The sequence below is a fragment of the Notechis scutatus genome, chromosome 6, assembly GCF_049901735.1.
Source record: "Notechis scutatus isolate UNSWTSFEM ecotype Mainland chromosome 6, rNotScu1.2, whole genome shotgun sequence".
In the NCBI taxonomy this organism is placed as follows: domain Eukaryota; kingdom Metazoa; phylum Chordata; class Lepidosauria; order Squamata; family Elapidae; genus Notechis; species Notechis scutatus.
Genome location: NC_142014.1, coordinates 6200420 through 6488777, shown reverse-complemented (window position 1 = coordinate 6488777; position 288358 = coordinate 6200420). Strand labels below are relative to the sequence as shown.

The following is a 288358-nucleotide window of genomic DNA, read 5'->3' as shown; positions in this document are numbered from 1 at the left end:
CCTAATACCCAATCTGATTCTGCTTGGTACATTCTATCTACTAATTAATTTTTTTTAATAAAAGAAAAATAATAAATCCAAAATGATTAAGTACATAGTTAAATAATAGATCTAAATATTGAATCTTATAACATTCCCATTGCCTTTTCCAAAGACAAATGCTACAATAATAATTTTATAGTAACATCAATACCATAGTCATATTAAACTCTTGGGATTCAAATTTTTTTTTTTTTTTGGAAAAATACTTTATTAGTTTTACCTTTAAAAGAACAACACAACTACAAATTATGTACAACAAAAAGAAAAATAGGCCTTGGCATAGACCAAGAGGGAGAGAGAGGAAAGCCTAAGAGAGGGGAAAGGGAAGAGTAAGGGAGGGGAAGAATAGAGTAGGGAAAACAGTTAAAATAAAACCATATTTTGTGACTGTCTGTAAGATCCTTTCTTCTTCAAAAGTATCATCGGCGGTACTTTTCTTTATCTCTGCTTCGGAGGCCCTCGGCCATAATTTTCCTAGAGATGATCTATCTTTGGTTTAGCCAATTATACAAAGGATTCCAATTGTTGTAATATGATGAGGATTCTTTATTTTTTAGTGCTTGGGTTAGTTTGTCCATTTGGTAGCATTGTAAAATTTTCTGAATAACCATATGTTCAGAGGGAATGGAAGATAATTTCCAGCACTGGGCAAATGCCAGTCTGGCTGCGGTTAAGATATGAATTACAATATACTTCGATTTTTTGGGTATTTGTTTATCGAAAATTCCTAGAAGGAAGGACTCTGGTTTGTACTCTATTTGTTCCTTGGTTATTTTCTCTAGCCAGCGCCTAATTTTTTGCCAGTACTTCTGGGTTTCCTTGCACGACCACCACAAATGGAAGAAGGTACCTTCTATGCTTTGACATTTCCAACAATTGGGGCTCGTGTTGGGGTGCATCTTCGCCAATCTCGAAGGGGGCAGGTGCCATCTATAAAACATTTTATATGCGTTTTCTTTATAAGCTGCTGATTTCGTGATCTTAATGTTCCTGTTCCATATCCTTTCCCATTCTGCTAGCGTAATGCTCCGTCCCACGTTTCTGCTCCATGCAATCATATTTCCTTTGACAATTTCTTGTTCTAATTCAGTTTCTAATAAATGTTTGTAAAATTTAGATATATTTTTTTTGCTCGGTCCTAATAGAATTTTGTCTAAAGTCTGTAATTTATTGTAGATTCCAAATTCCTTAATATCTTGTTTATATCTACTATGAATTTGAAGGTACACCCACTGATCAATTTTAAATCCTTGCTCTTGTAATTCTTGTCGGGTTTTCAATTTTCCTTGTGGGTCTAATAAATTTTCGTACTTAATCATTTTAGTTATATCCAAATTATTAGGGTGTACTATCGCTTCCATTGGAGATAGCCAAATCAGTATTTTTAGATAAAGTTTTTACGTACTTTTTTTCCAATTGGTTAATAGAGAGTCCCTGATAAGATGCCTATGGAAATATGATTGCCTGGGTTTCCCAGTTTCCCACAGAAAGGCATGCCATCCTTTCTGCATATCGTGGCCTTCTAATATTAGTGTTCTTTTGTTAGTTAAATTCACCCATTCCTTTATCCATAGTAGGGTGGCTGCCTTGTAATATACTTCCCAGTTTGGCAGGCCTAACCCTCCTCTGCTTTTCAAATCTTGTAGGGCTTTTACATTAATCCTAGCTTTTTCCCCCTGCCAAATAAATTTCAATGTTATCTTGTTTAATTCCGTAAAAAAAATTTTATTTAATTTGATTGGAATTGTCTGGAATAGATATAGAAATTTTGGCAGAATATTCATCTTAATCAGAGCAATCCTGCCCAATAAGGAAAGTTGTAATGTACTCCAGGAATCTAAATCTTTCTTGGATTGTTGGAGAAGTTTGTCATAGTTGTTTTCTTTTAATGATTTGCTTTGTGGAGTAAGCCAAATTCCTAAGTATTTAATTTTTTTGTCACCTGTATTCCCATTATTGTCTCTAGTTCTTTATTCTGGTCTCCTGTTAAATTTTTAGACATTAATTTCGTTTTACCCCTATTAATTTTAAATCCTGCGACTTCTCCAAATCGTTCTAGTTCTTCTAATAAGTTATGTCCTTTTTCTATAGGCTCCTCCAGAAAAAAACCAAATCATCCGAAGGCTTGTACTTTGTACTCTTCTGATTTAATCCTCAGTCCTCTAATTCTCGAATTTTGCCTAATATACGTCAAAAGAGATTCTAGGGCGAATATGAAAAGCAGAGGAGAGAGGGCAACCCTGTCTGACCCCTTTTTCTATTTTTATCGGGTCAGTTTGTTCCCCATTTATTAGAATATTTGCCTGTTGGGTATGGTAAATTGTAGTGACGACGTTTTGAATCTAGTGCCAAGGTTCATATTGTATATTTTTTGAATTAAAAAATGCCAATTTAAATTGTCGAATGCTTTTTCAGTGTCCAAAAACATAAAAGCAAATTGTTTTTCCAGATGGGCTTCGTAGTATTCTGAAATGTCTATCACTGTTCTTAGATTATTCTTAATTTGTCGAAATGGGAGAAATCCATTTTGATCTTCATGGATATGTGTGTTTAGAACCTGTTTTAGTCTATTAGCTATTATAGAAGAGAATAGTTTGTAATCTGCATTCAGGAGCGAGATTGGTCTATAATTATTAATAAGTCTATGGTCTAGGTCCTCCTTCGGGATCAGCGAAATTAAGGCTCCCCTCCACGAGTCCGGCATCTTGGCTACTAGGAGTACCTCATTGAATACTTCCAGCATCAGTGGTCCAATTTGTTCTATGATTGTTTTGTAAAGTTCTACAGGTATCCCGTCCGGTCCTGGCGCTTTATTGTTACTTTGCTTCTCTATTGCTGACTTCAGTTCGGACCATGTTATATTTTTGTTTAATAATTCTATCTCTTCCTCTCCAATTGCTTTTTCATTTGCTTCCTCTAGATATTTCATTATTTTGTCCTCACAGACGTCTTCCTTTTTGTATAATTTCCTGAAGTATTTAAAAGCGATCTCTTTTTTCTTCTCTATCTCCTCTTGCAAATTGCCCCTCTCGTCCATTAATTGGTGTATCAATCTTTTTTCTTTCATTTTCTTAAGTTTGTGGGCTAACCATCTCCTGGCTTGTTTGCGTGCTCAAAATAAATTTGTTTAGTCATTTTCAGACTACTCTCTAATTTTTCTTGTTCCAATAAATTTAGATTGTGTTTAGTTGTTATTAACTGATTCTGTATTCTTTGATTTTTGGGGTTCTTTTGTAGTTGGGTTTCTAAATCCTTAATTTCTTGTTGTAAGTTACTTTGTTGGGCATACTTTCTTTTATTTCTCATAGCATTGTAAGAGATAGTTGTTCCTCTTATAAATGCCTTCATTGTGTCCCATATATTTTGTTTCGAAGTTAGATCATTATTATTTTCTTTTAAGAAGAAGTTCAGTTCTTCTTTCAATTTATTATGTATTCTTCTTCTTTTATTAAGTGAGTGTTAAGAGTCCATCTTCTTTTTGGTTTTCTTCTACCTCTCCAGGTTATTTGAATTGGGTTGTGATCAGCCCAGTCGTTTGGTAAGATTTCGCTATCTTTGATTTCATTAATTAATTCACCATTTATCCAAGCCATATCTATTCTTGTCCAAATTTTGTGTGGGTTAGAGTAAAAGGTAAACTGTTCTTTTTTTGGGTTTAGTTTTCTCCAAATATCTACCAGATTCAGTTCGTACATCATATCCTTACATGGCTTGAAAATTCTCTTTTTCCTTTTTTATTCTTACTCATGTTACTATGATTCTTCCGGTAGTCAGCAATAGAGTTAAAATCGCCAATCAGAAAAATATTGCCATTTCCGAAATCTATTATTTTTGGTGAAGATGTTTGAAAAATTTACCTTGATCATCATTTGGGGCATAGATTACTACCAGTAAAAATGTAATGCCATTAATTGAAGTTTGTACCACCAGGGTTCTTCCTTCAGGATCCGCCCAGATTAACTCCACTTTTAAATCATCTCTCACATATATTGCAATACCTTTCTTTTTGTGCTCATCTGCTGGTGCTGTGAATAATTTTCCCAGTTTCGGACAATCTAGAAATTTCTCCTCACTTTTCCTAATGTGTGTTTCTTGTATGCAAACTATATCAACGTTTTGTTTTATTAGTTTATTTAGAATCCTCTTCCTTTTAGCTCTTGAATTTAGGCCGTTTATGTTGATGGAAAGGATTTTACTTCCTTCCTCCATTTACTTAAGTCTGCCTCGCTTTTTGTCTCGTAATTATACGGCTCTCTTCTTGTAGGAGGTATGGGGATGTTTCTACTCTTTCTTGTTGTAAGTTGTCTTTTCCTTGAGTTTGGGCGGGTCTTTCTTCCTTGTTCCTATGGCGGTTCCGATCTTCCTGCATGTTCCCTTGGGTTTCCTCCTTAGTGTGTTGATCCTCCGTGGTTGTTAGTTGTTCTAGAAAGTCTTGTGCTTGTTCTATTGAATCTATTTTAATTTTCCTTCCCTTCCACCATATTAGCATCCCTTCTGGAATTTGCCATTTAAATGAAATTTCTTTTTTATTTAAGTGGTTAGCTAAAAATTTATATTCTTGCCTTAAGGCCCTCACTTTTCTTGGAATCTGCTTGAGAACTATGATCTCTTTGCCCATATATAATACTCTCTCATCTCTGGCCATTCTAAGTATTAGGTCTCTCACGCATCTTCTTGAAAAGCGGATATGGATCTCCCTTGGGCACTTGTGACGCCTTGCGTAACTGGTATTCACCCTATAGACTTCGGTCCGAATTCTTTGAGTAAGTCATCTTTTTCTTTTCCAACTAGATCAGCCAACAAACCTGCCATTAATTGCGCTAGTTCTTCATTTTTGGATTCCTCCACGTTTTGGAACCTTAGGTATGCCGCTGCTCTGTCCATCTCAAGTTGGACCAAGGAATCTTCCATTTCTCTATTAATACTTTTAAAGCCTTCTTCAGTCCTTTCTAGGTTCCTCTCTGCTCGTTCTGTCCTCCTCTCTATTTCTTTTATTTTTATTTCAGTTCTTTCCATAGCCAATTGCATTGTCCCCACCTTATCTTCGACTTTTTGTATATCTGCTCTCATCTCCTCTTTTAATTTCCCCATTTCTTCCTTCAGTTCGCTAATATCGGCTCTGGTCTCATTGTGATTCCTAATCATAATCTCCTGCATTCTAGACATTGACTCTTGCAGGGATAATAGTGTCGCTTGCAGATTGGCATTAGTGACGGTCGGTTGTTTTTCTCCTGTCAAGGTCTCTTCTATAGTTTTCTGCGTTGTTGGGGAGGCAGTTGCCAAAGTTGTCGTCAAGGTCTGGGTGTTCTTCCTTCCCGTTTTCAGGGCTGTGGTTGTTGTGGAAGTCATCTCTGATAAGATTTGTTTTTGCAATTGGATAATGTTAAGAATATTTTCCCAAATCACCATTCGATGTAATAGCCCTTTAAATGTGATTGCAAGTCTATTTACTAAGCTTACACACCGAGTTATTTTAGATCTCTTTCTTCGACCCAATTTGTCGCTTAGGCAGTTTAAATTCCAATTCAATAAAGTGTTATCACATACTATAAAAAGAATATTATCAAATATTATATATTAAGTATTATATATTGTTCTCTATACTAAGTTCATATACCAGAATTCATTAATTATATTTAACCCCTAATAAATCAATATCATATCAAATCAAACTTATTTACAGCTAACAAACAACTCTGAAATTTCTCACTCTATATATACCTTTGTCCTATAATGTAATTAATATTCAAGGTTCCAGTTAATCTAAGTCAACCCAATTTAACAGACCTTCCAATTTTTGTATATTCAAAAGACTCTAATCAGTAAACCCTAATAACAATAATAAGCAGTTTGCCTTTACATCTATATTTATAATTGTTATAGAGAGAAAGGAAAGACTAAGAGAGAAAGGGAGAAAGAAAGGGTGCGGGAAGAGAAGGGTCTTTTAGATTTCAGGGAATCACTAGACACGTATCTGTGGGATTAGTTCCATAGAAAAACAAGTCTGAGTTGGGGCTGGTGTTATAGTCTTATAGCCTTTCTTCCTGGGCGCACCGAAGGAGCAGAGGGAGGAAGTGCTGACTAATTGCTGTCAGCACTCAGCATTCAGTCTTTGCCAGTCTTTACCAGGATTCCGTCTGTCTCTTCCTTCTTCTTCTTCCCTCTTCTTCCTTTCTGTCAGCAATTGTCAGTCCACAATCACTTTGAGTGTCCGCCTCAAATCGATCCCTTTTAGAAATATTAAACTCATATTAAACTCTTTAATTAAAACTCAATATTCTAAACATTCCCTTTAATATTTTATTAAATTTTAAAATCAATCATTACTAAACATTTCAACATTTTAATCTCTTATTAACTCTTAAACCATTCTAATTTTCTATTTCTGATACAAATGCTACAATACCATCTTATGTACCTTGCAAAATCTTTTTTAAAGAAATTGTACTTTACCCTTTGTCCCTAAAAAAGATTCCTCTTTTCCCATCTGATTTCAAAACTTTGTGGCTTTTCTCCATCTTTTCCCTTTCTTTCTTCCCCCACCAGACCTTTCTACCCCCCCTTCTCCTAGCCTCTGCCTTACTGGCTTCCCTTCTCTGTTGTGTTCCTTTTTTCTTTTGTTTACTATCATTATATTGATTTTGCACCTTATTTTTCTCTTTCTTGAGTGTTTTTTTAAATCTTAAGTCCTTCATTTTCCTCCCTTTCTTTCTTCCTTCTTTCTTAGTTAAATTTTGAAATTCATTAAAGATGGCTTCTTCTTCTTCTTCTTCTTCTTCTTCTTCTTCTTCTTCTTCTTCTTCCTCCTCCTCCTCCATCTGTTGTAGTGTTTGTTGATAGTTAGCAAGCGCCATTTCTAAAAAAAGGAAGGATTCTTTCACACCATCTTTGCCATCTTTTTTTGTTTGCTCATATTCTTTTCTCAGTTCCTCAGCAAAATAAGCCATTATAAATCTTTTCTTTTCTTTTCTTTCCCCCTCTTTCTTCTTGCACCAACCAAGATATTTCCAAAAAATAGAACAATCCCAAAGTCCTCAATCAATCCAAGCCAAGACAAAGTTCTCACTTTCTCTTCCTGGGGTAGTATCAATCAAAAAAAAAGAAAGTCCAAATCTGTTTCTTAGAGCCTTATTGGAATATATTTCAGTCTTCAAATCCTTAAGGCATCTCCTCCAACAAAATCTTAACATATAAATATATTTTTTGTCCTCTCCCTTCCCACTTATCACATAAAGCCAGTTTTTACCTAAAAAAGACAGCTTTCTCAGTATCCACTTGTTGATTCCGTAGGGAAGGAGAGTAAACTTTCTGTCAAACTGTGCTCCTTCTAAATCCCAAGAAAGAAATACTCAGAGTCCATGGTGTAGAGCAGAATTTATCTTTTACTGGAAAATGAATGGTAGCAACAGAATCAATTCCGAAACTAAAATATTGGCGGGTAAAATGCATATACAAAGGGATAGAATTGCTCCCCCCCTCCAGAGATCAAATGATTCTTCCAATTAAAACTTCTGAATAGGATCATGTGGTCATCTCTAGGTGATGATGAGGCTACTGTCAGTGACCTTGACATATTTTGATAAAAGTTCGCAGTTGCGCATAAAAAAGGACAGAGGTTAGTGAGAAATGGAAAGTTACAACAAAGAATCCCCCCTCCCTTTCTTTACCCAGCAAAGGAATGCAAAACACCTCCTGCCTTCTTCCCTTCGAAGATTCCCCCTCCCACCGTTTCATGACAGCCGAAAGAGAAGTAAAAAGCATAGCAACAAATGAGCCATAATTAGGGCGGAGATATCTTGATAGGTAGGGATGGATATCTCTTGAGGCTGACATTCGGACCCCCTAGAAGAAGGACATTAGTCCCTGTAAGAGAAAAACAATCATGTATTAACATTGGCATACATTTCTATGGTTTATCAGGGTATTTGGCATAAAACTTTTAAGCAAATCAGGGGCCCTAATGTCTTTTTCATTAACCCATTCAGCTTGGGAAGGAGGAAAATGTTTCCACGCTACAAGATATTGGACACGACCCCTCCATTTCCTAGAATCTAGAATTTCTTTAATCTCGAAATGTTGTTCCCCTCGATCAACAGGGGTACGGGTGGATCAGACTGGGTCGACCGCAAAGTACTGGTATGTTCTAGTTTTAACAAACTGACGTGGAAAACAGGATGAATACGACGAAGAGTCTTTGGTAAAGTCAGTTGAACAGTCACGGATTTACAATCCTCTCAATGGGAAAAGGTCCCACGTACTTAGGACCCAACTTCTTCGACTTCTGAGTAGTCTGCAAATATCTGGTCGAGAGGAAAACTTTATCGCCCACCTTATACATCATCTGTGGGGCTCGCTTTCTGTCAGCAAATTTCTTATGAGATTGGTGTGCCTCGTCCAGAGCTTTGCGAACGACCGGCCAATTTTGTTGAAGCTTAGATATCCAATCGTCCAATGGATAGATTGGATAGTGGGGTTTTCTTGAGGCAGTTCAGGTATGGGCACAAAATCTTGTCCCGTGGCTACTTTGAAAGGAGTAAATCCGGTACTACTGTGTACAGAATTATTATACGCCACCTCCGCAAAAGGCAGTAAATCCACCCAATTATCTTGCTGATAGTTTATATAACATCTGAGGTACTGTTCTAACACCCCGTTTGTCCTCTCACAGGCCCCATTAGTTTGGGGATGATGGGCGGAGCTTAGGCTATGGGTGGAGCCTATCAATTTCAAGAATTCTCTCCAAAAGTTCGAGGTAAATTGGACCCCCCGATCAGAAACTACACGCTCAGGAACGCCGTGCAACCTGTAGACATGTATAATGAACATTCTGGCCAATGATTTCGCTGAAGGAATCTTAGAGCAAGGGATGAAATGAGCTTGCTTGGAAAACAAATCAGTCACTACCCAAATGACAGTGTGTCCAACACTCTCGGGTAAATCTACTATAAAGTCCATGGAAATTTCCTTCCAAGGTGCCGTTGGCCTGGCCACATTCTGCAACAAACCTGGTGGTTTACCAGGCGGCCTTTTCGCTGAAGCACAAACTGGACAGCTCGCCACATAAGTCTCAATGTCCTTTTTCAGTGAAGGCCACCAGAACTGTCGTTTCACCAAATGTAGAGTCTTCACAAACCCAAAATGACCAGCCGCTTTAGAATCATGAGTTTGTTGTAAAACTTGGCTTCTCAGGATTTGGGGTACATACAATTTTGCACCTATCCAGGCTAGACCATCTCGAATGGTGCAATTATTCGCATTTGCTAGGAACCACTCATCTGTTTTCAAAGCTTCTTTAAATCGTTCCATCAGGTCAGTGGACAGATCCCTCTCCTGGTCTCTTTTTTGTGCTCTGGTAATTACAGGAGCAGCCAACTGTGTAGTGGACACGATTGGTCTTACCACTTCTTTTCGGATACTGTTGTATTGAGGCATTCTAGACAAAGCATCCGCCATAAAAATTTTTCCCCCTGGGATATACTTCAACGAGAAATTGAATCGCTTGAAAACTGAGCCCACCTAACCTGCTTTGGAGATAGCTTTCGAGGAGTCTTTAAAGCTTCCAGATTTTTATGGTCCGTCCATACCTCAAATGGATGTTTCGCTCCTTCCAAAATTGTCTCCAGGTTAGTAGAGCCCAACGGACTGCAAAAGCTTCCTTCTCCCAGACGGCCCATCTCCTTTCAGTGTCAGTCAATTTACAGGAGGTATAAGCACACGGCTGTAGTGTCCCCTTCTCGTTTAATTGAAGTAAAACCGCCCCCACTGCCACATCGCTTGCATCAGCTTGGATCACGAAAGGGGCATCCATGTCGGGTGTTTCAATACTGGTTCTGCAGCGAAAAGTCTTTTTAGCTTTTCGAATGCGGCTTGGCATTCCATGGACCAGTTCAACGGTTGGCTGGGTTTTGGTTTCGCTTCCCCTTTGTCTTCAGGAGGTTGGTGATGGGCATTGCTATTTTTGCAAAAGACGGGATGAATTGCCGATAGAAGTTGGCAAACCCAAGAAAACTTTGAAGTTGCTTCCGGGTTCTCGGGGGCCCATTCCAATACAGCTCGCACTTTCTCTGGATCCATCTCGATGCCCTCGGGAGAGATACGATATCCCAAGTAGTCGATTTTTTCTTGATGGAACTCACACTTGGACAGTTTGGCGTACAGTTTGGCTGCCCTCAACTTGTGCAACACCGAGCGTACGAGTTTCACATGTTCGTCTTTATTCTCCGTGTAGATGAGAATATCATCAAGGTAGACCAGAACCCCTTGTATAGATGTTCGTGAAGCACTTGATTTATCATTTGCATGAAAACAGCGGGCGCCCCTGTAGGCCGAAAGGAAGAACGTTGAACTGGAAGCAACCCATCGGGCAGTTGAACGCAGTCTTCCACTCATCGCCTTTCTTAATTCGGATCCTGTAGTATGCCTCCCTCAAGTCCAACTTTGTGAAAATCTTCCCCTTCGCCAGGTGGGCTATCATGTCCTTCATCAGGGGAGGGGGTACATATTCTCCACCGACACGGCGTTTAAGTTTTTATAGTCCACTACCAAACGTTTTGAGCCATCTTTCTTCTCGCGGAACATTACAGGGGCCACCACTCGAGGTCTGGCAGGCGTGATGAAACCACATTTCAGGTTTTTGTCGATGAACGCTCTCAGTTCTTCCAGCTCCCCGGTGTCATCGGATACAGCTTCGGTTTCGGGAGCGTTACCCCGTAGAAATTCGATGCTGCAATCGGTTGATCGATGGGGAGGGAGCTCATCAGAGGCTTTTTCACTAAACACTTCTCTTAAGTCCCAGTATTCCTTCGGATTTTCTCCTCCCCATCCACTCGTTCGACACCTGCGGAAGCTGCCTCGGCCGGAACTTGGGGCTTTGGATGGGGCTTCTCCTCCCTCCCGAGAGTGGGGCTCCTCCCTTCCGGTGGGCGATCGGTGCGGATGCGTATCCACCCTTCCCTCCAGTTTATGTGGGGTTCCATTTCCGAAGCCAAGGTAGTCCCAATATTAAAGGCTGTTCCATCCCAGGAGCCACAATAAAGCACAAAATCTCGCAGTGAGTTCCCATGGTCATTTCTAAGGGTTCCGTTATAAAGCTTGCCGGGCTACCTCCCGCCACAGATCCGTCCAATTGACAGAAAGCTATGGGCGTTTTCAAAGTTCTCAGTCCGATGCCCATGTTTTTAACTACTTTCATGTTAATTACACACCTCGTGCACCCGAGTCCAACAAGGCCAACATCTCTCCTCGGTCCCGATGTAGGGTCCCTTAACTTTATTGGGATGGTCATGGGCCCCTGGGTAGGACTTACCGAGGCGTCATCCTCCGAATCGGTCTCGTCGAGTAAGGTTGGAGGTCCCAGCTCCTCCCCCGCCGGAAGGGCGACCTCTACAACCTCCCTCGCCTTCAGTCCGGTCTCGCGGGGCTTGGTTGGGGGTTTACCTGGCTTCGTCCCTTCGTCTTTGGTGGGACCAACTTGACTCAGCACTCCGCCATCCGGTGGCCCTCTTTCCCGCAACGGAAACAGGCTGTGGTCTTGGCTCTTGCTGCCATCCCTCCTCTTTGGGGAGTGGAGGCCTCTTGGGGGCGTGAGGGGTTTAGATTTCTCCAGCCAGGGCCCCTTCTGCGTCTGTTTCGAGCCAGATCAATATCCACCTCTTCCGCCAGCAAGTACCACGACTGCAAATCACGTGGATCCTTCCGGGAGATGCACATGTGGTATACATCTTCATTTAAGCCGTCTTTGTAGGTTTCCACCAAGGCCTCTTGGGGCCAGCCTCGGAGACAGGAGACCAACTGCCTGAACTCCTGGGTGTAATCTGCCACCGATCTCCCCCTTGGGTCAAGGTTTTCATTTTGATTCTAGCCCTTCTCTCTGCCAGGGGGTCTTCAAATCTTCTCCTCAATGCAGTCATGAAAACATCGAGGTTTCGCAGTTGGGGGGAGTTATCATTGAACAAAGTCACCACCCAGTCTGCTGCCATCCCTTCCAGGGTCCTGGTGACACATCTCACTTTGGCTGCTTCAGAAATGAACTCCCTTTCAAATTCTGCCATGTAGCTTCCCACTTGCACCAGGAAAAACCCCAAGTCTCTGGGATTTCCTCCAAATTTCACATCTAAGGGAGGCAGGGGGCGCCTTCCAGGAAGCACACCTATTGCTGGGGCTCCCCAGGCGGCCGCGGGTGGCTGCACCGGCGTAGGTTGGGCTAGGGGGTGGGGTTGGCTTGACTTCTCCGGGCTGACTTCGCTCCCTCTTCCCCCTCATACCTTTGAGCCGTGCCGGGCTTTTCAGAAGCATCCATAAGGAATCTGCCGCCTTGATCCAGCCTGCATTCCATCTCCTCCCCCTCCTGCCACAGCCGTTCCTTCGCACCTCTTCGTCTTACAGTGATTCTGGGAGGAGGGGGGTCGTCCCGATCTCTCCAACCAACCCCCAACGACCATCTGGGCATCTCAGCTGGGGTTTCTTCCAGAGTCAGGTCGGCCAGTAAATCAGCAGCCGGCATCTCTGGCAGCAACAACGGCTGCCCCCACAGCTCCCTGGTCCTCTTCATCGCTGGCTGGAGATGACATGAGATGAAGCCCCTCGGAAGAAAAGTTGCTGTTTTCTCCGGGTGGGTTGATGTATTTTGAGTTTCGGAATAATGTCAGACTGTGCTCCTTCTAAATCCCAAGAAAGAAATACTCAGACTCCATGGTGTAGAGCAGAATTTATCTTTTACTGGAAAATGAATGGTAGCAACAGAATCAATTCCGAAACTAAAATATTGGCGGGTAAAATGCATATACAAAGGGATAGAATTGCTCCCCCTCCAGAGATCAAATGATTCTTCCAATTAAAACTTCTGAATAGGATCATGTGGTCATCTCTAGGTGATGATGAGGCTACTGTCAGTGACCTTGACATATTTTGATAAAAGTTCGCAGTTGCGCATAAAAAAGGACAGAGGTTAGTGAGAAATGGAAAGTTACAACAAAGAATCCCCCCTCCCTTTCTTTACCCAGCAAAGGAATGCAAAACACCTCCTGCCTTCTTCCCTTCGAAGATTCCCCCCTCCCACCGTTTCATGACAGCCGAAAGAGAAGTAAAAAGCATAGCAACAAATGAGCCATAATTAGGAGCGGAGATATCTTGATAGGTAGGGATGGATATCTCTTGAGGCTGACACTTTCCTTTCAGCACCTCAAAATTGCCGCTTATTTTCTCTTCTGGAAAGAATCATTCAAAAAGCCATAATTTCCAGGAATTGTATTAAATATGTCTTAGAGTCCTGGGTCAACCAAGAAAACTTTCACTCTCAAAGGCTTTCTCCTCTTCCTCCTGTGCATTCTTACCCAGCTGCCGGCTTCTTTGTGGCGGCCATTACGGACCGCCGCTGCACCGTCTTGGGAAAAGGGGGTTCTGCCGGCCGGGGAGGGGGTCTGCAACACCCCCAAACCCCTCTCCAGATCCCCCTATCTTCAGCCGCCCCTGCAGGGCAGCCTTAGCTCCAAACCCGTCCGGATCGGAGCACCAAAAATGGCTAGCGCAGCAGGGATCGCACAGTATCGCGAATCCCTGCCGCTCGCGAAGCCGACAAACCGGAAGTTCAAGAATCCAACAATACTTGATGGGCCATTGGCTTCCCAAGCCTACAATAGAACCTCTTTCTTTTACTATACCTTTGAGCATTTCTCCTATAATAAATCCTTAAACATGGCGAAAGTGGTGTGTTACTGAGTGTCAGCATTATCCTTTACACCAGGCAGACTAACAGTATGCTTGTATAGATTATCACTATATGTTCTGATTTAACCTTTTAATTATATCATGAATAAAGAACTGCTTTTGTGAGACATATTTTATTTCTATCATATCCTCTTTTGTTCTGAAAACTCAGATATTTCCACATTTATGATTTATAGAATTGTTTGGTCATGACTGTTGAAATATATCACTGTTGAAGAGAAGCTGTATCTCACCACAGCAATGGCTAGGTGACACTATAAATTGTTAGTGTTGAACTGCTCTGGGATGGACTCCAGTATTGGACAAAGCAGTTCATTGGTAGTAGATTTGCGATGTTTTTTGGGGGGTGGGTGGGGTGCAGTGTCTGGACAAAAATATCAACGACACTGCTCTTTTCAATTGTAGATATTCCCCACCTCACTTCTTAAATATTCCAATATTTGAGGGGCTGCCACAAAGAAGAAGGGGGTCAGCCTATTTTCCAAAGTACCTGAAGGCAGGATAAGAAGCAATGGATGGAAACCAATCAAGGAGAAAAGCAATCAAGAACTAAGGAGAAATTCCCTGACAGCAAGGATAATTAACCAGTGGAATAGCTTGCCCCTAGAAATTGTGAGTGCTCCATCACTGGAGATTTTAAAGAAGAGATAAGACAGCCATTTGTCTGAAGTGGTTATAGAGTATTCTGCTTGGGTGGGGGGTTGGATTTGAGGATTTCTGGCTTCCCTTTCAACTGTATTATTCTGTTCTGTTTTTCTGTTATTCTTCCTATGATCACAGATATCCATCCCATCAAGCCCAAAGAAAGTCCAAGAATGATATTGGATCTCCTGCCATAGGCAAAGGGTTGGATTAGAAGACCTCCAGGGTCCCTTCCAACCCTATCATTCTACATTCTATGTTCTAAATTCCAAAGCAAATGCAGTTCACCCTGCTCTCCTTTTGATTTTAGGGCAGTGTTATTGTATAATTATATCTGAAGCTAAAGCAAAGTAAAAGCAATGTGTCAGCATTCCAAGTAATGTACTCATAGAAAGCAGAACTCCGGGGCAGTTTATTGGCACAACTGGTAAAAACCGACACTGAAAGTTCCTGTGGTTTTCACCAGATTAAAAGTGAAAGTTTCCCTCTTCCCAAGTCATCAGTCACATTGTCTAATCAAGGTGCTGGCTGATTGCTTGGTTACTCCACTCCTCCTCTCCCTAGCCACCTGTTGGAAGGTCCTTGGTTCCCACAGTTTCTTTTGACTACAACCCTCCCCCAGCTATCTATCTCCCTCCTCCCTGTCCCTTCTTCCTTGTGGCAACCCTGAAGCCTCAAAGATGGCATCAGCCATGTTCGCTTCAGGGTTGACACGCTGCTTCTTGGCTTTATTCTGGAGATTTTGAGAAGTTTTTGAAAATATCACCCTGTAGCAAATGGAATACAATCATTCTCAGCAGGACTATGAAACTGGACTCTCAAACATGAGCACTCTTGCTCATGTTTGATAAGGCATATTGTTTTTATGATCATTTCCACCCCTGCATTTATTTATTAATAACACATAATACATACAAATCAAATGTTCTATTTGATTTTTAGTTTCAATTTCTTTTGCACATTTGCTGCATAAAAATGATTCAATTCTTTTGCACAATTGCTGCATAAAAATGATTCAGGTCAACATGTTTCATCTGAGATTTAATATTTTCCATCTGTGAAATCTAACAACATCCCTAGTTTTCTTCAAACATTTTAGTTGGTTTTGGTTCAGCAATTCTGTTTGCATATATTCTGCTCTTGTAGCCAAAGGGTAACTATTAGCTGCTCCCAGATGGTCCAATTCTGAACTCCACCTCTAAAAAAACAAAACTTAAAAAAAACCCACCAGGTGTTCACTTATAGTTTGCTCTGACTTCAATGTTGTCAGTTTTCATCCAGAGGCAAAACTGGAATCAGGCAAGTTCAGAAGAAATCCAAGAATTCTTGGTAAGTAATCTTTGTTCTGTTTTTTAAGAATTAGCTCTCAATACACAAATAACATAAATACCTTTTAATTACTTCCTCTCCTATGTAACAAAATCCTTATTTTGTTTTTTTTAAATAAATTGTATTGGTTTTTAAAAACAAACATAAACAAACAAAACATAAAAACATGAAGCTATATTCCATAGGTGTACATACAGTGTGCCGGTTGGTTTACGAATTGTTTTGTGCTTCCATTTCATAGTCTTCAATTACAATTACATTGCATATGATCTCATATTGTCAATCAAAAATTAAATACCTTAGTATCATTATTAATCAATCATTTGACTATACTTTTATTCATTCATGTTTTACAAGATAATCATAATTTACTTAGTTTATTCTATAACAGTTCATATTATCATCCCAAATCTATCCTAAAATCATTTTGTAGATATAATAAGAAAAAAGTACATCTTTATATATTTATTATTTTCTAAAAATCTACATATTTCATTACTGTATTTTATTATCTAACCATTGATAGAAAAGATCCCAAATTTTATAAAATTGTTTATCCTCTTGTTCTCTAATTTCAAATGTCAATCTACTCATTTCAGCAAATTCCAATATTTTCTTAATGATTTCCTCCTGTGATGGTATTTTCTCATTTTTCCAGTTTTTAGCAAATACAATCCTAGCCGCTGTTAATACATTTACAATCAGGTATTTCAAGTCTTTACTATATATTTCAGGTAAAATTCCCAATAAAAATATCTCTGGTTTCAAATCTATATGTTTTTTTGTCATTTTTTCCAACCACGTGTGGATTTTAGTCCAATATTTTTTGGCATCCGCACAAGTCCACCACATATGGTAATATGAGCCAGGTGTCTGATGACATTTCCAACATTTTTTGGATTTATTCTTGAACATTCTTGCTATTCTTGTCGGGGGGAAATGCCACCTGTAAAACATCTTATACAAATTTTCTTTATATGCTGTTGACATTGTCATTTTATAATTTTGAAACCACCATTTTTGCTATTTCTCTAAATCGATCCCATATCCAAAATTCTTCCCCCAAGCAATCATAGTTTCTTTAACTTGTTGTTCTTCTAGTTTAATTTCTAATAAATATCCATACAATTTTTTAATCACCTTTTCATCAGTACATGTCAAAATCTTATCTAAGTCAGTCAGTTTATCATAGAAACCATCTTCTTTTAGAATCTTTATCATACCTTGAATGTATTTGCGCATATGAAAACCAATTCATCTTTATACCTTGTTCCTCTAGTTTTTGCATAGATTTAAGTTCACCCTTTTCATTCAATATTTCACCATATCTAACTGTTTGTTCCTTTTTGTATATTATAGGATAAGAAAATGCTTCAATAGTCGATAACCAGACTGGAATTTTCAAATAACATTGTCTTTTAATCTTCTCCCAGTTTAACCACAGAGACTCCTGTATATAATGTCTTCTAAAATGCCCCTGTGTTTTAGTTCCTTTATACCATAAAAAAGCATGCCACCCCAACAACAAATCATGTCCTTCTAATGTCAACAATCTAGTATTTCTTAGTGTTATCCATTCCTTAACCCACATCAGATTTGTAGCTTGGTAGTACAACTCCCAATCAGGCAAACCAAATCCTCCTCTAATTCTAGCATCTTGCAAAATTTTTAACTTTATTCTCGCTTTCTTACCTTGCCATATATATTTCAACACAAATTTATTTAAATCTTCAAAGTAGTCTTTTACAAGCCTAATTGGAATTGTTTGAAACAAATATAAAATTCTGGGTAATATATTCATCTTGATTGTTGAAATTCTCCCTATCAGTGACAGTTGTAAATTTTCCCATTTCGCCAACTCTAACGCTATCTGCTGTTTAAGTTTGATATAATTATTCTCTTTTAATGTACTACATCTTGGTGTCAAATATATCCCCAAGTACTTAATCTTATTTGTGACCTGAATTTTCAATAGGTCTGCCAGTTCTTCCTTTTGTCTTAATAGCATATTCTTTGTCAAGATCTTTGTCTTATCTTTATTTATTTTCAAACCAGCCACCTTTCCATATGTCTCTATCTTTTCTATCAATTTTGATGCTGTTTCTAAAGGGTCTTCTAAGATGAAAACCAGATCATCTGACTCCACTCATTGGCCCAGCCGCTGGTGGGAGAAACGAAGTCCCATCAGTGGCTAAAGCTTTGGACAGCGCCGGCTACAAAAGCCGGTGCCTGCCGCGGCTGAGCGGCTTTTTCTTAGACTAAGAGAAATAAAGGTTGCTTACCTGCTCCTCGCGTCCTGCCTCTCCTTTACCGCGTGGAACCCCCCAGAACACCTAGCATGGAAGAATGGTTGCAGAAATTGGTGGAGTTGGCAAAAATGGCAAAACTGACTATTTTGATTAAAGAAAAGAACATAAGTACTTTGTTTCCACATGGGAAGCTGCTGAACCTTGTGCTTGATGTGGAAAAGAATATAACTCTGACTTTCGGTTTTACAGGTTAAATTGATAGATCTTTATAGAAATGACTTGTTCATACTATTATGGAAAAGCAAAAAGCTGTGATTTGATGTTAATGCTTTATTTTACTGTAACCAAGTCAGAAGTCAATGCTTCTTTTCCTTTTTTCTTTTCCCTATCTTCCCTCAATTCACTTCCACCTTCCCCCCGACTATTCTATTTACTTTTGTATTTTGTATTTTATTACACTCTATAACTTAATAAAAACATTGTTCTAAAAGTCGTTCATATAAAATAAATTGTACTTAATAGAAAACACATAAAACTTTTAAAATAATATTATTTATTTCTTAAAAAGATTAAACGGATGTTCACACACACACACACACATATGTACTGATTGCTATTCTCCTTGGTGATTTTTTCTTTTTTCTTTTCTTTTTTTTCTTTCTTTCTTTTTAAATATACATCAACATCAATACATGAATAGTGTGGCATCTGGGTATCATTTATTTTGGGACAAGTGGCAATAATAATATTAATAATATTTGTTACCTTAGTCAAACTTATGAAATCCTAGTGTTAATTATTTTGTTCTGAGTTGTTAGGAAACTTGCTGTCTTCTTAAGTGTCATCAGTAGTGAGGTTCTTCTAATAGAAGATGTCAGGACCAACAAAATTGGGCATTGGTTGTAAACAATAAATGCTGGTAGATGACTGTGCTTGATGTTTTTATGTTTTGTTTGTTTATGTTTATTTTTAAAAACCAATAAAAATTAAAAAAGAAAAAGAAAATCATCCCTGATTGAAGACACAACGATGTCAATATTTAAGGAGGCACGACTTAAGGACGACTGGATCCAGGCTAATAAAAACACTTGTTTAATCAAAGATGGACTGGCCTGAGTAGAAAACAAACTTTATGTCCCTGCAAGCCAGAGCATGAATCTCATGAAATGCTACCACGACTCCAAAATGGCGGGACACTTTGGGTTTGTAAAAACCCTGCACCTCATCAAAAAACAATGTTGGTGGCCATCCCTCAAAAAGGATATTGAAAACTATGTTGCGAGCTGCCCCACCTGTGCTGCTGCAAAGAGAAGGCAAGGAAAATCTCCTGGACTTTTACAAACAGTAGCAGACCCTTCTGCTCCTTGGAAAGAGATTTCTATGATGTTATAGTGGAACTTCCTGAAAGTGCTGGAAATACCCACCCAACCAAAAATAGCTGCCCCAGTGTTATTCTGTGAAAAGAAAGATGACTCCGTACATTTGTGTGTTAATTACAAAAAATTAAACATGATTTGCATAGAGAATATGTATTCACTCCCCCTCATGAAGGACATGTTAGCCCACCTCTCGAAAGGATTTTTTTTTTCAAAGTTAGACCTATGAGAAGCATATTACCACATCAGAATAAAGGAAGGGGATGAGTGGAAGACAGCTTTTAACACCCCATTGGGATGCTACCAATTTAAAGTGCTCCCTTTTGGACTGCAAGGAGCGCCTGCCATGTTTATGCAATTGATCAATGAAACCCTTCATGAATTTTTATATAGAGGGATTCTAGTGTATCTTGATGATATTTTAATCTACACGGAAATGATGGAAGAACACATCAAGCTACTCCGTGCAGTCCTCACAAAACTCTTAGATGCTAAACTATATGCAAAACTCTCAAAATGCGAATTCCACCAAGAAAAAATTGACTACTTGCAGTATAGAATATCCCACAAGGGAATAGAGATGGACCCACAGAAAGTAAAAGTGATCATGGACTGGGACCCACCTCACACACACAAGCAACTGCAAAGCATCCTGGGGTTTGCCTACTTTTATCGCCAGTTCATTCCAGCTTTTGCAAACTTCACCCTCCCTATCACAAACTTGCTAAAAAATGAAGGGGGGGGGGGGAGAAACCCAAACCAAGGCAACCCCTTATCTGGACAATGGAATGCCAAGCGGCATTCGAAAAACTCAAACATCTATTCTCAGCAGAACCGATCCTTAAGCACCCAGATCCCGAACAACCTTTTGTCATCCAAGCAGATGCTAGTGATGTTGCAGTTGGAGCAGTCCTCCTCCAAAAGAATGGAAATGGACAATTACAACCATGCGCTTATACATCCAAGAAACTGATGGAAACCGAGCAAAGATGGGCCATATGGGAGAAAGAGGTATATGCTGTGCAGTGGGCAATGCTCACATGGAGACATTTCCTGGAAGGAAACCAAATCCCCTTTGAAGTATGGACTGATCACAAAAATCTGGAAGCCCTGAGAAATCCACGGAAACTCTCCGAAAAACAAGCAAGGTGGGTTTAATATTTTGAACGGTTTAATTTCACTCTCAAATATTTTCCTGGGAGAAAGAACTTCTTAGCAGATGCACTGTCCAGAAAACCCCAATACAACAGCAAAAAAGATTGAGGTTATAAAACCAATGATCCAACCGACCCAACTAGCAGCCAAAGCAATCATCCAGACACAAGAGAAAAAAAATCATCACTGACTGAAGAGACAACGACATCAATATTGAAAGAGGCACTACTTAAGGACGACTGGCTCCAGGCTAACAAAAATGCTTGTTTACTCAAAGATGGACTGGCTTGGGTAGAGAACAAACTTTATGTCCCTGCAAGCCAGAGAATGGATCACATGAAACGCTGCCATGATTCCAAAATAGCGGGACACTTTGGGTTTGTAAAAACCCTGCACCTCATCAAAAGACAATTTTGGTGGCCATCTCTCAGAAAGGACATTGAAAACTATGTTGTGAGCTGCCCCACCTGTGCTGCTGCAAAGAGAAGACAAGGAAAATCTCCTGGACTTTTACAGACAGTAGCAGACCCTTCTGCTCCCTGGAAAGAGATCTCTATGGACTTTATAGTGGAACTTCCCAAAAGTGCTGGAAATACTGTCATTTGGGTTGTAACTGATCTTTTTTCCAAACAGGTTCGCTTTATTCCATGCCAAAAGATCCCAACTGCCAAGGTATTGGCAAAGATGTTTCTAATACACATTTATCGCCTTCATGGAGCTCCCCAATGGATTATCTCAGATAGGGGTGTTCAGTTCACATCCAAATTTTGTCGGGCGTTTTTGAACCTATTAGGCTCCACCCTTGGGTTATCGTCATCAAATCACCCCCAGACAAACAGAGGTTCTGAACATTCGAACAGCGTATTAGAACAATATTTAAGATGTTTTATTAATTACCAGCAGGACAATTGGACTGACCTTCTTCCTTTTGCAGAAGTAGCATACAATAACTCAGTCCATAGCAGCATGGGGTTCACCCCATTCCAGGTAGCCACAGGCCAAGAATTCAACCCCATGATGGAACTACCCACCAAAGAACCTGAAATCCCTTCCCTTAAGGGTGTGGATAAATAACTTGCAAGCCACATGGCCGGTGGTAAGATTAGCGTTACAGGAAGCTAGAGCAGCTTTTAAAGTTCAAGTGGACAAAAAATGCTGCGATCCTAAACCTTTCAAGATTGAGGACCGTGCATATTTGTCCACAAAATTCTTAAAATCATTACAACCCTCCAAGAAACTAGGGCCAAAATTCATTGGCCCATTCCCCATCTCCAGAATTATTAACCCTGTGACGGTAGAGCTTTGACTCCCCAAAACACTTAGGCAGATTCATCCATTATTTCACTGTATCTTGCTCAAACTGGAGATCATTTCAAACCTCAGTCCTCCCTTCCCACACCTCCAACTCCCATCATGGTACATGGAGAACAACATTTTGAAATTAAAGATATCCTTGATTCGCACACTCACTGTGGATCCACACAATATTTAGTAGCTAAAAGCACCCACATTACTATGAAAGTTCCACCTAAAATACCCTGATAAACCATCCTAAATTGCAAACGTAACACATGATTTTTGTTTTTTCCAGGTAGACCTTTCTGTTTCTTAAGGAGGGCAGGATGTCAGATCCGTGTATCTGTCATTTCTTCAATGGAAGAAGAAAAGGGCGAAGACTGATAAAGGTATCCTTCTTGGTGTAAACTGAATATATTTAATCTTATATCGAATTTGTATAACCTACACATGATACAATGGAGGGATGAAAGCCAGATGGCCGGAATCCATCACCTCTGAGAGAGACAGCCAGGAGATGAAGAGACCATAAAAATTCCACAGTGAGATGTGTCCTGGGAAACTCTGAAAAAGATTGTTCTAAAAAGGGGGTGGGGGAGGAATTAACATTGGTTCTTTGTTTCACTAAGTACACATCAAGATAAGGGGAGCGGTTTTAAACTCCCTTATCTATCTCTGCATGCCTGAGAGACCTTAGACGCTGCTTTTAACCCCTACATGAATTGTCTCATCTCAATAAAGGATTCCTTTTTGATACGTTTTGATATGTTTTCAGAAGTTCATTCTAGTTGATTGAATGGGAAAAGTTCTGTAGCCTGACAAATCCTTTCATTCGCCACCATTCAGTCAGAGCTGAAGAAGCTTCTTGCATGAGAAGTGAAATGTCTTCAAAGAAAACAAGAAAGTCTAGTTGCCAACTGAAAAAGCACCTTTTGGGAGAATCATACCTGGATAACTATCTCCATAGCTATCAAAGGGAAAAATATCAAAAATACACCACTAAAAGATGTCAATACATAAATGATTGAGGGAAGACACCCCCCAGAAGAATGAAATATTTAGAGAAATATTTAAAAGGTAGAATATTATAATTCCCTAAAGGAGGAATGGAGAAGCATGCCCTTGGCGACAGAAAGAGACAGCCCCCACTTTTCTTAATAGCCCCCAACCAGGTGTGGGATTCTACTGGTTCGGAGCAGTTCTATAGAACTGGTTGTTATGATTCTGGGCAGTTCAGAGAACCGGAAAATTGTGCCCCTGTCTGGCACTACCCCTCCCCTCCCAACCCTCCCCTTCTCGCCCAGTCAGTCCTTATCGCGCATGCACAACATTGCGCGCATGCCCGAGATCGCTGACTGCATTCTCCTCTGCCCAGTCACTCCTTAAGGCAGGGGTCCCCAACCTTTTTTATGCCGCGGCCCAGTACCGGTCCGTGGAACAAATCCTACCGGACGCCGGTTTGCTGCGCGCGCCGCTATCTTGCTTTGATGAAAAAGTGCTTCCGGTGAGCTCACCGGAAGCACTTTTTCATCAAAACAAGATGGCGGCGCCCCAGCTGATGCCAGAATACCGGCCGCGGCGCCCAGCTGATGCCGGTACTGGGCCGCGGCATAAAAGGTTGGGGACCACTGCCTTAAGGTATTTCTTTTTTTCTCCCTCCTGACGATCAGCTATTCCTATGATCAGCTGTGCCAGGATTCCCTCACTTACTTACTGCTTCGCTTAGGAGGCTTCTCTGAGGCCCAGGAAGGCAAAAAATGGTGGGGGGCTGCATCCACCAGGAGGCTTCCCTGGGGCCCAGGAGGCGCCAGAACAGAGCGTGGGATGGGTGGGTGCTGCGCGCCCCCTACAGGCTCCATTTCTTTTTCTTCCCGAGCCCCAGGGAAGCCTTCTGGGAGCAAAAACGCCTCCTCCAGGAGGCTTCCCTGAGGCCCAGAAGGCCCCACAAACAGGGGGGGGTGTTTCAAAAAAAGCCACGCCCACCCAATCACATGACTGCATCCATCTAGCCATGCCCACCTAGCCATGCCCACCTAGCCACGCCCACAGAACCGGTTGTTACAAAATTTGAATCCCACTCCTGCCCCCAGCAGATTATTTTTTTTGGCCCATTAAGAAAGACTGTGTGCCATCCTATATATGAAACAAAAGATCTTCATCTCCAGGGTGAAGAGATTAAGACATGACCCTTCAATGCATAACTGGATCATTACCCCACTAAGATACAGAGCTACATTCACATTACACAATCTCCTAAGGACATTGCATCACCTTCACAAACTTCAACCAAACTTCTCAGACAACCTACAAAGCCAGTTATGGCCCCTGCATATAGTCCCATGGGAGTCTGATAACAGCCAATGGAATACATGTTCTTGCACAGGAACAGGAAGCTCAAGTTCAAAGCCCAAGGGAAGGTACACCCCACTCCCCCCTCTCAACTCCATGTGGTCAGTTGCATCAGAATCAAGCCTGCTGGGTGCTTCTGCTTCATGAAAGCTTCTTTCCAATCAGCCTCCATGTTTCCAGTGTCTTTCTTCCAGATTGGAACTGAACCAAGTGGATATTTTTTTCCAACATGTTAAAACTGATAATTATATATAATAGGATTTCCAACAGCATTCAAGAAATCAAGAAAAAGACACATCAGTGTTTTGCTTTATTTATTTTTGAACTTATAAAGTCACATTCGCATTCCGAGCCTTTCCAAAGGCTGTTTTTTGTGAACGTTTGAGAAGTGAGTAATGTGGCTCGTGCGCTTCTCTGCTCAGAAGTTTCCTGAAGACGGTTTCAAACACAAGTCCGAAAGTTTGAAAGTCTCTGGTCCCAGTGACCAACTAAGACATTAGTCTTAGTCCTCCAACATTATCCTGCAATATTATCCTGGGACAGGTTTATTTACCTTTATTCTTTCATATCTCTTTGTCACTCATTAGTGACCGCATGGATTATTGCAGAAAGGTATGACGGCCTTAGATTAAACCTTTTGAGGAGTTCAACATCCAGAATTCTCCAGCTATTTTAAAGTTGCCTAATTTTTATTTATTTATTTAGTCAAACAATTATTAGATAACAGGTATAAGTATAAACATGGTTATAAATACATGAAATGGATACGAATAAGAAAAAAAGAAACAGAAACAATAGGACAGGGACGGTAGGCACGTTTTGGTGCGCTTATGCACGTCCCCTACAGACCTCTCAGGAATTTGAGAAACACTGGATTAAAGCCCGAGTTTCACCCGACTTCAGCACCAAAAGACGCTTTGCAATTGCAAATAAAATCCTAAGGAAGATTCAAACTAAGTTCCTTTGAAGCACTCAGCGCTTAACGAGAACGTTGCGCAATGCATGACGGAAGTTGTAGGCCTGGAAGGTTTGGGATTGCGCAAGCCAATCAGATCCTCCTTTTCTTTCTACGGGTAATGGCCGCTAACAGGAAGGTAAATTATTCCATTTGCTCCAGGGCCACGAAAGGTTAACGCTTTAGGGTTTGGTGGCTGGGATGTGCCAGATAACGCCTTTTCTGATTCAAACGGTCCGTTCTTCATCGATAGCAGCCCCGGGTCCGGTTCAGCCTCGTACTTTCCCAAGGAAGTTAGCTGGGGGCGGCTTAGTCTCGCTCCTGCACGTGACTCGAAGCATTTGATCGGGACGTGCCATCATGTGCCTCTCATTAGCACTCTTGCAGGTTTAATTCGTTTCGGGTGACAGAACGAGCCTAGTTTGGGGTCCGGGTTCTCCTTCCCTTCTCCTTTCTTTACTAGGGCGAGTGGATGGTTTCCAAGACCTCAAAGTTAGACAAAGAAAGAAAGAAAAACAACAACCCCCAGCCCCCAGGTAAGATGCTTTCAGTGGGTGTTTTCTCGGGATTGCCATATTTATCCAAGACTTTTCGCTTTTCCAGAACGGAAAGTAGCGGCATCCTGTGTGCCTGCAAGTTTTGCGCATCAATAAATTTGTCCAATCTTTTAAGATATTACAGGCTTCTTGCTGATTTGTTTAATATTCTGGGCAAGACTTAAAAGTCTTCCGATGTCTTCGTTGTTTGTTCTTGAAATTTTGTTAATCTGGGAGGCAAGAATGTGCCTTCCAGTCCTTGTTGATTCCTGTGGATTTCTTGGACAAGCCTCTGCAGTTCTTTTGGCAAGATTTTTTGGGAGTGGTTAGCCCTTGCGTCCTTCTTAGGGTTGATAAAAAGTGACTGGCCCAAGGTGGGACTCGAATTTGCTGTCTTGCACGTTCTAGTCTACAGCAAACAGCTCTTTTGCTCTTGTTGTAAAGGGAATAATACTTGGAAACTGGACACTTGTATGGAATGGTATAAGATCTCCTGCTTTTTGGGGTGGGGGTGGGGGGTGGATAGAAGACTTCCAGGGTCCATTCCAATTCTTACATTATTTAATGCTTTCTGCTCTTGCAAAGTGTAATGGTACTGTCTGATGCCAACATAGTTGTCAAGCTTTTTTTAATGTAGCCTTGGCCTTTGCTAAAATGGGGAGGAGTAGGAGGCTTTCAAGTTTTTGGTGTGCCATGTGGTTTTATACTGCAGTATGATAAGACCATATAAGTTAACCTAGATAAACTTTAATCAAATGTATATGTTGCATGGCCTGAATATAATTCATTAGAGCTGTACAGTGTGTACAATGCCCTACTGACACATGTCAGCACATAAGTGGCTTAAATAAAGCATGGCTTTTATGTTTAAGCAAAAAGGCATGCTTATGATCTTAGAAATTATTTAATTCATGTGTTAATACAGGGCATTTGAGGGTCACTTGACAATTTGCTTGTCCATTGCAGAATGTCTGGTTCTCAGCTGTGTAATTGGCTTGTGCTTTTTTTTTTCAGATTTGAGTTCTAGAATTAGTGATCTGTAGTAAATAATGTCGACATGTATTCAAACATGCATGTTAAGTTCAGTATTTATTGCAATGTTATTTGCTTCATTTTTCAGACTGTCAGAATGTCTAGTCTTCTGGGGCAGAATAATTTTTTCAAGGTTTTTTAAAATTATTAAGTATGGGAACGGTAAAAAGGTATTTCCAACATATCACATTTCTGAATAAAACATTTACTGCTATTACTATTAAGCTTTTCTTGTGGGTCAACAAATCAAAGTGAATATGGTAGTATTAGAGATGGGAGAGTACTAAGAAAAATTAGGCTGTAGGTTAGATCACAAAGTTTAATGCCATCTTGCAAAAGGTAAAGGGAAACAAACCATTGCCAAGAAAAATGTGTTGATAAATCTATTAAATCACTAAGCTGAGCTCTTGGCATTTTTACCCTTCCTTTCATCCTGTGTGCAAAAGGACATGATGGACTGTTAGATGAAGTTGAGCACTCTTTAAATGATAGAAGTGCTTAAGAGCTTGGGGGTTTATTACTGAGGATTATTGTTAAATTTTTATCCCACCTGTGAAATGGATTGAGCTGAGACAGTGATTGGCTCAATGTCAATCAACTGGCTTCCTGTTTAAAGAAGGCTCAAAACTTGCAATCTCCTGACTTCTAGACCAGCATCAGTACATTAAGCTGGCTCTCAAGCTAATTAAATGTCTAACAATTTACAATTATTCTCATTAATCTCCAAGAAGCTGCAGTTTAAAAGTTCACTGAATTAAGTTGACTTGAACATAGACTTGTATTTGACTGAGTGATTTGAATTGCATTATTCTATTATATCAGTAGTCATTCTAAAAACTAGTGAAGTTCCTCAAATTAGCTTTACCAAAATTCAAATACCTATTAAATCTGAAAATTCATATTTTTTTCCTTCTGTTTTAAGAGGTTGACCTCAGGCCTTGTCTTTACCGAAGAATATACAGCTGCTTGATCAAGCCATTTGTCTACCACCTTCCTCTCTCTCTTCTCCTTCAACCACACCACCTTGCAATGATCTTCCTATGCTTTCTCAACTCAGATATGGCCCCAGCAGATGTGATCTCTACTCAGTGCTTTTGATTCTTTCTTTTCCTCCTCTTTCCCCTCCCTCAAATGACAAGTTCAGGCATAAGTTTGATCCTGTTGTGGTTCGCTGGCAGCAGGTGTGGACGGCTGAGGTCTCTGAGAGTGAGGACTTGGATGAGGGGCCTGCGTGTGATGCAGGGAGTTAGTCCATACATTTTTCAGCTGAGAGACACTGATGTACCCCTTAGGTTCTGTCTAGTGTGGTAAATCTCTCTTCTATGGATCTGGTGCTTAGTGCCTGTTCTTGTGCTGTTATGATCAGTGATCATTGCTGCCTTTTACACACACACCACTTCAGGAATAACTATAAAATGGATGATTTCTCACTCATTTCTTTACTAGTAGGTGAAACAAAATAAACACCCATAAATATCACCTAAAGTTGGAACCCAAAGTCAGATGTACACTAAATGTAGACTGATTTTTAGCTACATCTTCCCACAAACAGCAAATTTTGAGGTTCCAGGTAAAGAGGATTTTTAGGGTGAGTAACCACAGTTTGCATGTTGGAGGTTCCTAAAGGAATTCTGGGAAACTCTGTATTTTAAAGAACATTTGAGGGAGGGGTGCAGAATAGCCCTTCTCTGCATGAGGCTGTAGTCAAAACTCTGTGAAGCAACTGATCAACACTGACAGGGTAAGCTACTAGTATATGAAAATAAAAGCAAACTCCGCTCCCTTCTAGTACTTATGATATTACCTAGTTTGGTAATGAAATGTCTGCAAGAAAACCATCAAGTTCAAAGACCCCACAATTCAACCATGAGCTTCTCTTCTATCAAGAAATACTTTTTGGTTAGAGGGACTCAGAGACTGTTTTATATGAGATGGGTCCAAGTGGATTTCATTCTAAATTTTGATATGATTTCTGTAAATAAAGAATGTAGAATTATAATGGCTGAGTGTTTGATCCTTCATACATAAAAAAATATACAAAGTTAAGGGATAAACAAAAACAGATTTGAAAAAAGAAAAGCCTCAGGAAAGAAAAAGTGAAAGTGTAAGAAAGAGGAAAAGAAGGAAAACCAAAAAAGAATGACTTCCAACTTTCTTTGATACATATCAAACTCTTACACTAAGATTAACATTTGTGTAGATTATTTCCATAATCCCATATCTAATCATCAAAGCCCAGATCAACTTTTCATTTCAGTTTCTCACAAAAAGCCCAGTAATGGTTCATGTCGCTTTAATCACCATTTGTTAAGGAAATCACAACTGATTTATTTAATTGCACCAAACTCTAAATAAAACAGGAATGGAAAATCCTAAACTATAGTGTAGGCAGAGGTGGGATTCAAATTTTTAACAACCAGCTCTGTGAGCATGGCTTAGTTGGTGGGCGTGGGTTGGTGGTCATGTGACTAGGTGGACATGGCTTGGTGGTCATGTTATTGGCTGGGTGTGGCCAACTCAATATCACTCACATCGAGGCACACATCTCCTTGCCTGGCCTCTCATGACTGTGGGGATGCTGCAACAGTCGTAAGTGTGAAAAATGATCATAAGTCACTTTTTTCAGTGCCATTTAACTTTGAATGGTCACTCCACACAAGCAAAGTACCAGCAAAGGAGGAAAAAAAACTCCAGAGAAGCTCCGGAGACAGGAAGTCTAGTTCTGCCAAGAATGTAATAAGGGTTAATGGAGAGGCAGTTTCTGTAAGCAACACCAGAATGTTTCCTTCCTGCCTTCCTTATAGGATTAGGCCAGTAATTTCTTCTAACAACCGGTTCTCCGAACTGCTTAGAATGTTAATAACTGGTTCTAGCGAATAGGTGCGAACCTGTAGAATCCAACCCCTGTGTGTAGGCCCATGCTTCTCAACTTTGGCAATTTTAACATGCATGGACTTCAATTCCCAGAATTCCCAAGGCAGCATGTAATTTGCCCATCTTAAACTTGCCATGACTGAAAAATGCTAATCTACATTCCTCTGGAATGGAAAAACTGGTTCTTACTTATAAGCAATCAAAATGCAAAATCCTCACTTCCACCCCATTCCAGAGCAACCACCATTCTCTCACTAACCTGCTTTCCAGCTCCTGTGTGCAGGGCAACAAAAGAAGACCATGTGACTACCAGTTTAAAAAAGGTTCAGAGACCTTCCAAAAAAGAAGTTCTTCAAAAACAGAAGTTCTTCCAAAAAGTAAGTTCCAACTTCTTTTTTGGAAGGTCTGACTGAACTTTTTTTAAACTGGTAGTCACGTGGTCTTTTATTGCCCTGTATGGAGAAGAACAGGAGCTGGAAAGCAGGTTAGTGAGAGAATGGTGGGTGTTCTGGAATGCCTCCGTACAGGGCAACGAAAGAAGACTGTTGAGGTAATTCCCCATTAGGAGAATGAGCACATACAGAGAGACATATTTTAGAGTAGTGTTTGAATAATACACACACAGCACACAGATACATTGTACAGTAAATGTAGATTTTTACTTCCAGAAAAGTTTTAGCAAAGTTCAAAACACAGTCCAAAGTCATTCACAGGTTAAATCAGTCAGTTTTCAATCCAGGGATAATCCAATAACAAAGTCCAGTATCAAAAACAGTTCAGTATCAGACTTACATCAAATCCAGTAATAGCAGTCAATTAGGAGGAATGGCAATACTCTCCAACAGAAGGAAAACAGAAACTCACTGAGATACACTCTCTTCTGAGACTAAGACTAAGACTAAACAACCCATGTTTCTGGCTCCATCTTATGGCCGTTTGAGAAACCACACCCAATTACAAATTTAGCATTCCCTTAAAGAGACAGTATTAAAATGTCTATCCTGATTTGTATATTTCCATCCCAAATAGCTGTTAGGTGACTCACATTACTAACAAAGACCATGTGACTACCAGTTTAAAAAAAGTTCAGTCAGACTTCCAACTTCTAAGGGGGGAAAATATCTCCCTGTAAGGTCTGACTGAAATGACTGATTAGTCTCCCAGCTGATCGGGACTGCTGTTCCATTGCTGCCTCATGGTTCCCAGCCATGCAAAACACATTCTTCTCCCCCTGCCTAAAATGACCTGAGGCACATTCCTTCCCCCTCCCTATTTCCCACAAGGTACAGCAAAGCAAAGTAAATGAAACCCCATGGAAAGAATCCCTTCCAAGCCTCCCCCTCCCCCCAGAATGGCAGTGTTCCGATAGAGACCTGACAAAAAGAAGTGATTGATATGTATGGTAGAAACAGAAGCTTTGTGTATTTTCTTGCACTATTGAGTCTCATCATCGACAATTCCAAGATCTTTTCTAAGTTCTTCTAGAAGGATAGGTAACTTATTTATGGATTAAGGGTTTCACTTCCCATTCCAGGAGTCATATACAATAGTGAAGGTAGTGTTCCATGTTCCATAATGACAACAATATCAACAGTCATGTTCATCATGTCACATCATCTTATCAATAGTCCCTTGCTGTACCCTTTATTTCTTAAACTTGCTGTGACCTTCCTCATTCTAACAGCATGGACATACTCAAAAAGTGGTCCTAAAATATTGACCATGGGCAGAAAAGTAAGTGGAGGAAATAGAACCAAAACATAAAATAATACAATTTAGAAAAGTAAACGTACAATATTTTTTTAAAAAGGTAGTGTATTTAATATTTGCAGAAGGAGCATAATAATCTCATATATGGTTTTGCTACTGTATTGCTTTTTATCTTGCCTTAATTAATTATTTCCCCAATGGAATAAATAACATGTGCAAGTATATTTCTTTGGGACAGGGTGCTATGTCTTACTTCTCTGGTGCCTTCTAGCTCTGACAGACAGATGCATTGCCTAGTGGCCAGACCGATGGAGATGACAGAAATTATAGCCAACAGATCTAAAAAGCACCACATGAGAAAATCTGTTACTTATTGTTTACTATATTATAAGAAATAATGGGAATCTTTAAACAAAAAAATAATATTTAGTCACTGAGATAATTGAATTATCATGAACTAGCATAAATTAACATTTTGGAAGCTACATACCAAAACAAAAAAATGAATATTTCAACTTTTGGCACATTTTTCCCATTTTTTTCTACTCAAAAGGGGGAAAGTAATTCTGATTCCAGGTTGTGAAATTATTCTGCAAATATGAAAGAAAAATTAAAGAATCTAACATGGCTAAGAATCTAAGCAAATTTTGGACCACTGTAGAATCAGCATTTGGTCTGTTAACAGCAAGAATGTTTCATCATATCCCCACAAACAATTACATTCTTTTTAATGGGAGAGAGCAACTTTAAATTTTATTATAAGTATTTTTTTCCCAGGAAGTTTGTGCTGCTATATTTAATCCAGCAGAGGGCAGTGGAATACCAACTCAGAAATGAGAAATTGCTTCAGAATAACTTATTTGTGACTGCACATTTTATGTCTACATATGTATATGTATATATGTATATATGTATACATATGTATATATGTATACACACACATGCACACAGCTTCTTGCAAAGTTTATTTTAGTTATTTTTATTAGTTTTTTAAATAATTCAAGTTTGCGAATAGCTCAAATTTGCATATCAGAATTGCAAAAGGACATAAATATTGCCAAAAATGACTGCACAATAGTTGCTTTGAAGCTAAAATTGTTTTAGATTTCTATGATCTAAAACTTGGTATCAATACATTACAACGCTACATATGTTGCACAATTTAACCCTTGTGAAAATATCTAATAAACTGGGCATCTACACTCGAAATGCTTTTAAAAATTATATGGTACAGTTTCAAAGACAAAAGAGTGTTAAACATGTAAACATTTATAACCAAGCCAGTTTTAAGCATGTGCTTAAAGATAAATGATTTTGTGGTCTTGTGGTAAGACCCGCCTTCTCTTTTCTTCCCCTTTCTTCCTCCTTTCCTAGCCCCAGCAATAGCCCCAAATAAAAAGGGAAATAAATTCACTGATAAACAGGAGAGCAATCTCCGCTTCTGTGTCTAGAAATTGCCTCAGGAAAGCATCCTGAATAAAACTAAGAAGCAACAACATTTCATTCATGAAACAGCAACTTCCCCATTTATTGAGGAAGTGCTACAGCTCCAAATATGTAACACAATAGATCCAAGCTAAAACCAATTAAATCAAACTGACAGGATTACGCAAACACTTAAGTTTAGCCTCATTCTACCCTGGGGTGGGTGGCGTCAGTCACGACCCCAGATGAACACCAAATTGACTAAATGACAAAAGACACTCTAAACTCAAGCTCCAAATTGCAAAATGCCTGAAATGTATAAAAACCTTTCTCCTTATTGAACCCATTGGTCAACTGGCACCGAATCGATTGCTGGAGTCACTTCTGTCCTTGCCAATAAAGACAATATTATTTTCTAGAAGCTGGCTTCCTTTTTAAATATAATTTACTTTAATGATGTTCTGGTCTTTCCTGGCTGGGAGAGCTAAATAGCTAAATACCTGGTAGTGGAAGAAGAAAAACAAATAGGAAAAGAGGATAAAAAGACAACATAGGACACAAGGCAAACAAAAAACAAAAGGCGAGTAGACAATAGTAAGTATGGAACATGTAAATGCAGAAAAGAAAGAGATAAATTTAAGCCAACAAGAAGTCAGGGAAGGAAAGGATCATAAGAAGGGAGGGAGGAAAGGGATAATTATAGAACATTCCAGTACAGGCTAAAACGAACCTGGCATTTAAACCACTCAACACTGAAAATTTTTAAATTGGACAATTTAAATGATCTTCTAGAACTTTAAAATTTTTAACTGGACAATTTTGAGCTGTAGAACTTTAAATCCTTAACCAAGATATTTTTAACTGTCAGAACTTTAAATTTTTAGCTAGACTTTCTCCTCCAAATTTTAAATTTTAAATGATCTGTTAGAACACCAAGATTCTAAATTGGACATTTTCCCTTTGAAAAATCTGTGCTAAAACCTACACTTTCATTTTCATTTTTTAAAAAAATCTACTCATGGAAAAAGAAACTGATACTATTGTGATCTGCAGAACATGTCCCATGTACACACTATATATGTACCAAACTATATATGTACCAAATGTAAACTAATCAAGTTACTAGAAGAAAAATAAAGGGTCTAGAGCAGGAATCTGCAACCTTAAACTCTCAATGAGCCATTTGGACCTGTTTCCCACAGAAACAAAAACACCGGGAGTCACAAAACCTGGGTGGGCATGGTCAACTTGATCTTGGTCCCACCCAGTCACATGACACCCCCCAGGGTAGCCTGCCTAGGTTTTGTGGCTTCCAGTGTTTTCTTTTCTGTAGGAAACATCTCTCTCTCTCTCTCTCTCTCTCCTCTCTTTATGTCTCTCACTTTCTCTCTGTCTCTTTCTCTCTCTGTCTCTTTCTCTGTCTCTCTCATCTCTCTCTCACACACACACACCTCTCTCTGTGTGTGTCTCTCTCTCATCTCTCTCTCTCTCTTTCTGTCTCATCTCTCTCTCTCTCTGTCTCTCTCTCAAGGACTTAGGTGCACAAATAGTTTTTTTCATCTGTACTGCCAACAAAAGGACAACGTTCAGTAAGAGAACAAAGAATTCTAGAAGTGAACCATTGGTTAAAGGGTTGGTGTTACCAAAAAAGAACTTTGAATTCCTGGAACATGGTCTGTATTATCTCCATGATGGGCTTCCAGCAAGGGATGGGCTGCACCTCACAAAGACTGGGAAGAATGTTTTTGGAAAACGACTGGCTCAACTTATCAGGAAACTAAAATTGAGGAGGGAGGGTGACCAATCTTTAGGATCTCCAGGACCTCATTTTAAACAAAAACCCCTAGAAAGCAAGTCAAGTAATGAAGTAAGGAGGGATGAGAAGGAAGATAAACACGAACACCAAATAGGAGACCGGAAGCATATTCAGAATTAGACATAAAGATCTCAAGTCCTACGGTGTTAACTATTCCTGCCAGCTTAGAATCATCTGCAAATTTGATAAATTCCCTTTCTATTCCCTCATCTAAGTTGCTAGTGATTTGGAAACATTTATGAACTTTTTGCCAAAAATGTACAAAAATAAATTGATCTCGAGATTTTCTTATTAAAACAACTAGCCGTAGAAAAAAGGGATCTGTCAAATCCATCATCTTCAGCTTGGCACCTCACTGGCATTCTGCCATCAACTGATGACGAGGGGGGGGAACTAATGGGCAATAAAGCTAATATAACTTTATGATGAGAAATTGGAGAGGGCATTGACAGTTGAGAAAGAACAAGAGTGTTTTGTCATCTGGTCCATGTCAGCAACTTCAAGGCCGCCTATGCTGAGTGGAATTTCACCAGCTTAAACACCTCAGCATTTCCAAAACATCTCAGAAGTGCCAGGATTGGCTGCATATGAATGGGCTATGGGGGGAGGGCCAAGGCAATCAAGGGCTTACTTTTGTATTGACGCGTAGGAACTTCAGATTCCTCCTGACTCTACTGCAATCAGCATTTGTTAGAAAAAGTGCCTTTTCATTTCAACCAAATAGAATCAAGACTTTTGCTTTCAGATCAGGGCAGGTCTGTATTAGGAGAATATGCAACTGTGGTCAACTCAGAGAGGGCACTGCCTCTACAGTGGGGATCATGCATGCAATATCAACTCAAGCGACCAACCAGGAGGAGATCGAATGCGAGGAGAAGGCTCCATCTAGACCCCCTCTGTGATTGGACCACTCTGTGTGGACAAGAGAGGCAAAATGCTGTGGCAACTCACCAAGACCCAGGTGGTCCCTGGGTATAGAGAGGAAGAAAGAATAGGGAGACCAATGGAAATGACTTTCATCCATGGGAGCCACTCACAGAAACAGTGGATGGAGCTGGAAGTGTTGGAGAAGGAAGAGGAAGAGATGGGTGGAGAGCATGGCCAGGTCAATTGAATGATGGAGCAAGCCATGGTAAAGATGACACAAGACCCATCAACAAGTCTATCACTGATAACCCGGTTGGATGGAACAAACTATGTTTCCTGGTCTATGAAGTGCAGTCTACTTCTCTGAAGGGAAGGGTTATGGGCTGCAGTTCGGGATCCACCGGATGTAAATGTTTGGGATCCAAATAATGAGGATGATGCCAAAAAGTTAGCTGACTTTAAACGGAACAATGAACGAGCTCTTTGTATAATTGGACTAACACTGAGTGACCAGCAGCTAGTCCATATACATGGAGAAGAGTTTGCTGCTAAGTGTTGGGAGAATTTGAAGAGGATTTATGTTTGTGACAGTGTAGGTGCACACATACATCTTGCATGTAAACTGTTTAGAGCAAGTCTTCTGAAAGGTGGAGATATGTTAGCTCATTTAAACTTCATGAAAAGAACTGTTCAAGAGCTACATGAAAAGGAACTGATTTTTTTCAGAGCTACATCAGGTTTACATCATTCTTTCCTCATTGGATGAAAGTTATGATGATTACGTATCTTCACTGGAAGTCCTGACTAGAAATGAACTGACATTGACTGACATAACCGGACAATTGTTAGAAGAAGCAAGAAGACGACAGGATAGAGACCAATTGAGAGAGAAACAACCACAAGAAGAGGATTTGTTTTCAACTGCCTATACTGTTGGGAAATATTTTTCTTGTGAGGCTAGGGGACATATGGACTACAAAACACAGAAAACAACAAAGAAAATTAGAAAAACATTACCAAAATCCTTCTTTCGAATGATAGAGGAAATAAACTTAAAAGATACATGGAGAGAGAGAAATGCGGGAAATAAACAATATACTTTTTATTCAAATAGTCTATTTTATTCAAATAGACATGCATCATGGTCTAGAATAGATATGATATGGATGTCAACAGAGTTGTTTTCCAACATACAAGAAATTGAAATAGGAACAAGTACTTGAGCAGATCATAACCCAATAACAGTTACATGGAAAGGACAAAAGAGGAGATCTAGATGGACTTTAAATAATACGATATTAAAGGAAAAAGATTTTAAACAGAAAATTGAGAGAGAACTCACAGGAGGAAATCTTTAAGAAAATATTGGAATGTGCTGCAATGAGTAGATTGACATTTGAAATTAGAGAACAAGAGGATAAACAATTTTATAAAATTTGGGATCTTTTCTATCAATGGTTAGATAATAAAATACAGTAATGAAATATGTAGACTTTTATAAAATAATAAATATATAAAGATGTACTTCTTTCTTATTATATCTACAAAATGATTTTAGGATAGACTTGGGATGATAATATGAACTGATATAAAATAAACTAAGTAAATTATGATTATCTTGTAAAACATGAATGAATTAAAGTATAGTCAAATGATTGATTAATAATAATACTAAGGTATTTAATTTTTGATTGAAAATATGAGATTATATGCAATGCAATTGTAATTGAAAACTACGAAATGGGAAGCACAAAACAATTTGTAAACCAACCGGGACACTGTATGTACACATATGAAAGATAGCTTGATGTTTTTATGTTTTGTTTGTTTATGTTTTTTTTTAAAAACCAATAAAAATTAAAAGAAAAAGAAAATCATCCCTGATTGAAGACACAACGACGTCAATATTTAAGGAGGCACAACTTAAGGACGACTGGATTCAGGCTAACAAAAACACTTGTTTAATCAAAGATGGACTGGCCTGAGTAGAAAACAAACTTTATGTCCCTGCAAGCCAGAAAATGGACCTCATGAAACGCTGCCACGACTCCAAAATAGCGGGACACTTTGGGTTTGTAAAAACCCTGCACCGCATCAAAAGACAATGTTGGTGGCCGTCCCTCAAAAAGGACATTGAAAACTATGTTGCGAGCTGCCCCACCTGTGCTGCTGCAAAGAGAAGACAAGGAAAATCTCCTGGACTTTTACAGACAGTAGCAGACCCTTTTGCACCCTGGAAAGAGATTTCTATGGACTTCATAGTGGAGCTTCCTGAAAGTGCTGGAAATACTGTCATTTGGGTTGTAACTGATCTTTTTTCCAAACAGGTTCACTTTACTCCATGCCAAAAGATCCCAACTGCCAAGGCATTGGCAAAGATGTTCCTAATACACATTTATCGCCTTCATGGAGCTCCCCAACGGATTATCTCAGATAGGGGTGTTCAGTTCACATCCAAATTTTGGCGGGCGTTTTTAAACCTATTAGGCTCCACCCAGGGGTTATCGTCATCAAGTCACCCCCAGACTGATGGATCGACAGAACAGGTCAACAGCGTATTAGAACAATATTTAAGATGCTTTATTAATTACCAGCAGGACAATTGGACTGACCTTCTTCCTTTTGCAGAAGTAGCATACAATAACTCAGTCCATAGCAGCATGGGGTTCACCCCATTCCAGGTAGCCACGGGCCAAGAATTCAACCCCATGCCAGAACTACCCACCAAAGAACCTGAAATCCCCTCCCTTAAGGTGTGGATAAATAACTTTCAAGCCACGTGGCCGGTGGTAAGATTAGTGTTACAGGAAGCTAGAGCAGCTTTTAAAGTTCAAGTAGACAAAAAATGCTGCGATCCTAAACTTTCAAGATTGAGGACCGTGTATATTTGTCCACAAAATTCTTAAAATCATTAAAACCCTCCAAGAAACTAGGGCCAAAATTCATCGGCCCATTCCCCATCTCCAGAATTATTAACCCTGTGACGGTAGAGCTTTGACTCCCTAAAACACTTAGGCAGATTCATCCAGTATTTCACTGTAGCTTGCTCAAACTGGAGATCACTTCAAACCTCAGTCCTCCCTTCCCACACCTCCAACTCCCATCATGGTACATGGGGAACAACATTTTGAAATTAAAGATATCCTTGATTCGCACACTCACCGTGGATCCACACAATATTTAGTAGCTTAGAAACACCTTCCTTCCTCAGAAAATGAGTGGGTAGCCAAATGACATGTAAAAGCACCCACATTACTATGAAAGTTCCACCTAAAATACCCTGATAAACCATCCTAAATTGCAAACGTAACACATGATTTTTGTTTTTTCCAGGTAGACCTATCTGTTTTTTAAAGAGGGCAGGATGTCAGATCCGTGTATGTCATTTCTTCAATGGAAGAAGAAAAGGGGGAGGGGAGAGACTGATAAAGAAATCCTTCTTGATGTAACCTGAATATATTTAATCTTATATTGAATTTGTATAACCTACACATGATACAATGGAGAGATGAAACCCAGATGGCCGGAACCTATCACCTCTGAGAGAGACAGCCAGGAGATGAAGAGACCATAAAAATTCCACAGTGAGATGTGTCCTGGGAAACTCTGAAAAAGATTGTTCTAAAAAGGGGGTGGGGGAGGAATTAACATTGGTTCTTTGTTTTACTAAATACACATCAGAATAAGGGGAGGGTTTCTAAACTCCCTTATCTATCTCTGCATGCCTGAGAGACCTTAGACGCTGCTTTTAACCCCTACGTGAATTGTCTCATCTCAATAAAGGATTCCTTTTTGATACGTTTTGATACGTTTTCAGAAGTTCATTCTAGTTGATTGAATGGGAAAAGTTCTGTAGCCTGACAAATCCTTTCATTCCCCCACCATTCAGTCAGAGCTGAAGAAGCTTCTTGCATGAGAAGTGAAATGTGTTCAAAGAAAACAAGAAAGTCTAGTTGCCAACTGAAAAAGCACCTTTTGGGAGAATCATACCTGGATAACTATCTCCATAGCTATCAAAGGGAAAAATATCAAAAATACATCACTAAAAAGATGTCAATACATAAATGATTGAGGGAAGACCCCCCCAGAAGAATGAAATATTTAAAGAAATATTTAAAAGGTAGAATATTATAATTCCCTAAAGGAGGAATGGAGAAGCATGCCCTTGGCGACAGAAAGAGACAGCCCCCACTTTTCTTAATAGCCCCCAACCAGGTGTGGGATTCTACTGGTTCGGACCAGTTCTATAGAACTGGTTGTTATGATTCTGGGCAGTTCAGAGAACCGGCAAATTGTGCCCCTGTCTGGCACTACCCCTCCTCTCCCAACCCTCCCCTTCTCGCCCAGTCAGTCCTTATCGCGCATGCACAACATTGCGCGCATGCCCGAGATCGCTGACTGCATTCTCCTCTGCCCAGTCACTCCTTAAGGCAGGGGTCCCCAACCACCGGTCCGTGGAACAAATCCTACCGGGCCGCCGGTTTGCTGGGCGCTGCCATCTTGTTTTGATGAAAAGTGCTTCCGGTGAGCTTTTCCGGGTAGAAAGTTCACTGGAAGCACTTTTTCATCAAAACAAGATGGCGGTGCCCAGCGCCCGTGAGCCATTTCTACCCGGAAAAGCTCACTGGAAGTGCTGGCGCCGCCATCTTGTTTGATGAAAAGTGCTTCCGGTGAGCTCACCGGAAGCACTTTTTCATCAAAACAAGATGGCGGCGCCCAGCTGATGCCGGCACTGGGCCGCGGCGCCCAGCTGATGCCGGTACTGGGCCGCGGCATAAAAAAGGTTGGGGACCACTGCCTTAAGGTATTTCTTTTTTTTTCTCCCTCCTGACGATCAGCTATTCCTATGATCAGCTGTGCCAGGATTCCCCTCACTTACTTACTGCTTCGCTTAGGAGGCTTCTCTGAGGCCCAGGAAGGCAAAAAATGGTGGGGGGCTGCATCCACCCCAGGAGGCTTCCCTGAGGCCCAGGAGGCGCCAGAACAGAGCGTGGGATGGGTGGGTGCTGCGCGCCCCCTACAGGCTCCATTTCTTTTTCTTCCCGAGCCCCAGGGAAGCCTTCTGAGAGCAAAAACGCCTCCTCCAGGAGGCTTCCCTAAGGTCCAGAAGGCCCCAAAAATGGGGGGGGGGTTGTTTCAAAAAAAGCCACGCCCACCCAATCACATGACTGCATCCATCTAGCCATGCCCACCTAGCCATGCCCACCTAGCCACACCCACAGAACCGGTTGTTACAAAATTTGAATCCCACTCCTGCCCCCAGAAGATTTTTTTTTTTTTTTTGCCCATTAAGAAAGACTGTGTGCCATCCTATATATGAAACAAAAGACCTTCATCTCCAGGGTGAAGAGATTAAGACATGACCCTTCAATGCATAAATGGATTATTAACCCACTAAGACACAGAGCTTACTACATTACACAATCTCCTAAGGACATTGCATCACCTTCACAAACTTCAACCAAACTTCTTAGACAACCTACAAAGCCAGTTATGACCCCTGCATATAGTCCCATGGGAGTCTGATAACAGCCAATGGAATACATGTTCTTGCACAGGAACAGGAAGCTCAAGTTCAAAGCCCAAGGGAAGGTACAATTCCCACTCCCCACTCTCAACTCCATGTGGTCAGTTGCATCAGAATCAAGCCTGCTTGGTGGTTCTGCTTCATGAAAGCTTCTTTCCAATCAGCCTCCATGTTTCCAGTGTCTTTCTTCCAGATTGGAACTGAACCAGGTGGATATTTTTTTCCAACATGTTAAAACTGATAATTATATATAATAGGATTTCCAACAGCATTCAAGAAATCAAGAAAAAAGACACATCAGTGTTTTTCTATATTTATTTTTGAACTTATAAAGTCACATTCGCATTCCGAGCCTTTCCAAAGGCTGGTTTTTGCGAACGTTTGAGAAGTGAGTAATGTGGCTTGTGCTCTTCTCTTCTCAGAAGTTTCCTGAAGACGGTTTCAAACACAAGTCCGAAAGTTTGAAAGTCTCTGGTCCCAGTGACCAACTAAGACATTAGTCTTAGTCCTCCAACATTATCCTGCAATATTTATTTATTTATTTGATTTGCCAATTGTTTACAAGATAATAAGTATAAGTGTATACATAGTTGTGAATACATGAAATGGGTACATATAAGAAAAATAAAAGAATAAGAGAAACAATAGGACAGGGACGGTAGGCACGTTGGTGCGCTTATGCACGCCCCCATTATCCTGGGACAGGTTTATTTACCTTTATTCTTTCATATCTCTTTGTCACTCATTAGTGACCGCATGGATTATTGCAGAAACTATGATGGCCTTAGATTAAACCTTTTGAGGAGTTCAACATCCAGAATTCTCCAGCCATTTTAAAGTTGCCTAATTTTTATTTATTTATTTATTTATTTAGTCAAACAATTATTAGATAACAGGTATAAGTATAAACATGGTTATAAATACATGAAATGGATACGAATAAGAAAAAAAGAAAAAGAAACAATAGGACAGGGACGGTAGGCACGTTTTGGTGCGCTTATGCACGTCCCCTACAGACCTCTCAGGAATTTGAGAAACACTGGATTAAAGCCCGAGTTTCACCCGACTTCAGCACCAAAAGACGCTTTGCAATTGCAAATAAAATCCTAAGGAAGATTCAAACTAAGTTCCTTTGAAGCACTCAGCGCTTAACGAGAACGTTGCGCAATGCATGACGGAAGTTGTAGGCCTGGAAGGTTTGGGATTGCGCAAGCCAATCAGATCCTCCTTTTCTTTCTACGGGTAATGGCCGCTAACAGGAAGGTAAATTATTCCATTTGCTCCAGGGCCACGAAAGGTTAACGCTTTAGGGTTTGGTGGCTGGGATGTGCCAGATAACGCCTTTTCTGATTCAAACGGTCCGTTCTTCATCGATAGCAACCCCGGGTCCGGTTCAGCCTCGTACTTTCCCAAGGAAGTTAGCTGGGGGCGGCTTAGTATCGCTCCTGCACGTGACTCGAAGCATTTGATCGGGACGTGCCATCATGTGCCTTTCATTAGCACTGTTGCAGGTTTAATTCGTTTCGGGTGACAAAACAAGCCTAGTTTGGGGTCCGGGTTCTCCTTCCCTTCTCCTTTCTTTAGTAGGGCGAGTGGATGGTTTCCAAGACCTCAAAGTTACACAAAGAAAGAAAGAAAAACAACAACCCCCAGCCCCCAGGTAAGATGCTTTCAGTGGGTGTTTTCTCGGGATTGCCATATTTATCCAAGACTTTTCGCTTTTCCAGAACGGAAAGTAGCGGCATCCTGTGTGCCTGCAAGTTTTACGCATCAATAAATTTGTCCAATCTTTTAAGATATTACAGGCTTCTTGCTGATTTGTTTAATATTCTGGGCAAGACTTAAAAGTCTTCCGATGTCTTCGTTGTTTGTTCTTGGAAATTTTGTTAATCTGGGAGGCAAGAATGTGCCTTCCAGTCCTTGTTGATTCCTGTGGATTTCTTGGACAAGCCTCTGCAGTTCTTTTGGCAAGATTTTTTTGGGAGTGGTTAGCCCTTGCGTCCTTCTTAGGGCTGACAAAAAGTGACTGGCCCAAGGTCACCCAGTTGGCTTCAGGCCCAAGGTGGGACTCGTCTTGCACGTTCTAGTCTACAGCAAACAGCTCTTTTGCTCTTGTTGTAAAGGGAATAATACTTGGAAACTGGACACTTGTATGGAATGGTATAAGATCTCCTGCTTTTTGGGGGTGTGTGGGGTGGATAGAAGACTTCCAGGGTCCATTCCAATTCTTACATTATTTAATGCTTTCTGCTCTTGCAAAGTGTAATGGTATTGTCTGATGCCAACATAGTTGTCAAGCTTTTTTTAATGGAGCCTTGGCCTTTGCTAAAATGGGGAGGAGTAGGAGGCTTTCAAGTTTTTGGTGTGCCATGTGGTTTTATACTGCAGTATGATAAGACCATATAAGTTAACCTAGATAAACTTTAATCAAATGTATATGTTGCATGGCCTGAATATAATTCATTAGAGCTGTACAGTGTGTACAATGCCCTGCTGACACATGTCAGCACATAAGTGGCTTAAATAAAGCATGGCTTTTTATGTTTAAGCAAAAAGGCATGCTTATGATCTTAGGAATTATTTAATTCATGTGTTAATACAGGGCATTTGAGGGTCACTTGACAATTTGCTTGTCCATTGCAGAATGTCTGGTTCTCAGCTGTGTAATTGGCTTGTGCTTTTTTTCAGATTTGAGTTCTAGAATTAGTGATCTGTAGTAAATAAATGTCGACATGTATTCAAACATGCATGTTAAGTTCAGTATTTATTGCAATGTTATTTGCTTCATTTTCAGACTGTCAGAATGTCTAGCCCTGGGGCAGAATAATTTTTTCAAGGTTTTTTAAAATTATTAAGTATGGGAACGGTAAAAGGTATTTCCAACATATCACATTTCTGAATAAAACATTTACTGCTATTACTATTAAGCTTTTCTGTGGGTCAACAAATCAAAGTGAATATGGTAGTATTAGAGATGGGAGAGTACTAAGAAAAATTAGGCTGTAGGTTAGATCACAAAGTTTAATGCCATCTTGCAAAAGGTAAAGGGAAACAAACCATTGCCAAGAAAAATGTGTTGATAAATCTATTAAATCACTAAGCTGAGCTCTTGGCATTTTTACCCTTCCTTTCATCCTGTGTGCAAAAGGACATGATGGACTGTTAGATGAAGTTGAGCACTCTTTAAATGGTAGAAGTGCTTAAGAGCTTGGGGGGGGGGGGGTATTACTGAGGATTATTGTTAAATTTTTATCCCACCTGTGAAATGGATTGAGCTGAGACAGTGATTGGCTCAATGTCAATCAACTGGCTTCCTGTTTAAAGAAGGCTCAAAACTTGCAATCTCCTGACTTCTAGACCAGCATCAGTACATTAAGCTGGCTCTCAGTTTGGATGGAATATTCATATTTCTACAAAGCTGCATCCCAGAAGCCATAGACTTGCATCCTAAAAAATTTCAGTGACAGACTTCTACAATAAATATTGTACAATATTTATTCTCTCTATAAGACTTTTCACTTTGGACACTTTGTGGAGTCCTTGATGCTCTCTGAGCTTGTTTGCTTGTTTGCAGACATTATCTGACCAGGTAAATCATCAGTTTATGCATTTCTTAAATTCTTCTTATAATGTTTACAACTAAGATTTTAACAGCACAAAATTTCTCATTTTGCAAAGGCTATTTTTAAATTTTAGTTGAACAAAATGTATTTGCACTAATAACACATTCTGGTTTGGAAAAGGCTAGAGGGAGCATTTTACTTCTAATTACTTTCATGATTCAAATATGATGATTGCACTTTTGCTTTGTCAGTGGTGTTATGCATGTTTAAACTATAAAAATTTATATGTCCACTGAAAAATTATTTACTTCTTATTCTTAACCCTAAAATTTGAGGAAGGTGGATTCTGGTTATTTAAAAAAAAAACCTAGTAGTGAAAGCAAATTGACAATGGAGTGAGTTAGTAGACTTCCCTTCACTGGGTGTGTTCCAGCAGATGCTGGACAGCCATCTGTTGCAGATACTAAGTTTGGACTCATGGTCAAAATTATCCCTTCCACATTCATTATATCATTCTTGTCCTGTGCTGTATGTAGGTAGGAAGGATAATTGGGAGAATATGTATAGGGAAGGCGCATTTACAGCATACTCTGATGCATTCTTTTGTATTAGCAAAAATTATTGTATCTGAACTCTGCTATAGCAAGGAGGTTTGGATATCAGAACTTGCTTATCGTACCATACATATAATTTTTCATATTTGCCCTACTACAAAATAGGGAAATTTTAAGAGCTGTATCGAAATATGACTTTGGGTGCTCAAAACAAGAGGTCACAGGGAAGGGGGCCTTCTATTTACCACCTCTGCTGTGACTTAATAATTTCTCTTTATTTCTGATGACAGAATGCTTATATGGTCAGAACTACACACCCGTCTTTGCAACAGTCCTAGGTGGAATATACCTCTCAAGATATGTGTTCCCAGAGCTAAATTTCCCAGATTGTGCCCCTGACTTTAAAAAGCAGCAAAGCACACATATGCTTCCAGAGTATCAGTAGGGTTGCCATGAATGAAAAAAAAAATCTGCTAAAAAGATAATTTTTAAAAAGCTACAAATGAAGTTGAATATTGCTTATGGTTATGAAATACAGCATATTAAAATTGTAGGAAACCAGTTAGTATGGAGTAATAAGTGAGAACTTGCTATAAAGCAACAAACAATTGGTTACAGGTCTCATTTCTCCCATTCTGTTTCTTGCACAATAAAATGTTTCTTTCATCTACACTCAACTCCTTTCCCAAACAAGGATCCCTAGGCTGTTATGCTGATGTTACAGAAAGTGGGTTCTATCTAGTAATGCCCATATCTTTGCTTTCATTTCTTTTTGAGTTTAAATACATCTGATTGGTCATTTCTATGTATTTAATATTTCCTTCAGGGTCATCTGATCAATAATGACTGGGAACATGGCCGCCGCCAGGAATGCTTCACAGTTCTTCTTGGTATTTTTCTTGTTGCTTTTTTGCCTGCCTGTAGTGGAAGCTTTAGATACAGGTGATGCATTAGCTTTGTTGCTAGGTGTGGCTCTTAGTTGTGTTGGATTCTGTGCCTGCCTCGGTCTATATGCAAGAAGACAACATGGAGAGCAATGACTTAAGTCCAAAATGTCCAGCTGAAGTGCAACTGTCCCGATGGATGTTGTTGCAGTTAAGGAAGTGTTTCAAGATGTTCCCCAACTCATCAAATCTTTATTGCCATATACTGTTCAAGAAGAAAGAACATTCATAATGGGAAGCCTGTGGAGAAAGCTGCTTCAAGTTCACAAGAATGTTTTGTATGTAATTAAGGTGTTGCCTTAAAAAAGAATGCTACTGGTTTTCAATTGCATAAGAAAAAGCATCAGTAAAAGTTAATTATTAACTGAGGTGCAACAGAAAATATAGAGGGGTAAAAGAGAACATAGTTTGCATTCAAATGATAAACAGAAAATATACAACATAGGAAACATAACTATCCTCATAATTAATTTATATATGATTTTTTTCTTCTAATGAAATATTTCTCTATTTCATTTGTTTCCAAATTAAGCCAAAATATTTTGTAGTAAGGTCAAGTTGCTGTGTACCATCCAATGTTTTGTTGTTTTCATCTGGTTATAATTTATGTTACAGTTAATGTTGAAAAAATAATCTCCATTGTCTCCTTAAAGCATTGCAGATATTTTAATATAACAGTATGTAATTCACTACCATCAAATGTTTGGTTTATCATTACCATAATCCCTGACCATCAGCCATTTGATTTATGAAAATTGTAATCTAAAATATGGTAGCAGAGTCATGGGTTGGTGAGAGGGAGAGATGCCAGATTTTCCTACTTGTAGAAATGGCCACAGCCATTCTTACCCATACAGGCTTGAATACATAGGAAGCCTGACTTCTTTTTCTACTATGCTTTCCATTCATTTCAGTAGAACTTTCAGAAATGTTCCTCACTGAATAACCATTTATGATTTCTCAGTTGTTCTACAGAAAAATTGCTGGGAACAGTATTTAAATGACCAACCCTTTTCTATATAGTATATATCGAAACACTTGTATTGTTTGCACATTTTTAATAAATTGTGAAACTTTGACTATTTTCAAAATATTGAATAAACTAAAGGATTAATGAGAATTGAACAGTGATTTATTCTTGGTCTTCCAGCGTAACTAAATAAACTCTAATAGGAGGTTAACTTAATAACTTCATGCTCTTTAACATGCTCTTTGCTGCTATGGTTTAATTCACCCATGATTAAAGATTAGATATTGAAAATATGCCTAAATTTAACTTGCACTGTTGAAGCTCATATTAAAACAATGTTAATTCAAGTTTGGTGGTAAGAGAAATGTAGATTTTTCCTTAACATGCATGTGCAGACCCATTATAAGAGTGTTACCACAAATGGTTTAAAATATTGCAATATCTGGTATAAATATTACATATGATATACAAAAGATATAGTAGAAATATACTATTCTAATGTACTTTAAATGCAATTTCCATATAACCCATGCACAGTCTATATGTTTATCCTGTGTTGGATTGTGCTACAGATTCTTAAATTACAAAATATTTTAAAACCTTCTAAAAATGTTTGATGTTATTTAGGTAAATAGCTGCAAGTAGTATCTCACAAGGGACTGAATTGCACCATGTGAATCTTAAAAATAGAAGGGGTTGGGATATTTCAGTGTGAAATACTGGTCTCCAGCCAACTTGAAGCAGATCCAAAGGTACATTTAGGATAGCTGTGGCTACTAAAACTAATTTTAAAGTATTTTTTGGCAACCAGAAAGAAACCAAGACAAGAAAGGGTACAGCCCATTGCCATTGATTGGTAAGGTGCTGAGGCATGTGGGTGGTAGTGAGATAAGAGGAGTGCCATGGAGAAATCACATTGGGAAGAAGTAGAGAATGCAGAGCTTGAGATAATTCAGTAAAATGAGAAAGATTCAAGGATATGATTGAAAACTACTTAAAAAAAACCAATAGGATGGTTGGAATTCTACATATGAAATTTGGGAGAGCATAATATGTGATTGTGTTTGAAGGGGAAGGGGAAATCAGACAAGGGTGATTCTAAAGAAAATTTTAAATATTGTAATTATGTTCCTTGAAGTAGAGGACAGAAATACTGAATCAGTTGACTGGGTTTAAAGGAGAACAATTTGCATGTTTGTACTGTACAAGATTATAAAAAAGATTTCAGCAAGTCATCTGTGGTGCTTTGAAATTCCAAATATGCACACAGGCTTGCAATTTCTAATTTTACAATATTGTTAGCCAGATTATGAGTATCTATGGATTTTGATAGGAATATGGAAATTATTATACAGCAGAAGCACACATCTGAGGACTAGCAGTAACATACATAACAAGAAGTAATAAGAAAAAGAAAACATCAAAACATGACAAGACGAGCTCAAAAGACTAGAGTTAGACCTACAGAAAGACCCACAAAAAACATAATAAAAGAGAAAAGAGACTTAATAAAACACAGATTGAATTTAATAGTGCAAGAGGAAATGGCACTAAAAGTCAAAATGGCAAAACAAAACTTCTCTGTGCAAATAGGCCAGATAGATGGCTAGCATATAAGTTAAAAAAGGAAAAAGAAGAAAATGATACACCAGCTACAGGACAAATAGGGAACTCTTTATCATCAGAATGAAGATAAAAAGAAAATAACCCAGGAATTTTTCAGGAAATTGTATAGCCAGGAAAATATACCAGAAGATATTACTACACAATATTTTTGAAAAAGCTGGTCTAACTAAAATAACCGATACAATGAGAATAATGTTAGAAAGAATAACGACAATGGAAATAACTGAGGCAATTAAGAGACAAAAAAACAATAACACTCCTGGTCCGGATGGGCTTCCCGCAGAACTGTACAAAAACTTCCAAGAATCACTAGGATCTTCACTGCTGGAGGTCTATAACAATGCATTATTAAGGGCCAAACTACCCAAAACCTGGACAGAAGCATACATTACACTAATACCAAAAGAAGACAGATCACCAACAGATTAAAAAAATATAGACCAATTATCACTATTAAACGTTGATTACAAAATATTTGCCTCCATAATCTCAGAAAGACAAAAATGATTCTTAAATGATTCATACACCCTGACCAGAACAGTTTCCTACCCAAAAGACAACTGAAAAACAACATGAGGATTATTATGAATGTATTGGAATACTATGAAGCCCACCCCAAAAAGCAACTAGCATTGATTTTTTGGGATGCACAAAAAGCCCTTGAATTGGTAGTTTATATTACAAATGAAAAACATGAATTTTGGAGAAAACTTTGTAAAGATGATTCAAACAATATACTCCAACCAAATGGCAAATGTGATAATAAATGGAGAAACAACAGGAAAATTTAACATAAATAAAGGTGTAAGACAAAGATGTCCACTCTCGCCTCTACTATTTATATTAACCCTAGAAGTCCTACTTGGTCAGGCCAGACAAGACCAGGAAATAAAAGGTCTGAAGATAAAAAAAGAAAAATATAAAGTGCAAGCATTTGCCAATGATTTGGTATTTATTTTGAAGAACCACTCGAAACAGGACCCAAATTAGTAAAAAAAAATAAAGTTCAGTGCAGTGGCAGGACTTAAAATAAACAAAGACCAAGATATTGACAAAGAACCTTAACAAATAAACAGAAAAACAAATTGATTGAAAAGATGGGCATGCAAATAACTAAAAAAGTCAAATATTTGGGAATTTGGCTAACAGCAAGATGTATATCTATCAAAGAAGATAACTATACTAAATTAATGCAGCAAATAAAGATGGATTTGGACAAATGGAAAAATTTACAACTGAATGGAAGAATAGCCACAATTAAAATGAATATTTTACCAAAAATTCTATTTTTATTCCAAGTAATTCCGATAAAACTAGGGAGGAAAAATTTAAGAGTTAAATAGAACGACAACAAAATTTATCTGGCAAGGAAAGAAACTAAGAATCAAATTAAAAATGCTACAGGACACTAAAAATAAGGGAGGATTTGGGTTACCAGGCTGGGAGCTATATTATCAAGCCTCACTGCTTACATGGCAAAATAGCCTTTGCAAAATGAGAAAATATAAAGAATAAAATGTTAGCAATAGAGGGACATGACTTACAATTGGGGTGGCTGTTGAGGTAATTCCCCGTTAGGAGAATGAGTGCATATAGGGAGACGTATTTGAGAGTAGTGTTTGAATAATACACACACAGCACACAGATACACTGTACAGTAAATGTAGGTTTTTACTTCCAGAAACGGTTTAAGCAAAGTCCAAACAAGCAACCCAAAGTCATTCACAAGTAAATCAGTCAGTTTTCAATCCAGGGATAATCCAATAACAAAGTCCAGTGTCAAAAACAGTTCAGTATCAGACTTACATCAAATCCAGGAATAGCAGTCAATTAAGAGGAACGGCAATATTCTCCAACAGAAGGAAAAAGAGAGACTCACTGAGACTTCTTCTGAGACTAACACTAAGACAACCCAGGTTTCTGGCTCCATCTTATGGCCGTTTGAGAAACCACACCCAATTACAGTTTTGCATTTTCTTAAAGAGACAGTATTAAAATGTCTATCCTGGTTTATATATTTCCAACCCAAATAGCTGTTAGGTGACTTACATTCCTAACATTCTCCCCTTTTGGGTAGGACAATATATACAACCTTACATTCTAATTCCATAATCCTCACAGCTAGCCTTATGCTTTATAGAACCTTGGGCCTTTGTAAAATGATCTGCTATATTGTTTTCTGACATACAGTATTCCAGCTTAATCATCTTACTTTGCACACATTGTCTCACATTTAAATATCTTAAATCTGTGTGTTTCATTCTTGTCTTAACAGCAATATTTGAAGCCATCTGTATTGCTGATTGGTTATCTTCATAAACAACAATAGAATCTGTTACATTAATTCCCATATCAATTAATAATTGCTTATACAAAACTAAATCTGTACATAATAAAGATAAGCATGAGAATTCAGCCTCCATTGTTGACAAACTTAGATGTTTCTGTCTAATAGATCTCCATCCAATCAATGCCTTTGCCAATAATACTACAGTACCCGATGTAGATTTTCGTGTATTTATGTCTGTAGCAAAACTTGCATCAGCATATGCAGTTAAATTCAGTTCATCTTTAGGCTCCAAATACAATGCCTAATGCATTGTTTGTTTCAGATATCACACGTTTAGCAGCTTGCTAGTGCCTTTCAGTCAGCTCAGCATTAAATCTCGCTAATTGATTAACACTGTATGCGATATCTGGCCTTGACCAATTACTGAGATAAGATAAACTACCAATCAAGGACTGATAAATGTTCTTATCAAAAATAGGACTTTGAACATCACTATTGCTAAACTCCTGGCTCATTGGTGTTTTAGCCAGCTTACAAAGTTCCATTTTAAAACTTTTTAGTAATTGGTTAATTTTATCTGCTTGTGAGATCTTGTATCGTCCTCTAGTTCTATCTATCTTTAAACCAAGATATTGTTTGATTTCTCCTAATTGTTTTATCTTAAATTTCTTTTCTAACAGTGAGATTATTTTAGTAGCTTCTTGTTCAGTTTTGGTGATTAATGCTATGTCATCAGTAAATAATAGCAATAATGAAATTACACCATTACTTTCTCTTTTAAACAAACATGGATCAGCCATGCCAGCTACAAAACCTATTTTAGTAAATTCTTTAACTATACATTGGTTCCACTCATATCCTGATTGCTTCAAGCCGTAAAGACTCTTTTTCAATCTCCAGCAATCAGTTGTATTATCATTTTTGAGACCTAAAGGTTTCTTTAAATATATAGTGTGTTGCCACGGTGCATGCAGATATGCCGTCTCTACATCCAAATGATTTATAACGTATTTCTTAGCTGCCCACACTAATGCTGCTCTTAATGTAGTAGCCTTCAGACTAGGTGCAAACACCTCATCGTAGTCATTTGCAGTCTGATTGAACCCTTGTGCTACTAATCTTGCTTTATGGGTAACATTCCCATCTACACTAGTCTTAAGTTTATAAATCCATTTACACCCTATGGCATGTTTACCTGGTGGTAACTTAACATTTTCCTATACCTCCAGTCTTTTTAAAGATTCCAGTTCCTTATACATTGCTTTCTGCCAAGCAGCCTGATCCTTAGCAGGATAAAGTTTTAGTTCACTATAATTACTTGGAACTGTATTCACTTGGCATACAACACTAGCCTGATATCTATCAGGTGGTCATGTTACTCGGGTTGAACGTCTTGGTAATACAGGGCTTACTGGTGGACTTTCCTGTGCCACCTGCTCCTGTTCTTCTACCTCTTCCTGTGCCTGTTCTCCTACTTCCTCCTGTGCTTCCTCTAATGGCTATTTGTGGTTTACTTATTTTATCTTTAAGGACTATTTTGGGGTCAATAATAATATAATTACTGGATTCCTGTTCCAGTTTATCCCACCCAACGTGCTCTAGAAATTTTGCACTAGCACTACCAATAAATATGAGCTGTGCCTTGATCCCAAAATCTAAATGATCTATGGTTGGCCTCGTAACCCACAAAAAATAACTTAGCTCTATGTTGCCCTTTCAGTCTTACTTGTGAGGGAATATGCACCCATGCTGGAGCTCCGAATGTGTGTAGGTAACTTAAATTTGGTTTTCTGCCATGCCAACAAGTGAATGGCAATTCTCCAGTTGTTGTATTAACTACATTGTTTAAAACATGATTACTACACATTATGGCTTCACCCCACAGTGTTTCAGGCAAACCTGAATCAGATAACATAGTGCGAGACATGGCTTGTAATGTTTGCCTTCTTCGTTCTACAAGCTTCCATTTTTCTGAAAGTTGCTGTGCGGTGAATACATATTCACAATGCTCGCCTCACATCAAGCCGATGCCATTGTAGTTCCAACCCTTGAGATGGCCTTGGACAAAAATTAGGGAGTATCAGCTCTTGTGCTTGTGTTTCACTAAGGTGTTTCGACCGCGTGCCCCCTTGCTTGTTTATGTGAGCTTTTGCTGTTATGTTGTCGGTCAAGATTAGTATGTGTTGATTGCGTACCTGTGGAAGGAAGCTGCGAAGAGCCAGATGCTCCAGCCAGTTTATGCTGCACAACTGTTCTATGGAGGACCAGTGGCCTTGGGCTGTGAGCAATTGAAAGTGAGCTCCCCTTCTGAACAGGCTGGCATCTGTGGTGATGGTAAGTCTGTGGGGCTCTTTGAAAAGGCAACCTTTGTTGATGACTGGTCTGGTCCACCAGTGGAGAGATATGAGGACCTTTGATGGTACCTTTGTTAGGGATACACCCTAGCAGAATTTGCACGGCAGGCAGGCAGGCAGGCAAATATGTGAGATAAACGTTTTTGTAGCTTACACTCAGTAAAACAGATACACTGTGCTAGTTAAATAGTTTATTCCAGTAAGAGTTTTAGCATAGTCAAACAGTCCATATATCATTCACTAGTTCAGTCCGTTCAGGGATTATTCAGTTGCAAAGTCCAGTGTCGAAAAAGAGGTTAGTAAACTTACAAATATCAGTCCAGTAATATATCTCCTCGCAGTAGAGATATAAAGAAGTCAAACCTCCTTTCTTCCTTTGACGTTCAAAAACTCAGCAGCAGGGAACACGCAGTTAGCAAACCATCAATCCAGCATAGTCAGCAATCCAGCAGGTTCTCTTGCTCCCTCTTATGGCAGTTTTACAACCGCACCCAAAATTACATGCTTTGCAGTTTAAAGTGACACACACTTAAACTTACTATCATAGTTTATATATATTATTTTACCCAAACTACGTTAGGTAACCTTGTTATTCCTAACAACCTTGACCTTGTATTTGGAGTTGCTTCGGCCGGAGCGCTGGTACGGAAGCAGGAACCACTGGAGGAATCTAGTGTGGAGTCAGGCCCAAGGAATGATAGATATACATGAGATCATCTTGCCTAACAATTTTGATAGTTCAGCTAGGGGCACCCTCTTATGAACCCTGATCTCCTTAACCAATTGTAGTATGCTGTTTTGTCTATCTGGTGACAAGAAAACTTTGCCTTCCACCGTATCTATGACTGCCCCCAAGTGGATTAATCGAGTCAATGGTGTTAAATGACTCTTTTTCCAATTAATTGAAAACCTGTGTTGTTGTAGGGATTGTAATGTGTTCTGAGTATCTCTGACTGCTTGATGATTGGAAGATGACAAAATTAAGATGTCATCAAGGTAACACTGGAGTCGTACAGGGATATCACAGAGATGAGCAGCTAGAGCTGCAAGAACCTTTGTGAAGGCCCTGGGGGCAGATGCTAGTCCAAAAGGAATGGCAACATATTCAAAATGGTGATTATTATAACAGCATCGCAAAAATTTATAGTGGGAAGGCCAAATAGAAATATGTAAATATGCCTCCATCAGATCTATAGACGTAAGGACATCACCCTTTCTGATGCCGAGTAGGATAGATTGCAGGGTGTACATTTTAAACTTGCAAGAAACAGTTAAGACGTTTCAAATCTAAAATTGCTCTCCACCCCCACCCCCCCAAACTTTTGGGAACAACAAAAAAATGTGAATAGAAACCTCGTCCTCATTGGTTGGTAGCTACTGCTTGGATGGCTCATATGTCCAGTAGATGTTGGATACCTGTTTCCATAAGATTTTGTTTAACTGGATCTCTGGAAAGAGGGCACGACATGAAGAAGTCTGGGGGGGTGGATTGAAACTCCAGTGCAAGGCCAAATCTGATCGTGTCTCTGACCCAGGAATCAGATGTTGAGGAGTCCCATTGGTCCATGAATAATTTAAGGAGTCCGCCAATGGGAGCCAGGTTCATGAAGTTATTTTGGACGCCGGAAAGACTGGTTTCCTGCTCCTCGAAAGGATCCCTTGAATTGGCCATCCCTTCTGTTCCTATCCCCGATGTCGGACCTCTCTGGCTGCTGCCCTGGTCTGAATGGTGGGGGTATCTAGATGAGAAAGGTCCCTGATAAAAGGGCCAAAAGGATCCCCTCTGAAAGGACTGAGGGTTTCTAGAATCTGACTTCCGAAAAAGGGAAGGTAGAATTTTCTTTTTGTTTCGGGTTTCGATTAGCAACGGATCGCAGGCAGGACCAAACAATCTGTCTCCCATAATAGGAGATGAGGCCAGCTTGCATTTGTGCTTAATGTCCGCTTGCCAATGTTTTAACCATAGTAAGCGTCACGCTGTGACATGTGAAATAATGGCTCTGGCTGAAAATTTAACCACATGATAAGTTGCGTCAGCAGAGAATTCAGCGGCTACTATAAGTTTTGCAATGTCTTGATGCACTCTAATGTTGGAATTTGGGACATGCTCCCGTAAGAGACGGAGCCATCTGAGAGAGGAACGAGTAAAGAAGGAAGCAGCTGTGGCTGCTGTGATGGCCCATGCATCAGACTGATGGGCCATGAGTAGGGCCAGCTCGGCCCATTTTTCCTTTGGCTTTAATGCCTCCAGCGCTTCACTGGGAATGGAGGATGAGGACGCTAGTCCCACTATAGGTTCGTCTACCACAGGAGTATTCAACAATTTTGAGAAACCAGGGGCCAAATTAAAATATTTCCTGTCATATCCCGTGAGGGCAGGGTACACCGCTGCAGACACCCACTGTTTCTGTACCAGGTCCGAAAACATGTGAGGAACTGGAATCACATCTGCCTCGACTACCGGTTGGTGGAAGATTAGATCTTCTGATCCCTCTTCTGAAGGAGTTTGGAGTGGTAGAGGGGGCTGACCTGTCCAGGCGTGCAGTGTTTTTGGCCTTATACAAGAGTGATTTGAACAGTTGTGGGCAGAATAAGCCTGTAAATACAGGTTGATCGGGAAAAAGGCCCTCATCCTCAGACATCCCCCTTTCTAAGGGGTCCGCTCTGACAGGGCCAGGTCACTGTCATGTATAGATTCCGATTCAATCTGTTCCATTTAATCAATTTGATCCTCCTCCTTCTCCTCCTCCTCCTGCGGCCCTTGGAGGGGCGCTTCCCCTGCAACTGTACCTGGGTAGAGTGTTGCTCCGACCTGGCCAATGACCTTAGCGAATGAGAATCATAATCAGCGGTTACAGGATGTTCCCTGATCAGAACAGCATGTTGAAGACCTGTTGTGATTCCCTGGCATATTGCCAGCTCCATCCACGCCTTCATCCTCTCTGGAACTTCCTCTGGAAGAATGTTGTCCTGACAAAGCCCGACAGCCATTGGAGTAAATGTAGCTTCGGGGGCCCTTTGCATGGTCGGTGTTCCAGGTAACTGGGCCTGTCAACTCTGGGGAGCCAAGCTGCACCTGGATGAGAGGGAGAGATCTAGGTGAGGAAGAGGGTGGGAAGAGGTAGACAATCCTGGACTGGGGGCGGAAAGTCCTATGAGGCCTTGTGCACCTCCCGTGTGCCCTTATCTATCTGCTTTTCTAATGCTTTATGGCGCCTGTTGGCATCCTTTTCTGAAGCTTTAGAATTCCCTTTAGTCTGCTTAGGTTTGTGCTGAGATTTAGCTTTGACCTTTGAGGTTGAGGTCTGAGAGCTACTACCGCCTGCCATTTCGATTGAAAGAATTATAGTATGCTCATTATTCAATGCAATACTGTGGAGGCGATTGGCACGCCCAGGGGGCTGATCTAAGAACAGACCGGTTGACCTGATAATGTTTTATTCCCCCCCTTTTTAAAAAATATCTATCTATAATTGAGTCGTATCTCAGTAATATTTTATTGATATTAAAATATTATTATTATTATTATTATTATTATTATTATTATTATTATTATTATTATTTAATGATAATCACTAATATATAGCTATACATATATGGATATAAAATAAATAGCACACAGCTAAAATTATTGAAAATCTAAACAGCCAAATTGAGAACGCCTAAAGGCCCAAGATAATGAAGGTAGAGGCCTTCAACAGCTTCCCTGCACAGGTGGACACAGGCCTAGGTGCTCGCTGTTGTGCCGTTGGGTTGATTGGGCTTGAAGGTTAAGCCAACAATTTAAATGTACAGATAGCCTCGAATATAGTAAGAAAAAGATGAGGGTGTAATAATCCCAAGGGTTCCTAAAGAGAAATATCTGCTCGGGAAAGAAAGTACCTCACACAGCACAAAATGAAATACAGTCAGCGCGGCCACGCTGTCTTTGTAAAAAAACAATGGCCTCCGGCCGTTAACCTTTTGGCGTGCTCCCCAGCAGCAAACTCCCACTGCGTGGAGGAGTAGTCTCTGACGGCTTCTCCTACATGGCTAAACGGCGAGGAAGGGTGGAAGGAACCGTTTAAATCTTCCACCCCCAGACAGCGTTCAGAGGGGGGAAGGAGAATGATACGACTCTGTTGTGAGCAAAATGCTCACACCGCTGTTGCAGATGTAATAAACTCTGTGGCTATCGCAATGGCAGAGGTAGAAAGAGCGGTTGTGGGGAGGGGACGCGGAACAACGCCGAAGCCTCCCTCTGCTTCAGGGCGTGAACCAGCGCTTCCCGACAATGCGAGTGATCTCCGACTGCCAGATGTTAAAGAGCCAACGTCGGGAGATTGTAATGCGATTAGGAGGCTAAAGAGTCCTAAAGACAAACTGGTCAATTTTCAAACCTGCTAATAAGTAACGAATTTTCCTGTTCTGGCCAAGGAAGAATCACAAGCACTGCCTATCCTGAACGAGGCTGAGCCAAAACTGGGAGACGCTGGGGAGGAGTCCCGTGGAGGAGGAGGAGGAGCATTCCAGAAATTAAGCCCAGCCTAGACATGCAGAGACTGAAGCACCTTCCCCACTACTGGATGCTCTGAACAGCTCATGGGAGAATTAGAGCTGTATCTACAAGAGGCTCAAACTCTGATACACCAACATGAGGGAATAGTAGTGATGCCAGATGCAAAAAAAAATAATTAATATTACCATTATGTTTTCATTTTGGACATTTTTTAATTTGTGGCTGATGTTTTAAAAGATTGCACAAAGAAAGTTTTTGAAATATGCTTGAGACAACCATTATTTCTGATCTAATTTTCTTTCCCCTTTCCTTTTGCCTTCTCATGTAAAAGCTCTGGTGTTTGAGCTGGTTGTTCGGAGTTATTTCTACCCTTCTATTGTCACATAGATCCTGAAAGATATACTGAATCCATGATAGTTGAAAGTGGCATACTGAAGGCTGCACATGGGTCTTTCATGTGTAAGATTCTACTATATGAATGATTTGTTGTAAACAAATTTGGAGTTTTTTTTCCATCCCGTTGATGAAATCAAGCCACTTTCATGTTTTCATTTGAAACAAAGGAAGGCTTCAGTTTTTTGTTTTTGTGCCAATGCTTATTGATGCATTGGCACAAAAACCAAGGACATTTAGTATCACTTGAATAACTCAGCAAGTGACCACTATTAACTGGCTATTATTACTTTTATTGTCAGAGTACAACGTGTGTACAATGAAATTGGCTGAGCCTCCCTTCATGTACTCCAGGGGTGGGATGCTACCGGTTCTGCCTAGCTCTATAGAACCGGTAGTTCTGAAGAGCAGCAGACACAGAACTGGTTCTGTGTCTGCTGCTGTTTGGCCCACCTGCCTGCCCAGGCTCTTACCTGTCCTTTTTTCCCCTGCTTTTTCAACCTCTGCTGCTTTGTGCGGCAGAGCTGAGGCTGAGAAAGCAGGAAAATAGCTGCTTTCCAAATGCTGTGCGCCTGCACGAAGCACTTTTCAGCTGTCCAGATGGCACAGCTCAAGCGTTTTGTACATGCACGCAAAACACACATCTGGTGCGCATGCGCGTGCAAAGCATTACAGTGAACCGGTAGTAACACTGGTTGAATCCCACCCCTGATGCACACACCCCCAACACAACTCACAGTGAGGACAGAAGTTCCTAACCCAGTCCCAATCTTATTACACTATGTGACCTTGTTGCACAATGTGCCAGCCCTGCAAGTCTGTCATACTATGTTGACATGAAGTTATTTTCCATTCAGAAGTCTTACAGCCCATGAGTAGAAACTGTTCTTCAGCCTGTTGGTGCGGCTGGCTATGCTTCTATGTCTCCTACCCGATGGTAGGAGAGTGAAGAAATGCTGACCGGGATGTGAGTCGTCCCTGAGAATTTTCCCCACTCTTCTAAGGCAGCGAGCCCTAGCGAGGTCATCTAGTGGTACCCTCTGTAATGTGTTTCTATCCACAGCTGTCAAGCCAGCATACCACACGTAATGCTTTCTATTGTGGACTGGTAAAAGGAGGTCATCAGTCGTTGTTCCACTTTATTCTTTCGCAAGACCCTAAGGAAATGGAATCTCTGTTGGGCCTTTCTGGCCACCAGGTTGTGTTGATTTTCCAGGTAAGATCTTCGTTGAGGTAGACTCCCAGGAATTTAAAGGAGGAAACTTTCTCCACACAGCCTTCCTTGATGTAAAGTTTGGTGGGTTCCTCATTCTTTTCTAATACCATCTTCTTTGTCTTGCTGATATTTAGGTGCAGGTTGTTTTCTAGACACCATAAGGATATTTTTGAACCTCCCCCCTGTACGCTGTTTTGTCTCCACCTGTATCATCTGCAAACTTAATGATCACAGTGGATGGGTCAGATGATACACAATCATGTGTGTACAGTGAGTACAGATAGGGACTAAGCACACAGGCCTGTGGGGAGCCAGTGGGGAGGCTTCAGGGAGGTGGATGTGACAGACCCAGCCCTCACTGCTTGTGGTCGGTCCCTCAGAAAGTCTTTGATCCAGCTGCAGATGGAAGAGGGAAAATCCAAGTCAGTCAGCTTTTCGATAAGGATGCTCGGCAGGATAGTATTGAAGGCCGAGCTGTAGTCAATGAAAAGCATCCTGACATAGTTTCCGGGTTTCTCCAGATGGCTCGCTACAGAACGTAAAGCAGTAGTTATGGCATAGTCTGTCGACCTGTTCCCCCTGTAGGCAAACTGATGTTTGTCAAAGTCTGGTGGGAGGCATGTCCTAAGGTGTTGGAGAACCAGTCTTTCAAAGCATTTCATCACTACTGACATTAACACGATAGGTCTGTAGTCATTAGACAGTTAATTGCTGTATTCTTGGGGACTGGGACAATAGTGGCTGTTTTCAAGCATGATGGAACACAGGCAGTTTGCGGGGAAATGTTAAAGATTTTGTCAGGACCCCTGCTAATTCTTTACAAGTCTTTACCACTATCCCTAGCACCCCATCTGGACCTGCAGCTTTACCGGGATTCACAGTCTTCAGTGCAGCTTTCACTTGATGTTCGTATAGGGTGAGTGGCTAGGAATCAGAAGGCTGGCAGGCAGAGGCTACGGGGACTGGTCTTTTCACCTTGTAGTGGGCGAAGATGTTTAACTCCTCTACCAACGAGGCGTCAGCATTGACCGTGTTCCTCGTGTTGCCCTTATAGTTAATTAGGTGCTACTGTCCCTGCCACACTTGCTTCGTGTTGTTATCTGCTAGGTGGTTCTCCACCTTATATTTGTATTGTTGTTTTGCCATCTTAATGCCTCTTCTAAGGTTTGCCCTGGCCTTTCTCTCTATATATATCCCTGTCCCCTGCCTTAAAGGCAGAATCCTGGGCTCTCGGAACTGTCTGTACCTCGGCAGTCATCCAGGATTTACAATTCCCATAGATTCTGATGCACTTGTCCATTGTTACACTGTCAGTGCACACTTTAATGGTCTAGGAACTTAAGCAGATTTAGCCTAGTTAGTATTTGGATGGAAGATTTTAAGGGAAAACCACAGCTTTAGATTAAATGGGGAAGTTATTAAATTGGAAGAAGATTGTATTAAACCATTTTCTTACTGCTGTCAGGAAAAAATACACCGATATGTTCATTGAATGACTAGGAGCTGAGCTAATTTTCAGAGTTCTGAATTCAGGAAGGAAACTCCAGAAAACAATCAGGCTGGAAAGTTTGAATCAAAATGCAGACAAGATGAAGATAACTTTCTTCATATTTCCCTGCTTTCCTAAGAGCAAAGTTATTAACACCCACAATAGGAGCAATTTCAATACAACTAGTCTTTGACTTACACTGAAGTTACAACAGCCTCCCCCCCATCCCAAAAGATATTTGAGACAAGCTGCTCCCATGGTCATGTAGTTGCATTTTGGGCACTCAGTGACTGGCCTGCATTTATGTCTCTTTGCAGTATTCCATGGTAATGTGACTGCAATTTATTTTTGGCAAAAATCCCTCATAACAAACAATGGGTTTACTTAAAGGATACCATTAAAGGATACCATTAAGTCACAAACATGAATGTTTGAAATTTTCCTGACCTGATTTTATTCATGCTTTATTTCAAAGGGTTTAAGTAATTACCTTATAAAATAAATAATGATGCATTTTCACAAAGGAAACTGTTTAAAATGCTGTGCAGAGGACTGTGATTAACACTTACCCAAAACTCCAGAAATACTTTAAATGTGTGAATAGATTTCAAGCAAGCATTAATGGGACTCCCTTACTAATAGATCAATAAAAGAAATCTAGAAAGGCCAACAACTTGGCACATTTCACTGACGGTATCTTAGCAAAACATTTTGACTCCTTTGTGATTGGAAAAACTTTGATAACTTTGATAATAGCTTCTATTCTATCCTCCTTACCATTGTCTCTATGATCAAGGTATGTGGACCAAACAAATTTTAAACCATATCCTAGCAGTGAAATATGGGCTTTATCTGGAGTTTAGTTTCACCAAATTGAATGAATTGAATTAATTAATGTCTGTCACAACAAGAATCTTCTGCTTATCATCTGCTTATATGAATTAAATCTTAGCCTTGTCACCTGCTCAAATGTTGCACTGGCACATCTTGTTTTCAGCAGCAATAACAACAGATTCTGCTTTAAAAAATCACATGTTCAAGCCAACATTCATAAGGAGAGATGAACATTTTGCAAAATGTTTCTGTCTTGCTAAAATACAGTGCATATTATTCATATTGACTTAGGTTAAAATGTACACATTGTACTTTTGTCACAAAATACACTCAGATCATTATTTCATGTCAACATTAAGGCCAATATATCACCTTGTAACATTTTGGATTTTTAGTGCTTTATAGAAATGGAAAGTAATTTGATGGAATATGGAGCTAATTGCAAATAATCAGTAATTACAGTGATTTACTTATAATCATTTTCAGTATTCTCCAAACGAAAGGTTTCAGATAGAGAGATTTAAGATAGTTGATGTCTTTTGTTTTTTTTATCAACACTGGCATTCAAGACATAGAAAGTCTGTCCTATGGTGTTGGCCTGCAACAGCTAAGTTGCACTCTCGATTCATTGATTGAACACAGTGCCCATTCTTGGATTGATATGGAAGAATGGCAATGGTGTCCAATGTAAATGAAAGATGTACAAGTTACTATTTAGTGAACCTGTTTCTGGACAGTCCAATATCAAATTGGCAGGGTAGCTCTTTGTACTAAATATGGAGAAAATATATCAATGCATAATTAATTGAGATACACACATATGGGCCAGGCACAGGCTTCATACTTTAGTAAAGATTATACCATTGTCATAAAAGAAACATGAAAAATGTTAGAGCGAGTTATTGGGTATCTTGTATTGTGAATATAAGGCTTCAGTCCACTTAATATCTCTCCCTCCCTCTCTCCCTCTCTCTCTCACACACACACACAAACTCACACACTTATTTCTATTTTTTATCAGCTTTCTAATCAGTAGGCTGATGAAGGCTATATTCATATACTCCTAACCATTGTAAACCTGCCATCATTTATTAAATGTGTCCAATTATCCTGATGACACAAACATATTGTCAGATCTGTGTAGCTATCATTTCTTCAATGGAAGAAGAAAAGGGGGGGGACTAATAAAGATATCATTCTTGATGTAACCTGAATATATTTAATCTTATATCGAATTTGTATAACCTACACATGATACAATGGAGAGAAGAAACCCAGATGGCCGGAACCTATCACCTCTGAGAGAGACAGCCAGGAGATGAAGAGGCCATAAAAATTCCACAGTGAGATGTGTCCTGGGAAACTCTGAAAAAGATCGTTCTAAAAAGGGGGTGGGGGGGGAATTAACATATTGGCTCTTTGTTTTACTAAATACACATCAGGATAAGGAGAGGGGTTTTAAACTCCCTTATCTATCTCTGCATGCCTGAGAGACCTTAGACACTGCTTTTGACCCCCTACATCAGGGGTGGGCAAACTTTTTGGCTCGGGGGCCTCATTGATTTTTAAAATTTGACAGACGGGATGGGTCAGCACAAGATACAATACATATAAAAAACTGCAAAATCTCCGCAAAATCAAGTCACTGCGCCTAATGCGCTACCTGGTGTCGAAATGCCTGTCATTACAAGTCAAAATCAAATGAATGCAATCATTCAATCATTCACATCAAACCTTAATTCTGTACCAATCTTGGGCGGGCCGATTAAAAAGACCAACGGGCCGGATGTGGCCCGCGGGCCGTAGTTTGCCCACCCCTGCCCTACATGAATGGTCTCATCTCAATAAAGGATTCCTTTTGATATGGTTTCAGAAGTTCATTCTTGTTGATTGAATGGGAAAAGTTCTGTAGCCTGACATAAAGCAGCGTCTGCAATAGAGGTTCACTCTACTGGGGGACCCTGCAAAAAAAGAGGAAAATGTCTGAGTACAGCAAGGACCAAGGGGAAGCCGAATGCTGGGGAGAAACATCGACAGTTACCCAACCAGATACTGACTCAGTGCACCCATCAAAGATAGCGAAGCTGCCTATGAAACCTCCACAAAGCCCCGGTGGTCTATAGGCATAGGAAAGAGAGACAGCTGAGAAAGAAGAACCAGGGCAGTAACCCTCACCCGGGATAACTGTAAACCCGGGTGGAAATTGGAGCTGGAGGCCCTATCGGATCAGGAAGAAGGGAACGAGGAGCCACTGGCTGATGACTGAATGAGACGGTACATAAATCGCCTTGTGAAGGAAGACCTGGAGAACCTCGAGGTGAGGGATATACCAGGAGATCAATGCAGGAGAGCGAGGAAACCAGAAAATGAGAGAACCCAAGCTGCCACCCTGGATTCAGCTGAGAATGATTGGGCAGTGGGACAAGCTGAAGAACCAGAAGCCATGCCAGGTACCCGACCCCTAAATGCCTCAGTACAGGGGATTAACCCTGGTCAACCCAGAGACATACAACTGCAGAGGAGGGTCCCACCCCTGGGAGTAAAATTCGATGGGGACCCCCAGAAACTGGGATTGTTCCTGGCACAAGTCCTCACCGACATGCAAGAATACGGGCAGAATTTCCAAACCCAGGGATCTCGAGTATGAGTCGTTACCCTGGCCCTTGAAGGGGCAGCAGCCAGATGGATGGTAACGCTCCACAACATCAATGCCCCAGAATTAAGGAACCTCAACCACTTCATGATAGCCCTACGCCACCGCTTTGAAGACACTCTTGCCGATAGAAATGCCCGAAACCGCATCAGAGTCGTAAAGCAAGGCTGTCACCCAGTAGCTGAATACACTGAGGAATTTCGTGACGTGGCTGGCTGAGTCAACTGACCAGAGGATATCCTAATCAGTTGGTTCAAAGATGGGCGAAATGATGACCTATACACTGCCTGCTTGGCCCGTGGGGCCCCAAACCTCCTGCATGAATGGTACATGATGGCAGAGGAGGCGGAGATAGACATGACTCGTAACCAGTATTGCAGTGGCAAGTTTTGGAAAAGATCCCACTCCAAGGGAAACGGGAAGTTTTCAAACCCCAAACCACCATGACTCCAAGAACATCTGGTTGCTTTAAGTGTGGAAAGGAGGGACACCGCACAGCAGATTGCTATTTGAAAACCCCTGCCAGAAAGCCAGACCACCCATCAGGGGGGAAACCTGGAACATCCAGCCCTCGAGGAAAGGTGACTGGCCTAAGAGGCCGAGTAGCTGTGGGATTCCGATCCCCCCCAACCCAGAGGAAGAACCCCAACGCTCTGAGGGGACCTGAACCAGTCCGAAAGCGATCCGGAAGATGACCCGCTGGTAAGCAACCCAATTGAACCAATCACTCTACCCCTAAGACTGTTTATCCGCAGCCGAGGGAAGGGGAAAGAAGTTGCAGCATTGCTGGATTCTGGATGCACCCGATGCCTAATGAACCCCTCCCTTGCAGAGAAATTGGGAATCCAACTGAAAGAAATGGAAAATCCCATCGCTTTCTGCCAATTAGATGGAACTATAGCGGGGGGAGGGGAGCCAGCTAGGTTTACCACAGAACCATTGAAAATAACACTGGGGAACCATAGGGAGATGCTCATATTCATTGTAGCTCCAGGAATGGAAGACTCGCTAGTCCTAGGTCTCACATGGCTGTGGAAATTGAATCCAAAAATAAATTGGAGGAGAGGAACTGTACAATTCCAGAGAGACGTATTATTTGCAAATAGCTCAGAGGAAAGGATAAAGAAAGGAACAGAGAACAGAGAGTCAGCCATGACCAGACAGTCGGCTGAACCCATTAACATCCTCAACAAGTACCAGGATCTGGCCAAAGCGTTTAGCGAGGAAGCTTGTGATGAACTCCCACCCCATCGCGCCACAGACTGTGCTATCGAAATCCTACCAGGGGCTAAACTCCCAAAACACAAATGTACTGCATGTCTCCCAGAAAACTAAAAGAACTCAGAACATTTATTGATAAAAATGTAAAAAGGGGCTTCATCGAACCCAACCAACCAAAAATAGCTTCCCCAGTGTTATTCTGTGAAAAGAAAGATGGCTCCATACATTTGTGTGTTAATTACAAAAAATTAAACGCGATTTGTATAGAGAATATGTATCCACTCCCCCTCATGAAGGACATGTTAGCCCACCTCTCGAAAGGAATTTTTTTTCCAAAGTTAGACCTATGAGAGGCATATTACCGCATCAGAATAAAGGAAGGGGATGAGTGGAAGACAGCTTTTAACACACCATTGGGATGCTACCAGTTTAAAGTGCTCCCTTTTGAACTGCAAGGAGCACCTGCCATGTTTATGCAATTGATCAATGAAACCCTTCATGAATTTTTATATAAAGGGGTTCTAGTGTATCTTGATGATATTTTAATCTACACGGAAATGATGGAAGAACACATCAAGCTACTCCGTGCAGTCCTCACAAAACTCTTAGATGCTAAACTATATGCAAAACTCTCTAAATGCGAATTCCACCAAGAAAAATGCAGTATAGAATATCCCACAAGGGAATAGAGATGGACCCATAGAAAGTAAAAGCGATCATGGACTGGGACCCACCTCACACACGCAAGCAACTGCAAAGCTTCCTGGGGTTTGCAAACTTTTATTGCCAGTTCACTCCAGCTTTTGCAAACATCGCCCTTCCTATCACAAACTTGCTAAAAACGAAGGGGGGGAGAAACCCAAACCAAGTCAATCCCTCATCTGGACAATGGAATGCCAAGCGGCATTCGAAAAACTCAAACGTCTATTCTCAGCAGAACCGATCCTTAAGCACCCAGATCCCGAACAACCTTTTGTCATCCAAGCAGATGCTAGTGATGTTGCAGTTGGAGCAGTCCTCCTCCAAAAGAATGGAAGTGGACAATTACAACCATGCACTTATTCATCCAAGAAAATGATGGAAACCGAGCAAAGATGGGCCATATGGGAGAAAGAGGTATATGCTGTGCAGTGGACAATGCTCACATGGAGACATTTCCTGGAAGGAAACCAAATTCCCTTTGAAGTATGGACTGATCACAAAAATCTGGAAGCCCTGAGAAATCCACAGAAACTCTCCGAAAAACAAGCAAAGTGGGCTCAATATTTTGAACAGTTTAATTTCACTCTCAAATATTTTCCTGGGAGAAAGAACTTCTTAGCAGTTGCACTGTCCAGAAAACCCCAATACAACAGCAAAAAGATTGAGGTTATAAAACCAATGATCCAAACAACCCAACTAGCAGCCAAAGTAATCACCCGGGCACAAGAGAAAAGAAAATCATCCCTTACTAAAGACACAATGACGTCAATATTTAGGGAGGCACTACTTAAGGATGACTGGCTCCAGGCAAACAAAAACACTTGTTTAATCAAAGATAGACTGGCCTGGGTAGAAAACAAACTTTATGTCCCTGCAAGCCAGAGCATGAATCTCATGAAACGCTGCCACGACTCCAAAATAGCAGGACACTTTGGGTTTGTAAAAACCCTGCACCTCATCAAAAGACAATTTTGGTGGCCGTCCCTCAAAAGGGACATTGAAAACTATGTTGCAAGCTGCCCCACCTGTGCGGCTGCAAAGAGAAGACAAGGAAAATACCTTGGACTTTTACAGACAGTAGCAGACCCTTCTGCACCCTGGAAAGAGATTTCTATGGACTTTATAGTGGAGCTTCCCGAAAGTGCTGGAAATACTGTCATTTGGGTTGTAACTGATCTTTTTTCCAAACAGGTTCACTTTATCCCATGCCAAAAGATCCCAACTGCCAAGGCATTGGCAAAGATGTTCCTAATACACATTTATCGCCTTCATGGAGCTCCCCAACAGATTATCTCAGATAGGGGTGTTCAATTCACATCCAAATTTTGGCGGGCATTTTTAAACCTATTAGGCTCCACCCTTGGGTTATTGTCATCAAATCACCTCCAGACAAACAGAGGTTCTGAACATTCGAACAGCGTATTAGAACAATATTTAAGATGTTTTATTAATTACCAGCAGGACAATTGGACTGACCTTCTTCCTTTTGCAGAAGTAGCATACAATAACTCAGTCCATAGCAGCACGGGGTTCACCCCATTCCAGGTAGCCATGGGCCAAGAATTCAACCCCATGCCGGAACTACCCACCAAAGAACTTGAAATCCCCTCCCTTAAGGGTGTGGATAAATAACTTGCAAGCCACGTGGCCAGAGGTAAGATTAGCATTACAGGAAGCTAGAGCAGCTTTTAAAGTTCAAGCGGACAAAAAATGCTGCAATCCGAAAACTTTCAAGGTTGGGGACCATGTATATTTGTCTACAAAATTCTTAAAATGATTACAACCCTCTAACAAACTAGGGCCAAAATTCACTGTCCCATTCCCCATCTCCAAAATTATTAACCCCGTGACAATAGAGCTTTGACTCCCCAAAACACTTAAGCAGATTCATCCATTATTTCACTGTAGCTTGCTCAAACTGGAAATCACTTCAAACCTCAGTCCTCCCTTCCCACACCTCCAACTCCCATCATGGTACATGGGGAACAACATTTTGAAATTAAAGATATCCTTGATTCGCACACTCACCGTGGATCCACATAATATTTAGTAGCTTGGAAACACCTTCCTTCCTCAGAAAATGAGTGGGTAGGCAAACGACATGTAAAAGCACCCACATTACTATGAAAGTTCCACCTAAAATACCCTCATAAACCATCCTAAATTGCAAACGTAACACATGATTTTTGTTTTTTCCAGGTAGACCTATCTGTTTTTTAAAGAGGGCAGGATGTCAGATCCGTTTATTTCATTTCTTCAATGGACGAAGAAAAGGGTGGGGGGGGGAGACTGATAAAGATATCCTTCTTGATGTAACCTGAATATATTTAATCTTATATTGAATTTGTATAACCTACACATGATACAATGGAGAGATGAAACCCAGATGGCCGGAACCTATCACCTCTGAGAGAGACAACCAGGCGATGAAGAGACCATAAAAATTCCACAGTGAGATGTGTCCTGGGAAACTCTGAAAAAGATTGTTCTAAAAAGGGGGTGGGGAGAATTAGCTATGTCCTGGGAAACTCTGTAAAACAGGGGTCCCCAACCACCGGGCTGCGGACCGGTACCGGTCCGTGGATCACTTTGCACCAGGCCGCAAAGAAAATAACAATAAAAATGGTGGCTTTCTTCGCCTTCGGTGAATGCTGCTGGGATCAGGGATCAAGGACACAAATGAAAGAAGGGAGGGAGGAAGCAACCAAAACCTGTCCTACTCTCTGGCTCAGTGGCTTCGGTTTCCTCCGCCTCGTTCCTCTCTCAGTCGCTCTCTCGCTCCTCCACCAGCCCAGGAAGAAACTGCTTCAAAGAAGCCGGGGTGGCTTTTCCTGTCGGCGCAGCTCCCGAGCGCCCGTTCACCCCCACGCCGCCGCCAATCAATCCAGGTTCAATCCAGTGCTCCGTTCTGCCTGCCTGCCTGCCTTCGTTTGTTTCAGAGCAGCTTCGGCTGAGAATAACTATTCGCCTCTTTTACTCAGCCGAAGCTGCTCCGAAACAACCAGAAACGCAGGCAGGCAGGCAGAACGGAGCACTGGATTGAACCGCAGGCGGCGGGTGGGGGGTGAACGGGCGCTTCGGAGGAGCTGCGCCAACAGGAAAAGCCACCCTGCTGGCTTCTTTGAAGCAGTTTCTTCCTGGGCTGGTGGAGGAGCGAGAGAGCGACTGAGAGAGGAACGAGGCAGACACCTGAGGGATGAGGCTGAGGGAGGGAGGGAGACACCTGAGGGATGGGGCTGAGGAAGGCAGGGCCGAGAGGCGGGGCTTCTCAGCCGTCCTGCAGGGACTTGTCCTGAGTCGCGGAGACAGCCGTGGGCCGCCACCGCCCAGCGCTCAGTTTTGAAGGCGCTCCTCAGCCCGGCGCAGTTCCTGAATCTGCAGCTGAAACCCTCCGTTTTAAATGTCCCAATAGAAGAGAATATCTGTCGCTCAGAGTCGTAATGAGGAGGCATTGGCGCTCCCTGAACTTGGTGGTTTGCTGGCAGATGTTTTATTACCCGACTAGGTAACAACATCAGATATTACCTAGTCAGGTAATGAAACGTCTGCAAGCAAACCACCAAACTCGGACTCCCCGGTCCTTGAAAAAGTGTTTCTGCGTGAAACTGGTCCCTGGCACAAAAAAGGTTGGGGACCACTGCTGTAAAACATCGTTCTAAAAAGGGGGGTGGGGGGAATTAACATGTTGGCTCTTTGTTTTACTAAATACACATCAGGATAAGGGGAGGGCTTTTAAACTCCCTTATCTATCTCTGCATGCCTGAGAGACCTTAGACGCTGCTTTTGTATGTTTTCAGAAGTTCATTCTTGTTGATTGAATGGGAAAAGTTCTGTAGCCTGACACATATTGAGCTGTAAGCTGGATTTATGCAACATATTAGGGTAAGGTTAGTTGGTTAACCTGTAGATCAGTATGTTGAATAAACATAGCCAATATCCTAGCACTTTTTTCACATTTTTAAAACTGGAAGTGTTGCAGCATATCCTGTTTCCAAATCAGGACACAAGACCATGAAAGGTTGGAGAATACAGGTTTTTATTTGTGCACAAAGGTTCAGAGCATTAGCATGGCAAATTCTGAACACCCATCTCTTCCTGAAACATTTCCTTTATACCTAAAATGACATCATCTAGAATCTGGGCGTTATTCTTAACACTATTCACCAAATAAGGACGGTTATACATATTTCTATTACATGTTTCTACATACGGATTATAATAGAGGAAATAAAAAGTTCAGTTAAAAGTTCATTTCAGAGTACAGGTCAAAGTACATATTCAAAGTTTCCAGTTATCTTACACCATTTGGTTATTTTCCATTCTTCACTCTTGTTTGCAGCTATGTGGTTAGCTTTAGTTCCTCAGTACAGTTAGAATATGGGAAGTTACAAATATTCCTTTTGACTCGCTACAGGAAGCATGCAGGTGTTTCTTAATATGGCTTGCTTATAGTAACAGAATAATGTTTTAGATATGTTTATATGAAAGATATGAAAGTTTATATTTCATCCTTGTTCAGCTCCCTCTTCAGAAGAATCTAAACGTTTATGGAGATCATGGTTGTCCCAAAGCTGCTTTTTCAAAAGACAACTGGAGTTTGTTTTTTCTTAAAGACATTTCACTTTTCATCCAAGCAGCTTCTTCAGTTCCAACTGAGTGAAACTGAAGAATTGAACTTAAGACCCGAAGAAGATTCTTGGATGAGATGCAAAACATCTTCAAGAAAAAAACCCAAAGTCCAGTTGCCTTTTGAAAAAAACACCTTTGGGATTGGAAGAATCTATTTTCCATTCACAATTTCCCTTAAATATGTACTCTTTAGCAGGGGCGTAACTTTACTAAATGTAGGATTTCTTGTCAGCTTCTGAATAGGAGCTAATCTCGAATGCAGCTGTACATCTGCAGCTGTACATCTGTGCCATAGTGAGCTTTCTAATCAGTTATGTCATCATTCCCTCTGAAATCCATGGCAGATTCTTTCCATCCTCTAAATCAGGGATGTCCAACCTTGGCAACTTTAAGACTTGTGGACTTCAACTCCCACAAGCCAGCCAGCTTTGCTGGCTGAGGAATTCTGGGAGTTGAAGTCCACAAGTCTTAAAGTTGCCAAGGTTGACACCCTGCTCTAAATCATCTATCCTTATTTTCAGGAATAGCTAAGGTTTCTGCTTGTTTCTACTACCCTGCTGCATCCCACAAGATAGTTTGAAGTGAAAGATAAGGGAAAGTATTAGTTGAACTGATCACAAAGAAAGCACACAAACAAAGCGCACCTCATCACAATTGTTTTTTTAACAGCCATTTAAGCCATAGGCAATTTTAAAAAATCTAATAAATACTGTAAAATAAGAAAAGAAATACAAGGCATTACATTCCTCAGACAACAAAATTGATGTAGAATAGTGATATAAGAAGCTACCTGATGAACTAGGGATGCCTGGATATACTGTATTGTACAGAGCTTGGGCCAGAGTGGCCCGTAACAGAGTATCTTTCCGTTCAGTGATGGGTAACCCAGAGGTAAACAGAGCTGGAAAAACGGAATGGTAACAGAATTAGTCATTTTGGCTTTTGTGTTGATGGCTCATGTATTTGTCTTTATTTCTTACTGCCTTCATAGCTCTTCTGGAATAAAAGTTGCTATGTTGCTAATTGTGACTCAAGTGTTCTGCTTTCTATAATGAAACAGTAAAAAATCTAATTAGTATATCCTCTTAAAAATGTATAGCCCTCTTTTTAATTTTTTTAGAAAAGCAATTCTTTTTATGGAGACAGTGCTGAAGATGACTTCATTCTTTACCAGAGCAACATGCTTGGAATAAATTGAAAATTGCCTTGTTTTGGCTTAAGGAATCAGTGAATCAGTGTTGTTAATGCAGATTGTTTATAATTGCCAACTTTTTGAAAGTCAAACAACAACAAAAAATCAGAGGACCCAAGCCGATCTCCAATTTCTTTTCCTTGACTTGCTCTTTTTTAAAAAGTTGTAAATGCACATGGATACACAAAGCATTATGAAATGAGCACACAGGAATCAAGGGATGGCTTTCATAGCAGAATGACTCATTTATTTCATTTGCTCTAGTTTGAAATTTAATTAATCCAATTAATCATGCATATTTTAGTAGGGGCTTCATTTCAGAATGGTTTTCTAGTGCCACAACTAAAATAGTTATGCCTTATTCATTGGAAATCAGAATGGAAAACCCAAAGACAGATTTTGCTTAATCTTTGGGAGAAGCATTACAACAGGTTGATGGATTTTCTCTGTATTGCACATAAGATTATGGATTTCCAAATGCAAGTAATTTTAACATCCATTGAACATTGTAACCCACAGTTTTAGGGGATACTGGGAAAATGACTTCACTGAAAATGAGAGCATGGGAGCATATAATCCATTCATTTTTAGCCTTATGAATTATGTAGATGTTATAAAATTAAAATCATAACAAACAGGATGTTCCAGTAATAAGTGTCTGCAGGAGACATGAGGACTAGTGATGACATGTCCATCAACTTCCAACACAAATCCTAACAAGTACTTGTATCTAATGTTGAGGCACAAGTATAAAGAGCACAGTTTTACAGCTAGCTTCTTTTTTAACCTTTCTAGGAAAGTCTAAAAAAAAAGTTAAATACTTATTCCATTCCATAAATACTGTTCTCTGTGGAATTAGTCTTCAGATAATAGTAATAATAGTCAGCCAGAGTTACACTCTGTTTTAGATCTTCTTGCTAAGTTCATTGTGGCTGAAAGTGAAAACAGACAGAGAATATATCATCATTTTCAAAACAGATGGTATCTCTCCTGATTGAGGAAAGTGTTAATAATAAAATGTGAGATATTTCTAATTCTCATAAAAGGGATACAGTAATGGTTAATAAAGCAATGGACCAATGCAGATTGATCCACCTTCTCAAAAAATGCAAACTTCTAAAATCAAAAAGGGCAGAAAAAATATTTTTTAAAATTGTCCCCATAGATCACAGGTGTTAAACTTGATTGTGTCACAGGCCTGATCATGACATATTACGACATTTTTTACCTTTGCAGAGCTAGGTTGGGTGTGGCTTGCGCCTGACATATCCAGCATGCAGGCTGCCACTTTAACAGGCCTGCCATAGATTGTTTATATATAGATGTCTCATTTGAAAAATATAATACTCATTGTTATTGTTGTGCTGTGGCCTTAACTTTCCTTCTTAAAAATATTAATCAGAGCTTTTAGGTTTATTCCTTAGATTAACTGTTTCCAATATAGGGAGGGACATCTGACAACTTCTATGTCAATGACTGTATCTCACTCTTTTAAAAAAAAGAGCACCCTGGAGGTACCTGATTCTAAGAGGAGCTATAGGCATAACTCTTCCAAGCATCCTGTCACATCCTCAAGACATATAATTGAAGAAAGATTGAATCACATAGGACAAGCAGATCGCACTTAGCAATAGCACTTGGGCTTATATACCACTTCATGGTGTTTTACAGCCCTCTCTAAATGGTTTACAGTCAGCATATTGCCCTCAACAATCTGGGTCCTCATTTAACCAATCTTGGAAGGATGGAAGGCTGAATCAATCTTGAGCCATTCCAAATTGAATTCCTGGAGTGAGCAGCGAGTTAGCCTGCAGTACTGCATTCTAACTGTGCCACCAAGGCTTTTAGATGATTTGTTTTCCTTCTCACAAGCATTGCTAAAGGGTGGGGGGCATCTAACTTACTGTGAAAACAAACGAAGTCTTCATAGTTTTATGCTGAGGTCCCCAAGGTTTCCACAATCCTATTAGATTGTGTCAGTCCTCACATCACCAAGAATAGCAACCTCAGATAGTTTTCAGCAGATACAATGGTGGTGAAGAAAAACATTTTTTAAAAAATCCTTCATTGTTGTGTTGGTAGAAATAACCTTCTGGGTTCAGTTCCAAGTGGGTAAAAAGACACTGGAAACATGGAGGCTGTTTGCAAAGATGGTTTAATGGTAGACAGGACCACATGGCTTGAAGCTCCAAAGTGAAAAGGATGATTGCATGCTTCAAGGTGAGAAGGTCAAGAAGGGCTGAGATGCTGAGAGTGCCTGGGTTTTATAACCTTTGTTGGGATTTGAATTGGAGCTTGTATTCTGATTGGTTGTCAGACTCCCATGGCGCCATGCAGGGGCAACTCTGTAGGCTGTCCTGAGTTCCAGGCTTGGTTGAGCCTTGCTGGATGATGATGCACTGAAAGGGCTTTGGGCAATTGCTATAGTTTTACCTGGAGATCTTTGTTATGTAAAGAATTCTGGTCCAGGCCTTAATGGCCCACCCATTAACAAAGGTGGGGGTGAGCTTCTACTTCTGAGGTGAGTTTCTGCTCTTGAGTTTCTACTCTTTTAAGGGGAAATATTCTGCCTTTTAAATATTTCCTGGGATATTTCAATTTTCTAAGAGAGGTGTGGGTGCTAACTTCCTACAGTTGGAAGCACACTTTCCAGTGTGCTCCATGCTGGCTCAGGAATTCTAGAAGTCGAAGTCCACAGGTCATAAAGTTGCCATAGTTGCAACAGTATTTCTACCCCTTCTTAACAATTGGTTTCAAACTTTTTTCCTGGCCACCGAGGTTCAGGAATTCTTTTTTTTTTTTTTTTGAAAGTTTTATTTGGGTTTTCACAAAAACAAAATACAAATAAAACATCTTTTTTGAAAATAGCATGGTCCTAGGTTATCACTTCTTCATATAGACACCAAACTCAATTTCATGCTCATTTTTATATTCTATTCCATATCTTATTACCGTTTTATATTTTCTACATAGTTTTCCCCCTCTTTTAATTTTTTCAACTTTATTTTAATTATCTCATCTCAATCAAATCATTACATTTATACTTTTGTCTGTCCTGTTTCAATTTCATATTATCTTTTCTTATTAAACAATTTTTTCCCTGTAGTTACCAACTGGAGTATGACACCTTTATATCTTTTAATTTTATCCATTCAAACTCTTATTTAAGTTTCAATGTATACCTTTAAGATTATAGCATTCAATATAATACATAACTTCCAATCGAATTCTGCTTGGTACATTCTTAAAATACACACTATATTCTTAAAAAGATATGTGTGTGTGTGTGTGTGTGTGTGTGTGTGTAAATAAAGCACACATTCCATTCCAATTCAATTCTATCATTAATATTCATTAAAATCTTAACATCTTTAACATTTCTTTTCAATTAAATATCATACTTCCTTGGGAACACTTATAAACTTTCCATAGTTAATTATTTTTTTCCATATTTCTCACTTATATTTTTATAAATCATTACTAATAATTAAAAATGTTCCCATTTAATTCTCTCAATCATTTTAATTCATTTATTTATTACCAAACATTCAACTACATTACAGTAAATATTTTATCCATCATTTTAATCATATTTTCTAAAATTATTTCTGTTTATAATATAACAATGCTATCTTATGTACCTTTGCAGAATCCCTTTTGCAATTAAATTTTCACCCATTATCTCTAAACAAGCTTATGGTTACAATCCTTATATCTTTTCCCTGTTTCTCCATTTCTTGTTTCTGTCTTTTACAACTTCTTTTCCTTGCCTTCTTCCCCCTCTTCTTCTCCCTCCCCTTTTTACCCCCTCGTCTCTCTACTTCTAACTCTCTCATCTGTAATCCCCTCTTCTGTTGCTTTCTAATATTATACTTATCTTTCAAATTCTTCTTCTTCTTTTTGGTTGTTTTTTCTAGTCTTAAACCTTTCACTCTCTTTCCCCCCTTTTCTTTTTTCCCCCCACTTAAAATTATTTGATCATTAAAGATGACTTCTTCTTTGTCCCAATCTTCTTGTTCTGCAAGCGTTTCTTGTTGTTTCTCATAGTTCCAGATCTCCATTTCTAAGAATTGAAATACGAAGCCAAAAGAACCTCTCCCTTCTTGTGCATCTTCTTTCCATTTTTAAGTTCCATTTTCAGTTCTTCTAAGAGTGATACCATTTTAAAGACTTTTAAACAACCACCCAGTTAATTTTAGTCATCCAGATGCAAAAACCAAAAATCACCAAGTAATCCAAATAATCCAAGGCTGTTTCTTTCTGCTTCTTTTTTCCACTTTCTCTTCCTGGGGTTCTATTATTTTGTTACCAAGTTTCAATTAAGATGTATCTTTGAGGAATCTTGTTGAAATTTCACTGTAAGTTCCTTTTAGTTACAGTTCCATTCCTTAGTTCCAGGCAGTCTCCTCCATTTTTCCAGATCCTGCCCTTTTATTCTTTTTTTTTTCTCCTTTCTTGCTTTTAAAAATTTTTAAATATCCAGAAATCTTTATTATCCCTTTGATTTTTATTTTCAGCTTAGATGCCTATTAATGTCAAAGTGGATTTTTTTCAATTTCTTGCTTAAGTCTCTTAGCTGTCAGTATAAGGGAAGAAAAAAAAACCTAATCCTTTCCCTTCTCTCTCTCCTTCGCAGCTTCAAAATCTTCTTTGGGAACAATGTTATTAAATTTAAATTCCAGGTTACCTTATTTGTTGCTTTTGCTGTTTGACCCGGTCAACCAAAACTTTCTCTTCTTATCTTCCTCCTGCACATTCTTTTCTGGTCGAGTTCTTCTTTGTGGTGGCCATTTCTGACCACCGCTACAACCGCCTTCGGGAAAGGGAGTAATGGCCAGCTGGGGAGGAGAGATGCGGCTCTCCTCAACCCTGCAGGCTGTCTCCCCCTTCTTCACCACCTCTATGGGGTGGCTTTGCCCTGTCCCTCTGATCCGTGCTGCTGAGTTGTCAGAGGACTCTGCAGCTCGTGCCTCATCGATGGCCTCTTTGAAGGAGATGTCCTCTCAGGCCAAGAGTTTCTTTTGAAGTGCGGGGTTCTTCATTCCCAGGATGATTCGATCTCTGATCATCCCTTTGGTGTCTGGCAACCTGCAGTGTTTTGCTATCCTCCGCAAATCGGCTACGAACGCATTTATCGCCTCCCTTTCTCTCTGGCTCCATGTATAAAAGTCATATTGGCTTGCCAGGTAGGGGGGAGAGGGGCCATAATGTCCCTTGAGTGCCCATTGGAGCTCGTCCCAGGACAGTCTGCAGGTTGTCCATGACCAGGGCATCTACCATCTCATCGATCTTGATGTTGCAGTAGGTCAGAAACAATGCTTTCTTCTGCGCATCGGGGGCTGCTTGGAGTCCATTGACTTCCAGGTGTAGGTTGAATCGGCCAATGTAGGATGACCATTTCTCCTTTGCCGGGTCATAGAGAATGGCCATCAGGTGGTATGCCAGGTTGGTCGAACATTGTGCCATGTCGGACGGCGGGGTCTCAGTTGTTGCGATGGCCGGTAAAATGGCATCCGAAATCCACGAGGTGTCCTTTGTTCTCTCTGCTGTTCAGGATCCCACCTTCATCGCCAGTGTTATGGGTCCGCGGATTAAGAGGCAGGACACAGCAGGAACCGTAATTAAGTCTTTATTGAAGTTTAAGTAAGCCGCTCAGCCGCGGCAGGCGCCGGCTTTTGTAGCTGGCACTGTCCAAAGTTTCAGCCACTGATGGGACTTTATTTCTCCCACCAGTGGCTGGGCCAATGAGTGGAGTCTGTTAGCCAACTCCACTCTATGGCCATATTTGGTAATATTTAACAATCTGCAATGCTTGATATAATTATTCTCTTTTAGTGTACTACATCTTGCTGTCAAATATATCCCCAAGTACTTGATCTTATTCGTGACCTGAATTTTCAGCAGATAGCGCTAGATCTGGCGAAATGGGAAAATTTACAACTGTCACTAATAGGGAGAATTTCAACAATCAAGATGAATATATTACCCAGAATTTTATATTTGTTTCAAACAATTCCAATTAGGCTTGGAAAAGATTACTTTGAAGATTTAAATAAAATTGTGTTGAAATATATATGGCAAGGTAAGAAAGCGAGAATAAAGTTAAAACTTTTGCAAGATGCTAGAATTAGAGGAGGATTTGGTTTGCCTAATTGGGAGTTGTATTATCAAGCTACAAATCTGATGTGGGTTAAGGAATGGATAACACTAAGAAATACTAGATTGTTGACATTAGAAGGACATGATTTGTTGTTGGGGTGGCATGCTTTTTTATGGTATAAAGGAACTAAAACACAGGGGTATTTTAGAAGACATTATATATGGGAGTCTCTGTGGTTAAACTGGGAGAAGACTAAAAGGCAATGTTATTTGAAAATTCCAGTCTGGCTATCAACTATCGAAGCAGTTTCTTATCCTATAATATACCAAAAGGAACAAACAGTTAGATATGGTGAAATATTGAATGAAAAGGGTGAACTCAAATCTATACAAAAACTAGAGGAACAAGGTATAAAGATGAATTGGTTTTCATATGCGCAAATACATTCAAGGTATGATAAAGATTCTAAAACGGAAGGTTTCTATGATAAATTGACTGATTTAGATAAGATTTTGACAGGTACTGATGAAAAGGTGATTAAAAAATTGTATGGATATTTATTAGAAATTAAATTAGAAGAAGAACAAGTTAAAGAAACTATGATTGCTTGGGGAAGAATTTTGGATATAGGATTGATTTAGAGAAATGGCAAAAATTGTGGTCTCAAAATTATAAAATGACAATGTCAACAGCATATAAAGAAAATTTGTATAAGATGTTTTACAGGTGGCATTTCCTCCGAACAATAGCAAGAATGTTCAAGAATAAATCCGAAAAATGTTGGAAATGTCATCAGACACCTGGCTCATATTACCATATGTGGCGGACTTGTGCGGATGCTAAAAATTACTGGACTAAAATCCACATGTGGTTGGAAAAAATGACAAAAAAACATATAGACTTGAAACCAGAGATATTTTTATTGGGAATTTTACCTGAAATATATAGTAAAGACTTGAAATACCTGATTGTAAATATATTAACAGCAGCTAGGACTGTATTTGCCAAAAACTGGAAAAATGAGAAAACACCATCACAGAAGGAAATCATTAAGAAAATATTGGAATGTGCTGAAATGAGTAGATTGACATTTGAAATTAGAGAACAAGAGGATAAACAATTTTATAAAATTTGGGATCTATTCTATCAATGGTTAGACAATAAAATACAGTAATGAAATATGTAGACTTTTAGAAAATAATAAATATATAAAGATGTACTTCTTTCTTATTATATCTACAAAATGATTTTAGGATAGATTTGGGATGATAATATGAACTTATAAAATAAACTAAGTAAATTATTATCTTGTAAAACATGAATGAATAAAAGTATAGTCAAATGATTGATTAATAATGATACTAAGGTATTTAATTTTTGATTGACAATATGAGATTATATGCAATGTAATTGTAATTGAAGACTACGAAATGGAAGCACAAAACAATTTTTAAACCAACCGGCACACTGGTATGTATACATATGGAAGATGGCTTGATGTTTTTATGTTTTTATGTTTTGTTTGTTTATGTTTTTAAAAACCAATAGAAACTTTAAAAAAAACACAATCTGCAATTCTGAAAAGTTTGGGGAACTCTGCTCTAGTGGACTAGATCACTTTTAAATGATCACTTCCCAATCCATATCTCCTCTCATGGGGTTTCTTTGCACAATTTATCATGATTTGCCAGATTTTAAAATATGCAATGTTTATATTTGGTTCTCATCCATCTGCTGCAGAACTTATGAAAGATCATGTCAACAGCAATAATAGAGATAACTTTAGGGACAAATATGTGAATTATTTCCATTATTTCCAGCACAGATAACTTGCCAGTATTAATAGATCTGTTTTATATCTTTTCCAGCTCTTTCGTATTATGGTCACAAACCTACTAATTGAAAATATACCGTTGGAAGTTAAAACCCACACCCCCTCTCCTAGAAAAATGAAATATTTTAGGATATACTAGAAGGGCAGAATATTTCCCCTAAAAGAGAAGTAGAAACTCGGAAAGGAAGAAACTCAGCCCCCACCTTTGTCAATGAGCCATTAGGGCTGAGCCAGTTTATTCTACATAACAACGGCAGGATTAGCCCCCTACTCATCTCACCACATGGTACCTGGGAAGATTACATCAGCCACCACTCAAACAAGCCTGGGACATAGACAAAGCCTACAAAGTTAGCTAAGACCCCCACCGCCTGGGAGTCTGAAGCCAATGGGATACATTTCTTACACAGGAAACACTAAGGTGAGGCCCAACAGAGGATGTAAAACTCAGGCACTCTCAGCATCTCAGCCCTTCACCCAACATGGTCCTGTCTACCATTAAACCTTCTTTCCAAGTAACTGCCATAATTCCAGTGTCTTTTTCCACACTTGGAACTGAATCCAGAAGGAACTGAACCCTAAATCTCCCAACAATACTTCCATAGATGCCAGCATTATCAACTCTAAGAGCTGATGGACCACCATCTACTAGAGTGAATTAAGGAGGAGTCTTCTAGAACTTTTTATGGGATTTCTGTGTATTTTATGGAATGCCACATTGTCTATGATTAAGGAAGCATTCTCTCGCTCCCTCTCTCTCTCAATATGTACAAGAGTTTAATATTAAGGCCTCCACCTCCACAGCTTAGGTTTAAATAGGGATACGTTAATAAATGAAACAGGAAAATAGTATTTTGAATTAACCCTTTTGTTACTTTGCACTTAGTTTCTCTATATAATCATTATCATCTGCTATGAACCTCCAGCAAGGATGAGCAAACTTCATAATGCTGACACAAAATTCCACGCTATCAATTGAACCAGGTTCAGCCAGTCTAAATCCCAGCAAGAAAAACTTCTTGTTTTTTTTTTTTGTTTGTTTGTTTGTTTGTTGTTACAGGAAACAATCTTGCTAGAAAATAATTCCTACAATTCTCTACCTTACCAAACCATCGCTCACCAGGAAACAATTACTGGGTAGCCATTAAAACAAAAGAAACCACGTGGCTTTAAGGAGTTTTCCAGTCCTAAGATTCCTTGGGTGCTGTGACGGAGTCAGCAGCTGTGGTTCCCCAAACAGGATTCCCTGAACAGAGTCAGCGTGTTTCAGTAATTCAGCGTGTTTTACTCTGATTCAATAATTCAGTGTGTTTTTAGACATCCTGTTACAACCTGTTCCAAACCTACAGCTTTTACAACAGTGTCTCACAGCAGCCATCAAAGCAATAAATCCCTCCCACGCAGTGGATCAGATAGCAGCCACTAGCAAAGCAATAACCCTTTACTTGTTGACTCTAAATACTACCTCATTACTTTAATACTTAAACACTGATTACTTCATTACCTCAAAACTTATAACTTTTCTACCTCATGACCTCTATCAATGATTAGATAATTTCTATAAAATAATTAATTTATCAATGGATTAATTGATTTATTGTTTTGATTAATATGATTAGAGTGTTTAGTGCAAATAATCTGATTACTGATTAGTGTAAAAGATCAGGATTCATGTAATTTAATTGATTAGTAAAATTAGTGATTTAGTGAATTTAATTGAACAGTGTGATTAGCAATTGGTGTAATTAATTGATTAGGTTGATTGTTGCTTAGCAAAATTATTTGACTAGAGAGATTACTGTAATTGATTAATTGGTGTGATATTGGCTATATTGATTATCCAAAATTGAGCGTACTATCTCAACAAATCTACCATACCAGGACAATTATCCAATGCCAAACCACAACCTAAAGAGAAAGAAATCCCCACCAATGAACCACAAGACTCCTGTACATGCCTTATATGCAATGAAACTCTAAAGGATAATGAAAATTCCACCAAATGTTCTCTATGTGACATCTATGCAACAACAACGTGGCTGCTTGGGATTACCCAAGCAAATGACTCAATTCCTAGAATCATCCAACCATGCATTTCAATATTTCTGCCCATCATGCAGACCCAAACTGGACAAATATATTGCCCTGTTTGAAAGAGTTGATACCATAGAAACACGAATAGCATCCCTTGACACTTTAAAAAAAAGATTAACTAATCTTGAAAAAAAAGACACAACACAAAAACTCGAACATGCAATAGCTACAAACCACATCTCTACCCAACAACCGCAACCCAATCCACAAAAAAACACAAATCCAACAAATAATGATATCCCAATCCTCATCAGAGAAGCTGTCGAGCGTGAACGGAAGAGTCCAAATGCCATCTTATTTGGTCTAGAGGACATCAATGACAATGATGACATCACAATTGTCTGCAACATCATCAGTGACTATCAAGCATCAACCATCTCCCCTGATGAAATATTTGACATTTCCCGCATTGGCCCAGAGTTCAAAAACATAGACGGCTCGGTGGCCCCACGCTTCTGCAGGGTCATTTGCAAAAATGAATCAAGCAAACGTAAATTCATTTATACTATAAATTCACTTGCCAAAAGCAACACCAACCATAAGAACCTCTATTCTCACCCTGATCTAACCTTACAGCAATGTGTCCATTCCTGTGAACTCTGCACAGAACTCAAAAAAGTCTAAATAATGGAGAGAAGGACCTGTACATTGACTACTGTGCTGACTGTATCAAAAGTAAGCCACACAACCCACAACTCAGCATCCAACCCTACTTCAACCAATCCACCATCACCCAAGACTAGGCACACATGCCCCTAACTACCTCAATTCCAACTACAAGTGGCCTTAAATGCAAGCTACTCAATGCAAGAAGCCTTGTAAATAAAATACCTGAATTTCTCCTCTTACTAAATACGGCTAAATTCAACATCATATTTGTCTGTGAAACATGGCTCAACGCATCTCTCCCTGACTCCATTACCACAGTAAGAGACTATTATGTTTACCGATCAGATCGTGAAATCTGTAGAGGAGGTGGTGTTGCTATCTTCTATAAAAAGTCCTTACATCTAAAAAACATCCAAGTTACCCAGTAGCTTGCTCTTCCTGAGACCATCGTCTGTGAACTGTCCTTAAATATCACGTTTCGATTCTTACTATGTTACAGAGCACCTGATTATGACATCGGACATGTAAGCAAGCTAAATTCACTACTAACATGGGCAACATCCTGCTCACACGCTTTTATCTTTCTTGGTGACTTCAATCTACCTCATATTAACTGGACCCTAAACGAATGTAAAACTGAACCCATACATGCAACCTTCTACAATGCTGTAACAAATCTGGAAGTGGAACAACTAGTAATCAACCAACAATACTAGACTTAACAACTGCCTCGACCTCATCTTCTGCAATAGTTTGAATTCAATTTACGGAATACAAATTAAAGAACTCTTTTCCAACAGTGACTACAACATGGTTGACTTTTGTCTCAACATACATCCACACAAAAATCATCATAACGACGGGATCCCCAATTATAACTTCAAAAAAAACAACTATGATCTTATAGACAACGATCTCTCATACCTTGATTGGCAATTTCTATTCACTAGATGCAATACTGTTGAAGACCATTACAACATATTTTTACTTGAAATCAAAAGAGTCATCAAACTATATGTACCAAAAACAACTCCCAAAACCAGAAAAAAACAAATTACCCATAACAATAAGGAAGCTTCAATCCAAAAAGAAATCACTGGTGGAAAAACAAATCTGGTCATGTTGCCAACTTCAAAAGCTGATACAAAAATTTATGCCACCAGATAAAGACTGAATGCACCAATTATCACATTAAACAAGAGGAAAACCTTCTACCCACCAATTCCACCAGCACTTTCTACAATTTTGTAAACAACAAACTAAAAGACTCAAGGCCCATCCCACCCCTGAAAGAACCTAATGGTAAAGACTGCAACGATGACACCATTAAAGTCAACCTCTTTAACACATTCTTTGGCTCAGTATTTGTAAAGAGCAATGGATCATGCTCAGCATTTCCTAGTTGAACCACAGACAACTACAATGATCTAATACATATTGATTTTACAGAAGACAATGTTGAAAAAGCACTATGCAATCTAAAACCATCTCTATCTATTGGACTGGACAGAATATGTGCCTACTTCTTAAAAAAACTACCCACTGCCATAGCCGTACCTCTGAGCATAATCTTTGAAAAATCTTTCAGGACCAGCTCCTTGCCAAACCTATGGTCACTAGCCATGGTCATCCCCATCTTCAAAAAGGGAGACCCCAGCCTAGTTGAAAATTACAGACCAATCTCTTTATGCTGCGTCACCTGTAAAGTCATGGAATCAATTATTAACCAATCCATTATCCTCCACTTAGAGACAAGCAACCTACTCTCTAATAAACAATTTAGTTTCAGAAAAAAAAATTATCATGTAATCTGCAACTCTTACACTTCAAAAACATATGGACTACACAACTCGATCAGGGCAAAGCAATAAACGCAATCTACATAGACTTCTGTAAAGCCTTTGATTCAGTGGTACATGACAAACTACTCCTAAAACTAAAATCTTATGGTATCTCTGGACACCTGCATAACTGGATAGAAGCATTCCTGTCAAACAGGCAACAAATGGTCAAAATTGGGAGCATCCTATCAAATTTTGTATCTGTCAACAGTGGTGTTCCCCAAGGCAGTGTTCTAGGACCAACTCTCTTCATACTCTACATAAATGAGCTCTGTGATCATATCAAGAGCAACTGCATTCTTTTCGCTGATGATATAAAGCTATTCAACACCACCGACAATACTGCTATCCTTCAAAAAGACTTTGACTATGTATCAGAATGGTCAAACAAGTGGCACCTTCAAATCTCAACAAATAAATGCTCTGTCTTACATATTGGCAAAAAAAAATCAGAAAATAAAATACAAGCTGAATAGTCAAGACTTTGTTGATGATCCAAACTCTGTCAAGGACCTTGGAGTACTCATCTCTAATGATCTAAGTGCTAGAGCCCGCTGTAACTACATAACCAAAAAGGCATTAAGAGTTGTTAACCTAATCCTGCATAGCTTTTTCTCCGGTAATATCACACTACTAATATACAAAACTACTAGCATACAAAACATACACTACTAGCATACAAAACATTTGCTAGACCAATACTTGAATACAGCTCATCAGTCTGGAACCCGCATTATGTATCTGATATTAATACAGTTGAGAAAGTCCAGAAATATTTCACAAGAAGAGTTCTCCACTCCTCTACTCGTTGCAGAATACCTTATGCCACCAGACTTGAAATTTTAGACCTAGACAACCTAGAACTACGCTGCCTTCGGTCCGATCTAAGTATAGTATATAAAATTATATATTGCAATGTCCTACCTGTCAATGAATAAAAATAAATAAAAAATAAAAATAAAAAGCTTCAACCATAACAATACAAGAGCACACAATAGATACAAACTCAAGGTAAACTGCACCAAACTTGATTGCAGGAAATACGACTTCAGCAACAGAGTGGTCAATGTCTGGACTCTGACTCTGTGGTTTCTTCCCCAAACTCCAAAAACTTTAACCTTAGATTGTCTACTATTGACCTCACCCTTTTCCTAAGAGGTCTGTAGGGGGAGTGCATAAGCACACCAATGTGCCTACCGTCCCTGTCCTATTGTTTTTTTTTCTTATATGTATCTGTTTCATGTATTCATAACTATGTTTATACTTATGCCTATTATAATTGCTTAATAAAATAAAATAAAATAAATAAATAAATAAATAGTCATTTGACTTAAAGAGATGCCTCAATATTCCTTCAATTTTGGGAAAAGTTGGAAACACATGAAGCAGATGGGGTAAAACATTGATCTCTAACTTTACAATAGTCTCTTGCTTGGCTCCTGAGATGCTACTGCAGTTCTTGTGCTTCCAAAGTCTGGTTAATTGTTGTTTCAAAGTTTTGTGTGTTGATAGTGGTTTTAAATTCAAAGAAATTGATATGAATAACACCAACTGCTTCCCATAAAACTGTAGCCATGAATTTTCTTTCCAAAGCCTAGGTTTCATTTTCTTTTTAATGAAGCCTTACTTCATACTTCATGGACTGACACTTGATTTCTGGATCATAGTGTTGAACCCACGTTTTGTCAGCTACCATAATTCTCTAAAGAAATTCCTTACAACTGCTGGCAAATTTCACCTCTCAAAGCTTTCATCTCTGCCACTAGTAGGTGAGGAACACATTTTGCACAAACCTTCTGATATTACAAAAATATAAATAAAGTGGCCCATACATTCCTGTGAAATCCCAGGGCTGACCATAATTTCCTTGAGTGATTTGCCAATTATCCTTAATTACAGATTGTCTGCTTCATTCCTAATTACACAAAAATCAGCTTTTTTTTTTTTTTTGTTCACTATCTTTTACATTTTTTTTTTGGCACAGCAAGTCCAAAACTCAAATCAACACAATCATCACCATAAACGAACTGCATTTGCTGGTGAATTTCAGTTGGGAGTATTCCAGTGGCAGTCAAAAGTTGAATCATGTTGCTTAGAATACACATACCTAGAGCTGCTTTTTTTTTTGGCCCCAGGGCCCCCGGGGGCCCCCCCCCCCCCCCCCCCCCCCCCCCCCCCCCCCCCCCCCAGACACAGGCCAAGTAGCAGCTGAGTAGGCACTGGCCTAGAGTGCCAAATATTAGAGGCTCCAATGTGTTCTTCTGATCTATATTACAAATGCAAATCTGTGCATTTGTGGGAGTTAGCATGATCAGTGAATGTGGCATATACCCTTGAGATGGTACTGCACTATTGAGTAATCAGTTCAGACTTTCATTTCATTAACAACAGTAACACAATTTTTTTTTCTCATTGCAAATTCCTGCCAAGAACAGATGCTGAAGAATTCGTTAGAGCTTCACTCTCACCAGTACTGCCATCTGTTGGCAATTTAGAACATTGGAGACATTGCTTTTTGTTCAGTGTCTTATATGCATATATAGAGACAGAGAGTACAAGATCCAAATTCTTTTTAAATCTGGCAGACCATGCCACCCACAGTTATCTTCTGAGATAACTTTCAAGTAACTCCTGGTTGGTATTTTTCTGACTAAGGCAGAGTGTCAAACTAGATTTCTTTGAGGGCTGGATCGGCATTGTACTTCTCCTCTGCTTGAGGGGAAAGAGAGACAGGACGGATGCCTCCTATAGCACCGTGCCGGCCAAAATGCACCCCAGGCCGAAAATGAAAGTTGCACAGGCCAAAAACAGGGTGCATGGGGGTCACACACAGCCCTCCTGCCCTGGTATGGTTGCCAGAGGCACCATGGGCCGATCCTTTGCTATTAACAAGCCATCCCCGTGGGCCAGATTTAAGCATCCTGCGGGCCAGATTCGGCCTGCGGGCCTTGAGTTTGATACCCCTGGACTAAGGTATTACAGAGGAGATGACTGGTTTTCTTTTTTAGTTTTGCTGCTGTCTCTCTTCAGTACTTCATCACCAAAGGGAGAAAAATTCCACATATCAGGACAGACAGCAAGGATATGAGGAGTCTAACTTCAGGACTCAGTTGGTCTCTCCTTCCATACATTTTCCACCTTAAAATGTGAAATAAACATATGGGAAAACACCAAGACAGGAATAGCACCAGAACTAGACATACTACAATTATGCAACTAGTTGGGCCCAGTAAAGCAGAACTGAAACTGATCAGTTGCTGGGCAACCATCTCTCCTACTTCAAAGGGAAGTAGGAGGGAAGTAATTGAAACTGACAAATATCAAGAAAATGACAAATGAGCATATCTTGTTCCTCCATGATCTTTCTTGGAAAAACCAAATGATAAAAGCAAAATACCTGATGGGGAGATTGGAAAGGAACTCAAGAAATTATTGTGAGTGCGAATGAACAGGGTAAAGACAGGAGAAAAACGACTATGACAGAAGCTGGTTAGTGACCAGAGGGGAAGGGAGGGGAGAAGGCATGCACTATTCTTAACTTTTGCATCATATCAATTGCTGCCTTAATCTCCAAGGTGGCAAAGTATATTAGATTTTATCCATGACCCTTAAGGTATTAAAAATACTCTTTTTATCAGTACGATTAATGATACTTCCTGTTTCACACAGCAGCACTAGAATGCATGTTAGTCTGAAAAACAGCAGAATCAATGTTGACTTAAGCAATTGTTGGTCATCTCCTTTAGTAACTCTAACAGTAGATCTGTGGGTTTGATATAAATCTTCCTGAAGTTTTCAAGATTATGTTTTAATGCTCTCTAGGATTAAAGATGCCTTTCTGACATTTATGTGGCCCTTACTTCTTCCATAGGTCTGCTACATGGGCTTGTCAGAGGAACAGCTTATCTTGGAATGAACATACTAGACATTAAGATTAGCAGAAGCCATTTCAAAATAGTTTGTTTTCTTCTGAAATCCAACCCTTGGGTCACTCCCAAATTATGCAGTGCCAATCTTCAACAGCTGTGATCAGCCCTTTTTTCAGAAAGAATCAAAATCTTCCTGTTCAGTCAAGACTTTTGATTATCTAAACAATTGTTTTAACTACAGTACTTAACAAGGTTTTTAAATGTTTTTTATTCTTAACCACTTTGCCAAAAGGTGGGAAATAAATCATAAATATTAAAAAGAAAAATACTCCTTATCACTGTATTCTTTAAGATAAGAACAGTGCAGTGCATTGTTAAAAGATATAAAGTCAATTGCTGTCCCAAAGGTATTTTTAAAAAGTCAACTGCTGTTTACCTGCATATTCAATAATCAAAACATTCTGAATGCTTCTCATTATCTTGGAGTTTAGCATAGAATGTCTTTATCTTCTGTTCCTTTTATAACCAAAGTATTGTGAAACCAAATTTGCAATCACAAAAGTATTGTGAAATCAAACTTAAAGAGCTCAGATGCAACTCATTAACAAACCTAGACAATTTTATCTTTATTTAAAGTAAGTTAATCTCAGGGGTGGTTGGGGGTTGGAGTCAAAAAAGGTGAAGAAAGCAGTTGAAACCATCAGATCAACATGTGCAGGATATACATTAAGAAAAGAAAAAAATCAACCAGAATCTTGATTTTTTTTTGACTTGTTTATTTAAAAGGTCTGGGTAATGCCTTCTTATGGTGTCAAGAAGTCCACAGAGATAATACCCAAACACTCTTATCCACAACTAAAAATGCACCCATTGTTAACCATGCTTCTGTGTTCATTCATTCATGTTCATACTTAACATGAGAGAAGGAAGTTTTTTAGAAAATTTGACTTCAAAAATGATGTTTCAATGGTCATTTAGACATACCAGTAATAAAGTATGAAAATCAACTGGTGAATGACAAAGCCTAAATTCCAGTTGTCATACAAAATAGCTTTGGGCTTTGGAGTCTTCTGCATTTCTTGGTTCTAAGATAAAGGTAAAATGCAGCATAGTATATCTAAGAAGAGGCCTTCAGCTTTGGAAGCCATATTAACCCCAGAAGCTTCCACACTGCCACATTCCTGTGCCTGGGAAATTAGGAGGGGGGATTTTTAGAGTGTTCGTAGTTATACATAATAACATTCTTCTTTTCTGTCAAGGTCGTGTTATTCCTGCACCTGGAGGAGTGGTTGAAGGGATGTCTCAAGTTGGAACAGATGGTGATTGGACCATATGATGGACTGATGGGTGCAGGGGTTGGGATATGATACTCCTGTTCATCTGCTTAAGTGCTTTGCTGGATTAGGCTGGAATTTTGAGCACCTACATATGCAAGCCAATCCATGTACTTCAATGGGAATAAATTAATATTACAACCCATGGTCCTTCACAGAATTGGATAGGACTGTAAACACTTTGTGTTTAAATTATAAAAGCTAAGTAGAAGTTAAAGCTGGACTGTAAAATGAATGTTAAATTGTGTTAAGTCTACAAACAAAGAAGTTTTTTTTTAAAAAAAAATTTTGCTTGTTTATTTATTTGATTTCTATTCTTACTCTATCTGTTCAGATCTTGGTGGCTTATAATATAACAAAAAGCAATTCCAAAAAGCAAAAATACAACAAGCAACACATCAAGCAAAAAATACATTAACAGTCCTGTAGGCATCACAACCCATATGCCTTCCAGAAGAGCTGAGTCTTCACTTTCTTCCAAAAAGGGACCAGCATAAGACCAGACCTAACTTCAAGCAAGAGGCCATTCCAGACAATTCTTCCAAGCATCAACTCCCTTGACCTCCCGGAAATGGGCAGCAGTCAAATGCTTTTCTCAATACAAATACAATGGAATGATTTCTCCCCTCACTTAGCAAGGCATTAACCTTTCAAATTCACCTTTCCAGCTGACCTACCCAGACTTCAAACACACTCTGAATTTTTATATATCTAGTTCAATTTCACAAATAGTAGGCAACTCTGTTTCCTTCAGATTAGTTGAACTTCTATCAACCAACAGAGTCATTGATAGGAAATTGTGAGAGTTATAAATAAAAAGATGTAGAGGACATTTGATTGCCACTTCACAAGTGATATATGATATATATCTGATATTATACTCAGGTTTTCAGGCTGAACTTTCTTCAGCCATTACTGAGAGAACTTGATCCTTCAATAAACAAAACATATCTGCTTACTGAACTACAGTTTCTCACAATAATCTAGGAATTATAATTTAGGCCAGGTTCACATGTTTATAATCACAAGTATTAATATTTGCTTATTCTTGTCAATGCAGTATTTGGCTGTAAAACAGAATGGACTTTTGTATCTTTTCACCAAACTCATTAAGTACTATCTGTTCATATATTCAGTGACCAAACACTGGGAGTATATTAACTTTTTTGAAGCTTGATAGAATGATCTTTGAAGAAAAAAAATCTAAAAACAAAGGAGTTCTTGATTGCCTTATCATCCTCTGAGAATGTGTGTTTAAACATAAAGAAAAATTACACTGCTCAAAAAAATAAAGGGAACACAAAAAGAAGACATCCTAAATCTGAATGAATGAAATATTCTTATTAAATACTTTGTTCATTACATAGTTGAATGTGCTGACAACAAAATCACACAAAAATTATCAATGGAAATCAAATTTAGCAACCCATGGAGGATTTGGAGTTACACTTAAAATTAAAGTGGAAAAAAACACTACAGGCTGATCCAACTTTGATGTAATGTCCTTAAAACAAGTCAAAATGAGGCTCAGTAGTGTGTGTGGCCTCCATGTGCCTGTATGACCTCCCTACAACGCCTGATGAGGTGGCGGATGGTCTCCTCCCACACCTGGACTAAAGCATCCCCCAACTCCTGGACAATCTGTGGTGCAATGTGGCATTGGTGGATGGAGCGAGACATGATGTCCCAGATGTGCTCAATTGGATTCAGGTCTGGGGAACGGGCAGGCCAGCCCATAGCATTAATGCCTTCGTTCTGCAGGAACTGTTGACACACTCCAGCCATATGAGGTCTAGCTTTGTCGTGCATTAGGAGGAACCCAGGGCCAACCGCACCAGCATATGGCCTCATAAGGGGTCTGAGGATCTCATCTCAGTACCTAATGGCAGTCAGGCTACCTCTGGAGAGCACATAGAGGGCTGTGCTGCCCCCTAAAGAAATGCCACCCCACACCATTACTGACCTACTGCCAAACGGGTCATGCTGGAGGATGTTGCAGGCAGCAGAACGTTCTCCACGGCGTCTCCAGACCCTGTCACGTCTGTCACATGTGCTCAGTGTGAACCTGCTTTCATCTGTGAAGAGCACAGGGCGCCAGTGGCTAATTTGCCAATCTTGGTGTTCTCTGGCAAATGCCAAACATCCTGCACGGTGTTGGGCTGTAAGCACAACCCCCAACTGTGGACGTCGGGCCCTCATACCACCCTCATGGAGTCTGTTTCTGACCGTTTGAGCAGCCACATGCACATTTGTGGCCCGCTGGAGGTCATTTTGCAGGGCTCTGGCAGTGCTCTTCCTGTCCCTCCTTGCACAAAGGTGGAGGTAGCGGTCCTGATGCTGGGTTGTTGCCCTCCTACGGCCTCCTCCACATCTCCTGATGTACTGGCCTGTCTCCTGGTAGCGCCTCCATGCTCTGGACACTACGCTGACAGACACAGCAAACCTTCTTGCCACAGCTCGCATTGATGTGCCATCCTGGATGAGCTCCACTACCTGAGCCACTTGTGGGTTGTAGACTGCGTCTCATGCTACCACTAGAGTGAAAGCGCCACCAGCATTCAAAAGTGACCAAACCATCAGCCAGAAAGCATAGGAACTGAGAAGTGGTCTGTGGTCACCACCTGCAGAACCATTCCTTTATTGGGGATGTCTTGCTAACTGCCTCTGCTTTCCACCTGTTGTCTATTCCATTTGCACAGCAGCATGTGAAATTGATTGTCAATCAGCGTTGCTACCTAAGTGGACAGTTTGATTTCACAGAAGTGTGATTGACTTGGAGTTACATTGTGTTGTTTAAGTGTTCCCTTTATTTTTTTGAGCAGTGTATATTATCTTCTGGCTTCCAAGTTTGAGAGCCTTTTCCCTTTGGTTCCATCAAAGGTTTGGCCTTGATCTAATACTAGCTAAATCTAATTCTGTTTAACTTTTTCAAATTGTCATCCACTATGACACATACAAATATGCTTTTCAAAATGTACTAAGGTATCAGTAATTTAGGCAAACTCATTTCAATGACAGCCAATATGAGAATTGCTAAAACAACTACCTTTCCAGTGTCCTTTTTGAGAAGGCTGGTCACTATGGGGGAAAAAATAAAATAGATATCTTTAACTTAAGGATTTACAACCCAAAGCTGCAAGAATAATCAGTCAATTTTAGCCAATTACAGGCTGTTTTCTTCCTTCAGGAAGGGATCAGCAAGCAAAACTATAACTTTGAATGTGATACAAATGGAAGATGAATGAGAAAAAGTGATAATGCTTCAGGGAAGTAAAAGGATAAGGTAGATAGAGAGATGAATGGGATCAAAAAGATTACTGAAATGTCCTTGAAAGAGTCAGAAGCTATTACTAAAGTGTTTGTCCATGGAGCTAGTTGGAGCTGATTCTGATTTAGTAATTAATTTTTTTAATTCAGGGGTCAGCAACCTTATACACTCAAAGAGCCATTTGGATCAGTTTCCCACAGAAAACACCGGGAGCCACAAAGGTCCTAACCGGAAGTGCCCCCCTCCCCCCAGTTCAATTCTGGAGCCATCCCCCACCATAGAGTCTCCTCCTAGCACAGTGTCCTTTCCCCTCTACCTGTCCTAACCAAAAGCCCTATCAATTGTGGAGCCGACTGGAAAACCCTCCCCTTGCCATAGAGTCTGCTCCTGGTGCGCCATGCTTTCCCCCTCCTAACTGGAAGAATTGTGGCACTGACCGGTGACAGGGAACCGCAGCAGAGGGATGAAAGAGTCACATGTGGCTCCATAGCCGTGGGTTGCTGACCCCCGGCTTAGTTCAAAGTTTTGGCCTTCCTTGATGATGAGCCTTAGTACTGTATTCCCATTTTTAGTAGCTGCCAGCAAAATTGAAACCCCTGCTTTCAAACCAAGGAGGGTCCCAAGGAAGAAAAGAGAGGCAAGCAGACAGCTACACAAATTTACACTTACCAATCAGTAAGGCCACTAAAGCACATGACATAACTAGCATTTTTTACTAACAAATTACAATTGAAGTATATACTATATTTATTTATTTTACGGGTGGCTGAATCCTGGGCCTGTTCCTTCACGAATTTCTTTGAATCAGGAAGAAGGGTTGGAGAAAGTGTGTTTGGGGGTACAAGCATGACGATAAGCTCAGTCATGAACCTTGCCTTTAACATGGGCCCAAACTCTCCATTTCCAGAAAAACGGACTTTGTTTTTCTCCCTACCTCCTCCTACACTTTCAACCCAGTCCCCAAACCTTTCAATTCCACAGCTCCATTTCTATCTTTCACTACTGTTATCCAGGTAACTAGATCTCCCAATCCCCAATGAGACAAATCAGGAAATTTAGGCATAACAAGATAATAGGCCCTGACTTGTCTCTTTTCTGAATTTCTCTTCATTTTTGCAGTCTTTTACCATTACAAAAAAAATCAATGTGGTTGCAAGTTGCAAAAACAAACAAACAAACAAACAAAAAACCACCATGTTGTTGCAAGTAACGGTATGGACGATTCCTCACTTCCTTGCCAAAAAAGAGAATCGCAGGAATTCAGTTCAGAAGCAGGAGGAGCATCCCCATATATATATATATATATTTTGTCCCTCCTCCCACCACGGGTTCTGCCAAGTGCAATAACAATGCAGTCATCATCATCAGGAGAAAGAAATGGGGGCGGCGTGGGGAGTGGAAGGAAAGAGGGAGCTTCTCCCGAACTGAAAACAGGCGAGTTCCGAAACAAGCCAAGACCTGGCTCCCGGGCTTGTCCGGGCTATAAAAGGGCCAAGCAGGGACTCCGAGCCAAGAGTTTGCAGCAGCAGCAGCAGCAGCAGCAGCGGCACAGACATTTTTTATTTTATTTTTTTGCAAGGCCGCCCACCCGACCCTCTTGGCCGGGGCTGTTCCCGCGGCTCCTGGGAGAGCTGCGCGTGCTCCTCGGGGCGACGGCATCGGGGCACTGATTGCTGCTGCTGCTGCCGCTGCTGCGTTAGTGGGAAGAGATTGTGTGGCTGCGACGGGGAAGACGCGACTAACGCGCTCAAGTATCCTCACTGAGCATGCGCTGGCTGAGACCACTGACTCCGGAGCCTGAGCAACCGAGGAGCCCAGGGAAAATTAAAGAATTAAATCAAGCCATGAAAACATCAGCAAGTAGAAAAAAGAAGCTCTAGTGAGGGGGGCGGGGAGGGGGCTTCTCTCTATCTCCCCTTTCTCCTTCACCAACAGGTATAGGGGGAACGCTGCGCGCGTCTCTATGTGTGACCCGAGATTGATCTGTCTTTTGAGGAGGGGGAGATACGACGTAGAGCAGTCGGATCAGGGCTGGAGGGACACCCCCTCCCTCCCTCTATCCTTGAAGGCAGACCCGATGCGATGGTGGTTTCTTGGTTGGGGTGGGGTGAGTTATTTTGGAATCAGGTGATGAAGGGGAAAAGTCGGCGCCTCGGAGGCGATGTCCCCCCAGCAGGTGAAGCCCGGAGCTCCGAAAGCAACCCCTGTGCATCTGCTTGGCCTCTGGATGTACATGGAAAAGGGGACTGGAGGTCGGGGGTGGAGGGGTGGGAAGCATATTCCGCGGGGGGTCGGTGGGTTTCTTTGATGGATGGAGTCTTTTGTGTGTTCATTTTGATGTGTCTTGTTTTTGGAACAATGCTGCCGTGGATCCGATCGAGCCTCTTGTTTACCGACCACTAGCGGCAGCCACAGCAGTCAAGCAGGCAAAATTCCTGGATGGTGGAATGGTGGAAGGGCTTTTTTTTTTTTCTTGGATGCGATGTTGTAAACCCGAGAAGCGAAGGTGGAGGAGGGAGGAATACTACAGGGATACAGGAATACAAGCGAACAAGCAGCCTCTTGCCTGCTGCCGTCTTGGATGGCTCTCCTACCCCCCAAATCCCTGGGAGTAGCAGGACATTTTATTCTAAGCCCAGGAACTGTTTCTTGGAGAGAGCATCGAAACAAATTCTGAAATTCAATGGTCCAAATATGGATCTTTGGTTTTTTGTGGTAACCTGGGTGGGAAATGTCTGAATGAGATGTTATTCCGAGGGTATGTTTCCTAGACACACATGACTTATCTCCCTGGATATATTCAGTATTGCTCTGATTTCCCCCCACCTCCTATCATAAGAAGACACAAAAGCCCATAAAACACAGGGCTGTCAACTCTTTAGCACAGGCATTGATTTACAAGTCTGAGGAGGGGGTTGAACCCAAATCAACTGGGAAGATTGTGTTTCTGTTGTCTTCTTTCAGGGTGGATGAACTAGCAGGGTGTGATTATATGCTTTGGTAAGCTGAGTTAGAAAAGATACATTCTGCAGGGTTTCTTTTGGATGTATTCCATACCAGCCCAGCATCTGCCTTGAAGCACATCATGTAAACAAAAAAGGTGGGCATGACAAAGCTATTCGACAGACTTCCTTCCCATTTTATTTTCAAAATATACCAGTGTCAACAGGGCTTGGAATTATCTTGTATGAATCCAGCTGTTTGGAAGCAGGGAAAGTACAGGTTTCTCACCTTGCCCAGAGATTTGACTGTAAACAATCCGAGGGACTGTGAGTAAACCTAAAGCATTGCATAGTAGGTGTGCAGTTCTCACTGAATTTCCCTCAAACAAATAATAGTACTCCAACTTGCAACTTCCTTTGGCTCTCCATAAATTAACATGTGGGTTAGCACATCCTGGCATTATTTGTATGTTAACTTAAGGCCTGATGGCTTGTTTTTTTTTCTTTTTCTTCCAGATATTTTGATGGCATGACGAATCAGATGGAAGAAAAGAGAACATGCTATGTAACTAAATCCCAGATCAGATCTGCTTTTGGAATACATTCAAGAAGATGTATGGATCTATTTTTTTTCCTTATTCATATATATATAGATCATGAGACTTGACTAAGGCAACCTTCTTAATCTTCCATCCATCTATGGCGAACTACAGCCATGCAGCTGACAACATTTTGCAAAATCTTTCCCCTTTAACAGCATTTTTGAAATTGACTTCTCTGGGATTCATCATAGGAGTCAGTGTAGTGGGGAACCTCCTGATCTCCATTTTGCTCATTAAGGACAAGTCATTGCATAGAGCTCCTTATTACTTCCTCTTGGATCTTTGCTGCTCCGATATCCTCAGATCCGCAATTTGTTTCCCATTTGTTTTCACTTCTGTGAAAAATGGATCCTCTTGGACCTATGGGACCCTCACTTGCAAAGTGATTGCCTTCTTGGGTGTTTTGTCCTGTTTCCACACAGCTTTCATGCTCTTCTGCATAAGCGTCACCAGATACTTAGCTATTGCCCACCACCGCTTTTATACAAAAAGGCTGTCCTTTTGGACTTGTTTGGCGGTGATCTGTATGGTGTGGACCCTGTCTGTAGCTATGGCTTTCCCTCCAGTATTGGATGTGGGGACGTATTCATTTATTAGGGAGGAAGACCAGTGCACCTTTCAGCATCGTTCCTTTAGAGCCAATGATTCGCTGGGATTCATGCTGCTGCTTGCTCTCATCCTTCTAGCCACGCAGCTTGTCTACCTCAAGCTGATCTTTTTTGTTCATGATCGCAGGAAAATGAAGCCAGTTCAGTTTGTTGCTGCAGTGAGCCAGAACTGGACATTTCACGGTCCTGGAGCCAGTGGTCAAGCGGCCGCAAATTGGCTGGCTGGATTTGGAAGGGGCCCCACACCACCTACTTTGCTGGGAATCCGGCAAAATGCCAACACCACAAGCAGGAGGAGGCTACTTGTCTTGGATGAGTTCAAAATGGAAAAACGAATCAGTAGAATGTTCTATATCATGACATTCCTCTTTCTCACCTTGTGGGGGCCCTACCTGATCGCTTGCTACTGGAGAGTTTTTGCAAGAGGCCCTGTGGTTCCTGGAGGATTTCTAACAGCCGCTGTTTGGATGAGTTTTGCCCAAGCTGGAATCAATCCTTTTGTGTGCATTTTCTCCAACAGAGAGCTGAGGCGCTGTTTCAGCACAACCCTTCTTTACTGCAGAAAATCCAGGTTACCAAGGGAACCTTACTGTGTTATATGAAGGAGCATCTCTCAAATCTTTAGTCTTGTGAAAACACTACCCTTCTCTACTGAGCAATTGTGGGGTTACTGTTGCCATGTCTTGAGAAGAAGAGGAGAAGGAAGAGAACAGCATTAAAAGAGGAATGTCAGCAATTGTAAGGATTTGGGCAACAACGTTCTACCATCTTTGCAGTAGCTCATCATTAAATCCTATTTTGAAATTAAATTTATTCCTGCTGACCATTGCGGAGGTTTGTAATTAAGGATAAAGAACTGAGCCATTGCTCTAAAATGCTTTAATATGGTTGAAATCTAGGTAACGATTCAGAGAGTAGCAGGTGCTAAATATATCAGCCCAAAATGCTGTATATATACCATGACGTAAAGTAAGACCATCACAAAGGTTAGCATTGGACATCTGAATTAATTAATTTTGACATAAGGTTAATATGTTAAAACTAATTTTAGGCACTGGATGACCTTTCAGCTATTTCATATGATTATTATTTTTTGAAGACTAAAATCTAGGGACTGACTGAAGTCCCATAGTTGATGGGAAATGATGTGCCATGTAGTGCTGAATTTTCATCCTTTGTTTGTTTAGAGAAACATTCCAAAGCAATTCTGTTTTCTGAGTATATTCTTTTTTGTTTAAAATTCTTTCATTTTGGATGAAATATTACATGCATATAATTGTATTCTCTGTTTCCTTTTTATGTCTTTTTTTAAAAATGTAATTTGATTTAATATTGGTTAGACCCATTTTATATTTTCAAAAGCTAGATATCGATTAGATAGGCAACATTAATGAGATTAATGAGATATACCACATGTTGCCTTAAGGGATTATCTAGTATCTTCCATTTTGTTCAGTATTTTAGCAGATAAGTAAAGAAAAATGAATCAGTCACTCTAGTCTGTCATTTGGGAATGCATGAAAGATCACTTAAATCCTATTTTTATTCCCATGATTCCCCCAGATCAGTATGCCTATTGCTAGGATGATATGATTTTTCCCACTCTAAATGTGTTGCCCATTCTAGTTTTTTCTGCGAAACACAGGCAGTCTATATGTGTTTATATTTTTAAGACAGCTGTCATGGGAAGACCTCAGCCTTAGTAAGATAACTTGCACAATGTGTAAAGCATTTATTCTACTGAGGGCACAGTCTTGTTGATACTTTCTGCACATTTTTGGTGTATTAGTTGTTTCAAATTATTTCAATTTTAACTTGTGAAAGCATATAATATGATTTCTAGTACCTTAGAAAGACATTTGAGTCTGTGAATCTTTCCTTCTTTAAGATACAGATGTGTGGATTTCAATATAAAGTTGCATTTACCAAAATTTATTTGTGTAGCCTGTTAATTTTCCTTGGAATAAATTTTTACATTTTTCCACTTTTATAACCATCCTTTCATTATGATTATTAGTATATTTTTATTAAGTGAGCATGGATGATTAAGAATGTAGCCATTCTGGATTATTATTCTTTGAAGTTACTGTATTCCCAACATGTAAAATGCATGAATAATGGGGAACATAGAATTGATAAATGATATTCTCAACAATAGCATTCTTTGTAGTTATAATTATCCTGTTATTATTTGAATATGTCAGTTCTACTTAGAGGCATTATATGGTATTTGAAATCTAATACAGAGAACTTTTTTTAATGTAGTAACTTAGTGAAACAAACATTTGGACCAAAAGATTGAGCTTCTGTGAACAAGGACATGATCCAACTAATTTAATTAATGATTAAATAATACTGTGCCTTATACTTCACTGTAGTTCTAGAACTCGTATTAGTTATCCCAAAATATTTTCAGTTATGCTAATACATGAAGTGCAATATAAACGTAACTCAATACCCCCAGGCATAATATTCTTTTAACACACATATAAACAAATAATACAGTTACAGATTGGGGACCAAATATTGAATGCCTAAATGCACCGTTAAATGATCTCATTTGTACTTCATTCTCACGTTGATGGGTTCAAAGGCTAAATTTAGCATGTAGTGTTAAACGCTGCAATACTCAAATCTTCATGAATGCAAAAACATTTCATGTCATAATCCCCAAATATGTGAATGAACTTTCACAGCGCCACTTTATTACCTGAATCTCATCATACAGTTCAATTAGAGTACCGGGATTCAAGTCTGACCAAGTCTATTTCCAATAATATTAGTATTTATTTATTTGCATCCCCCCTTTATTATATTTACAAATAACTCAAGGTGGAGAACATATCCAACACATCTTCCTCCTTCTATTTTCCCCACAACAACCTTGTGAGGTGGGTTGGGCTGAGAGACAATGACTGACCCAAACCCACCCAGCTGGCTTTCATAGCCAAGGCAGGACTTGAAACTTTGGGTCTCCTGTTTTCTAGCCTGGGCTCTGAACCACCAGACCAAACTGGCTTTCCTGTAATTCCTAAACATCATGTCTCTTTTTTGCATTTTTTTCCTACACAGGTATAGGAAAAAATTGGCTTATCCATTCAAATAATCACATGTAAAAATCATGGATATTATATTGTGTGGATTTACATGATTAAATATATGTGCAAAAGTTTGGAAAATCCCCCCATAATAGTATAAGTAATGTGTACAGCTGTTCTACATGCATGGAACAAAACTTTTAGGAATGATTATTTGCACTGGTTCATAGGTCAGTTTTCAAAACGTCTATCTCAAAGGATAATTCTCAAATAGAAATTTATTGAGGATCTAGGAGCATAGAAATAGAGTTTCCCTTCCATGTAATAAGGATACATTTATTCTATTCTATTTAAAGCTGGCTGCTATGATGAATTAGCCATTAAGTTCTGAAAATTAATTACATTCATATCATTCTCACATTTTAACAATTTAATAAAATACAGTTCTTATTGTAAATGCAAACAAATGCAGTCATTTTAAAGGCCATAAATTTTTAAGCTTTCTCTTATTCAGCAGATGGCAGAAGTAAAATTTTGATTATAGGATTTGGAAATGCAAATCATTTATTAGTTTACATTTAGAAAAGAAATCTACAGTGCTGAACAATTAACAACTCAGTCTTATACAAGCCTATTCAAAAGTTCTGTCAGTTGAGTTCCTTAGTACCAAGCCTGAGCAAATATGGAACTAGATGACAACCCAAAGTATTTGTTTTCATTTATTTTTTGCTACATGTTTCCACAAAGTTGCTTTCATTTTGGCCCCAAAAGGTAGACAGAGGTACACAAAATAACATTAAAAGGCAAAATATGGTATTTTAATATGTCATTATTACTTGATTAATAAAATGCATTGTAACACAAACATTTTAATGTATCTTCTAAAAGGATGATACGCTTACATGAATTTAAGTGCCTGTGTACATGACTATTATAATTAGTGCACAAATAGGAGCAGAGAGGAAATAACAAGCCTGCTTTGATGTAAATATAGCCCTATAAGATCTTTACTTTTTTCTAAAAATGTATGCCACTTAAGTAACACATTTTATACTAGTCTGGCATTAATGTTAGATTTTGAATGTCAGCATTTTTGCCTCCCACACTAGGCACAGAGTGGGAATGTAAGATCATAATTTTATGAATTAAACTACAAAGAAGTACATAAACGTGTAGCTTTGGATTTTGGGCCTAGTTATGCAGAGAATGCAATGTCTTCAAAGGAAGCTGTGGCAGTGTTTTTCAACTTGGGCTGGTTTCTGAGGTGTGGAATTCTGGAAGTTGAAGTCCACTCCTCAGAAACCAGCCCAGGTTGAGAAATAGTGCTTCATGGGAATCTACCATCCAATCATCTGATGCAGCTCTCCCTGAAAAACAAAAAGAACACTTTGGATTAGATGTCGGGAGTTGAAACATTTTCTTGTGTAAAAATAATTGCTTACAAGAATTAACTTTCCTTGTTTAGAATTTCTCAATGAATAGTTATTTCTGAATGAATAGTTCAGTTTAGGAATTCCAATACCTGCCAGAGCACTAATATAATATGATATAATAATACAATACAATACAATACAATACAATACAATACAATACAATACAATACAATATAATGAAAAATCTCTGACTTAGGCAAAGAAAATATAGTATGAGCCTGTTGAAATACAATTTCTCATTCTGCTTTCTTACTCTTTATGGTTTTCCTTTATACAAAACAGTATCAGCTAATTTTTCTTTGCATAATTTAACCTTCCTTTAATAGTTCAGACGCATGCTTCTGGTGTATTCCTGTAAGGCAGATTTATAAAACCCTGCTTGCCACATGTAGTATACTGTAGAATCTTTAACCTCTAGCTTTCAGGCCTAACTCATCTGAATTTGCCTTTCAAAATGTTGTCTGGTAGCTGCTAAGAAACAATTTGCAGTTTTGAAAACCCTTAGTGTGAATGATGCTTTTATTTATTTTACTTATCTCAGACCCACAAAACATATCCCTGGCCATTTTCCAATTAAATATAATCAGTCAACACACAAAGAGTGCCAGCAGTAGCACTAGATTTATATACTGCTTCACAGTGTTTTACAGCCCTCTCTAAGCAGTTTACAGAATCAGCATATTGCCCCCAACAATCTGGGTCCTCATTTTAGCGACTTCAGAAAGATGGAAGCAGGGGTGGGATTCTACCAGTTTGCACTTATTCACTAGAACTGGTTGTTAACATTCTAAGCAGTTTGGAGAACCAGTTATTAGAAGAAATTACTGGCCTAATCCTGTAAGGAAGGCAGGAAGGAAACATTCTGGTGTTGCTGACAGAAACTGCCTCTCTGTTAGCCCTTATTACGTTCTTGGCAGGACTAGACTTCCTGTCTCAGGAATGTCTCTGGAGTTTTCCCCCCTCCTTTGCTGGTACTTTGATTGTGTGGAGTGACCATTCAAAGTTACAATGGCACTGAAAAAAGTGACTTATGACCATTTTTCACACTTATGACTGTTGCAGCATCCCCACAGTCATGAGAGGCCAGGTGAGGAGACGCGTGCCTCGATGTGAGTGATATTGAGTTGGCCACACCCAGCCAATAACATGACCACCAAGCCACGCCCACAGAACCGGTTGTTAAAAAATTTGAATCCCACCCCTGGATGAAAGGCTGAGTCAACCTTGGGCCAGTGAGACTCAAACTGCTGACAGTTGGCAATTAGAAGAATTAGCCTGCAATACTGCATTCTAACCACTACACTGTTACATTATATGTTGTTATTGTTAGTGTTTCAATTCAGTTAACTTGGCTTTTCACAAATTAAATAATGAATTTAATAGATTTCAAAGCATCCATGAAGATTCATTTTCTTGAGATTCTGGATCTGGACATTAGATGAAATAACATAAACTGATTAAAAAACCTACTATTGATACAGATTTTTAAACTATTTTTTCCCAATATACAAGTGCTTTTTTTCCTTTAACAAATCTGCAACTAGAATAAAAAAAACAGGCCCAAATAATGATTTGAGAATTATAAATTTAATTTGCTTATGATTCATATTGACAGCTGAAAAAGCATTAAAATGCTTAACTTTGACAGGCGTATCTTTTTGTTATCTTGGGTGAAATAAAAAACCAAGAGATCAAAAACCATATTTGAGTTTCCTATTTATTAAATTAGGAGCATGTGAAAACATCTTTGATCTACATAGTAGTGAACAAAGATGCTAAGACCTAATAATTAATTGTAGAAAACTTTAATTACCATTACAGTTGTGCTTGATTAATCAATTAAGCCTGTTTTAATTCTTCATCTAAAAGTATATGACTTCTTCCTACAAATATGTTATGGTTAGCTGATCACAGACCGCAGTTATGTTCAGCATATGGCACTGCAAAAAGATATGAAGTTTGTCCAGTCTTATGTTATGCTACATTTATAAAGTAAATGCTGTGGGAAATCCTATTATAATACTAGAAAAGGTATAAGAGCAAATATTTATGGAGATTCTTAGTCATCCAGGTCATGGTTGTCTCAAAAGATGCTTTTTTTCAAGAGGCAACTGGACAGTCTTGTTTTTCTTCTCATCCAAGAAGCTTCTTCAGCTCTGACTGGATGGTGGGGAATGGAAGGATTTATACCCCTTGCAGACATCTAGCCATTTGCATTCTTCTTTTTTAAGGTTTTTTATGTCTTTGAAAGTATTTATCTATTTTATTTTTTCCATTCCATAAGAAGGCATGCCATCCCACTTGGAGGTCATGTCCCTCCAACAGCATTCTTTCACCCATGTTAGTGCAGAGGCCTGTTAATAAAGCTCCCAATCCAGCAGTCCAAAGCCCCCATTCTTGTAACATTTCAGCCTTATTCTCACTCTTTTCCTTTGGCAAACATATTTCAAAATTATTGCATTTAATTCATCAAAGTGTTTTTTAATTTTATGGGAATCATTTGAAACAAAAACAGTAGCTTCAGCAGGATATTCATTTTTATAGTTGCTATTCTTATCATTGACAATTGCAAATTTTTCCAATTCTCCAGGTCAAGTTTAATTTGTTGTATTAACCTTATACAGTTATCTTTAATAGTTGCACATCCAGCTGTTAAATAAATTCCCAAATATTTTACTCTTTTAACTACCTGAAGGCCTATTTTTTGTCAGTTCTGTTTATCTGTAAGGTTTTTAGCTAATATTTTCGTTTTTTCTTTATTTAGTCTCAACCCTGCTACTCCTCAATTTTCTCCATTAACTTAGGACTGAATTCTGTTCTTCTAAAATAAGTACCAGATCATCTGCAAATGCTTGTAATTTGTATTTTTCTCTTTTTATTTCCAAGCCCTTTATTTCTGGATCTTGTCTAATACCTCTATTTAATACTTCCAATGTTAATATAAATAGTAATTTGCATTCTTTTAGTCACTTTAAGGTGACTAACGGGGACTTAAGGTGCATTCTTTAAGGTCACTTAGAGGTTTGTCTGTGTTCTAGGGTCACCTGAGTAATACAAATAGGAGTGAAGCCTTCTTGGAACCATTGAAAAAGCAAATGGTAGCAATAGGACAGATGGCCTTTCAGTAGAATTCCATTGAGTTGCTTATTCCTGAAGATAGAAGAGAAACGCACACCCTGCACTGTAGAAAGCACAAACTCCACTGTAGAAACATGCTCTTGGATGTAGAGATACTACAAAGGCATGGGAAATGGTGGAGAAGCAAAGGAAGCAATGAAGTTGAGTTTTAGTTCCTGTTCCTCTCATCGTTTGCACTGGGCAATGCATAAAAGGGGTTTCTGGATGTGTTTCGTTAAGTAACATATAACTACATTATTTGCAAGATTTGGCATTGATTTTTTTTTAAACTTGGGAATATATTGCATACATGGCATTGATTTTTTTAGTATGACAGAAGCTTAGTGGGCATTTGACATGTCTATTCTTTGTTTGACTTGGGAATAAATTGGTAAGACTTTGGCAGAGATGCCTATTTGTTATAATGAATAATTTAAAACTTGATTCATTAATTGTTCATAGGTATTTTGCTATTTTATTTGCAATTTGCCAAAACCAAATCATAATCACCCCTCCCGTGGGCTTCATGCTCAACAGCTGAACAGACAAGCTCTACATATATATCCTTTATTTAACAAAATAGAGGAAACATAGCAAAAGAAAAAAGGGAGACAGATAGAGGCTTCTCATGAATATATGTATGTCAGAATTGTAATGGAGCTAAGTAGGAGCTTGTTTTAGTTTTTGATAACATATTTCATTTTTCCACTTTATGTGCTGTTGGCAACCATAAAAATATCTATATAAATAAAGAGACAAATATGAAAAGTGCTAGAAGTTTTCACAGCAATGTAACAAAGGTATTTGTTCTGTTGTTAAAGTAACACATGAAATTAAAGGAGGTTTCAGGCCTTTTCAGGACCTTTAGTGTGTCTCAACCACTTAAAAACAGCAATAGCTGATTTAAACTTTCTTTACTCTGCTTTCCTTGTTCTAAGACATTTAACTTTATTAATATTAAGACATAAATCCTAGAGTAGCCTATTATGATTCATGAGTAAAACCACCATGATTTTTCTAAATTAATTTGAAGTTATTTTACAGTTCACTTAATTTTAGAAAATCTTGCTTAGTTGTATAAATGGGTTGCCACTTCATGCCTAGATATATTACATTTTGTGCCACTTCAAGAATCTAATTCATATTTGACTTATTCCCTCCCTCCCCCCACACACAAAGGAACTGATATTATATAAAGTAAATTGAATAATAATATTGTTAGAAAGATACTACAAATGAAGAACTGTAATAATTCAGTGCAACTCTGCCAACAAGGATATCATTATTTTTATTTTAGATTTAGATTTGCTTTTCTCCAGCCACTACATGATGTTTGAAAGAGGTATACGCAACTGAAAGAGGCAAATAAAAGATAACTGAGAAAAGGTACACAGTTTAGAAAATTTTTAATTGGGGGGGAGGAAGGTAATTGAGAATAGACATAACAGAAGAGCATAAAACTAAGCACATGCAGAATACTGATTTAAAAATCCAGGAATATCTAATGAAGCTAAAGGATGAACAAATCATAACCAATAGCAGGGTCCTCCCTGCCCTCCGGACAGTGTATATCAAACTGTAATATTGTATTAGTGGTACATCATTTTACACTTTTAAAGAACATTAAATGCTCACATAGAGAATAGGACTATGAATGTGTCAGAAGAAATGTCCATCTGGGTTCAGTTCCAAGTGGGAAGAAAGACACTTGGAAACATGGAGATTGCTTGGAAAGATGGTTTAATGGTGGACAGCTGGACCACATGATTTGAGGTCCTGGGCAAAAAAATGCACGAGAGAGAGAGAGAGAGAGAGAGAGAGAGAGATTTATAACCTCTGTTGGGCTTTGAACTTGCTTCCTGTTCCTGGCAAGAAATGTATCCTAATTGGTTGTCAGACTCCCCTGGGGCCATGCAGGGGTAACTTTGTAGGTTGTCTTGAGTCCCAAGCTTGGTTGAATCTTGCTGGGTGACGTAATGAAGGGGCTTTGGACAATTCCTATTATGGTTTAATGGGTTTGTCCTTGTTTGGATCTGAGTGAGGGCTAATCACATCACCCTGGAGCTGAAGCAGAGGTGGTATTCAGCAGGTTCCGACCAGTTCTGGAGAACCGGTAGCGGAAATTTTGAGTACTTCAGAGAACCGGCAAATGCCACCTCTGACTGGAGATTTTACAGTATCTTTCCCCTGCCACACCCACAGAACCGGTAGTAAAAAAAATTTGAATCCCATCACTGAGCTGAAGGTCTTTTGTGTTGTAGATAAGATGTCTTTTGTCTTTCTGGGGCTATTAACAAAGGTGGGGTCTGCTTTCCAAGAGAATGTTTCTCCTTTTCTCATCCAGGGAGGTAGAATATTCTGCCTTTTTAATATTTCCTAGAATATTTCATTTTCCTAGGAGAAGGGTAGGTGCTAACTTTGTATAAATGCATGCAAGGTATGATAGCTGTATAATATATGGAGGTAATTGTATAACTAAGCTGAGAAACAAGGCATAGTACTGAAAGCTTGTTGTGGTTATAAGAACTACACTAAATAGGTCTTTGGTCTAACACATCTCATCTCCTTTTGGTTGGTTGGTTTCTAATGATTTGTGATATTTCTATTCTCTGGCAGTATCATTCACTGGAAATGTTTACACGGAGGACAAAATGATCTGGCTAGTATGACTTCAGAAATAGATGCCATACTAGGGTCTTTTTCCCTTGGCCTTTGTGTCTGTAGTTGTGCACAAGGGACACAATCACGATAAAGTTTTTGTATCGCATGTGAGGACAATCTGTCTGTGCCATGTGTTAACCCACTGATCACAAGGGGTGATCCGATTAATGTGGCTTGCTAGGTGGATTTTTTTGTGTCCCTCTGAAGTTGTGGGCTTGGTGGGAAGAGGATGGCCATTCTAGATAGGAGTATACTATCCAGGGGTGGGTTTCTACCGGTTCTGTCCACCTCTGTAGAACCGGTAGCTCTGAAGAGCAGCAGACATAGAACCAGTTCTATGTCTGCTGATGTTTTTGCCCATCCGCCCACCTGGGCTCTTACCTGACCTTTATTTCCTGATTTTTTTCAACTTCAGCTGCCGTGCGAGACACAGCTGCAGTTAAAAAAACAGGAAAAAAGGGGTTTTTGAAAGGCTGCTTCTCTGCATGCAGCATGCTGATGATGATTTACAGGCGCCCACCGGCAGCGTGCAGGGAAGCACATCGTAAATCCTCGAACCTCGTAAATGGCCGAACTGGTAGTTAACCCTGTTGGATCCCATCCCTGGTACCATCGTTCAGTTAAGGATTTGATTTCTTTGTGCTTCTTCCCTCAGTATCTTAAGGCATGATATCGGGGCATTCTTTAAACAATATTTCTTGCATTGATCCACATTTATTTTTTATATTAATTTTTATATTGCTTATTCAGAGGTTCATTTTCCATAATTTACCCACAACACAAATAGCAATTTATTCACAGAAAAAAACAATTAATAGAAGTTCAGGTGTTCCAGAACAGCTTTTTTAAAAAAATGTGACTATATACTTAAAGAATATAAAGAGTTTATGTTTAACCTGTTTTAGCAACAAATATATAGATAGATTGAATTATTATGACTAGAGTTAACAGAATTCATTTTTCCCTTCTCTTTTCAATCTTTTATTTCAGAGAGAATGAGATGCCAGAAGGGACATTCTGCCAAATATTGACACCTTTTGAACCTCACCATCTAAAAATAGAGATACCAAGTGTTAAATATTTTATTAACTTAAAGCTCAAAGGAAGATATTATTTGTACAGCCAGTTAACCACAATAGAAATTAAACTAATGCTCCATCATCTTTAGTACATTGAACATTGATCTCGGTAAATTGTATGGTAGCTTTTATGAACTTTTTCCAAAAAAGAAATAACAGCAGACCTATAGTAATGTGTATAGAAAGATCTCAGATTATTTATAAGCAGATTTACTATTTAATTAATATATTTTAAAATCATGTTTTCAGCCTGCTCATTCTTCCCCACACACCAGCCTGGTTTTCCTACAATTTTTTGGATCACTATTGTTTTGTATGACTTTGCCATCATTTTCTACTTAATGAAATCTCACATTTTTATCTGACCAACTGTCTTACATTTTCCTACACATATGATTTTCTCTCCACTTTCAAGAAAAAAAAAAGATCCTGCCCCCAAATTTTCAATTTTTCAGATTCTTTCTTATCATAGTGACACCAGTATTTCTGAATCAGTGATTTAAATCAATGACAGCTCTGAAGATGGAAGAAATACAGTCCTAATCTTGTTAAATCCTACATTCCATTCTTTTTTATGCTTGAATATAAAGAGTTTATTTTCGTACAACTACAAATTAGGACTGGAATTTCTGTTATAAGTCATTGTGGTTATAGTTGAATCATAATGTGACCAGACCAATTTTACAATTATTTTTATGATAAGTGGAAATCCAGTTTAACCAATAACATTTTTGCTGTAATCTGGCAAAAAAGTCAAAATCACGTTCATGTGACTACATGATGCTGCAACCAGTCATAAATGCCAAGTGCCCAAATTGAGATCACATAATTGCAGAGGTGGAGGCAGTGATCATAAATTCCAATTTATGTCATCAGTGCCTTTTTCTGTCATTATTTCAAATCATCATTAATTGAATGGTTGTAAGTCAAGGACCAGTTATATATTTTAATTATTTATTAATTAATTATTTGGAAGGTACTATAAGAGGAATAGGAAAAAAATATTCTCTATCCTACCTCATTCTCTTTCCAATGCTTTTCCATCAAGAGACTAAATGGGATAATTTAATGACTTGGTCTTGCATTCTTTTGTCATTTCATTAGTAGAGACTAGCTTTTGTAGACACTAGCATCTGCTGAAAGTTAGATACAAATCTATATTTTTATTAAGTATAATTGCCTCAATCATTATCAAGGCAGCATCTGTGTGGGGTTTTTTTTTTGTTTTTTATTGTTGCTTATGAAATCCCTCCCCACTTTTCATGTCTTCCCATAACTACTGTCAGGGCTTTTAAGATTGGCTGAATGTTGGCAGAATTTTTCAAAGCACTTGTTAAAGGAATGAAGACTGGCTCTAAGTCTGTTTAAATTTCAGGAATGGAGATCTCTAATTTCAGTATCCAATCATACTCAGAATGACTCCACGTTGAGTATTCAAGGCCTAGTAATGATAGGGATTTTTATGGTAGCTATAAACAGGCTAGTATACAGGTCCTGGTAATATCCAAAATAGTGGGTGCCCTATTTGAATTCCAAGCAAATATGCCGCAGAATCCAAATACAGTACATTGCAAACGCTTCTAGGCTAGGGCATAGACAATTCATTTGATCCTTCTGAACCCCCCTCCTACTGAACTTACTTCCAGGGCTTCAGATTGCAAGAGAAGGCTGAGAAAGTAATTTTTAAAATAAGCTTGTCATTATAGAATTTCACAGAGAGCGGTCCTTAAGAAGTTTCCTTGGAAACCACTGGACTGTTCATTCTGAGATAGCTAGACTTTTATATTGACATTTAGGGAGGTTGATTAGATCCTACCTTCTTCTATAACTCCTCACCTTCTCAATTTTCTGGTAGAAGATTGGAAAATGCATGTTTTAAAAGTATGTAGTTGTGATGATTGAACTGTATTTCTAAAATTTTTGTTGCCATTCTCTCATTGTTGATGCTGCTCAGTCTATTATACTTGGGTGGCTAATAAATACAAAGAAAAGCCAGTTTGAGCTAGCATTAAGGTACCAGGCTAGAAGCCAGGAGGTTGTGAGTTCTAATCCCACCCAAGGCATGAAATCAAATCAAATCAAATAAACCTTTATTGTCAGAGTACAACTTGTGTACAATGAGATTGGCTGAGTCTCTCTTCGTGCGCCCCCCCCAACACAACTCACAGTGAAGAGAAAAAAAGAAAAATCCCTAACCCAGTGAATCCTACTAACAAACACAATATCTTATTGTACCATATGAACTTATTGCCCAACGCGCCAGTCCCACAAGTCTATCATACTATGTTGACATGAGATTATTTTCCATTCAGGAGTCTGACAGCCCACGGGTAGAAACCAGATGGGTGATCTTCCGTCAGTCACTCTCTCTCAATCCAACTCACCTCATATGGCTGTTCTTGTGGGGAAAGTAGGAGGAGGAAAGTGTGCTGGATAGTTTGCTACCTTGAGTTATTTGTAAAAACAATAAAGGTGGGATACAAATAAACAAATAAGGAAATAAACTTACATTTCTCTTTTGAATCAAACGGACAGTGAATCCAGGCCATCTACAATAGCCATAAGAACTTGAAAGGATGTTGTTATTCTTTCTGTGTATATCATTGTGGTTCAGTTTCATGATCCTCTTGAGTATCATCTAACTGAAATACTGTAAAATTAAATAAATTTTATTTATTTTATTATTATAATTTTATTTATAAATTTTATTTAATTTGCCATGGAATTATTATCATTACAGTAATGAAAACTCCACAATCTTTCAGTGCTACTGTGTAGAAAAAGGCAATTTTCAGGGACTTTGAATTGCTATTGGCAATGATATGAATGACTTCATCTACCAGCAACACTTCAGTGGATCAATCATTCAGCAGACTATCACATTTTTATTGTTTTAACCACAAGTTAGGATAGAAAGTGGGAAAAACTCATAGTTGCAAAAGAGATAATATGCTTGCATGATAAAAAGCATTCATAATATCTTACAGTTTTGATCAGTACTGTCCTTGGATGGGGGAAGAGAGTCAAAATCTGCAACCTGGATTTGCAGCATCACAATCCAAGCACTGAGATTAAAATGGGACAGAACCACAGCCATTATCTTTCAGATTATAACACATGTTCCCCTCCCCCCTATACACACACTGTCTTATTTATTAAATTACTGGTTAGAAATTTAGCTTAGACTTTAAAAGGTAAGAGACTGCTATTGATGATAAGAAATACTCTATAGTAAAAAGCTAAAAAAAATAACTTCTTTCTTTATACAATCACATATAGCATTTCTTTGAAGAGCTAATTTAAAATCTTGGATTAAGAGTCAAAACAACAGCAGCAACAGAACAGCAGTGTATTATATCTTCCATGAAATCACCCTGGACATTATAACCATAATGATAGTTGTGTGGGCTCCTGAGAAAAACGACTTATAATACATCCTCAAAGTTGGGACCATCATAACAGCCGCACAGTAACATGATTACAATCTGAGTGCATGGCAGTTGGCCATACTTTTGATAGTTGCAGCATTCTGTGGTCAGATGATCACGATTTGCAGCCTTTGGGGGCAGTTTCCAACAAGCAAGTTGGATTGAGGATGCTGGATTCATTTAACAATTGTGGTGATTTGCTTAATGACCACAGTAAACATTGCTGTAAAATCAGGCCCAGTCATCTTATGACTCAATTAATGACCATATTGCTTAGGATCAAAATTCTGGTCCCAATTGTGGTTGTTGACAGGCGAGCTTGTTATTTACAATAAAGTTAATATACAAACAAGCAAGCAATAGCATTGATAACGTTACCTAGTTTGGATAATGAAATATCTGCAAGGAAACAGCCAAGCTCAGAGACCACCAAGGACCCCTCACAAACAAACAAATTTAATTCGTGCAAGTTCAGGCTTAGAGCGTTAAAGGAGACATTCCAGTAGTTTGTATTGGAATATCTGCTACTTGTTATAGTTCAAGCCTCATTTGAAACAGAAATTGAACTCTAAATCCCAAAGTTAAGAAACGATCATGTTTCTTAGATAAAACATTTGTTATGCTTACTTTAAGAAAACCAGTAATGTACTTAACAATAATATTATAAATAAGTTGTCTCAAATAAGAGATATTACACTTGAAAAATCTTCTTTTTCATTTTGCAGTCATTTAAAATCATCACAAAGTTTTTGCAACTATTGAGGATAGCTTTCTCTACCCTTATGCTTAAGAAAGTCTGGCTTTTATCTGTTACCAAGTCCATCCTTATATTTCTAGCAAATCTGGATACGGAAACATTCAAGGCAAGATGCCAATTCAAGAAAAAGGTACAAAGAAAGCTAAGGCCACACTCTTATTTTATTCATGTTCTAAGCAGGGAATACCGGAAACATACCTTCATATGAGTTATAGAGATGAAGGACAGAATAGGATGAGAAATACAAAACAAAAATAAAAAAGAAACAAAACTTCTGGTTCAACTGCACCCAAATATACAAAGATTCCTTTGAGCCATACATATCAACATTTCCTTTGAGTGGAAAAACAGTGAAATTGCAAATGTTTATCAGGACAGGGGAAAGATTCAGCAGTTAAAATTTCTCCCCTCAGGGGATTGTTGAGTGATTTGAAACGAAATGCAAATCTAATCAGTAAAGGCATCTTAGTTCAATTATATTGTCTTGCTTATCAGTGCCTTATAAGTCATTTACATCATTCCAAAGTTAATGAGTTTGATTCAGATGTAGGTGTTATTAAAACAGAGCCGCTGAAGGAAATAAGGAGAAATTTTCTGACAGTGAGAACGATCAACCAATGGAACAGCTTGCCTTCGGAAATTGTGGGAGCTTCATCACTTGAGACTTTCAAGAAGAGATTGGACTGCTATTTGTCAGAAATGGTGTAGGGTCTCCTGCTTGGGCAAGGGGTTGGACTAGATGACTTACAAGGTCCTTCCAACTGTTAATCTGTTAAATCTGTTAAATCACTAAATCTAGGTGCAGCCAAAAACAGTAAAGCAGGACTCTGGAAATCATGATTACTTGAACATAGTCTTGATGCTACTCATCTTTGGAATAATGTAATGTTAGAGAATAATGTTCCATATTACACAAACAAAAAAGCAACCAACCACATTATGAATTAGAATTAACTCCCTAAAACTGAACTCAATTTTGGTTGACCAGATGGATCCATGACGGTAGCTTTCTTAATGTTAATATAGAAGTGGTTTGCAAAAGCTGTCTTCCAAGATGTTTTTTCCCCAATTCTCAATCTAGCCTAGCAGTTTTAGTAGTCATCCATCCAAGTACTAACCAGATCTGACTTTGCTCTGGGGTTCTGTTGTTATTGTCATTTTAAAATCATCATAAGTCAGCTGGGTGCTGCTATCTAAGCTGGAAATTATGTGTTAATTAGATAAATTTTTATATGGTTTGAAGAACTTTCTTAAGTAAAAACTCTTATAACATCATATTTTTAATACTTTATTTCTGTTTTGGGAGTGGATGTTCCATCTGATTCTAGAGTTGTCCATCATTGTTCTTATTTTATTTGCTAGCTGCTGATTCCCTTCAAGGAAAGTAAGTATAATAGACCTTAGGGGTAATACCATGATGAAGGTAGATTATACGTTTCACATTTGAACACTCTCACAATATTAATACAACGCTGCACATATGGACTTGAAGACGGATCAATTCTTTCCTAAACTATGGATTTTAGTTTCTAGTTACATGAATAGTAGGCGTGCAGTGTTCTTATACATTCACAATTTTGTAGAGATCAATGTAGAATCAGGTTAGAAAGTTTTCTGTAAATTGAGGTGTTTATTTCTTCTGATTCTGCTTAGATATATTTCAATGCTTGTACATTAGGTGATACGTTTGCTGTTTTATTGTACCATACTAATGGAACATTTTATTTTTATAGATTTCTTCTTATAGCTTCAAAGGATTTCAAAATCTAGTTGACTGTAGCACATTGCTCAGAAATATCACATGACAATAAGCCTTTTGCACTGAAATCGGTGGTAGGATTCAGCCGGCTCGCACCATTTAGCACGAACCAGTAGTTAACTTTTTCTGCCGTTTGGCAAACCAACTGATCCTACTATTGGGCATCCCTGCCCTGCCCTGCTCCACCCTGCCTCTTGCCCCTGTCCTTCCAGCCTTTCCTAGCTTGGCTGGCTTTTTGCCTAGGTTTGTCCAGCTGTCTGGGGGGAAACAGACAGTGACTTGGAGTGGAGATACCTCACCTGCCGCAGCTGCCAGCGGGTGGCTGGAAGGTAAGGCTGATGGTTGCGGGGAGGGAAATCCAATCTGTACCTTCCGTGCTCATCTGAAGGGTGAGTGGGTAGGTGGGGGAGGGCCAAGCTGGCAGAGGGGCGATGTGGGCGATGCAGACCCTGCCCACCTTCCAGCTTGCAGGGCGCACACCACTCTGTTCACCGTGGTTGCCTGTGAAGGTAAAGGCTAATGGCGAGGGAGGGAGGGAGACCTGCTTTGGGACCGCCACACTTGGCCAAAGGGCATGGGTCATTGGATGGGCTGACTTGTGGGGGAGGGCTGGCTGGCAGAGGGGCTATGCAGGTGGTGCAGCCTTGCGGTCCTGTCCACTCCCTGCCCACTGGTAGCCAGGGGCAGATGAACTGCCTCCTTGTCCATTTTCCTCCCAACAGCTGGACAAACCTAGGGAAATAGCCAACCCTCTTTTGCTTCTCTCACCTCCATGGGTTTAGGTGGACAGTCGGGAGTCTGGAGCAAGGAAAAGCTCAAGCGCACCAAGATCCAGGTCTGGCTGCGTCCCCAAGCAGCGATCCCAACCCCGACCACTGCTGCTGCAATCTTGTGAGCCAGCCAGCCTAGTCTGAGCCTGCCAGCCACTCCTGGGCAGACTCCCGAGGACCGCACAGAAAGGGATAATTTTCCCTGGCCCTGGAGAGGCTGGCAGGCAGGGCCAGATGGTGAGGACTTTGTGTCCAACAAGGGGGCCAGGTGGGGGGGGGGGCTTCAACTCAAGGGTGGGATTCCATTTTTTTAACAACCGGTTCTGTGGGCATGGCTAGGTGGGTGTGGCTAGGTGGGTGTGATCATGTGATTAGATGGGCATGGCTTTTTTTGTTTGCAGCACGCCACCCTGGTTTTTTTTTGCCTTCTGGGCCTCATGGAAGCCTCCTTGGGTGAAGCAGTAAGACAGTGACGGGGATCATCGCAACAGCTGATCATCGGAACAGCTGATTGTTGGGAGTGGGAAAATACTTTAAGGAGTGACTGGGTGGGGGAGAATGCAGTCAGTGATGTTGTGCATGTGCAATAAAGACTGACTGGGTGGGGAGGGGAGGGGTGGGCGGAGAGGGGCAGGTCCAGCCAGGGGCATGATTTGCTGGTTCTCCAAACTGTGCAGAATCGTAACAACTGGGTCTATAGAACCGATCCTAACCGGTAGAATCCCACCCCCTGCTTCCATTCCTCCCTCTTTTGGGCAGATTTACAAAGAAAGGGCAGGGAACTTCAAGGCAGGCACGCCGTGCAGCTCCCACCTCACCCACCCCACTGCTGACAGCTCTGGGCAGTGGTTCGGTTTTCCCAGCTGGCCACAACCCTGATTCCTACCTGCTGTTTCCTTTCTCCCATGGCTGGTGGCAGAGAGGAAGATGAGCCAGAGCTGAGCCACTGCAACTTGACCCCCTCCCCCAGTCCACATCTTGTCCCCCATAGCTGCCCGTGAGGGAGGTGGCAAGGAACCATGAGGCTGTGTCTCCTGCATCACCCCTCCGCCAGCTAACACTCCTCCACTCAACCGCCCACCTGGTCAGGGCAGACTGTGGGAGTGCCTGGCCTCCTGGCCACCAGCTGATGGGGAAGAGGCCGAACAGTGCTGGGTGAGGAGTGGCTGGGGGAGGTGAGGGTTGAGGTGAGGCATCCCTCAATGTAAGTGATATTGAGTTGGCCATGTCCACCCAATCACATGATCACCCAGCTACGCCTATCTCACTGGTCATTAGGGCAGAGAACCGGTTGTTAAATTATTTGAATCCCACCACTGACTAAAATATTATTCATTATTTCTCATGCAATGGAGGAGGAGGAGGAGGAGGAGGAGGAGGAGGAGGAGGAGGAGGAGGAGGAGGAGGAGGAAGAAGAAGAAGAAGAAGAAGAAGAAGAAGAAGAAGAAGAAGAAGAAGAAGAAGAAGAAGAAGAAGAAGAAGAAGAAGAAGAAGAAGAAGAAGAAGTAGTCTCAAATTTTAAAAGGAAGATAAAAAGAAATTTTATTAATATCCTCTCTACTTTATCTATTAAGATTATATTATGCATGCATAAATGTCAAAGGGTTTCATGACTTTGAAGAAACTCTGATCTGAACTTAAGTAATGGACAGTAAAATCTAAGATTGATTGAAAAGTTATCAAAATATTAATAGCATCTGTCTAAGCCAGTATGCAATTTATTTCAAGAAATGCCGCAGTGATTATAGATACAAAAAGGAATGGTTGCATAAGTTCAAATTACTAGACTGACAATTGTAGAAGTCTCCTTGCAGCCCTATTATTAAATATGATGTGAGTGCTGTACTTGTATAATAATCAACATGTCCCTGCATCTCTTTGAGACAGGATAGTTGCCTTTCACCTACGCATTTGTTATATACTTCTCAGACAAATATAGTGCTAAGGTTGTGTGATTTACAACACAATTTCAGTTCAAACACATGGAAATCCAGGCCTAAAAGTTGCATCTTTAGAGGAGAAGAACCTTTTCCAGAAGTTTACTTTCCCTTTCTTAAGAAAGAGGTACACATGAGTGCTCTGAAGGCTGTTCTATGGATTAAAGTGCTCCTCAATCTAGGTAAAAAGACTACAGTAGATCAGGGGTTTTCTAATTTCCAATTCTGTAATTAATTAATTACATAATGCAGCCAAAAAGATGAGAAATTGACTGCTGTAATTTAAAGACAAACCAAAGAATACCATAGATTTATCACATAGGCTATATTAATTTATCAGAAACTTTAACCATTCACTATACTTATTCTCAGGGACAGCATAGCAGAATCTTATTTTCTGTTAGTCTTATAAAGAAATGCAATTCATCCAATAGGGAAGATGGGAATAACTTCCAAGGAAGAAAATCCCAATCTATGCCTAGGATGGCTTGGTTAGGTATTTTTCAGTACCTGCTTATAGTACCTAGTTTCCTAACTCATAGGACGATCAAGCTGGGATGTGAATGCTTCTGATTTGATTCTGAACATGCTGTCAAGCCCGAAATTGACATATGTGTAGCCACTTTAGTTAGGCTTAGTATACATTCTTTTTCTTACTTTCTCTGTGGCAGTCATGGGGGGAGGGAAGGGTTTCGGGCTTGCAACATTCCTAAGCGGGGAGGAATGGAGATAGAGAGAGTTGTTTTGGCTAGGTGATTCTTCTTCCCATGGGAAAACGAGCTGTCCGTGCTTAGGCCCCTTGAGGTGGAGATTAATGACATCAAGCAACGTTGAATTACTTCTATTGGAGAATGTGACTTTGGGGGATTGTTTCTAACTTTTAATATTGTGGGGTAATTCCAGGTTGTGTCAGATCCAGAATTACCATGGACTTTGCCAAATTGATGCTTTCCTAAATAAAAGAAATTATAACGGAAGATGGACTTGGTTCTTTTCTTTTTAAATGGATTTCATCACTTGGAAACCTGATCATACTTGGACAAACTGTGATCTAATCTGAAGAATGTTCACATTCCAAACTAGGGCTAGAAAAGATTGTGAGAATGCTTCCCATTAGAAGGATAGACTGTCTTCCCTTGTCATCTTCAGGAGAACATTCACATCCAAGAACTTTAGCTGCCATCCTTGTGGCTAGGACTATTTTAACCATTGATCTTGGTCTTCTTGACCTTCTCCTGGTTTTTCTTTATTTTTGTTTTGCCTCTTAGCTTTTCTGTGGAAATGGACAGCCAATTAATGGATCATAGGGTATTGCAAAGAGATAATTGGGAGGACCTTTTCTGATAGGCATTTGGGCTCCAATTGCACAGCAATGGACACCCTCAGCGTTATGCTTGTCCCACACAAGGATATAATAAATCTATTTTTTGTCAACCCATCAATTTCCATATACTGTAAGTAGGTCCAAAGAATATAGATATTCAAAAACATTAATCCTTATCAAAGTCAAATTAACATGTGTTAATCATCCCCAGAATATAGCAATTTTAGGACATTGTAGAATATAGTTTAATGAAGCATACTTCTCAGTGTATCTCCAACAACAGGATGATTTATTAATTCTTTTTCTATACAAACACAGTAGGACCCAATAAGACTGAACTTTTTTTGAATATGATATAGATATTAAGATTGAATTAAAAGATTACCATTTGTTTAAACAAAAGGCAACTCCTCAATCCTTTGTTATATTCCATTTCTACAATTGGCATATCAGATTAATTTACTGATAACAAGTATTTATAAAAACTAATTGTGGATTTTTTTAGTAATCTAATTTAATAATTTATGTGTCTGTTAACCTGAAAATACTGTTGATAGGTGAGAGATTTTATTCATATATATATATATATATATATATATATATATATATATATATATATATATATATATATATATATATATATATATATATATATATATGGATCTTTGGTATTCGGGTTTTCTCCCGCGTAAGATTCAAAGTATCTAGGCAAGCGTTCGGCGAGGTCCCACTCGCCATCTTCAGGCTGGTGCTTTCGGCTTAGTGCCAGTGCAAGCAGTGTGTGACCGGAGCTGCCATCTCTCTATATACAAGTGGGGGGATGGTGTGCTGGGCTGGTTGGCTGTGCTGCAGCCTCTTGATTGGTTGATGGAGTTGATGTTGGTATAATGGGCTGTGTAATGGCCTTTTGTTGTAGAGATATCCTGGATCTTGTGCTGTCATCTCCTGGGTCGTTAGCCTCTTGTGTTTTAACGGCTTGGGTAATGGGTTGTGTGATGGGCTTGTGAGTTCTTTTGTTGTGGTATCCTGGGTCTTGCGTTGTAATCTCCTGGGTCGTTTGTGTTTTGATCTCTTTTCGATTAGCCTCCTGTGTAGTAACAGCTTGGGTAATGGGTTGTGTGATGACCTTGTGAGATTTATTGCTGTGGTATCCTTGGTCTTGTGCTGTGATATCCTGGGTCATTTGCTGTGTTGTGACTTCTTGAGTTCTTGAGGTGTAATTTCTTGAGTTTTCTGATGTGATGTCCTGAGCGGGTGGCTGTGATGTAGCATTTTGGGTTTTTAATATGGCTTTGAGTTTGGGGTCTGGGTCTGTGTTCGTTTGGCTTCGAGTTCGTGGTCGTGCCACATCTTCATGGTGGGGGTCAGTTCGCTTCATGTATGGTTCAGAGGAGTTTGAAGTGGGTAGTGATGCAGCTGCAGTGCGGCTTCTGGTCTGTGGTCGTGTCTCATCTTCTGTGTGGGTGTGAGTCTGATTTTTACGTGGAAGTGTGGTGGTGGCATCTTGTGTGGCCCTCATGGGTGTGGGTCTGGTGTCATTTATCATGTTGGGTACTCGTCTGTTCATGAGGGCGGGTTTCCAAATGGCTGGTGTCATCTCTTTTATTCATGCTGTGTGGGCGTTTTTCTATCTCTATGGCTGTATATATATATATACAGTGTGTATATATGTGTATGGTATTCAGCTTTGTTCGGGTATTTTCCCACATCATTATAGTTGTGCTTTTAAAGTTATAGCAACGTTTCGGCAGAATCTCATCTGCCATCATCAGGCTTCTGTATTGTGTTTGTCTGTGAGTCAGACTTTTACAGTTGTAAAAGATGAACACAATAAAAAGTCTGACTCACAGACGAACAAAGACAAAAACTGTAAAAGTCTGACTCACATACGAACACAGTACAGAAGCCTGATGATGGCAGATGAGATTCTGCCGAAACGAACAAGGCTGAATACCATACACATATATACACACTGTATATATATATATACAGCCATAGAGATAGAAAAACGCCCACACAGCATGAATAAAAGAGATGACACCAGCCATTTGGAAACCCGCCCTCATGAACAGACGAACAAGGCTGAATAAAATACATATATACATACATATATACATACGTACGTACATACATACATACATATATACATACATACATTCAAAGAGCTTGTGTAAGATCAAGAAAAAATTGATAAATAAATAGATGCAAGTCCTCAGCTGCTGGCTACATGTTGAATATTTGTCACAATTATTGGACACTCCTTGCCACTAGCTTTCAGCAATTGAATATCAGTATTCAAGCTATTAAAGTGACTCTATCAGAGAATATTCCCCTTATAATGGCCCACTGACTTCATCTCCCAAAGACCCACAGGTCCATTCATAACATACTAAATCAGGCCTGCATCTCTCCTAGGAGATACAAGAAGAATGAGAAATCTCAAAATGGCCAATGCTGCTTCTGTCCTCTGCCTGGTCCTGAATTCTGACTGAAAAGGAACTCTGTTTTATATAGGAACTTTGTAGTGGATTCACTAAAATCTTCCCAACAATCTTCTCTAAAGTGGAAAGTAGTAGATTAGGTAAACATTTATCAAGCATGATGTCAGGTCCACCATAGTTTCCTGCCATTCTGTTGCGAGGAAGGAGGGGAGGAAGCCTTGCTGGTATTTTTCACATGTTTTCACTTTTGCTGTATCCACTTGGGAATTAGGGAAGGGGATTGTCTTCAGAGATGGCCCAGACTCTCCAGCGAAAGCAAACAGCCAGAAGATCCCACCCCTGGGCATGAAATTTGATGGTAGCCTCCAACAGCTGTGATTCTTTCGGGCCTATGTCCTGACATATGCGCAAGAGTACAAGTCTGAAATTCCCACTGAAGGTGCCAACGTGAGGAGGCTCCCTGTACTGGAGGGAGCTGCAACCTGCTAGATGGTAACGCTTCACAATGCAAACGCATCCGAGTTGAGAAATGTTGATCAGTTCGTGACAGCACTTTGTCAGCAGTTTGTCAGCAGAACCTAGCTGACTGTAAAGCCAGGGTCTGCATCAAAATCATGTGCCAAGGCCTCAGAGTGGTGGCTGAATAGACAGAAGAGTTTTGTGATCTGGCGTGCCGACTCAACAGAGAACATCTGTCAACTAATAAAAACATTTCTATAGTCGTTTTATAGTTGCCAACAGAAAGAGAGGGGAGAAAGGAGTTTGAAAGAGCAGTGCGGCAGCATGGAAATCGAAAGTGCATTCCATGCATAGTTTTTTCAGACATTGTAACTAGGTTACTGAAGTTTCTGCCACGCAAAAATCTAACTGGGGAACATGATAGATGACTCTTGGCTGTGGATGTGTCTCATTGGAGAATATGAATTGCGATACACGCAGGGGATGGGGGAAAACCAGGGTCAAGGGTGACAGTGAATTATGTGTCTCAGAGTCAGCTACACCCAGGTAGTATGAACATGTTAACTCCCAATAAAAAGGGGGGAAAGGCCCCTGAGTGAGCTGGGAAGAGTGGATTGGCTGTGGGACTGGGAACAGGCCAGAGCCCCCAAACTCCTGACAGAACACCTGGGGAGATCCATAAAGCAGCTGAGGGAGGAATTTGATCAGGCTACCATTAGAGATGATGGCCCATCATGCCGCCCAAAACAGAGACGAGTTTCCACCAAGTCTTTTGAAGTCTTTTGAAGATCCTGGAGGGATAGCCGGAAGAGTGGGCATCCCATGGAACACTTCCAAGCAGCAGCTTGTGGTGGAACATGGTCAGAAACCCAACAAGAACTGATCAAATGGACCAGGAAGAAGATAGTCGGCAATGGCCAACTGAACAACCTGACAGAGGGACGAGGCTAGCGATGAGCCAGCAGAACAACGGTGGAGTGGCTTTTGACTAAATTATTCCCTGGGCTTCTTCTGCAGATGAGGAAGTGAAAGGGAGCACCTTTTTTGTGATTGAGTGAGTTCTGGCAGAAGAGAAAGTCTAAACAGACCAGAGGAGAAGCAGCGAGAGAGTGGTGGTGGCAGACAGATCAGTAGGAAATGCCAGACAGTAAGTCGGAGTGGAGATAATGGTAAATCTGGGCAGTGCTAAGTGTGGTTTGTTAATTTGAGAGCTGTGGTGAACAGAGGAGAGTTTGCTTGATAACTCACAAGAAGAAATTTGAATTTGCTGTTGCTATTTAATAAGTTTTTAAGAAGAGGAAAAAGTACTGAAATAAAATGGAGTTGTTATAAGTGACAGAGCACTTTTGGACAGCATTAAGGAGAGAGTGAGACACCTACTGGCTAGAGAGGAAGAAGAAGATCAGTGACAGTGGTGCTGGAAAGTACTTTTTTTGTTTTGATGAACTTGATCTAAAAAAGTTAAAAGTGATTTGCCTAAGGAAAATATTTCTTTTTATCCTGATGAATTTGATCTATAAAAGTTAAAAGTGATTGTGGAATAATTGAAAAAGGGTGGGGGCTTTTGTTCAAGGAATGGTTCATTGTTCATTATATACTATTACTTAATTTATACTATTAATGAATTAGTGTTATATAAATTTATCTAATCTAGTAGTAAAATTAAATAATTAAATTTGATGTGCAATTAGGAATTACAGAATACTACTAGACTAACCTCATATATTTATAATATATTTCCATTTCTATAAGAAATACTATTTGCTATCTTACTGGTATTGTAATTAAGTTCATACTTTGTAATCAAATACTTTTTATTTATTGCTATTTACTAAGATCAATAGTTAATTGTTATCAATTGTGATTAAGATTTAGGATACATACTATATAACCTTAAATTAACTACTGCAATTGTTGTGAACTTAGGACTCAAGATTTATTTGGCATAATTTAGCTCACTGGATAAGGAAATAACAACAACAACAATAATAATAATAATAATAATAATAATAATAATAATAATAATAATAATAATAATAATAATAATATTACAAGAAAAATAGTGGAAGGAAAGAGAGTAGTGAAAAGAAGATGGGAATTTTGGTTGAAAGGTGACCTTTTTGAGAAGATTGTAGAACATGACAAGCAACACAAATTTGAGGAAGATTAGACTTGGCAAAAAATGATATCACAGGCTTTGATGATGGCGTCCAGCCCTTCAACCCAAAAATCCATTGAAGACATGGTACAAAAAAAGCGATCATGAAGAACTGAAAAAGGAGATTGGTGTGATCAGGAATAATACGGGAGAGGTCAAAGAAAGGATGTCAGTAATGGACACTAAATTTGAGGTCTTTCAACAATGAGTAAACAAAAATGAACAGAAGTTGGAGCAAATGGGAGAAAGAATGGATCAGGAAGAAAGGAAAGTAGACGAAATTAATGAGAGATTAATGCAAGCTAATAAGAAACTAGAAACTTCAGTCATCTTCCTAGAAGCAGAAAAAGCAGCCTGGTATCTGCACTTCCAAAATATTAAAGAGGAAAAAGGAGAAGACCTTCCCAATACTATGGTGGAATTGATAGCAAAAGCATTGGGTATGGAGAAAGAAGAAATGATATCAGAAATGGATGAAATCTATCGTATACAAATCAACTATGGAAGAAGGCACAATCTACCTAAGGAAATACATATTAAATTCATTAAAAAATCGATCCATGATGAAATTCTTCATAGAACTCGGGATGAGCCACTGGAGTACTGTGGAAAACAGATACCAGTTCTAAAACAGGTACCTAAAAGGATGAGAGACCTCAGAAAGCAGTACCAGTTCCTGACTCAAGATTGAATAAGTGCATTGGGACATCCGGTTTGAAGGGCTTCAGCGACAAACAGGAATCCGCGATCGTGCGCGGTTTCTGCCTGGGCTCACCGCTGGAGCGCCCCGAGCTGGCTGGTTTCGGGGCTAAGCCACCCCGTAGAGGTGGTGAAGAAGGGGGAGACTGCCAGCAGGGTCGAGGAGAGCCGCATCTCTCCTCGTCAGCTGGTCAAACTCCCTTTCCCGAAGGCGGTAGGAGCGGTGGTGAGAAATGGCCACCTCAAAGAAGAACTCAACCGGAAAAGAATGTGCAGGAGGAAGATAAGAAGTGAAAGTTTTGGCTGACCGGGCTAAGTTGAAAAAGCAATAACTAAGGTACCCTGGAATTTAAATTTTACAAGAAATAACATCGCTCCCAAAGAAGAGTCGGAAGCAGCGAAAGAAAGTGAAAAGGGAAAGGTTTGGCTTTTTTTCCCTTCTCTCTCCTTCCTTATATTGACAATTAAGAATAAGAAATTGGAAAAATCTGCTTTGGCATCAACAGGCAATTAAGCTGAAAATATAACTAAATGCCTAAGGGACAATAAAGATTTCTGGACATTAAAAACTTTTTCTTCTATAAGCAGGAAGGGAGAGAAAAAGAATCAGGGCAGGATCTGGAAGAGGGAGGAGACTGCCTGGACTTTAAAAGAATCTAAAGTGAAATTTCAATAAGGCTTCTAAAAGATACATTTTAACTGAAACTTTGCAACTAAATAGTAACCCCAGGAAGAGAAAGTGGGGGAAAAAGAAAGAGCAAAAAGAAACAGTTTGTGTGTATTTGGATTACTTGGTGACTTTTGGACTTATGGCTATTATATTTGAATGACTAAAATCAATCGGGTGGTTGTTTAAATTTTTTTACAATGGCATCACTTTTTGATGAATTGAAAATGGAACTTAAAAAATACAAAGAAGAGGCACAAGAAGGGAAAGGTTCCTTTGGCTTCGTTTTTCAATTCTTAGAAATTGAGATTTGGAACTATGAGAAACAAGAAAAGACTGCAAAACAAGAAGACTGGGACAAAGAATAAGCCATCTTTAATGAACAAGTAACTACATGGGGAAGAAAAAGGAAAGGAGGGAAAGAGGATGGAGAATTTAAGATTTAAAAAAACAACCAAAGAAAAGAAAAATAATTCGAAAAATAAGTATAATACTGGAAAACAACAGAAAAGGGGAATACAGAAGAGGGAAGTAGAGGTAGAGAGACAAAGGGGTAAAAAGGGGAGGGAGAAGAAGAGAGAGAAGAAGGAAAGGAAAAGAAGTCACAAAGGTCCGGAGCAAGATATAAAGAAACAGGACCTATTTAGAGATAATGGGTAAAAATTGAACTGAAAGGGGGATTCTGTAAAGGTACATGAGATTGTGTTGTTATATTTGAAATAGAAATAACTTTAGAAAATTGGAAACAACATATGATTAGAACGAGGGATAGAATGGTTAGTGTAACTTAGTGAAATGTTTGTGAATAAAGTAAATGAAATAAAATAAATGAGAAAATTGAATTAGGAAGGAATGGGAACACTTTAATTAGTCAATGTTTTATAAAATATAAGTGAAGAGGGGGGAATTGATTATGGAAAGCTAATAATTGTTCCCATAGAGGTATGATATTTAATTGAAAAGTAATGTGAAAAATCCTAAGACTTTAATGAATTTTAATATTAATGATAGAATTGAATTGGAATGGAATGTTGTTTTAATTGTATACATTTATAATTTTTTCTTTTTTATAAGAATATTATGTGTAGTTTAAGAATGTACCAAACAGAATCTGAATGGAAGCTATGTATTATATTGAGTGTTATAACTTTAGGGGAAAGATATAAAGGCGTCATACTCCAATCAGTAACTACAGGAGAAATTTTGTTTAATGAGAAAAGATAATAGACAATTGAAACAGGACAGACAAAAAATATAAATATAATGATTTGAATTGAGATGAAATAAATATAATAAAATTGAGGAAATTAAAAGAGGGGAGAAGCTATGTAGAAAGTGTAAAATTGTAATAAGATATGGAATAGAATATAAAAATGAGCATGAACCTGAAATTGTGTCTGCATGAAGAAATGTAACCCGGGATTATGCTGCTTTCAAAAAAGATGTTTTAATTGTGTTTTTTTTTTCTTTTTGTGAAAACTCAAATAAAATTTACAAAAAAAAAAAGAAGAAGAAGAAGAAGAAGAAGAGGAGGAGGACTTGGACTCCCAAAATGGGAACTGTATTCCCAAGCAGCAGTACTATTATGGGTGATGGAGTGGATAAACTTGAAAAATAAAATAATTTTGGCAATTGAGGGCCACGACCTCCAAGCAGGGTGGCATGCCTTCCTATGGGACAAACAAACAAACAAACAAGACACATACATACTTCCATAGACATTTGATAAGAGAATCACGACTCCAAACTTGGGAAAAGGTTAAAAGAAAACATTATATGAAGATACCAAAATGGGTCTCACCAATAGAAACGATATTACACCCAAATATGAGAGATACAAGGGAAATGGTCAGATATGAAGAACTATTAGATAATCAGGGGAAGTTAAAAATGATTGATAAATTAAAAGAACAAGATATAATTATAGATTGGTGGTCATACTTACAAATTCAGACAAAATTTAGGAAAGACTTAGAAGAACAAGGGATAGAAAAGGACTTACAACAAGTGGACCAAATTTTGACAGGCAAGGAGATAAAATTTATAACAAGAATGTATAACTATTTGTTGGAAGTGGAATTAGAAGAGGAAATAGTAAAGGGATCAGTGATTGCCTGGGCAAAAAATGTAGGGCATAATATAAATTTAGAGGATTGGGAAAAAATGTGGATTGATAACTGTAAATTGACATTGTCAACAGCATTTAAAGAAAATCAATATAAAATGTTTTGTAGGCGGCACCTAGCCCCAGCAAGATTGGCCAAAATGTATCCAAACACAAAAGCAGAATGTTGGAAGTGTAAACACAAAGAAGGAACGTTCTTCCATATGTGGTGGCAGTGTCCAGAGGTTAAAAAATATTGGATGAGGGTACAAAGATACTTATTAGAAATTACAGAGCACAAATTAGAACTCGAACCGGAAATATTCTTATTAGGAATAATTAAGGGAAAATTGAGCAAGGCTCATCCGATACATCATTATACATATCATAACTGCGGCGAGAATAGCCTTCGCACAGGGATGGAAGAAGGAAAAGATACAATCTGAAGAAGACTTGACACAAAAAACAATGGATTGTGCAGAACTGGATAAATTCACAATGGAATTAAGAGGCAAAGATGACTCGGACTATTATGTGGTTTGGGATAGGTGGTACAAATGGCCCAATCTTTTTTTAAAAATTTATTGGTTTTTAAAACAAACATAAACAAACAAAACATAAAAACATCAAGCCATCTTCCATATATATACATAGAGTGTGTTGGTTTACAAATTGTTTTGTGCTTCCATTTAGTAGTCTTCAATTACAATTACATTGTATACACTCTTGTATTTTCAATCAAATATTAAATACATTAATATCATTATTCATCAATCATTTGACTATACTTTTATTCATTCATGTTTTACGAAATAATCATATTTTCCTTAATTTGTTTTATGACGGTTCATATTATCATCCCAAATCTATCCTAAAATCATTTTGTAGATATAATAAGAAAAGAATACATCTTTATATATTTATTATTTTCTAAGAATCTACATATTTCATTACTATATTTTATTGTCTAACCATTGATAGAATAGATCCCAAATTTTATAAAATTGTTTATCATCTTGTTCTCTAATTTCAAATGTCAAGCTACTCATTTCAGCACATTCCAATATTTTCTTAATGATTTCCTCCTGTGATTGTGTTTTCTCATTTTTCCAATTTTTAGTAAATACAATCCTAGCCGCTGTTAATACATTTACAATCAGGTATTTCAAGTCTTTACTATATATTTCAGGTAAAATTCCCAATAAAAATATCTCTGGTTTCAAATCTATATGCTTTTTTGTCATTTTTTCCAACCACATGTGGATTTTAGTCCAATATTTTTTAGCATCCGCACATGTCCACCACATATGGTAATATGAGCCAGGTGTCTGATGACATTTCCAACATTTTTCGGATTTATTCTTGAACATTCTTGCTATTCTTGTCAGGAGAAAATGCCACCTGTAAAACATCTTATACAAATTTTCTTTATGTGCTGTTGACATTGTCATTTTATAATTTTGAGACCACAGTTTTTGCCATTTCTCTAGATCAATCCCATATCCAAAATTCTTTCTCCAAGCAATCATAGTTTCTTTAACTTGTTCTTCTTCTAGTTTAATTTCTAATAAATATCCATACATTTTTAAAATCACCTTTTCATCAGTACCTGTCAAAATCTTATCTAAGTCAGTCAGTTTTATCATAGAAACCTTCTGTTTTAGAATCTTTATCATACCTTGAATGTATTTGCGCATATGAAAACCAATTCATCTTTATACCTTGTTCCTCTAGTTTTTGTATAGATTTGAGTTCACCCTTTTCATTCAATATTTCACCATATCTAACTGTTTGTTCCTTTTTGTATATTATAGGATATGAAAATGCTTCAATAGTCGATAGCCAGACTGGAATTTTCAAATAACATTGTCTTTTAATCTTCTCCCGGTTTAACCAGAGACTCCCGTGTATAATTTCTTCTAAAATACCCCTGTTTTTTAGTTCCTTTATAACCATAAAAAAGCATGCCACCCCAACAATAGATCATGTCCTTCTAATGTCAACAATCTAGCATTTCTTAATGTTATCCATTCCTTAACCCACATCAAATTTGTAGCTTGGTAATACAACTCCCAATTAGGCAAACCAAATCCTCCTCTTATTCTAGCATCTTGCAAAAATTTAACTTTATTCTCACTTTCTTACCTTGCCATATATATTTCAACACAATTTTATTTAAATCTTCAAAGTAATCTTTTCCAAGCCTAATTGGAATTGTTTGGAACAAATATAAAATTCTGGGTAATATATTCATCTTGATTGTTGATATTCTCCCTATTAATGACAGTTGTAAATTTTCCCATTTCGCCAAATCTAGCACTATCTGCTGCTTAAGTTTGATATAATTATTATCTTTTAGTGTAATGCATCTTGCTGTCAAATATATCCCCAAGTATTTGATCTTATTCGTGACCTGGATTTTCAATAGATCTGCCAGTTCTTCCTTTTGTCTTGATAACATATTTTTTGTCAGGATCTTTGTCTTATCTTTATTTATTTTCAAACCAGCCACCTTTCCATATGTCTCTATCTTTTCTATCAATTTTGATGCTGTTTCTAGTGGGTCTTCTAAAATGAAAACCAGATCATCTGCAAATGCTTGCAATTTAAATTCTTCCTTTTCAATTTTCATCCCTTTTATATTTTTTTCATCTCTAATATTTCTATTTAGCACTTCCAAGGTTAACACAAAAAACAGAGGTGATAGTGGGCACCCTTGTCTTGTTCCTTTTCTTATATCGATAGAGTCTGTCAGTTCTCCCTCTATCATTACCTTTGCCGTTTGCTTATGATATATAGCTTCTATTGCTTGAATAAAATTTTTAGCAAAGCCCATCTGTTCCAGCAGTAATAACATGAATCGCCAATTCACATTAAGTTGTTATTTGTCTTCCACCTTTCCACCTACTGCGCCTTCTTTTTCAGTCGCCTTTTGGCAGTCCTCTTGGAATTCAATTAGTGAAATTTCTTTTTCTGCCTCTTCCTCTTTCCCTCTAAAAAATTCTGTGTAAAATGATTCAGCTTTCTCAATTGAATCAATTCTATGTCTCTGTTCTTGCCATGGGAACATTAAACCTTCTGGAATCAGCCATCTATAATTCACCTCTTTTTAAAGTAGCATTTTGGTCAGGAATTGGTATTCTCTTCTCATCTCTCTCACTCTTCTGGGTACTTGTTTCAAGACCACAATCTCCTTGTCTTTGTATTTCAATTTTTTCTCTCTTGCCACTTACAATATTTGCGTTTTAATGGCTTTCTTTGTAAATCTGATGTGAACTTCTCTTGGTAAGCTATTTCTCATTGCATATCTTGTGAAGACTCGATAGACCTCATCTATTCCATCCATCATCTTCTCTTGAGTTATTTCCAAAGCTTCAGCCAATATTTCTATCATTATCTCAGCTAGGTTTTGTCCCTTCCTCTATGTTTTGGAATCTAAGATAAAATTCTGATCTGTCCATCTCCCATCTCAGCATACCACTTTTATCTTATTCAACCACAGTTAATCTGTTATCAATATCTCCAATTTTCTTGTCTCTTTGTTTATCTTCTTCAATTTTTTGGAGTCTCTCATCGTACTTCATCATCATTTGTTGGATGTTCTCCACCTTTTCATCAGTTTTCCCTGTTCTTTGTTTGATGTTCTCTGTTCTCTTTTCAATATTCTCTGTTCTTGTTTGAATATTTTGAGTTCCTTGCATAATGATCTGCAGGGTCACTTTTTCTTGTTCTTTTTCTTGCCGTAACATTGTCTGTATTGAACGTTGTCCTCCAGATGGTGGAGAGGAAGAAGTAGAAGTTGAGGAACCAGGGGCTGTTAATTTCCTACTCATTTCGAGCAATTCAAAATCTTCAGGTTCTTCTAGACCTTAATCCAATTGCAAAATAACCAATTGCAATTCCAAATAAAAATAGTAGGAAAAAAGAAGCCACTTTAAAATAAAGAGCAAGCATAGAAATTTAACTTCCAAAGAGAAGAAAAAAAAAAACAAAGACGAGTTCCAAAGGGCCAAAAATCCAAATAGCTATTACAAAAAGTAAATTGATGAGGAGGGGTAGCACAGCTTAGAAAAAATAAAAAGAGCACACTGCACTTTGTTTAATTATCCAAGGCTCTTGTTATAACTCTCTTCTCCAGAGACTTATCACCTTTTCTTTTCCTATAAGCTTCAACACCAGACTCCAGCTGTTGATAGAAACCCAGAAGAGCACCTGCAATAATACTCTCCCATGCTCTTCCCCTCTATCTTATCAAACAGGCAATGTCCTTGAAAAGAAGTCTCAGTTCTTTCTCAGCTTTGTCTGGTCAAAAGAGAAATAGAATATTTCCAAGCCTCTAGTTGGCAGTGTTACAAAGTTTCTTTTGCTTTCACTTTCCCCCTCCTTTTCCAAGCAAAATATAATAAGAATTAATTTAAAAAAAGAAAAAGATATTTTTAAAAAAATAACTAAAAGGGAACCTCTAGCCTAGAATATTATAAAATCAAAAAGGAGAAAAAAAATAGAGAAAAGAAGAGAAAAAACCAGTCCAGTTTCAAAATATAAGATCGTGTGTAGAAAATCCACCAATGAGAAAAAAAAATATTACTTTGACATTCCTGTTTAAAATCGCCACTTAGTCACTTCTGTCCAAACTTTTACAGATTCTTTCTTTTCCTTAGGGTGTCCTTTCAAATCTTAGAATAAAGAAAAAATTCTCACCAAACCGGCACACTCTCTCTTTCCGTTCTCTTTTGTTTTGGAGCTGTCCCAACTTCAGCAGCTTTAATGGCTGCCTCTTTGCCGCTGGCAAAAAGAGCTTCTCCTGGATCTACCAGGGACTTTGCGGTATCCCTGGGATTGACAGGATGCGCTCTTTACTTTCACCGTCTCTTTGGGACGGTTTAGATCTGATTGGACCATCCAGGAGCAAAGATATCAGCAGCGATCTCAGACCTCCAAGATCACATGCTGTATCATCGCGACTCTTTCTTAATGGGCACAAAATATCTGCTGGGGATATTAAAAAGACTGAGTCTGCTTCCTGCCTCTAAAAAAAATGTTTCTCCATTACTCCCTTTGTGGAAATATAATATTCTGGCTTTTTAAATATTCCTCAAAATATTTCATTCTTCTAGAACAGGGGTGTCAAACTCAAGGACAGTCCGATGAGGCCGAATCTGGCCCACGTGGCCATCCTGGAAACTGTAAGGGTCTGCAATGTGCCACTTTGGCCCAGTCCCTGCCATCCCAGTGGGTGTGCGCATGCACAGGCCCAGTACTTCATCACCGCATGCAGACTAACTAAGGTAGTCTGTGAGACTATAATAAAAAAATAATTCAGACCTTCCAACCTCGCAAGATTTTTTTTTTTCATGAGAAATTGGAAGGTCCGAACTATTTTTTTTAAACCATAGTCCCAAAGACTACTTTATTTGCTCTGCACGCAGCGGCAAAAGGAGCTGGAAAGGTTAGTGTGGCTGCCCTGGATGGCGGGAGTGTGTGAGGGTTTGGCCTGGCTGAAAGGCTCTCAGGTAAGCTGGGACAGGGTGGGGTGGGTGGGGTCACTCCGCACTCCCCTGCCTTGCTTCGTCCTCCACCGCCCCCCACCTTGCTTCATTCTTCGCCACTTCTTCTCCTGGCTTGCCGCCATAACCCAGCAGGAGGCTGAGCAATGCACTAGTGCAATGGCCAAAAGGTGAGGCAGGATGGTGGAGTACAAAGCAAGGTGGAGGGGTGTGCGGAGCCGCCCCACACCCACACCCACACCGGCTTATCTGAGCACCTTGCCAGCCAGTCACTGAAGTGCCACAACTGCTGCCACAGCAACGCAGAGACAAAGAGAGAGAAGGGGGACTTTCCAAACTCTGTGTGTATGTGTATGGAGGGGGGGGGGGGATGAGAGAGACCAAGTGTGCAGTCCCTGCTTTAGTTGAGGTATTCAAGCTGCTGGTAGCGGCGGGGGAGAAGAGCCAATTGAACAGCCGTTTATCTCCTTGTCCTCCCCACTCAAGCAGTGCAGGCTCTGCGGGAGAGCAGGGCTTCTCATTTCTCCCCCGGCACGGCAAATTCCAGCTTCAGTCGGGGCATTCAAGCTGCTGGCGGTGGCAGCCACCTAAGCAGTCATGATTGCCACCTCCCCAACCAACTAGCCAGCCAGCCAGCCAGCCAGCCAGCACCGCCTGACCTGTTCCTTGCCAGCTGGCACAAAGCCTCACCATTATTCTCCTCCTCCTCCCCACCCAAGCGGCAGCGGGCTACTCAGGACAGGGTCTCATTCCTGCCCCAGCGCAGCGAACTCCAGCAGGCCGGATGCCGGTGTAAAGGACTTGGCTCAGTTAAATGCTTCATTCAGCCTTCAAACAGTAAGGCTCGCTGTGGAATCAGAATTGACCAGGTGCAGGAACAGTGCTGGTATTCTACTGGTTTGGCCCGATTCGGACGAACTGGTAGTAAAAAACGTTACTATTCAGCCAAACTGGTAATAAAAAAACCAGCTACCAGTTTGGTCGAACCAGTATTTCTTTTTTTTCCTCCCGACAATCAGCTGTTCCCATCCACTCTCTGTCTTACTGCTTTGCCCAGGAGGCTTCCCTGAGGTCCAGTAGGCCAAAAACAGACTGCGGGTGTGTGTGTATGCGCAGCACTCCATTTTTTTGACTTCCTGAGCAAAAACGGACTCCCAGGAGGCTTTCCTGAGGCCCAAGAGGCAAAAAACAAACAAACAGAGCACGTGTGTGTGTGTGTGTGTGCAAAAAAAGCCATGCCCACCCAATCACATGGCCATGCCCACCTAACCACGCCCACAGAACCGGTAGTAAAAATATTTGCATCCCACTTCTGGGAACCAACGCCGTCTGTGGTCCTGGTGTGCTGCTTGCTTGCTTGCATGTGCCAACCTTACTGTTTGAAGGCTGAACAAAACCTTCAACTGAGGAAGCACTGCAGGGCCAGGCCCTTCACACCTGCATCAGCCCACTGTAGTTCACTGCACCAGAGCAGGAATGAGACCCTGTCCTGCAGAGCTTACTGCTGCTTGGGTAGGGAGCATGACAACAACAAGGAGAAGAATGGCGAGGCTTTGCACCAGCTGGCAAGGAGCAGGTCAGGCAATGGTGGCTGGCTGGAGAGGGAACATCACGGCTGTTTAGGTGGCCGCCGCCGCCAGCAGCTTGAATGCCTGACTGAATCTGGGATAGATAGATAGATAGATAGATAGATAGATAGATAGATAGATAGATAGATAGATAGATAGATAGAATAAATGAATGAATGAATGAATGAATGAATGAATGAAAAAATTCTTTATTGGCCAAGTGTGATTGGACACATATTGGCCAAGTGTGATTGGACACATATTGGCCAAGTGTGATTGGACACACAAAGCACTTGTCTTTGATGCATATGCTCTCAATGTACAAAAAAGAAAAGATACATTCATCAAGAATCATAAGGTGATACACGTAATGATAGTCATAGGGTACAAATAAGCAATCAAATCATACTAGGAGACAATCAATATAAATCATAAGGATCAGTGGTGGGATTCAAAAATTTTTACTACCGGTTCTGTGGGCATTGCTTGGTGGGCGTGGCTGGGGAAGGATACTGTAAAATCTCCAGTCAGAGATGGTATTTGCTGGTTCTCCAAACTACTCAAAATTTCCGCTACCAGTTCTCCAGAACTGGTCAATGCTGAATACTACCTCTGGTAAGGATACAAGCAACAAAGTTACAGTCATACAGTCATCAGTAGGAGGAGATGGGCGAAAGGAAGGATGGGAGGATTAATAGTAATAGTAATGCAGACTTAGTAAATAGTTTGACAGTGTTGAGGGAATTATTTGTTTAGCAGAATGATGGCATTCGGGAAAAATCTGTTCTTATGTCTAGTTGTTCTGGTGTGCAATGCTCTATAGCATTGTTTTGAGGGTAGAAGTTGAAACAATTTATGCCCAGGATGTGAGGGGTCTGTAAATATTTTCACAGCCCTCTTTTTGTCTCGTGCAGTATACAGGTTCTCAATGGAAGGCAGGTTGGTAATAATTGAATTCGCCATGCCAGAGGAGAAATAAGAGGCCCTGCTGTCCCGCAGAGCCTGCACTGCTTGAGTTGGGAGGACGAGTAGAAAAACCGCTACTCAGTTGATTCTCCTGCGCCTCCCAACTGCCAGCAGCTTGAACGCCCGAACTAAAGCAGGGATTGCACGCTTGCTCACTCTCATACACATACACACACACACACAGAATTTGAAGAGACCTTCCCCTCTCTGTCTCGCTGCGGCAGCAGTTGCAGAACTTCAGTGCCTAGCTGGTGGGGTGCTCAGGTAAGCCAGTCCGGGACGAGGGGAGGACAACTCTGCACCCCGCCGCCTTGATTCCTACTCCACCACCATCACCCGCCTCGCTGCTCAGGTGGCTCCTTCGCCCACGCCTGAATAACTTCTGCTGAAGAAAGCAAAGAAGGAAAACTGAGATTTTCAGATTATGCTTTCTATTTATTGCACCAATAGACTTCTTTGCATTCAAATAAAAACCTGGTATTAATGCTTCCTTCTTCAAAAATTCCTTCCCAAGTTTTTGTTAGCCCAAGGCAGTGTTTCTCAATCTTGGCCACTTTAAAATACATGGACTTCAACTGAAGTTGAGAAATGCTGGTCTAGGGTCACCAAGAATTAGTCTGATAGCTAGCACCCTTTAAGACAGGATCTCCAAACTTGGCAGCTGGCTGGGGAATTCTGGGAGTTGAAGTCCACAAGTCTTTGAAGTTTGAAGACCCCTGCTTTATGAAGAAATGCTTTTATCAGCTGTTTCTATTATAAGCACAGTGACCATACTTTATTGGAAAAAATAAATAAAAGATAAACCTGAAAAAGGGATAGAAGGTAACCAGTTTTGCTTTACAAAGGAAAATTCAAGAACAAAAAACTACATATAACATAGATGATTACATTACATCTAAAGACACTTTTCTGAAATAAAAGATGTGTGGATGCTTTAATTTATAAGGCAGATGCTTCCACAGTCTGTGAAGTGAGCTGTAGCTTAGGATCTTGCAATGAAAGCAGAGGTGGTATTCAGCAGGTTCTGACCAGTTCTGGAGAACCAGTAGCGGAAATTTTGAGTAGTTCCAAGAACCGGCAAATACCACCTCTGACTGGAGATTTTACAGCATCCTTCCCTTGCCACACCCACCAAGCCACTCTCACAGAACCAGTAGTAAAAAAAATTGAACCCCACCATTGAATGAAAGGCGTTAATCTTAAAAAGAATACTCTACCTGACTCTGTGGTTTCTTCCCCAAACCCCAAAAACTTTAACCTTAGACTGCCTACTATTGACCTCACCCCTTTCCTAAGAGGTCTGTAAGGGGCATGTATAAGCGCACCAATGTGCCTACCGTCCCTGTCCTATTGTTTCTTTTCTTTTTTTCTTATATGTATCCATTTCGTGTATTCATAACTATGTTTATACTTACACCTGTTATCTTAGCTTGACAAAATAAATAAATAAAATAAATAATCCTTGGGTACAGCTGGTCCAAACTTAAGACTCAAAAAGGCTACAGCAAGCCAAAGGCTTCCAGGCGTGAAGACTACACTTCCCAACAGGCATCGGGAACCCAGGTGATCACATGACCCTTCCTATTCGCAAACCTACCCTGCCGGCCGTGTCATAAAGATTGCGGCCGCCGCCCCCCTCTGGGGAAAACGGAAGGAGAGAGAGAGAGAGGTTGCGAAGCGCCATGGAGGTTGAGTGTGGGACCCCTGTCCTGTTTCTGCCTCAGCACCGAGAACAAGAGCGGAAACTGCAGCAAGAGAAGCTCTCCGGAGTGGTGAAGAGCGTCCATCGGCGCCTGCGCAAGAAATACCGGGAAGGTAATAAGGTTCAGGTCTTAATTCGCCCCCCCTTCACCCTCAAGGGAGCGGATTTTCACCGCGGGGTGAGGAAGAACGGGGTTCAGGGTCGGGTTCGCCCTCTTGTCCTTCGCTCCCCATCGCTTCGGAAGGGATTTGGGCCTGGGCACCGCCCACCTTTCTTCTCTCGGTCCTGGGACTTCATGAAGGCTGAGCAAAGGAGGAGGAGGAGGAGGAGGACGGTGGGCCTTCAGCCTGTGCGGGGAGGGAGCGGGGTCGAGTCTCCTCTCGTGTAATGTGGAAAACGGTCAAAGAAAAATAACTCCAATTCCCTTTTGAAGGCAAAAGGGGGACGTTATAATTGAGAATTTCCGGAAAACCATTTGATTTGGGTCGGGCAGAATTTAGCTTCACATTTCAAAGCTAAGTGATTTTCGTTCTGTGAAGTACCTTACTCCTAAATAGCACACCTTTCTTTTTTTTTTGTAAAGAGTGGCATTAACAGCAATTGGTGAGCCTTTTTAAAAGAAATACTGGAGCTAATTTTAGTAGGTGCTGGTGCTCTTTCTGAAAAGTGCTGGTACTCTTTCTGAAAAAAAGCAATGATGCAAAGATATTTGCTCGGAATATAAAAACTTGATTCCAGACCATAAATATAAAGTTATTAGGTTTCAAAAATACATGTATTATTATTAGGTTTTAAGATAGGGGGATTCAGATTTCATTGTGACAATCCTTTGGTTTATCTTGGGTGTTACTCTCAATTTTATTGACAGCTATCTGTAAGTGTGACTAAAATTTGTTTTAAAAACAAGGCACCCCAGAATTTTATGGAGTAGCGGAACAAACTCTTGTACAGTTCAGTTTTATTTTTATTTTTTATCTCAGAGTATTTCAGCCTGGGCACTTGAAATAATGGTGATTTAACTGACAAATTAGGAGGATAACCTTGAAAGCAAAACAAAAGAATATTGTAACACCTATTTTTCCCTTGAACAGATACTATAAACATGAGAAGTTTCTCATAGTTTCTAAAGCAGTCTTTAATAAAACTGTTCACCACAGCAAGTAAAATGGTCAGCCATCTCTTCAACCTTGAACTTTCAAAAAGTAACTAGAAATATATAAGGGCAAAAGAGATAAAAGGACTAGGGATGCTAGTACTGTGTTGGACCAACTCTTCATTGTCCCATACAATTTTGTTCCCATACTGGAAGTCTTTCTTTTCAGCATTAAGCCATTGAAAGGCATTAATAGCAAGAGGGCGTATTTACTTTGTAGATGTTTTCAATTTTTGAAAAAAGACTGTATTGGTAGTCTCAAGGCTAAAGTACTGCATTTGCTTTTTATGGGACAGCCCTTGAAAACACTCTGCAAATTGCCATTGGCTCACAATGTGATACATGAGTGGAGAGGAACTTCAACAATTATACTGGCTAGCAGTTGCTTTCTGAACCAAATTTAAGGTACATATTAGAATGGCCTATGGTTTCTGCTACAAATTCTAGGGTATATTGTGGATTAATTGTCATTGAATGAGACTGGCCTTAACATTGAAGAGGCAATTTAAAACCACTGTTTTAGTCAGGTTTTGAGGAATTTTTATATTGATATTTTAATTAATTATAATTAATTGTCTTGCTTTAATTGCAAATGCTTAGAGTCACTAGGGTTGGCAACAAGTACATGATTACATCAAATAAATATCACATTTTAAAGAAACCTTTAGAAACAATCATAGCCAGTGTACTTGCAGTGATAGGACTCTTTGTCAGGATGAAGATCAGCAAGATAATATTTTAAGGTACCTAAAAAACTAGATAACTTATTTATTTTAACTGATTTCCTATATGAAATTCAGGTTATTGTATCTGAAAAATAATCCCACAATTTAAAATATATTGGCTTTGTGGTTTTAGTATTACTTTATCTCCTGTCATTGTTCTATATTGTTTGCTTCTTATATGTTTTAAATAATAGAATAGAAATAGAATAGAATAGTTTCTTGGCCAAGTGTGATTGGACACACAAGGAATTTGTCTTTGGTACATAACAGAGGTGGTATTCAGCAGGTTCTGACCAGTTTTGGACAACCGGTAGTGGAAATTTTGAGTAGTTCGGAGAACTGGCAAATACCACCTCTGACTGGAGATTTTACATTATCATTCCCCTGCCACACCCACAGAACCGGTAGTAAAAAAATTTGAATCCTGAGAGTTTCCGGTTTGTCGGCTTCAGCGGCGGTAGGGATTCGCGAAGCTGCGCGATCCCTGCCGCGCTAGCCGTTTTGGGGCTCCGACCCGGACGGGTGCGGAGCAAGGCTGCCCTGCAGGGGTAGCTGAAGGTAAGGGGGATCCGGAGGAAGGGTCTGGGGGTGTTGCAGACCCCTCCTGGCCGGCAGAACCCCCTTTTACCAGGACGGTGCAGCGGCGGTCCGCAATGGCCGCCACAAAGAAGTCGACAGCCGGGCAAGTATGCGCAGGAGGAAGAAGAGAAAGTTATTGAAAGTGAAAGTTCTTCTTGGTCGACCCAGGGCTTTGAGATTTATCTAATTTAATTCCTGGAAAAGATGGTTTTTTGATGATTTTTTCCACAAGAGAAAAAAAAGCGGCTATTTTGAGGTGCTGAAAGGAAAGTTTACTCTCCTCCCGACGGAATTAAGCCGGAAGGGAGAGGATAAAGAAAATATATAAATTTGGATCTTGTTGGAGGAGATGCCTTGAAGATTTGAGGACAGAAATATAATTTTAATAAGGCTTTAAAATATAGATTTGGACTTTTTTTTTTTTTTGTTTGATACCACCCTGGAAGAGGAAGGGGAATTTTGGCTTGCTTGGATTTATTGAGGATTGTGGATTTTGGGATTGTTTTGCCTTTCTCTCGGAATATTTGGTTGGTGTAAGAAGAAAGAGGAATAAAGAAAAGAAAAGATTTATTTATAATGGCTTTCCTTTTTGAAGACCTGAGGGATGAATATGAGCAAATAAAAGCAGCCTGCAAAGATGGCATGGAAAAGCTTTTCTATTTCTAGAAATGGCGCTGGTCAATTACCAACAGACAATGGAACAGATGGAAACGGAAGAAGAACAACAAGGAAGAGACGAAGACGCCATCTTCATTGAATCCCAAAACTTATCTAAGGAAGAAGGAAGGAAGAGAGCAAGGAAAATGAAGGACTTAAGATCTAAAAAAACATTTGAGAAAGAGAAAAATATGATGCAAAGTAAATATAATGATAGCAAACAAGAGAAAAAGGGAACACAACAGAGAAGGGATCCCAGCAAGGCAGAGGTTAGAAGAAGAAGGGGGTAGGAAGATTTGGTGGGGGAAGAAAGAAAGGGGAAAGGCGGAGAAAAGCCTCAAAGCTTTAAAATTGGATGGGAGAAGAGGATTTTTTTAGAGACAAAGGATGAAATATAAATTTCTGTAAGAAAGATTCTGCTAAGGTACAGAAGATGGTATTGTAACATTTATATTTGAAATAGTAAATTAGAATGGTTTAAGATTTAATAAGAAATTAAAATGTTGAAGTTTTTAATAATGATTGATTTTTAAAATGTAATAAAATATCGAAGGAAAGGAGGATACAATGTATTTAAACATTTTTGGTGGATAGAATGTACCAAGCAGAACCAAATTGGGTATTTGTTATGTTGAATGTTAATTTTACTAACTTAGGGGAGGATAGAAAGGCATCATACTCTGATTAGTGATTTCAGGAGAAATTCTTTTTATTATAAGAAGAGATAGAGGGATAATGAATGGGCAAAAGATACAAATTTAATGATTTATTAAGATGGATTAAATAAGATAGAATTGTGAAGAGTGATATGCGCTATTATTTTAGCCCATGCAAAGAGAGGTAACTGGGGCCAAGGTACTTTACTAAAAGATTTTTTTATGTTTGTTTGTGTTTGTTTGTGTATTATGAGAATATTGGGGAAATTATTGTAGAAAGACAGGGAAAGATTTAATATGTAATGATTTGTTTGTTGTTGAAACTTTTAATAAAACTTGTTTTAAAAAAAAAAAAAAAAATTGAATCCCAGCACTGGTGCATAAGCTCTCATTGTACATAAAAAATACATTCATCAAGAACCATAAGATGCAACACTTAGTGATAGTCATAGCGTACTAAATAAGCAATCAAAATCATACTAGGAAACTAAATAAAACAATATAATCTTAAAAATACAAGCAACAAGTGTCAATTTATAAAGCATTCCTGGCTTGCTCTCGAGTTGCCATAAGAAGGAGGGGGGGCGGGAGCAGTTCAGTTGCTATGATCAGAAGCACATTCCACGCATACCTTTCTTCAGATTGTGTCTCAAGTTACCAGAGCCAGCCGGAGAGGTGTGTTTCTACAGCCCGCAAAAGTGCTTCGTTGGAGAATATGATTTATGACACACTCTGGGAGGAGAGGGGAAACAGGGTCATAGGTGGGCAGTAAATTATGTAGGGCAGAGCTGACTGCACTTGGGAAAAGTGCCGACATGTTTCTCCTAATAAATAATTGGATTTCTTTTTAAACTAGGCTTGAGGCTCATGAATTAATTAGAGCATCTGTCAGAACCTTGACAACCAGGTTATAGTCATAAGTAGAAGGAGATAGGTAATAGGAAGGATAAGAAGAATAATAGTAATGCAGCCTTAGTACATAGTTTGACAGCGTTGTGGGAATTAGTTGTTTAGCAAAATGATGGCATGCCAGGGAAAACTGTCCTTCTGTCTAGTTGCAATGCTCTAGAACAATGTTTTGAGGGTAGAAGTGAAAGAATTTATGTCTAGGATGTGAGTGGTCTGTAGATATTTTCACAGCCCTCTTTTTGACTTGTGCAGTATACAGGTCCTCAATGAAAGAAGGTTGGTAGCAATTGTTTGTTCTGCAGTTCTAATTATCTGTTGAAGTCTCTGTCTCGTTTTCTTTGCAGAGCCAAACCAGAAAGTTATAGTGTCAGCCCTAAAGGCCATCTTTCTCTTTGAATCTTCAGGGCTGCCATATTTAGTGCCTAGGCCTGCTGTGGGAAACTGGGAGTGGGGATGCATGAAGTGGGTAGAGATAGATAATCACAACAACATTTCTTTCTCTGAGAGTCAAAGACATTCAGCCTGCACCTGGAGAGGCATGACTGGGAGGCATCTCCAGTTGGGACTGTGGATAGATTAGACCATGTGATGGACATGTGGGAGCAGGGGAAGGGACTTTGATTTTCCTTTGGGTGGGGAAAACCCGGGGGACTTTCAGATTTGGGTTTTCCCAGATGTGCCAATATGACATCTCTAATAAAGTGTAGTTTTGAGGAATTGCCTGCCTCGGAGTCTTACTTGGTTGGGGGTATTACTTGGAACCCTGACATTAACCCAAATCTTCTTTAAAACCTCAACAAGCTCCCTGCTTAGGGTGCTGTCCAGGGTCCTGAGCCCTGAGAGCCGATCCAATTTCCAGGAGGAAAGATGGAGGAGAACACAACAACTACAGAGGAAGCCACTGGGACTGGCTCAGAGGTCATCATTGAAACCATCTACTCCCCTTCTGAATCTCTGGTGGCAGCAGTGGCCGCGGAGGCTGAGCGCTGGCGGGACACCTGGCCCAAAGAGCTGGCATCAGAGCATGTCGCTCAGCTGGATCCTTCCCTATGGGGTGAAGCCACAGGAGCCACACCGCCTCAGGAGCTGGCATGTGGGGCGACACTGCAAAGACCTCTGATTGGAGCGAATAGGGCAGACCATGGAATAATGCTTTTGAATGAAGAGAATCCAGGCCTCCAGAGCCCAGTGATTCCAGGGAGTGGGGTCTCCCGCCACTGTTGCAGAGCCAGTCACTGGCGGGTCTTCCAGAGCGGTTTGACCAGCTCAGCATGGGCAGCGTTGCACAGCCTCTCTCCCCCCACCATCCTGCCCAGCTGGGTTTTGGCTCAACTCATGTTCACTTTCCTGCGCCCATGGACCGTGATAATCCAGAGTGGAGTGTTGGCTTCATTTCACTTGGCGCGAAGTGGATCGTACCTTAGCTTCCCCTGTCAGACCCGGGCCTCCGGGTTGCCAGCGCTCGCAGGAGTCGGCACCATGTAGCAGCAAGGGCCACTAGGCCAGGCCAGTCCAGGGCTTCAAGGAGACCCATTGGGGCTGCCAAGGTCCGACACCCCCCCATCAACTGATTGTCAGGCTGCCTCCCATCGACCAGATTCCCCCTGGGTGGGTGTTCTACCTCGGCCAGGGATGGGTGTAGTGCCAAGGGATGCCGGGCCCCATCCCTCAGCCAGCCCCCATCCCACAACCTGCACAGCCAGCAGCCCCTCCCTCACAGTTCCAAGCTACATTTGATGGAACCCCGGGAAAGCTGACCTACTTCCTCAACTGGATTTGGTGCTACATTGACTGCTATGGGGACCAATACCAGTCTGATCATGATATCGTGTCAGTGATTGCTGATAACATGAATGAGACTGGATAGCCAAACTACATGATCAGGGGGACCCAGAACTTGAAGACGCAGAAGAATTCATGTAGTTGGATCGGATTTGGTTTGAAGACACAGCCCACAGAGAGGAAGCCAAGGTGCAAATCAAAGCCCTGAAGCAAGCAGGCAGACCCCCAAAAGAACTTGTCTGGGAATTCCAAAATCTGGCTGGTAAACTCGGAGACTGGCCTGAACACCTTCTTGTTTATCACTTCAAAGAGGCCCTAGATCAAGACCTCAAGACAGGCTTGAAGCATCAGGGAGTTCCGGACCGCAAAAAAGACTGGTACAAGTTGGCAGTAGCCATGGACTTGGAAATCCACCTGCACCGGAAACCTACTGCAGAGAAACCAGCCAAAAGGACCCTGGGCTGCCGCATCCCTGCAAAGCCAGATGAACCACCGCAGCGGCATCACCAGGGACAATCAAATGTTACCAATGCGACCAACATGGCCACAAACCATCCGAGTGTCTGGTGCCCGCTCTGGTTCCTCAGCTCCGGACTCCATCCGCATCCTGAAGAAGGAGAATCCCAAGGAAAACACTAGACAAAGGAAAAAAATATCCTGACAAAGTGTTGAGGTTCCTCCTCTTCCCGCTGGGATGGAGGAAGCTCCTACCACAGAAACCCCTCTGGGCTCCACCAATCGAAGCAGTGGGGAAGAAGACCCGATGGTAAGTACAGCCATCCGCCCCTTCTCTATCAAGTCCCAAATAGTACTGCCAGAGACTGGGGTCCAAGGAGACATAGAGGCAGTAATAGACACTGGCTGTACCAGGTGCCTGATCAGCCTTCCCATTGTCCAACAACTGGGTATAAAAGTGAAACCTCTATTGCACACCATATGCTTTGAACAGGTCGATGGGATGCTTATAGGCGGAGCCCTAGCCACTTTAGTCACGGAGCTCATTAGACTGGAGATGGGGCACCATCGGGAGCTAATACAGTTCATTGTAGCCCCCAAAATGACTGAGTCAATCATACCAGGACTTGTGTGGCTAGATAAGTGGGCCCCCACCATCACGTGGGAAGATGACCATTGAAAGCTAAGAATAGACATTGGCACACTGCCACCGATTCCACTCACTAAAGACAGCAGGTGCAGACAGCCCCAGACAGCCAGAAAGCGCTGCAATTGCTGCCAATTGCCTCCCTGGCTGCCCCCAGGTGCCCAAAGAATGTAGGAATCTGAAGGCTGTTTTTAATGAGCAAGACTACAACTTCCTCCCTCCCCACTGCCCCATAGATTGAGCAATTGAATACATACTGGGAGCCAAGTTACCAAAACCAAAAATGTACTCCATGACCCTAAAAGAGATGGAGAAAATACATTGACGCCAACTTAGCCAGGGGTTTCATTCAACCCGCCAAATCCTGTGCTGTTTAAAGAGAAAAAAGACAGAGTGTCAGCCTTCAAGATTTTCTCCCTTTGCTTTGCATCTTTCGGCTGTCATAAGTAACGGGGGGAGGAGGGGGGAAAATTATGGGAAGTGAGCTGGAGGTGTTACCAACTGAATTGTATAAACTGGGGGGGGGGATACATTCTTGCTTAGGTTTCTATTCCTTGCTTTCTCTTCTATGCTATGCACAGCTGCAAACCTTTATCAAAATATGCCAAGGTCAACGGACAGAAGCCTCAACATCACCTGGAGATGTCCACATGATGATATTCACAACTTTTAATTGGAAGAACCATTTGAACTATTGGGGGTGGGAACATTGCCATACTTTGTATATGTGACTTATGCGCCCATTTTCTCAGATTCAGAATTCTTTTGTTGCTACCACTTGACTTCCAGTAAAAGATATCTTTTCTCTAATTAAAAGAGTCTAAGTATTTCTTTCTTGGATTTTGAATGGAGCACCAGCTGACATTATTCTGAATCTCATACTACCAGCCCACCCGGAGAGATAATTCAATTTCTGGTCTGAACATCATGTCAAGTCCAGCCAGCGACCAAGAAGACCTGGGAGTCGGTTGGAAGGATCCTGAGAAAAAGCCTCCTCCAGGAGTGACCACTACCCGTCGGCGTGGAAGAGAGGAGCCATGGCAAGAGAAGGAAAGGAAGAACTTTTTACTAAATCAAGCCATGCATCTTCTAAATGAAGCCATCGGAGATCCTCAAACTGAACAAAGGTATGAGGGAGAGGAGGGGGAGGCAGCCCCAGCCAGAAGAAGCAGAGCAGCCACCCCCATAAATCAACCCGGGCTAGCGCAACAGGCAGCAGCAGCCCAGGGGGCCCCAGTGGGAGGAGTAATTGCCAGAAGACGGAGAACTCCAAAGGTGCCTCCGTTGGAAGTAAAATATGGGGGGGGGGATCTCAAGGAGTTAGGATTTTTCCTGGCACAAGTTTGGAGCCATATGGAGGAATGCGGAGGGGATTTTTCCTCAGAAGCAGCCAAAGTTAGATGTGTTACCAGGGCTCTGGAGGGAACAGTTGCAAAGTGGATGGTGACTTTGATTAATGATAATGCCCCTCAGCTGATGAATTATGACCTGTTCATGACAGCGCTGCGGGCCAGGTTTGAAGACCCACTTGCTGAACGTAAGGCCCGAATTAGCATGAAGACCATAAATCGGGCGGAGATCAGTGGCCGACTACACCCAAGAATTTAGAGAGCTGGCGTGTCATATTCGAGGCTGGTCCCAGGGAGCCCTGATATAAGCATTCAAAGATGGGTTAAATAAAGATGTATACCAAAGCTGCATTGCCAGAGACCCCAATGAGCTGCAGATGTACGTGCTGGCAGCAGAGGTGGAAATTGATCTAACCCGAAACAGACGCCGGGGGGGTTCTGGTTGGAGCAAATCCTCCCCACCCGTCCTCGAGAAGCCTTAAAACTCCAAAAGGGAGGGATGGCGACCCAAACCACGCTGACCAGGGCACACGGCGCCGGGCCGTGGACCAAGGGCCCGGAGGAGGAAGACCTTAAACCCTAGAAGTGCGCTGGGACAAGGTGAGGGTGCCCAAGGAGAGAGCTGGGAACCCAACCTTTCTGAGGGAATTGAAGACCCACGGGCCACAGGCCCTAACACGAGGGTCCCAGGCCAGGGCTCCCTGTTAGACTTGGGCCAGGCGGGCGGGGGAAAGGGCAGCAAGACCTTCCCAGCCTTCCAGAGGAGGGGGCCCGAGGACCCATGATGACAGGCAAGAGACTTTGGTTTTATGGGCCCTGGAGGCCCACAACTGGGCTCTGGAGCCCCGCCGATTGGAGGGGGGGACCAGCCGAAGGAGTCCAGACCCGACTGGCCCCCACGGGTACCGAGAAACTGAAGGGGGAGGAGAAAATTCCGGAGGAATATTGGGACTTAAAGGAAGTATTCAGTGAGAAGGCCTCGGATGAGCTTCTGTCCCATCATTCAACAGACTGTAGTATTGAAATTTTACCTGGGGTGAAACTCCCAAAACCGAAGCTGTACTCGATGACACCGCGGGAGCTAGAAGAGCTGCGGTCATTTATCGATAAGAATTTGGAACGTGGTTTCATCCAACCCGCTAGACCTCGGGTAGCGGCCCCAGTGTTGTTCCGTGAAAAGAAAGATGGCTCCCTTCGCTTATGTGTTGATTATAGAAACCTGAATGCTATTTCCGTGGAAAACGTGTACCCCCTTCCCTTGATGAAGGACATGTTGGCTCACCTGGCCAAGGGGAAAATTTTTACGAAGCTCAACTTGAGAGAAGCGTACTACCGAGTTCGAATTAAGGAAGGGGATGAATGGAAAACTGCTTTCAACTGCCCGAAGGGTTGTTTCCAATTCAACATTCTTCTATTTGGCCTACAGGGGGCCCCAGCAGTATTCATGCAAATGATCAATCAAGTGTTACATGAACATTTATACAAAGGGGTTTTGGTTTACCTTGGTGATATCCTTATCTACACGGAGACTCGTGATGAACATGTGAAACTAGTGCGGTCAGTTTTGGAAAAACTCCGAGCCGCTAAGCTGTATGCAAAATTGTCCAAGTGTGAATTCCATCAGGAGAAAATTGACTATTTGGGTTATTGCATCTCAAATGAGGGCATAGAAATGGATCCGGGGAAGGTTCGTGCCGTGTTGGAATTGGCCCCTCCACACACCAGGAAACAACTTCAGAGTTTCTTGGGATTCGCCAATTTTTACCGACAATTTATCCCAGCTTTTGCGAAGATAGCACTGCCTATCACAAACCTCCTAAAAACCAAAGGGGAGGTGAAACCAAAGCCTAGTAAGCCACTGGAATGGTCCATGGAATGTCAAGCTGCCTTTGAAAAGCTGAAACGACTGTTCGCTGCTGAACCAGTGCTCAAGCACCCGGACATGGATGCTCCTTTTGTGATCCAAGCCGATGCGAGTGACCTAGCAGTTGGAGCAGTGTTACTGCAAGCAGATGAGATGGGGACTTTACAACCATGTGCATATACTTCCCGTAAATTATCTGAAACCGAGAGGAGATGGGCCGTCTGGGAAAAAGAAGCTTTTGCTGTTCACTGGGCCCTGTTAACTTGGAGACATTTCTTGGAAGGAGCAAAGCACCCATTCGAGGTGTGGACTGATCATAAAAATTTGGAGCCATTAAGGTTAGCCAGCCTGTGCCTCCTTACCTGCAGGGTAGCCTTTCTTGTGGTCATTACCTTGGCCAGACGAATATCTGAACTGGCAGCCCTCTGTATAAGGGAGGACCTGTGCATATTTCATTCAAACAGGGTGGTTCTGTGGTTGGATCCCTCCTTTCTTTCCAAGGTTAATTCCTTGTTCCACAGAACACAGGAAATAATCTTGCCAGACTTCTGTCCGGGCCCGACTCATGCCCTGGAGAAGAAGTGGCACATCTTGGATGTTAGGAGGGTCTTCCACGTCTACATGAAGAGAACAGCATCTTTTAGGAAGACAGAATCCCTATGTGTTTCCTTCCAACCCTCTATGCTGGGTAACAAGATTACCGCATCAACTGTAGGTCAGTGGATACGGGCATGCATTGCCAAAGCCTACAAGCTTCATGCTCTCCCATTGCCTTGGCGAGTGACTGGCCATTCCACCAGAAGTGCGGCCACAATGGCGGCGTGGATGATACAGGCCTCTATCAAAGAAATCTGTCAAGCAGCTACATGGTTCTTGCAACTCCATTCATAAGGCACTACAAACTGGACACCTTTGTATCACCTGAAGTGGCCTTTGGCAGGCCAGAGGGTGCACACAGACCCAGGAACTCCGGACTAGATCGCTGCCCACCCTTAGGACAAGCTAGCTTTGGTTTGTCCCATTCCTAGATTCTCTCGTCAGCACACCGGAGAAGGGGAGTTCTATTTGGCTTCATGCTTAGTGACAACCTCACAAAGTTTTTTTTTCTTCCTTCAGCATTTCCACACAGCCACTTGGGTGTGGTAGCTCAGATATTTGATACCCATCTTAATCAGGGGAGATTTTGCAGGTATATAACATCTGTCTGAAGATCAAGAAAGTGGGTGAAGCCAGGAAGCTGAAGCTGAATTCATATGAAACACTATGAATTGGTAGTTCTGAGGCCCGGGAATTAAGCTGCCTTTACTGCTTTTGCAGCACCAGGCCTAATTCAAGTTATTAACTGTCATCTACAATCAGTGGCGCCCAACCTTTTGGGCACCAGGGACTACTACTGTGAAGGATTGTTTTTCCACAAACCAGGAATGGGTATGGTTTCGTGCGCTGCCTGGATCCTACGCATGTGCAGATGGGGCTTTGCTCACTTGCACAGCCTGGTTCCTGGCAGGCTGTAGGCCAGGAGTTGGGGACCCCTGCTTTAAATGCTTGAGGAGTCAAATACTTTTTAAAAAATTATCTCCCAATATCACCCAACTCCTGCATTAAAATCAATAGAGAAGCCCATTTTTAAAAAACGAATGGGTTCAATTTACAGTATGATGATAAGGGCCTCCAAGATGGCAACTCCCAACTATGAAACTAGTTCCTATGTTTCCACGCTATTCTTTTAATCAATTCGCTGAAGACATGCCTATTTAGTTGGCTGTTTGTACTGAACAATTGCTTCAGCTTCTTAGATATTTTTTTTTAAATGAACTTTAATTTTCATGCTTAACTTTTTAAATTATGTTTTCTTTTATTCTTTTGAATGCTGCATGGACCTTACTGGGGAAATAGATAAAAATCTAAATAATACTTTCTTTTAATTGGATACCCTGTGTGTGTATGCGTGTGATGATTTTCTCACACACAGGGACACACACTGTTCAGTGGAACCAGTTGCCTCGTGATGTTCCTCCACTGTTAAGTCAGCCAGTTTGGGTTGGTTGCAGGTGAAGACCAAATTGAGCTGTAGCAATCGGCCATGTCAGGTTATTTGTGAATGCCTTGAAATGACTAACTCCTGATCTCAGGCCTTAGCTGAGCCTGAGATTTTGCACTCTTGCTATATAATCTTCAATGTCAGTTTTGCTGCTGTGATGAGAAATTTCAAGAAATGATGGTTGGCGTAATAGTTTGTCATGCTAATAATTTGGTATGTACAGTGTGCCTGCTAAGAAAAGCAAATCAAGTAAATGTTTTTGATAAGGGAATTACAAATCTTTCACCAAGCATGGAAGGAAACATGAAGGAATTACTTCTATTTTTAAAAATTCTTCACTTCAGAGTTCATGGCACAAAATGTTTCAGGCATAAACACCACCACAGGAAAAGAGCTTTTTATTGCTGATATCCTAATGGGTATATTCATATCCTCAAGTAAGCCTTAGAAGGGGTAGGTAGAATTGTATGGATCAGTTATTTTATAACATCACATTATATAGTGAGTTTTGTTAAGTAGAAAATATATTGGAATATACTGTAGCCTTACCTCTTTTCACAATTTCTTTTACAGTGAAGTTTTAATAGCTGTTTTCATATTATGTATGTGTGTTTTTGTTTAGTGGGTGACTTTGATAAAATATGGCGTGAACATTGTGAGGATGAAGAAACTCTCTGTGAATATGCTGAGGCAATGAAAAACTTGGCAGATAATCACTGGACTAAAACTTGTGAAGGAGAAGGTCGCATTGAATGGTGCTGCAGGTAAATCTTTATATAGTCTAAGGAAAGAAAATACTGCATAATATTAAAAATGTTTCGCAGCCTTTTTGGAAGATAGTGGGAGTACTATAAATTTCCAGTTTTGAAAGATGTGTTTTGTAATCTGAGTGTATGGAAAAAGTGCTTGAAGAGCTCCAACTATCCATCTATAGTCTTAATGTATGCCTTTCTTGATTATTTCTGATCATTCTGAGAGGGATGGCTGAATGGGTCCAGAAGGTTATTAGTGTCTAAAAGAAAAAAAAAACATAGTGAAGTAGAAATTTGTGAGACATTCTTGAGAAAAGTTTAATTGGACCTAAACATTAATAACAACTATCAACCAGCTATGCATTTTCTGTTTTTAGCCTAAGTATAGCAATCAAATGAGGATAATCCAGTTCCAGATATTCTTGAATAAAACATTATCTTTACCAAAAGTGAACTGTAAAAACATAATGCCCACCAGTTTTTTAATTACATTGTCCCAATTCTTGACTTTTGGTTGTACTTGCTTGAGAGTTGAAATTCTAAATATATGGAGAGTTTCAGATTGTTATTCCTGATCAAAATTCTATAGCAGGGGTGTCAAACTCGATTTCATTGAGGAGCATGTGTGTGTGTGTGTGTGTGTGTGAGACCAGGGTGGGTGTGGCCAGCTCAACGTCACTCATGTCAGGGGCACGTATGGCGGCCTGGGCGAGTGGAGGAAGGCAAGACCAGGGAGAGCACCAAACCCATCTTCCAGAGGAGCCTCCCCATCCCATCCCTCAGGCCATATGGAGGACCCCAGACTGCGATGCAGGTTGTCCAGAGCCCTAGGCAGTGGAGGGCAAGTGCCCATTCCTCAAACTCCTGGGGCACTGGGACCCCATAACCCAGCCCGGTCCTGTGGAAAGTAAGCCCAGCTGCACTTACCTCCTCGAGGCTGCTGCTGTTCTCTCTCTCCTTGGCCCGGTTTCTCATGGTGTGTGCGGGAGGGCAAAGTGTGTGATCAAATGCCAGTTTTACTAGTAGTTCTTTTTGCTAGTACTCTGCCAGTGAAAATGGAGCTCTGGAGGGCCGTGTTCTGTTTCAACTGTGGTGGCCTCCTGCAGTGATCTGCCAGTGAAAACGGAGCTTGGGAAGGCCGCGCACAGCCCTGAGCTCTGTTTTCACTGGCAGAGGCACCATGGGTCAGTCTGCTGTTTCCAGGGCAGCCCCATGGGCCAGATCTAAGCACCCCGCGGGCCAGATCTGACCTACGGTTGAATTTGACACCCTTGCTATATAGTATGTATTAGGCTTAGGTTCTGCACAAATCAAAACTTAATATAAAGATCTGTATTCAGAGAAAGATTGGGTGTTATGATGAAAGTCAGTTTGGTATAGTGGTTAAATCACTCAGCTAAAAAGTGGGAGACTGAGTTCTAGCCTTGCCTTTGCCACAAAAGCCAGCTGGGTGTCCTTGGGCCAGTCAGTCTTAGTCTAAATCACCCCCAATGTTGTGGGGAAAATAGGAGAAATATGTTGTATATATTCACCACCTTAAATTACTGTAAAAACAATAAAGGGATCCAAATAAATAAAATAGATTTTTTGTTAACCATTTGGCAACTTTAAATACCTACAATTGTAATATTCTATTAATCCAGTTGTGTGCATTAGGACTGAAAATCATGAGAGTTCATTTTTTATTTTCAAATTTGGTTTCAAAAGTAATTTGGAGCTTGTGCATTATCCTGTGGCACTGAACCTGTAATGTCCTACAGAATCCCATACAACAGGGGTGACAAACTTGTGGTGTCATGGCAGCGTGACGTGATGTATCGGGACTTTTTTCCCCTTCACTAAACCGGGTGGGGGCAAGGCCAGCATATGATGCATCCGGTCGACAAGCCGCGAGTTTGACACCCCGCCATACAGTGTTGTCTTTCATGCTTTCTAATATGTACATAAAGCCATTAGTGAACCTACTTTATGAGTTCTGTGGCACAGACACAGGAATTTTATAAAGGTAGTTTTCAATTTACAGCCACAATTGGGACCAGAATTTCTGTTGCAAGCAAGGCAGTTAAGTGAGTCACACCCAGTTTAATGACCTTTTTTGGCAAAATTGTTAAATAACCATGGTTGTTAAGTGACTCATGCAGCCTTTAAGGGAATCTGACTTCTTCTATTGACTTCATCAGAAACTGGCTGGCAAAGTTGCAAATGGTGATCATATGACCCCAGGAGGCTGCAATTATTGTAGATACATGCTGGTTGCCAGGTACCTGAATTGGGAATGCTGCAACAGTCATAAGTGCAAGAACCGGTTGTAACTCATTTTTTTCAGTGTCATAGTAAGTTTGATCACTAAACGTATGGTTGTACGATGAGGACTACCTAATATTCTTTAATGTGCAATCATTTTAAAGAAATAATAATTATTTTTCATTCCTAGATGACTTAAGAAATAAACTATGTTTTCTAGAAACAGTAATTTGCTATAGAAAATAGTGCTAAAGATGCATAGGGAAGAACAATAATGAAGAATAAAGTGGAAAAAAAGGGGAAATAATGAGATCCATGCAATTCTACAGTACTGCATGAGTCACTGAAAGAATTATACAATACTGAACAGTTTCTGTGGTTATTTCAGCATTTAGCTTAAATCCAATTGTTAATTTTATATGCATTTTGATGAAGTATATTTAAATTACACCATTGTAATATGGAATAATTACAGTGTTTTAGACAAGGGTCGCCAACCTTTTGGACCCGTAATTTTAAATCCCAGGGACCACTAACCGGTTCTATGGGCGTGGCCTAATTTGTGGGTGTGGCTTGGTCATGTGACTGGCTTGTATATAAATACATACAAGCATGGCTTGTATATAAATAATACAAATGTTTATATAAATATTGAAACTTTTATAAAAAAGAGCAACTTTTACCCAAAAGCAGGCAGACAGATTGAGTTGCTCACAGAATCAGAGATTCATTCAGAGATCTATCTATCTGCCATTGGCTAGCTCAATCTGTCACATAAAATTTGCTTGCAAATTCATAAAATTATAACTCATAAAATTAATGCACAACACACCATGTATGTAAATATTGTTTTTTTTATTAAAAAAAGAGCAACTTTTACCCAAAAGCAGGCAAAGCAGGCAGGCAGATTGAGTTGCTCCCAGAATCACAGATTCATTCAGAGATCTATCTGTCTGCCATCGGCTAGCTCAGTCTGTCACATAAAATTTGCTTGCAAGCAAACTCACAGAATTAACTCACAACACACCATGTATGTAAATATTGATTTTTTTATAGAAAGAAAAGAGCAACTTTTACCCAAAATCAGGCAAAGCAGGCAGGCAGATTGAGTTGCTCACAGAATCATGCATTGATCTATCTGCCATCGGCTACCTGAGTCTGTCACATAAAGTTTGCTTGCCGTGAGTCTGCACTGAATAATAGAACCTTCAGTCCTAAGGGAGGTTCGGCTCTGCTTAAAAGCAGAGCCGAAGATCTAAAGACTAGCTAGAAAGCAAGAAATCCAACCATTTCCTGCTCCCTAGCTAATCTAAATCTCCCGGCACAGCAGAACAGATGATGGTCGGGGGAGGAAAAATAGCAACTTAGCAGGCAAGTTTGCCGGGTAAGGAATGAGTGGGCGGGGAGGGTTCCTGCGGGCCATGTGGGTGGCGCAGTCTTGTGTTTCTGCTCAGCCTGGATTAATTGCTTTGGGGGGTGCTCTGGGGGTGACATTTCTCTGCGGCCCACCAAAATTTTCTTGTGGACCACCAGTGGGCCACAGACCACCGGTTGGCAATCGCTGTTTTAAACCATGGGTGTAATAGAATACCACAGGAGCATGTTTGTTTAAAACTATCTGCCTTTCTTTCCTTAAGTGTATCCCGGGAATATTTTCAAAATGGTGGAAAACAGAAAGCATTGGAAAAAGATGAGAAAAGAGCAGCTCTTGCTTCTAAAAGCATTCAAACTATCAGCATTGATCCAAGTTCAAAAATGGAAGTTTCTACTGATAGTTCAAGCCATAGTTCTGTAACAGATGAGTAAGTGTCTAATTAGGATGTGATTATGAACAGGAAGTTAATTTTTGTAATATACTTTGAATTTATTAACTTAAATAAATAAGACTTGAGCACTATTGTGTGATCTAGATTTCCTCTTTAAAACCGGTGTGATTTAAATGCTTAGCTTTGGTTGGTTTATATCTTCTCATAGAGCATATACAACATACTTATACAACCAGTTACTCTTTCTTATTAGGAATAGGTTTTATGGCTCTCTAACAACAATAAAAAATATTACCATTGTCAAACTAAAGTTTTCAGATTTCATTGGGAAAAGCATGACAAATTGTTATTAATAGATTAAATACCTCTTTTATATAGCATGGCTATAATGTCTTGTATAGAATTAAAATATTCTGAAGCAAGCAGCCAATTTAGATGAAAAATATAGGATATTTTGTTAGAACGTCGTATAATCATAATATGTATATATGCAGCTAGGCAAATAGTTTCTTATATTAGAACTTCAAAAAACAGATTTTCTTGTTACATACATAGTTGCTAAATTGGAGACCATGTTGCTAAATATGTATGTCATGAGCCAGAAGTTCACTGAATCTTCCATATCTTTCAAAATTTGACATGTTCTGTTGTTTGAATAAAAACCCAGTTCAAACACCACCTTATTGATTACCTGAAAGATTAAAAAGAAAAATATTTTTATGCAAATCTCACTCATTAATTCTGAAACTGCAACATATTTACTATTTTATATAGAATTTCCATGATTAAGATTGTGGGGATTCTGAGATAGATTTCAATTTTTTTCCCTTCCACTTAGATCGCTACATCCTTCAGGAAAGATAAGATTACTTGATGTTGGCAGCTGTTTTAATCCGTTTTTGAAGTTTGAAGAGTTTTTGACTGTTGGTATTGATATTGTCCCAGCTGTTGAGGTATGAAATATTAACAATGCAAATCATAAAATGCATTATTCAACGATTGCTAATCTTCCAATTCCCTTTTGATTTAATATCTGCTAGCATAGTTTTTAGATTGAAAGTGAATATTTTAATAAATAGTTAAGTTCAAAGTATGGACATATGACTGAAAACTTCATCTTTATTAGTGTATATCCAAAGCCATTGCTTAAGTTATAGAACGGTTAAAGTTTGAATACTCCGTGATGTGTCAAATAGTTGGATTTTACACACCTTACATTACCTGAAACCAACGCATGCTACTTGCTTACCTTAAAAAATATTATACTCAGACAAAATAAGTGTAATTAATTGATCAATGAAAAATTCTATTACTGGTTTTAAGAATTATTTTAACTCATCTTATTTACTTATATACCAAGTATATAATTGCCTCTGTATTTCTTCCCCCAGAGTGTCTACAAATGTGATTTTTTAAACCTTCAGATTCATCAACCTCTTCAACTTGCACAGGATGCTATTGATGCTTTTTTGAAACAGTTAAAGAATCCTATTGATTCCCTGCCCGGAGAACTATTTCATGTTGTGGTCTTTTCCCTCCTCCTTTCTTATTTCCCTTCACCCTATCAGCGATGGATATGTTGTAAAAAGGCCCATGAACTACTCGTATTAAATGGATTGCTCCTTATTATCACTCCTGACTCTTCCCATCAGAATCGCCATGCTATGATGATGAAAAGCTGGAAAATTGCTATTGAATCTTTAGGGTTTAAACGTTTCAAATACTCAAAGTTTTCTCATATGCATTTGATGGCGTTTAGGAAAATCTCACTCAAAACAACTAGTGACTTAGTGAGCAGGAACTACCCAGGGATGCTATACATTCCCCAGGATTTTAACACTGTGGAAGAGGAGGAATTTTCTAACAATTCCTGCTATATCCGATCAGATGTTGAAGATGAACAACTGGCCTGTAGCTTCATGGAGCTTCCAGACGCTCCTTATGATTCGGACTCTGGAGAAAGCCAGGCTAGCTCAATACCCTTCTATGAACTAGAAGATCCTATATTGCTTCTAAGTTAACATAACAATTAAATCTGCTTCAGCATCCAAATTCCCTTTCCCGTAAAACTAATTTTGCTAAATTGACATCTACTCTGCACATGAAGTATTTACAAAAAAAAGAAATGCTAAAGTTTTTGAAAACTTGCTATTTTTTTGTACTTATAAATTTTAAAATGTATTCTTGTATTGAAAAATTAACATGTGTTTTATGCTGAATGGCTCATGCCATAGCATGAACAGGGTTTACTTAGTAATATTCTAGAAAGTTACCATTCCCTTCCAGTGCTGTGAACTGTGATTATGCATTCTATGCTGATGTGCCCTGGTTTGATATTTTTAATGCTTTTGATTGAGATTAGTGACAACATTTCTCAGAGGTTTGCACAAAATAGATGATATGCACTGTTAAATGTCTAAGAAATATATTTAGAAAGCTTTGTTAGTCTTGAACTTGAACAAAGATTTTGCTTGATTTAATGTTGATCTGGTGAGTGAAAATAATTCCAAAATGATTTCACTTAAGTTGTATTTACAACTGGAGCACTTTCACAAAATACAGATTCTGTTACTGTTCAATTCAGTGAATAATATATAATACACATAAACATAAACAGGTTTTTTTAATTACCACACAATTTGTGTATTCATGCCATTGTTTCAATTTCACTGCTTTACCAAGTTTTTTAAATCAAACTAATATGTTTATCCTAAACATATGTAAACATTTTAGGGAATGGGAGAAAAATAGAAGATTGTTGTTTAATTCTCTGTCTAGATGCCAGGTTAGATAGCTAATCTTCATATAAAGATACAATGTTCAAAAAAATAAGATTAATTTCATTTATTCTGTTTAAAAATAATATATTTTGTTTTAAGAACAACCCCAACATTTCCATTCTTAGCTGCCCCAGAAAGTTACATTCAAATATCTAAAGATCATTTTCCTGATTTAATAGATTAAATAATTTATGTTTGCAAATCTGAATGAGGATGTAACCAATATAAATTTGAAATAAACAAAAGAAAAATCTAAAAAACAAAATAGTTTTACAGTTTCAGAAATATTCATATTAACCATTCATTTCAGGAATACCACTTCTTAGTCTGAAAGGGAAGTGATTATTTATGAAAGCTATTTTTTTAAAAAAATGACAATGCTTTACCACTATTTTTTTTTGCATGAAAGTTGCACAAAGATTTGGTTTTTTTCCTTATGTGTTGAATTCATGGTATAAACCTTATACGTTAAACCTTATCTAAATGCATTCATTGGTGAGACATGAACTAAATAAAAGACTGCAATGTGTAGCTCTTAATCAGATTTGCAAATCATTTACCCCAGAGATAAAGCAAAAGCGGAGGTGTGGATGAACTATATATATAAAGCTTGTAGCCAACATGCTACGTCTAAGCAACTTTTTAAATGGCCTTTGAATAAAAGTATATGCTAGCCAAACAAAAGTTGCCTACTTCTAATTTAAGAATTCTTTTAACTAGAATTTAAAAGCTTTCTCCTTTTATATTGTTGGACTAGTTTAAAAATACGTTAGCTTTATCCCTCTTCCCATAATATTGTTTCCAGAATATGCATGATGTACTGTTTAATTAGCAAAAAGTTCTCAAAATTGCATAGTACGATACATTTATGTTGTGTATATATATGTGGTAATGTTGTTTTCCAACTCATTCTGATGCCTGATCCAGTTCAAGATATATGTAGATGAAATAGGTTCAAGTTTGAAGGGTAGATATTGGCCAGTAATACCTGATAACTTTGTGAAAAGTATGGTGTTTTTTTCCTGAATGTTTGTGGATACGGTGATGTTTTAAACTACTTGCTATGTTTTACTGGATATATTTTCACTGGATATACAAATTTCAAGATAGCTATATAGATCTGTCAGATGTTCCAAGAAGGGGTTCTTGGAAACACCAAGGGGTTAATCTAGGGTTAACAAGGAAGATACCCTTTTCAAGTGTACCACAAAATGTCTCAATTTTTTCTTTTATGTTCTCAGAGCACATCAGGAGAAATGTGTCATATCAACTGTTTTCTGGATAGCGTTAATGTATACTATTTCATTCAGTTTGTCTTTAATGATCAAGAGAGCATAACTGCTACTGTTACATTATTAATAAAGAATTTGAGACTATAAAATCATATTTTATAACAAAAGCCATAATAATGCTTGGTTACATTTATACACAATCTTGAGAACAACTGGTTATACAGATCAGTACTAACATAATACCAAAAAGATTTCTCCCATATCAACCAAATAATACCGTGCTCTGGAAGACACTGAGTTAGCATTCTGTGGGTTGCTTTATTGATTGTACTCTGATTTTTATTTTTAAACATGTTTACAAACTCGTGTAATGTTGGAATCTAGCCAATAGTAGCTTATTCAACAATTGAGATTAAACTGACTTCTTATACCTCTTTGGAAATATTATTAACCTTCAGTTCTTTAGGATTTTCATATTTCTGTGTTTAAAAATATTAATACCAAGCATCAATTGCAGTTCATTCAATCTGGTGTATTTGTTCTTCATTAAAATGTTGAACTCTTATGTACTTCCAGCATCTATGAACAAGTTTGCCTTTTGTCATTAGACTAGTTTTATTGCTTTTGTTCAGATTGTTTTGTTCAAGGAGAGGAATAACACTGGTCATGTTTAAGAAATTTATAAAGTAGTACAATGAAAAAAATGATTTGTAAAAAGGGTTTGATGCAGCAGTCTATTTCTCATTTTATCAGTCCTCAGCAATAGCCATGTTGGTTCCATGCTTCTGTTTGAAGCATGCTCAGGCATAGAAACACTGGCTTGAAGGTATTTACTGTATGCTATTCACTTTTCTGAGACTTAAATCTACTTTTAACTATTGTCATATGCGATTCTGATTTTTTCAAGCCATCCTAATCTTCAGCTTCAAAAAAACAAAAAAATCAAGGACAGATCAATGGTGGCAACGAAGCATAGTTACATTGCAGGTAGAAAAGTTGCTATTAAAAATAAAACGGTAGGAGGAGAGGTAGAGAAGGAAAAATAAGTCATAGGGGAAAAAAAGGACCAGAGAAAGGAAAAGGAGAGGAAGATTGGAGAAATTGAGAGAGAAGCCCAGCTGCACCTGAGAGGCCTACCCAAGAGACCAGAAGCCCATTGAAGTCAGGTGAGCAGAGAGGCAAACCAATTGCAGGCAGCAAAGCCAACCAGTGGAGAATAAAGAGGCGAGCTGGTGAGTGAGTGGGGCCAGGTGCGGAGCAGTTAGGAAAATAAGCTGTGGGGTGGAGAGGCCATCAGACTGAGGGCAGTGCAAGACCAGCAGAGAACAAAGAGGCGAACAGGTGAGAGAGCAAAACAGGGAGGAGTAGAGGATGGGAGAGGCACCCCTTGCTATGGACTACTGACCCGGTGAGAGAACAGAGCAGGAGGAAGTGAAGAGAAGCAAGCTCGCTGGGGACCATCCAGGCAGTCCTGTTTGCTGGTGGGAAGACAAGTAAATGGGCCGCGTGGCTCCAGACCGGCAGAAAAGAAGGGAGGAGAGGGAGCCAGCAGCAGCACAGGGCAATGCAAGTGAGCGAGAGCCTGAGAGCAGCGCCAAGAGCAATGGGGAAAATGACGATGGAGCTGAGTGGAGCGGAAAGCTGCATAGCAGGCCGAGAGAACTGACCAGAGCAGGAACGAGGCTGAAAATGAGGCCGGAGCAGTGAACGACAGAAAGCAACAAATTAAGCCTGAGGTTACAATAGGCAGGGAGGGAAGACCCCAGTAGAGAATAAAAATAAATACAGGACAGAAAATAAAAGCTAAATAAATAGGCAAATAATAAAGACAAGTAGAAAATTAGAAATCAAGGAAGAATAGGATTAATAAAGATCAATCAAGGCAAATCTTAATAAGATGGGGGGAACTGGAGCTCAAAAACTTTTAAAAAATATAGAGAAGAAAGGGGAACATAAAATTAACATAATAGTAATAAGCACAAAAAGGCAGAAAAAAAGATAGGGAAAAAAAAACAAGATACAAAGCTTTACCCTTAAAAGAACCAGCAAAAAGGAACAAACTCATGGAACAGTTGGCTGATACTATTGTGGTATGCAATGCATGTTCCATGTTTGTGCTTCTGCCCAAATTATACATGTATTAAATGTAAGCCATATGAACTACTAGGGGGAAAAGTAAGGGATCTAGAGGCAGCTCTAGCCAAACTCCAACCTACCCAAGGAATCTATGCCCAAATTGAACCAAGTAATAAATAACTCCCAGAGGATTTGACCGTGCTGATAAACCCTTGGAGGAAGACAAATTGAGGTATGTCACACATAGAAGGAATAATCAAAGAAAGAAGCAGCACACATCTAAAACTTGCTGCCCAACCTACCTTATCAGAAACAGTCCCATTAAAACTGAGCAACCGATTTTTCCCCCAGTTGAAAATACTCAGACCCACAACTTCCCCTCAAAGAAAACGTGCAAACACTGAGAAAAGAGACATCATCAAATATCCCTTAAAAAGTCACATCAACAAACTCACCTGCGATAAACAGAAAAGCACCCCATACTCCACCCGTTAAAAGGGAAGGCAAGTGTTGGTGATAGGAGATTCTATTCTCAAAGGAACAGAACCAGCCATCTGCAGACCAGACATACAATCTAGACAGATATGTTGTCTCTCTGTAGCAAAAATCAAGGATGTAGCTGAGAATATTACCAAAATAATTAGGCCCACAGATTACTACCCTTTTCTACTACTACATGTGGGGACGAATGACACAAGAAAGGACTTGAAAACAATATTGAGTGATTACGAGCAGCTAGGCAAGAAAGTTAAGGAGTTTGGTGCACAAGTAATGTTTTCATCTGTACTGCCAACGAAAAGTCAACATCCGGTAAGAGAACAAAGGATTCTAGAAATGAACCCTTGGTTAAAGCAGTGGTGTCAAACTCAAGGCCTGGGAGCTGGATTTGGCCCATGGGGTGCTTAGATCTGGCCCGCAGGGCTGCCTTGGAAACAGTATATAATCAGCTCGTGGTGGCTCTGACAGGAAAAACAGCTCATGGGGACCGTGGGAAGCCCTCTAGAGCTTTATTTTCACTGGCAGAGGGTTGCAGGAAGCATCGCAGCTGAAAACAGAGCACAGGAGCCTGTTTTCGCTGGCAGAGCACTCGGGCCACCAAAGACACAGCCGACACAAGTGATGTTGAACTGGCCACGCCATGCCACCACCCCCTGCCCCCCAGAGGGCAAACAGAACCCTGATGTGGCCCTCAATGAAATTGAGTTTGACACCCCTAGGCTAAAGGGTTGGTGTCACCCAAAAAACTTTGGATTTCTGGACCATGGTCTGTACTATCTCCATGATGGGCTTTTGGCAAGGGATGGGCTGCACCTCACAAAGACTGGGAAGAACGTTTTTGGAAAATGACTGGCTCAACTTATCAGGAGGACTTTAAACTAAAATTGAGGGGGGAGGTTGACTAATCTTTAGGGTCTCCAGGAGCTAATTCCAAGCAAAAACCCCTAGAAAACAAGTCAAATAATGAGGTAAGGAAAGATGGGAAGGAAGACAAATTCAAACACCAAATAGAAGACATAGAAAGCATACCCAGAGTTAGACATAAAGACCTCAAGTGCCTATATACAAATGCACAAGGTTTGGGGAACAAACAAATTTGAACGATTAATACATGTAGCTGGAATTACAGAAACTTGGTGGGACGAAACCCATGACTGAAACAAACTGATGAAAGGATACAAACTGTTAAAAAAAAACCCAGACCCCATAAAAGAGGAGATGGACTTGCACTGTATGTATTATAAAGGACTATTAGATTGCTACATAAATGCACAAAACCAAAGTTGAAAACCTTCTAGAATGCATATGGTTCAATCTAAAAGAATAAAAGAATGACAATGCCATGAGTGTATACTACAAGCCACCCAACCAAGCAGAAAAAAATAGATGTACTTGTTGCCAACCTACTAACAAATATATGGATTTGTTAAGTCTTAGATCTTAAAAGAGCTGATTTTAATAAACTCAGAGAACTTGGAAAAGATTCCTTGAATGAAAATCCTAAAGGGGAAAATAACTCAAGAATCTTGGGAAACTCTGAAAAATATGATCATAAAAGCCCAGTCCAGTACAATACCACTGAAAAAGAAAAGCAAGAAATCCAAGAAGAAACCAGCATGGTTGCATAAAGATCTCTTTAACAAATTGAAAGACCAAAAGGAGAAGTACAAAAAATGGAAGGAAGAACACATGGGTAAGGCAGAATATCAGCAGACAGCCAGAATCTGGAAACACAAAGTCAGGAAAGCAAAGCTAAGAATGAACATAGACTTGCAACAAAAGTCAAAGACAATTTTTAAAAGTTTCTTCCAACACATAAATAACAAGAAAAAAAAATCAAGGAAACAGTTGGTCCACTAAAGAGAGAAGATGACAAGGAAGTAACAGGCAACAGAGAGAAAGCAGAGTTCCTTAACTCATTCTTTGCATTGGTCTTCATGCAAAAAGAAACTATAGTCCAACCTACCAAAAACATAACTGTAAAAGACAGACTAGAAATAAAAGTTAAAATAAGCAAAAAAAAAAAAAAAATAGTAAGAGAACACCTATCTGATCTTGATGAATAGAAATCACTGGGACCTGGTGGATTATATTCTAGAGTTCTAAAAAGCTGGCAAAAGTCATCTCAGAACCACTGTACCACATCTGTCAAAAAATTCTGGAGCACCCAGAGGACTGGAAAAGAGTTGATGTGGTTCCCATCTTCAAAAAAAGGAGGGGGAAAACAGATGCAAGAAACTACAGACCAATCAGCCTAACATCAATACCCAGGAAGATCCTGGAAAAGATCATAAAAAAACAGAACTGCCAACATCTAGAAATGAGTAAAATAATAACTAGAAGTCAAGGATGGGTTTGTTAAAAACAGATAATGCCAAACCAATCTTATTTCATTCTTCAACATAGTGACTAAATTAGTAGACCAGAGAAATACTGTGGACATAATACTTAGACTTCAGCAAGGCATTCAACAAAGTGGACCACAACCTACCTCTTGGTAAGCTAGAAAAAAGTGGGATAGATAATATCACCATCAGATGGATTTGTAACTGGCTGACAAACCGTACTCAACAAGTAGGCCTTAACGGTACTACATCTACATGGAGTGGGGTACCATAAGGTTCCATCTTAGGCCCAGTGCTCTTCAATATCTTCATAAATGACTTAGATGAGGTAATAGAAGGAGAACTTAACAAATTTGCAGATAATACTAAGCTGGTCGCCTGCCTCATTTTTGGTAAGTTGCTTTTTTATTTATGTATTTATTTACTTTTTTACTATCTGTTTTTGTTTTTATTAATCATACAAACAAAACAGATACTAAAGAAATAAATAAATACATAAATAAAAATTATTTTATGATTCATCTTGATATTTCTTTCTCCTTTGCTTAAGGAATCTTTTTTATAGACTGTCATTTTCAAATCCACTTTCAGTTCCAACTCAGTCTTGTCTGGTGAAACTTGTTCCTCTTCCATAACATCTTTTAAACACTAATTAGCTATAGTGTCAGGGACTCTTAAAAGTAATTGAAGTGTGTGTGTTTGTGTGTGTACGTATGGATATCAAAACACCAAAAACAGGCCAAGTACCTCTGTGGAGGTCAGTTGTAAATTAGAATTGCTAAGCAACTGGCCACTAAGTGGGGACCTGGTCATTAAGCGAGGACCACTTAAATTTGGGTTGCCGGCCACATGGCCATGCCCACCCCAGTCACATGACCACCTAGCCACACCCACAAATTAGGCCACGCCCACAGAACCAGTTGTTAAGAAATTTGAATCCCACCCCTGGAGGTGATCAATAACATTTATAAAATATTACCTATATTACTATCAGTAATGCATCTGAATTCTTACAGTACTTAGTCATAATCAAACTACAATTCTATTAACTAGGAGGTCAGCAAGTCTAATTAAGTTCAGCTTACCTATATTTATTTTATTTATTTGATTTGCCAATTGTTTACAAGATAATAAGTATAAGTGTATACATAGTTGTGAATACATGAAATGGGTACATATAAGAAAAATAAAAGTTATATTAACTGTAGGAGTTGGAAGCTTGGTGACAGCATAACTTTGAAGAGGCAAACCAAGAAAACTTTATTATGTATGTTTTTAAAAACACTAGTCTTTTTCCAACTGCTAATTTAAAGTCACCTGGATTGAAAAATCTTTAGTTGCTCAACTCTTTCAGATAATTCATCTTCTAAAGCTTCCATAGCAGATTTAGTGTACAGTACTATGTTCATTGGTGAGTGAATAGTGTTGAATATAAGAATGTGTGTGTGTGTTTGTGCTCGCTCACATTTTCAGCAAACTGGTTAACGTAAATGCTGCCCACCTCTGGCCTGATGCCTTGCTAGGTTTCTGTCATCAAATGGGAAGGGAGGGGGTAGGCATTTTGGGCAATCCACAGCTATGTGTCAAATGGTGGAAAACGGGTGGTGGTGGGGAACGGGAGGGGGAAATGACAACGGAAGAAGACCAGATCACCAAACCGGCAGGATCTTCAAGGCCATTTGCCCTGAGAATGGAACGTTACTAGTTTCACACCTCAGTTTCTCAAAACATCTTACTGGCATCACGTTGGCTGGCCAGCGGACTGATTATGAGGGAAAGGATTGGGAATTGGAAAGAATAGCTGTGTATTTTGCGAGGGAACACCAGATTTTGCCTGACTTTGCTGCAACCAGTTTCTTTCAGCGAAAGTTCCTTTGCTTCAACTAAATGGAGCCGTGAGTCCTACTTTCCTGAAACTGCAAACTGACTACAAAGATGGGCTAAAATCATATATTTTATATCCCAGCTTTATTTTTATGATTAAGGCAGTGAGCATATCCAACGCATACATCTTCCTCCTGTTTTTCCCATTACACCCATGCGAGATAAGTAGGACTGAGAGTAAGTGACTGGCTCAAGGTCACCAGCTGGCTTTTATGGACAAGGCAAGACACTTCAACTTATTGATTCTTGCTTTCTAACCCAGTGCCTAAACCATCAGATCAAACTGGCTCTTTATTTATTGCCTACTTTTGAAATATGAGTTGTATCCTGAACTACACACCTGGTAATCTCCTTATCCCATTAAAGCACGAAATAGATGTGATCCCATCAGGGTTTCGAGCCAGGAGCCAATGCATGAAGTAGGCAATCATAGTAGGCAGCTCTGTCATGCACAGATTCCAGATTACTAGTTAGAAGCTTTGTAGGGAAATCTATTTCATCCATTCTCTCTACTTGTGTTGGGGAATAAAAAGAGCCTTAACCAAAAATCCCAGTAGTTTTGAATCCCATTTTAGAATGAATAAATTTTTCTCAAGCTTTGCAGTTTTACTATGTGTGGACTTTAATTCCCAGAATACCTGGGCTTGGGAATTCTGGGAGTGAAATCCACACATCTTAAAGTTGTCAAGATTGAGAATCACTAAGCTAAATTATAACAATTTTGCTTGGTTTCATTTGAGGTCTTAGAGGAATTTCTCACCGGTTTATCCCATAAATCCTGAATAAAGGACACAGGCTGAATGGAACAAGATGCCATTTGCTACAAAAAGCATCATGATTGCCTTTAACCATTAACCAGTGGAACAGCTTGCCTTCAGAAATCGTGAGCGCTCCATCGCTGGAGGTTTTTAAGAAGAGACCAGACTAGAGAGTCATTTGTCTGAAATAGTATAGGGTTCACCTGCTTGAGCAGGGGGATGGAGTAGATAGAAGACCTCCAAGGTCCCTTTCCAATTCTGTTCTAGTCCTATTCCCAATTTCCATTCCGTTACTTTCTATTGAAAAGGGATTCAAATATCCCGCTTTGGAAGAACGAGTGACGTCTCTTTGCATTGCTATCAGGTCGTAAGTGTCGGAGGGAAAGGAAAAAAAAAACCTCCTGTTAAAGCACTTGCGCCTTCACACTGCTGTGGCTGTTTTCGCACTCCCGCTCAGCCTTCCCGCTCTGGGTTAGGAGTAGTGGCAGTGTGGGCAGAGCGTTGCGCGATTTGAACCTTCGCTCTTCCCGTACTCGCTCGGAACTCTTTTGAGGAAGTGCTAAAATGGCGGCGGGAGGGGAAGTTTTGGGAATAAGTAGCAGACGGTGAGTTCCGAGGGAACCCGGGATATTAATGACACGGGCGCCACAGTTTCATCTTCGATTAGGACAGAGGCGGGAGGTGGGGCGCGGAGGCTGCTGAGGGACCCCTGTCCTCTTCCGGCTGCCATAGTTTTTAATGTGCCTCGTATTGGATGGGGGATGATTGCCCCACCTGGCGTTGGAAAAAAAAGGCCATAGGTCTTCCCTCTCAGCCTCCTGCTTCATGCAGCGATTGCGTACCCGCTGCTTTGCAAGGCTATTTAGTTTGCCGGCAGCAAATAGTCGGTCAAGCGGTGAACCCGGGTTGCCTGCCCACCCACCCCACCCTACAGACTTGCCATTGACCCCATTTCAAACTCTCTTAACTTCGTTAGGAAATCGAAATTTCCCCCCCAATAGCATTAAATAGGAAACACGCTTGGTCGTTCTCCTGAATACTTCGTGCTGCATGTTAAAGATGGGATAAAACTGATAAATGTTTAAAACGGCCAAGGTTTTAAACGTAAAATGCTGGGTCATTTGTGTGCAGAAATAAGTAGATTGGTTTTCTTAAGTAACCAAAAAAATAACCATCATTTAGGGTTTCTGGGACAAAGGAGCAACAACAGCAGACTGTCAAGTTTTGAAAATAAAATGTTACTGAGATAGCGTCTCTTTTCCTAATAAACCAAAGTGTATGGCTATCTACATTTTTGCATAGGAATGAGCATTTTGCATAAACTCTATGCTTTATTCTTCCATTGTTTGCATATAGAGCCACCTGTTTCTATACGCTGGAAAGATTGAAAAAAAATAGTTAATAACATCTTCATTTGAAATCATAGGTAATAATCTTACAATGGATTTAGATGTTATCCAATAAATCTATCAATTCCAGTGGTTAGAATACAGTACTGTAGATGAGGACTCGGATTATTGGGGGTAATTTATATGCAGACTCTGTAACTGGCTTAGAGAGGGCTGTAAAGCACTGTGAAGCAGTATATAAGTGTTATTGCTATTGCTATACAAAATTAAAACAAAACTGAAAAATAGTAGAAAATTCAGTTGACAGATAATAGTTATAAAATTGCATTTACTCAAGAGGAGTTTGCTTTTCTCTTAGGAAAAAAAAAATAAGTCCTATATTCGTGCTGCAGCTTTCTTACCCTGCCAATTTATAGTTGCCAATACCAACTAACATGAAATCTGGTGACACACCCTCCTCCCAATAAATAAATGTGCATCTGGTGTACTTGTACTGTGTATAGCCATGCTCTAAAAAGAACAAGCCCCAGTGCAGAAATTATATAATTATATTATATATTAAAATTGTTTTGGCATAACAGGCACGTGCAACTTACAGAGATCAGGACAGTAGTTTCAGAGCTTATTTTTAAGGGCTTAAAGGTGTGAGATGGATGTACAGTACAGGGCTTAAACTCAACATTGCCCCACAAATCCCTTCCAAATAGAGTACTGCAAAAATGATTTTGAAAAATGACCCTATATTTTTGGCTGTAACAATATCAAAAGGCCTAGGTGGTATAAACATTATGCTGGTGAGCTACGATCTGTCTATATGATGCATATTTACATCTTGTATTTTGTAAAATGAATTAATATACCATCAGTATATGTACTAATTTTAGTCATACATACGGAGTTACAAGTACAGAGATTTTTATTTTTCAGTGCTGTGCTTGACTTTACACTTTTACAAGTTGGGTGATCATATAAATACTTCAAATATATAAATAAAGATCCTACACATTTTCTTGAGTGGAAATAAGACTAGGTTTCGGAAATGTGCGACAACTTTCCCATTTCATATATGGAAGAGTTTTTAAAAGAATAGCAAAATCAAAATAATGAGAGAAATGGCAAAATCAAAATGTGAGGGGGACAAAAAGTAGAAATAAATGGAATCTTCAAATGCCTAGGAAGGACTAGGACTTGGCTTTTCCTGCTTCTATTTCAACAACATTATCTCTCTTCTTCAGTAAGAAGAAGTTGACTATTGTCAACATATGTAATTTGCAGGGTCAATATGTAAAATAAATTCCCCTTTTGGATTCATATATTATTATATTAAGATTTTAATACTGTATTGCCTACATTATCTCTTGCTGAAAAACGATATGTAAGGATGTAGACTTACTATATCTGTTTATGTTATACAATATATTATTATTGTAAAATTATGTTTGTTTTTCAGACATTCAGTAGTGACTGATCATTATAAATGAAACAATACTTCAAGACTGCTTATGCATCATATTCCTTGGATGAAATTTAAAGATTTATATTCTGTAAAGTGGATAGAATCCCTACCAGTCTGCTTACATGTGTAGATCATTGCGTTACTGTGTTAGCCATTGTCTGTATGCAGCAATGACAAGACTGGAAGAAGCAAATCGAGAAGTGAACATGCATTCCTCTGTCCGCTACCTTGGCTATTTAGCCAGAATGAATTTGTTGGCAGCAATATGTATGGGTCTTTATGTCAGGTGGGAGAAAACTGCAGATGCACTAATACTCATAATTTTTATCCTTGGATTATTTGTTCTTGGAATTGCAAGTATACTTTATTACTATTTTTCAATGGAAGCAGCAAGTTTAAGTCTCTCTAATCTTTGGTTTGGATTTTTACTTGGCCTTCTTTGTTTCCTGGATAATAATTCTTTTAAAAATGATGTAAAGGAAGAAGCAACAAAATATTTACTTATTTCCTCCATAATTATAAGAATATTGTATGCTTTGGTGCAGAGAATATGTGGCTGTGTTCATCATCGGCCCATTTTACTAACAACGGTTGAAGTACTTGAGCTGGTTGGGTTTGCAATTGCCAGTACAACTATGCTGGTGGAGAAATCCATGAGTATTATTCTATTGATTGTGGCTTTAGCAATGCTGATTATTGATTTGAGGATGAAATCATTTTTGGCAATTCCAAATTTAGTAATTTTTGGAGTCCTTGCCTCTTTGTTATTTTTTCCATCCTTGCATATACCAACAAATCCATTTCCCTTGGGATGTTTTTTTAGTTGCCTAATAGCTGATCCCCTTCTTGATGTTTACTTCAGTGGACTTTCAGTTACGGAACGTTGGAAGCCTTATTTATATCGTGGTCGAGTTTGCCGGAGATTTTCAGTCATTTTTGTTGGATTTATTGAACTGATTTATTTCATCCTTTCAGCACTTAAACTAGGTGATTTGGATCTCTGGTACTTTGTAATACCAGGCTTTTCCATTTTTGGCATTTTCTGGATCATCTGTCACATCATTTTTCTTATAACTCTCTGGGGATTTCATACAAAACTTAATGACTGTCAAAAAATATATTACACACACAGAGCAGACAACAATGGCCTCGACAGAGTAATGGCATCTAAAGGAATGCGGCATTTTTGTTTAATTTCAGAGCAACTTGTCTTTTTCAGCCTTCTTGCAACAGCGGTTTTGGGTACAGTATGTTGGCAGGTAGGTTTTAATATTTTTATAGTCCTCTGTCAAACTTTCTTTAAAGCATGTGTACCAAAAGGAGATTATAAAACAATTATGGTTAAGGCTTTTGACAAAAAATAAAAGCAGGATAGAATATTATCCCTTGAAAAGGATCCACCATGCTCTGTTTATTTTATTTTTCTTTATTTTATTTTTATCCCACCTTTATTACTGTATAGGTAATTCGAGTTAGTAAATTTGCTAAGTACTCATTTCTCCTGTTTTTTCACACAAGAACTATCTAAAATTTTCATTCGGCTAAAAAAAAGGACAATCCTTTTTATTGAGTGGGCTGCATTTTATCATTTGACTGGTGGGCAAGCAACAGATTTGGTGACTATAATAGTCAGTGCTGAAACTTTTCAGCTGATGGGGAAGGATGTTTGGGGGATGAATATTTACCTTCTGCCATTAATTTTAATTTGTTAAGCTACATTTGTAGATGTACATTGCTATTATATTTGATGCTGATTAATGACCAATAAAGATTGAAATGAGTTATTTAAGGTGTAAATAGCTGTGTTTCATTTTCCAAGTGCCTTTTATTCATGGCATCATTAGTTGCTGCCATCCTAAAAGTAATGAACATGGAGTTCATGTATTGAGGTTTCATATTCACATTATGACTTCTCTTACAAGTTCTTTTACAGAATGCAAAATAGAGTTGGAAGATCTTCTGGTCCAACCCCCTGTTTAAGCAGAAGACCCAATAGCAGGGATCACCAACCTTTTGGGCCTCAGGGACCACCAAATTCATAATTTTAAATCCCGAGGACCAGAGACACTGGGAAAATCCCCCCAAAAAAAGTCTGCAGGAAAATTTCCCACCCTGTTTTCCTACCGATCAATAATTCTTTATTTGGGATCGCAGGAGACCGTCTCCAGCTCCAATCTCGGGGAGAGAGAGAGAGAGAGACTTTTGGCTTCATGCAAGGAAAGCAGCAGAAGCAGCAGAAGTCTTTCTCTCCCCCAAACTCCACCAGAATTTAGTCTTTGTGAGACTTGTTGCGCCGCCGCAGCCTCTTGGAGCAGGATGCCTTGCAGGGTCCCAAAGACTCATTTCTGGCAGAGTTTGGGGGAGAGAAAGAAAGACTTTTGCTGCTTTCCTTGCATGCAGCCAAAAGCAGAAGAAAGAAGTGGAAAAAAGCAGCTCGGTGGCCAGGCGAGGTACGTGGGGTGAGTGGGGCAAGTTCCCCCCTCGGCCCTTTCCCCCATCCCCTCACTACCTCATGTTGTTCGCAATGCAAGCAACGCAAGCCTTGTGTTCCTGTGGGCCATGTGGGTGGCTCAGCCTTATGTTCCCACGCAGACTGGATTAGTTAGTTTACTTTATTGTCATTGCACCTCGTACAACGAAATCAAACACCACCTTCAGTGCACTTCATGACCATGAAAATAAACACAAACACACATCCTTCACACTCTACGTTAATGGCTTTGGGGGTGACATTTCTCTGTGGACCCCCCAAATTTTCTCGTGGACCACCAGTGGTCCCCGGCCCACTGGTTGGTGACCATTGCTCTATACCATTTTAGACAAATGGTTGTCCAATCCCTTCTTAAAAGCCTCCAGTGTTAAGGAGCACCCACAATTTCTGAAGGCAAGCTGTTCCTCTGGTTGATTGTTCTGTCAGGAAATTTCTCCTTAATACTAGGTTGCTTCTTTCTTTGTTCAGTTTCCATCCATTGTTTCTTGTCTTCCTTCTGGTGGTTTGGAAAATAGATTGACCCCTCTTTTTTGTGGCAACCCCTCAAATGTAGTATTTTCTACACATACACACATAAATGATCCTTTAGCACAACACAACACAAGATATGACCAAAGTCTCTCTTCTTTTTTTAAAGTAAGCTAGTTATTTTCATTTGTTCCCCTTTATTTTTACAGACCACCTGTGAATGTCACCTCTTACCTCCTCTAACAAAACAGGAAATATCTTTTAGTTCTGTTTGTCTAACTTGGATGGTTAAAGTTACACTACTTTTAATTTCTCCTTGAAAGATAGATGTGTAAACCAAGTTGCCTTCAGAGCAAGATTTCTCTTATTTAGGAAGCAGCTCTTTAAGATTCTCTGTTGTTTTTTTTCATCAACCCTGGTCCCCCTCAATTTGCTTTTAGCCACTAAATCTTCACAATTAAAAATGGTTTCTATTAATTTTCTTATTTTTAGCATTACTTCATTATATGTACAAGGACTAAGACAGTTGAGGCTGCCACCAATAGTTTTCAGCTAGGGAGAATTGTTAAATTGTATTGCAGCTGCCTCCTAAGTCACCAAGAAACAGGACAACTGTCAGTTAACTGGGTGACAGGGAAAAAAAAGAGTGTATACTTCTTTCCACTGCAGTGGAATTGTTCATTAATTGGCTTAAATTATTATTCCATGAAAATGCATATTTATATAAGAAATATTAATACTTTAAAAAATCAGAAATACAAAACATAGACCTAATGTAAATATTTGGTTGACTGTGCATATACTTAATAAGCCTGCGCAGCTATATTTTTTTAAAGTTGTAGTGCATACTATTGAACCTTTTGGGAGGTGAGGAAGTTAGGACCAAATTCAGAATTAGCATCGTTAAGATTACAGTATTGCATTTGAATCATGTTTAAAATATTGTGATTTTAAATGTTATGTATTTTCATTCACATTTGCAAACTGGTAAAACTGTAATTGTATGTATTTAATTCTTACAACAAATTCATTTGTAGAAATCCAATGGAATCTTCATGAGTGTTTTCTTGATTGTCTTGCCTCTTGAATCTATGGCTCATGGGTTATTTCATGAACTAGGAAATTGTTTGGGAGGCACATGTGTTGGCTATGCAGTTGTGATCCCTACCAGTTTTTGCAGGTAAGTGTTAATACAAATACATGTTATTTAATACACAGTATTGCAGTCATCCAGTTATGCTAATTTATCTACTAGATTGCATTTTTCTCCTTTACTTATCCTAATCTGAGAAGTTGTATATGTAACATTTAAGGAATCCATAGGAATGTGTTGATTTGTTATTAAAACTGATGTAGTGAGCACTTTAAACTTTAAGAAAGAAAACAGTGATGATGTTAATTGCTTTTTGTTCTGAATAGAATTCTTCCTAATGGCAAGTTCAAGTCATATTTTTTTAATAAAAGAAACAGCATTCCAAATGAAGTTCTATCACTATTATTTCTTTCCTTTGGAAAACATCTTCTGTTCACACCGATTTGGCTGTTTACCTGCTTTCTATAATAGTTTTAGATTTGGAAAGTTTGTATCTGTAACTGTCTATCAGTGCTTTATGTGCATCTCATCTGCTTTGGAGATGAATGGGTTGGAGAGGAGTGATGAATGAGTCTAGATATACAGAAAAGATTCTAATAACCCCTTGAATTATCTGTCAACTAAAACTGATAAAAAGTGTCGGGGAAGTTTCTTCAAGATCATAGGATAATCGGTGCCAATGTATATCTGCTGATTACAGCTAGGTTTTGTTGAAATGGCTAGTAATGTCTGAGCAAAACCACTTCACATGTTTGCATGTTCATCTACCCAAAAGTGTGCCTCTTTATAAATACTGAGTTTCCCTGAAAATGCAACCTATCCCGATAACAAACCACAACCCGATTTTTACGCCTGTACCTAATATAAGCCTTACCCCCAAAATAAGCCCTAGTTGAGCCCTGCCTACCATCTGGTTGTATGAGGTGGGGCAAGGCACAGACATAAAAATCAAGCTAAGGCAGAGGGTGGTAGTGCTGCCCCACATGGCCCGTACCCGCTTACTTTAGGACCGCCACAGCTTGACCTTTTTTGCCCCGACATCTATCATGCCACTGCCTGACTTCTGCAACTACTTGCGGCCAGATGCCACATGATACCTCGTGCCAGTGCCGCTACTTGTGGCAGGATGCCGTGTGGCTTCTGGTGCCACCATTCATGGCAGAACATCGCGCGGCTCGTCACACTGGTGCCACGGCTTGCACACGCAACGGCACAAGCCCAAACATCGTCCTACTGTGAGTGGCGGCACTGACGCAACAAGCCTTGGGACATCCTGATGTGAGTGGCGCCACTGCTGCAATGAGCCATGCAACATCCTTCTGTAAGCGGCGGCACCAGCATGATGAACCACACAGTGTCCTGCCGTGAGTGGCACCGACGCAACAAGCCATGTGGCATCCTACTGCGAGCGGTGATACCAGCGTGATGAGCCATGCAGTGTCCTGTTGTGATGGTAGCATTAGCGCTATGAGCCTTGTGGCATCTGGCCGCAAGGGGCCGCAGAAGTCAGGCAGCGGTGTGACAGGTATCAAGGTGTGGCTGCGGTGGTCCTAAGGTAAGCAGGTAAGACACTCCCTGAAAATAAGACATGCTTATTTTGAGCATGAAAAGAAAATAAGACCTTACTGTCTTAAAAATTATTCCCGTTGCATATGCTATCAATGAGATATAGAACTTTTCCATGGTTTAGGCTGCTAATTTAAGCTATTTGTAACTGAACATTCTTGTTTTAAATGCAATTACTGTGGTGAATTATTTCATAATACAATATTAGATAGTAAAGCAACTTATAATAAGTTGTATTTATTACAGTGTTTTAAATTTTTCTTCTATTTCTTTCAGTCCTGATGGGCAACCAACATTGCTTCCACCTGAGCATGTTCAAGAGCTAAATTTGAGGTCAACAGGCATGCTTAATGCTATCCAAAGGTTTTTTGCATATCATATGATTGAGACTTATGGCTGTGATTACTCCACAAGTGGACTTTCATTTGACACGTTACATTCTAAACTAAAGTCATTTCTTGAACTTCGGACATCAGATGGACCTAGGCACGATACTTATATATTATACTACAGTGGTCATTCTCACAGCTCTGGGGAGTGGGCACTAGCAGGTATGTACTGAATATTTATCAAATTTATAAATTGCCCATCTCACTATTTAAGTGACTCTCAGCGGTTCTCAAGTAAAAAAATTATAAAACCCCTAAAATAAATGAAGTCAAAAAGATGGAGAGAATGCGCTCAATCCACCACCTGAGGTTGTGTGCCACTTTTGGATCCCTGTGCCAATTGACAGAGCCAGGTCTTAACATTCATTGACAGAGCCAGATCTTAATATTGTGTTTCTTTCATTTATACAACTTTAAAACTCATTTAGGCTGTCATTTTCTAGGACAATTTTAGTAATCTGTAGTAAGGCTGAACTATTTTTTAAAAATGCAGTATGCTGGAATATTTACAGAGCAGCTATTTTCAAATTGGTAAAGCAACGATGTTTTTGCCAGGGTTCCACAAATTGTTTGAAAGCTATCCCTGCCACTCTCTGCAGGTAGGTGCATGACATTCATTCATTGGGAACTTAAAAGCTACTTATAAAGCAGTTGTGCATTCACATATATTTGGAAACTGCTGGGAGCAGTTTTGAAAACAGCCATGTGAAATATGGCAAAAGATGCGGTGATTTTAATGATTCAAAGGGTGGTGCTTAATTTCATTTGTAATCTCATGCATTGCAAAGTTCCTATTCTTGGCAAAATATTTTGGAAGTGGTTTGCCATTGTCTTCTTAGAATTGAGAGTCACCCAGCTGGTTTTATGCTTAAGGCAGGACTAGAACTCATTGTCACCTGGTTACTAGCCTGATGCCTTAACCACTGCACCAAACTGGCTTTTACCTATATAAAACTCATTGAAGCGGATTTATATTTTTCTCAGGATCATGTGGTTGCTCTCCATTATTACTGCACAATCTTTGAAAAAGGCAAATATTTTCCTTGAAAATCAAAATATTATTTATTTATTTATTATTATCTATATGTATAAAAGCAAAATACCACTCACGTGTCATCACAAAATCTCCAGAACCATAAAGCCTACAAACTTGAAATTTGGCATGTATGTTCCCCTTGGCTTCTAAGTACTCACTAAGAAAGGATTTTTCGAAATGACCATCAGAGCATTAGTATTTCGTATATTATTAACACGCTCTAATGCTAAGGAGTTCTATTCCCCTTCCCCACCTGAAAAGAAATCTGTTCAAAATGCAAAACACAAGCAGAGGAGCGGAGTTTCAGTTTTAGTTTCACAGCACTTAGCAGCCTTAGTACAGAACAGTTGAGCTAAGCCACAACCAGGCTCCTTGCTGTCTCCTTGCTCATACAGCAAATACTGTTTCAGTTTCCAAACAATTCTCAACTCTCTTACACACTGACAGGGCAGTGGCCAGATGAATACCAATGGATGCTGGTTGGTAGAGGCAGAATTTTTTTCTCTTATTTTTCTCCCCAAAAACTAAGCCCGACCACATACTTTCGTAGTGAAGCACAGGCATCTAGCTAGTTTAATATATAAAACACAAAGAAAAGTAGAAATAAGAAATTAGGGGAAAGAAAGAGAGAGGGGGAAAAAGAAAGTGTGAGGTACAAGGGAAAAAAGGACAAAAAAAATTCACAGTATAAGATAAAAACACTCCAACTTTTTCCTTTTCATTATAGAAATTAGCCATTTCTATAATGACAAATCTTAATTGAGAAAACCAAAGTCAAAATTTCATTTTCATTACAAGCACAAAATCCAGAAGTGATATGCACTTTCTCCTCTTTGAATAAAATGATCAATTTCTGCTTTATCTTCCCTGCTATGGAAATAGTACGTATTTTTATTTGCACCAAATAATCACAAACTATCACCATTTTTATTAACAAGGTTCACAATATTCTTTCAGATCCTTTGATCTTACAAGGAAATTTTCTTTTTTTAATCACCCTTTTTAAAATGCTAAACTTTTCTTTAAACAAATTTCTCAAATCAAAACTTTCTAATACCTCTTTAACTTCTTAAAGGGGTGTCAAACTCAAGGCCTGCAGGCCAAATCTGACCAGCAAGGTGGTTAGATGTGGCCCACAGGGCTGCCCTGGAAACACCGAAGGACAGGCCTGTGGTGGCCTGTCCCAGGCCAACTGGGCACTGATCTGTCTTAGATCTGCGGGGCTGCCTTGGCCCAGGCCCCTGGGTGTGTGCACAGGAGGCAGCAAGCTCTAGTGCCTGGTATCCCTTGGCACTATGTTCTGAGTGCTTCCTTTCACCCAGAACGGCAGCCCTCCTGCACGCGCCGCCTTCTGCGCGCATTCCTGGTGGGTGGGGCTTAGGCAGTGTCACAGATTTAAGGCTGGCCAAGGTCCGGCCCAGATGGCTGCCACCAGATGGCAGATCAGCGTCTCCATGCCCTGCTTGCCGGCCTTTCACTGGGATCGCCCCACCCTTGTGTGGGAAAGCCACGCTGCAAATCCAGGGGTGGGATGCTACTGGTTCGGCCCGGTTCTGTAGAACCAGTAGCTCTGAAGAGCAGCAGACATCAAACCCGTTCGGTGTCTGCTGCTCTGTTTGGCCCAGCTGCCCGCCCGGGCTCTTGGCTGTTCTTTATTTCCTGCTTTTTGAACCTCAGCTGTTTTGCGTGGCACAGCTGAGATTGAAAAAGCTGGAGAGAAGAGTTTGAAACGCTGCACACTTGCGCGCAGCACTTGTCAGCTGCCGGGAAGCATGGCTGAGGGTTTTTGGAAATGGTCTACAGATGCGCACAAAACGCACTCTCACCAGGGGTGGGATTCTACCTGCCGGAGAACTGGCAAATCACACCACTGTCTGGCCCCGCCCCGCCCACTAACTCCTTACCTGGCATGCACACCATCAAACTTGCCTGCTAAGTTGCTATTTTTCCTTTTTTCCCCCTGTCCATCAGCTGTTCTGCTGTGCCAGGAGATTTAGATTAGCTAGAAAGCAGGAAACCATTAGATTTCTTGCTTTCTAGCTAATCTTTAGAGCAGCGGTCGCCAACCGGTGGGCCGTGAGAAAATTTTGGTGGGCTGCAGAGAAATCTCACCCCCAGAGCACCCCTCAAAGCAATTAATCCAGGCTGCACAGAAACACAAGGCTGCGCCGCCCACATGGCCTGCAGGAACCCTCCCTGCCCACTCACTCCTTACCTGGTAAACTTGCCTGCTAAATTGCTATTTTTCCTTTTTCTGACCCACCATCTGTTCTGCTGTGCCGGGAGATTTAGATTAGCTAGGAAGCAGGAAATGGTTGGATTTCTTGCTTTCTAGCTAGTCTTTAGATCTTCGGCTCAGCACAGCCAAACCTCCCTTAGGACTGAAGGTTTGCTTGCAAGCAAATTCAGTGCAGATTCACGGCAAGCAAATTTGAGAGACTGAGCTAGTTGATGGCTGATAGATAGATCACTGAATGATTCTGTGAGCAACTCAATCTGCCTGCTTTGCCTGATTTTGGGTAAAAATTGCTCTTTTTTATAAAAAATTCAATATTTACATGCATGGTGTGTTGTGAGTTAATTTTGTGAGTTTGCTTGCAAGCAAATTTTATGTGACAGACAGAGCTAGCCAATGGCAGATAGATAGATCTCTGAATGAATCTGTGATTCTGTGCGCAACTCAATCTGCCTGCTTGCTTTGCCTGATTTTGGGTTAAAGTTGCTCTTTTTTTATAAAAAAAATTCAATATTTATATAAATATTTATAATATTTACATACAAGCCATGCCCAGCCAGTCACATAACCACCAAGCCACACCCACAAATTAGGCCACGCCCACACAACCGGTTAGTGGTCCCTGGGATTTAAAATTGCGGGTCCAAAAGGTTGGCGACCCTTGCTTTAGAGAGCCAAACCTTCCTTAGGACTGAAGCTTCTATTATTCAGTGCAAGTAGCCGATGGCAGAAAGATAGATCTCTGAATGAATCTGTGATTCTGTGAGCAACTCAATCTGCCTGCCTGCTTTGCCTGATTTTGGGTAAAAGTTGCTCTTTTTAAATAAAAAAATTCAATATTTACACACATAGTATGTTGTGAATTAATTTTGTGAGTTTGCTTGCTGGCAAATTTTTAGTTTAGTTTACTTTATTGTCATTGCACCTCGTACAACAAAATCAAACACCATCTTCAGTGCACATCATGACCAAGACCATGAAAATAAACACAAACACACACCCTTCACCCTTCATACATTGAACTGGAAACCCTCGACACCACACCAACACTGCACTATACAGCAGAATTCAAAAGAGCTACTGCCCTGGGATAGAAGCTGTTTTTCAGCCTATTTGTCCTTGTTTTTATTATTCTGTACCATCTGCCAGATGGTAATAGTTCAAAAAAGGATTCCCAGGATGAGATGGATCTTTGAGAATGTTTTGAACTTTCTTAAGGCAATGGGAGTTATAAAGCTCTTCCAAAGAGGGGAGAGGGCAACCAGTGATCTTCTGGGCAATGACATTAACCCTCTGGAGTGCTTTCCTATCTGCCACTGTGCAATTAGCAAACCATACAGAGGTGCAGTATGTTAAAATGCTCTCTATGGTGCAGCGGTAGAAGGTCACCAGCAGTTTTTCATTCAGTTGTTGTTTTCTGAGAAGTCTCAGTATAATCTCTGCTGGGCCCTTTTGACCAGGGCTGAAATGTGGGCACCCCAGGTCAGGTCCTCTTTTAGAGTAATATACAGAAACTTAAAACTGGCCACTTGCTCCACTTGGTCTCCATTGATAAGCAAGGGCTGGATGTCTGATCTGTTCCTTCTATAATCCACTATAAGCTCCTTGGTCTTATTGGTGTTGAGGACCAAGTTATTGTCTCCACACCACGAAAGCAACCGGTCCACCTCATCTCGGTAGGCAGACTCATCCCCCGGAGATAAGTCCCACCACTGTTGTATCATCTCAAATTTAGCAATAGTATTAGTATAGTAATAGTATTCTCTCCTTCTTGTTCTGTGTCCCCTATATCTTGCTGTTGTTCCTCTTGGCTTTCTGTCTCCAGCTCCTCCCTACCACTGCTTTCTCCCTCTGTTCCTCCAATCTGGTCATATAGGTCTTGCACTTTGTCCAGGTTATCTGTTCTAATCCTCTTTTCCTGCCACATTACTAACATGCCTTCCAGGACTAGCCATCGAAACATTATGTTCTTTTGAATAAGTTGTGTTGCCAAAAACTTATAGTCTTTTCTCTGTTCACGTATCTTCTTCGGGATCTGCTTCAGGGTTTGTACTTTATCTTTATAAATCAATGGTTCGTCTTGCATTATCTTATATATTATATATCTTGTTTTCTGGCAAACCTAATATGAACTTCCCTAGGCAACCTATTACGCTGCGCATAACTAGTTTGGACTCTGTAAGCCTCATCAATTTCTAACAAAATCTCTCGGGTCTCCCTTTGTAGGGGTGGTGCAATTAGGTCTGCCATAAGAACACTCAGGTCTTCGTCTCTACTCTTGATGATGTTCTGGAACCTCAAATAATAGGCAGCACGGTCAATCTCCATATGTGTAATTTATTCTTCTAACCCCTTATTTATTGTCATCATCTTATTATCCATTAATGCCAATTTCTTTTCATTTTGTTCTGTTCTAAATTCCACTGCTTGTAACTTCTGCTCATTCTTCTGAATGGTTTGCTGAATTGTATCAACCTTACCTTCTAATGTATTGATATTTCCCTTCAATTCCATGTGATTTTGCGAGATGTTCTCTTGCGTCTTTATCTGTTGTTCCTGCATTTTAAGCATAGTTTCTTGAATAGTCAGTAATGATGCCTGTATCGTTTGCGTATTGGATGCCATACTTTGTTTTTCTGCCCCTAACATTCCCTCAATCGTCTTCTAACCTGCCAGTGACGCGACTATCAATGTTGGGCTGGATGTTGTCTTCTTTGTTGTTTTCCAAGTTGAAGTTATAGCACTTGTCATATTTCCAAGCTCTATTTATTTCTGCCTATTTTACTATTCACTTTACAATATGTTTTAAGTTGATCTCTTACCTCCAGTATATTTCTCCCACATCTCGGTTCCCTTTATTGTAAATATATAAATTTATCTCTAATTATTGTCTATTTCTCAATCACAAGGTCTATATCTATGTAGGTCTATATATATCTTACTCAAGCAAAACCTTTTTGCCTCTTCCTATCCTATATATACAATATATTATAACCATTCCTTTTTTCCTTGTGTCTTACACTGTTTAGGTCAATCTATAGAGCCAATAACCTTTAATATTTCAATAAATAAAGTAATCAAAGCCCCCTTGTCACAATAACAAGTTAATTAATCACTATTACTATTATCAAAAATAAAGGGAGAATCTAATTTTAACTTATATATAATCACTTAAATACTTCTTAATATCTTAATCAACGCTTATTTATCACTATATTTTCTTAAACCAATAATCAATAGTTAATCAAAATAGCTGTAACACCAAATATTTCCCAAACCCCCCCCCTTTTTTTAGTTTCTTATGTTCAAATTTAAATTGGGCTAATAATCCAATGATCCAACATTTTCAATTCATTCAGTTCATTCAATTACTATATAATTCAATCTTATCTTTCAATACCAGTCTATTTTTATTTTCCTTAGAATTTGCAGCTCACACGCCTCAATCTGGTTCACCACTTTTCTTTTCTCGCCTCACCGTCTCAGTCCAAGAAAAGAAGAAAAAAATCAAAGAGTTATCCAATCTCTTCTCTCTCCCACCTTGTCTTCTCAGCACTCCCGCCAAATCTCTCTCTATAAATCCACTCGTCCTTTCTCCGTTTCTTTCACAGCTTCTTTCACCATCTCTTTCAGTCCAGGCTCCGTCAGGTTGTCTTCTTCACCGCTCCCCTTAATGTTGCGCTGTCTCCTTCCGCTTAAAAGTTGCCCAGTCACTCCTCTCTCTGTAACTCGCCTTTCTCCACCTCTGTCATCCTGGCTTTTCCTTCTAGTTCCTTCAACGTCTTTCCGATTCCTCTTTACCTCCTCTTTGCTTCTAACACTTTCTGTTTCTTCCTCCTTCGTATCACTCTCACATCCCAGCTAGCTTTCACTTTCTCCTTCTCCCCTTGCCACACAAGTCCCACTAACACCCTCTGTCCGAGAAGAAAAAAGAACAACCTGTCCGTCGCTCTTCGCCTTACCGCCGTCTTTTCACCACCTCCGCTTCCAGCTTCTCAGATTCTTCAAAAAAAAAGAAAGAAAGAAAGAAAACTTCTCTTCTTCCACCAACTCTCGTCTTATTTCAGCTTTCCTAGAATTTTCACTTCTAACTTGTATCCCTTTCAATCTCTTTCAATCTCTTTCTGTCCGTATTAACTGCTGAGTCGCAGCTCGATCTTGCCGTATCGCCTCCTGTCCTATGGGGTTATCCTTCCCTCACTGGAGCTCCTTTTTCCAGAAAACAAATTCAAGAACTTACTTTTTTGGCAAGTCACCACTATTGCGACTTTGGGATTTCAACTTCAATGACACTTTCTGTAAAAATCTTCTCGCTTCCTTCTCATTTGCAGTTCAGTCATGGCCTCAGGTCTGCCATAGTAATGTGACAGGCACTTTCACACCTGGTTTCAGTAGTTTCCCTTCATGCCGGCTGGCGATCGCTCTTCGCCTCTCCATCGTCCAGGCTTCCCTTCTTTTCTGCTTGACTTTCCAGGCTCCTCATGCCCTGAAAGGTCCCTAAAAAGCAAATGAATGGGATCCAGGGACGGAGACCGCTCTCCCTTCACCCTTTCACCATGACATCACCACCAGAAGCCTCCTCCCCCTTCTCTCTCATTTGTTTCCCTCTCTCATTCTCTCTCTCCAGCTGTCTCTCATTTCTCTCTCCTCCTTCTCTCTCATTTGTTTCTTTCGCTTTTTCCTCTTTTATTCTCTCCCTCCATCATTTTATCATTTTTCATTTTTCTCCCCTTTCCTGACTCATTTCTCCCCCTTCGCTCTCTCCCCTTCTCTCTCTCTTCCCCCCTTTTCTCTCTCTCATTTCTCTCTCCCTCTCCCCCTTCTCTCTCTCATTTGTTTCTCTTTTTCCTCTCATTCTCTCCCTCCATCATTTTCTCTTTTCCCTCTCTCTTTCTCTTCCCTTTTCTCTCATTTCTCTCTCCCTCTCCCCCTTCTCTCTCTCTTTCTCTCTTTTTTTCCTCTCATTCTCTTCATTGTTTTCTCATTGTTTTCTCTCTTTTTCTCCCCTTTTCTCTTATTTCTCTCTCCCTTACCCCCCCCTCTGTATATCTCCCTCTATGTCTCTCCCCCTCTCCCTCTCTATCTTCCCCTCTCTCTCCCCCTCTCTCTGTATCTCTCTCTATATATGTATCTCTGTGTGAGTGTGTGTGTGTGTGTGTCTCTCTCTCTCTCTCCCCCTCCCCCTCTCTTCTCTTTCGAAAGCTGAAGCTTGGCAAAGCTGGCAAGCTCTCCTTGGGGCTCTTCGCTACTCTTTTTCTTTCTTCTTGGCAACTTTTTGGAAATCTGGGCTGGCTGAGGAACAAGCGCAAGCCACGGCAGAGGCTTCCCTTCAGGCGACCCTCCTCCTGCTCCCCCTCCTTCTCCTCTCGCGACCCCCTGGCCGGCTGTGGCGAGACCAGGAGGCTGTGCGCAAGCAGGGAGACCTCCTCAAGTGAGCAGCTGCCTGCCCTGCCTGCGCTGTTGCTCTCTTTGGCTGAGCCCGGCCGCTCACTTGAGGGTCTCCAGGCCAGTGTGCACCCTCCCAGCCCTGCTACAGCCGGCTAGGGAGTCACAAGAGGAGGAGAAGGGAAGCCTCTACTGCAGCTCACGTTCATTCCCTCAGCCAGCCCAGATTTCCAAAAAGTTGCCAAGAAGAGAAAAGGAGTTGTGAAGAGCCCCAAGGAGAGCTCACTGGCTTGGCCCAGGCTTGGCTTTCAGAGAGAGAGATATATATATACAGACACACACATACACAGAGAGAGACATAGTGAGAGAGAGATACAGAGAGAAGGGGAGACCGCCTGACCCCAATAAATGCCTTAGTAATTAGCTGTGGAGTTTTGCAATTATCTTCTGTGGAGAAATATTAATAAGATATGATAACGTTGAAAATCTAAATCTAGTTAGCATTCAAAATAATCGCCCCAGGGGATTGCTGTGTAGTGGACACGATTTCATTTTTAAGAGCAGTGTACTGTATTTGAGTAGTTTAATAATGTTTTTTGCTTTGGCAGATGCCCAGTAATATGAAAAAACAAACAGCTAAGCAGTTATGCATAAGCCATGAACTGCAAAATGGTTTGAAAAGTTGAGCTTATTAGTTCAGATCACAAAGCTTTTTGGCATTATTAGAACTGGGTGCTGAACTCTTACCTTTATGAATTTGCATACATAAAAAGATTGATATCCTCGGATGGATAAAATGAAAAAAGCAAATAGAAATGCTCTTATCTTCAAATAAACCACATTCATAGTGCTATATAGCAAAGTTAATAAAACATGTTTTTAAACTTGGGAAGATATCATATTCTGATTCTTGTTAGCCCCATTTGCCACAGTGTGTCAACCATCCCATTTGCATATGCAGCAAAAGAAACTCCTAGGACATTATTTTGCCAAGAATATAACTTTACTGATATATCGATACAGGCACAGAAGAAGCTAAGCTAGCTCTGAGGTTTTCCCACGAAAAACAGCATAGTTAATTTCCGCTTTTCCCTATTTGGGCCACCCATTTTCCACCAATCCAAAATGTTCTTTTTATTTTGAAAAAACAATCTGCGCCTTCAGAAGATTCCCATTGCTCAGTCTTGATGCGTCAGGATTTTCTCACAAAAATTCCTCATTCCTCCCAGCTCCCAATACATTCCAAGCATTCCCCCCCGCCTGCATTTCTGTTGTCAGGTTGCAAGTAGAGGTGTGTTTCGAGTCAGCCTTGACAGAGTGACAATATTACTCTACTAATCATGAGATATCATTTGATTTCAGGTTAATCAATGACTGGACGCCTTAACTTTGAAGTGGATCTCCTAGAAATGTGTGACAATATTTTGTTTAATGATCAAAATTTTTCACAACAGTTTAACATTTTTATCTCATTGTAAAAGAATTGATGGAGGTTTTAAAACTAATTTCTTATCTAATTAAAAGTAAACTTCCTTTGAATTGTACTTCCTGTGTTTCATAACTGCTCTAGTTAATTCTGATTACATAACATGTTGCTTCTTTTAGGGTTGAAATGGGAATTGTTTAACAAGAACAAGAAAGCCCCATAGGGCTGCCGTTATTTTGCCTTCTTTAATGCACTGACTGTTCATTCAAGAAAATCATTTTTTTTATTTTTTTGCAAGAGCTGATAGTTCCAAAGCTGTTTACATCTTTGATCTATATATAATCAGGTCTTGTTTTTCTTAAAGTATCTTAGCTCTGGTCCAGTGTATTATTTGAATCTGAATGAATAACTTGTATTTAAGAAACAATTATTGCAGAATTGTTTTACACTGTTCTGGTTTTATTTCATATTTTAGGCCCAGAATTAGGGATACAAAAGTCACGAGCCTTGTATTATTTCAACACATACCATATAGCCAAAGATTGGCTGTGATTTGTTTTTTCATCTTCTGTGCATTTGTCAGCTAATAATATTAACTGATGGTTAATATTAAGATAGACTTTTCATTTCCATTTTAAGAGCATTTTGTCAGACAGATAATAGCATACTTAAATTGTTTCAAGTTTGACCAATGCTTTAAGAAAAAGATGGGAGAAGACAAACTTCTAGACTCTACATTTCCAAGAAGTTTACTTTTATTTTATTATAAGAAGTATTTTTGTCTCCATGTACAGGTAGTCCTCAAGTTACAAATGTAATGGAGGCTGCCTATTCCATTCATAACCCGAGGATTCGTGGGAGTGAATCTCGTACTTTGAATATGATCACTCCCTCCTTTTGCCCATGCATTCACTAATCAAATGCGAGGCTTGTGAAGTGCACATGAGGTATCTCGGAGTGGGGAAGGCCATGTGGGGGAGGGACTAGTGATGGAATAGGCCACCTGCTTCAGACCACCCAAGGCTTCCCCCAACCCATTGAAATATCTCATGCTCCTCACAATTGCTTCTTTCTCCCCCCACCCCACCTGACACGCCAGTTACTGACCTCGTGAAGATCTGTCTCCTCTCCAGTGTTTCTGTTTTTTTTGCCGGCAAGCAGCGAGAGCAGAGGGAGAATAGGACAAGCGTGCCCTGCTCAGCTTCTCTGATCATCGAGTCTGCCTGCCACTTCTGGAGCGGCGGGCAGCCTCAATGAGTCTCCTCCAAGGGCTTCCAGGCTCTGTTTGGAAAAGCATTTGCACGAAGTGAGGCTTTGGGGCAGCAAACTCACATTGCTCCGAGTCCTTCCTTAGCGTGCAACCCCTTTTCCTGCAAAGACTGGAACCTTCTGGGTGCCCTGATCCCTTGGGATGTCAGGCAACCATTCTCTGAACAAGCAGATGGGCACCTGAACTCGTGCAAGACCCTGCACCCCAGAAGTTTCCAGTCTTCATCTGGGCAAAAAGTATTTGAGTGACCCTGGACCCTGGGGGAACAAATTGCTCTGTTTCCAACCACTCTTATTTCCATGCAGACAAAGTTTGGAGTCTCCATAAGGACAACAAGTGTTTGAGCTATCCTGGGGCGGTGGAAGCAAACCCAACCTCCTGCCGTAGGCAGTTTCCATTTACTCACCCCATGGGGTTGCTTAAATACTTGGTGCCCCTGATGGAGACTGGAAACTTCATCTGCATGGAAATGGGGCACTTGAAAATGGAGCTTTTCTTCAGCAGAGGCCTCGACGAAAGGCCTTTCCTGGCAAAAATGGAGTTCCGGAGAGACGCACATATCCTCTGGGGGCTCCGTTCTCAGCAGCAAAGTCTTTTTGCAAAGATGGCAAAAGGCTTTGCAAATAGAGGGAAAGGTTCGAAATTTCAGGCCTTCCCTCCGTTTGCAAAGCCTTTTGCTGCAACTCTCATCCAGGCCTCCCATTTACAGAGGCCTAAAGTACGGTGAGATCACAAGAGATCAGTAGCATGAATTCTTGCACTCCTGATCTAGTGGGATTTTGTGGTACTTTAGGCCTCCATTCTCTGCCTCTACACCAAAGGCCAAGAAAGCAAAGGCTCTCAAGATCTTCCACAGGCCTAGTGCCTATGGAGACCAGGCATGGAGGGATGGAGGGGGAAATAGGCAGGGTGAACGTTGCGGAGTCTCTATAGTCATTCATAAGAGCGAACAACTGCTATGGTGCTGCTATGTTTGTAGTTTTGGGATCTGTTTGTAAACATTAGGGTGCACTTATCACATCACTTCAAATGTTCGCTAGGGAATGCTTCGGGGATTACCTGTATTATCTGCACGGAGCTTCAGTAGTGCAATTTTTCATGGATTGAATTTCCCGTAATGAATTTGATCTGAACAAAAACTACATTGAAGGCATTCTTACAGGACCTACTAATTTTCTAGTATTATTTAAAACATCATATGAGAAAACATGATGAGATTGGTATAAAGTAGGAATGGTTCTTTTTGTAATTATTTGCATTTCTGGTTCTCTCACAGGTGGAGATTTATTACAGCTTGACACGCTTTTAGACTGGTGGAGAGAGAAGAATGGCTCCTTCTGTTCACGGCTTATTATAGTCTTAGACTGTGAGAATGCTCAGCCTTGGGTTAAAGAAGTCAAAAGAATCAGTGACATGTATATCGGAGTGCAAGGAGCAGAACTGGCTAAAGTAGTAGACATAGAAGAATCAGACCCTCCCCACATTGGTGATTTCACCCAAGATTGGGTGGAATACAATTGTAATTCCAATCATAATATCAACTGGTTTGAAAAGGGGCGTACTGTGAAAGCTGTGTATGGAGTGTCAAAAGGGTGGACTGACTACACTTTACATTTGCCGACTGAAAGTGATATTGCCAAACACTGGATGATATATTTCCCCCGTATCACATACCCATTGGTTCATCTTGCAAACTGGTTCTGTGGGCTTAATCTCTTCTGGATTTGCAAAGCTTGTTTTAGGTGCTTAAAACGATTAAAAATGAATTGGTTTCTTCCTACGGTATTGGATACAGGACAAGGCTTTAAACTCGTTAGATCTTAACTAAGAATCAAAAGTGAGAGCTCCTACAACTTGAAACATGATTGGCTTATAACTTTTTTTATTTGCTACATTTTACTTTCTGAAGAAACGTTACTTATGTGGCTATATTCCTTTTTGTATTTTCTTGAGCAAATGCAAGATTTCACAAAAACAAGAAGAACTCCATTTGAAAACAAAAACAGCATAGATGTTAAGTGAAATTTGTAACCAAATTGGATTTGAATTTCATGAGAGCCATTAAATGTGACCGTGGACTTGAGAGATAGCTTTGTGTGCTTCTTTGCATTGTAGCTGTCTGATAAAAATTTGTCAAATTTCACACTTACTAAACACTCTGCTCTAAATACTCCATAGGACAGATGTATCCATTTCAGTCCTAGGTCATTGGAAGAAAGACTACTGAATCATGGTCATCTTTTGTTTTGAAAGGTTTCAAAAAGTAAAGCAGCAAAAACCTAAAATAAATCAAGTTATGCCAGATAGAAAGCTGTAAAGCTATTGGCACTTTTAATTCATGTTGAAATGAACTAAAGTGAATGTTACATTTTTCCATGAAACATAGGAGTCTTACATCCTAATCCTAGACAAACGCACAGGGCAATAAGTATTACTGATGTCAGTGGAGCTTATTGCCAGTATTCCTAGGTTTGGAAGCATAATGGTTTGTCTTGGAAATAATGCCAAAATTAATTTTTGAATATTTCAAGCCTTAATTAACACAACATCATAAAATAAGTTCATCAAAGCTAAACTCAACAAGGTTAAACGGATACTTTTCTCTGATTTTTAGTGGAGAAAGCAAAGCAATTTTTATTATATTGTTTTCTTCACACTGAAACACATTGATTTTAGTTTTAAAAAATACATCCTTAAACTGCAGAATCTGTTTCTTTGTGGAGCTAGAAAATAATTGAGTAGTAACTAAAATGCATATACGAGAAAACATATTTTCAGTTCATTTTTTTTGCTGATCAATTATTAGTTGTAACTATCCACTGAATTATTTATGCAACCATTTTAGAACTATAAAATTAAGATAAAGTATCCTTACAAATCCATTTAATATTTCTAATTGTGGGAGTTAAATGGCTTGTTTTCCCCTCTCTTTTACCTTATAAAATGTACAGCACAATGAAAGCATATAGAGTAACATAAAGCTGGCAATATCTGAAGATAATACAACATAATCTGCATTCTTTATTTTTTAATGGAAATCTGTTTTGTAATTATTGATTACAGTATTTTACCTCATACTTTGGTCAAGCACTATAAAATAGATTCAAAATTCATTAAGTGCCATTCCTATGTTTATTCAAATTACTATCAGTTACTACAGAATTTTAATTTAAAATATGCATTAATAGTAATGATACAGCTGAAACTTACTAATTGTACTTTTCTGACTTAAGCCACTTTTCTGTTTAACAGTTCATATATAACAGATTAGGAACAGGGGAAAATTCTTTCTCTCACATTGCTTATTCTATTCAACATCAATGGTCCGCAAAGACCAATGTCCCTAAAGAAATCACTTACTAAAAGACAACACTCAGAGTTATAAGTAAGATCAGCATCATGTTTTTCAGCCGATAATAGCAAATGAAGGATTCTGTGATGATTGAATCAAGATGGAGTCTAACTAAAAATCAGGACATTTTTCTAAAACTCTGCATCCTTTGCCAAGAGATGCCAGAATGCAAATATTAAATAAGTCAAGATTTATAAATAATATGAGAGAGGTAATTAGATGAGATCAGAGTACTTTTGTCCTAAAGTACAGTTTCAGCCAAAAAAAATTATCAGTTTTAATTTCAAATTATCAGTACTTGTTAAACACTAGGTGAAGCAGGGAGAAAAAAATTCCTTGAAAATAGTTTCTGAAACTAGATATTATTTAAAATATTGTTTTAGAACTCATTACATTTCATTTGTTCTCCTTTTTATACACATTTCCTATAACATGCAAGTACATCCAAGTAATTTGGGTCTAAGTGGAAAGTATATTAATTATATCTACAGCAGAACTAAGCCATTTTGTTGATTGTATAGCTTCATTCTTTTCTCAGCATTATTTTATGTGAATTTGAGGTTTTGGTATGCTAAAAGTGATTTAAGAATTTAAGCCTGAATTTACTGTCTAGCAATGAGTAATACTTTTCTTGAAAAAAAACTTTGTTATCAGTTTTTTAATTGAACGTATACTATAAAAGTATTTATATATACACGACTCATTTGTATGATATTTTTACATTTCTGTATTTTCTCATTCTGTATTTAGCCATTTATGGTTTGTTGTTATTTTTTATTAAACTTAATTGGATTGTATAGAAGTGACATAAATCAATTTTCTCCACCTTTCAGGGAGCATGCAGCTAAGCAAAGAGATGTAATAATTTCTTGCTTATTTTCTTTTAATGGGATGTCGCCCTTTCCTTTGACAAAATTATCTTTAGCAAAAGAGCGCCCATACTTAAAAATTGTTCTAACATAGAATAGAATTCTTTATTGGCCAAGTGTGATTGGACACACAAGGAGTTTGTCTTTGTTGCATATACTCTCAGTGTACATAAAAAGAAAAGATAAATTTGTCAAGAATCATAAGGTACAAACCCTAATGATAGTCATAGGGTACAAATAAGCAATCAAATCATACTAGGAGACAATATAAATCATAAGGATATAAGCAGCCATACAGTCATAAGTGGGAGGAGATGGGTGAAAGGAAGGATATGGGAGGATTAATAGTAATAGTAATGCAGACTTAGTAAATAATTTGACAGTGTTGAGGGAATTATTTGTTTAGCAGAGTGATGGCGTTCAGGGAAAAACTGTTCTTGTGTCTAGTTCTGGTGTGCAGTGCTCTATAGTGTCGTTTTGAGGGTAGGAGTTGAAACAATTTATGTCCAGGATGTGAGGGGTCTGTAAATATTTTCACAGCCCTCTTTTTGTCTCATGCAGTATACAGGTCCTCAGTGGAAGGCAGGTTGGTAGTAATTGTTTTTTCTGCAGTTCTAATTATCCTCTGAAGTCTGTCTGTCTTGTTGGGCTGCAGAACATCTAGTCAAATCTGCTTCCCTGTCAGTGGATTCAAGTTTACCATTTGGGATGAGAAAACCTATATAAAATTAATGAATTTTTGGCATTAATTAAGCTGGTTTTGTACCCTTTAATTTCTCTGTATTTTGTAATATCTAACACCTAACCAAATTGGGAATATTTTTAAATCAGCCAGTGAATAATCAACTTTTCTTAAAACCTTAGCTGGGTTTTGAATACAAACTAGATTCAGTCATTAATATGTTCATTAAATTCAGAATTGCAATTAAGCATCTTAATATATACGCTTATACATTTTCAGTCAATAACATTTAGTTCAAGATTCAGCATATTCAGAATACCTAGAACGAGAATAAAACAATAGAATGTTATAATGTTCAGGGCATTAATAATGTTTTTGTAAAATACAATTTTCTTACCATGAACTTTACAAAAAAATTAGTGGAAATGCAATAAATTAAATATAGTGTCTGAATTTTAGAACAAATTCTCTTGTTTTTAAGTATCTCTCTTCTGTTGGAAATCATGAGAAACTCATTCCTATATTGGAAAATATCACAAATAAGGAATTGCAATATTTTGCAACAAGTTTTAATAGGTGGACTGTTTTGAACTATACTGTACAAAATAGAAAGCAGCTGGAGAAATATTCCTATTTTGGTTATAAACAGAAAAAAATAAGTACTGGAAAATAAACTTTTCTAAAGAAAATCATAATGTGATTTTTTTAAAAAATCCATTCAATGCAATAGTTATTGGAAGTCTTATGCTTAGAAAATATGTCAAAGACTACAACTGCAAATTACAAACCTCCATCAACATAATTTACTATATTAATTAAAAGAAATCTGGTAGCACCTTTTCCAACTAACACATTTTATTAAAAAGAAAATTTGCAGCCTCTTAAAAAATGTGTTAGTAAAAAAAGGGCAGCAGGTTTTTTTCTGATTTATTTTCCCACCATAGACTACCACATCTCTCCTACAATGTTTTACACCAGGGGTCATAGAAGGTTTGGAGCAGAGGTGGTATTCAGCCGGTTCTCACCAGTTCGTGAGAAGGAAGCGGGGATTTGGTGTGGGTTGCCGAACTGGTAGTGACTTCTGGCTGGCCATGCCCCCAACCTGGTCACACGGTCGCTCGCTTGCCCCGCCTGCCCGATGCTTGCTCATGCACCCAATGCTCACGCCGCTCGCCCTGCCCAGTCACTCCTCCCCTCCTATGTGGCACGCTGGGTCCTTGTGGCTTGCCTTTCTAACCAGCAATGCCTTCCCACATGGTGCCTGCGCCCCAACTGAGCAGCCCTGATCTGCCTGCTCACAGGTAAGCCTGCGAATTGCATTAGGCCCTCCCCCATCATCCTGAACCTTGCCGGGATTCCCCCACTGTCTCCAAACCATGCCGGGCCTCCCCTGCTGTTCTGGAACCTTGCCAGGCCTCCCTGACCGTCCCTGGGCTCGGCTGGCTGGCCTGGCTGCCGGCATGGCCCTATTCCATGGAGCGCTCTCCCTAACATGTGGTGGCCATGGCGCAGTGAGAGCGGGTGGAATCATCCCAGGACTGCACATGCGGTGCACAATTTTCAGCAGCCCCGGGACATCTGCTTGCTCTGCCCTTACACTGCCGCCACCACCTGCTGCCTGTTTAGGTGCTTTGGGAGGGTGCTCCACGGCCATGCCGCTGCCACCACACGCCACCCCCTGCTGCCTGCAGAGGTGCTTTGGGAAGGCGGGAGGGTGCTCCACGCTGCTGCCACCCACTGCCTGTGGAAGTGCTTTGGGAGGGCGGGAGGGTGCTCCATGGCCATGCCACCCACTGTCCGTGGAGGTGCTTTGGGAGGGAGGACAGACACTCCACCACCTGCTTTCTTCCTTTTCCCACCACCTGCTGCTGACTGGACCTCACTGGACCATTCAGTTTGTCCCAGACCAGGTAGGTGTGTGTGTGTATGAGAGAGAGAGAGAAAGAGACAAGAGGGAAAGAAAGAAAGAAAGGAAGGAAGGAAGGAAGGAAGAGAGAGAGAGAGAGAGAAAGAAAGAAAGAAGAGAGAAAGAAAGAAAGAAAGAAAGAAAGAGAAAGAAAGAAAGAAAGAAAGAAAGAAAGAAAGAAAGAAAGAAAGAAAGAAAGAAGAAAGAAAGAAAGAAAGAAAGAAAGAAAGAAAAAGAAAAAAAAGAAAGAGGAAGAGAAAGAGTGGTGTGTTTAAGAGAGAGAAACAAGAAAGAGAAAAAGAAAGAAAGAATGAAAGAAAGAAAAAGGAAGGAAGGGCGAGAGAGAGACAGAGAGAACTCTGATATTATTTTTAATTGTTCCATTATGTATCATGTGTTAATATTTTACACTGTCCCTACACCTAGAGTGATTTTACTGCCTTTCTTTTGCCCAGGGCTACCACATATTTTTCAGGGATTTACATGCATTCAATGTCTAATAAATATGTGTGTGTTTATTTTGTACATCAGGTTGCATAAGTACTGCTTACCATGAGAAAGAAGCACTCTTGTGATCTTTGACTTTTAGGTTTCCTATCGAACATCAGCCATAATAATTACTGTTTTGAACAATATGCAGGTTGTATTACACAAATGGCTATTTTATATGTGAAATTATGAAATAAATCTGAGTAGAGGTCCTGGGAAAGGTGTCAGAATAACAGAATAACACTTAGAAGGACCTTGGGGGAACCCTATACCATTTCAGAGAAATAGCTGTTTTTTCTTAAAAACTTCCAGTGATTGAGCATCCAGAACTTCTGGAGACAAGCAGTTCCACTGGTTAATTGTTCTCATTGTCTGGAAGTTTCTCCTTACTTTTAGGTTGCTTCTCTTTTTTGTTCAGTTTCTATCCTTCTGGTGCTTTGGAAAATACATTGTTTGCCTTCTGTTGCTTTGGGAAATACATTGTCCCCCCCCCTTCTTTCTGGCAGCCCCTTAAAAGTCTGTTACCTATCACACTCTTGGCAAAGCATGTGAGCCATTTCCTCCTTTCAGTGGTCCATGAAAGTACATCTGTAGTACGTAGATAATAAAGTCAAAAAAGTGAAATGTTTTTATAGAACTATAGTTTTCTCATAAGTGGAAAATGAGGGGTTCTGTTGAAGCCAAACCATGGTCAAGTAGACCAACTAAAATTTCAACCACAACTGCCAGGAAAATTGTTCAGGATGCAAAGAAAACCCCATAAATAACTTCAGGTGAAATACAGTACTCTCTGAAAACATGTGGTATGGCTGTTTCAAGATAAGGAGCCACAATAAGGAGGCACTGGAAGAAAGATGGGCTGGACTTCCGGTGATGCATCGTGTTGTGGTGATACACAGGGACAACACTCTGCTCCCTGTACCGGGATTTTCGTGTCTGGTAGCCAATGGAGGCAACGTTCGGTCATGGAGGGACCAGCAGAGAGAGGGGGAACTCTTGGAGACAGTAGGGAGAGTTGCAGATCGAAGAAGAGAGCCCACAGCCTGACGCAAAAGAAGCCGGCCTTCGGGCAGACCCGAAGACGTGGCAAGCCGATCCGAAGAAGGAAGGAAAGATAAAAGGCAGTACAGCAGCAATAGGCGAGTTGTGGATGCAACCAAGTCTAGAAGATCGATAAAGATTGGGTCGGAGAGCAGTTAAATCGAAAGGAGTCTCCAGCAAGGAAGGGCTAAGCATGAAGTGCTTAGAGGTGAGAACAAGTGGCAAAGGTTTCTTTTTCCCTCCTGCACTAGGAGCAGATTGGCAGCTGAGGAAAGGAAAGATTAAAACAATAAGACTATAAGATTATAATAGAAGGGGAGGAGGAAAACCTTTTCTTGGGAAAACTGCCTTTTGAAGATTGACTGTGTAACTTTGATTGGGGAAAAAGATAGAATTGACGGGTGGGAGGAAGAATCATGGATGAATGACTGTGCAGATCGTATGAGGCCGCCATTATGAGAAAGAGCAAGAACGGAGACCTGAGAACTGATGCAATACTGATAAGTGATGACTAATGGGGTCATATTGGAGTCGACCCCTTCATTTTTGAGAATCCAAAATTTCTTTAATTTCAAAATGTTGTTCACCTTCAATTAGCAATGGTACAGGGGGATCAACCTGAGTTGGTCTCAAGTCGGAGGTATGTTCAGGTTTTAATAAACTAACATGGAAAACAGGGTGGATCCATCAAAGGGTTTTAGGTAATTTCAGTTGGACTGTCACAGGGTTCACAATTCGTTCAATTGAGAAAGGTCCAACATAGTTAGATCCAAGCTTTTTTGACTTTTGTGTGGTCTGCAAATATCTGCTGGATAAAAAGACCTTGTCACCCACTTGATATGGTTTTTGTGGAGTTCTCTTTTTATCTGCAAAATTTTTATGAGCTTGATGAGCATCATCTAATGCTTTACAGGTAACTGGCCAGGTAAGCTGGAGCTGTGTTATCCATTCATCTAATGACTGAATGTTAGGTTTCTCCTGTGGAAGCTCAGGTATGGGTACAAAATATTGTCCTGAAGCCACTTTAAATGGAGTAAACCCAGTACTACTATGTACCGAATTGTAATATGCACCTCAGCGAATGGCAATAGGTCAGCCCAATTATCTTGCTGATAATTTATATAACATCGAAGATATTGTTCCAATACCCAGTTAGTTCTCTCACAAGCCCCATTGGTTTGTGGGTGGTGGGTTGAGCTTAAGCTCTGGGCGGAGCCCAATAACTTCAAGAACTCCTTCCAAAAGTTTGAGGTAAACTGGACACCCCTGTCTGAGATTATGCGTTCAGGAACCCCATGTAACCTGTAGATATGTAAAATAAAGAGTTTAGCCAACGTTTTCGCAGATGGGATTTTCAGACAAGGTATGAAATGTACCTGTTTGGAAAACAAATCGGTTACTACCCAAATAACTGTATTCCCCCCACTTTCAGGTAATTCCACTATAAAATCCATAGAAATTTCCTTTCATGGAGCCATTGGTCTAGCCACATTTTGTAGTAAGCGTGCTGGTTTACCAGGGAGGCTGTTTGGCTGAGGCACAGATAGGACAGCTAGCCACATATGTCTCAATGTCCTTTTTCAAGGTAGGCCACCAAAATTGCCTTTTAACCAAGTGTAAGGTTTTCACGAATCCAAAATGACCAGCGGCTTTAGAGTCATGAGCTTGCTGTAATATTTGGTTTCTCAGCTTCGCTGGCATATATAATTTGGCCCCCACCCATGCCAATCCATCTCTAACCGTACAGTTATTTGAGTGAGCAAGGAACCAATCATCAAGTTTTAGAGCGTCTCTTAATTGTGCAGTCAAATCATTTGATAAATCAACCTCCTTCTTTTTCTGGGCTCTGGTAACCACTGGAGCTGCCAACTGTTTGGTTGGGACAATAGGCCGTACCACTTCTTGGCGAGCACTATTATATTGAGGTAATCTAGATAAAGCATCCGCCATGAAGTTCTTCCCCCCTGGAATGTACTTCAATGAAAAATTAAAGCGCTTAAAGTACTGTGCCCAGCGAACTTGCTTGGGAGACAGCTTCCAAGGCGTTTTCAAAGCCTCCAAATTTTTATGATCCGTCCACACCTCAAATGGGTGTTTTGCCCCTTCTAAGAAATGCCTCCAGGCTGACAAATGTAGCAATTTGTGCGGGTTTTCTTTGGATCTGGCCTCGCTTTCACTACCTCCAGCCTGCCTTCTGATGAAGTCAAGGATCTTTGTTTCCTAGAGAGCCAGCTAGGGCAGAGCTTGACAGTGGTTCTTGACATTTCCTTACTAACCATTTCTCAAGATTACCATAAAACTCAATGTATCTCATTAGCAGTTAGATCAATGTGGGAAATCTATAGTTATCATAACTATAAACTTTAAGCTATCTCATGGATCATTTCATATTAATAGGGTTTGATATCTGTGTCTTGAAACCAAAAGAATTGTCTTCAGGAATGCCTGTCCTGAAATGCTACATATATTTTCCATTCATTACATTGTTTATTAAATATGCTATTTTTTAAAAAAAGATGCATATAACAATGGTAAACAATATTTGGAGAATACCATTACCTGCTTCCTTACATAGCTTTTCTGCTAAGCAGATATGTAAATGTAATTTTCTCCTGAGCTTTGTCTTAGATGTCTATAGCACTGGCTCTAATATGCACTCTATAAGACATATATGAAAGAAATAGTATCAATTCAAGAAACAAGAATTAAACCACTAACTGTCATTATCATTTCAAAAAAGAAGTCTTGAAATAATTAGAAATGTCTCAGATCTATTCTTCCATGCAGTGATTTATTTCAATTCATGATTATATAGCTTCTTCTTGTGTCTCGTTGCATTGTGAGAAGCAATAAGATGTACATGATGTAAATATACTATTATAAAAAGGTTTGTTGCCAACACAGATTGTGTTCTGTTTCTGTGCTAATATAAATGATCAAATACTTGATGATGCTGATTGTTCATTTTCTTGTAAACAAGTTGCTTTGTGCCCACAAACAACTGTGTTTATCCTCTATGAATGTGAATTTATACCCTTATTATGTTGTCATCATATTGTGAAAGAGCACTGCACAAATCCTAAGAATTCTTCTTAACATCTGGAAAAAAAGAAAACATATTTTTAGGAACAAAATTATAATCTTAATATATTCTGAAACTGTCAAAGGAGTTTTACTAGTTTTGCTTTTTTAGGACTTCATCTATTCTTTACCTTCACTAAACATACTACCAGTAGAAAGAAGGCCTATTACCTAGGTAAAATTAAAACAAGTCATTGTTGTATCTGCAAGATTCAAGGCATATTTATAAATATATCACTATTCTTAATTTTAAAAAGATATGAGAAGCAAGCATAGAAGGATGTCTAGGATTTATTTATATATTCATTTATATGTCACACACCTTTCCAATAAGACAAATCTGGATATGCCATGCCATCATAAACCAATAGAAACTTTATTGTACTTGCTCTTATAAAACGGTTCACAATTTTAATTATTAAAAGGTGAAATGAATTAAAAAGGGGGAATGAACTATTCGGAAATTTCAATTACAAAATGTGCTGGTGAGATACACAATATTCTGTTCATGTCTTAAATTATTAGGAATTCTCACTGTTATCCCCAATTTGTATCTGTGGTTCTCTTTAAGCATACTTTTTAAAAACTGTACTTTTGTCACCCCTTTTCAGAACTTCTACGAATGTCACATTTCCGTTAAAAATAGGTTGCTTTGAGCATTTCAGGACTGCTTGGCACTCTCTCCAAAATGCTCAAACCAGCAGAATTCATGCTTCAAAACAGGGTTTGAAATTCAGAAGAATTCATGTGAAAAATATTTTGGACATTGTTAGCTGCAACTATGAACCTGATTAGAAATCAGATTAATAGCTAGATTTTTTAATGACCCTGTAATCCCTTAATTCAGGGTAAAATCAGGGCAATTGGATGAAGCTGAGCGTTTACTGGCCAGATGCCTATGCAGTTTGCAGCAGATACTTTCTCTTTGAATCCTGAGAAACATCTGTGGCTGCTTAAAATTGAACTTTCAATCTTACGAGTGGGAAGCGAGAATTTTCGCCACTAGGCCACCATGCCACTCAATAATCTTGCTAGTAATTGACCCAATTTCATTTTGAAAAAGAAATTGCAGAATTGCACAATACTATTTTTAGCTTCATAAGTAATCATCCTCACATCTCTGTCAAAAACAGCTATTCCAATTCCATTTCCCCCCTCCGAACATATATTATACACAAAGGAATTTGAAACCCTTGTTAAATGTTGTCATGCATTATGAAAACACAGATCTCAGGAATGCCGACATTGCATTAGGGGAGGAACTAGTGATTTATACATTGATAATGCCTATTTCAAAGGAATGATAGTATCAGTTCAAAAGATTGCTTTTACATCCCTTCACTGGACTTACATTCTACACATTTGGTTGCCAAAACAGTTAGATCTTGTTTGATATTATACTTTTCTTTACCCCAAGTGACCATCTTACTATGAAACTTGATTCGTTCCTCACAAAACCCAGTCTACTGGCTTTGATGGCTTCTTTGAATATTTCCTGGTTCCATTTGCTTCGTAACTCTTTGGTTCGTCATCTTCTACAGAGAAGGGACATTTCGTCTAGTCAGCACATTTTTATATCTAAGCCTCCTTTGAACCAAACAAAATCAATTCATTTCTATATTTGTTTCAAAATAAGTGTTCTTATATGCTGGATTAACTGCACATAAATTGCTAATATGAGATTTCTGCAAAGTTCTGATGAGGAAAAGGAATTTGCCTTTCGATATATGGATTCCCACCATGTGTTGATCTGGATTGCCTGTAATGTGTAATGTATGTATAATACCGTGTTTCTCTGAAAATACAACCTACTCAGAAAGTAAGTCCTAGCTTGATTTTTATAATGTGCCTAATATAAGCCCTACCCCCAAAATAAGCCCTAATTAAGCCCCCGCCCACTCCATGGTGCAAGGGTAAAAATTAAGCTAGGGTGGGGATAGGGGTGATGGAGCTGCCCTATTACTTGCCTTTTTAAAAATATCTTTTTATTTTATGTTTAATACAAACAATCCATCTTCTATTAAACAGTGTGTTGTCTGGGTACAAATATCTTGTGCAATAACAATTAAAATTTTCAACCATAATAATTTACATTAGTATTAATTCTCTACTCTTAGCTTATTACTAATAAACATAATATATCTAAATTATCACAACAATCTTCATCTTGGTTTATTAACATCTATTAACATATGGTCTATATTTCCCTAGTCTTCTTTTATTTCTAACTTTCATATTTTTTCTTTAACCATCGATGAAATAATTCCTATATCATATAATATTCAGTTTGTTCCTTCTGTTTAATTGCAAATGTTAACCTATTCATTTCTGCACATTTCTAATATTTTCCTGATCATGCTCTCATCAGTAGGAATCTCTTTACTTTTCCAATTTTGTGCAAATACAATTCTAGATGCAGTTAATACCTCTGCCTTAGTTTTCCATTCTTTTAGTCAAAACAATTCCTTATCTTTATGTTCTCAGGCTCTGAAGGTCATTGCTTTTAGTGTTTCCTCTTTCTCTCTTATATCTTCCAATTTTCATTTTTGCCTGTAGATGGTACTGTTGCTCTGCTTCTCTCTTTTCTTTCTCCTTTGTACTGTATATCCCATTGCAAGTTGTTAAGTACAAAATGTATATAGCAATAAAAAAGAAAAAAGTTCTGTATAATCAGATTTGTAATATTCAAAGGTCTCTAATTCAAAAAAAAATGTTATATTTTAAAATATCCAGTCAGGTTTTCTAAGTCTTCTTCTTTCAAAAAGCCCTTTAGCCAGTTTCCTGCTTCCACAATGGCTCTTAAAGCTCTCCTCACCGCTTCTCTTCCAGAGGTGGAAAAAAGAAAATTCCACCTCTCCTTTTGGGTCCCACTTTCTCCTTTACTTCCGAGGGGCTCTTTCTTTTAATGCTGTTATAAAATTGAAAGTCTCTCACCCAGCATGATCACACCTCCCTTCCATCTTTCTCTTCTTCTGGTGGCTGTCCCAGCTTCAGAGGGGCATGCCATGGCCACTTTCCACGCTGTCAAGTTGAAGAGCCTTCTCTGGATCAATCAGGGAGATTGCGAGGCTCCCTGAGATCCATGGAGTGTGCTCTCTTTCTTCATTTCCCCCTGAGGCAATTTAGGTCCTGGCAGCTTGGGTTTCAATGCTCCCCACGGAGCTACTGTGAGGCACATCATCTCGCCACAATGTCAGCTCCCCCTACCACTTACCTTCTGATAGTTGAAGTCAGGCCTCACACATTTCATCCCGTTTCTTCTGCAGCCAGCAAGGCTTTTCCGAAGGCCTCTGTAGCTGATAACAGAGCTCTGGATCGATCCAAAGTTCTGTTATCGGCTGCAGAGGCCTTCAGGAAAGAAGTTCCTGAAGGCCTCTGACAGCAAAAAGGAGGCCACGGGTGATATCCACAAGTGAGATGAGTCAGTGGATGACATCTCTTCCCCCCAAAATAAGACCTGGTCCCGTTTTTTTGGTGGCAAAAAATATAACACAGGTTCTTATTTTTTGGGAAACATACTAAACGTGGAGCACATTCTAGTGTTTCCCTCTGCAAGGTCTAATTGGTTAATATTATAAGACAAATTCTGCAAATTATTTTAAAGTTGATTATCATAATAACAGGAAGAGAAAAAGAAGGAAAAGCCAAAGAAACAATCATAATATTGCTACATTATGAAATATTTTTTACAAAAAGCTGTTAAGAAAAAATAATTACCAAATCCCCAAGTTAATGATGAACTCAAGTCTTTCTTCCCTAAGCACAGATTCAAAGATTAAAAAAAAGAATAAATGTTAGAATATGTTAGCAATGCAATGACAAATAAAATAACTATATATTTAATTATGAAATAACTTTAAATATTACGCCCTTCCATTTAGCATGTGCCCAGGGAAATACAATTTTAAAATATACTAAAAGCAGCTTATAAAATAAAGTGGAATAATTTTTATTTAGAGAAATTTGGAAGTGGCACTCAAATTGAGGAACAATAAAGTATATAAAATAGTAGTCTTTCTTCCCTTCTAAAACAATACAGGGAACTAATCCCTCATTCCTGAGGAAGAAATTCCACGATTACCAAATGGATATATAATTAAATATATATGTAGTCCTCAACTTACAACAGTTCATTTAGTGACCATTAAAAGTTACAAAGGCACTGGAAAAGTGGCTTATGACCATTTTTCATACTTACGACTATTGCAGCATCCCCATGGTCACATGATCAAAATTCAGACACTTGGCAACTGATTCATATTTATGATGGTTTGCAGCGTACTGGGGTCATGTTAATACTTTCTGACAAGCAAAGTCAATGGGGAAGTCAGATTCATTTAACAACCATGTTGCTACCTTAATAATTGCAGTGATTCACCTAACAACTGTGTCAAGAAAGGTCATAAAGTGGGGGAAAACTCACTTAACAAATGGCTCACTTAGCAACAGAAATGTTGGGCTCAGTTGTGGTTGTAAGTTGAAGACTACCTGTAAAATATATGTGTGTCTGTGTCTGTGTATGAGTGCAAATGTGTTATGAATCAAATGTCTCATATTATACAAACACACACGTACATACATACCTGTTATGTCTCAACTATATTCACAAGTGAGAATACAGAGTTCCACAGTTCCAAACATCCAAACAAAACAGAAGCAGACTAAAAAAGGGTTAACAGTACTTATTCCAGTCCTTGGCAGACTTCCCGGAATCTGTCTGGTAACTCAGAATGTCCATAAATTACAAAGGCTGCTCCACGCGTATTCTTTCGACACATCAAACACTTTGCTTCCAAGCAAAGTTTGAGAATCATCACGCCTCCTTAAATCACCTGGATTGGCGTGTCAATCTCCCTAATCAATGTCTGGCTTGACGCCTCCCCTCAGCTTGACGTTTCAGTCTCCTCCTAGTTCTGGCGTCAAGCCACGATCTGTCAGCTTCCCCACTCAAGCCTCTGACTCATTTTGTGGATCAGTTGCTGGCATGAATGAGGTCGAAGGTTCTGGGGAGGACTGTCTCTGTGACAAACTCTCATCCCCTGACTCACATCTGTGTCCTCTAATAATTCAGACTCCACATTCACAGCAGGCTCCAGCCTTCCATCTTCAGAGTCATCAGAGTCAAAACTCCCAGCAGGATCGATCCTTCCAGTCACAACACATACCTATGTTTCCCCCAAAATAAGACCCTGTCTTATATTTTTTGCTACCAAAAAAGGCAACAGGTCTTATTTTCGGGGGATGTCATCCACTGTCTCACCTCACCTGTGTATGTTGTCCCTGGCCTCCTTTTTCCTGTCAGAGGCATTCAAGAACTACTACTTCTGCAGCCGGGAAGGCCGGCAAGGCTTTCCTGAAGGCCTCTGCAACCAATAACAGAGCTCTGGATCGATCCGGAGTTCCGTTTTTGGCTGCAGAGGCCTTCAGGAAAGCCTTGCTGGCCTTGCTGGTTGCAGAACAAATGGGCCAACAAGGCAGGTGTGGAGGTGTGCAAGGCCTGGCTACAAATGTCCACAAGGTAAGTAGTAGGGCAGTTCCAGCATGCATCCCCACCCTACTTTAATTTTTACCTGTGGACCCTGGAACGGGCAGGGTTTTAATTAGGGCTTCTTTTAGAGGTAGGGCTTATATTGGGCAAATGTGGAAAAATCAAGCTAAGACTTACTTTAGGGGTAGATCATATTTTCGGGGAAACACGGTGTGTACACACAGTTCTTCAGAAATAAGACCTATCCAAAAATAAGCCCTAGTTTGATTTTTACATGTGCACCCAATATAAGCCCTATCGCCCCCCAAAATAAGCCCCGGTTAAGACCACGGCCACTCCATTGCACCTGGTTGCACGAGGTAGGGCGAGGCACACGGGCAAAAATCAAGCTAGGATGGGGTTGGGGGGGGATGGAGCTACCTCACATGCCCTGTGCTCACTTACCTTAGAACAGTTGAAGCCAGGCCGCCCACATCCCAACAACTGCCTCGCCTTGCCAGCCCACTTCTTCTGTGTTGCCCCGGTCTCCGTTTCATTGTCATGCCTTCAGAAAGGCCTCTGACAGTGAAACAGAGGCCAGGAGGGGCGCCATGCATGTCAATCCAGAGCTCATTTCTCAGCTGCAGAGGCCTTTCCTGAAGCCACATGGGCTCCTGCTGGGTGGGCCTGTTGGTTCTGCCACCGTGAGGAGAGTGAGTGGAAGACATCCCCCCCCAAAAAAATCCTAATGTCTCTTTTGGAGGCAAAAAAAAAAAAAAAAAGTAGACCAGGTCTTATTTTGGGGAAAACATGGCGTGTGTGTGTTTGTGTACACACACACATACACACAATCACACACAGTGTTTCCTTGAAAATAAGAACAGGTTTTATATTTTTGGGATCATCAAAAAATGCACAAGTTCTTATTTCAGGGAGGTGTTCCCCCCCCCCCCAGGTACCAGGAGGCAGAGGGCAGGAGCCCCATACACCTCACATCTCCTTGCCTAACTGTCTTATCAGCAGCTTGGTCCACGAAACAGCTGATCTGTGGATGCACTCCTTCCACCAGCTGCAAGAAGCACAGCTGTTTCTGCAGCTGATAGAAGGCTGCAAAAGCAGTAGGGTTCTCCTTTGAAAGGACAATTGGCCGGAAAATCCCCTCCACCCACAGACCACTTTCTGAAACAGTTTTCCTCACCCTGCCTACTTCCAATCTTTCTCCCTCTCCCACATTCTCAAGCAAAAGCAAACCACGATGAGGGGGATTTTCTTGTGAGTGCAGTGTTAAACGTTAACCTTTCAGTAATGTTACCTACAGAGGTCTCTTTCAGAAAGTGATCTGTGGGTGGAGGGGATTTTTCTGCCAACCTTTCAAAGGGGAGCCCCGCATGGACACGCATCTGAAAATGCTCTCTCTGTGGCTTTGAAACCTCCAGTCTCGCAATCCTGTGCAGGGAAGGCAGAAGTTTGCTCCAAAGCTGCAGCAAAGCACTGGGAGGCCTCCGTGGGTAAGATTGAGTTGTGCCTCTTGCTCCAGTGAGAGGGGTACAGGCCGAGGGGCTTTGTGGCCAGGGAAGATGGGATTTTGCGGTACAAAGGAGGAAAGGTTTGATCTCCCCCTCCCTCCGTTCTGCTGCAGAGCTGCCACGGAGCTCGCTCAGGGCAGTGCGAGTGCTGGCGAAGGGGGTCCTGGCATGCTGACAGTGGGGTAAGTGCTCTGGAGGTCGCAGATATGAGACAAGTTGCTTCACGCCAGCCAGGAGCAGCCCAGGAGGGCAAAGATCCCCTGAGAGGCCAGCAGCAGCAGGTGCAGCAGGCCCAGCAACCAGGCAGAGGTTCGGGGGCAGCCAATTTCGATGCACCACATGGCATTCTGCCTTGTAGTACCAGCCTGGGCAAGACCTGAGCTCCAGGCCTGGCGAAGTGCAAATCGTGGTTGCTGCCTTCTCCAGAGCCACAAGGTGAGTTGTGGAATAGAGGAGCCTTCGGCTGTGAGGTTGACTGGAGTTGTGGGCAGGGCTGGCACTGGCAAGAATGGGCCAGAAACACCTCCAGAGAGACGGAATGAGAGGCAACTCCTGTCCCTTGCTGGCTCAGCTAATCTGTGGGGCCACGATTAAAGGGCTTAGCCTCCATGAGATGACCAGGGAAGGGAAGGGTTGCCTCCTATACTGGCCATGCCCACCCCCTTCACTAGGGCTTATTTTTGGGGTAAGCCTTATATTAGGCCCACTCCAATATATATAACACTTAGACATACTGCATCATAGTGCTTTACATCCCTCTCTAAGCAGTTTACAGAGTCAGCATATTGCCCCAACAATCTGGGTCCTCATTTTACCAACCTCGGAAGGATGGAAGGCTGAGTCAAATGAATAAATACAAAAACTCTAGGTTTCACATTTTAGATTAATTTCCCCTAGCCTACTCTTACATATATCTAAGATAATGTTTACCGTAAATCATAAATGAATTGTTTATTATCCTAAATAATTGTTCTTATAAGGATTTTTATTGGTGACTTCCTTCAAATTTAACTAATGCATTCATTATAGTCTTCAAGATGTGATCAACTCAACAGAATTCAGACCATGCAATAATCCAGTCAAATATATGTGAAACTGTAGCCTTTGTGTTGTATAGTGGGCTTGATTAAACTACAAGTAATCCTTGATTTATGTTGATCTCTTAGCAAGCATTTGAAGTTATGATAGACCTACCAAAAACTACTTACAACCAGAGTCCACAATTGCAATAGCTTGGCCATTTGCCATATCCTGCAATCACATCAAGATTTATGACATTTTTGCCAGAAACCAGCATTTACTTCCAGTTTTCAACAAAAGCTGCCACAGTGAACAATGGGTTTGCTTAATGACAATAGTATTCGTTTTATGATTGTGCCAGTTGCTTAAGAACTGTGGCAGAAATTTAACAAATGCCACAAATAAAGATCGTAAAGTCAGATTGGTCATGTGATGACTTGCTTTATGGCCCTCATGACTTTGACTGTAGTTGCCAAGGCTTGATTACGGTTGTAAGAGGAGGAATCCCTATATGCATTATGTGGGAATTCAGCATGTTCTCAGGTTTCCTTTCTAAGCTTCTGTTAAATCTTTCAAATATGTTGAATATGTTAATGTTTTCATATGCTAAATTTGAAGAATTATTATAACTAACAAAATTAGTCACTAACAAAAACAGTAGTATTAATAATAATGGCAATAATTACCAGATCCTCGTGTTATTGATGAAAAAGAACCTGAGTCTCTCTTCACTAGAATACCAGGCCAAGGTCCAAGTATATTTTAAAAAGACATAGCAATAAGTAGGAGAAAAAAGAATGAATAATGTATCTTGTATAATCTTGCTGCTGCATTAAATAAACATGACGACATTGGAATAACTGAATAATTATTTAAAGCCAATAAGCTGCTTCATGAAATTTGAATAAATATGTGACCTAATATAAGTAGAAAGAACACAGAATCAATTGGAATAATACTGCACATTCTATCTTCCTGGATACATTGAAACTCTGAGAACATCTGTGACTCTGGAGAGCTTTGCCCTTCCATAAAATAGCTGACATTTAGACCACTGCTGAACTATTTGCATCTAAATATGACATAAAAGAAATTGTAATTCTGATATTCTCAGGGGTTTCAGACTATTGACCTTAATTTCTGTGAAGTCAGAGAAAACCTATATATAATACATATTTTAGTTCTCTTTGGCCTTAATTAAAGTTAATTTGATGTGATTCTTCTATTATTCTAATAGCTTCTATAATTGGCAAGACACAAATATATCCACAGTTCGTTAAGCAAATAGAAAATTCACAGTAAAATAGTAAAATAGGGCAAGATTGTGAGACATTAAGTGTCCCTGTAGCAGTGGTACTTGCTACAAATCATCATCATCAAATGGCCCTTTGACAAAGACAGACTAGAACTACAATCCTAACTACATTATTGTATAGTGCAGGAAGATGTTATCTAGCAAAAAAGATTATGCTGCCCTCTTATTCTGTTAAAAAACCTTTGCAATATCTACCATTAAGTCCTACAGTTGATTGCCTGACTCCTTCTGTATATACTTTTCTTCTTTCAAAGGATGCATTGTTGGAATATGTTGTAAGAGATCCACATTTAAATGATTTCTTTGATTGTGCCACGTCTCTAGTGACGTTTGCTGCCAATTCAAGAATACAACAAATAAAATGCATTAAAGAGTTAAATAATTAAAGAACAAGAATTAGCCAATTCCTAGTTTTTTAAAAAAGAAATAAATCTTATACGAACAGCTTCCACTGTTAAAATTGTACCCCTATACTTTATACATTTGTCTATATCCAATCAAGTAAGTGCAAAATCCAACACTCACAAGATAATGAAGCAATCAAAATAAAATATAGGAAACTCATCTACGCCAAGGAAAAATAATGTGTATTAATTCTTTTTCTGAGACTAAAACTACTAATCGTCATCATCTCCTTTTAATGATGCTATAATCCCTTGTGGGGTGGAGTCTGGGCAACTGAGCAGAGATGAGTGTTTACTGGCCGGATGCCCTTCCTGTCATCAATGCAGAGTTATATTCAGTAGATATATTCTCAACATGCCCAGAGAGTATTTGCCTCTAGCTAGGATCGAACTCACAGTCTCCAGATTGTGAGCCGAGAGCTCCACCTCTAGGCCACCGCACCACTTTTAGTAGACTAAAACTACTAATCGGGGTTATATAATCAAGGATAGGCTGAATAATGCAACTAAAGTAAGACACTCACAAACGGAAGCCAAGTAGTATTATATACATTCACTCATTCTTACAATTGGCTGCATATGTAGCTCCATCAAAGAGGTTGATTTCTGTTATGGTATGAAAAGCATTTAGAGACCACAAGAATCTGTAAAACAATTACTACAGCTTTACTATCTTTTTGCAGTTATAATACATATATCGTATTAATTCACTACATTCCTGTTTTTCTTCATTTTTCCCTATCAGGACTTTAAAGGATCACACAATCTGAAACAAGATACAGTTTTGATAAAGAAAAGTTTGCATGTGCAAATAAGTGACACATGTAGATATTATTCTGCACATGTAAAGGGAGCTAGCAAACACCCCCACACAAGACATGAGTTGAGTACTCAACCGGTTCCCTCAAGAGAGGGGGGATATCTTAAAGCCCATCCTTCACTATCTCTACTACACAGTCCATACTTCCAGGACAACTATTCAGTCAATGTTGCCTGTAACAACCTTTTCTGCAGAAATCCTCCATCATGTTCAATTACTCAGGAACAAGCAAAGTGGTAATCTCTTCTCATTCATTTCATCTTATCATAATTTCCTTGTGCTAAGATTAATTATTTTTTAGAATGAGAGTCACAGATTCAATATGAATTAAAAAAAATTCTGATGTATGTATATTAAGTAAAGGGGAATTGAGAAAACAAGAGGAGATAGAGGAGAAATGAACTGCTTCCACTCACTCATGGCTGAAATGCACCCACCCACCCAGCCACCCACATACACAAAACCAAACTCCACAGATACATACGAATGTATATCTGACTTAAATTACTTTATTATTGCATTTTTCCTGAGTCTCAATCCTACTGCCAAGTCAGGGCTCTGCTTATATTCCGAGTGAGTCAACTGTTCTTCCCATAAAGGAAAAACACCAAAGACAAAACAGGAGTTGTATTTTTTTCTTTTTGGAAACCACTTAAGAAAACAATATTCCTGTTCCTTGCTGATACTAGCATTTGATCTCCCTGGGCACTGACTTTCTCCAACTATTTGGATTGACAAGGTTAGGGATGATTGGCAGGTAAGATTAAGATTTTTCTTTAGCTCTTTCATGTGTGAAACTTTTCGAATGGGAGGTCTCCCTCTTCACTATGCATATAACATTTTTCCTGAAGCTTATATTATACTCACTTATCATAGAAAGAGAGCATTTTAGGATGATAAAAGTCTTCCACATCACAGAAATCCTTACTGTCCCAAGAGAGAGCCAAGGCCTAATGAAAAACAGATACATATTTCATATCTGGATAACTGCAGTAGTATCTGGAAAATATTAGACATTTGAAATGTAAGATTTGAGAAATCCTCATTGAAGTTAAGCTTGATTCACATAGTTTTCTTGGCCACAGTTCAGAACTTGTCTGTTACTAGTTTCTTTCAGGGTGTGGTTTTGACTTCCTAATCTAGTCAACACTCTTCATAACTTCTGGTGATTTCCCCTTAAATTGCTATCAAAGTCTGATCCAGTTTAACTGTGCAAGATCAGTTAAAGTTGTCTAGGTGCAGCCACCGGGCAGGATCTAAAAATCTGTATTAGATTTTAGAAGTGTAAAATGTTGTCTTTTTATTAAAGATAAAGATTTCTCTTTAAAGGTAAAGAGATGAAGAGATGGACTCAGGAACTCAAGCTTGGAAGACACCCCCCCAGTGACCAACCCACATTGGATCCTGCAACGTTATCCTGAGACAAAGATTTGTAAAGATTTCCCCTGTCCAGTCATGTCCAACTCTAAAACTCATCTCTGTTTCCTAGCTGAGGGAGCCAGTTTGTCTGAAAACACTTCCATGGTCATGTGGCTGGCTTGATTATATGCCAATACTTTTACCTTCTCACCAAATTGGACCATATTTATCTACTTAGATTTGCATGGTTTAGAACTGACAGGTTGATAGGATCTGGGGCAAGAATGGAAGCTCACCCCATCACATAGTACCTGGATCTCAAACTACCAAGCTTGCAGTTGCTGAGCCCAAAGTCTTAACCATTAGTCCATAGTAGAGAATCACATTTTGGTAACCAGGTGAAGAATCTTGGTCAGGTTTTTCCAACCTGGTGTCCTCCAGGTAGTTTGACTTCAATACTGAGAAACAATAGCCAATACAATGAACTACGTTGTGCGAAGGCTTAGCATTTTGGAAATGGTTTTAACACAGAGAAAGATGGAAGGAAAGAGAAGGCTAGCAACAAGGTCAGTCAGTTACAATGGTGATGAGTGCGCCAACCGCCAACTGCTGATTCCATGTGGTTGTAATAGTTTATTGGTGGTTTCTGAAATGTTTTTGATATATACCAATGATATTCTTTTTACAGCTTGTGATGGTTGCACTGTATTGGGTTGAATGGTCAGGCACTTTTTGATGTGTCCATATCCATTTTGTTGGAAGATGTATAGATGCTGTTTCCTTTTTCTGCTGTCCAGGGTTGCTGCAGTGAGTTTGTACTCATCTAAATAAAGTTCTTATACAGCTTCTCTTTTGGGAGGTAGGGTTGTTGCTTTAGTAGTGGAGCACTTGATTGGTGTGGGTGTTTTTTTCAGTACACTTGTGTTTCTTCTAGTTTGCCCTTGTGATCCCTGCTGATCAGGATGTCCAGTAATGGTAGTGAGTTATTTTCTTCGTCTCTGGTAAACTGGATTTCTTTGAAGATATTGTTGATAGTTTTATGGGTGGTCTCTAATTTGTCCTTTTGATTATGGTGAAGGTGTCATTTTTATATCTGATCCATATTTTGGGTTGTATTTGTGGAAGTGCTATCACCTCCAGACATTGCATTACAACCTATGCTAAAAGTCCTGAAAATGGTGATCCCATAGGTGCTATAGTGGTTAAGATGCTGGGCTCATCAACCGAAAAGTCAGCAGTTCATGATCCAAGCACTGTGTGATAGGGTAAGTTTCCACTCTTGCCCCAATTCCTGTCATCTAGCAGTTCAAAAGCAAGCAAAAGTAGATAAATAGGTACCACATTGGAGGGAAGGTAATACTGTTCCATGCGCCTTGGCATATAGTCCAATGGTGGGATTCAGCTGGTTCTCACCAGTTCAGTAGAACCATTAGCTAAATGTTTCAGTTCAGCAAACTGGTTGAAGCCTCGCCCCTCCCCTCACAACCACTCCTCCCCTCATACTTTGGGTGAGAGTAAGGGACTATTGATAGCCTGCTGTCACCGTTCAGAGTTTGGCCAGCAAAGAGACCGCACTGAGGGGCTTGACTTGGCTTGCAGTAAATGCACACAAAAACGCTTCTGCCAGCCAGCTGGCTATGAGGGCAGCACACCCCACCCACACCTGATGCCAGCCTGCTCCAGGAAACACTCTTCAAAGGCTGTCTGCAGGCTCCAGAAAAGTTGGATTCATGGCCTCTGATCTGGCTGCAGCTGTGTTGGGAGGAAAATGCCTCCCAATTAGGATTCTTCCAGCCAGGACATAACTATCAATGCTTTGAAGAATAAATGGAATAGTGAAGTAGAGCTGCTGGAAAGAAGTTTTTAATGGCAAGGAAACTAAGACTAGTGACATTCAACAGTCTTGGCTAGCTAGACTGACTGACATCCAAAAATGTTAAGTTTTTACATTCTTTCTGAGCTTTTTAGTTTTAATATGTATTTTTGATAATTAAATTCTGTGTTTGGTGATGTTTTAATTCTGTGTATATTGATGGGATAATTTTTCTTATTTTGGCTTTGTTTGGAAGGGAAAAAAAGGTTAATCTCTATTGAAAAGAAATGGAGTTGGGAAATCTGCCTAGTTTTGATTTATTTGATTTGTCAATCGCTTACAAGATAATAGGTACAAGTATATACATAGTTATGAATATATGAAATGGGTACATCTAAGAAAAATAAGAGAAACAATAGGACAGGGACGGTAGGCACGTTGGTGTGCTTATGCACACCCCCTACAGACCTCTTAGGAAAGGGGTGAGGTCAATAGTAGACAGTCTAAGGTTAAAGTTTTTGGTGTTTGGAGAAGAAACCACAGAGTCAGGTAGAATATTCCAGACATTGACATAGTTCCTGTTCTTTGTTCTGTTAATCGGTTTAACAAGAGATAGTTACCGTGTTACTGTATTTGAATTATTTGCTGCCTCATGGTTTCTTCTTCTATTTGAGGAGGGGCGTCTTCCTTCAGCTGTCTCCTCTTCTGGCCTGCTCCAGCAAGCACTCTATATACTAAAGGGGCATTTCTCAGGATGATGCATTGTCTATTTAATGCAACCTCATGGGATGATCACAGAAAACAAAGGTATAAATTGGTAACTTCTCATCTCATATTTTTCAGGCCTAGACAATCATAGCATTTGCAGAGTCCTTGGGGGAAAGGTATTTGGGGTGGGTGGGGAATAAGCATATTTATTTATTGGAACCGCTCATCAGACAAAGAAGCTGAACAAAAAAGCTATCTGGTCCCCATACAGTGGATTCAAAGCATCTTTTCCTGCAAAATACAGGCCATGTTATGTACCAATAACTTCGTCCTTCCTCCTTTCTTGTTTTTAATTTCCTATCCAAAGGTAATTGGATTTTTGGGCTTGGAATCAAAAGTATCTACGCTCAGACTGTCCGTTCTTCTGTCCCAGAGAGACATGTTATGGTGTTAGTTTTTTTCCCAGATAAATAATTGATGCTATTAGTTACAAAGAAGGCGCTGTCTCTTTCAATAATAGAAATTAAAACTATTTTATTTTAACAAAAAGTAAAAAAATAGAGAGAGAAAATTGGGATAAGAAAATGAAGAGAAAAAAAGCAAGGAATGATATTACGGTGCATTTATTATGTTTTTCTTAGAACAATTAGCTGAACTCTGCCTTATTTATCATTATTTAAGGTAATAATTTATCAAATCAAAAACACAATATGCAAAATTTGCAAGTAATCTTTATATTTTGGTCAACCTATAGAGATAAATTTGTGGTATGGAATCATTTCTCAAATGAAGCTGCTCAGTGAAACAGAGTCTTTATAATTAGCATTATATCTTTGGAAAATACAGCTGATGTGAAAATGCTAATTTTATATAATGTACCGTATATACTCGAGTATAAGTTGACCCAAATATAAGCCGAGGCACCTAATTTTACACAAAAAACCTGGGAAAACTTATTGACTCGAGTATGTTTCGAGGGTGGGAAATGCAGCAGCTACTGGTAAATTTCAAAAATAAAAATAATTAATTTGGGAAACGATCTCACTATCATGAAAGGTTTAATTGATTCACTAACCCAAAAGAAGAAGATGATGATGTCAGCGGGAGGCAGGAGTCACTCTCTTCCCTCCCTCGGAGGCCCCCTGAGTCAGGAGTCGCCACGCGCCGGCGCGGCCCCAGTCCCGCGTCGCCTCAGGAAGGGAAAGGCAAAAGGAAGAGCCGCGGCAGCGCTTTGCAACAGTGGCAGCGGCACCGGAGGCTCAGGCTCAGCGGCTCCTGGTTTTGCCCCACCCTTCCCAAGGCAACGCGGGACCGGAGCCGCACTGGCAGCAGCAACTCCCGACAGCCCCAGATGTAGGGAGAAGGCAAAAGCGACGGAAGATCCTTCAGGGAAACTGAGGGGAGACTCACCCTTGGTCCAGATGAGCCCCCTTCCTCGCCCCTAAGGAAGCAGAGGCAGCCAGCAAGGGCAGGCAAGCTCCGCTTCACAGACTCCGTCCGTCCTCACTCCCACCCACCCACCCAAAGCCACGAAGTCCCCCAATCGCGCAGCCCAGAATCGCCCTCCTCAGGGGCAGCAACGACGCCCGGTTTTTCCCGACACAAGAAGCTCCGCTGCGTGCAATGAAAGCGCCCTGGCTCTAGGCTCGCGGGCTCAGAAAACAACGCGAGCCGAGGTCGCTGGCCCGCCGGCTTCTCCAACATCCGGCACCGCCTGTTCTATGTGCCGGGCCCGGCAAGTCCGAGCAGCCAGCGCGTGGAGCAGGACGGCGCCGGAGATAGTTGGCTGCCTCTTTCACAGCACGGAGGCCTCCTGGCTGGCCAGCTGCTCTCCTCCTTCTGCCTGTTTGTTCTGTGTGACCGAGGAGGAGGAGACCGCCGGCTGGTTGGGGAGGCTTTCGCGCCGAGGGAGGCGGTTGTTGGTGTCCGGCTTTGCTCCGCTCTCGGCGCGGCCCTGTTCTTTACTTGGGCAGCCGGGCGCCCGCAACGGAAGGGAAAGGCCTCCCCAACCAGCCGGCCGGTCTCCTCCTCCTCGGTCACACAGAACAAAGCGCTTTTTGCCTTTCCCTTCCCGAGGCGACGCGGGACTGGAGCTGCACTGGCAGCAGCAACTCCCGACAGCCCCAGCCGGAAACCTGAGCGGAGCCCGGGCAGAACTGCCTGTTTCTGCCGTGGGCGCCATTGCGGGCGCCCAGCTGCCCAAGTAAAGAACAGGGCCGTGCCGGAGAAGCTGGGAGTCAGACGAGGCAAGGCAGGAGTGACAAGGAGTGGCAGAAAGTGGAGGGGCAAGGTGGGGCCAGGCATGGTATGGAGAGGAGAGGCCAGGGGAGACAAGGCCAGCCATGACAAGGAGTGGGCTAGGAGGGGAGGGGCTGGGTGTGATGAGGAGAGGAGAGCCCCCCCTTGATGCGAGTACATTGAGTTGGCCATGACCACCCACCACACCAAGCCATGCCTACCCAGCTGGTCATTAGGGCAGAGAACCAATTGTTAAATTATTTGAATCCCACACTGATATGGTCATGACAGCCACATAATCACAGAAGAATCTCTGGGAAACACTGGCTCCCCAGCTAGGACATGGAGATGAACACCACCCCTGAGAGTCAGATACAACTGGACAGGGAAAATGTACCTATATTTCTATAATACAACACTAATTTTTAGAAATGTTCAGTGTATGAATCTAATTGCCTCAGATTACTGAACAACTGATTGACTATGGAGAAAATTCAGACATTTTGGTGATTTCTGCTATCATCACTGCCCTAATAGGCATTATTGGTATTATTCTTGGTTAAAGGTTCAAAATGTTTTAATATTCCATGAGTGGTCCAAGCTTTATTTCATTAATACACCTTATTTTATAAGATATCAAGTCTGTTTTTCTAGGTAAACTTAGAGATCTCTTTTCAAAAAGCAATTATAAAGCTGAAACCAAAGGTTTTCTTTTTAAGGACTGCTGGACAAAGAGCTTGAAAGAATATTTGGAATATATGTTGACAGTAGGAGAATCCTGTATGCATAAAAATGGAAAGAAAGACATGTCAATTTCCACAGCGAAATGGACGGAAAAGTGATGAAGTTGATGCAGATGGCAAAGCTGACTCTTTTAATTAAAGAGAAGAGCTTACCCAGTTTTGTTTTCACTTGGAAACTAGTTTTGGACTTTATGCTTGAAACAAAAAAAATATGAAATTTTGATCTTAGATTTTGATGACTAGATCAACTTTGCTGTTGTAGAAATGGCTTATATCTACAGTACCAGATATGTAAAGCAAAAAGTTGAGGCCGTAACTGTATTTTGTATTATACTGCATCATAAAAAGTTGGCGATCAATGCTTTCTTTTTCTTTCTTTTTCTTTTTTCATTACACTCCTTTTCCCTTTCTGATCTTTGTTACATTTGTATTTTATATTACAAACTTTCATTTAAAAAATCTTTAAAAAGAAATATTATTTTCCTCACTAGAATTAAGAGCAAATGGAATGTAAATAATTGTTTGTAGCATTGTCAGTAGTTGTGTCCATAAATATGAGAATAAACCATTCCTCGTACTAACAAAAACAGTATATACTGTATTTCTATTAAGATTATTCTCTTATTTGCAGTTTTAAAAAACACTCAAACCTTTATGAAATAAACATATTAAAATATAAGTTCTAGGACAGTGGTCGCCAACCAATAGGCCAGGGACCATTGGTGGTCTGAGAGAAAATGTTGGTGGTCTGCAGACAAATGTCACCCCAAAGCACACCCCCCAAAGCAAATAATCCAGACTGTGTGGGAACACAAGGCTGCGCCACCCACATGGCCCATGAGAACACAAGGCTTGTGTCACTTGCATTGCGAACAACATGGGGTAGTGAGGGGAGGGGGGAAAGGGCAGGGGGGGGAATTTGCCCCATGCACCTTGCCTGGTCACCGGGTTGCTTCTTTCCACTTCTTTCTTCTTCTGCTTTTGGCTGCATGCAAGGAAAGCAGCAAAAATCTTTCTTTCTCTCCCCCAAACTCCACCAGAAATGAGTCTTTGGGACCTTGCAAGGCATCCTGCTCCAAGAGGCTGCACCGGCATGATAAATCTCACAAAGACTAATTTCTGGCGGAGTTTGGGGGAGAGAAAGAAAGACTTCTGCTGCTTCTGCTGCTTTCCTTGCATGAAGCCAAAAGGTCTCTCCCCCCCACCCCAAGAATGGAGCTGGAAATGGTATCCTGCGATCCCAAATAAAGAATGATCAATCAGTAGGAAAACGGCGTGGGGAATTTTCTTGCAGACTTTTTTTTGGGATTTTCCCAGGGTCTCTGGTCCACAGGATTTAAAATTATGAGTTTGGTGGTCCCTGAGGTCCAAAAGGTTGGCGACCCCTGTTCTAAGAGAACAGGATTACCTTTTCATGATCTTTATTTTTCTCTGAAGGCAGGCTACCCAAAGAGCTTAAAATAGCTCCCCTTAATATCAAAGTACAAATATGAGATGAATTCAGTTTGAAACTAGCATTCAAATCAACCAAAGCTCTCCTTTTTTCTTTTGCTGAGCTCCATACAAGAGCTCTGATACAGTATACATCCTAGAAAATGGAAAACATAATTTCAGCTCAAATTAAAAATATCCTATGACCTCAGTATTTTAACAGGAATACTAGTTGAAGTAGGACAAGAAAGATCAGAGTTAAATCCCCAGCTAGCCGTGGAATTTAATTTGTCCCAGTTGATAGCTCTCAAGCCACTATATTTCACCCATTGTCAAATAACTCACCATCAGCAGGGTAAAAATTTAGGAAGTATTGTTTTATTTCTTGAACACTATTATGTGTGTTTGCATGAAAGCACAGACCAAAACAGCAAAAATTTTAATCTCAGAAGGAGATAGATTTAATAAACCAACTTTGTAAAAGCATTTAAAAGTGCATACCAATCTTATTTACAGATTACAGATTACCAGAATTGGGAAGGGACCTTGTGGGTCATCTATTCCAACCCCCCGCCCAAGCAGGAGACCCTACACCAGTGCTGGTGAACCTTTTTCAGCACCAAGTGCTGAAATGGGAACGCGTGTGTGGGAAAATGGAAGAGCAGCTGCCTGGTGCACATGTGCACACCAGGAAGATGATCTTCTGGTTTCTGGCATATGCATGTGCACCGGCCAGCTGGTCTTCACGCAGGCATGCGTGCCAGAAACTGGAAGATCAGGTGGCCAGTGCACATGTGTGTGCTAGAAACCGGAAGATCATCTTCCCGGCATGCACATGTGCACCGGGCAACTGCTCTTCTGGTTTCTAGTGCTTCCACATGTGTGAAGACCAGCTGGCCAGTGCAACGGAACCCGGAAGAGCAATGGGCGATGGCTCGCATGCCCAGGGACATGGCTCTGTGTGTGCCACTTCGTGCACATGTGGCATAGGTTCGCCATCATGGCCCTACACCATTTCTGACAAATGGCAGCCCAATCTCGAAAGCCTACAGTGATGAAGATCCTACAACTTCTGAAGGCAAGCTCTTCCATTGGTTGATTTTTTTGAATTTAAAGTACATGATGATAGGGGATTGCAGACCTATCCAAGGAAGATATTTGCAAATGGTGTCCTTGTGCTCCCTTGAGGGACAACATCCACTGATCATAACTTACATCAAGGGTGTCAAACTCAAGGCCCACAGGCCGGATCTGGCCTGTGGAGTGCTTAAATCTGGCCCACAGAGCTGGCCTGGAAAGAGTAAAGGACTGGTCCATGGTGCCTCTGGCAGTCAAAACGGTGTGTGTGGATGCATGGTCCCCCGCACCCTGTTTCTGGCCTGGACCACCTGCAACACTCTGCCAGCCAAAATGAGGCTGGATAAATATATGATTTTAGCACTAAGTAGGCATAATTCAATGTTGGAATTGAGCATGTTAAAAGAAAAAATAGTTAATAATTGGAATTATTGAATTATTGGAATTTAAAAGCCCCAAAAAGGGGAAAGTGAAAAGAAAGTGTGGAACTTAGACATAACAGCGCCACCTAATGGTAAAGGAAACATTTCAGTGACTCTTTGAAAAGTGCTTTGTCCTTTTAAAACTGGAACTTGATATAAAATAAGAGGAACTTTGTTATAATAATACAGAAACCCTGAAAAGTGAAAAAACAATATTATAAAAAAAAAAAAGAAGTGTGTAGAAATTACCCTGTGATTACTTAGTGATTTTGGGAAAAATTGAAAAAGGAATTAACAGAAGGAATCTGGAAAATTTATGGACATTGATTGTTGGAAATAAACATTAAAGACACTGGTTGAAATAAATGACTGGACAATTGGATTGGACTTAGACATTAAAGAAAGGGAAAAATACCAAAATCTTGGAGAGAGGCCAATACAGGGTTGATTAAAAATCAAAATCACTAAAAAAATCTCCACAGACCATTCTCATCCTGTTCATTCATATTTCAAACTGTTACCATCAGGGAGATGTTATATGTGTCTTAAAATGAGAACTAATAGACTGAGAAACAGTTTCTTTTCCAAGGCAATAATTGTCTTGAATCAAACAGTGCATTTGTGATTTAGTCCTATGTATATAGTGGCATTTTTAAACTATCTAACTTACTATATGTTTTAGATAGGTTTTAGACTAGGTTATTATTATTATTATTATTATTATTATTATTATTATTATTATTATTATTATTATTATTATTATTATTATTATTATTATTATTATTATTATTATTATTATTATTTAATTTTTAAATACTTTGTAGTCTGATTTTGATATGGTGTTTGGGGCACTGTGCTGGAGTAGCTTTCAAATTTCATTGTATTTGTAGAATGCAATGACAATAAAGGTATTCTATTCTATTCTATTAAAAAAGAAGATATAGACCAGACAAGAATCCAAAATTACAGGCCAATATCTCTTTTAACTACAGATTACAAAATATTTACCACAATCATTGCTAAAAGATTTAAAAATTATTTAAATGAATTCATACAGTGGTCAAAATGGTTTCCTCCCAAATAGACAAACAAAATTTAATGTGAGAATAGTATTAGACGCTCTTGACTTCTACGAAGACACAATGATCGGACAGGCAGCCTTTTTATTTCTAGATGCCCAGAAAGCCTTCGACAACATAAATTGGTCTTTTCTAATGCAACAGTTAAAACACATGAATATTGGTGAAAAGTTCTTAAAAATAATTATGGAAATATATACTCAAGAAGAAGCAAAAATAATTATAAATCGAGAATTGTCAAGTACAGTTTATATACAAAAAGGCACAAGACAAGGCTGCCCTCTGTCTCCGCTATTATTTATATATACACTAGAGCAGTGATCCCCAACCTTTTTACGCCGCGGCCCGGTACCGGCATCAGCTGGGCGCCGTGGCCCGGCACCGGCATCAGCTGGGCACCGCCATCTTTTTGATGAAAAAGTGCTTCCGGTGAGCTTTCTACCGGAAAAGCTCACGGAGCGCTGGCGCCGCCATCTTTTTGATGAAAGCGTGCTTCCGTGAGCTTTCTACCCGGAAAAGCTCACGGAAGCTTTTTCATCAAAAAGATGGCGGCCCCAGCAAGCCAGCGGCCCGGTAGGAGTTGTTCCGCGGACTGGTACCGGTCCGCGGACGTGGTTGGGACCCTGCACTAGAGGTCCTAACGAGAATAATCAGACAAGAAACACAGATTAAAGGATTGGAAATAAAAAAAAAAATTAAATTACAAGCTGATGATTTAGGGTTTGTTTTTTTGAAGACCCTGAACGATATTATTAGAAAAACTTGAAGACTATGGAGAAGCAGCTGGTTTGAAAATAAATAAAGAAAAAATGAAAATTATAACCAATATGACCAACACAAAAAGAGAAAACCTTGTTAAATTATTAGATATTCAAATAGTACAAAAAATAAAATATCTAAGAATTAACATTTTGGCATGTTGCTCAACAATTAAGGAGGATAATTATGAAAATTTATTGAGACGAATTAAAACAGATTTAGAACATTGGAATAGTCTTCAACTATCATTAATTGGCAGAATTTTGGCTATTAATATGAACATATTACCCAAAATTTTGTTTTTATTCCAAAATATACTGATCAAATTAGAGAAAATGTTCTTGAAGGAACTGAACAAAATAATGTTAAATTTTGTGTGGCAGGGTAAAAGTCCAAGAATTAAACTAAAAAATTTACAAGATGCAAAGGAAAGAGGGGAACTAGGTTTCTCAGATTGGGAACTATATTATCAAGCGGCCACCTTAACATGGATCAAAGATTGGATAAACTTGGGGGGGAAAAGACTTTTATTTTTACAAGGGCACAATCTACAACAGGGCTGGCACGCATATTTGTATACATACAACACATCAATATTTTTGAGACATAAAATCTGACAAGCTCTAATATCAATCTGGAATAAAATAAGATTGCAAAGTTATATGGAAACTCCAGGCTGGCTTTCCCCCTTAGAAGCTATATCATAGCCAAACCTCTATAACCAGAAAAAGGTAATTACACACAAAGATATCCTAACAGTACAATCCAGATATGAAAGAGATAAAAAAGAATGGGGAATAAACTGTCAAGATACAATATTAGATAAAATATTATTAGGATCAGAAAAGAAACAATTAAAGGAATTATATAATTATCTATTAGATTATAAGATGTATGAGGAGCAGGTGAAAGAACCAATGTTAACTTGGGTTAGAAATTTCGGCTATAACATAAATCTGGATCAATGGCAGCTAATTTGGGATAGGAATAAAAAGATTACATTAGCCACATCTTATAAAGAAAACCTGTTTAAGATGTTTTACAGATGGCACCTACCACCTACCACATTAGCTAAAATGTATAATTCCCAATCTTCAATATGTTTGAAATGTCTGAAAGAACGGGGCACCTATTATTATATGTGGTGTGAGTGCAAGAAAATACAAGAATTTTGGCACAAAATTTGGCAATGGTTAGAGGAAATGTTAAGCCTAAAAATAAATTATACACCAGAAATGTTCCTATTAGGAATAATAAATGATAATTTAAAAAAGCAGATATATACCTAATTATTCATATTATCACAGCTGCAAGAGTATCAATTGCCCAAACATGGAAGTTAAAAGGAATACCGAATGATGAAGTAATAATAGAATTTTTTTTTCATTGCGCCGAGTTAGATAGCTTAATGTTAGAACTGAAGGAGCAAGATACTTCAGAATTCTATGAAATATGGGAAAAAATTATAATTGGAGGGATATGAAAAGAAGTAAAAAAAATGTGAAATAAAATTTAAGAAAGAGTTTATACCGCAACAAAATGTTTAAGATAGAAACGGGTACAAAGATTTACAATGTAAATATGTATATAGATGTATATATGTATATAAAGGTTAATATTGTTTGATGACATTCTACTATTATAACAATGTAAAGACTGTTGATATATGCCAAAAGATCACTACGTTCAATGTTTTTAAAATCTAATTTTAAATAAAAATGTATTTAAAAAAAAAGAAAGGGAAAAAATAAAAATTAAAAGAAATCTGTTGCATTTTGAACTAGAAAGAATTAAAGTGCTTTTCAAAATGTAAATAAATAAAATTATTGCCATTATCATGAAGTCACAAAGATCTCTTTGACACATCTTGAATAAAACGAAATATAATTTACCACAATGTCTCAATCAAGCTATCTTTTACTCTAAGATCTGGATGAAAAAAAAAACCTGCTAACCAACATCTTATTGTCAGCTTTAAGACAGACAGTGCTCCTAATTCTAACTTGTGAATAGACTAAGAATGACAGAAGTCTGTATGTATGGGAGATATCAATTTTTAATAATTGAACAAATAAACCCTTTCTTTCCTGCAATTTTTTTTTAAATGGCATGATGTATGCCCTACTACTTGCATAAAGTGAAAGAAAGACCATGCATATAATGTGCATGCATCAGAGCCAACAAAATAGGGCTGTGATGGCGAACCTATGGCACACGTGCTGGAAGTGGCACACAGAGCCATTTCTGCCGGCACGCGGGAGGTCACCCAGAGGAGTCCCCTTGGCATGCGCATGCCCCCCGCCAACTGACTGTTGGGTATCTGCTGCGCATGCGCAGGGGGACACACGCATGCGGGAGAGGTGCATACATACATGGGGCGTAGCATGTGGGGGGGGTCACATGTGCATGCGCAGAGGTGCATGGCACATGGGGGGTCACGCACACATGCGCAGGGGGCGGGGGGGGTCACACGTGCATTGCATCATGGGTGCAGGCACGTGAGCGCACACGCGTACATGCACGCACGCACTTTTGGCATGCGATTTGGAAAAGTTTAGCCATCATTGAGATAGGGGTTCACATTAATTAATTAATAGGCCACCCATCTCACAAAGCAGCTTACAAACAATAAAAAAAGATAAATATGGAAACAGTTAAATTGAAAAAGTCACATAAGAGCTAAGACCAAGGGCATAGATGACATAGGAATGAGGTCTTCTTTCCCCATCAATATCTCCAGTAAGGAGAACTCCTATTGGGACCCTGAGCCAAACAGCAAAACCAGGTTTCTACGCCCCTCTGGAAGGCCAGGAGAATGGGAGCAGATCTCTGATGACAGAATGTTCCACAGGGCAAGGGCCATAGCAGAAAAGGCTCTTCTCCTCAACCCTGCCAGCCAAAATTCCTTAGCAGATCCTCAGTAAGCCCCTTCCATTGGTGCAAGTGGGGTGGGCTAATCCCACTGGGGTGAGACCGCTTCTCAGATGTTATGGCATAATTCCATCTTGCTTCCTTTTGACCTCACCTCCTGCTGCAGATATCACTGGATATAGAAATCTAATGACTTGAGGACAGTTTCCATATATTATAAGTTGCACTTTTAATCTAATAATATCAACTACTTGAATGCAGATAGAGCAATTAATTCTATGGCACCTCATCTAATTTGAGAACCAATGATTTCTGAGATGCCTTTCATTTAAGCAAATGAAACAAATTGTTGTCAATCCTAATGCTTCATTATTATTTTTTTGTAAATGCATAGCTCCAAGTTTAGTTTACTATTTCTTTTGTTTCTTTAGAGAGGAGTTATATAAGAAGTTTTCATTTTTTAGTTTATTCAACAGGTACCTTAACCTTCCTTGGCTCTATGAGAACAGAAGATCTAAAAATTGCCACAGAAATAAAATTCTATAAATCTTTTTTCTTTACTAAACATTTTTTCATAATTTTGTATAAATCCTATCTATTCACAGTTAGTGAGAGGAACAACCGATTTGAGAAGACCTTCAATCACTGTAGGAAAACAATAAACATATAGCTAGAATACACAAATTTCTTCATTATTACTCACAGGATTTGAAGAATCTAAATTAACAGCTCTTGTGGAATCATGTATAGCTTCTTTAATCTTGCCTGGAAATAGAAACAGTAAAGAAAGACACACATAGTGGCTCACTCATCATAACATCAAACAAGCTTTAGTGGTAGAAAAAGGAGGCTTACAATTTTCACCAAAATGACCTAAACTTTTGGGTCTCAAATATATAAATAACAGCTACTAGGCCTAATTCATATGCAATGTCAAGAATCATACAGACTAAAACTGGACCTTGTAGTTCCTGTCACTACAATATAGGAGAGAGAAATGGAAAGCACAAGTCAGAGGCAAAGGAACTCATCCATGCAGCATTTAGTTATTATCTTGAGTAAGTTGTGAACAGTTAATTTCTTCTAAAACTGCCTAGCAGTGGAATATAAAAAAGATACATAGAAAGGGTAAAAACAAAGTAAACCAAAAGGACCACAAAGGATTTGAATGCCGTTATATTTGAAAACAAGTTATCACATTTCAAAATATTTTTTTTTATAGAAACAGGCTAGACCAAAATAAAAAATAGTTACATTGCACTTTAAGTCCAAATCCTATATACACAAATCTGATTGCAAATCAATCCAAAAGTGTCATATAACCCATTCAGGTTTTATATTATTTTGAGTCCTCAACATGTGTGCACACTGGATATATCCCATCTTCAGTTATACACAAATGTGCTTTTGTCCAATAGTTGTTCTGAATGAAAAATAGACTTTCTTCCTATAGTTAATTGGCTTATAACAGAATAATAAAGTTGGAAGGGATTTTGGAGACCTTCTACCATAAATCCTATATCATTCCAGACAAGTGACTGTCCAGTCTCTTCTTAAAAGCCTCCAGAGATAGAGCACATACAACTTCTGTAGGCAAGCCATTCCACTGGTTAATTGTTTTCACTGTTAAGAAATTTCTCCTTAGTTCTAGGTTTCTTCTCTCCTTGATTAGTTTCCATCCATTGTTTCTTTCCTTGCCTTTTGGTGCTTTGGAAAATAGGTTGACCTCATCTTGGTGGTAGCCCTCAAAAATTTGAAACACTGCTATCATGTCAACAATAATCCTGCTTTTCACTTGACTAGACATACTCAATTCCTGCAACCATTCTTCATATGTTTTAGCCTCCAGCCCTCTAATCATCTGTTTCTTTTTTCTTCACTCGAAATTTCGAGTATGTCAACATCTTTTTTTTTTAATAACATGGTGACCAAAACTGGTTACAGTATTCTAATATAGGTCTTACTACAGCTTTATAAAACAATCCTAGTACTTCACATGATCTTGAATTTATCCTTCCATTAGTGCATTGGCTTTTTGGGTTGCTGCCGCACACTACTAGCTCATATTTAAGTGATTGTCCACTAGGATTCCAAGATCCCTATCACAGTTACTGAGCCAAGGTTTCACCAAATCTGTACCTGAACATTTGGCTTTTCTTGCCTAAGTGTAAAACCTTACTTTTCTCTACACTGAATTTCATTTTGTTAGAACATTTGTCCCATTCTGGCAGGCAATAGCACTCAAGCAAAGCTTTTTCAGCTTGGGATTTTCCACATGCATAGCCTTTATGTCAGTGGTGGGATTCAAATTGTTTTACCACTGGTTCAGTGGGCTTGACTTGGTGGGCGTGCACAGCAAATGCGTGCTTTGCGCGTGTGCAGATGCTTTCCTACTGACCTTCTCCTGCACTCTCCCTGTGTCTTCAACAGCTGACGCGCGGCAATCCGCTATGCTGCGTGATGCAGCTGAGCATCAAAAGCAGGAAACAAACGTCAGTATGGAAACTAGGCGGGCAGGTGGGTCCAGCAGCTGATTGTTGGAGCGAACCAGTTCGCTCTCAGATGATTTTTCAGAGCTACCGGTTCAGCCGAACCAGGCCATACCAGTAGAATCCCACCCGCTTTATGTTCTTGTGCCACTTATGAAAAACGTAAATATTCTTACTAGATAGAAAGGAAATGTATTGCCCACCACATCCAATATCCATCCAATGGTCTGAACAGAGCCTAATGTATACATATTGTTCAAATATAGGATATATTCAAGCCTTCACTTAAATGCTCAGAAATTGTCAGTGAGGATGTCAGTCCACATTCTTTGTGTTGATTTTCACTGAATTTCAAATCAGATCTGTGTAAGATTTAAAATCATAACACAGTTGTTATTTCCTATTCCTATTCTTCTACAGTGCCAATGCAACTATATCTATATATTAATGTTATTGTTTATCTTGCTACAAAAACAAGAATTGAGTTGAAGTACAACTCTTTTTTAAAACATACCACATTTGACATATGAATAAGCTCTCCTTGCTAGAACAGGTATCTGGTAGAAAGACCCAGAAGCACAACCAACTTCACAGACGTTCTGGAAAAAAGAAAACATCATATGAACTGAAATAGGTAGTGAAGTTTTCAGTGCCCAGTGCACTGTTATGCCATTATATACATTGTCATTGTGAAGCTAATGGAATTTTTGAGTTGTTTGCATTAGCCTCATTTTTCTTTTATTTATTTCCCATTATAGAACTTATTTGCACCAGCAGGGTTCTATCAGATTACTCCCTTAATTGTTCAGAATCCTATGGGGATGATTCATATCATCACTCAAGAGTAATGTTTCTATAATTATATCAACTTTGAAAAACATAAGAACCCGAGAGATTAGACAACAACAGTATAATAATATTATACATATTCTCATATACTGTATTTGTTTTCATTCTTTCAAAAGAGAATGGAGAAAGGGTTTAATTACATTATACTGGAACTATAAAAGACAATACAACTCTTACAATAATTTGTTTCATCTGTAATATAAACAAATTACAAGAATACACACACACACAAACGATCATGTTATTTCCTACTGGGGAAAGCATTATTATGAAAAATGCATAAATAGTATAGAATATAAAGGCATGATATCAGAAAAAAATATGTAAATCCACTTTTCATCAATTCCGTTCATTATATCCCTCAATACTTTTATAGTTTTGCAAACAAGCCTTCCTTCTCTTATCACCATGTTGTTTTAAATACTGACTTCTGTTCTTCCCTCTTTTCTTTAGAAGATCTCATCAATTCTATCCAATCATAATTTTCTAGGATTACTCCTTCTACTCAACCAAGTAACTCTTCTACATATATTTGTTTTAGAATTTGACACTATGCTCTCCATTCATCTATTCTTAATCCCATGTTCTTTTAAAAAAAATAACAATACTTATTGAGTAAATCATTTTTACTTTATTTAATTCATTTCTACTATTTATTTTATTTGAATCTAAGTGACTCAAGTTTCAGGTTTCTCCCACCATATCTAACATGTAGCAAAGTGGACAGAATCACACTTCTATACACAGCCATTTTTACTTCTTTTATTACATACTCATTCCTTACAACATACCATATGCTACTACTTTTTTCTATCAGCATTATACACCTTCAAATTTCTCCATGCATTTTCCTACTTTTAGAAAACATTCTACTTGGGTACACAAATTCATCTATTTGCTCTACTTTTGCATCACTTTCTATCACTCACTCCATTTTTTCTTTCAAATAGAGCTATTGGTTTTTGACACATTCATTTTCAAATCTTCACTCCACTCTGCATCATACAGACTAATGTTTACTTCAAATAATTTGAAATACAAGGCACCAACACAGCATTGTCTGCTTACAAAAAAAAGATGCACCTGGCCCATTCATACCTGTTGTGGTTTGCCAGCAGCAGGTGCAGACGGCTGAGGTTTTGGAGAGCGAGGACTCAGATGAGGGGCCTGTGTGTGATGCAGGGATGGGGCCAGAACCATCCCTGAGAGTAGAGTGCTGCCTTTGGAGTTTATGGAGGCTGGTAGCAGGGATGCAGAGGACCCCAAGGAGCCTGTGCCCAGTGTGCGTGGGCAGGGCTGCTCGAAGGAAAGAGCAGCTGCAGCAGCACGGGTGTCTTGGGAGTAAGGCTGCAAGGTGATGGCCCTTCCCTTAAGGGATAAAAGCCAGCCCTCAGAAGTGGGATTCTTTGCAGGAAGCAAAGAAATTCTTGTACTTCCAAGTGTTGTAGAAGTTTGGACTATCTTGGTTTGTGTTTAGAGACTTTTGGTTTTGAATATTTCCTTGCAATTTAATCTAGTGTTCTTGGCAGCCTTGCACAATCTTGGCTAGGCTTGTTCTTATCTGGGACAATTAGTTTTAATAGTGTTTTTACTGTGAATGAACGGAATTCACAGAGAAGCATTAAAAAGGTTTTGCTTTATCTCTGTTTGGTTTTTGTTTGCTTGGAACGAGGCTTGGGTCAGAACAATACCCTTCCATTCTCACCAAAGCCTTCTTCTTATATGTATGTACACACTTACTAATAATATATATCATATATTATCATAATCTTGTCTTCTGTTCTTGCTGTTAGAACAATACAGCATGCTGTTTATAGCATGGATGCAACTAAGGCTGATCATTTTAGTCTACTTCTTTCTAATGAAAGTATTATATAGTATTATATAAAATATAAAAGTATTATATAAAATGTCAGAAATATCCATAAGGGAAGAAATGTATTTTTCAATTTTAGTTTTGTATAAAGAAGGAATAATCTGCAGTTTCAGGATCTATACTACCTAAAGAAACTATTTCAGTGTGAACATATTTCAGAAGGTTGTCCCTGCCCAAACCCTGGAAAGTTCCTGCTGTCCTGCAGAAAAGCTCTATACACCCAGCTTTTCAATTTGTTATTCCAACTTATACAGGATGAATAGCTGGCATTTGAGAGGATTTTTCATTAACATGCTATATTTTTCTGTGTAAAAGTATATACATTTGTTATGTTTTATATTAGTTTTGATGATGTTTTTATTTAGCATACCTCTTTCAGAAAACAAACAGGTGTGTGTGTGTATATATATATATATATATATATATATATATATATATATCCTCATCAGAGAAGCTATATATATATATATATATATATATATATATATATATATATATATATATATATATATATATATATCCTCATCAGAGAAGCTGTTGAGCGTGAACGGAAACGCCCAAACGCCATCTTATTTGGTCTAGAGGTCACCAATAACAATGATGACATCACAACTGTCCGAAACATCATCAGGGATTATCAAGCATCAACCATCTCCGCTGATGAAATACTTGACATTTCACGCATTGGCCGAGAGCTCAATAACAGTGACGGCTCTGTAGCCCCACGCCTGTGCAGAGTCATTTGCAAAAATGAAACAAGCAAACGTAAATTCATTTATACTATAAACTCACTCGCCAAAACCAACACCAACCATAAGAACCTCCGTTGCCGCTGACCTAACCATACAGCAACGTGCCCGCTCCCGTGTACTCCGCATTGAACTCAAAAACCGTCTAGACAATGGAGAGAAGGACCTGTACATTGACTACCATGCTGACTGTATCAAAAGTAAGCCACGCAACCCAATACTCAGCTTTTACCCTCAACCACAACCCTACCTCAACCGATCCACCATCACCCAAGACTAGGCACGCACGCCCCAACTACCTCAATTCCAACTACTGCCGGCCTTAAATGCAAACTACTCAATGCAAGAAGCCTCGTGAATAAAATACCTGAATTTCTCATCCTCCTAAATATGGCTAACTTTGACATTATATTTGTCTGTGAAACATGGCTCAATGCATCTCTCCCGACTCCATTACCACAGTAAGAGACTATCATGTTTACCGATCAGATCGTGAAAATCGTCGAGGAGGTGGTGTTGCTATCTTCTATAAAAAATCCTTACATCTAAAAAATATCCAAGTTACCCAGGAGCTTGCTCTTCCTGAGACCATCATCTGTGAACTATCCTTAAATATCACAATTCGATTCTTACTATGTTACAGAGCACCTGATTATGACATCGAACATGTAAACAAGCTAAATACATTACTAACATGGACTGCATCCTGCCCATACCCTTTTATCTTTCTTGGTGATTTCAATCTACCTCATATTGACTGGACCCTAAATGATTGTACAACTGAAATCATACACACAACCTTCTACAATGCTACTACAAATCTGGGACTGGAACAACTAGTAACCAACAACACTAGACTAAACAACTGCCTCGATCTCATCTTCTGCAATAGTTTGAATTTAATTTACGGAATACAAACTAAAGAACCCTTTTCCAGTAGCGACCACAATATGATTGACTTTTGTCTCAACATACGTCCACACAAAAATCACCACAATGATGTAATTCCCAATTGTAACTTCAAAAAGGCAACTATGATCTTATACACAACGATCTCTCATCCCTTGATTGGCAATCTCTATTCACTGGATGCAATACTGTTGAAGACCATTACAACATATTTTTACTTGAAGTCAAAAGAGTCATCAAACTATATGTACCAACAACAACTCCCAAAACAAAACAAAAAGCAGATTACCCATATCAATAAGGAAACTTCAATCCAAAAAGAGATCACTCTGGCGGAAAAACAAATCTGGTCACGCTTGCCAATTTCAAAAACCGATACAAAAATTTATGCCACCAGATAAAGACCGAATGCACCAATTATCACATTAAACAAGAGGAAAACCTTCTAAGCACCAATTCCACCCGTGCTTTTTACAATTTTGTAAACAACAAACTAAAAGACTCAAGGTCCATCCCTCCCTTGATAGGACCTGATGGTAAAGACTGCAACGACGACACCATTAAAGCCAACATCTTTAACACATTCTTCGGCTCAGTATTTGTAAACAGCAATGGATCATGCCCAGTATTTCCTAGCCGTACCACAGATAACAACAATGATCTAATACATATCGATTTCACAGAAGACAATGTTGAAAAAGCACTACGCAACCTAAAACCATCTCTATCTATTGGACCGGATGGAATATGTGCCTACTTCTTAAGAAAGCTATCCACTGCCATAGCCAAACCTCTAAGCATAATCTTTGAAAAATCTTTCAGAACCAGCTCCTTGCCTAACCTATGGTCACAAGCCACAGTCATCCCCATCTTCAAAAAGGGAGACCCAAGCCTAGTTGAAAATTACAGGCCAATCTCCTTATGCTGCGTCACCTGTAAAGTCATGGAATCAATTATTAACCAATCCATCATCCTTCACTTAGAGACAAATAACCTACTCTCCAATAAACAATTTGGTTTCAGAAAAAAACTATCCTGTAATCTGCAACTCTTACACTGCAAAAACATATGGACGACACAACTCGACCAGGGCAAAGCAATAGACGCAATCTACATAGACTTCTGTAAAGCCTTTGATTCAGTGGTACACGACAAACTACTCCTAAAAATAAAATCCTATGGTATCTCTGGACAACTGAATAACTGGATAGAAGCATTCCTGTCAAACAGACAACAAATGGTCAAAATCGGGAGCGTACTATCAAATCCAGTACCTGTCAATAGTGGTGTTCCCCAAGGCAGTGTTCTAGGACCAACTCTCTTCATACTCTACATAAACGACCTCTGTGATCATATTAAGAGCAATTGCGTTCTCTTCGCTGATGATGTAAAGCTGTTCAATACCACAGACAATACTGCTACCCTACAAAAGATCTTGACTATGTATCAGAGTGGTCAAACAAATGGCAACTTCAAATCTCAACAAATAAATGCTCTGTCTTACATATTGGCAAAAAAAATCAGAAAATAAAATACAAGCTGAATAGTCAAGATCTTGTTGATGACTCAAGCTCTGTAAAGGACCTTGGAATACTCACCTCTAATGATCTAAGTGCTAGAGCCCACTGCAACTACATAGCCAAAAAGGCATTAAGAGTTGTTAACCTAATCCTACGTAGCTTTTTCTCTGGTAATATCACACTACTAACCAGAGCATACAAAACATTTGCTAGACCAATACTCGAATACAGTTCATCAGTCTGGAACCCACACTATGTATCTGATATAAGCACAATTGAGAAAGTCCAGAAATATTTCACAAGAAGAGTTCTCCACTCCTCTACTCGTTGTAGAATACCTTATGCCACCAGACTTGAAATTCTAGAACTTGAAAACCTTGAATTACGCCGTCTTCGGTCTGACTTAAGCATGGTATATAAAATCATACATTGCAATGTCCTACCTGTCAATGAATACTTCAGCTTCAACCATAACAACACAAGAGCACACAATAGATACAAACTCAAAGTAAACCGCACCAAACTTGATTGCAGGAAATACGACTTCAGCAATAGAGTGGTCAATGTCTGGAATACTCTACCCGACTCTGTAGTTTCTTCCCCAAACCCCAAAAACTTTAACCTTAGACTGTCTACTATTGACCTCACCCCTTTCCTAAGAGGTCTGTAGGGGGCGTGCATAAGCGCACCAACGTGCCTACCGTCCCTGTCCTATTGTTTCTCCTATTCTTTTATTTTTCTTATATGTACCCATTTCATGTATTCACAACTATGTATACATTTATACTTATTATCTTGTAAACAATTGGCAAATCAAATAAATAAATAATATATATATATATATATATATATATATATATATATATATATATATATATATATATATATATATATATATATATATATATATATATATATATATATATATATATATATTCTTTCTATTTGTAAGTGATTGATGATTTCTCAATGCCTCTTTTGTTTTAATCTGCCTAACAAAAGAATAAAAATAAAATAATTCTATAGTAAGTTTTGACTCATAATGCTAGAAGAGACTAATTTAAAAGATCTCTTAGAGGTTATCATTCCTGAACTATCTATTTAGATCAGCATTTTCTAAAAGGAAGCCCTCTAGAAATATCGTTAAAATCCCTGATATAGCCCATATTTAGAAGGAAAAATTCATTTTGATAGATATTCTTTACCCATGCAGTATTTGTTGCATTAACCTTACCCCTTTATGTCAACCATTTGAAGATGAATGTAAAATAATACATTCAAATTTATGAAAAGCATATTTCTAATTGCATGGTCCTTTGATTCAACAGTTTCCAAAATATAGACATTTAATTTACTATTACAAATCATGAATGCAACATGACTATTTCTCCATTTGACAAAATTGTATTTTAATGTACTGTGCACATGGCATAATTTTTAATTCCATACCTTGGGAATATGTGCAGTTTCTAATGCAAAAGAAAACTCTTCCAAAGCTTCTTGATGGTTATTCAAATTTTGGAAAGCTACACCTGTATGATAATATGTTTCAAACACCTGAAATGAAAGAATTAGGATATCAAATTACTTAATAACTCTTTCTAACGTTATCTTAACAGGTTCTAAATTTCAAATATTAAAGTTGTGATTACCATCCACTATTAATGATGAAATTTCCACACGTTCTGTAATACAGTGAACACTAGAATCAATATGCTAATATTGAATAATATGGATTCTAATTGCATTTTAAAAGAAAAATAATGAACCAAATATAGTATTCTCAAGGAACAGGGTACTGAACGGGGTACTGTATTTTGATCCAGTAACCTTGGGTGCTTCAATTTTGCAATTTATGAGGGAAACCGAATTTTATCTCCTTAACTTCCTTACTCTCCTAACAGTATTGTTAGTGCACATTCTATGCTAATATGTTTTTACTCATCTGATTTTCTTTACCATCCTTTGCAACAAACAATTTAGAAAGCTCCAAAACTTGCTTACAATTCCATTGCATTTGGTTAGGATTAATAATTTTCCATGTTACATTCTGATCGTCTTCTAGAAAGACAGACCTCCTAATAAACATATGAAATATATGAACTCCCTCATACCACATGTTCAGCAGTTGTGCAAGGAAGCTCTTTTGACAACTACACTGATTTATAAGTGTCTAGGTAATAGGCCAGATTATAAATGGATTACCTAATCAGCCAGGAATGAGACCAAGAGAACAATCCATCCTTTGACTAATGTAGGAATGGAGCTGAGGTAAAATCCCTTTCAATGAGAATTTAAAGCAATAGAAAAAAATAGCATTGTATGCAGGGATTTAAAAAGCATTTAAAATATCCACGGTGAAGTGGTTTAAGAATTAACAGGTATATTGCAGTGTACATTTTGTGAATTAAACTCCATTTGAAATGATGGAAAATTAAATTTGCCTGTTGGAATAAAACTTGACAGAATTTTGTTGCATCTTAAATACCACCACTTCTTCCACTCTGAAATGCAGTCCTTGTTACAGACTATACAATATCAAAAGATAAATAAAAGTTTGTTGGAGGCAGTCACACATAATGGAACAGATGAGTTAGAATGTAATTTCCTATACTGCATGTCTAATCTAGTTTATGAAAGAGAGAGAAAATATTTGCACAAGGAAGCCAAATACAGGTAGTCCTCGAGATACAACCAAAATTGAGCCCAACATTTCTGTTGAGTGAAACATTTGTTAAGTGATTTTTGCCTCATTTTATGACTTTTCTTACCACAATTGTTAAATGAATCACTGAAGTTGTTAAGTGAATATGGCTTCCCCATTGAGTTCCCCACTGTCAGAAGGCTTCCCCACTGTCAGAAGGTCACAGAAGGTGATCATGTGACCCAGGGGTGGGATTCTACAGGTTCGCACCTATTCGCTAGAACCGGTTGTTAACATTCTAAGCAATTCGGAGAACCGGTTGTTAGAAGAAATTACTGGCCTAATCCTGTAAGGAAGGCAGGAAGGAAACATTCTGGTGTTGCTTACAGAAACTACCTCTCCATTAATCCTTATCACATTCTTGGCAGGACTAAGACTTCCTGTCTCAGGAACTTCTCTGGAGTTTTTTTTTCCCCTCCTTTGCTGGTACTTTGCTTGTGTGGAGTAACCATTCAAAGTTATAATGGCACTGAAAAAAGTGACTTATGACCATTTTTCACACTTACAACTGTTGCAACATCCCCACAGTCATGAGAGGCCAGGCGAGGAGATGCATGCCTCGATGTGAGTGATATTGAGTTGGCCACACCCAGCCAATAACATGACCACCAAGCCATGTCCACCCAGTCACATGACCACCAAGCCATGTCCACCCAGTCACATGACCACCAAGCCATGCCCACCACCTAAGCCACGCCCACAGAACCGGTTGTTAAAAAATTTGAATCGTACCCCTGATGTGACCCCAGAACACTGCAATAATCATAAATATGAGTCAATTCCCAAGCATCTGAATTTTTTTAAAAAAAAAACAAGTTTTATTAATTTTAAAAAACAATACACAAACAAACAAAACGTAGAATAATAACATAGGACATCTTTTCTAAAAAAACAAAAAACAAATAGAACATCTTATTTAAAGACAGGATCATTCCAAATTATCACATTTCCATACCAACACAGTTTAATATGTATATTCATCTTATCTGTTCAACTTCATATCTTTTCCCAACTTCTCTTTATTTCTCCCTTTCCTTCTATTCAATTATATTTCTTTTGCCTTAAATTGTATATATTCATTATATCCATCTGTCTTATTTAAAAGTTCTCTTCCAACATTCTTCTAACGTTTTGATAAACAAACAAAACACAAAACATAAATACATAAAACTTCTTTTTGGAAAGCGGCTTACCCGGGTAACATCTTTTTGTACAGACATAAATCAAATTCATGCTCACTAATATACTCTTTCATATCTTATTTAACATTCTATATTTTCTATATATTTTCTCTCTTCATTCACTCTCTTAATTCTATTTTATTTGTTTCATCTCAGTTTAAATAATTATACTTGCATCTTTTGTCCGTTCTCTTTCAATTATCTATTTTTCTTTTCTTTCTAATACAATATTTCTCCTGTAATGACTGAAGTATGACAACTTTTTATCTTTCCCCTAAATAACACTTAAAATAATACATACTTTCCATACTGATTCTGCTTAGTACATTCTAAGTATCACATTTTAGAATAATAAAACAAAAAGAAAAAAAAAGAGGATCAAGTTTATGAAATAGTAAAGACAATATTCCATAGAAAGTTAAACTCTGTTGTTAAGTCTTAAACATTTTTATACATTCCCCTTAATACATTATTAACTCATATAATATTTCAATTTTCTAACTCAATTTCAAATACTAATATCTACAATACAATCTTATGTACTTTTGCAGAATCATTTTTTAAAGTTATAGTTTACCCTTTATCTCTGAAAAAAAACCTTGTTTTTTAACATCTTGTTTTGAACCTTTATGACTTCTCTTTCCTTTTTTCTTTCCTTTCTTATCAATTCTAGCCTTTTTACCCCCCCATCTCTCAAACTCCACTCTCTTAATCTTCCCTCTCTGTTGTATTTCTCTTTTCTGTTGCTTTCTGACATTGTATCGATGTTTCATCTTATTTTTCCCTTTTTTAGGTTGCTTTTTTAGGTTCTGAATTCTCCATTTTATTTCCCTCCTTTCTCTCTTCTTCCTTAACTAAGATTATCTGTCCATGAAAGATGGCTTCTTCTTCTCCATCCCAGCTTCCTTGTTGTTGTATTTCTTGGTAGGTAGAAATCGCCATTTCTAAAAATGAAAAATAGATCCAGAAGAGCCCTTCTTGTTCCTCTTCTTTTAGCTTTTGAAATTCCATTTGTAATTCTTCAACTGATAATGCCATTTTTTTCCTTAAAAACAACCCAAATGTTTTTAATCTTTCAAGAAATAGTTCCCAAAAATCCCAAAGTCACAAAACAATCCAAATCAGAACAAATTGTTTCATTTAGCACTTTCTTCTTTTTATATTTTTTCTTCTTGGGGTAGAATTCAGTTACACAGTTCCAAAGTAAATTTTTAGAAGTCTAATTGCCACTTATTTCTGATCTTATAAACTCCAGTCTCCTTCAATACAATCTTTAAACAAAAGTTCTTTACCTCTTCCCTCCCACTTATAGCAAAGTTCCAATATTCAGAAATCTTTTATCCCGTTGGCTTTAGATTTCAGGTTTAGTTACCTTCTGTGCCCAAGCAGATTTTTCCAATTTCCATCAGCTATTTCCATGGGGAGGGAGAGTGAGAAAAAATAACTTTCCCTTTTGAATCTTCCTCCGCCGCTTTCACAGTCTCCTTGGGAAACAATGTATCATTCAAATGATTACATTTCCAGGGTATTTCAAGGTTCCTTGCTATCCCGGTTCAGCCAAAAACTTTTCACTTTCTCCAACTTCCTCCTGCACAATCTTACCCGGCTGCAGGCTTCTTTGTGCAGCCATTACTGACCGCCGCTCCACCGCCTAGGGAAAAGGAGTTTTGCCAGCTGAGGAGGGGGTTTGCGATACCCCCAAGCCCCTATCCGGATCTCCTCTCTCTTTGGCTGCCTCTATGGGGCAACCATATCCTCCAGATCTGAATGGATTGGAGGCACTTCGGCGACGAGCGCAGCAGGGACCGCGCACGATCACGGATTCCTGCCGCCGCCGAAGCCTTGCAAACCGGAAATCCCCAAGCATCTGAATTTTGATCACATGACCATTGGGATGCTGCAACAATCATAAGTGTGAAAAATGGTCATAAGTAACTTTTTTCAATCCTGTTGTAACTAAATGAACTGTTGTAAGTTGAGGATTACCTGTACAAGGAGTTAAAAGAAAAAATAGTGAGCTTGTATTGAGTCTAAGTTTAGTGTCTAAATTTAGTGTCTAAAGGTAGACTGCTTCCACCCACACTTCAGAACTAAATCAGCAAGGATTTCAAGTTAATATTCTATACATAAATTTTTCAGATTTAAATTACCAACAATTTACAGGTAGGACCAGGAACATATTGTACAGGAAAATTCCTTTGACTCAAGCAGCTTAGCAGTCTTCTATAATATTCTATTGCCTGAAAACAATTTTTTAAAGAAATATGAGAACGGAGACCAAATTTAAGAATCTCTGTATGTGCGAAGGAATGTAGTCCTGGGCCTTGGGAACGGGTAAGGAATAAAGGAACTATTAAAAGCAGGGATTCAGAAAAGATTACTCAATCCTCAGAAAGAGGAAAGTGTGAGAAAGAAACTCAAACTAAGCTCAACTTGATTCTGTTCGGTGTAAGGTAAGGCATAAATACAAACTGGAACAGTTAGTTGTGTCAAGATTTTTGTTATTCTATCCTGCAATTAAAAAAAACCATACCTGGAATTGCTGTAATGGCTACCTCAGAGGGCCAGCAACAAACTTAAAAACCTGCCAAGTTTCTCTCTATCCCATGCTAGATCAAACAGGGCTATTCTGATTTTCTTTCTCACTCTTTGGGACTAAGTAAAAGTCGCCTCTTAACAGTTCACACAGTCCCCTCTTCCATTCCCAAGTCCTTCACAATCTGACAAGTAGATTTTTTTTTTACTACAACCCAAGAAAAACAAAACAGCAGACAAATCAGTCCCTGCCCCTCTCTCGCTTTCTGCAAATACATGTTTTCTGTGATCTCATAAACCTTATAATTTGCTAATCGTAGAACCAAGTCCACCACTCTTGGAATGCTGTGTGTATCAAGCCATAGTATGTGAAGTCATAATATGTTTTGCATAGCATATCATATCAACCCAATAGAGACTTTAGTTTAGCATGGTAAGCAGAATATAGCCAAATATTCACTATACAATCAATAGTTTATTTAAGGAAGAAAAAAAAACCCAAAGAGGCAGAAACTAAAAAGAAATGCCAATGCCAATGACACAAAGGGAAGAATTATGAAATAAAAGTAACTCAAAATTCCATGTATTTTGCATACTAGCATTTTCAAGCAAGTCCTGGCTAATTTATCTGGCAAACAGAAAAGAAACAGAGTGGCTAATTGCATGAAATCACGGTTTCCACTTCTACTCTTCCTCAAGGCTTTATATCTCTCTGTATGGTGCACAGGTTCTCCACCAGGAGATACGTGACATCTGAGGAAAACGAAACTTCATCTTTGAACTCTAAAGGTCACAAAACCATTGAAAGCACAAGCATAAGAAACTTCTGCTCTGGATAGTGGAGAAAAAAAACACACAAAAAAAAACAAAACAAAAAGCTTTTACTTTTTTGAAGTAAAAGCCAGCGCCTCGCTTAATTCGCTCGTTTGAAGTTACTTTCCGCAGAAGCAGTTTTCCCAAAAAACGTGTTTTGAATCGTTAACTTTCCAAAACGCCCCGCCAAAGGCCAGGCTAGTCTGCGGTTTTGGAATTGGCAACAAAGGCAGCTCTGCAGGCATCAAGCACCATCACCATTGCACCATAGTGCAATTCACGTCCAGGGCGCAAATCCAAGAATTTGCTCGTCGCCTGGGCCGTTCCGGGAGCCCAGATAGGGCGCCCCGTTACCTTAGGCCAGAGCTTAGCTCGCTCGCTGGCTATAGCGACTCGCAAGAGCGGCTGCGACCGCGCTTGAATCTGTGCGACCGCGGTCATGAACGTGGAGGGGATGGTGGAATGGACTTCTCTGGATGGCGGTGGGGAACTAGCGAAGGAGCTCTGCCCGCTACGGCTGCTGGCCAGGGAAGGGGGTAGCCGCGCGTCCTTCTGGTCCGACCCAACCAGACGGCGCGAGGTGACGCTCTGCGGAGCCGCCATCCGCGGTGTTCATCCTGTCCCTGCTGAGGGATTCCCTCGGGAATTGCCATGGTAGCGGAAGAACCAAGGGCCCACCGCCCCCGCGGTCCTGCTACGGCAAGGGGTGGGCAACTATGGCCCTTTTATGAATTATGGACTTCAACTCCCAGAATTCCTGAGCAAGCCATGCTTGCTCAGGAATTCTGGGAGTTGAAGTCCATAATTCATAAAAGGGCCATAACGGCGACCCTAGGCAGAAATCCCGACCGCGCTTCCCCCTCCGAGTCTCTCCGCTTTGATTTCGGAGCTCCGTTTTTTTCACCCGTCGAAACTCATCCGATGCTGCGCGCCCGCTGGAGTAGCTTTTCAGTTAAGCTCTGGGCTCGCTGAAACGGGAAGCGAGGGTAGAAAGTAGCCACGTACATACCTGGATTTTTGTGTTCCTTTGATCGGAGTTCTTTGCTCCCCCCCCCAGGTATTCAGAACCGAACTTGGAGACCCGCCACCGAATTGCTTGCATGATGGAGCGGAGAAACAAAGGGATGGACCAGTTTAGTCCTCGCCCGGTTTCAAGATTCCCTTTCAAGAGCGCTGATGGGAGATTTGGAAACTGTGCTGACCAGGTGTTAAAAAATTTGAATCCCGCCACTGTAAATGAGAGGGATCTTGGAGTCTTCGTGGACAACCAATTAAATATGAGCCAACAGTATGTGGCAGCAGCCAAAAAAGCCAATGCAATCCTAAATTGCATTAACAAAGGGATACAATCAAGATCTAGTTAAGGTACTAATAATACCACTCTATAAAATTTTAGTAAGACCACACCTAGAGTACTGCATCCAGTTTTGGTCACCACACACCACACAGTTGGAAGGGACCTTGTAGGTCATCTGGTCCAACCCCACCACCACCACCACCACCCAAGCAGGAGAACCTACACCATTTCTTACAGATGACGGTCCAATCTCTTCTTGAAAGCTTTCAGTGAGGAAGCTCCCACAACTTCTGCAGGCAAGTTGTTCCATTTGTTGACTGCTCTCACTGTCAGAAAATTTCTCTTTTATTTCCTGGTTGAATCTCTCATTCAGATTCTATCCATTATTCCTTGTCAGGTGCTTTGGAAAATAGCTTGACCCCCCTCCTCTCTGTGGCAGCCCCTCAAATATTGGAACACTGCTGTCATGTCTCCTCTGGTCCTCTCTTCACTACACTAGCCATGTCCAGTTCCTGTAACTGTTAGTCTCCAGTCCGCTAATCATCCTAGTTGCAATTCTCTGCACTTTTTCTAGAGTCTCAACATTTTTTTTTTATGGTGTGGTGACCAAAACTGGATGCAGTACTCTAGGTGTGGTCTTACTAAAATTTTATAGAGTTGTATTATTAGTACCTTACTAGATCTTGATTGTATCCCTTTGTTAATGCAATCTAGGATTGCATTGGCTTTTTTGGTTGCTGCCACATACTGTTGGCTCATATTTAATTGGTTGTCCACGAAGACTCCAAGATCCCTCTCATTTACAGTGGTGGGATTCAAATTTTTTAACAACTGGCTCTGTGGGCGTGGCTTGGTGGTCATGAGACTGGGTAGGTGTGGCTAGGTGGTCATGTGACTGGGTGGGCGTGGCCAACTTGACATCACCCTTTATGATGTCTACATTTTTTGCTTGCAGTGCATTAGAAAGAAGAGATATTTCATTTAGAACATCAATCATCAATGCCAAACCAGTCATAAAATATATATTTTCAAGATGGGCAGCCACACCTAAGTATTTTTTATTTGAATGAAAATAGTGAGGTAGCACTGGATAAGCACACCACATGGTTAGAGTTGACTTTAAACTACAGGCAGCCCATCTTGGTCCAAAAATTCTACCAACCTTTATAATTTCAATTTCAAGTTCGGATATTCAAATGCAATTTGGTTCTCATTGTATTGATGAAAAATAGCATATATCTTATTAATAAATATTTTTAAATGATTTATTTGCTTTATTTCCTTAATAGAATCATCTAAAATAAGTTGGAGACAATGGTTTAAGCAGTGCCATATTATGATGTTTGGAAACATCAGTATGTTTCATTTATAGTGTGAAACTTCTGTTTTATTTACTAACTGGAAGGTAAGCTATTTCTAGCAGCTCTTTCAATAATTGTCAGAAACTGTAGCATAAGCAGACATGATTTATAGAGCGTGAAAGAGCAGCAAGTAGATAGACAACAATCCATTTGGGTTGGAATATTTGAATGGAGGGCATCTTTATCAGAAAATATTGTGTACATTTTTATGTTATTTGTGATGTTTTGAATAAAGCAAGTCTTTAAGAGAAGTCTGATCTGTTATTCTAGCAATGTAGAAGCAACCTTATACATTACAAAGAGTGATTTGAAATAGCTGCATAATTGATAGGAGCATTAGGTACACTATTAGGTACATACTAGAAGTACATTGCTGATTTAATGATAGAAGCAACATTTCAATATTCAGATCCATTACTGACCTCTTACTAATCTCCTCTGGGACATCTTTCTCTTCTCTTTCTCTGTTCAAGACATTCAGAGCAAACTGGCATAGCATATGTCAGCTGTCATGTGTTTAAGCATCTTAAAGAAAGCCAAATGACATTCCTGCAACAGAAACAATTTGTTCTTTCAGTTAACATAACCTTATGGAAGTGGAAAAGGTGAGTCAGTGTAGAGAATTACAGAAGCAGCAACATTATGATTTCACTTTGTTCTTACGAGTTTTATTCAGAGCTTCAACATCATATATGTTACAAACGCAAACCTGTACCTTTTTTTAGAGAGAAGTCAGTTTAACAGTATTTACTTTAGATCAGAGAGAGAAAAAAGTCTGCTTTGATTTCCCTCCATCTCTTAGAATTGTAGCATTGTGGAAGAAGCAGTGATCCACTGTAATGTGAACCAACACAATTGAGTTCTAAAACAAATGTTTTTTTTTAAATTAAAGGATATGTCTCAGTGGTAGGATTCAATTTTTTTTACTACCAGTTCTGTGGGCGTGGCTTATTTGGTGGGTGTGGCTTTGTGGTGATATGACTGGGTGGGGTGGCTTTGTGGTCATGTGACTGGGTGGGCATGCTTGGTGGTCATGTGACTGTGGGCGTGGCTTGGTCATGTGACTGTGTGGTTGTGGCCAACTCAATGTCAGTCACGTCAAAAGGTGCCTTCCCCGGCCCCTCCCCTCCCAGCCATTCCTTGTCACACCCAGCCTCAATGTATCTATAGCGCCCAAGAGTGTGGCTGGCAACAGGCTTTTAAGGGGCTGCCAGAAAGAAGGGAGGGCAATCAGAGGTGGTATTCAGCAGGTTCTGACCAGTTCTGGAGAACCAGTAGCGGAAATTTTGAGTAGTTCAGAATACCACCTCTGACTGGTCCCACCCCTATCTATTTTCTGCCTCTTGAGTCCCAGCTGATTGGCTGAGTCTCCTTTTGTTGCCTGCACAGGAGAACGGAGCTGGAAATCAGGTTAGCGGGGTGGGGAAGGAATGGGGATTTTACAGTATCCTTCCCCTGGAATGGGGTGGGAATGGAGACTTCACAGTATCCTTCCCCTGCCATGCCCACCAAGCCATGCCCACCAAGCCACGCCCACAGAACTGGTAGTAAAAAAAATTTGAATCCCACCACTGGGGGCAATGTATTTTCCAAAGCACCAGAAGGCAAACAAGAAGCAATGGATGGAAACTGAACAAACAGAGAAGCAACCTAAAACTAAGGAGAAACTTCCTGACAGTGAGAACAATTAACCAGTGGAACTGCTTGCCACCAGAAGTTCTGGGTGCTCAATCACTGGAAGTTTTTAAGAAAAGACTGAAATGCTATAGGATTCCCCCTCCCCAAAGGTGTTTTCTAAGTGTTATTGTTATTCTGACACCTTTCCCAGGACCTCTAGTCAGAGTTTGGCATCCTCAGTTTTCCCGCCTGAGCAGGGGGTTGGACTAGAAGACCTCCAAAGTCCCTTTAAACTCTGTTAAACACACATGTATTTATGCTCTGACTATAGACATTGAAAGCATGTATTGTAAACCCTGAAAAATACCTGGGCAAAAGAAAGACAGTAAAATCACTCTAGGCGTCGGGACAGTGTAAAATATTAATATATGATAAATAATGGAACAATTAAAAATAATAGTACAGAGTTTTCTCTCTCCCTTCCTATTTCTCTTTCTTTCTTCCTATTTCTTTTTCTTTGTTTCTTTCTTTTTCTTTCTCTCTTTCTCTGTCTCTCTCTCCCCCCCTCACCTCTGTCTCTGTCTCTCTCTCTCTCTCCCCCCACCTCTGTCTCTCTCTCTCTCTCTCATACATACACAAACACACACACACACCACTCTCTCTCTTGTAATACACACAAACCTGGTCTGGAATGAACTGATTAGGTGAGTTCCAGAGCAGCGGGCAGCGGGAGAACGAAGAAACCTTGTGGAGGTGCTCCGGTGGGCAGCGGGCTGCGGGGCTACAGGAAGCAGCCCCGGGAGTTCCCGCCCTCCCTTTCAGGGTGCCGGCGCCACTCACTCAGATGCCCACATTTCACACCCAAAACACTCTGCCCTTAGCAACAAACACTTGCAGCTCCCCAGGCCCCCAATGCTCATCCGGCAGCCACACCTCCCTGCTCGCCCCTCACCTTGCCCCAAGAGACAGTCGTGGTGTGTGCCTCTCCCGGCCCTGCTCTCTCGCACACCAGCCATGACCAGCAACAGACCGCCTCCTCCTCCACCTCCCTTGAAGTCCTTGCCCTGCACTGCCCCACACCTTTGCCGCTCATTGGGGAGGAACCAGAGCACAAACCGTTTGAATAACAAAATAATCTGCATTTTGTCCAGAGCCTGGCAGCTCGCTGGGTGGCTGGCTTTTTTTTTTTTTTTGCCAAACTATTTTTGTTTTTTGCAAAAGCTTCTTGCTCCGACCAGAGGGGTGTTAGATATGGCCTAGATTGAAGAGTCAGGACAATGATAGAAGGAAAGGATTTCTTTATTTGGCTCTGAACAAAGACTGCCGCCCGGTGTGCCTGCTGTTCTTTTTACAGGCTGCTGTCCACAATTTCAGCCACTGACGGCTGTTCATTTTCCCGCCTGGAAAATGAACCAATGGGGGAAGTCTGACATCACTGACTTTTCCCCATCGAATATCTAACACCCCTCCCCTCCTGGAAGACGTATTCATCCGATCAGCTCTCACTCACAGACATAATCACGTAAGTAGGCAGGACTCCTGTGTGTGCGACTGGACCTTCACAGTTCAACCTCACCCGCGGTGGCTACCTGACTAGTTGGGTCTGTTGTCACTCCAGAGCCAGCTCTTTGAGTTGCCTCAGGGTTTTTCAGGGGCGGGCCTGGCTCTGACAGAACAGAGGGCTCTGAGTTTCTTTGCTGGATTTCCCCCCCTTCAGCTAAGTTATCCTGCGGTGTACTCGAGTTTGAGTCCCGCCCTAGAGTGGGGAGGCTTGTGTTTTCAGTATTTGTAGTTGTTAGGGTTGGTCTTACCTCTCTATGTTGTGTTTCTGTCTCTGAGGTTTTCTGGTCGTTCTGATTCCGGTCCAGTCATCCCTGGAGTTGGTCTATGTGTCTGCTCCATATTTTCCCATCTTCTAGTTCTACTCTATAAGATGGGGGGCCTGTGACTTGCACTACTTGTGCAGGGGCCCATGGGGGGCCCCCTGCATAGTTGTGAGCATAGACCGATTGACCTATGTTCAAATATCTGCATTTGCTTGTCAGATCTGTGGGTGTGATTGGATTGTAGTGTGGGTGTAATCTATCCAGCTCTGATCTTAACTTCCGCCCCATTAAAAGTTCTGCTGGACTTCTGTATGTGGCGGCCGAAGGTGTGATATGTTGTATCGTTAAGAATTTGTCTATTTTCATTTGCCAATCCCCTGGTCCCATTTTTGCTAAGGTTTCTTTCGTGGACCTTACAGCTCTCTCTGCCTGCCCATTATTCTGGGCGTGTCCAGGTGCTGATAATGCGTGGCAGATTTCCTGTTCAGCTAGGAAACATTCAAAATTGTTTGCTGTGAATTGGGGCCCTTTATCCGATACCACAACATCTGGTAACCCATGTGTGGCAAACAATTTCCTCAACACCTTAATCACAGCACCTGCTGTGGTGGTTTTCATGATCATTACTTCCACCCACTTTGAATATGCATCAACGGTTATTAGAAATGTTTGCCCCTGCATTGGCCCTGCCAGGTCTATTTGTATTCTAGACCAAGGTGCTGTTGGTGATTTCCATTCTAGGGTGGGTGCTGAAGGGGGTGCGGGTCTAGATTCCTGACAAGGCGTACAAATTGCAACCCATTTTTCAATTTCCTTATCCATTCCCAGCCACCAGGTATAACTTCTGGCTAGTGCTTTCATTCTTACTATCCTTGGGTGGCCCTCTTGCAACATTCTTAAGACTTGTTCTCTCAGCTTCTCAGGTATCACAACTCTATCTCCCCACAACAAACACCCTTTAATGACAGACAGTTCATTTTGCCAAATTTTAAATGGTTTAAAGTCACCTTCCAGCGCTTCTTCTGGCCATCCCCTCAAAACTCAGTTTAAAATGCGCACCAGAGTTTTATCTTTGGCTGAGTGTTTGGCTATCTCTGATGCTGTGATAGGGCCGGTGGTGATGTCTTCAATGAGGAGTATGGATGTGGCTGGAGCTGGGTCTTCAATAGGTTCCAGAAGGGGGCAACGGCTGAGTGCTTCTGCATGAGTTATGGTCTTGCCCGGTCGATGTATAAGGCGATAGTTATATGCAGCTAAGAAAACAGTCCATCTTGTCATTCTAGGAGACAATATGTTTGGTGTTGGTTTGTTTCCTGCTATGATGCCGCGGAGTGGTTTGTGGTCTGTGACTAGTTCAAATTTGTCTCCTATAAAGATATTCGTGAAAATGCTTAATGCCTGTTACTGCAGCCAGTGCTTCCTTATCTAGCTGGCTGTAATTCCGCTCAGCTTTGGATAAAGTGTTTGAGTAGTTTGAGTAGTTGTTGTGCATGTGCAATAAGGACTGACTGGGCAGGAAGAGGAGGGGTGGGGGGAGGGGTAGTGCCAGACAGGGACACGATTTTCCGGTTCTCTGAACTGCCCAGAATCATAACAACCGGTTCTATAGAACTGGTCCAAACCGGTAGAATCTGTTAGGGTTTTGGAGATTAACCCCTAGAAGAGTATTGCAGCAGTAGTCAAGCCAGGAAGGGCCCCAGAGTATGCACACACTGAACACAAACACTGTTTGTAGTTTAAATAGTTTTTAATCCAGTTAGAGTTTAAACATTGTCATTCAGTCCATTAAGTCATTCACAGTATTTCCATCCAGTAAGACTCACTAGTATAGTCCAAGTTAAGAGTCCTTGCAATATCTTTATCAGCCGATAAAGATATCTTCTCCTTCTCCGGTTTCACTCTCCAGAGAAACAAACGCTGGATATTCAGCAAACAGTAGCAAACAATAACAGTTCAGTCACAGGCACTCACAGTCAGTAATCACAGTTAGTCGCAGCAGCACACAGTTAGTCGCAGCAGCACACAGTTACAGTCAGCCAGTAAGCTTTCCAGCTTCTAATGCTTCCTTATATTGTAACTTCTAACCGCACCCTTAATCGGCTAATTGCCTGCTGCATTGTGCTTAAAGTGATAAGCACTTAAACCATGATATCTAAGTTTTATATATTTATTCACCCAAACCATATTTGGTATCAATGTTATACCTAACATACTCCCCTTTTGGGTGAAATAAATATATAATACCTTTACAATCTTATCCCATATTTTTCACAACACTCCTGGTGCTTACTGGCACCTTGGGCTTTAGTAAAATTATCAGCTAAATTGTCCTCCGACATACAGTACTCTAGCTGAATCATCTTACTTCTTACAGATTGTCTCACGTTTAGGTATCTTAGATCTGTATGCTTGCTCCTTGTTTTTACTCCAATATTTGTGGCCATTTGAATTGCTGCCTAATTATCTTCATGTATAATTATAGGATAATCTACAGTTATACCTATATCAATTAACATTTGTTTATACATTATTAACTCTGTACATAACAATGATAAACAGGAGAATTCTGCCTCCATAGTAGACAAACTTATATGCTGTTGTCTTATTGACTTCCAGCCTATTAATGTCTTACCCAGCATTATGGCTGTTCCTGAAGTCGACTTTCTAGTGTCTCTTTCTGATGCAAAGCTAGCATCTGCATAAGCACTCAAAATTAAATCACCCTTTGGTTCTAAATACAATGAATAATTCATTGTCTTTTTAAGATATCTTAATATCCTCTTAGCTGCAATCCAGTGTCTTTCACAGGTGCAGAATTGAATCTAGCCAACTGATTCACGCAGTACGAAATATCTGGTCTAGACCAATTACTAATATAACTCAAACTACCAATTAAAGATTGATAAATCACCTTATCAAACTCCGGGCTTTGTTCATCAGTGTTGCTAAACTCCTGACTCATTGGAGTCTTAGCCGGCTTACAAAGCTCCATCTGGTAATCTTTTAGTAATTTGATTATCTTATCTTCCTGAGATATCTTAAAACCTTTCCGTGTTTTCTTTATATTCAAACCGAGATACTTCTTTATCTCCCTAATTGCTTGATCTTTATTCTTTTTCCTAATGATGCTATTATTTTATTTGCTTCATCATTAGTTTCAGTTATCAATGCAATGTCATCTGTGAATAGTAATAATAATGATACTTTCCCATTTGTCTCCCTCTTAAACAGACATGGATCGGCTAAACCAGCTTTAAATCCTATATTGTCTAGTTCCTTTACAATATACTGGTTCCATTCATAGCCTGATTGTTTAAGACCATAGAGCTTTTCTTTAACAACCAACAATCATTATTATCCTTATTTTCACTTTTAATACCAACAGGTTTTTCATATAAATAGTATGTTTTAATGGGGCGTGCAAGTAAGCAGTTTCCACATCTAAATGGTTAACTATATAGTTTTTACTAGCTGCCCACACTAAAGCTGCCCTCAAGGTTGCTGCCTTAAGACTAGGTGCAAACACCTCATCATAGTCATTAGCATTCTGCCTAAAACCTTGGGCTACTAACCTTGCCTTATGGATTAAATTACCATCTTTATCTATTTTTACCTTAAATATCCATTTGCAGCCAATGGATTTCTTTCCTACAGGTAATTTGGCATTTTCATACACCTTCATATCACTTAATGAATTCAGTTCCTTATTCATTGCTGCATACCATCTTTCTTTTTCCTTATTAGGATACTTTTTAATTTCTTCAACAGAATTAGGAACTTGATTAATCTGGCACACTGTGTTAGCCTGGTACCTATCAGGCGGTCTAGATATACGTGTAGTTCTTCTGGGAATTACAGGGCTTACAGGAGGACTTTCTTGAACTACTACCTGTTCATCTTCCTCATCCTGTTCAGCTATTGAATCTGTTTCTTCCTTTATGGGCACTATTTCATCCTGTATTTGTCTCTTTACTTTATTTTTAAAGTTACAGGGATAACTAATGGGATTTCTATAGGATTCAATAATTACATCTTTATTGGCATCCTGTTCTAATTTCTCCCATCCTTCATGTTCTAGAAATTGGGCACTAGCACTACATAACACTTTAGATGTGCCTTTCTCCCAAAATCTATATGCCCTATGGTTTGCCTGATAACCAACGAAGAAAAATCTTTTAGCTCTATGTTGCCCTTTTTTTCTGATTTGTGCAGGAATATGCACCCATGCTGGTGCACCAAATGTGTGCAGATAACTTAGATCAGGTTTCCTGCCATGCCATCTGGTAAATGGTATTTCACCTGTTGTTGTATTAACAACGTTGTTCAATATGTTATTAGCACACATTGTAGCCTCCCCCCACAAAGAATCAGGTAACCCAGAATCATTTAACATTGTTCTAACCATTGCCTGTAGTGTTTGGCCTCTTCTTTCAATAAAAGCATTATGTTCTGGCCTGTATGGAGCAGACTTCTTATGCTCTATTCCAGCTACCTTAAGTCTGTTCTGGAATTTGTTATTAATAAATTCCGTGCCATTATCTGTCACCAGGGTTATCAGTTGGCGTTTAGACTTTCTTTCAGCAAACCTAAGCCAATTGAAAAAATGTTGATATGTTTCAGTTTTGTTTTTCATTAAATAGCAAAACCCATATCTAGAATAATGGTCCATAATGCTCAGTATATATCTAGCACCCCCATACTGGGTTTCTTTGGACCTATTATGTCTGCAAATACTACTTCTAAAGGTTCTTTTGTTTTGAAACCATTTAGCCTATTTGCAGGCAATACTTTGCTCTTATCTTCACAGCAAACATTACAACGCAAATATTTATCACAAGGTTTTAACCTTATTCCTTCAGATAACTCAACTGTACGTTTTAGCATTTTAAAATTTACATGCCCCAAAACGCCTATGCAATAAATGGATACATTCATCATGAGGCTTTATATTATTAAATACAGTTTGTGCCTCCCCTTTCTTACTATTATCTAAGACATATAATGTTCCATTTAAAGCTGCAGTTACCCTTTTGTTATCTTTTTCAATTATGCAATTATTATCCTTAAAAGTAATTACATAACCTAATTTATCTAATACCCTTACTGAAAGCAAATTAAACTTTAGTTGCGGTACATACAACATTTTTATATCCTGGTTTATGTACGGACAACGTGCAAAACCTTGACCTTTCGCTTTCAGGTTCCAGCCGTTAGCAAGAGATATATGTTGAGAACTTGTAGACATTTTTATAAATTTTGTCTTATCTCTTGTGATGCAGTGGGATGCGCCACTGTCAACCACCCATAAATTATTCTTCACATCAGAGTTGCTAAACGTGGCTAGTTCAAATGCTTTCTTTGGCTTTTTTACATTCTGGCTTTTTCTCTTTTTGCAGAATCTTGCCAAATGTCCTCTGCTTCCACAATTAAAACACTTTTTAATTGTGTATGCCGTCGAAGATAAATTCTCTTCTTCGGGTGCTTTACTTTGCTTTGCTGGTTTCTTTCAAGCTTTGAAGATAATTTCTCTTCTTTCTTATCTTCTCTCAGCTCGTCACGCTCACGCCTTCTTCTGGCTTCTTCTAGTAGCCTGCCTGTAATCTCGGTTAATGAGAGGCTTTCTTTTGGCAATACCTCTAACGAAGTCACATAGTCATCATAGCTTTGATCTAATGAAGATAATATTATGTAGACTTGTTGCAGTTCATTAAATATAAGCTCTTTTTCTTGCAATTCTTGAAAAATGCTCTTCATACAGTTTAAATGAACTAACATATCTCCATTCCTCTGAAGATGCGTTCGAAAAAGCTTCCGTGTAAGATTTATATGTGCTCCTACACTGTCCCGAACATAAATCTTCCTGAGGTTCTCCCAGCAGTTTGCAGCATTTTCTTCTCCACGAATATGGACAAGCTGCTGATCACAGAGAGTCAGTCCTATGATGCATAAAGCCTGCTCATTCTTCAGTTTAAAGTCTTGTAACTTTTCTTTATCATCATCATTAGCAGGATCCCAGCTACTCACATCTGGTGGGTTTGCTATAATGTCCCACAAACCTTCTCTGCGTAGAAGTAAACTACATTTCATTGACCATGAAACATAGTTTGTTCCATCCAGCCTGGATATCATGGACAGTTGTGACAAATTTACTTGTGCCATTGCTCTTCAGATATTTTGACTATTTTAAACTAATTAAAACAGTTTGTTTTTACAGTAATGTGCAACTCACACCAACTCTCTCTGCTATATCCTGGTTAGTTAGACTATGCTGCTGGGCCCATAACCAATGTTAGGGTTTTGAGATTAACCCCTAGAAGAGTATTGCAGCAGTAGTCAAGCCAGGAAGGGCCCCAGAGTATGCACACACTGAACACAAACACTGTTTGTAGTTTAAATAGTTTTTAATCCAGTTAGAGTTTAAACATTGTCATTCAGTCCATTAAGTCATTCACAGTATTTCCATCCAGTAAGACTCACTAGTATAGTCCAAGTTAAGAGTCCTTGCAATATCTTTATCAGCCGATAAAGATATCTTCTCCTTCTCCGGTTTCACTCTCCAGAGAAACAAACGCTGGATATTCAGCAAACAGTAGCAAACAATAACAGTTCAGTCACAGGCACTCACAGTCAGTAATCACAGTTAGTCGCAGCAGCACACAGTTAGTCGCAGCAGCACACAGTTACAGTCAGCCAGTAAGCTTTCCAGCTTCTAATGCTTCCTTATATTGTAACTTCTAACCGCACCCTTAATCGGCTAATTGCCTGCTGCATTGTGCTTAAAGTGATAAGCACTTAAACCATGATATCTAAGTTTTATATATTTATTCACCCAAACCATATTTGGTATCAATGTTATACCTAACAGAATCCCACCCCTGGATGAGCCTTTGTGGAAGTCCTGATAGATTATTTCATGAGTTCAGTAACATATGAGTTGTGAAATGAATTTAAAATAATTCATTGACTGAAGCAGCAACTCCTTAATAAGAAAAATAGAATTAAGGAGTTGCTGCTTTATTCAATGAGTTATTTTAAAGAGCCATCTGAGCTTTGATTCCATATCAGTGGCTCAATTATCTCAACCTCATGGAATTCTTTATTTTGAACTAGAATGAGCTGTCTTTTGTAGCAAAGTATCAAAGTTATTCTGATAAATTTCCTTAAAAGGCTGTTCTAGAATTTTAGAAAACAGTGTTAAAAATATTATTTATCCAAATCCTGAATAGGGATTTATTTATTTTTTGCACATTGCTGTGACAGATAAATTTACCTGTTCCAATTATAATATTTATCTTACAGTGAGAGATTTAAAAAAAAAAAAAACTCAATTGGAATGATTTGCCAAAATGTCCAGAGAAGCCAGAAAGATAGTGCTCTCTTTTTATGATGAGTTTCTTTATATATATTTGTCCTTATTTGCTGTATTTTAATGAGGTTTTTATTCCTTATCTGCTAATCCAAATATATGACCAGAGTGTATGCAGTAGTGATGCCTCAGACTAATATCTAAGAAGTTTATAAGAACAAAGAAACATCATCATAATAATAATAATTTGGCCTAGTATATAATAAGTAGAGCATTTTTATATTTAAATATATGATAAGCATAAAGAAAGCTGTTTGCTTCTGATATGTATTTTAGTTCAGAATTAAATGAGTCTTTTGTTTTCCAATATGAAACATGATGTTTAACATTTCAGTGGGACTTTGGGAGAAACAGTTTCTAAATTAAGTATTAAGAATAATCTGAATGGGATTTATTTTCATGGATAGAAACAGATTTATGGTTTAATGTCACTCACATTGTGATGATTCACATCTGATCAACTAGGACTCCATCTAGTTTCAGAAAGTTGGCTGGCACTCCTGGCAGCACCATAGTAAAACTGCAACTGGATAACAAGTTTTCGATGCTTAGAGCTGCAACCATAACTGCACAGTGAGACTTATTTCTGCTAGAAGCCTAGAAATAGTCATTCCAAATTCTCTGACTTGAAATCTTAACTTAATGCAGATTTGGAGAGTTGGAGACCTCCAAACAGAAGATGGTTACATCATTAACATTTTTACTAACATTTCTCAGGACTATGAACATGTACAAATGTTGTGTTAATGAAATATATTTGAATACCCCATATATATTTTTTTCTTGACTGCTATTCAGTATGCTAGGAAGAAGCACACTTAATTTTTTTCAATTGTTGACTTCCGGCAGTGACGTCACAACTGGCTGGGAGGAAGAGAACGCGCTCCATTCCCTGAACCTGATCTCTCATGCTAGGAGCCCCCCCAGGGGGATCGCAGGTCTCGGAGGGACACGCAGCAAAGAGGGGAAGCCCAGAGGGGCAGTGCGGTGGAAAGTGACCACCTGTTGCAATGAAGTGAAACCTTCCAGAATCCAGCACGAAAGTGTCAGTTATTCTAACATGGCTGACTAGAGGCTGTGACAGCTGCTAGATCTGGAAGAAGATAAGCAGTGAGTGGCATCGGACAGGTGCAGCAATCCCAAGAGCTGTAGGAGAGATGACAGGGTGAAGGAGAGGTGAAGCCCAGAGATTAGCTGGCAGACGAGAGAGACGGAGAAAGGAGACAGCCTTAAACGACAGCAACGAATTGGTGGAGTGAGCAACATCGTAAAAGCAGAGCAGAACATGGCCAGAAGAAGTGGATTGTGAGAGTGAAAGTGGCAAACAAGCGTAAGTGAAAGTGAACTGAAGTGAAGAGGGAAGCAAAAAAGTTGGATAGAGAGAGAAGTGGGAGAATCGAACTTGGAGAGACGGAAACGAGAGAAATGAGGAAAGGAGCTGTTTTGAATTGTTGAACTGTTGGAGAGAGTGACTAAGTGACTAAGCATTGTGGAAAGGAAACTTCACGAGGACAGTGGTGTCACCCAAGCAGGAAAAGCCCAAAGGGAACATCAAGCCAGCCATAAAACAAACTTGCATAGGAAAAGGAATCAAATAAAAGGTATTAAAGAAGCTCCTTAGACAAAAGCCCAAATAATTAAGAAAACTAAGGAAAGAAAAGAAAACCCTTACAAATACAAGACATGCCAAATCAGCAAAACAAACAGACAAAAGACACAAAATATATTGCAAAGGAGACAGACAGGAGATTGCCACAAAACAAATATAAGAAAACATTAGGACGAAACTGATAACTCAATCAAACCATCCCACGGAGTTTACCCTCCGGCGGAAATGAAGACAACCCCTGACAGGATTTAAAACATGAAGAAATACAAACACAAGCACTCACACACAAAAGGAGAAAAAAAAAGTATAAAAATCAGGGGCTTATCATACAAAGCTAGCTAGCCCCAGGAATGTAGACTTCTTGTTATCTCTCGCCTCCCTGAAAAATAAAAAGATCCAGCTTTCAAGCAGTTGTCTGTATCCTTGCACCGGAGCTCTCCCAGCAGGAAAATCGAATCCTCAGAAGAGGCATTTTCCAAGCCTTTCAACAGCATTTTTGTGGAATTCAAAGGATTGGGGAGAAAGAGTAGCAGGAGAGAAGAGAATTGAAAGTGAAGAAGGCAAGTGAAGGTGCAAGGATTGGTTAGACTGGATGGGAGTGAATGAAAGGACTGGGACATTTTGGAGAGGAATAAGCCAAAAAAGGCTGATTTAGAGAAAGTAAGAAAGAAGAAACAGTAACAATGCGCTACACTACGTAATGGCTTGTGGCTACAGATGTCAGATAAAGTGTTTAAAGTGTTTAAAAGTAATAGAGAATGTGAAATTAAGCTGAAAAATAAGATAATCTTAAAACAAATATGTTTTGTACACTGTTATAATGTTATAATATGTTTGTATACTGTTTATATATTTAAAAGAGGTTAGAGTGGAGGTGAACTGAGTTAAGTATAAAAATATCGGTGATATTAATAACTTATAATTGACTGAAATTGATTTAGAGTATGCAAATTAATTTAATACGATTAAAGTGTTAGGGGAAAAAAACTTAAGTACATATTTGAGTCAGTGTTAATACCAATATAGAAAAGGAAAAACATATGCTTCTTTTGTAATCTTACAGTTAGAAATTTTTGCTCAGTACTTTTGGTTATTGCTGATTGTAAGTTAACTTAATTAAATAGAATATTGAATACTGTTATTATATGAAATATATAAAGATGTTGTGGCTCTGAGGTTTGAGCCTGCATTGTTAGAGGACGAAGACTCGGACAATGGAGAAGAGGAGGATTTGGAAATCCCCAGGACCTTCCTCTTCGGCAATGCCTTCCTCCCTGATTGTGCCTCAGGTGTCGGCAGATAACTGAGAGGGAAAACCTGAGGCTAATCAGGAAAAGGAGGAGAGCATATCAGAGTCTCTTGACTGAGAATCAAGCAGAGGAATGCTGGCTTGATGTGAGGCAGCGTCGCAGGCAAAAGTGTGAGCTGCAACGCAGGAGGAAGGGATGAATCAGAGACTGAGCTGAGGGACTGACACACCCCACAGGGAATAAAAGTGGGTGTGTTCGCTCTGAGAGTTTCGTACGGGACAACGTGTGACTTATTCAGAGGAGCTCCGGATTATTCTGTGTGGTGATAGCTTGTGTGATTTATATTCCTGCTTTCTTGTCGGACTTGGCAGACAGCATGTGTGAGACTACCAAGAACTTTATCGGCTCAAGGAATTAACTCTATAATTACTGGATTTGCTTGCTTGTTTGAATTCAACTGGAATTTGGACTTCTCACCTCCTTTGTAAAGGTGAGACATAACATAAAGAGATAGCAATTACTAAGCATTGTTGGGTGAAAAAAGAGATCCCTTCTGTTACCTTAGTCCTCAGCTTACAGCCACAATCGAGTCCAATCAAAGCACAATATTGTTTTTATGTCTTTTGCAGTAGTAGCTGATAGGCACGGATGAAAAGACAACATAGTTTGACCACTTTATTTGGCAAGAAACCAAGAATGGAACAATCAGAATCAGACACAACAGATCCACAACCATCAGGGTCACAAGCACCACTGCCACCAATTGAACGTGGATAAAGCAGCAAGTCAATCTCTGAAACTGAAAGTCTTCCTGATCTTCCAGACTGCTGGACATTGCAGCAATATAGAAGTTTTCAAGAGAAGTATGAGGAACTGGAAATTTCAAAGAAAAAATTAGGTTGTAAGTACTGCGCAAAACATGATTTTGCATTAGAGAAAGGTGTTCAATGTGTCCAAGGAGTGGAAACATTTCAAGATTGAGGTGGCAGGGAAAACTAAAGAAGTTCAGCAAGCTTCTCTGAGGAAAAAAATGAAAGAACATTTTACATCCAAAGCTCACGCCATTTGCAATGATAACTTAAAACAAGGGGAGAAGGATGCTATAATGAAATCAGTAGGTAAGATGTCTGACAAATATTTATCTACTTCTGGAGTATTTTTGACTGTTTACAGTCTGGCACAAAGATGTAAACCATTTTCAGACATAGAAGGACAGGTAGAATTGCAAACTGTTATGGGAGTAGGATTGCATTCATGGTCAACTGCAGTGAAAATGGTTGATTTCATTGCAAAAGAAATTAAAACCAAAATGTTTACTAGCATTATTAAACAGAACCTGAAAATATGTTTAATTATTGACGAAGCCTCAACGCTATCATGCAAACCACTTGTGATAGTTTTTGTAAAAGTTGAGGATTCAGATAACCCACCAACAATTTTTGTTCAGCTTATTGAATTGGAAAAACAAGACGCAGAGACAATATGTTCTTCAGTTTTGGAAAGTTTAACATAATGGTTTACTACAGACTATCTGCAAAAAAATTTAATAGCATTTTGCTCCGATGGCGCCAGTGTTATGCTTGGAAGAAAATCTGGAGTGAGCACAAGAATAGCAAAAGACTTCCCTAACATTATAATATGGCACTGCTTAATCCATCACCTCCAACTTGTTTTATATAACTCCATAAAGGACATTAAGCAACTGAATCATTTCAAAATATTTATTGACAAGATACATAGTATTTTCCATAAACCCTGTAAGAGCCAGAATGAACTGTTTGAAATATCCAAACAACTTGGAATTGAAATTGTAAAAATTGATAAAAGTTTTGGGACCAAGATGGGCTGCCTGTAGTTTAAGGATAACCCTAGCTGTGTGGCATGCTTATCCAGTGCTACATCAGTACTTTCATGCAAATGAAAAATACTCCGGTATGGCTGTCCATCTTCAAAACATATATTTTTAAAATGATTTGGCATTGATGATTGATATTCTCAATGAAATATCTCTTCTGTCAAATGCGCTGCAAGGAAGAAATACCGACATCATAAAGGCCGAAAAACTTGTGCTGAGATCAATTTAAGCATTTGAAGTGCTCAGACAGAGAAAGGATCCCTATGAAAACAAGGTTGATGGATTAATTACTTCAGAAACCTTCAAAAATATAACATTTGTACAAAATCATCGATTTGTTGGACTTCCTCAGGAAAGACTTTTGGAAAGCATCATAATAAACTTGAAGAAAAAAACTAATGGATTGTCAACATTTATAAACAGGTAGCCAATTGTAAGACACCACAAATAAATTATGATTTCTGCATTTTTTGGAGCCAGATTACTGGAATATTGAAGAAGTCGTAGTTCCATGGCCAGAAGCTGAAGGACAATTGTTTACCTTTAATGAAATCTTTAATTATGAAATTAATAGCAATGATTATAAAGATTTCATAGAAAATGTTTTAAAAGATTCAAATAACTATGCAATTCCTGACAGTATTAAAAAAGCTAAAGATATTGCAGAACAATTGCTGTAAGTTCAGCAGAAGCGGAAAGGGGTTTCTCAAAAATAAACCTCATATGTTCAGAACAGAGAAGTTGCCTAACTGTTTCTAACATAACCAATCTGATGACCATTAGTGTGATTGGCCTACCTCTAAAAGAGGACCCTCTTCCTACTGTCAAAAAATGGTTACAAGCACACCATCACACAGCCAATGACCCGAGGGTGAAAACTAAGGAAAGTGCGAGCGAGGAGAGCGCCAATGAAAGAACACTGAGGAAACATCTCAAATAACACTTTTACGTAAGGACTTGTGTCCTTTATTGTTTGTGTGTGCTTGTTTTATTCTTATTTAAGTAGTGAGTGCACCAAATTAAAAACTTAGGAAAATATCTTCTTTCTGCAGATCATTCATTAGGCCAAAGTGGTCTCTGACATTGAAGACACATAGCAGACAGCACTGTTATCGTTCTTATGTAAGTACTTGTGTGTACCTCTTTCATTGTTTTGTGTACTTATTTATTCTTATTTAAGTACCGTGTTTCTCACAAAATAAGGCCAGGCCTTTTTTTTTTTTGAGCCCCGAAAAAACGGCTAGGTCGTCTTTTCGGGGGTGAATTAATTTCTCCCCCACACACACGCACCAGTGTCGTCTCCAACAGTACGGCGGGAACTGTGGAAGTTATGGAGGTGGCTCCCCCACCCGAGAAACAGCTGAAACACTTCCACGGTTCCCGCCGCTGGTGGAGATGGTGCTGGTGAGAGAGGGACAGCTGCAGCTCAGCCTGGGCGCTTGGAATGCAGGAACGGGCTGCACACCGGGACTTTTGGAAACTTGCAGAGCCCGAGGCTGGAGCACCAAGGGTAGCACCATATCAGAGAGAGACAGCAGGGATGGAGGAGCCAAGGGAGTGGCCATTGCTCAGGGTGGCCATGGACCTGTGTGGAGATTGGAGCTGGAGACCCTATCAGATCAGGAACAATGGGTCGAGGGGCCACCGGCGGGTGAACAACTGAAACGGTGCGTAAATCACCTTGTGAAGGAAGCCCTGGAGAACCTCAATGTGAGGGATGGACCAGGTCGCCAACGTAGAAGAGCGAGGGAACCAGAAATTGGGACAACCTGAGCCGTCACCTCTGATCCAGCTGAGAATGAGAATGCTCACACAGGGTGTGTTTAAATGTAAGCCTTTGTAATTTGGGATCTCTGTGGCTTTTGGCATATTCCAAGGCCTTATGGAGTGCTTGCTTCAGGGCATCCCTGGGGTTTCCATTGCCATTAGTGCTATGCTGCAATGCTTCTCCTTATGGGATAGGCGCCGTTCACAAACCACTCCTTGTCATCCTATCAAGAGATGGTGAGAGTCCCCCTGTTTTGTCACCAAGGATGACCCACTGGACATTATTCCTCATTGCCTATTCCTACACCTTATTGTACAAGGCGGGGAAGCACCTTGGCCATGCAGATGCCTTAAGCGTCTGTTGATCCCGTGCCTTCCACAGCAGTACTGTTAATCGACAACCAGCAATTACCTATCACAGCCACGGACATTGCAAAAGCCTCATCTAACGACCATATTTTTTACAGGTATTAGACTGGGTGAGAAAAGGGTGGCCAGAAGGTTTTGTTCATGCCCAATTCCGGCCTTTCAGAGCCAAGCAAAATGAGTTATCCACCCAGTAAGGTTGTCTGTTATGGGGATGCAGGGTTGTAGTTCCCAGCCACTTGAGACCTAAAATACTGAATAGTTTGCACGAGGGCCATTCAGGGATGGCCCACATGAAGACTCTAGCAAGAAGCTATGTATGGTGGCCCGGTGTTAGGGATTGAGAATTAACCCCTAGAAGAATATTGCAGCAGTAGTCAAGCCAGGCAACCAAAGGAGAGCGGAAAGGCCCCAGAGTATACACACACTGAACACAAACACTGTTTGTAGTTTAAATAGTTTTTAATCCAGTTAGAGTTTAAGAATTGTCATTCAGTCCATTAAGTCATTCACAGTATTTCCATCCAGTAAGACTCACTAGTATAGTCCAAGTTAAGAGTCCTTGCAATATCTTTATCAGCCGATAAAGATATCTTCTCCTCCTCCGGTTTCACTCTCCAGAGAAACAAACGCTGGATATTCAGCAAACAGTAGCAAACAAAAACAGTTCAGTCACAGGCACTCACAGTCAGTAATCACAGTTAGTCACAGTAACACACAGTTACTCGCAGCAGCACACAGTTACAGTTACAGACAGTAAGCTTTCCAGCTTCTAATGCTTCCTTATATTGTAACTTCTAACCGCACCCTTAATCGGCTAATTGCCTGCTGCATTGTGCTTAAAGTGATAAGCACTTAAACCATGATATCTAAGTTTTATATATTTATTCACCCAAACCATATTTGGTATCAATGTTATACCTAACATACTCCCTTTTGGGTGAAATAAATATATAATATCTTTACAATCTAATCCCATATTTTTTCACAACTCTCCTGGTGCTTACTGGCACCTTGGGCTTTAGTAAAATTATCAGCTAAATTGTCCTCCGACATACAGTACTCTAGCTGAATCATCTTACTTCTTACAGATTGTCTCACGTTTAGGTATCTTAGATCTGTATGCTTGCTCCTTGTTTTTACTCCAATATTTGTGGCCATTTGAATTGCTGCCTGATTATCTTCATGTATAATTATAGGATAATCTACAGTTATACCTATATCAATTAACATTTGTTTATACATTATTAATTCTGTACATAACAATGATAAACAGGAGAATTCTGCCTCCATAGTAGACAAACTTATATGCTGTTGTCTTATTGACTTCCAGCCTATTAATGTCTTACCCAGCATTATGGCTGTTCCTGAAGTCGACTTTCTAGTGTCTCTTTCTGATGCAAAGCTAGCATCTGCATAAGCACTCAAAATTAAATCACCCTTTGGTTCTAAATACAATGAATAATTCATTGTCTTTTAAGATATCTTAATATCCTCTTAGCTGCAATCCAGTGTCTTTCACATGGTGCAGAATTGAATCTAGCCAACTGATTCACGCAGTACGATATATCTGGTCTAGACCAATTACTAATATAACTCAAACTACCAATTAAAGATTGATAAATCACCTTATCAAACTCAGGGCTTTGTACATCAGTGTTGCTAAACTCCTGACTCATTGGAGTCTTAGCTGGCTTACAAAGCTCCATCTTGTAATCTTTTAGCAATTTGCTTATCTTATCTTCCTGAGATATCTTAAAACCTTTCCTTGTTTTCTTTATATTCAAACCGAGATACTTCTTTATCTCCCCTAATTGCTTGATCTTTATTCTCTTTCCTAATGATGCTATTATTTTATTTGCTTCATCATTAGTTTCAGTTATCAAAGCAATGTCATCTGTGAATAGTAATAATAATGATACTTTCCCATTTGTCTCCCTCTTAAACAGACATGGATCGGCTAAACTAGCTTTAAATCCTATATTGTCTAGTTCCTTTACAATATACTGGTTCCATTCATAGCCTGATTGTTTTAAGACCATAGAGGCTTTTCTTTAACAACCAACAATCATTATTATCCTTATTTAACTATATAGTTTTTACTAGCTGCCCACACTAAAGCTGCTCTCAAGGTTGCTGCCTTAAGACTAGGTGCAAACACCTCATCGTAGTCATTTGCATTCTGCCTAAAACCTTGGGCTACTAACCTTGCCTTAGTGGATTAAATTACCATCTTTATCTGTTTTTACCTTAAATATCCATTTGCAGCCAATGGATTTCTTTCCTGCAGGTAATTTGGCATTTTCATACACCTTCATATCACTTAATGAATTCAGTTCCTTATTCATTGCTGCATACCATCTTTCTTTTTCCTTATTAGGATACTTTTTAATTTCTTCTACAGAATTAGGAACTTCATTAATCTGGCACACTGTGTTAGCCTGGTACCTATCAGGCGGTCTAGATACACGTGTAGTTCTTCTGGGAATTACAGGGCTTACAGGAGGACTTTGTTGAACTACTACCTGTTCATCTTCCTCATCCTGTTCAGCTATTGAATCTGTTTCTTCCTTTATGGGCACTATCTCATCCTGTATTTTTCTCTTTACTTTATTTTTAAAGTTACAGGGATAACTAATGGGATTTCTATAGGATTCAATAATTACATCTTTATTGGCATCCTGTTCTAATTTCTCCCATCCTTCATGTTCTAGAAATTGGGCACTAGCACTACATAACACTTTAGATGTGCCTTTCTCCCAAAATCTATATGCCCTATGGTTTGCCTGATAACCAACGAAGAAAAATCTTTTAGCTCTATGTTGCCCTTTTTTTCTGAGTTTTGCAGGAATATGCACCCATGCTGGTGCACCAAATGTGTGCAGGTAACTTAGGTCAGGTTTCCTGCCATGCCATCTGGTGAATGGTATTTCACCTGTTGTTGTATTAACAACGTTGTTCAATATGTTATTAGCACACATTGTAGCCTCCCCCACAAAGAATCAGGTAACCCAGAATCATTTAACATTGTTCTAACCATTGCCTGTAGTGTTTGGCCTCTTCTTTCAATAAAAGCGTTATGTTCTGGCCTGTATGGAGCAGACTTTTATGCTCTATTCCAGCTATCTTAAGTCTGTTCTGGAATTTGTTATTAATAAATTCGTACCATTATCTGTCACCAGGGTTATCAGTTGACGTTTAGACTTTCTTTCAGCAAACCTAAGCCAATTGAAAAATGTTGATATGTTTCAGTTTTGCTTTTCATTAAATAGCAAAACCCATATCTAGAATAATGGTCCATAATGCTCAGTATATATCTAGCACCCCCATACTGGGTTTCTTTGGACCTATTATGTCTGCAAATACTACTTCTAAAGGTTCTTTTGTTTTGAAACCATTTAACCTATTTGCAGGCAATACCTTGCTCTTATCTTCACAGCAAACATTACAACGCAAATATTTATCACAAGGTTTTAACCTTATTCCTTCAGATAACTCAACTGTACGTTTTAGCATTTTAAAATTTACATGCCCCAAACGCCTATGCAATAAATGGATACATTCTTCATGAGGCTTTATATTATTAAATACAGTTTGAGCCTCCCCTTTCTTACTATTATCTAAGATATATAATGTTCCATTTAAAGCTGCAGTTACCCTTTTGTTATCTTTTTCAATTATGCAATTATTATCTTTAAAAGTAATTACATAACCTAATTTATCTAATACCCTTACTGAAAGCAAATTAAACTTTAGTTGCGGTACATACAACATTTTTATATCCTGGTTTATGTACGGACAACGTGCAAAACCTTGACCTTTCGCTTTCAGGTTCCAGCCATTTGCAAGTGATATATGTTGAGAACTTGTAGACATTTTTATAAATTTAGTCTTATCTCTTGTGATGCAGTGGGATGCGCCACTGTCAACCACCCATAAATTATTCTTCACATCAGAGTTGCTAAACGTGGCTAGTTCAAATGCTTTCTTTGGCTTTTTTACATTCTGGCTTTTTCTCTTTTGCAGAATCTTGCCAAATGTCTTCTGCCTCCACAATTAAAACACTTTTTAATTGTGTATGCCGTCAAGATAAATTCTCTTCTTCCAGGTGCTTTACTTTGCTTTGCTGGTTTCTTTCAAGCTTTGAAGATAATTTCTCTTCTTTCTTATCTTCTCTCAGCTCGTCACGCCACGCCTTCTTCTGGCTTCTTCTAGTAGCCTGCCTGTTATGTCGGTTAATGAGAGGCTTTCTTTGGCAATACTTCCAACGAAGTCACATAGTCATCATAGCTTTGATCTAATGAAGATAATATTATGTAGACTTGTTGCAGTTCATTAAATATAAGCTCTTTTTCTTGCAATTCTTGAAAAATGCTCTTCATACAGTTTAAATGAACTAACATATCTCCATTCCTCTGAAGATGCGTTCGAAAAGCTTCCGTGTAAGATTTATATGTGCTCCTACACTGTCCCGAACATAAATCTTCCTGAGGTTCTCCCAGCAGTTTGCAGCATTTTCTTCTCCACGAATATGGACAAGCTGCTGATCACAGAGAGTCAGTCCTATGATGCATAAAGCCTGCTCATTCTTCAGTTTAAAGTCTTGTAACTTTTCTTTATCATCATCATTAGCAGGATCCCAGCTACTCACATCTGGTGGGTTTGCTATAATGTCCCACAAACCTTCTCATAGAAGTAAACTACATTTCATTGACCATGAAACATAGTTTGTTCCATCCAGCCTGGATATCATGGACAGTTGTGACAAATTTACTTGTGCCATTACTCTTCAGATATTTTGACTATTTTAAACTAATTAAAACAGTTTGTTTTTACAGTAATGTGCAACTCACACCAACTCTCTCTGCTATATCCTGGTTAGTTAGACTATGCTGCTGGGCCCATAACCAATGTTAGGGTTTGGGGATTAACCCCTAGAAGAATATTGCAGCAGTAGTCAAGCCAGGCAACCAAAGGAGAGCGGAAAGGCCCCAGAGTATACACACACTGAACACAAACACTGTTTGTAGTTTAAATAGTTTTTAATCCAGTTAGAGTTTAAGAATTGTCATTCAGTCCATTAAGTCATTCACAGTATTTCCATCCAGTAAGACTCACTAGTATAGTCCAAGTTAAGAGTTCTTGCAATATCTTTATCAGCCGATAAAGATATCTTCTCCTCCTCCGGTTTCACTCTCCAGAGAAACAAACGCTGGATATTCAGCAAACAGTAGCAAACAAAAACAGTTCAGTCACAGGCACTCACAGTCAGTAATCACAGTTAGTCACAGTAACACACAGTTACTGCAGCAGCACACAGTTACAGTTACAGACAGTAAGCTTTCCAGCTTCTAATGCTTCCTTATATTGTAACTTCTAACCGCACCCTTTAATCGGCTAATTGCCTGCTGCATTGTGCTTAAAGTGATAAGCACTTAAACCATGACATCTAAGTTTTATATATTTATTCACCCAAACCATATTTGGTATCAATGTTATACCTAACACCCGGCATAGACTCTGACATCACCACAAAGGTCAGAACCTGTCAGGCATTCCAATCCTCTAGGTCTGCCCCTCCAGCTGCTGACCCTGGAGAATGGGAGTCAGCTAAATCTCCATAGGCGAGGGTCCATATTGACCTTGCAGGACCCTTCCAGGGCCACACTTTCCTAGTGGACTCTTATTCTAAGTGGGTGGAGCTGACCCTCCTGCACACGATCACATCTGAAGCCATTATCAAGGCGCTAGATCACTTTTTGGCAACCCATGGATTCCCCGACATCCAGGTCTGCAATTCACCGCGGCTAATTTTAAGCTGTTCTTGGCTAGAAGGGGTATAAGGCACGCGCTCATCGCTCCTTATCATCCGGCTTCAAATGGCCAAGCAAAGAGAGCTGTGAGGGCGGCCAAAGAAGTCCTGGGGCGGTTAGAGGGCAAAGACTGGCATTCTAAATTAGCAAAGTACTTACTGATGCAGCATATTACCCCCAGTATAGTAACCAATTGCTCCCCAGCAGAGTTGTTAATGGGACAAAAGCTTAGGAACAACCTGGACAGGCTCCACTCTAGTTATGCCCCTACCATTCCATTAGAATCATTCAGAAAGGTGAGGTCTTTCCAGGTTGAGGACTTAGTATACGCCAGAAATTTTCTAGGTAATCCTTTGTGGCTACCAGGCAAAATATTAGCAGCTACAGGCCCGAAAACTTATAAAATAAGTTTGTCGGATGGCCGGGTATGGTGTCGACATATAGACCATTTGAGAGTGGGGTGGGGTTCCAGCAGACCCATCAGACAGCGAGCAGGCCGAGGCTCGATAATTCAAGGACGAGGAGGACGACATTCCAAGATATGAAGTAACATTCGACGAGCCGCAACAAGAAGCTGACCTACCATTTGAAGTTTCCCTGTGCGAGTCCAAGTCAGCCACGGAGAAGGGTCCAACACTGCCCCTGTTGGCGACTGCTGATCCTGCAATTGATCCTCCCCCATCAGTGGTACAGGCTGAACTGCATAGGTTGAGGCGAGCTAGGCAACGCCCCACTTACCTAAATGACTATGCGTGCGCCTAATTGGTGGGGAGGAGTGTTACATTCAATGTAGCCTCCCATCAGGGTCTGCTCTATGAGCAGGAGCCGGAGACTGTTCCTATTGGCTGAGCCATCTGACAGCAAATGCTATAAAAGGGAGCTGTTGGACGGCGTCAGCTGTTGCCTGCTGCCCATCAGCTGATCCTCTCACTCAGCAGCTACCACAGCAACCTGTTGCTTAATCAATAAACTAGTTAACTTTAGAGATTGTGGAACTTGTCCTTGCCTTCACAAAAGTAGGAAGTCATCTACGTCCTGCATTTGGGGGGGGGGCTTCCCTTGTGGAAGGTTGCTAGCCATCCTCTTGCTTCTCCCTCCAATCTCTCAGAAATGGCGCTCACCATGGCTCTAGGGGAGGGGTGGAGGTGTCAATAGCATTCTAGGTGGATCTCAACTGAGTCAAGGAATAAAGCTAGCTAGTCTGGGTCCCCATCAAATTTCTCCCTGAATTGGGGAGGTTCATTGAGCACTGTTCCTCCCTCCTCCTGTCCCCCTGTGTAATCCTGCGCTCGAGGTGGCTGGCCTTCTTCCCTGGCTCTACTTCGCACAGGAGGAGGGGGCTGCCTGTTGCATGGAGGAGGCACTGGCTGTAGCTTCTGACTCCTTTTCCTTCTGGTGGGTGAAGAAGGAGGGCTGTAGCCTCTCCTGCTACTCCTCACTTTAAAGGGCTTGGTAAAAACTCCCCTCTGGTTTGGGCAGCATGATGGGCCATCATCCCGGTCAAATTCCTCCCCCAGTTGCTCCATGGGTCTTCCCTGGGATTCCATCAGGAAATTTGGGGCCCTGGCCTATGCCCAGTCCCACATCCAATCCACTCTTCCCAGTTCACTCAAGGGCCTTCTCCCATTTTGGGCCTGGGGATGGGGAAACTCAGCCTCAGAGGCTTTAGGAATTTTCTTTTCCCCCCAGTACTTATCTGGGTTTCTTTCTTCCCCGCGAGCCGGTCCCTTTGCTTCAGAATTCAAGGAAGGCTGATCTCCAGCTTTAATTATCAGCTTATGTTTGCTTCTGGATGGAGGCCAAGTCTATTTCTCCTCCTGATAACTCGATCTCTGCCATGGCTGCCTGAATTTCTCTCCACGTACCCCAGATGTCGGGCAGCGATCGGAGAGGCCGGGACCCAGGACTCCAGTCGCTGATTTATTGTGAGTGTCAGCTGGATGTCAGGGTTCTGACAATCCAGCCCATTTGAATCACGAGTCTCTAGCCACATCTCTCAGAGTTTTAAAAAAATCATTTATTAGGAGTGAACTTGTCGGCATTACCTGGGTGCAGCCGACACTGAGTCACATCATTCATCTCACCCTGGTCTTCCCCCACCCCCTGGATGTATATTTTCCAATGGGACACATCCATAGCCCAGAGTCATCAATCATGCTCTCCAGTAATAATCTTGTGCGCCAGAAGCTTCGGCCACCTAGCAATTATCTATGAAAATATTTGAGGTATGCATTACTCCCCCCCCCTCCCTTTCTGCTGACAACTCTTAAAAAACCAGAGAAATATTTTTGAGTTGACATCTTATTTAATTTCCCTACTTTTCTCTTTTCTTCTATTCCTTTCCTTCTTTGGCCTCGTGTGATTTTCTGTCAGATAGTATTAATTGTCCAAATCCAAATTGATCCACTGTGTTTTCTCCAATCTTTTGAATCCTCAGTCCAATAACCAATTTTGATAGTGTTTAATTGCTATCAATTTAGTTTGTCTTTAAAATCTTCAAAAAGGAAGTGAAACTCACTTAGTAATTCAAAATATCCAAATCATCTTCTGAGATAAAATCAAGGTCATACACTTTAATTAGAGGGTCTCATGCTATAGTACCCTTCTTCTTCCAGTAGATGGCAGTCCTTCCAAGTTCCAACATTAAACCATATATCAAAAACAGCTGATTTTTGGATAAATCTTGGTGGTTTAGGAATACAAATATAACAGGTAGTTCCTCCCAAGGATCACCTTTCAGCTATTTTCCAGGTTTTTTATATTTTAAAGTTTCTTTTAAGCATTTTTTGCCTCTTAAAATAATGTTAGTTTTTAAGTGAGTAATTCCAGCGTTTCGAAAGTGTTATTTTGCTGCTGTTTAAAAATTCTTGTGAACCTCTCTTTTCCTAGATACTCTTTTGGGGTTAAAATAAAAAGAATTCTTCTCACCCAGTTCACATACAGTTCACCAAAGTCCGCTCCTGCACTGTGCTTAAATGGTTGTCATCTCTCCCACCTTCATGGAAGCCATCTTGGACTGCCTCTTCTCCTTGCCATGGCATAGATTGGAAAAAGCCCTGGGGTTCAACAGGAGATTGCGATCTCTCCTGCTACCTCACAGGAACCCACAAACAGGGAGAGAAGCAGCATAGGAACGGAGGTGACCATTCTCTATGACTAATATTGGCTGGGAGGCTCCTCCTCTCTTGTTTCTATCTGGTTGAAGTATTGTAATATCATGTCATTTAATTTCTTGAGATTGTCAATGTTCCTTCTTTGTAGTATTATTTTTCTTGAAGCTTCATCCATCTTCTCTCCAGTGTGTACTGTTACAAAAAGAAGAAACAAAAAGAAAAAGAGAAGAAAGAAAGAAATGTTTAAACAAATCTTGCTGTGTTAAATTCCATGCAGAGGTGGTATTCAGCCGGTTCGCAGCGGTTCTGGCGACCTGGAAGCAAGAATTTGGCATCGGTCACAGAACTGGTAGCGACTTCTGGCTGGCCATGCCCCCGAACCAGTTCCCCTGTCGCTCAGTTGCCCCACCCACCTGATGCTTGCTTGCTCGCGCAGCTCACCTGCCCACCGCTTGCCGTGCCCAGTCACTCCTCCCTTCCTATGTGGCACGCTATGTGGCAAGCCCCTCGTGGCTTGCCTAACCTGACCTCCCCATGTGGTGCCTCGCCCCAGCTGAGCAGCCCTGATCTGCCTGCCCTACTAACAGGTAAGCCTGCATCATGCTAGGGCCTCACCCATCTCCCGGGCCTTTTTGGGCCTCCCCCCCACTGCCCAGGGCCTTTCCGGGCCTCCCACCACCACCTGGGACTTTCCGGGCAGGAGGAGGCCAAGTTGGGGCATCTTTTTCAGGCCAGTCCAGGCAGGGGGGACAGTAGCGGCTGCAGCGTGGCTATGGGAAGCAGCCCCAGGAGTTCCCAGAAAGGCTTTCCGTTCGCTTTCTCCCTGCCTTTCAGGGCTCCTCCACCGCTGTCTCCGCTGCCCCATCAGCCTGAGCCCCAGCACAGCAGAGAAAGCAAATGGAAAGCCCCCGCCCAACTTTCCCAGTGCCATTTTGGTTGTAAGAAAGAAAGAGAGAGGAGAGGGAGAGAAAAGAGCCCAAACAAAGCTGCCACCCTCCGCATCTCGAAAGACTCTGAACAGGTTGATCGAGGAGAAGCCAGGGCGCTTGGTGCTGTAGTTGCCGCCATGCCATTGAGTGGCTGAGAAGGAGGGAAAGGGAGGAAAACACACACGCACACACACATGCGCGCACGCACACGCACACCGAGCCCTCTTTCCTCAAACTTGGATGGGATTTGAATCAGTTTCTTTTTCAGTTCTCTCTCAGTTGGAATTAGGAAAATAGGAAGCGTCACACCATTTTATTTCAATTATATGTGAATCTTTTTCCAGGTACAATTAAAGATAATTTATATGACTAAAAGCTGTAAACAGCTTGGGATCAAAGAACGAAACTGACTATATACTTCAGTGGTTCCCAAAGTGGGTGGTCTTTCTGCCTGCTTGCCTGCCTGCCTGCCTGCCTGCCTGCCTACCTGTCTCTCTATCCATCCATCCATCCATCCATGTTCGAAGCGCCGGCCCCACAAGCACATCGGGAAAGTAGAACAAAGCCAGTCTCGGAGGGAGGGAGGGAGAGAGAGAGAGAGAGAGAGAGCAAGAGAGAGAGAGAGAGCTGATGCATCAGATTGAAATGAGGCCTAGTTTAGACTGAGGCCCTTTTCCACATTGAAACATCTTTGGCTTCTATTAAAGGTTTTGTGGACGAACCATGGTCAGGGCTATCAGGAAGCTCTCACATTTTGTTGAGGCTTTAAACAGGATCCATTGGACCAGATCTCCACCCTAAAAATTACTTTTCCCAATGTATAACAGTGCCAATTCTGAAGAAGACAAAACCAAAATGTATTGGTAAATTACAAGAACACACACACACACACACACACTCCCTTCTAACCTTGCTGGAGCAGGTGATTGGACTAGAATAGATATCTCATCTTTCTCCTCCTTCCCTCCCTCCTTTATTTCTTTTTCTTTCTGTCCCTTCCTTCCATCTCCCCCTTTCTTTGTCTGTCCCTTTTTCTTTCTTTCCCTTTTCTCTTTCTTTTCTCTTTCTCTCTCGCTTTCTTTTCTCTCTCTCTCTTTCCCTCTCTCAGGCTCACCCCATTGACTTGGTGCACTGCTCTGCTCGGACTTGCTTGGGCAGGTCCCTCCGGTGCAGCGGGCTCAATGGGGTGGACCTGTGGGGCCGGCACCTAGAACGCAGCAGTGGCAGCACATTTGAAAAGTAGAGCAAAGCCAGAGGTTGGTAATTTTTGCTGCAAAGAATCACAAAAGCTTCTGGGTTGTGCACAAAAAAGGACACACATGTCAATGCAATTCAGCAACATAAAATAAAGAGATACAAATAAAAATCAACAAGAATCCTCAAAGCATCTCTGATTAGATTCTATTCACTACTAGAATCTAATCAGAGATGCTTTGCCGATTCTAGTCCAATGACCTGCTCCAGGCAGGGTTGGAAGGGAATGTGTGTGTATGTGTGTGCATGGCTGTCAAAACTCCAAAAGCAGGTCAAGTAGCTCTGGAGAGGCCAGTCATAAATTAGAACACTTGTAAACAACTGGCCATTAAGTGAGGACCACTTGTATTTGGTTTGCCAGTCACCTGGCCACACCCACCCAGTCACATGACCACCAAACCACACCTAGCCGGTCACGTGACCAGCAAGCCATGCCCACCCAGTCACATGACCAGCAAGCCACGTCCACCCAGTCACATGACCAGCAAGCCACGCCCACCCAGTCACATGACCAGCAAGCCACGTCCACCCAGTCACATGACCAGCAAGCCACGTCCACCCAGTCACATGACCAGCAAGCCATGCCCACCCAGTCACATGACCAGCAAGCCACGCCCACCCAGTCACATGACCAGCAAGCCACGCCCACCCAGTCACATGACCAGCAAGCCACACCCTCAAATTAGGCCATGCCCACATAAATTTGAATCCCAACCCTGGGTGGGGGGCACTGAGGATGAGTTTGTAGTACCAAGGGGGCGATGGACTGAAAAAGTTTGGGAACCACTGATCTACATATAAATGTTCCTATTTCTTAAGATGTGCTAGAGAGTTAGGGTTTCTGCTTCTCTCCTTTAGAGAAATGATGCTTCTCCCTGAAATCAAACCAGCATCCACACAGAACTGGGATTCTCCCATGTTATAGAATTCTTTACTGTCCAAAATTTGGTCAATAGTTCATTTATAGCAGGGGTGTCCAACCTTGGCAACTTTAAGACTTGTGGACTTCAACTCCCAGAATTCCTCAGCCAGCTTTGAAGTCCACAAGTCTTAAAGTTGCCAAGGTTGGACACCCCTGATTTATAGCTTTCAAATATAATGATAAGTAAATTTAACAAGCATTTTTCATATTTTCAAAATTGTTTTAAATTATTGCAAATGCTTGAATGTTTTTTGTTAAACACTTTAAATGATTTGTGGTAGAAAATCAGGATTTTCATAAACAAACAAACAAACAAATAAACAAATAAAATAGTATTACTAGAAGGAAGGTTAATAAAATTATTGTATATTACCAAAATTATATCACTCCAGCTGTAAAACAAATGAATACTGAGTCAGTAAAATATTTTTTAAATTTCTGTTGGTTTAAAACTCCTGAATATACACATCACTGTTAAAGGGCATACTGTCAGCATGCAATATGCATTTATTTGTTTATGTTGTGTTTATGAAGAGAACATGCTATAAGCATTCTAGCTTAGTCATCCATTACCATCAATATCTTAAAAATTAAGGTGTAATTACTTACCTATTAAGATTATTACAAAGGAAACAAGTGCCAGACTGACAATTAAAATGATGATTAATGTGACAAAGTACCAGCTTTGACATCTTATGCCGCTTTGCATTATTGGACACCCATTACTATCTATGTTGTCTTCGCAGACCACTATGAAACAAAAATTAAATTCTAAGTTAAAGTCTTATAATGGACATTAAGAATAAATATTATAAATTGTTCTAATTCCATAGAATAAATAAATCATATTTGTTGAATTTAATCCAATGCTTCCTCTCTTACAAGACTGTCAGCCAAATAAACTAAAGATGTAAATCTTGTAACATTTTATAAATATTATAATTCTACACCAGAAGAACTTGTTTATTTCACAATTATATAAAGTACATATAGGAAATGTGGATAGAAAACATGGGATATATGCACACAATCACTCTGTGCTACAGCCTATTCACTGAAACAGTTTATCAAAAAGTTTGAAAGAAATCAGTTAATCTGTATTGAGAAGAACACAGGCTATCTACCAGGCAGTGTTTATGAAAATTACTCTTTTAACTACTGCTGCAAATCAGATCCATGAATAGCAGTATATCCAGTAGTGGGATTCAAATAATGTTAACAACTAGTTCTCTGCCCTAACAACCATTTTAAGTATAAAAAACGATACACTGAAAGGGTTAGGGTTAGGTTTAGAGCCTGAATGTTAGGGCTGTGAGGTGACCTGAATGTCGAGAACCGGGGTAGAGGCAAGCAGAGGCTGCCTCTTTTCTGTCCCTGGATCGGGGAATCTAGTGGGCGGGCGGGGGTGAGGATTGGCTGGAGCCTCAACCATTAGCTTCTCTCTCTCTCACCCTCACCCCAAAGCAACCTCCAGAAGCAGCCTGCACTGCCCCGCAGTCTTTGCTGGCTTTCTCTTCCTTTGGAGAAGAGCTGGAAAGAAAGCTGGTCATCCTGAGATGTCCCACTCTGGGATGCAATTCAGATTTCACTGAGTGGGGGAGGAAGGCTTTGGAAACTGCCTTTTCATTTACATTCATCATCAATATTGTAATCCGTCTCTTCATTTTTCAAACAAATTATTTGTATTTGCCACAATTAGCCTCCTTGAATTGCCCATGGGAAGGCATGGTATGAATTCTGCACATAAGCTGCAGAAATAGATGCTTGCACCCTCAAAGCTCGTAACACTTCCTCGCTCGGGCGTACCACTGCTTTACTGGTGTGCTCAACTTCAACTTCCACTCAGCTAGACTCTTCAGCTGCAGAGGACTACAGTTCCCATCACCTTCAGGAAGCCTGGGTGATGGAAACCTTAGGCCAGGCGCCTCACAGCTGAAGCAATCCGGCTCAGAATCTGGTTGGCTGTTGCGGGAGGCTCATCCTGCATGTGCGGTGGAGCTGGAAGACGGGGATGGGCTCTGTTAGGGATAACATTGTTTACCCTAACTGGTTTGGGTAAAAATAATAAATATGGTATCATGGTTTGTTAGTTAAAGTGTGTGTAACTTTAACAGCAAGAATGTAATTAAGGGTGTGGTTGTAAAAGCACTATATAAGAAGCGAGGCAATTCCAGCTCTCTCTCTCTGTCTTACTGATCACTAATTACTGGATGGATTGATGACTGCGTTCTTGCCGAAGAAGGAGTGTTTTATTTTCTCAACGGAGAGAAGATAAAGATTGGATTTATTGTAAGTGAACTGACATTGGCTATACAACACGGACTTTGCAAATAGAGTATCCCCGACAAGAATTGACTAAAATTGATATATGACTAATGGACCGTTTATATGACTATGCTATAATTCTTAAATGGAATAAACAATATTTTTGATAGCACAAGCGTATCTGTATTTTTACTGCGTGTTAACTAGTCTTCCTATCTGACTTCGCTGTACATTCTGTTTAGTTTGTTTTCCTTAACACCCGTTGGGGAATCCAGGCTTAACAGGCTCCAAGATTAGATTAGATTAGATTAGAATAACTTTATTGTCACTTTGAATGTATACTAATTAGTATACATGAAAATGAAATTTTGTAACTTGCATATCTATCTATCTATCTATCTATCTATCTATCTATCTATCTATCTATCTATCTATCTATCATCTATCTATCTATCTATCATTCCAGACACTGAATCTAGTTTATTTACCATTCTTACAAGTGATACACAGCACTATCACGTGACCTTTACTATCTCTCCTATGGTAATATAAACCTTCTGTTTTTTCCTATTTCAGCAAAATGATTTATGATTGGGATTGGGAACTTAGTTTTAGGATAAGTTGAGGGAATTGGATATTTTTAGTTTTGAGAAAAGACAATGGGGAATATGAACATAATTTCTGACTATCAGGAACTTATTAGACAGAAGAAGCTCAAAACCCAATTATTAAAACAAGATTGACCTTTGCTGAATGTGTCAAATTGCAGGCTGGCAACTATCTGTCAGGGAATATACTACATAAGAAGTAGACTCGGTCTAAACAGTCAGGCTATTTATAATGAGATATTGAAAACTGTTGCTGAAATTTATATGCAGTATACAGAAATATGTACTTTAACTAATAGGGTTCCTCTAAAGTTGCTACCTTCTACTTCTTTTTACAGATATAAATAAACTATTAGAGCAAGAAAGGACAACCTGTGGCCTCCAAAACCATTTTAATGTTTGTGGGGAAAACAGGAAACCATCTTGAGCTAATATACTGTACATACACAGATTGACAAGACAGAGATATTGGCAGGATAAAAACAATAAAAGCCCCTGACTGCAGTTACTGAAAACTGATTTTTGCATTTTTGAGACAAGAATTGAAAATAGCAACATATTTCTTAAAATAGATTTTTGTATCTAATAAGGGAGAGAGGAGACAACAGAAAGAATGGAGGAAAAGATAGAACAGACAAATCAGCAAATAAAGCAAGAAGACAAGAAGGAGAAACAATAAAGATAATAATGACTGATGAAATAAATAAAGGGAAAAGTACTTTAAGACAGTGGCCCCCAACCTTTTTTTAAGAGATTTAAAAATGGAAGCAGATAAGCAGGAAGATACTTTCGAAAAGGAGATAGGGGTTTGAGCAGACACTCTGGAGTCCTGGCAGCATACGAGGATAGAGATGGGAGAAATATTTAGACTAAATAGTAAAGATGTAGATAGAGACAAAGATCCAAGAGAGGAGTATGAGAGGCAAGCTAAAAAAGGAATAAGAATTGAAGTATTAAAACAGACAAGATATGATGGATAGAAAGGAAATATCTTTTAATATAATGATGGCCTGATTAAAAACTAGAATACAGGTAGAAATAAGAATACACACTTTTATATAAAGCAATAGCTAGATGGAAAGATTAGACATTGAAAGATGGTATTATTATGTATGTATGGTGATGGCACTAGAATGGAGCATTGAAATATGAAATAACTAAATAATGAAGGATTATATCTCAATATAAGCATGTGTATTAACATTAGGATTTGGCGGACTTCCGGTTTGAGCTTCTTCAGCGACAGACCAAAACCTCGTCTCTGTGAGGCTTCGATCCGTGTGTGCCGCTGGAGCGCCCCGAGCCGGCTGATTTCGGGGCTAAGCCACCCCATAGAGGTGGTGAAGAGGGGGGAGACTGCCAGCAGGGTTGAGGAGAGCCGCATCTCTCCTCCCCAGCTGGCTATTACTCCCTTTCCCGAAGGCGGTTGCAGCGGTGGTCAGAAATGGCCACCACAAAGAAGAACCCGACCAGAAAAGAATGTGCAGGAGGAAGATAAGAAGAGAAAGTTTTGGTTGACCGGGTCAAACAGCAAAAGCAACAAATAAGGTACCCTGGAATTGAAACTGTTAAAAAACAATAACATTGTTCCCTAAGAAGATTTTTAAGCTGCGAAGGAGAGAGAAAAGGGAAAAGATTTGGTTTTCTCCTTTTCCTATACTGACAGCTAAGAGACTTAAGCAAGAAATTGGAAAAAAATCCACTTTGACATCAATAGGCATTTAATGCTGAAAATAAAAAGTCAAAGGGATAATAAAGATTTCTGAATAATTAAAAGCTTTTGAAAACAGGAAAGGAGAGAGGAAGAATAAAAGGGCAGGATCTGGAAGGGAGGAGACTGCCTGGAATTAAAAAAGAACTTATAGCAAAATCTCAACAAGACTTCCAAAAGATACATTCTAACTGAAATATCACAACAAAAACCCCAGGAAGAGAAAGTTGAAAAAGAAATAAGAAGATATAACTCGGGACTATCTGGATTACTTGATGATTTCTGGATTCTTGGTTATTGCTTTGAATGATTAAAATCAATCGGGTGGTTGTTTAAAACTGTTTAAAATGGCTCCACTTTTAGAAGAACTGAAAATGGAACTTAAAAAGTACAAAGAAGATGCACAAGAAGGGAGAGGTTCTTTTGGCTTCGTATTTCAGTTTTTAGAAATGGAGATTTGGAATTATGAGAAACAACAAGAAATGCCTGCAGAACAGGAAGATTGCGACAAAGAAGAAGCCACCTTTAATGAACAAGTAATCTTAGATGGGGGGGGGGAAGGAAAGTGGGGAAAGAGAATGGAAAGTTTAAGATTGGGAAAAACAACTCCCCCCAAAAATAGAGTGAAAAATAAGTATAAAATCAGAAAGCAACAGAAGAGGGAAATGCAGAAGAGAGAATTAGAACTAGAGAGACAAGGGAGTAAAAAGGGGAGAAGATTAGAGGGAAGAAAGAAAGGAAAAGAAGTTATAAAGGACAGAAGCAAAACATAGAGAAACAGGGCCTATTTAGAGATAATGGGTGAAAACTTAATGGAAAAAGGGATTCTGCAAAGGTACATAAGATAGTATGGTTATATTGGAAGCAGAAATAATTTTAGAAAATATGAAACAATGTCTGATTAAAATGTCTGATAAAATAGCTATTGTAATTCAGTGGAATGCTTGTCAATAAATAAATGTAACAAAAGGTATATTTAATGATTTATAAAACATATGTGAAGAGAAATAAGGGAAACATTAATTATGGAGATTATATGTGTTTTTAAGGAAATATGATATTTAATTGAAAAGAAGTGTTAAAGATGATGATTTTAATGATTATTAATGATAGAACTGAACTGTATTATAAGAATGTGTATTATAAGAATGTACCAAGCAGAATTCGATTGGAAGTTATGTATTATGTATTATATTGAAGGTCATAAACTTAAGGTATATATTGAAGTTTAAATAAGAGTTGAATGGATGTAATTAAAAGATATAAAGGTGTCATACTCCAATTAGTAACTACAGGAGAAAATTTGTTTAATGAGAAAAGATAATATGAAATTGAAACAGAACAGACAAAAGTATAAATATAATGATTTGAATTGAGATGAGATTCAAAATAAAATTGAAAAAATTAAAAGAGGGGGAAAACTATATAGAAAATGTAAAATAGTATAAGATATGGAATAGAATACAAAACGGAGCATGAAATTGAGTTTTGTGTCTGTATAAAGAAATTCAACCCAGGACCATGCTATTTTCAAAAAAGATGTTTTATTTGTATTTTGTTTTTGTGAAAACCCAAAAAAAACTTTATTTAAAAAAAATTAGGATTTGTAATGATGGTCTGATTAGAAGCTAGAATAGAGGTAGAAATAAGCAATAGGGGGAATATTAGCATACACAGTTTATATAACAGAATAAAACTAATAATTAGATGAAAAGATTAGAGGTTGAAAGATGTCATTACTATGCATTCTCAAATAATGTGATTGGCATTAAAATGGCACATTGAAACATTGAATAACTATGAACAAAACAAACTGGTGTATTAATACTAGGATTATGTAAATTTTACAAATATTATTAACATTATTATTGCTATTTGGTTCAAAATGAATGATACCCTGATGCCACACTGTTTGTGTATGTTGATGTATGTTTAACATTAAAAATTAAAAAAGGAAAAAAAGAATTGCACATGTGGAGTGCCAATTTACTCCTTATCTGCCAGTTCCTACTCCCTCTCAGCTTTGTGCATCCTCAATCATTACAACTGTCTCAAAAGGGTTTCTAATGTGCAGAGTTTGGATATGCAATACAGTATGGGTTTTTTCTTAGGGCGAAATCCGCCATTGGTACTAGTTAAGGATGCAACAGAGTTGGAATATGTTTTTCCTGGGTATAAACTCTGTTCTAGCCACCCATTAAATAGTAAACTAATCCACTATATTTTAGTGTAGTGTGGCATAGAACTAGAAACTGATTTCCTAATAATTTCACTAAGCTCCATTTAGTCCATCATTTGGTGATGGCTGTTGAGGTAATTCCCTGTTAGGAGAATGAGTGCATACAGGGAGACATATTTGGGAGTAGTGTTTGAATAATACACACACAGCACACAGATACACTGTTCAGTAAATGTAGGTTTTTACTGTCGGTAAAGGTTTAAGCAAAGTTCAAAATAAGCAGTCATTTACAGGTAAGATCAGTCAGTTTTCAGTCCAGGGATAATCCAAATATCAAATTCCAGTATCAAAAACAGTTCAGTAACAGACTTACATCAAATCCAAGAATAGCAGTCAATAGAGGAATGGCAAAACTCTCCAACAGAAGGAAACAGAGACTCACTGAGACTTCTTCTGAGACTAAGACTAAGACTAAACAACCCAGGTTTCTGGCTCCATCTTATGGCCATTTGAGAAACCACACCCAATTACACTTTTAGGATTCTCTTAAAGAGACAATATTAAAATGTCTATCCTGGTTTATATATTTCCAACCCAAATAGCTGTTAGGTGACTTATATTCCTAACAATGGCCAATGAGATGTGGGGGAAGGAGGGTTAGGAAATGGCATGGAGACATAACTCTCCTGCAGGTGTACTTCTGCATTTGGTATTTGCAGACCTAGTGCAGAAGTTCAGTCTGGCAGCAAAAATTCAGGATCGGGGCAGGGGAAAACCCTGGTCTCACATACAGGGAAGGATTTTTGCTGCCAAACTGTTTACCTTTCTTTAAAGTTTACTTGATGCAGAATGCGGATCCTTCACAGTGGGCATCAAGTAAACTTTAAAGAAAGTTAAACAGTTTGGCAGTGAAAATCCAGGAGCAGGGGGAAAAAACCTGTTTTTTTGAGACTAGCATGCATTCACATGTCTCCAACCCTCTTGCTTGCTGCAAAGGTAGATTGCAGCAAACACGCTAGTCTGGCCATTTGGGAGCCAGTTCGCCAAACTCAACAAAAAATTAGGTATTGGTTCTGCCAAACTGGTGAAAACCAGCTGAATCCCACCACTGAGTATATCTGATATATCACAATAGGAAAGTGAATCTCATCAAGAATATGAATTCCAGCATGCCAGTCCTTATTTCAATCTTTTGTTAACTTTCTGAGCAGTTCAGAGAACTGATTGTTGGAAGAAATCTTTTGTTTTTACTTTACAGGACTAATCCTGTAAAGAAGGCAGGAAAGAAGCATTCTGGTGTTGTTTCTAGCCTAATCTTTATTTCCCTGCTTACAGAAACTGGCTTTCCTTAACTCTTATTACATTGTAACAGCTAAATGTTCTTGGCAGTATGCCCAGACTTAACTGTCACCTGAGCTTCTCCAGAGTTTTTGTTTGTTTGCTGGTACTTTGCTTTGCTTTATTAGGGGCTTGATTTCCTACAGGGGAAGGGTTGTTTTAAGCTTTTTACACTGCTGTTGGGAAGAAATACTCCCCTGTTGGAGTTCTTCCAGCCAGGATGCAACGATCAGTGCTTTGAAGAAATAATCGAATAATGAAGCATACAGTAGCTGCTGGAAAGAAGCATTTAATGACAAGGAACCAAGATGAGTGACATTCAGCAAGGCTTCTTGGCTAGCTAGAAAGATTGACATTCAAATGTGAGTTTATATACCCTTCTCAGTTTGGGTCTAAAACTGTTTTTTGCTGAAGTTTAATTCTGTGGTTGGTGATGCTTAATCCTGTGTTAATTGATGGGATAATTTTCCCTATTTAGCTTTGTTTGGAAGGCAAAAGGTTAATCTCTGTTCCTGAAAAGCAGGGTTGAGAAATCTGGCTAGTTCCTGTGTCTATTTGTTCTGGTAATTGGTTTAACAAGCAACAGCTACTGTGTTTGCTCTTTTGCTACATTGTAGCACTAATTGCATTCTTTGTTAGTTAGGCTTATATCAAGTGTTTACACTTGAGCTTGCCTGGGGTGTGAGTTCTGGCAATGAGCCAGACAAGGCTTTGGTTTTAGTTTTAAAAGGATTTAAACTGTTGTGATTTAATTATTTGTATTATGTTTGAATTTTTTCCTGCTTCATGGCAGGAGGGAGAGTGTCTTCCTTCACTGCTTTAGTGGTTCCGGACACTGTCCTTTTAGGGTATACTTCCAAGAGGCAGGATGCAACTTGGTACTGGACGACATCTTTCCTTAAATCTGGATGATTTCCTTAGGATATCTTGTGAGGTGAGACCAGCTGGTATCTTTAAGTGGTGCAAATGGATCTAAGGATTGCTTCTCCTAGGCGTGCTCTTTCTGGAGAGCTTAAATGACTCTCTGCTAAAGGGTTTCACTTTATGAGCAAGAGTTGGCTGCTGATAGTTCTCATTGCATTTTAACTATTTTAATTCCTCAAGGTGCTCTGGCACCCTGCCTGATTTGTAACTCCGGCTTGCAGGTATTTCTAATCTAATGATTGGTATTTAGGGCAGCTTTTTTCAAGGAAAGAAGCTTTTTGTATTTTTGTACAGGTAATCCTTGATTTACAACAGTTCATTTAGTGAGCATTCAAAGTTACAATGGCACTGAAAAAAGTGACATGACCGTTTTTCACACTTACAACTGTTGCAGCATTACCATGGTCACAAGAGGTGAAGTGCCCCTCGATGTGAGTAACATGGAGTTGGCCATGCCTACCCAGTCACATTACCACCCAGCCATGCCTACCCAGCTGGTCATTAGGGCAGAGAACTGGTTATTAAATTATTTAAATCCCACCACTGAATGCAAGAGATAAATATACAGATTAAAGGTTATTTGACTTATAGTAAATAAAAAATAATAGTTGCCAAACAGGATCAAAAACACATGTATAGTATAAATACCAACCAATCTTTTAAAATAAGTTTATACAGTATTACTTTTACTCTATTAATGAATAATTGTTTAAAAATTACAATCTTTATTTCTTTTTTTAAAAAACAAGTTTTATTTTCAAAACAAACAATACATAGATACACATAAAACAAAACATAAAAGCATAAAAATCTCTTATCTGAAAGTTGCTTAGTCCCGGTTAAAACTCTTGGTACAGACACAAATTCAAATTCATATTCATTTTACATACCATTTCATATCTTATTAACATTTTCAGTTTTCTATGTCTTCTCCTCTCCTTTAAATTTTCTCAATTTTATTTTCTTTTATTTATCTCCTCTCAATTCATATCATAATATTTATTATTCTTTGTCTGTTCTATTCCAGCCAACCCTTTATTTTTCTTCTTTAAAAAAGAAAACTTCTCCTGTACACTATATGGAGTATGATGCCTTTATCTCTTTCCCCTATATTTATAATACTTAATATAAAACACATGACATATATTGGGATTCTGTCTGATACATTCTAAAATTATACTATATTATCAAAAATAGTACAAATCTATTCATTAGTATTGATATTCATTCATATCTTAAACATTTAACTCATTACTTTTCAATTAAATCACATACTTTTATAGGAGCCCTATTTTCCATAATTATATATTATATCCCTCATCATATATTATAACTCATTATTTCATTAAAATGTTCCTCCTTCTTCTACTTCATATTAACAATCATTTATATCTTAAACATTTTATCCATTTCAATTAAATATCATACCTTTGTGGGAACACTTATACTTTCCAAAGATTATTACCCCCCCCACATCACAATCTTGAATCATGTTTCATTACAGTACTCCCTTTTTCTTAACCAAAAATTTCACTAATTTATGTTAAACATTTTATCACATTTTAAGTTACATATTGTTTCTAATTTTCTATGTTTACTTCTAAATACAAGTATAGAAATGCAGTCTTATGTACCTTTCTAGAATCCCTTAAACCATAAAGCTTATCCATTATCTCTAAAAAAAATTTGCCTCTTAACATCTTGCTCCCCACCATTAGGACTTTTCATCCCTTCCTTTCTTTCTTGTTTCTTCTTCTCCTTGTCCTCTTTAACCCTTGTCTCTCCACCTCCCTTTTATTCTGCTTTCCTCCTTTCTGTTGTTTCTTAACATAATGTCCCCTTTTCGCCTTATTCTTCTCTTTTTGGGCTGTTTTCCCAGATCTTAAAGACCTTTTTCCCTTTTTCTCTTGCTTTTTCCCTTCTCCAGTCAAAGTAATTTGTTCATCAAAGATGGCTTCTCCTTCTTCTTTGTCCCCATCATCCTCATTCTGCTTCACATAAATATAAACCGCCATTTCTAAGTATTGAAAAATAGTGCCAAGACCATCTTCCCTCCTTGTTTTTCTCTTTCAAATTTTTGATATATAAGTTTCAATTCATCCATAGATGATGCCATTGTGTAGAGAAAAAAGTTTTTCCAAACAACCACCCAGATGATTTAATCAGAAGTAATTTCCAAAGGTTTCAAAGACACCAAACAATCCAAACAGCTTTTCTTTTGCCTTCTTCTTTCTTCCTTTCTCTTTCTGGGGTTGCACACCTTTTCAATTTTTGGGTTTAACCTTTGCAGTCGCCTCTCCTTATTTTCAGCTCTTTTTTTTTCCTCCCTTCCACACCAAGGCCCTTCCTTTAGAGAAAGAGGAACGAAACTTCCCCTTTAGACAGCGACCCACAGGGTCTACTAGCAGCCCCAGGTCCAGGTCCTTTCCCCGCCTTGTCCGGTTAGAGCACTCACTTTCACAGCCCTCCTCCAGCCTGCTTGCCCGGCGCCTTGCGGCGGCCACGACCCCCCCCCTGAGAAAAGGGGAGCTGGGAGGGGTTCACCCCCAACCCCTTGCTGGATCCCCTGTCTTCAGCTGCCTCTTGGGCAGCACCCCAGACCAAATGACGGGACTTGGGTGAGCCGGACGGGTCGAACCCTGCCACACCGACCCAATCTTTATTTCTGTAGCCTAAAATATTTAGCCATGGTTTGCTATAAACTTTGAATGAAATATTTTAAACTATGAAAAATTCATATTGATTAAAGCTATAATACATATATAGTGTATTATACCCTCTACTCTATGAAGAAGTTAATTTTAACTCAATAAACCCAAATGTGCTGAAATCTTCAAAGGATGGAAAATGGTTGTCCAGAAATTATTAACCCACAATTTCCAGCAGCTCTGACCTGCATGGTCAATGATGTTATTGGAAATTCCAATTCAGCATCATCCAGAAGACCAGGAGTTTCTTGTTCTTGTTTAATTATTTATTCTATTCATTTTTCTAAACCATTCAGAGAACATATTTATCTTGTTAAATGCCATCAAGTAAACAGTATACATAAATCTGGAAAACTGTTAACAAAATATTGTGTAGCATACATACTTGGGAGCTGAGTTTGAACTGCAGAAATATGTTCATTTAAATTGTTCAGTGAATCAACAGCATAAAGTTTCCCTTCTTCATGTGAATTTTTAAAGACACTTTCAGATGAACTCTCCATGATACCTATGAAATGATAACAGACTTTATTTAAAATGAGAAAAAAAAAAGATTGTTCGATTTTTGTAGTTGTTGTAGTCAAGCATGCTCAAGATGAGGGATAGGAACATGTCCTAGTCATGCAGCATAAGATATATGTAAATATGTAAATGTGAATGATCATATACAAACTTTCCAAATGGCCTGAATTCCTTAAATCTATTATTTCCCCACATCTATACTGCTCAGCTGCAAAATTTTGTTGAGTTACACTGCTTACTCAGCCTATGCTATACGAATACTATATATGAATTTTATTTACTGCTACTTCTTGATTCATCGATTGCTTATTTGCCATCAGTTTTAGAACTTAAACACAGACCACTTTTAATTTCAATTAAACATTCAATTCTTTAGTGAAAGCTGTAGAAACAGGATTCTTTCAAACATCATGACATCATAAAACCCAGAAAACTTCATTCTGCTCCAAATATTGATGGCTGTAATGAGAGGCTGCAATTATAAAGAACGGGCCATGCTGATTAGAAAATTATATATGCAACATTGATTAAATACAGATTAAATTCAGAACAGATGGGTTACTGTTCCTTTGGGAAAATTTGATGTGTTGGAAAGGAATAACATCCAATAGCCATGTCGTTGTTGCTATTTTGGGATTGTCCCTTTGGAAGCCGTTCAGGATAAGCTCAATATCTAGGTCAGACTGCATTTGAAAACATGTTCTGTAATCCTCTGAATCTATACCACCAGTATTGAGCTTATTTGATACTTTAAAGGTGGGTACTCTATTTTTCCCTAAATGCATGAAACAAAAATTAGGAAATAGGATGTTACTTAAATCTAACTCAAATATATTTATCTAATATAAATATATGGTGATTTATTTTAAATATCATTTGAAATACCCAAAACTTGCAATCCCATTATACATTTATGATTCTTGAACAATTAAAAACATAATGCTATATCCATTTTTTACTTTCAGACTGACCAGAGGAAATGGAAACTTTCTTTACAGAGGACTCAGGACTAATTATTTAAGTTACCACTATCATATGTCACATCAATAACTTTAATATGCAAAAGCTATCAATAAATACATCAATAAATACTTACTTCAGTTAATGAAAGAATAAATTCTTAACACATTTAAAGGCTTAGAGAACTGAATATTACTCACAACTAAACCATCCTCAATTAATCTTATATTTTCTTTCACAATAAAATGCTGGAAAAATGCATATATCAGCAATGTTGTTTCTTTGTCTTCTCCAGATCCACTTGAATGTGTTAATGAGAGCCACAAGCTCAGCTCTGAAGCAGAATGTTGTTGCCATCTATATTTAGTATTCGTTTCTGCAAAGCTGTCAGGTTTCAAATACTTGATTGGATGTGGTAAATTAAAAGCCAACTTGTAGAAAACACTCTTAATTTTACCACATTTGCAAATGCGTGGATGTTCTTCACTTTATATTATCCTCTTCTTCATTACAGTCAGGTTTCTGAAAACCAGCAGAACATTATCAGGATGGGAACTAAATGGTTCTCTAGGGGGGAAATATTTTCAGAGGGCAGGTATGCAACACATAAGAAGGTTCCCTAAGTCCCAATATAGACTGCATTATTTCATCAAACCCACTTGAAACATGCCAACTCTTCCTGAGCTTACTAAATAGTCTGTGGTTATAGGAGATGAGGGTCCCTCTAATAATCTATGCCATAAAGAGCATCCCAAAATAATTGTTTCCCTTAAAACGGTTCTGTATTTTTTGTGTGCCTGTTTTTGTGTGCCTTAACTCCCTTCCCAAGAAAGTAAAACTCTTGAAATGAGTCACATTTCAAAAGGAACTTTTACTGAGAGATAGTGATTGCAGAAAAGCCAGGCAGTCTGAGAATCAGGCGCAAAGCGTAAAGCTAATTTTCCCTTTCAGCCCCCACCCAAATACACAGTGCCCATAATTAGTCAATGATTTGCTGCAAAGGTGTTTTGACTTCATTGAGGCAGCATGGTGGAGAAGATGACATCCTTGGACCATGGCGGTCTTGAACACTCAGCACAAACCAGTCAGGAAGGGTCGGTGGAAATTGTATGAACCTCTCCTCCCTCAAGCTCCCAAGCAATTACAGCAAAAGTAAAAGTATGGAAACTATTTCTAATGCCTCCCCTCTCCTGTCCAGCATGGCAACGCTCTGACAGGGACCTGACATACTGCCCCTCTAGAAGAAGGAGATCTGCATCTGCAAAAGGAAAAGGCAAAAACAAACAAGGAAAATATGGTCATTTCAGTTTGTTAGGATATTGGGTGTGGAAGCATTTAAGCAATGTAAAGACATGAGATTTACCAACCCACTCACTTTGAGAACCCAGGAAATCCTTCCATGCCACTAGGTATTGAACCAGTGGTGTATTCACCTGGTTCACACCAGTTCAGGCGAACCAGTAGCAAGAATTTGGTGTGGGTCGCCAAACCGGTAGCGACTTCTGGCTGGCCATGCCCCCAAACTGGTCGCCCGGTCCCCCGATGGTCACCACTTGCTTGCTTGCTCTGCCTGGCTGCCCTCCCACCCCTCGCTTGCCCCGCCTGCATGCTCACCGCTCGCTCCACCCATCCCAAGCCCACCCCTATAAAAACACTTCTCCATGTGGCCTGATCGCTTGCGCATGCTAGTCTTCTCTGTGGCTTGCCTGCCTAAGCTGACTTGAGTTGAGTCTACTTTTCCACATTGCCTGCATTGGACCTGCCTCCTCCTGCATACAGTACCAGGCGAACACTGACTCGCTAGCCCCTGCCATCTGGCCCCAGGCTTCCAAAACCAGGGGCCACTTCTTCCCACCACCTGGGCTCAACCCTGGGCTTCCGAAAGCCTCCAGCAGCTGGGGCCTACAGGCCATGGCCTGGTGTAGCTGCCCAAGCCACCGGGGGTCCCTTGTGGGACAGTTGCTAGTCATTGCGGCTGTCCAACCCAGGCGCTGGGCTTCAGAATGCCCCTGGAGCTTCTTGCCAGCTGTGGCCACTACCCTTTGCTGCTGCTCTTGCCTTGCTTGTACTGCCCGTCTCTGCATCCAGCTCATTGGCGATCAACTGATTCTACCTGCCTGCTTTCTTCAATTGGATAAGTAAGCGTCCTTTTTTTTCATGATTTAAACCAAGGGTCTCCAAACTTGGCAAGTTTAAGACTTGTGGACTTCAACTCCCAGAATTCCTGAGCTAACATGACTGGAGGAGGAATTCAGGGAGTTGAAGTCCACAAGTCTTAAAGCTGTCAGATTTGAAGACCACTGGATGTTTTTTTTTAAAAAAAAACAACAGTGTGTTAAAAAAATTTAGGAAATTTTACTTTTGTTTAGGATTTTTTTTTTTAGGAAATAGTCATATAAAATTTGGGAAATTTTAGCTGCTTTTCTATTTTTAGAAAGCAGCTGCTTTGTGAGATTGTCATTGTGTGTGTATGTAAGTTCTTTTAAATTAAGTTGTGTGAGATGTTATGTGCCTATAAATTAATTAAAGCTATATTTTTAGATTTTTCCAGCTGTATCTGCTTTGTGAGAGTGTGTGCGTGTAAATGTGATAGTTGTTCTTTTCAGTTGTATAGTTTTGTGGGTCTGCTTACAATCCAGTTACAGTGTTTTGTTTTTTTTCAGTTGTGTAGTTATGATAAGAACATGTCCTAGCATTTTATGAAGTTGATGCTTGAAGCAGGCAGGGGACAGTTTACATGAAGTCCAGCTGCTTTTATGAGACAAGCAACTTTACTTTCTAAGAAAATTGATAACTTGTTTTAGTGTATAACGCTTTGCTATTAGTAAAGCTGTTGCTAACATGTTGAGATTTCTGGAACTGAGCCTGCTTGATGAGTTTCAAGTGTTCATGATTGCTCTGTTTTTGTTCTTGCCTGGGTCTTTTGTCTTTCCTATCATGGTGGTTAATTCTACCAGGAATCAGGAAAAGGGGACTTCCAGGTGAGTTACCTTAATAATGGCTGTACTTTAGTGTTGCTTCTTGTTGCCTTGCTTGTTTGCCTGGGGGTTTCTTAAAGGCAGAAGGGCTGAGATTTCTGGTGTGAGGTTTTGGGTCATTGGGGCAACAATCATGCACCCAAGGTTTTTATTGCAGTGGCTTTGTCTGGGGATTAAGTAAAAAACTGGTTTTATCCGCAGTATTTGGGGGGATATGCTCCTGAAGTTATCTACACATTAACAATGATCAAATACTAATAATATTTGCTTATGCTTTTTACTGAATTTTCTTTATATAATTGGTGTTTTCTTTTATACTTTTACATTTTTAACTTCTGTTTCTGTTAGTTAGCCATTGATAAAAGAAATTCTACATTAAAAAGTATTCTAAGCCTTCTCCTTGATTGTAAATTTGTAATTAATTTATTCATTTCTGCACATTCTAATATTTTTTTTATTCATTTTGATATTGTTGGAAGAAATAGCCTTCTGGGTTCAGTTCCAAGTGGGAAAGAAAGACAATGGAAACATGGTGACTGCTTGGAAAGCAGTAAGTGCACAAAATAATAAACTACCTTTTTGTATATCTTCTTTTTGTAGGTCATTAGGGCAAAGAAGTCAGTGATGTCAACTTAGCCACACCCAGTCAGTCACATGACTCCCTAAGCCACACCTATCAAATAAGCCATGCCCACAGAACCGGTAGTAAAAAAAATTGAATTCCATCACTGTATTGAACCTTCCCTCAATGGACCCAGGAGTCCAGAATCTGCTTAATCTCAAAATGCTGTTCACCTTCAATCGTAAAAGTTTCAGGGATAGAAGGAGGGGTTTGACCATAAAGATGAGGTTGACTCAGATTTTAATAAGCTGTAATGAAACACTGGGTGGATTCTCTTCAGGGATTTAGGCAACACCAGTTCCACAGTAACTGGATTGATAATGCATTTGATTAGGAAAGGACCTACAAATTTAGGGCCCAATTTTTTAGAGGGTTTTAAGGATTGGAGGACCCATGTGGACAGATAAACATGATCCTCCACTTTAAACTCCTTAGGTTCGATTCTTTTCTTGTTGGCTTAGATTTTGTAAACAACCTTAGCATTCATTCAGGGCCTTACAAACAATTGGCCAAGTGTTTTGCAACTGTGAGATCCAGTCCTTCAACAAAGTGACTAGTGGATCCTTTACTGGCAGTTCAGGCATAGGCTTAAATTGTTGGTCAATAGCAACTTGGAATGGAATGGAACCAGTGCTGCTGTGTGCTGCATTGCTGTAAGCCACTTCAGTAAATGGCAACAGGTCAGTCCAATTATCTTGCTATTTTCTAGGACTGAGTTTGTTCTCTCCAAGATTCCATTAGTTTGAAGATGGTGCAATGAAGTAAATAACTACCGACCCCCCCCCATCTAAAATTATTTGCTGTGGGCACCATGTAATCAATAAATGTGGTATAGCAACAGTTTTGCCAATACTTTAGCTGTAGGGCAGGGTTGTCAAACTGGATTTCTTTGAGGGCCAGATCAGCATTGTAGTTCTCCTCTGTGGGCCAGCGGCCATTGGTGGGTGGGTGGGATGGATACCTCCTGCAGCATTCTGCCAGCTGAAAATGGCCACGTGGGCCATTTTTGGGCAGTTTTTTGGCCATTTTCCCAGCTTTCAGTTTTTAATCAATAGGCTGCTTTATCATCTTTTCCA

The 288358-nt window shown here is 39.6% G+C and overlaps 6 protein-coding genes, 2 long non-coding RNA genes and 1 pseudogene across 20 annotated transcripts; 5 read left to right on the top strand and 4 right to left on the bottom strand.

Moving 5' to 3' along the window:
* The first annotated feature begins 42095 nt into the window (after positions 1–42095).
* On the top strand, positions 42096–47086 carry SMIM30 (small integral membrane protein 30). 2 transcript variants are annotated; one of them, XM_087969305.1, is made up of 2 exons: positions 42096–42168; positions 45849–47086. In XM_087969305.1, exon 2 carries the CDS (start codon positions 45865–45867, stop codon positions 46060–46062), a length of 198 nt encoding a protein of 65 aa, XP_087825431.1. In that variant the 5' UTR covers positions 42096–42168; positions 45849–45864; the 3' UTR covers positions 46063–47086. The 2 variants fall into 2 exon arrangements, with proteins under 2 accessions (XP_087825431.1, XP_087825432.1); XM_087969306.1 differs by lacking the exon at positions 42096–42168 and adding an exon at positions 42310–42565.
* A 47393-nt stretch (positions 47087–94479) lies between these two features.
* GPR85 (G protein-coupled receptor 85) lies at positions 94480–99065 on the top strand. Its single transcript, XM_026669103.2, has 2 exons — positions 94480–94917; positions 96441–99065. Exon 2 carries the CDS (start codon positions 96624–96626, stop codon positions 97734–97736), a length of 1113 nt encoding a protein of 370 aa, XP_026524888.1. The 5' UTR covers positions 94480–94917; positions 96441–96623; the 3' UTR covers positions 97737–99065.
* A 1763-nt stretch (positions 99066–100828) lies between these two features.
* On the bottom strand, positions 100829–136635 carry LOC148130110 (uncharacterized). Its single transcript, XR_015750257.1, has 3 exons — positions 136604–136635; positions 110972–111112; positions 100829–101539 (listed from the first exon to the last, which is right to left on the bottom strand). It is a non-coding gene; the product is annotated as an uncharacterized LOC148130110 (long non-coding RNA).
* SAMTOR (S-adenosylmethionine sensor upstream of mTORC1) lies at positions 136572–158877 on the top strand. 2 transcript variants are annotated; one of them, XM_026669101.2, is made up of 5 exons: positions 136572–136821; positions 150148–150289; positions 154159–154323; positions 155126–155240; positions 155679–158877. In XM_026669101.2, the coding sequence occupies exons 1-5, from the start codon at positions 136689–136691 to the stop codon at positions 156306–156308; spliced, it is 1185 nt and encodes a 394-aa protein (XP_026524886.1). In that variant the 5' UTR covers positions 136572–136688; the 3' UTR covers positions 156309–158877. The 2 variants fall into 2 exon arrangements, with proteins under 2 accessions (XP_026524886.1, XP_087825412.1); XM_087969286.1 differs by having other exon boundaries at positions 136802–137107.
* Positions 158878–166249: 7372 nt separating this feature from the next.
* On the top strand, positions 166250–190171 carry TMEM168 (transmembrane protein 168). Of its 2 annotated transcripts, XM_087969294.1 has the most exons (6): positions 166377–166465; positions 168660–169924; positions 171834–171911; positions 172662–172804; positions 174560–174834; positions 187302–190171. In XM_087969294.1, the coding sequence occupies exons 2-6, from the start codon at positions 168788–168790 to the stop codon at positions 187847–187849; spliced, it is 2181 nt and encodes a 726-aa protein (XP_087825420.1). In that variant the 5' UTR covers positions 166377–166465; positions 168660–168787; the 3' UTR covers positions 187850–190171. The 2 variants fall into 2 exon arrangements, with proteins under 2 accessions (XP_026524885.2, XP_087825420.1); XM_026669100.2 differs by lacking the exon at positions 171834–171911 and having other exon boundaries at positions 166250–166465.
* Positions 190172–190870: 699 nt separating this feature from the next.
* Positions 190871–266415, bottom strand: LOC148130107 (uncharacterized). Of its 9 annotated transcripts, none has more exons than XR_015750258.1 (14): positions 238477–238797; positions 236925–237014; positions 232339–232446; positions 225501–225585; positions 223201–223262; positions 216267–216446; positions 208865–208947; positions 207745–207821; positions 206969–207106; positions 206145–206189; positions 201163–201201; positions 198857–198980; positions 197399–197463; positions 190871–190964 (listed from the first exon to the last, which is right to left on the bottom strand). XR_015750258.1 is itself a non-coding variant. In XM_087969300.1 (13 exons), exons 1-12 carry the CDS (start codon positions 264929–264931, stop codon positions 198895–198897), a joined length of 1092 nt encoding a protein of 363 aa, XP_087825426.1. In that variant the 5' UTR covers positions 264932–266415; the 3' UTR covers positions 196832–197463; positions 198857–198894. The 9 variants fall into 9 exon arrangements, 7 of the variants coding, with proteins under 7 accessions (XP_087825426.1, XP_087825422.1, XP_087825423.1 ...); XR_015750259.1 differs by having other exon boundaries at positions 198875–198980; XM_087969300.1 differs by lacking the exons at positions 190871–190964; positions 238477–238797 and adding an exon at positions 264833–266415 and having other exon boundaries at positions 196832–197463.
* On the bottom strand, positions 241147–245406 carry LOC148130109 (uncharacterized). Its single transcript, XR_015750256.1, has 2 exons — positions 245283–245406; positions 241147–241329 (listed from the first exon to the last, which is right to left on the bottom strand). It is a non-coding gene; the product is annotated as an uncharacterized LOC148130109 (long non-coding RNA).
* LOC148130108 (E3 SUMO-protein ligase KIAA1586 pseudogene) lies at positions 255097–256303 on the top strand (annotated as a pseudogene).
* Positions 266416–266534: 119 nt separating the features above from the next.
* On the bottom strand, positions 266535–284198 carry LSMEM1 (leucine rich single-pass membrane protein 1). 2 transcript variants are annotated; one of them, XM_087969304.1, is made up of 4 exons: positions 283819–284198; positions 282586–282708; positions 271077–271217; positions 266535–267554 (listed from the first exon to the last, which is right to left on the bottom strand). In XM_087969304.1, exons 2-4 carry the CDS (start codon positions 282701–282703, stop codon positions 267406–267408), a joined length of 408 nt encoding a protein of 135 aa, XP_087825430.1. In that variant the 5' UTR covers positions 282704–282708; positions 283819–284198; the 3' UTR covers positions 266535–267405. The 2 variants fall into 2 exon arrangements, with proteins under 2 accessions (XP_087825430.1, XP_026524799.2); XM_026669014.2 differs by having other exon boundaries at positions 283883–284195.
* Positions 284199–288358: the final 4160 nt, after the last annotated feature.

Coding starts and splice junctions, on each gene's coding strand:
- SMIM30 (XM_087969305.1), top strand. CDS start 45,865: ATGACTGGGAACATGGCCGCCGCCAGGAATGCTTCACAGTTCTTCTTG.
- GPR85 (XM_026669103.2), top strand. CDS start 96,624: ATGGCGAACTACAGCCATGCAGCTGACAACATTTTGCAAAATCTTTCC.
- SAMTOR (XM_026669101.2), top strand. CDS start 136,689: ATGGAGGTTGAGTGTGGGACCCCTGTCCTGTTTCTGCCTCAGCACCGA. Junction 136,822..150,147: donor GCGCAAGAAATACCGGGAAG/GTAATAAGGTTC, acceptor GTTTTTGTTTAG/TGGGTGACTTTGATAAAATA. Junction 154,324..155,125: donor CATAGTTCTGTAACAGATGA/GTAAGTGTCTAA, acceptor CCTTCCACTTAG/ATCGCTACATCCTTCAGGAA.
- TMEM168 (XM_087969294.1), top strand. CDS start 168,788: ATGTGTAGATCATTGCGTTACTGTGTTAGCCATTGTCTGTATGCAGCA. Junction 171,912..172,661: donor CTGTTTGTCTAACTTGGATG/GTTAAAGTTACA, acceptor ATTCATTTGTAG/AAATCCAATGGAATCTTCAT. Junction 172,805..174,559: donor ATCCCTACCAGTTTTTGCAG/GTAAGTGTTAAT, acceptor TATTTCTTTCAG/TCCTGATGGGCAACCAACAT.
- LOC148130107 (XM_087969296.1), bottom strand. CDS start 238,725: ATGGCGGCTCCGCAGAGCGTCACCTCGCGCCGTCTGGTTGGGTCGGAC. Junction 237,015..238,476: donor GAGCTAAGCTCTGGCCTAAG/GTAACGGGGCGC, acceptor AATTGTTTTCAG/GCAATAGAATATTATAGAAG. Junction 207,107..207,744: donor AGCTACATATGCAGCCAATT/GTAAGAATGAGT, acceptor TTGAATTGGCAG/CAAACGTCACTAGAGACGTG.
- LSMEM1 (XM_087969304.1), bottom strand. CDS start 282,703: ATGGAGAGTTCATCTGAAAGTGTCTTTAAAAATTCACATGAAGAAGGG. Junction 271,218..282,585: donor AGTTCAAACTCAGCTCCCAA/GTATGTATGCTA, acceptor TTTGTTTCATAG/TGGTCTGCGAAGACAACATA. Junction 267,555..271,076: donor CTTTGTAATAATCTTAATAG/GTAAGTAATTAC, acceptor TTTTTGTAACAG/TACACACTGGAGAGAAGATG.